This window comes from Prionailurus viverrinus, chromosome B1 (genome assembly GCF_022837055.1).
Source record: "Prionailurus viverrinus isolate Anna chromosome B1, UM_Priviv_1.0, whole genome shotgun sequence".
Lineage (NCBI taxonomy): Eukaryota > Metazoa > Chordata > Mammalia > Carnivora > Felidae > Prionailurus > Prionailurus viverrinus.
In genome coordinates, this window is record NC_062564.1 from 42,384,007 (window position 1) to 42,634,531 (window position 250,525).

Genomic DNA, 250,525 nt, shown 5'->3' on the forward strand with positions numbered 1-250,525 from the left:
TCTTAGTACACAGTCAACTCCCTGATTTTAGGAAGCATATTTACTTTGCCTTCACTTATATCTCTAATACAGAGTATAATACCTTCAACACAGTAGAAGTTCAATATTAAACCATATGTACTGTTTAATATTACACTTGTGTTTTTGTTTTGTTGTTGTTGTTTTTTGCTTCTGGTCTAGTACAAGTGTTACTAGTATCATATCCTTGAAAAGAGTAGTCACTGTTGAAGCACAGAAGGTTCAATGGAAGGTGGAGATGAATTTGTTTCTTGTGCTTCAGAGATCTACCTCCCTCCCACCACACACAAAACCACCCTTTGGGAAATTAATGCTACTGTCTGAAGGGGTTTATAAATAACCTTTTATATAAAGAATGAAAAAGTGGATACTGGCAGGTGGATATCGGCTTCCCCTACAAGACAATCAATAAATAAGCTTCTATTTTGGCTTCAAAGTATGTGCTGCATTGGAGATGCTCAGTGGAAGTGAAGTTTAGATCCCTTTTCCATTTTGAAGATTAGAAATATGTATGTTCATGGTAAGATGCCCCAGGATTAGACAAGGAGAGTTGAGAGTTTTGTAATGGACAAAACTTGTGATTTAATTAAGACAAGTGCCCCAGGTCTAATACAGCTGAGTATGAACGAGAAGATGGAACACTAAGAAAATTCAGCAAAGAAGTACTAAGGAGGTGAAGTCACCCTCCCTCCTCCTAAAGGCCTTATTATCCTAGGAGCTGAGCTAGGGAGATCATACTACCTGGTGGTCTATCTGGGGAGGAGAATAGCATTCACATCAATACTGTGTATCAGCAATGACTGTACCTGCTGCTATGGTTACAGCAAAGACAGTATCTGATGGATCTGAGAAAGAACCATCACCTTTGGAAATCTCTTCAAATGCTGGGTGGCTATTTCCCCTTATATCTTTGAAAAGTTCAGGCTTCATCCCACTGTTGCTGATGATTTAGTAATTCTCCAAAGGTGATGCCACTGTCATATTCAGTGCATCTAGAAAATGTCTGACTGCAGAAACCAAACTCTCAGGTTTATTAAGGATGTCTCAGAGGCCCTTTAAAATGAGAGATTCCCAGGAATGCATTCATTCCCAAGCTCAGAGACTTGCTAACTTTTTTGTATCTCATTTTCAAACAGGATGGGCTGTGGCAGATTAAAGATGACATCAAATTCTTTGATGTTCTTCCCTTCAAGAGGTGAGTTCCATTTTATCTCTCCTTCATCCTTGGCTGGTCTGTGACTGCTTTGACTAAAAGAGTCAGTGAAAGTAATGCTAAACTAATTCTGGGCGTAACTTTTAAAGCATTAGCCTTGACCTCTAGAAGCTCTGGTCTATGAAATAAGAAGTCAGACTACCCTACTGTTGAGATCACATGGAGAAACCTTGAGACTTGTTGGGTAGAAAGACATAGTGACTGGGGCTTCTGGGTGGTTCCTTGGTTAAGCATCTGATTCTTGGTTTCAGCTCAGGTCATGATCTCATGGTTTGTGAGTTTGAGTCCCACATCAGGCTCCATGCTGACAGTGGGGGGCCTGCTTGGGTTCTCTCTCTCTCTCTCTCTCTCTCTCTCTCTTTTTCTCTCCTCCTCTCTCTCTGCCCCTCCCTTGCTCACGCTCTATTTCTCAAAATAAATAAATGAACTTAAAGAAAAAAAAAGACAAAGTAATTTAGCAGAGCCTAGCCTTCTAGCCACTCAACAAAGATATTAAGCATTGAATAATGCCATTGTGTAACCACCATACCAGACAAGCCACCAGCTGAATAACATTGAGCTACCCCATATGCTATAGTATATCCTAGCTGATATCTGTCTGAATTTCTGGCCCAAAGTTGCATCATTAAGAAAACTGTTGTTGTTTTATGTCATTATGTTGGATGTCATTTGTTACATGGCAATAGTTAAATGGAAGTTTCTAGGAGGAAAGTTGAAGATAGGTGATCTAATCATCAAAGTGCTCTTGAAATTCACCTTTTATTTTCTCTTTAATTATGTTTTATCACTGAGAGATTTTTTATAAGGCTGAATTTATCAGATTTTGAGGTTACAGGTTGTAGACACTCATCACTGGAAGAGCTCATTTTCTGAATGTGGTATGGAGCTGTTATGACCTGAGATTCAAGCCCTGAATCCAGCTGTAAGTGTGTGTGGTAGATTTTATATATCTACTGTAAATTTAAAACATATCATAGGTTAATTAAATGAGATTACAAATCATATTTATAAATTACATGAGGACATCAACTTATAGAGTAACAGTAAAAACCTTGGTGACCTTACTCTCCCTCTAAAACGACAAAAATACAAGCAAAATAGCTAAAGCTAATTATTTAAAAACACTTGTAAGTTAACCAATACCACAGAACAACCTGAAAATCATCTATCAAAGAGAAACTAATAAACCTCAGTTATGTTAGGGGAGGCAAGCCTGTGAAGTTTTAACTTGGGGCTATTCACATGCCCCTTCTCCAGTTCAGTGGTGCGATAGCCAAAGGCTAGAAGCATTGCAGACAACAGAGAGATATGACCTATTTAGAGCTTCTTTAAAAACACCATCCCCAGAACATAACCAATGTTTTATCCAAACTTGCAACTCCCTGGGAAATCTCTATTCTCAGAGTATGGAGGCTATGTGATTTGATCCAGGGCTCAGCTCCGTGAAAGTGGAAAAGAGGAGGAAGTCTACCCCCAAAACAAGGGCACATCCTAGCAACATTTCAGCTGCCTAAGGCTGTGACTTCAGTTGAGGACAACAAGAGGTTGGCTGGGAATTTAAAAGAAAATCCAACAGAACTAGACAATCATAAGGAACTTTGAAACATTCCCACATATTTTTATATTAAAAGGCAATGAGAAAGCCCAGGAAAAACCTAAGAAAGAAGTCACCAGGCGCTCTCTCTGGCTCACTTTGAGTGCTTAAATAAGCAGGAAGTAAAAGATAAATCTGTCTTGTAAACTGTCTGTAGTTTGAAGGCTTTCCTTTTCATATAGATCCATTTGGCAAAGGGTATATATATATATATATATATACACACACACACACATATATGATATAGATATATGACATATACATGATATAGATATATGACATTTTACATAACATATAGATATATGATATATATATATGTATGTATGTATATGTTATTTAAGAAACTCAGACCAACTATTGGCTGACCATTAAATTATATTGATCCCCCTAAGAAGCTGATTTAAAAATAAAAACAAGAACTTAAGAAAAAAAAAGGTAGTAGAAGACTCAACTCAGAGGCTACACACTGCAGAGAATATAGAATCTATAATTAATTCAGGGAAGTTACTAAACAAGTAAGTACCAATAAGAAAACAATAGCAAAAACAAATCTTGGGTGACAGAGGGATCTGATACCAGAATCAAACAATATATTATCTAAATGTTTAGTTTTCAATAAAAAAAATTGAGAAATGCAAGGAAACAGGAAAATATATCACATACACCAGAAAAAGAAATAACAAACAGAAAATATCCTTGAGAGTGCCCATATTGTGGACTTAGTAGACAAAGTCTTTAAGTTAGCAATTATGTACACAATGTGCTCAAAGAACTAAAGGAAAATATGTATAAAGAGCTATAAAAGCATTATAAAGATGTCTCACTAAATAGAGAACATCAGTATAAGAACAAAATTATTTTTTTAAAAAATAGAATCTCTGGAATTAAAAAGTACAATAACTGAAACAAATATTCACTGGAGAAGCTCAAGAACAGATTTGAGCTTGCAAAAGGATAAGTGAGCTTGAAGAAGTTAATAGATATTACCTAGACAGAGGAGAAGAAAGAAAAAAAGAATGAAAAAGAATAAACAGTTTCAGAGACTTGCTGGAAACTATCAAGTATGTCAACATATGTGTAATTGGAGCCCCAGGAAAGAGATAAAGAAGGAGGCAGAAAAATACTTAAAGAAATAATGACCAAAAACTTCTCAAATTGATAAAAATTATTAATCAACACATTTAAGAAGCTCAACCAACTCCAAGTAAAGTAAATCGGAGAGATTGACACCTAAATATATTCTAGACATATCATGAAATCAAGAAAAAGAGAAAATGTTGAAAAGAGTAAAAGAAAAATGACACTACAGACAAGGAATCTTTACAAAGCCCACAATGATTTTTGTATTAGAAACCATGGTGCCCAGGGGCGCCTTGGGTGGCTCAGTCAGTTAAGCATCTGACTTCGGCTCAGGTCATGATTTCATGGTTCATGAGTTCGAGCCCCACCTCGGGCTCTGTGCTGACAGCTCAAAGCCTGGAGCCTGTTTCTGATTCTGTGTCTTCCTCTCTCTCTCTCTGCTCCTCCCTGGCCCTCACTGTATCTCTCTCTCAAAAATAAATAGAAAGAAAGAAAAAAAGAAAGAAAGAAAGAAAGAAAGAAAGAAAGAAAGAAAGAAGAAAGAAAGAAAACAAACAAACAAACATGGTGCCCAGAAGACAGTGGGATGACATTTTCAGAGTATTGAAAGAAAACCACTGCCAACTAAAATTTCTACATCTACTTAAATTGGTGAAAATATATTCACCAATCAAATATCTGAGACTATTAGAATGGGGGAAAAAAAGAATGTAAATATAGGCAAACTACAAAAAACATGGTTGGGATTAAAAGACACAAATAAACTGAAAGTAACAAAATAGAAAAAGATAATCTGCAAACAGTAGCCAAAAAAGGACTGGAGTAGGATACTAAGAACATAGACTTTAAGATAAAAATTGTTGCTAAATTCAGAGAATATTTTATATTGTTCAGGTCAATATAGGAAGGAGATATAATGATATTAAACACAAATGTATTTAAGCAGAGCACTACAAAATACATGAAGAAAAAACTAACAGAACTAAAGAAAGAAACAGACATTAGAATACAATAGAGACTTCAAAACCTACATGCAATAATGGAAAGAACAACCACAAAAAATCAATAAGGAAAGAGAATACTTGAATAGCAACTTCAGTAACACTATAAATCTATGGGGACTAAAAGACCTCTCTGGAAGACTCTATACAACAGTAGCAGAAAACTTTTTATTCTTCTCAAGGCAAGACCATGTACTAGGCCATAAAACAAATCTGAATAAATTTAAAAGGACTGAAATTATACAAAATAGGTTCTCCAACCACAATGGAGTTAAATTAGAAGAAAATTTTGGAAATTCACAACTATGTGGAAATTAAATAACACTCTTTGAAATAACCAATAGGTTAATGAAGAAAACATGAGGGAAGTTACAAAATACTTTGAGAGGAATGAAAATAAAAACACAGCATACCAAAATTTATAGGAAGCAGATAACACAGTGCTTAGGGGGAAATTGATAGTTATAAATGCATATGTGAAAAAAATAAGAAAGATCTCAAATTAATAAGTTTCCCAGTTTAAGAACTACAAAATAAAGAGCAAACTGAACACAAAACAAATAGAATGAAAGAAATGATAAGATTAGAGTGACAAGAAATAAAATACAGGATAGAGAAAAAGCAGAGATCAAAAGTTGTTTTGTTGATAAGACCAAACAAAATTGATACACCTTTAGCTAGACTCACCAAGAAGAGAGAGGGAGGGAGAGAGAAGACTCAAATTACTATAATTAAGGATGAAAGATAGGCATCATTACTGCTTGTATAGTAATAAAAAGGATAATAAGGGAATACTATGAATAATCATATGCCAACATATTAGATAATGTCAATGAAGTGGACAAATTTCTAGAAAGACAGAAACTAACAGAATTTATTCAAGAAGAAAAGATCATTTAAAAAGACCCACAACAAGCAACAAAATTTGAATTCATAATTTTAAAACTTCCAACAAAGAAAATCCAGGCCTAGATGGCCTCACTGGTAAATTGTATCACACATTTAAAGACAGATCATGACCAGTCTTTTACAAACACTTCCAAAAAAATTAGAAAAGGAAGTAACACTTCCTAACTTGTGTTATGAGGCCAATATTTTCATGGTACCAAAACCAGACAAAGATAACAACAACAAAAAGAAAATCACAGACAAACATCCTTTTTGAATACAGATACAAAATTATTCAGAAAATAATAGCAAACCAAATACAGCAGCATATAGAAAAGATTATACATTATGACCAATTAAGATTTATCTCAGTAATGCAAGGTTGGTTAAATATTCCAAAACAATAAATTTCATGTGCTATATTAATAGAATAAAGGACTAAAACCACATAATCATCTTAATACATTGAAAAAAAAGTCATTCGATGTAATTCAATGGAATTTGGTGATAAAAACACTCAACTAACTAGGAACAGAAGGTGTTCATTCAACCTGATACACACTATGAAAAAGCCATAGCTAACATAAGACATAATGGAGAAAGGCTGAATGCTTTCCCCAAAAGATCAGGCATAAAATGAGAATACCTGCTCCTGCTACTTCTTTCTGATATTCTACTAGTGGTTGTAGCCATAAAAATTAGGCAAGAAGAAAAAATAATGGACACCCATATTGGCAGTACAGAAATGAACATTTTCAATTTGCCATTGACTAGATATTGTATACAGAAAATCCTAAGGAATACACTAAAATACTATCAGAATAAATGGGTTCATAAATGTGGCAGCATACAAAATCAATATACAAATATCAGTTGCAATCCAAAACTCTGGCAATGAACAATCCAAAAATAAAATTAAGAGAATACTATTTATAATAGTAGAAATAAGAATAAACATCTAGAAGTAAATTTAATGAAAGAAATACAAAACATGTACACTGAAAACTACAAATGATTGTTGAAAGAAATTAAGGAAAATCTAAATAAATGAAAAGACATCCATGTTCATGGATTGGAAAAATAAAAACGTCATTAAGATGACAATATTCCACAAACTGATCCACAGATTCAATATGGTCCCTATAAAAATCCCAACATTGTTGTTGTTGTTTCAGGAATTGACATGCTGATCTTAAAATTCACCTGTAAATGCAAGGTACTGAGAATTGCCAAAATATCTTTAAAAAGGTCAATCCTTAAAAAAGGATTCACAGTTTCCATCTCAAAACTTATTACAAAGCTACAGCTGTCAAGAGAGTATGGTGCAGTCATAAAAATAGATAGATCAATGGAATGGAATTGAGAGTCTAGAAATAAACCCTTTTATTTATGGCTGATTGATTTTAACAAGGGTGCCAAGACAATTCAATGGAGAGAGAATATTATTTTCAACAAATGTACTGGAAAACTGCATATCCATATGCAAGAAAATGAAGCTAGATCTCTCTCACACCGTACACAAAAATGAATTCAAAATTCATTTGGACTCAAAATGGATCATAGGCCTAAATGTAAGAGCTAAAATTGTAAGACTTCTAGTACATGATAGAGGAATAAATTTTGTGGCCTTAGACTAGGAAATGGTTTATTAAATATAAAACCAAAAGCACAAGTGACTAAATTTTCACTTCATATTTTTACTTAAAACCTTTGTGTGTCAAAGGATAACATCAAGAAAAGGAAAAGAAACCACGGAATGAGGAATAGTATTTGCAAATCCCATACCCAATAAAGCACTTACACCCACAATATATAAAAAAGTCTCACAACTCAACAATAAAAAGACAAACGAACCAATTTTAAAATGGACAAAGGATTTGAAAACATAATTCCACAAAGAATATTTATGTGTCCAATAAACACATGACAAAATGTTCAACATCTTTGGTCCTCAGGGAAATGCAAATCAAGCCACAGTGAGATAACACTTCATACCCACTGAGATGGATACAATTTAAAAGTAATATCAAGTGTTGGTGTAAATGAAGAAAAATCATTGCTTGTAGGAATGTGAAATGATACAGCTACTTGAGAAAATAGTTTGGCAGTTTCTCAAAATGTTAAATGTAGAATTACCATGTGACCCAGAAATTCTACTCCTATTTACATACACAAGATAAGTCAAAACATACGTGTATGCAAAACTTGTACACAAATGTTCCTAGAATTATTTATAATGACCAAAAGGTGCAAACAACCCAAAAGTTCATTGACTGATGAATAGATAAACAAAACATGGTATACTCAAACAGTGGAATATTATTCATGAATTAAAAAACCTCATTAGGTACTAATGCATATGACAACATGGATGAACCTTGAAAGCATTATGCTGGTTGATAAAAGTCAGTCACAAAGGCCAAATGTATGATTTTATTTATGTGTGGAATGTCCAGAATAAGCAAACCCGTGGTAACAGACAGTACATTAATGGGTGCTTAGGGCTGAGGGGAATTGGAGATGGGGACAGGGAATGATTGCCATGTACTTGGGGGTCTCTTTTTGGCTTGTTAAAAATGTCCTAAACATAGATTGTGATGATGGTTGCACAATTTTGTGAATCTATTATACACACTGATGACATTTTCAACAGGAGAATTTCATTATATGTGAAATAAGTTTAAATAAAGCTGTAAAAAAAACAAGTGTACAACAGGGCGCCTGGGTGGCTCAGTCAGTTAAGTGTCCAACTTAGGCTCAGGTCATGATCTCAGGGTTTGTAGGTTTGAGTCCTGCATTGGGTTTCATGCTGACAGTGGGGAACCTGCTTGGGATTCTCTCTCTTCCTCTCTCTCTGCCCCTCCCCCACTTGTGCTTTCTCTCTCTCTCAAAATAAACAAATAAACTTAAAAATAAATAAAGAATTAACTATATGAAAAAGATTAAACGCTTGAGTAATGTTACCAGAATTATTTAATTAGTAAACTATAACTGGTTCTTTCTTGGAAAAAATATCATGTATAGCCATGGCAATACATAAATATCCAATCGTATATTAAATTGTTTATTGAGATTAGCATATTTTTCCTGAAACTGAAACCAGAAAAAAAGATGTACTTAAATATTTATTCCAAAAAGTAATATTTTCTTTCCACTTTGTCCTGTGTATTGTGCATCTTTTTTCTTACTCTGTTTTTCACTTTTTCTCTTCAACATTAATTGCTCCAATTCTAATACAATCAACCAAAACTCATGTACACGCTAGGGTGTCTCTCCTGGTTTTACTCAAGCTTTCAGCTTCCTTTTAAATTGTCCAGGTCCTACCATCTTCTTCTCAGCCTTGATAGCTTCAAAAGGAATTTTTTAGCAGTGGCAAATTAAACTAGTTAGATGATCAAGACTTAACCCTTTACTTTATCCTTGATTTTATCATTTGTTCTAAACAATAGTTGAGTATTTTATTTTTTTAATCATCTCTTTTAGTTACCATTCATAGATCCATTTCTACAGTTTAATCAATAAATGAATTAAGAGAATGAAAATTAAAATAAATGGTCACAGAGGTGTCTCAGAATGTGGAAAAGATACATTTTTAAAAGATCTTAAAGATCTTGTCCTGTCCTCTTCTTTTTGCTATGCACTAAACAAGAATTATTGATTTCTTAATATATCCAGGAACTATGACCAGAGCCCAGATCACTTTTCTGGATAAGAATGTTATTAAATTCAAGATGTCTTCTTTCTGATACCATCAAAATGAATAAGTCACTAGATTTACAAAAATTAAAGAAATCCTAATGAAGCATCATAAAAAGCCACATTACTGTAAGCTGGAATTGATTTTCCTTGAATTGAGCATGTTTCTAAATGGTTATGGATGGATGAAACTCTTCCATTTTATATTGGATTATTTCAAAAACAGCAAGCCCAGAATCTGATTTAATTTTAAAGATGATAAAATTATATCCCTCTGCTGATTCTCCAGGTGTTAGAAGTATATGAGGAGAGGTTTTTTTTCCATTTTCCATCAGTCCCCCCTAAGTTAATTTGACAAATGGCTTTTACAAGACAACATGCAATTGGAATTGCATCAAGAATAATGAAAGTGTCAGACAAATGGCAAAGCATAATTGGGGTAGCTTGTTTTCTTTTCCTTGAAATTGTAATACATTTGACAAACCAAGATGTTATGCCTTGTATGAAAAGATCACTAGAACAATTTTCTGATAGTTCTACCTAGTTGATATTAATTAATAACAACAGAAAGAATATTCCAAGAAAAATAGGGGGGCAAAATTGTATGAACAAGGCTAAAATCAATGTTTATATTCCTCTTGTTTAGAAAATGAGATTTGATTTGAGAAATCTTAAAAATAATTGAAAACAGAAGTCTTCTGCTCAGTTCTGTAGCAATTGACTATGTGACCTTAAGCAAGTTACCTTTCAATCATTTTTTCACATATTCATTATTGCACATATTTATATATATATATATATATATATATATATATATATATATTTTATTGCATGCCATGTCTTTTTCCTAATCATGGATACAGAGCATTTCTTAAGAAATTCAACACCTGGTTATAGGAGCTGAAAGGTTTCAAGGGTTTTTAAAAGTTGCTATAATGGTAATAACACATTAAAAATAGATAGGATAATTGAATAGCTTAAAGGAAAAATCATACCAGTTTATTTCTCTCTCCTGCAAAAGTCTTAACAAGACCTGTCTTGGTCAATGGGGAACTGGGTTCCTTACAGTCTATCAGGGACACTTGTTTCAAGTCACTGCTTCACCACGTCCATATGTAATTGTTGCTGTCTACTTAGCAGAAGCTGAGCCACCAACACAGGAAGAAAATGGTCAATGACCAATGACAACAGATAGTCGGTGACCAAGGATGGAGGCTTAGGAGTGGTAGACACCACTGCTATTCCAATAGCAAAATCATAGTCATATAGTTGTGCCCAAAGCAAGGGAATCTAGAAATTTTAGTCTACCTCATCAGCCATAATGTTCAAGAAAAATAGGAGACCAGATTTTAGTGGCAACCAGCTATCTCTGAGAACGAAAAAATTCAGAACGTGCAACAATTGCTATATTTCTCGTTGATAAAGTAAAATACTACATTTAAATTCATTTGATTTAAGCCTTTAGAAGGAAGTTTCTTTGGCACAAGGCAATCTCTAATATACTCACTTTACATAAGAACACAGACATTTAAAATAAAAAGATTGCAAGTTTGGAAAAGCAATACAAACACATTGAAAATGTGATGCTCTACAAATTTTAAAGCAAAAAATAATTAAACTGTGGACCAAGAGATGCCCTCTGTGGCTAATTACTTTTTCTTTCTAATTATGATTGTCAACTGCCTCCAACAAATAGCTAGAGTTAAATTCATAGCATTCTAGGCACATTAGCTATCATAAAACGCTCTTTCTTGGTAAATTTACAATATTTAAACTTTGGCTAAGCTAAGTGTGCCTATATCTTGAAAAGCTCCAACACTATAAAGTTGCTAAGGTTTGATATCATCTTAATGATCTTTTGAATTATCTCTAGGTCCCTTTCCCTTCAAAGAGATTCTATATGCAGGAGTATAGTGGTTAGATTGGATATTATTATCATTAATATAATGAATTTTAAAAATTATCAAGCAAGACACATCAGAGTCATCTAGGAAAAATTCAGAACATATATACTTGGTTCTACACCCAGAGATATTGGTTCAATAATTCTCTGGAAGCCCCAAGTGCTGCATTTCTTATTAATTTATAAGCCTGATTGAGAATTACTATTATTGTGACCTCAAGAATAAGAACAAGTAAAGGGTTACTTCTTCCCAAACCTGAGATGTTCTAAAAGCCTTCAAAGGCTTGAACTGAATTGGACACAGGCCATTAGAAGTGAGGATTAGAGACAGGAAAAATGGAGACAGAGTACACCTGTCACAGGCATGTCATTGGTCTCTGAGGTCCTGCCCCCACCACATCAGCACTTGGTACTGTCCCCATTGCTTCCAAGTGTCTGTTTTGAAACAGGTTTGGGATATGCCTTTTCCTGAGAAATCTTTTTACATGTTTGACGGTTTCTGCTAGCATGAAACTATTTCTCCGAAGAAAATCCCAAAGTTTCCTAGGGAAGATTTACTAACTCGGAAGGCATCTGATACCTCACTGTTGAGTTCAGTGCTACAGAAAATTGACAAGGTGAAATAAAGAACAAAAGCCACTTTCCATGCATCTCTTTGAGTTCTTTCAGAAAATAGTACAGAGAAGAGTTCTTCCTATCTCTCAGAACTTCTCATTGTCACCCAATAAACAAGTAATAAAGTCAGGGGAATATTACGTCTGTCAATGTCTATCCCCAGAGCTCACTAAGCTATATTATTTCAATTTACCATGTGCTTTCATTTTGAACATTTTATTAATAACTCATAAAATCAGAACATTTCATTCTTGAACCCAATGAATTAACCTGTCTTGTTTTGTAGACCCATTTTAGAAGGAGGTGATGGCACAGAGAGATATAGTGTAGTGGTTAAAATAATTTGGAAGAACGGAGTCAGAAGGTCAGAATTCAGCTTTTCCCTCTCTCATCCCTCACTTTCCCCACCCCCCTTTTCTCCCTGCCCTTAACCTCTATCTCTGTTTTTCCTGCTTCCTCTAAGCTCTTTTGGAACGTCTGTATCTCAGGCGTTTTTTTCCACTGAACTATGTTAGTACTTAATACCAGTGGGATCATTTCTATCCAAACAGGCCATTTAGCAAGACTTGCCTATAGTGCTCAATTGCTTGAGTAGGGACAGTGCTTAATTTGCTTTCAAAAGAACCTATCCTACTGTGAATGATAACTACCATATTTACTCATATAATTTCACCCTTCAGTTTACTGGTAAGAGGGAAGATTTTATAGTTCCTATAGTGATGAATATACAATGCATATTCTGTTGTTCACTGTGCAAGAGCCTACCTATCTTTCAGGATTTAGCTAAATGTCTGTTACTTTGTGATATCTTCCCTTACTTTTTACTTTCAGAGGAAGTTGGGTTTTTCCCCCTGTTCTGTGGTATTTTGGCATTATTTTATTACATAACCATACTTATTTGCATACTCATCATCTACTCTAGACTGAGTCATATCCAATCTTCTAAATTCAGCTACAGGCCGGGTTTGAATTTTTTGGACTAATTAAATGAATAGCAAATGAATATACATTAAAGTGGATTTTTCATTGGGAGGGAGGGAGAAAGGAATAGTCAAAGTGTTATAACAAGAAGCTAATTTTTTTCCCTTTTTTCCCCTTAAACTTGATGTAATTAAGTATGGTTATCAACCAAGATTTCTATATTTAGAAATCTATATATTTTCTATATATCAGGGCTAAGTAGCTATACTACTAAATATATTCCCTATTCCATCTCTTAGGGCTAAGAAAAACAAAATATTGTGGGTAAAGAAAGTCAAACTATTCAAGGTAGAATAATTTAAGAAAACAACAAATAGCAGCATCCTATGTGTTCAATATAATGCATTTTTTAATCCGTTGCATAATTTGACTTTGACAACCACCCCCTGAGGAAAGTAAAGTAAGTATTATCTCACCACATTATAAAGCAGGAAGGTAGGGGTATTAAGGGACTCATCTGGGTTACACAGCAAATAGTAGAACCAGAGGTAATCTAATTTCAGATTCTGAATGCAATGCTCATTTCACTACATCTCATCATAGATATGAAGTGTGAGTGCTTGGTTGGCATACTTGATGAAGAATAAAAGCATCTCCCCTCTTTTCAATCTGGAATTTGCTTGTTTTGTTTCATTGTATATGTGTGTGTATGTGGGGTTTTTTTTTGTTTGTTTGTTTTGTTTTCTTTTTTTATTAAAAACAATTTTTTTAATGTTTATTTTTGAGAGAGACAGAGACAGAATGAAAGTGGGTTGGGGCAGAGAGAGAGGGAGGCACAGAATCTGAAGCTCCAGAGCTCTGAGCTGTCAGCACAGAGCCTGACACAGGGCTCGAACTCACGAGCTGTGAGATCATGACCTGAGCCAAAGTCGGACGCCCAACCAACTGAGCCACCCAGGTGCCCCATGTGTGTAGGTGTTTTAAGAGATCTGAATTTGAACTACACATTTGGAGGCTCTATTCAGTTCACAAGTATGTAGACAGGCTCATAGGCCAAGTGAAGAGATTTATATATTCTCAGTTCTCCCTTAAAGTCCAAAAGACCAAAGGAAGAGAATATCTCTTTTTTTTTTCTTTTTCTTTCTTTCCTTTCCTTCCTTATTATTTTTTTTTAAACAGTCATGAGCTTATCATTCATGTAGTCCCAAAGCACGCCTCACCCAGGCATATGGGATTGGCAAGGCTAGTGTTCCTCTCTGTCAGGACTGATATTTACTAAGTAACTTAAATTGAGAAATGCAATTGATGATGACATAGTGTTTTTAAAAGTTGCTCTTTTCCCAGGTTTCAAAGCTGTCTTTTAACATTTGGAGAGTTACATGTAATTGTCACTGTCGAATTGGCCTTTAGATAAATTGTATTGTTGGGGCCCCTTCCTTTCTATCATCTATATCTTTGTGGTGACTTATTTTTTTTTTTTCAACGTTTATTTATTTTTGGGACAGAGAGAGACAGAGCATGAACAGGGGAGGGGCAGAGAGAGAGGGAGACACAGAATCGGAAACAGGCTCCAGGCTCTGAGCCATCAGCCCAGAGCCCGACGCGGGGCTCGAACTCACGGACCGCGAGATCGTGACCTGGCTGAAGTCGGACGCTTAACCGACTGCGCCACCCAGGCGCCCCTGTGGTGACTTATTAAGATAAATATCAAGAATAGCTTTGAAGGGGAAAATCGACAGGGAAGGTGACATCAGAGGACAGCAGGCCCTGCTGGGGAATTGTGTAAGAATTGAGACACTATTGCAAAGCAGTTTGTTTCAGTTCCATTCAGATGACTTGGATGACTCATAATGTCCCAGTGAGTGGAGGTGGTTATACTTGGGGTGGCAGCTAGGCCCCAAGAGGAGAGGGTAGCAAATGAATACCAACTGTCACTATGGCATTCTTTTCCTCTAACCTCACTCCTCCTTATGCTACAGCAATGCCAGTGACTGGGGCTCATAGCAGTATAGACACTTACTCTGATTCATCAGTTCATTGAAATGGGTTCATGTTTAAGAGAACCTGAGTTCTTGATTGGCTTTTCAAACAGAAGCATAGGTTTCCTGATGTGATTAACAAAGTTCAGAATGATGGCACTGTCAGCTAACTTCTTGTCCACAACTTTCTGGCCATCTTAGGAAATAGCTTACAAAACAGGAAACCTTTTCATGTTCCACGTGATTTCCCAGACTTATTTGCCATGAAATGTCACCTTCTCAGCTGGGAGAACAGAATTTATCACAATAAAAGAAAGCATTGACATGTGGCTTTAAGTGGTTAAAGAGTTCCTTTTAACTTGAGATCTTTACTCTATTTGTTAAACGTGCACATGTGCATGGAAAATTTATTATGACTGTAAGCATTATGTGTTCTTCAAGAATGATCACATAATTTTTATTGCTTTTAGAAATGTCTGCTGCAAGAAAACTTTCTTGTCTTTCAGAAACTAATGAACCATGTTTATGATCTACAAATGTGTACTGAGTAGTGAAGTAATACACACTGACCTGCTGGGTCACTCGTTCTCCACCTTGTGCTATATTACTATACAAAGTGAGAAAAACAAATTAGGATAATTATTGGGAGAGGGGCATGATGCTTCAACGTATAATTTTCTCCAACCAGTTGACAAGGGGTAAAGGCATTAATATCTAATTAGACCAGTTTAGAAATGAGCAGCAATTTAAATCCCTACACAGCCTTCTTAATCTAGGATTGTTACATCAATTCTTGCAAACTTTCATTGTAGATATTTTTGTCCTCTCTAGTCATCAGCTGTAGAATGTGATTCTTAATTGTGCAAGCTTCTGTTGATTTGGAGGTGCTAATGGAATTTGCTGTTTTCTTTTGTATCTTTTGTATTTGTAAACACATGACAAATAGTCAAACAGGCAAACAGGAATGACTATGGTATGAGTTAACAATTGCTTCCCAATAGTTTTCAAAGTACAAAGCTCTCTAGTAATGTTGAATTGGAGAAAGTATCACTCCTCCTACAATGGAGCAGGAGAAAGGTAGAATGTGCCTACAGGAGAGACCCTTCCCTGGTAAGCTTTTTGCATGGGGACAAGACACAGAGGAGAGTGTGAGCCACCCACAATGAACCAAGCAACTGGCTCCTTTGCTATTTCAATGCAATGGCCCCACTTCCTACTTAGCATTGTCCAGTGGAAGCCAATATGTCACTAGTCTGCTCTCTGGGAAAATTGAGTAATAGGGTTCGAGAAGAATAAGATCTGTTTCTGCCCCACATAGCTCCTTCATAGGGAAGAGAAAAACAATACTCTCATTAGTAGTTCTTCAAAGGGTTAGCTTTTAAGCTTCAAGTACTACTGCTTAAGAAGTCCGTAAAGTTTGGTTAGTCTAAATACCAATAAACAGGGAAACTGAGAAACTTTCAATCATATAGGCCAATGTTTCTGTTTGCCCTTTGAAAATTAGGAATAATCATGTCCTGCTCCTTTAGCACGAATGAAAACGCTGTGCTTAAAATAGAGTGGACTAGGGTGGCTGTTGGTAGCAGTGGGTCAGAGTAGAAATCCTTCTCCCCTGATTTTTACAACCAAATGCAAAACTCTGGAGTTCACTGTTTACTTGAAACATATTGTTGACAGTCAAATATCCCATATACTGGTGTGACTTTAAACAGATTTTCTTAGTCCAAGAGTAAAAGAAAATAATAATAAAGTAAACCGAAGTCTGAATTTCACATTCCCAATAATAAGCAGTCAAGCCTAGTAGGAACACCTTGGGATATGATTCAGGGGACTTAAGTCCTTCTCTTCCTCTACCTAAATGCATGACCTTGAGCAAATTACTAAAGGCCTTTGCTCCCATCTTAATGCACTCCAGAATAGAGATTTAAAAGTGTTAGAGCTGGAAGAAATGTGATATAACCTATCCAAATCCCTTTTATACAAATAAAATAACCTAGGACAAAGCTTAGGGATCTTTTTCAAGGTCATATCAATTAGAAGAAACAGAAGAATAAGATCAAGGTCTTGCTTTATAATGCCTTTTCCTTTAGTGCCTATTTGCTGTGAGAACAACCTGAGAATGTATTATGTCAAAGAATGACATGATATAAATCTAAATGAGCATTACCAATGTTTGCCTGCATATCATTAGGGGAAATCATAAAGATTGAATTTTACATACCAAACAAATGAACTTGAGGAATATTTAGAAAAAAAATACTAAAAGAAAAAAGCCCATTGAAATGGTTAAAACCACAATCAATAATTTCTTTCCATTCAACATTATCATAAATACTTTCTCACTTATATCCATTCTGTTTCGTTGCATTAATTTTGGCTCCTTTGGTCTCTTGCTAGTCTATCTGGAATTACAATGAGCAAGGGAGAGCTAGAATCCAAAATTTTTTCTAAGATACACTCCAGTGATAATAACTAGAAAGGATAAGGCCAGATCCACCAAAATCTGTGCTTTAAAGGCTCTGGAGAACAAGCAATGTTTAAACACATTAATGAGGGCTGTCATTACTTGTGTCATTGGTGCTCATAACCCTTGGCCCACTGATAATTTGCCATGAAAAATAAAATTTTCATGGTCTTTTTTTCTGAGAATATTGCAGCAATCACCTTCAAGAGACATCATGAGAGTGTTCTTTGTGATCTGCAGTTTCTTTAAGGTTGCCCTTGTGGATGCTATTCCCGAGAATGACCAACTTCAGCCTCTCCTCTGAACCACACTGACATGGATCAGTTCTCATTTAATTAAATGAGTCCAACCTTTGGTAGTCCTGTTCCGTCATTCTGTCTTCTCAGCCACACACAATGCAATACCCACCGACATTTAAAGAGTGAGTCCGGCACAGGTATTCTCAGCTGCAGGCGTGTTTTGCTTTACTTGATCAATGTCTCCAGAAATTGTATATGGACCACATTCTGGTAAATTAAATGACATCTTAGATAAGGCAGAACTCACTTAAAAAAAAAAACATAATGAAGCCCCCACGAAACCCCTACCCCTCAAGTCCTTAATTTAACTAAATTACAATTCTATATTCTTATATTAGTAGGTCTATTTAAAAATCAACTCAACCATACCTCGATTTCATTGTTAATATAACCTAATACCGCCAATAGTCCAGGACAAAGAGAAAGGTGTGAAATATTGAGAAAATATAAAACTTAAACCCAGATTTTGATTTTATGTTTTATTAATGTTTGTAACCAGTGTCTGACACTGGTTCTTGACTGTAACTTGTTAAACAAATAGTAATAAATGAATAAATGAATTTCTAAAATAAGTATGTGAAACTGATTATATGGAGGTAGGTTCTTAACCTTGAAAGCTAGAATACAATCTTACATCATTTCATTTCAACTAATAATTGTTGTGTTATATATTGCAAATGAATTCAATTGTTTGTAAAAGTATTTTGTTTCATTTAGCTGTGACAGAAAAGAAAGGGGAGAGGCTTGGCAGAAATATTTCATTATGTTTGGCATTTATCACTCAATTGAACAAACTTCTTGCCAACAATTTAAGGAGGTGAGGAATTTGAAATTAAACTGAATTTGTTCAGTTTAAATCGTTAGCTTAGTGTTATTTAAACTTCAGGGGGCATGCAATTTTAAGAGGAGTGATGAGTTTTCTGTCAATGAAAGTCATTAAAAAAAAAAAAAGGTTGGTTGAGGAAATTTCTGCGTTTCAGGGAAGATGTTTCCTGACCAATGGCCTGCGATCTCTGTTAGACCTGGAATGACAAGTGGAGGTTCTAAGAGAGAACGCACAGGACTTGATTGTTTTGAGCGTGAGCGTTAGCATTGTTTAAAAGCTCCCCCAGTGATTCTAATGTGCAGCCAGGCTAGAGAATCCTTCCTGTGGATGATATTTCTATTTCTCTCAAACCCCTGAGATTTTGCTAATTAGAGGATGACTTGTATGCTCTACTGGCTTAAGAAATACAAAACCGAGCGTTATGTTGGAGTTTTGCGATTAAAAATGTAAATCAGGGGGTGCCTGGGTGACTCAGTCAGATTCTTGACTTGGGCTCAGGTCATGATCCCAGGGTCTTGGGATTAAGCCCCATGTCAGGCTCTGCACTGAGTGGAGAGCATGTTTAATGTTCTCCCATTGTCCCTCTGCCCTTCTCCCCAACTCATGTGTGCTCTCTCTCAAAAGTAAATAAATAAATAAATAAATAAACAAACAAACAAATAAATAAATAAATAAATAAAATCAGAAATAAAAATATATATCAGGGGCGCCTGGGTGGCTCAGTCAGTTAAGTGTCCAACTTCGGCTCAGTTCATGATCTCACAGTCTGTGAGTTCGAGCCCGAGGCCGGGCTCTGTGCTGACAGCTCAGAGCCTGGAGCCTGCTTTGGATTCTGTGTCTCTGTCTCTCTCTGCTCCCTGACCCCCCAACTCATGCTCTCTCTCTGTGTCTCTCAAAAATAAATGTTTATTGTTTTTTAATATATAAATCAGAATGTAATGAGTCGTCTATGACCTAAGCTACTTAAGCTCTGTTGTGTTAAAAAAAAAAATCTAGTCTTTGCAGCCATGGTATAAGTGTCTATTATGGTGTAGGCATGGTATAAATACTTTGTATATATTAGCTGATTGAGGTCTTAGAATAGCTGTATGAGGATGGTGCTATTGTCATCATCATCACCATCATTATCATCATCACCATCATTATCATCATCCCCATCACAGGGAGACTGGTACAGAAATTAGGAAACATGTCTATCTACTAATAAATGGAAAACCTGAAACCAGCCAGTTTGGCTTAAGAGAATATATACTTAGTGAAAATACCGCACGGCCTCTCGTGGTTTTACAAACAAACCCAGTACAACCCTGTACACCAAAATAATTCATCCAACCAAGTGGCCTCCTTTAGGACATTATAAGGCCTTTGGGAAATACTTGCTTTGTTTTGAACGAATGAGTGCAGACAGAATTCAGCCCTGTCTGAAAGAATGAGCTCCACTCTCTAAGATCATCTAGACATTCCATTAGAAACATATCGAAGACAGATGGAAATTCATCCTTGTTGTGAAACACTCCAGAAAATGATGTGGCACAGTATCCCTGAGGTGATACATTTTAATACCTATCCTCCTTCCTCGGGAAAGTTTCTTCTATTTAATCCAAATCCCTCCTCTGCTAATTTAGACTGTTTCATTTTGTTATATTCTTTTCTGTCTTCAGAGAAGCTGGGGGTGGTGGTGGTAAACATTGGTAAAATGCTATTTCCCTCAGCCAAGAGCTGGGGTACAGGCAGAGCTTTGTGCTCCGTTCCTGTCAGGTAACGGAAGTGCCTCGCCACTGGCTGTCAACCCTGAACGGTCAGGAGCATTGCTTAGGGAAGTTTAAAACAAGGCCCATACCCAGGCCCATCCCAGACGGATTCCATGTTGTGGTCATCTTTCCATGTCAAAATAGTTATCTACTTCATAACTGCTAATGTCTCTTAAGTTATTTGCATAGCTGGTACTTTTTTTTTTTTTTTTTTAATTTTTTTTTTTTCAACATTTATTTATTTTTGGGACAGAGAGAGACAGAGCATGAACGGGCGAGGGGCAGAGAGAGAGGGAGACACAGAATCAGAAACAGGCTCCAGGCTCTGAGCCATCAGCCCAGAGCCCGACGCGGGGCTCGAACTCGCGGACGGCGAGATAGTGACCTGGCTGAAGTCGGATGCTTAACCGACTGCGCCACCCAGGCGCCCCACTGGTACTTTTAACACATCTTGGTTTCCTTTACAGCAAGCATATGCCAGGCTTTAACACAATCCAGAGGTCGTTGCTCGCTCTCCTTCCCCCAGGGCCAGTCGTGCAGGTGACCTCTCACCTGAGGATCACAGCCTGACCTAACGGTGGAGGGCATGGTGCCAACTCCGCTCTTGGCCGCTTCACAAAATACCAGACACGTGCTTGAAATCCCTCCGCTTTTGTCCAGGCGAAGGTAGTTATATCTCGGTTAAGCCTGTGGCTAAGGATTCCTGAAACGTCAGGAGAAAGGACTCTCGTCCGGGGGCTACACCATGGAGTAACCCCCACCCCGGTCTCCAGAAAGCAGAGGCCTGTGATACAACAGCTGAGCCACTGAAATGAGGCCCTCAACCCTCATGCTGGTGGCCAAAACTCCCCTGGGGTTTGAGCTACTAAAAGTGAGTGCTTATGAAACACAGAGTATGAACCAAGAAAATAAATCTCGCCACTTCAATTCAATTTAGAGTTCCACTCTACTCACATAAATGTTTGATGTCTACCCCCCAAAACTTCAGCTGAATCCAGTCCTCTTGATGCTAAGCTCAAATGAGGCTCAGGAGAAAGCCTCCTCCACTTTTCTTGCAGAGTGTCCTCTCAAAACACAGATGTTTCGTGTCCTTAAATAAAAAGCAGATTTTTCTCCTTTGTCTTAAGAATTGCACCAAGGGATCCATTTGGAAATAAACATATTTCCAAATTGTATATGCAAAAATGATTTGGCATGTGCTATAAATCTAACAGGTTGGCAGGCAGCTAGATACATCATGGTTTTCTTACTAAATAGCAGAATTTTTGAAAGCTGGAGAGTCTGTATTATACAGTTGTGCAAAGCAACAATAAATCCACCTGTGACATAAAAAGGCCTATTTTGAAAAGTTAAAAACAAAGTTGATCGGACAACAGAATCGAAGCAACCACGTGGCTGTTTCAAACCATAGCTCTGCTTGCTGTCACTGTTGACTTACATCAAAACGATTCTGAGGTATAAAATAACAAGCAAACTGAAACACCCACACCTGTTCCTGTGAGGGCAAAACAAGAACAGAAAGGCAACAAAATAAACGCCACGACATCAGCCACAGTCACCAGCACACAGAACACCACATGGTCTCCCGAGTTCGGGGGGAAGAGAACCAGTGGCCTCCACAGGGCAGCCGAGGCCGGCCCAGCTGCATGCAGGGCCAGAATGGGAAGAGGAGAAAGGTGTCCACTTCTAATTTTTACCTCAGGTTTTTTCATAAGAGCTGCCAATTCTCTCCTTGGTGATTTATTACTCTCACTTCGAGGGGGAAATTTAATATTTGGTTTAGGAAAATGGCATGAAATTAAAGGATACTGAGAAAGGCTCTGAACTGCTCTGGGGATGACAGAAAGCATTTTAGAGGTTTCTGTGGACTGCACCTTCATTTATTAGAGAGTGACAATTTTTTAAACAGCCTACTTTCTGAGGCTCTGGTTTTCCCTGCCTTGCAGGAAGGACAAAGTCCCTGGGCTCTATCACAAGTTTTAGAGCCTTTGTGAAAGGGGAAGGCAGGAGGAGAGAGTATTGCCTTTCTACGTTCAGCACCAAAGGGAGCCCATCTGGTGGTAAGGGTTGCTTGTAGGGTTATGCTTTGTCTCTTAGCATCTCTGGAAGGGCTTCACGTGACCTTCCATTGTTGCTGGAGGGGCAGCCAGTAGGCCTGCCATTCTCCTGGAATCTGAGCTGAAGGAATGTGGGCCCAGAGATGTGCGAATAGAATGTTCCTGCAGCCCACCGCCTCCCAGGGCCCAAGCCAGCACCTCCCCAGGGTCTTCTGGTGCTCTCAGTGAGGACCATCCTGCATATCAGCTTTGTGTACTAGGAGCTGAGGAAACCAAATTCAGGAGATTTTCCTTTTCTGTTGGCAAATCACAATCTTCCTGGGTCCCCAATTTCTCATTTTGAAAACAATGGGTGGGGATGGGTGAAAGACTCTCAACTGGTCCTTCCAACCCTTGACATTGTATAATTAGTGATTTAGTGTGTGTTTTTACACAAACAGCCACACACATACGCATGTACACCCACACAGACACACACACATGCACACGCTTCCACAGTGTGAGGAATCACGATGCAGAGAGTTAAGTGCTATAGTTTTTCATCCACAGGGACACTGAGATAACTCAACAGAGCGAAATTTTCTAAATGTTTGCATTTGCTGCTTCTACTTTAATGTGCAGCCTCTGGGATAGCTTCTTCTATACCCTGTAGCATAAGCAAAGGCAGCAAGCTACCAACATTGTTTTCAGCCACTAATTATGGATTACTTTGCATATTTAATATACACTTGGATGAGACAAAGATGATTAACTTTTAAGTGTCCCCAGCCTCCCAACACCCCAATTTCATCCAAGGAGAGTTTGATTTTTGCCTTCTCAGCTTTTTTTTTCCTGTCTCCATAAGCCCTTCCCCCTCTTTGTAGGTCTCTACCAGCCTTGAGTATTTGCAGTGCAAAAGGAGGAAACAAGGTTGAAAGAGAACTTGAGATACTAGAGGAAAAGGAGGAGGACTTAGAACATATCAATTGAATTAAATAACACAGAAGTAATAGAGAGGGGCAAGCAAAGTTATAGGAGCTGGAGTAGAGAGTTATCTCTGTTCAGGGGCTTTTAAGAGAGGCACATCTTAGGGGTGCCTTGGTGGCACCTAAGTCAGTTAGGCATCCGACTTTAGCTCAGGTCGTGGTCTTGCAGTTTGTGAGTTTCGGCCCCGCATCAGGCTTTGTGCTGACAGCTCAGAGCCTGGAGCCTGCTTCAGATTCTGTGTCTACCTCTCTCTCTCTCTCTGCCCCTCTACCGCTCACACTCTGTGTGTCTGTCTCTCTCTCAAAAATAAACATTAAAAAATAAAAAAAAAATAGAGAGGCACATCTTAGCAACTTCAGAATATAATAGAAGAGAATAGAAAGGAAGAGGGGATGGTTATAAGGTTCCATTAAACTGTGTATTTGGATCCTCTTAGGGCTTTTCAAGAAAAGCAAGGCAAAGACTTGAGCTCTTTTTGTGTTTTATTGACTATTCATAGCTCTGAGACCAAACCATATAGACCAGTTGCTATAAGAGTTTTAGTTCTTTCTTTCAAGGGAATGAAAAGGTAGTTCATAAGATGAAAAGTTTGTTTGGCTCACAATTTGTGCCAGCATAAGTTATGATGAAAATGTAAACCCCCTCCTCCCCAAAGGAAAATGGAAACAACCAGCATTCATTAAATCTTGATTTCAGATAATGTTGTCAGTGCTTAAGGCATGTATTATCTTAACAGAGATGGCCCCTCTGCTTCCTCAATTGCCCCCCCTTTTTTTCTAGTGAAGATGATAATTATGATAGCTATAAGAAGCTACTCTGTTATTCACGCTTTTGGCGTAAATACATGACTGTCATTATGCCAATAAACAACCCAAGGCAAGCGATAATGAGACCAATGCTGAACTCAATCCAATCTTACACAGTGCTTCCTGAGCTGTGAGGCTCCAACGTGTCATTTGTAATTTCAATCTAATGACCAGGAAGTTATCCCCGAATTCCCAGAGTGTCTGATGAGGCTGGGGAGATCTCTCCCGACATAGAGAAAGGCAATGCTATAAAGGAAAAGTTAGAGGCCTCCAGGTCCTCCAATTCAAGCCATTGTCAAATCTGCTATTTAGATCAAGTGGAGGGTCCTCTATTTCCCTGAATTAATTATCTGTGAATGAATTCTGTGAATTAATTCCTTGGGAAAGGAAAGCTGTTATACATTAAAATAGTCATTAATAAACTGATCACTTATAAAATTAGAACCTGGTCAACTATCCCTGCCCAGTAAAATTGCAGAGTAACACTACACATTTTTCAAAAAGGCAGGATTACATGTAGTTAAGGAGAGTGGCTTTCAAACTGCTGCAATCACAAACTCGGGCACCAATGAATATGGATCTGGGAGAATTATTCCCCTTGAAGGCTGAGAAAAAAAAGGATGTATTCATCAGAAGGGAATGATTTGAACATCAAAAGAGGGGAGAGGCCCTTGGGAACATGGATGAACCCACTGAATGTTTCCACAAACAGATATATGAGTCTTGTGCTAAAGTTAAATCCAAAGTGATCAGTCCTGAATCTTGCTTTCATATGATCTGTTAAAAAAAAAACAAACATGCTTTAAAAAAACCATTTTGTTTCTTCTGTTTATTCTAAGAATTAGTAAAGAATGGAGGCTGAAGTCTGGGATTGTGATGCCTCCTGCTTTAGTTTTCTTTTTCAACGTTACTTTGGCTATTTGGGGTCTTTTGTGGTTCCATACAGATTTTAGGATTGTCGGTTCTAGCTTTGAGAAGAATGCCGGTGCAATTTTGATTGGGATTGCATTGAATGTGCAGATTGCTTTAGGTAGTATTGACACTATTTGTTAGCCAACTTGACAATAAATTATATTAAAAAAAAAAGAATTAGTAAAGAATGCAGTGATATCCCAAATCTTTCCAAATATAAAATCATTTATTCTCATACTTACAAGGTTTAATCTTTTTTGTGTGAGAACATCTGAAATTAATCCATGGATACACACGTACATCTGTGTGTTTGCTCTATCTGACCAGTTATTCTGAGCTACCCCAGAATATTTACCACCTTTCAGATCGGGTGACTGTTTTTTGTGGTCATGGTAATGGGGATCATGATTCTGAGGTAACTATCAGGGAACTTATATCGCCTCCTCTTCTCCTTCTCCTCACTGTTTAAACTGAACCCAAATTGTTCTCAAAGGCTATGTCTTTTAGAGTATTCACTGATACTTTCCCAGCCACACACACATGCTCTACCATCAGGCACTGCACAGAGCCAGCCATTAGAGGGCACCAGTGATGCAGACCGTTGGAGTCCTTGTCATGCAGCAATTTTCATCAGCAGTTTTCAGAAAGGAAACAGGTTGCTTTTGGTGCTGGAAGGTGACGATCATTGGTAGATGACTCTGTTGTATTAGGTGGAAGCACTTGGCCCATTGCTTTAAGGTAAACAAATAAGTTTGGCTCCTTTCATTACAACTGTCCCCCTTTGCTTTTCAGTGACATTAACCCCAAGCCACCCTTCAGTTATTTTATTTATAAGGACGACTCTTGAAGGTCCCCTGCTATGGAAGGACATGTCATAGAAGGTGAAGGAAGATATAAGGGTATGTCAGATTAAAAAAACAATTCAATATTGATAATCAGGAAACTAGTAGGGTTAGAAAATAAATATGTCGAGGAGATTTGTCAAAGGACACCATCTCAAGGATATAGTGAACTCGGATGTTAAATGAGAATTACATCCCAGTAGGATTCAGATGGAACCTGGCCAAGGATTAGAGGGTGACATTTCTTGTCCTGGTGCTTATATAGAAATGTTCCATTTCGTTAATGTAAAGTAATGTAATTAGATGAATGTGACAGTAAGCAAGTGATGTCCATTAGCAATAGAGGATCATTCCCTCTGCAGCCTGTTCAAGAAAATCTTCAGTATTAGAGAGTCTGATGTATTTATAAGGGAGAGCCCATTAGTTTGGATATGGGTCTGACAAAAATGAATTGGGAACAATAAATTTCCTTCTTCAAATTGTCATCATAATGCATTCCAAAGACTAAAAGAAACGACAATTGGATTATCTGTTCCACAGTTCTGTTTCCTTAATGCAGATAACTGATATTTGTAAGTAATTTGGAAATGTCGCTTGAAAAAAGCAACAGCCAAGCAAAATTAAGAGCAGATAGATCAATAGGTAAGCTGTTAGGATCTCTATTCAAAATATCACTGTGGAATGTTACAGTCCATGTATTTGTGAATCACTGTCCTTTTAACTGTTAGTTCATTTTTCTAGCCCTGTACAAATGCAGCTGATGGGAAAAGAAAGATGCTGCAAATAAAACCAAGGTCACTATTCCCACACACTCAGGATGCTATGGGTGGTAAGTCCTTGTGTTGCATTGTTGTGGCCTTCTTTGCCAATACTCTAGCTTACCCCATGCCTCTCAGTGGCATCTCTGTGCATGCTTTTATTCCAGCAAGTCCAGAACTGATTCCATATTCAGTACCACCTTTTCCTTGTTCATAGGATTCTTCTTCATATCTAACTATTGGAAGTGTATTCCTAATTCCAGGTCCAGGTGACATGACACATCCTGTATCAAGCAAGGTTTTCCTGATCTCCATAGTCTAAGAAACAGCTTTGCTCCTCTGAACCTATGACATTCTGTGTGTCACTTTATGAAAGTTGTCTTATTTCACTTGTGATCATATCTTTTATCTTCTAGTAATTGGGTTATTTCCTTGAGAACGGGGATAGTTTCTTCCCTTTTGTATTCCCCACACCACTAATACATTGTTTGGTGGAAATCAGAGGCTCCAAAAGGATTTATTAACTGGATTATTGTATTAGTAACTTAATTAATTGATAATGGTACCCAAGGAACAGAGCGAGTTCAGCCTGGCACTGCTCCTGAAAAACCAATTAAATAACTTGTTGGAGAAGGAATAAGTTTGTATCACTCTTGAGTCTGTCTGCCGTGGAAGGGTAAACTATGAAGTCATCTAATGGAAGGCAAAGAAGGATACAAGGGTATGTCAAATTAAAAGGAAGCACAGTAAATATTGATTACTGGGAAACTAAAATGCAATCATAGTAGATTGTATTCTCTCTCTCTCTCTCTCTCTCTCTCTCTCGTTTTCCTAAATTACAGTTGTACTGTGTACTCTGGACTGGGAGGTAATGGATTGCTATTTTGAATGCAGCTAACCAAGTCAGGAATAAATATGAAGCCTCGCTATTCATACTTATGCTTTGATTTATCTTCGGTAGGTACAACACGCAAAGAGGTGAGTGAGAGGAGATCTATTTTATGTTTGAGACTCCAATGCCCTCTCTCTGGAGAGGAACAGAAGGAATTCTTTAGGAAGGAGGGCAGTTTGTAAGGCAGAAGAATCTATGACACTGAAATAACGCAAGAGGGAGCCCTTTCCAACCCAGTCATAGGAAAGAACTGTGCCCTTGGGTTTGAGAATTGAGTTCCCTAACCCCTATTGAGGCAGCAACTAACACTTGTATTAATTCTTTGCCTTTTTAAAACTCAAAACCATGAAAAATAAAAAATTATAAGATGAAATATACTAAGTTATAAAGAAGTAGGGTGAGATGGTAGCTAATAAAAATATTCTACTGAAGTTTTATTCCTATTTTTATACTAGGAGCAACAACTGAATTAATTCTATTTTGCAGTAAATATTTATCTTTCTTTGCATGTATATGTGTAAACTCTGCATGGTGTTTAGCATTTCATGGGTTTTGTTCTGTGCTCTATAAAGCGAGGGAAAATATCCTGGCCTAGGGATTCAGGGGGTTGAATTTAATCCCATTTTTCTCATTGCATGCCTTTAAATAATTAACTACTTTCTCCTTTTATTTTTCAGTCTGTGAAATCAGAATTTGGATCTGATGTTTTCTAAGGTCCTTTGCAGGCTAAATAGTTTAGTGGGTCTATGAAATATGACAGTTTTATTAAGTGTTTGATAAATATTTGGGATATGGTTATTGAATGGATACAAGTCATAAGATATCTAACTCTTAGGTCTCTTACTGAAAAGAATCAGTATAAATTGAATATATGGAAAATGCAATGGTTTAGAAACCAGGAGGAGGTACTTGAACTTTGAAGTCAAAATATTTTTTGTACATTTTCTACACAAGGGTATTACTCATATGGGCTTGAGGTGACTCAGTTTTGGTGACTAGGTTAGGTCTATAAATACATGAGGACATTACTTGATCTTTTTGATTAGTGTGTTGGTTTAACTGACCCAAGGAAGTGGTTTTATTTGTTGGGGGTGGGGGCTGGAGCGAGTGATGGCTGGTTTTGTTTTTTTGTTCTCTGAAGCAGTATTTTTTAAGTGTCTGTAGTTTTAGAAGAGTAAATAAACTTCACTAGATTGAAGTTACTGTTTAAAGGGCTTACATTATAACTATCTTAATTAGGGGGTAGACAGCATTATTGCTATCATGTTGAGCTAAACTACTTTTATCCTGTCCTCAACCCATGGATGCAGACATCATTCTAGGTCTTGGTTTTCATTCTCTACCTCATTTGTTTATATGGGACCTTCTTCCTTCTCCTCCAAACTTTCTTCATTTTGTCTTCTTTCCCTCTTGGTTTCTGGAAATCTTGCATTCCTTTATCAAGCTGTACGAATCTTTGCTAAGTAAAATGGCCTGGCTAACCATGTGAAGAGAATTGGAGATTGTGAAAGAACAGGAAAGGATGGGGGCTCCAGAAGTTATAAATCAGTGGCCCAGTGGTTTGGGGAAAGGAGAGGCAAAAGAATAACTGGAGGATATCATCAGTGCAAAGAACTGGTTATGTCATAAAAAAGGATAAGGTTTATATGGGAAATAATGAACAATATGCAGCCATAATGAAGCAGATGGATATTCTAAAGCTTAGGCATGAGCCTCCTTCCTTTCTTTCTGCATTCTCTCAGTGAACATTGAATATCATCTATATGTCAGGCCCTGTGCCAGGCACTTGGTATCAAGGTCAGAGTAGATGTGTTTTACGGTTTCGAGACTACAGGAGTCTAGCCATAAAATAAACAGGTGAACAAATAAGAATGGAAAAAAGTAAGCATATACCAGAGCGTTGTGTATGATGGAGGAGTAATGGTCTTGCTTGTCTAGAACAAGGGAGCTTCACAGGGGAGGAGTCAGTGGTGTTAAGTATCAGACAATTGCTAGTTTCCCAGGCAGATTTAGGGAGGAAGGGCATCGCAAGAAGAAGGAAATTTTTACAACTGCACAGAGATAGGCGATGGCACAGTGTGTTCAGGGAACTGAAAGTTGTTTGATATTGTTGGAGACCAAAATTCAAGGGAGGTGGTAAAGGGAAGCTGCTAAATCAGCTACTGGTCAAATGGCAAGAAGCCTTGTGAGCCATGTTAAAAATGCCTCCTTGATGATGTCAAGGTGATGCATTATATGTGGGGATAAGGATGGTAAGATGAATATTTTAGAGAGATCACTGTAGAAGTTCTGAAAGATTCATTTGAATGGTATAAGAATCGAGGCTCTAGGTATGAATTGATGGGGATCGGTTGAGAACAATGTTTATAAAGGAGCAAGCTTTACCTACCTTTTCTGACCTGGTTTTGCATAAGTACACTACTCTTCACAGTGATCTATTCTTGGAGTTTGAGAGTGTTTTGTAATTTTAAAAGCCCTTCCTCTCACTTCATCTTATCCTCTGCTCTGATAGATATGTAAAATAGCATTAACTTCATTTTACATGTGCAGAAACTATGTAGAGTCCATAGTGAGATTGGGATTAGAATTTGCACTTCTATGTGTTTTCTTCTTTTCTTGTCTTTTATTTTCTCTTCTCTTCTCTTCCCTCATTCCATCTCTTCCTTTCTTTCTTCCTCCCCTCTTTTTTTTATTTTCTCTCTCTCTTCTTCAATTACAAAAAGCCTCCTTCCTAAGTTTCTAAAGAATGGCATTATGTAGCAATGAAGCTATGCCCCAAATGCAATCAATATAGTTACTGAAAAACCAAGCAATAATTAATGTAATGTATTTTACTGGATGAAAAATTCAGTTGCCAAGCATACAATGTGTTTGTTCAGAGTGCAGACACACACACGTGTGTATGTGTAAATGTATACACAGTTGCATATTGGTTGTGTGTTTTCTCATATAGATGAACTTAGGTGGACAGGGTCAAACTTTGTTCTTGATTTGCTATGTACATGTGTTAGGAAAGAACTGTAAAATATGTTCAGAGGCTCTTGATCCTTTAGAAATAGAGTTTTTGGGTGGGTATCTTTCAAATGAGAATCACTGAACAACAGCTGTAGTGCCAACCATGTGTTTCTCTGCTGTTGGTTTACAAGCAGCCCAACCAATAATCCTATTATCCAGAGAGAATAAATTTCCTTAAAGGCCAGATTTCTCCATAAGATTTCTTTTTAGCATTTTTTTCTTAAAAAATATGCCCAATAAAAAACACCTTTGCCCATGTTAGCAACGGGTTCCAATTATGCGTGGGTTTTTTCTTTCTTTCTTGTTAATGGCTATAAAGAGGCAGGTTGTGGAACCAGGCATAATTTTCACAGCTAAAAATAGCTTAATCTCTCTTACCAGGTCTTCAGGCACAAAACAAGGAAAATTTCTTCACGCAGCACTCATTCCATGGATTCGCTTTTTACTTATCTGAGGTCATGCCCCTTGAAGGGCAATTAGTCATAAGGATTCTGGCATGGAGTATTAGCAAATGTTGTAACCATACATGTCAAGGAATAAAATTCTCCAGAAAAACAAATAAGTGCCTTAGGAGTTTCCCAGATGTCTCAACAGTACCACGCAATAGCCGGCACAGGCTTCTTTGTCTTCTGTTTGACTAGGCTGTTGAGCCCTAGATAATATACGTTGGTATTATCTCAGGAATGTTGCAGAGAGAAGCAGGATTCTTCTGGAGGCATGATGAGTGGATAGATCTCTCATCCTCTCTTCAGTATAATTGCAGTCAGCTCAAAAATAGTTTATTTATCTGATGAAGGTAGGCCCGGCTTCGACACAGATGCCATACTGACTTTAAAATTGTGGAAGGCATGGTTCCTCTAGAGATGAAAATACATCAGTAGAGCACAGCTGTGAAGCAGGAGCATGAAGATTTAAGGGAGAGATTGTTCTTTATCTGGCTCTTGTTCTCTTGTGTGTGCTTTAGCACCCCATGCTGTTAGGACCCATTTTACACCGGGATCAGAATTAATGGGGCCGTTCACTGGGGCTCAATTAGAGAGCACTCACCTGGGAAACTGTGAGGAGCGGAACTGTAAATCTTATAATCAAATATTGAATTATCTCTAATTTATTTACTTAGGGAATTGAGAGCCCTGAGTTCCGCAATCAAATGTGTAAAGATTTATTATGAAAGGACATGTTTAAGAGCAGGAGGAACAAAGCTTTTAGTTTTTCTGTGGTGAAAACACCTCTAAACAGCAGGGTTGTTAAAAGCTAAACCTAATTTGGCAAAGTAGAGGTAGAGTCGCCTCCTGGTGCCAGGCGCGGTGAACACCGTGGAAAAACCGCCCACAAGGGTTACCTCCCAACACTCTCCTGCCACCTGTCAGAAATGAAATGCAACCATAAATACCTTTTGCCCTCATAAGTAGAAACAAAATGAAGTTGGCCAGACCACTACAGCATTTTTCTGTCCTCTACTCCTCCCATATTAACAGAGACTAAAAGTGATCCCAGCGAGGATTGTCTCCCTGTCCGTGTTTTAGTCTTCCAATATAGTGGACAATTGTGACAGCTCTGTTTGCTTCCTCCTGTTTCTTTAAAGGTGCAGCATTATAGAGAACATTGAATTGAATTTTGCAGAGGATCAATAATTATAGAATCTGCAGCATTCCACCTGTGCTCCACCGCAAATTTTATTACTCTAACATCTTGAATTAAAACGTGAGACCATATACAATATTTACCAATAGGAAACTTACTGGATACTCCTTAGATTTTTAGAGGTGACTGATTATGTAAAATCCAATGTGAGCAGTCAAATGTCTCAGTCCTAGACAGGGGGACCTCAGTTTACACAATATAAGCACTCAGTAGTTGCTATGCATCTTATGTTTGTAAAATAAAACTGAAGTTATCATATATAGATGAAGGGGCCACAGTCGTGTTTCTGAATTTCCAGCAGGACTTCCTCATTGCTGTCCACTGTCACTCCCAGGTGTTCTTCAAGGAGAGGAGACAGATCAGAAGATGTACCAAGAGAAGGCCCCACAGGTGATTCAGATATGAACACCTCCACCCCACCATGTTACACCTAAACTCACATGTTTTGAACTTTACTCATTTAAAGTAGTGTTTCTCAACCAAGGGTGAATTGGTCTCCCAGGGAACATTTGGCAATGTCTGGAGACATTTTGATTGTCTGACCCTGGTGAAAGGATGGGGGCACTACTGTCATTGAGCAGATAGACAGCAGGAATGCTGTTAACCACATGCTCAGGGCAGATTTCCACCACAAAGAATTATCTGGCCAAAATGTCCATAGTTCTGAGATTGGGAAAGCCAATGTAAAGTAAGTAACTAGATTGGGGCGCCTGAGTGGCTTAGTCGGTTAAGTGTCCGACTTCAGCTCAGCTCATGATCTCACGGTAGGTGGGTCCAAGCCCTGTGTCAGGCTCTGTGCTGACAGCTTGGAGCCTGGAGCCTGTTTTGGATTCTGTGTCTCCCTCTCTCTTTTGCTCCTCCCCTGATAGCACTCCGTGTCTCTCTCTCAAAAATAAATAAACATTAAAAAAAATAAATAAAGTAACCTTAGATCAAGGCTTGGCACGCTATAGCCTACGGGCTAATGCTGGTCCTCTCCCTGTTTTTGTAAACAAAGGTTTTTAGAATTAGAACGCAGCCATGCGGATTCATTTACGTATCAGCTATGATTGCTTTCGTGCTACAGTGACACAGTTGAGTAGTTGTGCCAGAGGTTGCGTGACCAACGAAGCCTAAAATATGTACTATTTGTCCCTTTGCAAAAGAGCACAACTGCTTTTTGTAATACAACCATTTTAATTTTAATTTTTTCAAATAGATTTACACAATAATTATGTGATCACAAAAACAATAACATTCAATGAGGGCCCAGATGTAGGATCAGATCCTGGTTCTGCAGGGCCTGAACTGTATACAATTTTAGATGACCTCTTCTAAAAAAAAAGTGGTATAAATTATGTATTTATTTACAACAAGATAATAAATCTCAACAAATTATTGCAGTGCTTTTCTTTTAATACGTATTTAATCGATTTTCCAGATTTGCTTGCATAAAAAAGCTTCCTGATTGTATTGCAGCTGATCCTGTCCCAAAACACTCTACATTTCAGTAGTCCCCAGCACCCACATAGGCTAGTGCAACCCAAGGGGGCTTCCAGCCCCCAATTAGCTTCTCTGTATCTTTAACTCTGCACAAATATCCCCAGCATGATGTTTTTGTTCAATAATCAAGATCAATGAGCATCAGAAAATCTGGGCTTTAATTCCGGTTTTGCCATTCATTAACTATGTGACCTTGAGCAATTTAAGTGTGACCTTGGGCAAGTGAATTCATCTCTCTGTGTCTCAGTTCCTTAAATGGTTATAATGTAAACTGTAGCTTTAAGTGACTACTCTCTATAAGCTATTGCTCAATTTTCTTTGATTTTAAAATTTTGGATGCTCTTGGAGTTGTCTTAGAAAGTTTTTATTATCTGTTATATTGCCATTTTCCCCCCTAGTTAAAAGAAAATTGGTGTCTTAAGACCAATATTCCTATTCAGTTCCAGCTCCATTCCAGTCCTAGACATTTAAATAGTTATGAATTGTCTGTCTATGAATCATTACTATTCCTTAGGGTTCCTCTCTTACAATTTGTTCAACCAAGCCTGCTCCATTGAAATGTGTTTTCTGCTTTGTTGCTTATTTTTCATGCTTAGAAATATTTTTGAAGCACTCCATATAAGAGGCACAAATAATTCAGCTATAAGAAGGTGGAGAAATTCCTTCTCTTTCTGAAAGTTTTTTTTAAACATTCTAGTGACTATAAATCTTGTCTTTCCCCCCCAAATTATCAGCAAATTATTAACTCTATTGTTTAGGTTTCAAATACGAATAATCTTCTCCACTGGCTTTCTTCACCCAAAATAGTTCTCTAGTGTACTTTAAATCAGAATCTAATTTTGGTTTGTGTGTTCAGCCCAAGAACTAAAGAATTGCCACTTTGCGCTCACCAAAGATTTATACTGCCTGCAACGCTGCAGACATGGCACTTGTCAAAGTGGGGCAGGGGGAACATATGGCACTGATGGTGGATAGGAAGGTTGGGAAGGGTGGGGACAGGGATAATAGCCACCATTACCATCAACTTTCATGTTCATGATGTGTCCAGACTTTAGAGTTCATTAAACAGGATGAACTTATCCCCTCCTATCCCTATGACTGTCCCCTCTTCCAAATTCATAACATGAGGTTTTAGCATCATCATAGATAAACATGACTGGTAAACTAAGTACCTTAGAAATAGTTGTTTATGTGGGTAAACTGAAGTGCAGATAATTTTAGTAACAGCTGATTATAAATGTCATTAAGCCTTAGAAACAATATTCTAAAATTCCAGTTGAAACCTCTTTTTTAAAAAGTAATTTGTTTTCAAAATCAAAAACACAAGCAATAAGAAGTGTTGGTGAGGAGGGCACCTGGGTGGCTCAGTTGGTTGCGAGTCCGACTCTTGATTTCAGCTCAGGTCATGATCCCAGCATTGTGGGATCAAGCCCTGTGCTGGGCTCCACACTGAGCATGGAGCTTGCTTAAGATTCTCTCTCTCTTTCTCTGCCCCTCTCTCCTGCTCACACACTGTCTCTCTCTCTCTCTAAAATAAATTTAAAAAACGAAGTGTTGGTGAGGATGCATAGAAAAAGGGAACTTTGTGCACTGTTGGTAAGAATGCAAATTGATGCAGCCATTGTGGAAAACAGTTCCTCAAAAAATTAAAAAATAGAAATACCATATGGCCCCATTATTCCACTACTGGATATTTACCTGAAGAAAATGAATACACTAATTTCAAAAGATATATGCACTCCTGTTTATTGAAACATTATTTATAATAGTCCAGATATAGAGTCAACCCAAGTGTATATCCATAAATGAATGGATAAAGAGATGATTCATATATATATCCATTTGTATCTATCTAATATTTATCTAATTATATATATACATATATGTGTATATCTCTCTCATATATATGTATATATGTAGAATATATATATATATATATATATCCATATATATATGTAGAATAAGATCTTGCCATTTGCAACAACATGGATGAATCTAGAGGATATAATGCTGAGTGAAATATGTCAGTCAGAAAAATACAAATACCATTTTCAGTCATATGTGGAATTTAAGAAATAATACAAAGGAAAAAAGGGACAAACAAAAAAACCAGAAGTGTCTTAAATACAGAAAACAACCTGGTTTTTGCCAGAGGGGAGGTAGGTAGGGGGATGGGTGAAAAAATAAAGGGGATTAAGAGTACAATGATCATAATGAGCCCTGAATGATGTACAGAATTGTTGTATCATTATATTGTACACCTAAAACTAATATAATGCTGTAGGTTAATTGTGCTGGAATAAAAAATAATAACTTTTCACTGTAATCAAAGTACATACAGTTACCTTTGAACAAAGTGGGAATTAGCCAGCCCAACACCCCTTCAGTCAAAAGTCTTTGTTATTTCTTTTGCCTCCCACAAAACTTAACTACAAATAGCCTACTATTGACTGACAACCTTACTGATAATATATACAGTTGATTAACACCATTTTCTATGTTATCTGTGTTATATATTATATTCTTATATAAAGTAAGCTAGAGCAAAAAAAGGTTAAGAAAATCATAAGAGGAATATGTTTACAGTCCCATACTGTAAAAAATCCGCATGTAAGTGGACCCACACAGTTTAAACCTGGGTGTTCAAGAACCACCTGTACATACTTTGACACCTTGCCTGGGTCACCTGTACATACTTCGACACTTTGCTAGATGGAACTGCCTTTCTTCTATCACCACAGTCGATTGACAGCTTTGAATTCTAGGTTGAACATCATTCCCTTTTGAATGTTTAAGGTGGTGTTTTCTAGCTTTTGAATAGTTCGTTACTCTTTTTGATTAATGGTACTTTTTTTTAAACAATTTTTATTGTTCTGAAATCTTACACGATATCTATCATCAGTAACTTTTCATTATAATGTGAAAAAATTTCATTTGTTGTTTTCATGCATTGTGCTTGATACTTAGAAAACCATGTAAATTTATATAGTCATGTTCTTCAGTTCTAGAAAATGTTCCTGAATTATCCTTTGCATAAATTTCCTCCCATTCATTTTCTCCATTCTCTTTATGTAACCCCTATTAGTCAGATAATGAACATCCTGGGTTAATTGTTTTTTTTTTTCCTGTCATCCCTTTTACTGCTTTTTTTATTCTATTTTCTGAGAAATTTCTTCAACTTTATGTTTTAATTCTACCATGGCCTTCTCTCATTTTTACAATCGGGTATTTTCTTTTCAAGAATTCTTACCTATGCTCTGATAGTTTGCTTTTTCTTTAGCATCCTGTTTTTGTTTCATGGCTTTAGGAGTAAACAAGTTTTTAACCAAGCCTATATATCCATCATGCTTCATATCATGGAGATGACAGTCCTGTTTCCAGTCCCTGGCCATAGACAGGCATACCTCATTTTATTGCCCTTTGCTTTATTGTGCTTTGCAGATGCTGCTCTGTTTGTTTGCTTGTTTGTTTGTTTACAAATGAAAGGTTTGTGGCAACCCCGCATCCAGTAGGTCCATTGGCACAATTTTCCCAACAGCATTTTCTCACTTTGTGCCTCTGTGTCAGTTTGGTAACTCTTGCCACATTTCAAAATTTTTCATTATTATTATAGTTGTGGTAATCTTTGATCAGCTATTATGACACACTGAAAGCTCAGATGATGGCTTCCATTTTTTCTATGTACATCTGTTTTAGACATAATGCTGTTGCACACTTAACAGACTACAGTATAGTATGAACTTAACTTTTATATGCACAGGGAAGTAAAAAATTCATTTGACTTGCTTTATTGCGATATTTGCCTTCTTGTGGTGGTCTGGAACTGAACCTGCAATAACTCTGAGGTATGCCTGTACATTCAAGGGCAATGAGGCTGTACGAGATAAAGTCCCAGGAACAAAATACATTAAAAAATCAATTTATAGAGGCAGATCTGTCAGGATGACAAGAGAATTGAGATATGTAAGCTAGCGCAGTCTTTCCCAGTATCAAGATTCTTAGAAATGTTATCTTTCAGTTTGATAAGCATGGAATGTTTGAACAAATGAGTTGGATGGCATGAAATAATAATTTTATTTACTCATGAAAATATTAAAATATGTCCTTATTTTCTATTTCTGGACTTGTTCTAGCCATATTGACCTACTTTCCTGCTCTACTGTCATGCTTGAAAACAGCCACATTGGCAGAACAGAACCTAACTGGGCTTTAGAATGACCTGAGAAACTAATTTTAAAAAAAAAAGCAAAAATATATATACGTGTGTGTGTTCATGCATGTGTGTGTGTGTGTGTGTGTGTGTGTGTGTGTGTTGTGTGTATCCATATCGAGACCAAACCCAAGACCTGATCACATTCTTTAGGAATTGGTATACCAGCATCTGTTTCAAGCACATCCCTCTAATTCCATTTACATAACTGAAGATCCCTGAATTGAGTGCTCAGACTAGTCTCCATATAGTCCATGAGTCAGGTATAAGATTTTGCCTCAAAGTCGCGTCCCCTGGGAGTCATTGTTTTTTTTTTCTTTAGGGCTCTGAACCTACTTAACTCTGAGCTACCAATCAGACTGACTTTATCGTCAGATAGAGATGGATTTTCACCCCTTTCCTGCCGAAATATATGATCTTGGCTAAATTATTTAACCTCTGAGAACCTGAGAAATGTATAGGGAAGAATAAGCACCAACATGGCCCAAAATATGCCTATTATGTGGTAGAGTCTCAAAAAAATGTCTGGCTTCTTCCCTCTTTTGATAGCAGTTTGGATGAGTGCTTCCTGATGAGGTAGGAGACTGTAAACCCACTGATAATTCATCTCCAGCTACTCGATCTGATAGCTTGTCCTCTGTAGATCTCTTGGACAAGTGAGTCTCATCCAGGGGGTGTGGATCTTCCCTAGATTCTGTCCCAGACAGCGGCACTTCCTGATCTGAGTGCCTTATCCTTTTCCTGACTTTGTGACTTGCTGACCCTGTTCATCTTGAGAGGCAGCCTCCGTAGAAAGGAAATAGCAAATCTCACCTCCTAACTGCATAACCTGGGAGGTTTCACAGAGACAATTCTGGACTTCAGAATATAAAAGTTTCCTTTTGAAAGGAGTTTTCTTTCTCTTAGTGCATTTTCTTCCTGCTACTTGTCATCTATATAACATGGGTATTTTGGAAATATACATTATGAGATCATTGGCTTAATGTCTGCCTGCTCTTCTGAACTCAGCCCCGTGTCCATTTTGCCCACCACCATACCCCCAGCACACCTTGTGCACTGCTCATCACCAAGTAGAATCTCAGAGCATATGTGTTTTGTGAATGAATGACCAAAAGAATAATACAGAGATAAAACCACCTGCCTTTTCTGCCTCATATGGTAATTATACTGATCTAATGAGATAAAGTACATGCAAATGATTTTTAGGCTATGTGTTAGACTACAAGTGTAAAATACCTTAATTTTGTTAACCTATACTTCTCTGCAGTGTGTTCACAAAAAGCATCAAGCCTACAGCAGTGCTACTCAAAGTGTGTTCCAAACTCCAGCAGCAACAGCAGCATCTGGGAATTTGTGCACTGGGAATAAAGTGCACATTTATAGACCCTATCTAAGACCTATAAAATCAGAACCCCTAAAAGTACAGCTCAGGAATCTGTATTTTAACAAGCTTGTAGGAGGTGATTCAGATATGGGCTAAAGTTTAAGCGTTACCATCCTAGTAGTGTTAAATAATAATCCTTTATTTTTAAGATTTTTTCTTTTTTTCCTTTTTTTTTTAAATTAAGTTGCTTTAGTTATTTTGAGAGAGAGAGAGAGAGAGAGAGCACAAGCAGAGGAGGGACAGAGAGAGAGGGAGAGAGAGAGAATCCCAAGCAGGCTCCACACTGTCAGTGCAGGGCCCATCACAGGGCTCAATCCTATGACCCTAGGATCGTGACCTGAGCCTAAATCAAGAGTCTGATGCTCAAATGACTGAGTCACCCAGGCGTCCCTGTACAGTAGTAATTCTTGAAAGACTTTTTAGAATTGCATAAAGTAAACTTAGGATTTATCTTTAAAACTATTCTTTTATTCACCTAAGGAATTTCTCTGGATCTCAGACTCTGATCATTTAGGTCTCAGAAAGGCCAAAACTTCAGAAAAACACTCAGTCTCAACATTACTGCCTTGTTTATTAACTTCATAGGTCATAATTTATAGTTGCTTCATTATTTTTGCTCTATTTATTTGGTTTTTCGTCTACCCCCACCCCAGAGATAAATGTTCTACAAGAGAGGATACAGTTTGTCTTAACCAACAGCTGTATCTATCCCCAGTTTTCACACAGTGTTTTGGTGCATAATAGAGTTTAGTGAATACTTCATTGAATGGGTATCTTTAAGAATGTATTTATTGGCCAAGAGTGTGTGTTGAAGAAGTATAGCATTCATGTTAAGGGTCATGCTTTGGATCCTACTAAAATTTGTGCCTGCTTCCATTTTCCTGAGAATCAATACAGATTTGATGGATTCTAAAATTCTCCAAATTTTCCTTTTCCTTTTTCCTTTATAAAAGAAGTTGAGGGGCATCTGAGTGGCTTAGTCAATTGAGTGTCTGAATCTTGTTCTTGGCTGAGGTCATGATAATACAGCTTTGTGGGTTCAAGCCCTGCACTGGGCTCTGTGCTGACAGCCCTACTTAGGATTTTCTCTCTCCCTCTTTCTCTGCTCCTCTTCCACTTGCACTGTCTCTGTCTCTCTCAAAATAAATAAATAAACTTAAAAAAAAGAAGTTGAGACTTCATCCAGTAGAATGACACCCATGCCCATTTGCCAATGTCATTCAATCATTTTTGCAATAATTTGGAGGTTTCTCAATATAGTGTTTTCAATGAAGTTAATTCTTGGTTATCTGTGGGTAAATTATTTTTCACAAAATTTCCTTTAAGTTCTTGATAAAATTGTAGGATTTACTGTGTACTTCCAAGAAGTATTCGAAGAAGAATTCAGTCCAAGAAGAATTCATTCTAGTAGGGTGTCCTTTTAAGCAAATAATCACCTCTCCTAGAAAAAGAAATATGTGCATTATTAATAGAGCAAGTCTCCTCAGACTGGGATCGGAAGAGAGACTGCCTTTTGACATTTCCTTAGCTGGTAATTAGGGAGAATTCTGAGCATTTGGGCTAACCAGAAAAGACACTATGTTTCTCGTTTTTCTGATTTACTTCTTTTTCCAGTGCAAGATGATTATATAAAAAGAATTAGGCTCTAAATAGTCAATAAATCTACCCTCCGCTTGGAGTAGTTTTTAAAAAATGTTCACCACTGTATTACAGATACACAGCTCTGTTCCATTATTCCGGCAAGTCAAGGGAAGACATTTAATATAAAACTATGTTTGGAATATTACCAAAACAAGGAACTTTATCTTATATTTAAGAACTATCCAGTTAGGAGGACAAAAATAATTTTCTAAGAAACCTTAAAAAATTATCTTCCGAGGGAAGGAAATTGTCTTCCAGAGCCCTTCCTCTCCTACAACCAGAATGCCAACCAATGAACTGTTTTTCCAGCTGGAGAAACCACCTCTTTGTACTTAGCCTGCTTCCTTTCCCCTCTTTCTAGGCTACTGTCACCTAATCTTTGCAGGTCTGTTCTCCCCAAGATGGACCATGATGTGCTCAACACCTCCTTAGGCAGGCACTGAGACATTTCAGAGTGAAGGTTTTAGCTGCTTTCATTTACAAGAAAAAGCAACCTAGAATATCAAAAGTAACATGGAGGAGTTAGGGCATGACTTAGAACTCTTGGTCCCTGGTCTGTCATTCATCAAACTTAGCCCCCTTCTTTTTTTAACAGAGGATTTGAATATCTTCTTCCAACATGGTTCCAATTCCAGCCTAAGGAGGAAACCTGAAGGATTTACCTTAATGAATAAATCACATTTCTGACAACCTTTGACTGGATTTCACTTATCTTAATAGATCTCTGCCCCACATAGAGATGATCCCTTTCAGGGCATCTCCTGGCATGCTCTATGAAGTATATGTTATCCTAATTTTTATAAGAAATGAAACAGCAAGGATTTTTAAAGCTTAACTGTATTGACCAAAGGCATACAGCCAGTTATCTAAAGGAGGATGCGTTTGAACAAGAGGTGCCATATTGTAAAACTCCAGGGGAGAGGAATCACATCATAGTCTACATGAAAGGTACCCATGGAGTGGGGCAGTGGCAGCCTGCAGAGCTATGTATCGGGCATGATTGCACCTTGAGGCTTTACCATACCGTGCTGCTTCATGCTACCTTAAGGCAATGCACTTGAAAGTTTTGTACCATAGGGATGACCACGAATGAAAAGAAAAAAGAACGAACAACATTTACTTATGTATTTATTTATGTATAATTAATAGACATTATTTTTTTTAGAGTAGTTTTAGGTTCATAGCAAAATTGAGTAGAAACTAGTACATGTCCCATTCCTTAACATTTGCACATCCTTTCCCATTATCCACACCTTCCACCAGAGTGGGACATTCGGTATAATTGATGGACTTACACAGATACATTATTATCATCCAAAGTTCATAGTCTATATGAAGGTTCACTCTTGGTGTTGTACATCCTAAGGGTTTGACAACTGTATAATGATAGGTATCCACATGGAATATGATATCATGTGGAATAATTTCACTGTCCTAAAAGTCCCCTGTGTTCTGCCTATTCATCCTATCTTTGCCCTAATCCCTGGAAGCCACTGATCAAAACCATGGTTTTGCTTTTTCCATAATGATATAGCATATAGCCTTTTCAAATTGTCTTCTTTTATTCAGCAATATACATTTAAGTTTCCTCTGTGTCTTTTGTGGATTGAAAGCTAAAATTTTTAAATAGTTTATTTATTTTTTTTTATTTGAGAGAGAGAGAGAGAGAGAGAGAGAGAGAGCATGAACAGGGGAGAGGGGCAGAGGGAGAGAGAAAGAATCTCAAACAAGCTTCACGTTCAATGGAGAGCCCAATCAGGGGGGATCAATCCCACGACCCTGGGATCATGACCTGAGCAGAAATCAAGAGTCAGATGCTCAACCACAGAGCCACTCAGGCACCCTGAAATCTATTTTTTTAACATGAAATAGTATTCAATTTTATGGATATATCACAGTTTACAGCAACATTTTTTAAATTCTGAAGTGAAAAAGTTAGTGTTTCTTTAAAATAGAGGAAATAATTTTACTAAAAATAAATTACTTTAAAAATTCTAACTACTTTTAATAGATCATTAAAGTTCCTTGTTTTCTGTCCTTTTCTGAGACTATGTAACAAAATGATATAGGTTTGTGCCCATATAACATTTTGTTTTTAAATTGTAGCAAAATGAAATAAACACTGGACTAGGAATTAGGAGACCTGGGATTATTAGTATTCCCTATTCAATCTGACACTTCATACAGATCCAATCAAGTCACCTATCAGAATCAATACTTGTTAACTTGTAAAATAAGGGGGTTAAAAATCTCTAGTATTCATAGTAGACTGTGAATCTAGTCCACAAAACTATATTATATAATAAATAAATGTTCAATTAGTTTTATTTGATTTGCCTAGCAAATTTAGCCCATTGTGACTCTACCTTATCTTAAAATATTAAATTTATATCCAGGAATTAAAAACAGTATACTATTTATATAAAAATATACCATTATATGTACAGAAAATATACTATTTTAGTAGTATAGTATTTCTTCACTATCAAATGTTTTAAATCCATTAGATGAGTAAGTCTTTTTTAGCAGAGAAGTTTTAAAAAATACCAGCAATTTCTTTTTGCAAAAGGTTGTGTGGTTTCTTCAGAAGGTAAACATCGCATGTCAAATTTTTGAAATGCAATGCCTTGTCCTTCATTAATTCACCAAATATTTATTGAATGTGTACTACATGCCATGCCAGACAATATCATGGTGAACAAAAGAAACACACAGTTGCTGCCCTCCTGATGTGCACACACAGGTGCAGAGCCAGGCATTAAACACGGAGTCCTACAAATGGGCAAATAATTACTCTGTGTGATGAACATCATGGTCTCATCTGGATGTGATTTCTGAAATGTAGCAACCATCATATGATCACGAAAGGAATGAGCCCAGGCTAGGATTAAATACCAAGGTTACAGAAGAGAAATATGAATATGTGTGTTAACAGGGAGGCTTCATTTTGACCAGGATAGTTGAATGAATGAGATATGGGTGGTAAGGAGGTGTTATATACTTCTAATTACAATTCAGAGCTTTAGTTGGAATGTTCGAGGCTTCTTTTCCTGATTTAGGGACTTGAGAGTTATTCTATGAACTCTTCAAATTAATACACAAGAAGTTTGGAAGAAAGCTTGGAAATAAGCTGTCTCAATTATGTCTTCACCCATTACTGGGCAAACATCTCTATATCCTAAAATTTCAAGCCAAACCAGTAAGTATGAACAGGGCATTAGCAGCAATCTAGCTAACAGGTAGCATTCCCTGATGATCTGAGCTCAGCGGTTCACTGGCTCCACATGTGGCCCTCCTTGGATTATTTTGTCACAGTTGAAGCTCAAGTTGGGCAACTGGCCTGGGCGATGATAGCACAGGGTTAGACTGCATGGACGCACTTTTTTTTTTTTTTCAACGTTTATTTATTTTGGGGACAGAGAGAGACAGAGCATGAACAGGGGAGGGGCAGAGAGAGAGGGAGACACAGAATCGGAAATAGGCTCCAGGCTCTGAGCCATCAACCCAGAGCCTGACGCGGGGCTCGAACTCACGGACCGCGAGATCGTGACCTGGCTGAAGTCGGACGCTTAACCGACTGCGCCACCCAGGCGCCCCATGCATGGACGCACTTTGTCTTCACTCTCTATGTATTTATATTGATTGATTGATCCATATATCCACTTTGGGGATCCATCTAATCTACCACAAATCTGCTGTCTCTAGAGATGAATATTTAAAACTTTTGAGCAGCCATCTGGCTACATTGTGTAGTAACTCATTACAGAGTACAAATAAAATACTAACAATTGAAACACGGGTATTGTTACTTGCAGGATACTGACCAGTCGTGTTAAAGAACTAAAATCATGTACTCTTGTTTATTTTTTCTTTTAAAAGATGGCAGAAAGTGGGGCGCCTGGGTGGCTCAGTTGGTTGGGCATCCGACTTCGGCTCAGGTCATGATCTCACAGTCAGTGAGTTCGGATCCTGCGTCGGGCTCTGTGCTGACAGCTCAGAGCCTGGAGCCTGTTTCAGATTCTGTGTCTCCCTCTGTCTCTGATCCTCCCCTGTTCATGCTCTATCTCTCTCTGTCTCAAAAATAAATAAAAACATTTAAAAAATTTAAAAGATGGCAGAAAGTACTGTCAGTCCCACTGCTATTAAAAAGCAAGGCCATCACTAGAACACAACTCTGATTTTATTTGTAAACGAAATGAGCATCTGAGAATTTAGCAATCTCTTAAAGTTACATAACTACAAGAGCTATAACCCAAGTTACTGTCCCTTTGGTTGCACAGCATTACTGTATACCATGGTACAAGAGCATACATTTTGGAGCAAAACGAACCTGTGTTCAAATCCCACCCCCTGATCTAAGGCAAGTTACTTACACTCTTGTGGCTAAGTTTGCCCACTCCACATCTGCAGTATATCTTCCTCTTTCTTCCTTCCTACAAAATGCCATTTTGTTTAGTTTCTTGGGTGCAGATTTAGGAAAAGTTTTTTTTTTTTTTTTTTCTAAAGGGAAGAAACAGCTTTTCTTCTGCTAAGCATGGTTTCATCTGGATGTGATTTCTGAAATGTAGCAACCATCATATGATCAAAAAAGGAATGAGCCCAAGATAGAATTAAATACCAAGACTACAGAACAGAAATATGAAAAGAACCCAGATTCTTGACCCATCTTTGAACCATTAAGTTAAGTAATACCAGAGTTGCCCTACCTCTGAATTAACTACTATGTAGCATAGTCTATTTGTTGCTGTTGTTTAAGGTATTTGGTGGGGGGGTGGGGAGTGAGGGGTTCTGTTTCTTCCTGTTGAAAGCATCCAGCTACATGATACATTCAGAATATCACTCTAAATATAAATCTTGAATATCTAATTCCTTGATTTATTAAATGAAGATCATAATTGCTATTATCAATGAGTTGCTACAAGTTGATGAGATAATGTTTACAAATTATTTAACATGGTGTCTTGTACAAAGTAGACTTCCATATGTGATAGCTACTATCTCCCTAGACCAGTGTTACTTTATTATATTACCCTGCCTTCTGGGCACCTGGGTTGCTCAGTGGGTTGAACATCCCACTCTTGATTTCGGCTCAGGTCACAATCCCAAGGTTGTGGGATCGAGCCCCGTGTCAGGCTCTACACTGAGTGTGAAGCCTGCTTAAGATTCTCTCTCTACCTCTGTCCCTTTCCCCAGCACACACACCCTCTCTCTAAAAAAAAATCTTTTTTTTAATTTAAAAGTAAAAATAAAAAAATAGAAGCATAACCTGATGTTAAATTGGAAATTACATTTGAGATACCGAGAAATGATAGATATCATATTTCAAGGTAAGATAAAAGACCTAGGTGCAAAATCCCAAAGATTTCATGGATTTTTTTTTGTTGTTTTTAAAGCAGATCCACTTTTGAAACACTGGCCTACAATTACAGTAAAAAGCTTGAGGAAGGAATGTTCAGGAGTATTACCTTGGAGAAAGCTGTGATTCGAATTCTCCTGGCTACCTCAGACACAGAAACACTGCAGGTGGGAGAAACATTCCCCTATCACCTCAAGTCAAGACAGAAATTTCAAGGAAACTAGTCAGAACGCTAAATATATGTGACCTGCAGAACATAACAGAATGGAGAGAGAGAGACAGAATTTTAAGTTCTGAGAAATATAAAGGGTGAAATAAGAACCCGCTACCTGCTGCTGGTAGATGAGCTGAAGAGAAGCTATATTGGGTTTGAACTTCTTTGGGGCAAAGGGCACAGAAGTATTTCTAGTGAACTGGATATGGACTATCCATAAAAAAAAAAAAAGCATATCTGGAATTTCCCAATAAGGCTACCAGCAAAGGCAATTTGGCTTCAGCAAAGAGAGGCTGAAGTGTTGCTATCTTCCTGGAGACTAAGGAAGGAGAAATTGACAAGCCACAAAAGTGTAAATCATCCATCTCAAGAGAAGTGTAGTCAGCCAGGGATGCAGGACAGAAGAGTCTCTAAGGAACCTACGAAGGCAATCACACAAGACAGAAGCATGTGAGCTCCTTTGCCAGCCCCAGAGGCATAGGGCCATGCCACTATAGCACTGTGAGAGGTCTCCAGCTCCCTTAGATCTCTCCCTCCAGCCCTGGCATGCCGCTGGCCTATTGCAAGTGGGAGAGAAAACCACTTCCAATGAAGATGGAACCTTTCACTATTGCATGGCTTTGGCATTCTAAGTGTTGAGTCTGTTTTGTGATATAAAGAAACTTTAGGCCTTTTAATTTCTTGGACCCTATCCAAGTTTTTATCTAGGAGTATGGAAAAAAATACCATGATGAGCAGGCTTAAAGGGAAAATAAAAGTCAAGTACAGTTGCTTATATGTTTATACCCCATGAGTTCAGCTTTTCGATGTACCAATTACACAATTTCCTATTATACACTCATTATGTGCTCTGCACTAAGATAAGTGTTTCAGAGATGAATAAAATCAGATACAATCACCATCTCACTAAATTGTATAGTGCTGAGGGTACCAAGAATGGCTCTTATCTGTTATTGCATCCACTATAACAGTTACCACAAGGTCTTCTTTCTGAAACTTTGCAAACTATTGATGGTGTAGGAATGGCAGTCAAAAAATAATTAGAAGTTCTGAGTGCTAGTTAAAGTTTTGATATGGAAAAGCATCAGTGAGACACGGCCTAACCATCCACCTTTTCTGATGTTTCTTTTGCTTATGTGTAAATAGAGAGGGAATGGGCTGGATAAGTCATATAATACTTTCTAGGTTTAAAATTTTAAAATCCTATAGCGGCATTAGTCATAATAACCAAAAATTGGAAACTACCCAAATGTCCCTTAAGGGATGAATGGGTAAATAAAATGTGGTGTGTTCATACAATGGAATTTATTGGCAATGGAAGGGAATAAAGTACAGATGTATCCTCAGAGATTGTAGGTTCGGTTGCAGACCACCACAATAAAGCAAGTTTTGCAATAAAGCAAGTCCGATAAACTTTTTGGTTTCCAGTGCATATAAAGGTTATGTTTACATTACACTGTAGACTATGAAGTGTGCAAAGCATTATTTCTAATAAAATAATGTATGTACCTTAATTTAAAAGTACGTTGTTGCTAAAAAATGCCAACCATTGTCTGACTTTCAGCGAGTCATAATCACTGGTCACAGACCACCATAACGAATATGAAAAGTAATGACAAAATAATTATTTAACAAATAATGGAAAAACTTAAGATATGGTAAGGATTACCAATATGTGACACAGACATGACCTGAAAAATGCTGTTAGAAAAATAGCACCAGTGGACTCACTGGATGCGAGGTTGCTACAGACCCTTCATTCACGGAAAAAAAAAAAAAGCAGTATCTGAGAAGTGCAGTCAGGCAGAGCACAATAAAATTAAGTCTGCCTGTATTGGTACATGCTATAACATGGATGAACCTCTAAAATACTATGCTAACTGAAACCAGCCAGACACAAAAGATCGTATATGATATATTTCCATCCCTATGACAGTCTGGAACAGGGAAATCTACAGATACAGAAAGTGGTTGCCCAGAGCTAGGGGAGGGGGATGAGCCAGAAAAGGGGGTGGCTGGGAAAGGATATAGGGTTTTGTGAGAAGTGATAAGAATGTCTTTAAATTCACCGTTGTGTTGGCTGTACAATTCTGGGAATATAGTAAAAATCACTGAATTTACAAATTAGTGAATTTTCTGGTATGTGAATATAGGTCAATAGTGCTGTTTTGGGGTTTTTGTTTTTGTTTTGAGAGAGAGAGAGGGTGCAAGTGAGTGAAGGACCAAAAGAGGGAGAGAAAATACCAAGAGAGGCAGAGAGAGAGAGAGACAGAGAGACAGAGAGGTAGAGAGAGAAGTGGTGCTCACCTGAAGCAGGGCTCCAGCTCACCCAGAGGAGTCCAGCCCAATGTGGGACTCGAACTCATGAACTATGAAATCATGACCTGAACCAAAGTCAGATGCTTAACAATGAAGCCACCCAGCCACCTGTGCTATTGTTGTTTTAATCTATGATTTCTATGTATAAATTAGAGGAAAATGTCAGAAAACACATTAAGTTAAATAATGTAGGAAGAGCTCAGAGGAAGTGAATGTGATAAATTTATTTTCTAATAACATCATACCCATTAAAAGAGAGGATATCTTTGTTAATATTTTTATTTGTTGCATCTCAGTAATATATGTAATCTATAATTAGGTATGATTTATCAGAAAGAAAAAAACTCTCTAACTCATAGTACTACTTAAGTTCTGAGAGTAAAACTGTTATCATCATTAATGGGTGAATAATTAAAATATACAGGTGTTCTTAAATTTAGTTTTTTAAAATTTCTTTTAGCTTTTTTAAAGGTGAAAATAATTTCACCTTGATCTTCTATTAAGGAGAAAGAAAAAGGACACATGTATTGAGCTCCTACTATACACTAAGCTTTATACCAACTGAGTTTACATATATCATCTGATTTACTCCTCATAGCCACACTAAACAAAGGTAGAATTACCCCAATATCACAGAAGAATAACTTGATGCTTAGAAAGCTACATTATTTACACAAAGATGCGCATCAGCACTCAGTACATTTGGATTTAATTCTAAGTTATTAAACTTAAAAAAAAAACAGAAATTGATGTAAGTTTCAACTATCTCTGTCTTTATCTCTGAAATAACTCTCTCTATAACCTGTCACATTCAGTATAAACTCCCCAGCCTAGCACTTGATGCCTTTCCTAACCTGGCCCTATTTCTTATTCTCTCTCAGGACTTGGGTCATAAATTCTTAAACCTATCATGGTATTTTCTTACTGTCCATCAGCTAGAATTTCCTTCCCACTTAGATAAGCTCCATCTTTCCTTAGTGGAAGATGGTAGCTTGAAGTCAAGTGTGTATTCTGACCTGTCTGAACATATTTGCTAAATGATGGACAAGACCTTCAGAGCTGAGTTTTCATGAATAATTGGGGCTGGAAAAGGGGAAGAAACATAGCACATGGGTTTGAGACAATACTTGCCCCCTTCTAGGCCCATGGACTAATACTGAGCTCTATGAAGAGAGGGATATCAGCAGAAGCAATAAACAGCTCTTTTCTTGAGAAGCCACAGCATTCAAGAACCCAAAGAGTTTACTTCAATACCCAAAGGTATTGTAAATGGGAAAGGTGGAGGTATGTTCATATCCTCAGGGAGGGGAAGAGGAGGGGAGTTCTCCTGATCCTTCAAAATGCCAGTGTCTCTAGGTGAAAGTATCACCCAGTGCCAGCAGGCATTGTTGGCTCCATACCCTTGCTATATTCTGCATAGTTGTGGGAAGAGCAACAATGTCACTATGAGTGATGAGTGACCACTCCTAAGTGACCTCACAGCTAATCAACATCAACAAGTACGAACCTATGGACCTGAGAGACCAGGGAGCACACGTGAAACTGTCTCTGTTGATTCACAGAAATATTTGGATGAGATTTTGCAAGGGACCACGTTCCTATAATGTGAGAGAGCACAAGTCAGTCAAGTTGAATCTAATATCGTTAATGTGACTCATTAGCATGCATAGGTGATAGATGGCAGGGGAACACTGAATAATAATTTGAATTCTATCCACTCCACCAAATGTATCTGTCACTCTACTCCATGTTTCTCTCTTCTCCACCTTGTATTGTTCTCTTTCTTTTGTGCAATCTTTTACATATAAATAGAAATTCATCAGGGCTAGTAGTCATACACGTTGCTTTCTTTATATTGGTCAAAATGCCTAGCTTCAGGATTATTTACTCCAACTTTTCCAGTTTATGGTCACAGCTCATAGAAGTTAAGTCACTTCCAAAAAAAAAAAAAAAAAAAAAAAAAAAAGAAGTTAAGTCACTTCCCCAAGTTACATCATATAGCTCAAGTGAGATGGAACACCTGAAGGGTATTCAGGCTGTCCTAATTATAAATCTTTTTTTTTTTTAAAATTATTCCACATTCTCTACCTGTTAATTCACTCATCTTGCCCAAATGCAGCTGGAAGTGCTATTAAGCAGCAAAATGGCTAAAGGCAGCTAGTCTAATGGAAAAGGAAAGGTTATTAACAATGATTAGGTATCTACTCTGTATAAGGAACTGTTCTAAGTAATTTCCCATTTAATTTGCTTGGTCTTTATAACAACTCATATAGATGGTACTATCATTTTATGAATCTAGGTCTGTCTGATTAAAACTCCTTGCTGAAGAAACCACAAAGCATGCCATTGATCTTTGAATAAGCAAGAGGACCATGAACATACAACTTTCTTGTGTCTGAGTTTTCAAAGATGTGTAGATATCATCACAGTTCAAGTAGCAAAGATCTGTCAAGCATCTCTCTAAAGTGCATACTTCCCAAAGTAAACCCAGTGGCTATTAAGATTTGACCAGAGATTTTGCCAAGAGATTGGGATGAACCCAGAAGAGATAGTGTGAAGAATTCTTAAATTCCTATCACATGTGTATAGTTTCTATGTTAGCAAGGAAGCAGCTTTGATCTAACGAACAGATAACCCAGGAAGTAATTTGGAATTCTTCAGCATATCTATAGCATCCTCAGGGCAGAACATAAGGGCATGTCTGTTATTTTGATTCACGTGAAAAGAGCAACATGGGCTCCAGGCAGTGCTAAATTCTTTAGCTTCCAATTTGAACAGGGCAGGAAGTAGCTAAAGATTAACAAAGTAAGCAAACTTGTTTGCTGTATAAACCTATGGGTAAGTTTGAGGCTAACTGCAGGAATTCTGAACTCTTGGGTTTGTGCTGTGTGGTTTCCATAACAACTAATGACAGAAAATGAGGCAAACTGACATGACTCATATGAAATGTTTCTGTCCGGTTCTCAGAGGCCAAATTTGGTCATTGGGAGACCTTTAAGAATACAATCATCTCTTTCTTACTAATCACACTCAAAGGGCAAAGTGTTCCTCAGACGGAGCGGCTCTCTCCACCAGCCACCAAGGCGGCAGGCCCATTCATCTGTGGGGAACAATGGGGGGGGGTCCCTACAAGTCACACTTGGCTAACCCCTCAAAGATGGTACACATCTGCATGTCGGAGAACGTCAGAGTGTGCACGGAGACTGACTTGGGCCAGGGCCACTGGGAAATAAATGGACAGCAATTTTTAACGCGAGGGTCAGTATTGCTGCATGAGCCAACTTCACTTCTATTGGATCAGGGTGGAAGTGGATGTAAGGAAGAGAATGAGGGGGCTGTTCTAGGTCTTAAAAGAAAGTCTGAGGTTTACAGTGTGCAAATCACCTCCCCACCACCTCTAGCCTACCACTGCTGTAAGTCATTACCAGGGCTCCCTCTCTGTCTTCACTCTCTGCTGACCTGTTTTGCTATATCCCACAGATTTTGCACACAGCCTCTCTCTTTGATGGATTCTTTTCCTGTTCTGTACCTCTAGCCACCTTTTCCATAATTTTTATCTTTTCCACATCACTGATTAGGGTCTCCCTTAATGCTCATTGCCACTATGATTCCCTTACCTTCTCCACTTGCCCCTTAGCCTATCCACTTTGCACACGGCAACCACGGTGCACTTTTAAAAATATGTGCCCAATTTGCATCCTTCTCTGTGAAATACTTCACTGACTTTGCGCCGCTTGAAGAGTGAAGTCCAAACTGCACGAGCTCCACCCCAGACACCAGGCTTGTCTTCTCTGTCAAGCTGCCAAACCAGCTCTTGTATCAGAACCTTTGCATGCCCAGACCTTTCACACACTCAGGCCCTCTGTCTCTTCCTCCCATCCTTCACCTGCTTGAGATATCTTTTAGATCTCACTTAGAAGTCCTTCTCCTAGTAAGGCCCAACATAAATGAGGTCCTCCCTGATACTGTCTTTCATAGCAATCTATACTTCAGACCTATCACCATATTCTGAAATGATATATTTATTTATATCTGTGACTTCTACTTACTCATGCAAACCCAACTTCTTATCCACGCCTAGCACAGTATCTGGCTACACATATATGAGTATGTAGAAACTATATACTATATACAGAGCACTTACATTGAATTTGACTCCTCTCACTTAAACAACAGTGGGGGGAGGTGTAGGAACTTTGAGTATTAGTGGAGTATTAACTCTCCTAGGTACTGCTTGTCCTCAGGTAAAAGAACAAAAACACAGCACGCAAAAGATCTCCCTTACCTCACGATGTTTGGACCCTGATGAATCACGGGGAAGGCTATTCAGAGAAGGTTTGTGATGCAAGATCTCCATTATTTCATGCACAGAGGAAACCACCACACTTGTTCTGGCGAACCCTGGTTTTGAATCATTTCCTGTTCGCTCTGGAAACGCCTTGAGTGCGGACCAGACTTACTTGTGACAGATGTCAGTCCTTAGCAGGTTGATTTGCCTCTGTGACATCAGTTCTGCACTGCAGATTAACCTCCATAATCCAAGTGCATTTCTCAGGGAAGCCCTGGGGTTTGAAATTGGTGAGTCAGTTTGAGACTGGCTAACACTGGAGGTCAAAGAGGAGTTCCCTGAAAAACATTTGGCATGGTGATAATCTGCCTTTATTTTTTCTAGAGCAGTGGTAAAATTACAGAACAAGTTCATTCAGAAGGAATTTTAAACATAATACAAGATGAAAATTGAAGTCTTTGGAAACTGAAATGTTGATAGTTTCTGTTCCAATGTCTTCAGATGGAAATAAGGATAAAGGGATTGAGAGCAAGAGGACTAGAAATGATTAAACAAGTCTTTGGGTAGCTCATTCATTAGAGAATGAGCCTCTGAAAGAGGTGAAATTCTCTCCATTATCAAATGAGAAAAATGAAACCAAAAGGTTAAGTGACTTGCCTGGTGTCACAGAGCAAGGGAGCGACGGAGCCTGGATAGAAACGCAGTGTGGCTCCTTCAGGCCAGAACCATCTCAGGGGGATCCAGACTTGCATTTAACCCAAAGAAACAGTTCACTTCCATATCCAGTATAATTGAAATGTTGAGAAACAATGTGGAAATGTTTTCCTTTCTAAAATATTAAGTTAGAATAATTGGAATGAAGTGTGCCATTCTCTTTATTGGATAACAGGTTTTAGCATAAATCATGAAAGTGACATTTTTGTAACTCAAAAGCAGTCAAATGTTGGCAATTTCAAATTGCATTCGTCTTGAGTTTTCTGTGTCTCCTGACATTGCTGTAGTTTATTTCTATTTTTAGCACTTAACACATTGCCAATTACATAGTAGAAACCCAGTAAATGTTTATTGAGGGAATGAACAAAGCGAAGTTATGCTAGCTGAGATACAGACATCCTTGCATGTTATACTTTTTACACAGAGGTAAAATAGATAACAGAGGGGCACCTGAGTGGCTCAGTCAGTTAAGTCTCTGACTCTTGATGTCTGCTCAGGTCATGGTCTCATGGCTCATGAGACGGAGCCCAGCACTGGGCTCTGCACTGACAGCAGATCCTGCTTGGAATTCTCTCTCTTCACCTCTCTCGGCACCTCCCCTGCTCATGCATAAGCCCTGCACGCACACACACACTCTCTCTCTCTCACTCTCCCTTTCTCTCTCAAAATATATAAAGAAATAAACTATAAATAAATAAATAAATAAATAAATAAATAAATAAAATAGATGGAAGCTTTCTAAAAGTATCTGGTACATGTGGGGTCCAGGGTCAGGAAGACAAGTCAGACTTTCACCTCCCACGTTCACATGAGACCTTGGACAAGTTATTTATCTGCTCTGGTGCTGAGTTCCTCAGCTGTAGAGTGGGGCTGACAGTAGATACCTGCCAGCATTATTTCCCGGATTGAATGAAATTCCATTTCTACCAAGCCAATCTTACAGTGGGTTCTCAGCAGTGCAGTGTTATTCCTACTCTGAAATCACCATTTAAAATTAATTGTTACTACATAATTCTTCAGGGAAAAATGTGGATTCCTAAAAAGTTTTTTGTTTGTGACTCTGTCTTCAGCTAAGCCACAGTGATTAAAATGCTTATAAGGCAATGGAACGTGTCAAATTATTTTTTAAATGACCATTCAAATAAAAATATAGAAGGAAGCAATATTTCCCAAGTATGAATTGCACGAATACCTTAATATACTAGTACAGCCTGGTAATATCAACAAATTCCAGAAAATAAAAATTTAGTTGCTTTTTCTCTGTGGGAGAGGTATCTTTGTAATAAGAAATTCTATTTTAATGCTGTGAAAGGGTAAACTTCCTGTGTTCTGAGTTCATTATCATTGCTCCGCCCTGTGAAGATGATAATGGTCAGCAAAACAGAGCTATTTTGGTACCAAGTAAGGCTGCAAAATCTTCCTCATCAGCAAAATTGAAAGGAGAGGCAAGGAAAAAGCTTTTATGTTTGCAATTAAATGGGTCTCCTTTGATATTTAATAGTAAAAAAAAAAAAAACAAAGCCTTTTGTTGATTTAAAACAATCTGGTATTTTAGGGAAAAAGACAATTCACATGGAAAAATATCTTAGATTTTGCTTTATTGCTACGAAGATACACTTAGTGAAAAAAAAGTTAACATATATTCTTCACAGAGGAAGATCTTCAGATTATTTTTGGCCCTTCTTTTCTTGAGTGGAAATACCCGGAATATTGTTCATTTGTTTGTTTTTACTTTATCACAAAAATGAAAAAATGAAGATCATAACATAGGTTTCATTTTTGGGGGGTTAATATTGTGTTTTTTATTTTAAGGAATTGAAATTCAGTACCTATTCTCTTTATTTACCATTTAACAAAACTTTTTATTTACTACATGCAAGACACAGCCCTCAGCTCTGAGGACCCAGTGACCTACAAGAGAAAGTGTCTTGCCTTCATCAAGCTTATATTCTAGGGGACCTTCTCCCATCCTGATAACTATGATCCATGTTTTATTGTAATTCTTGGTGACACATTAGTAAAATGACCTGGCTTCTCTATGTATTCTGACCTGCTCTACCTACACGGAGTAGGGCATACACACAAACATACATACACATTTATTCCATATGCAAGCATATTTTGAGTTCAATTCAAATTCAACCGAGCAAGTATTTATTAAGGCCCAATTCTGTAACAGACACCAGCCTGGAGTTTGGATGAGTTAGATCAAGTCTGAGTGAGTTAGACCATGTCTTTCCCTCAAGGAGCTCACAACTGGGGAAAACGCTGATGCACAACCCTGAAGTTTAGAAGCTACTTCCGCTCGCTGGGCAAACATTTGACTCAGACCATAAGGGACGGAGAGGATTTGAGTGTGTGGAGGAAAGGGTGTTTCAGGGCCACCACTGTGGTTCTGCTGCATTGGCATCTCCTGGGAGCTTTTCAGTAATGCAGAATCCCCGGCCTCCACTGACCTCCTAAGTCTTCTGAGTCTTAACAAGATTCCCGGGTGATCTGTAGGCACATGAAAGTTTGGGAAGCTCTGGGTTAGAACACAGAGGATGAGGCATGTGGGGTCTGAAGGTAGTGCCTGGGGCCAGCGAGGCCACAGCACACAGCAGGTGTGAGTGACTGCCAGGTGCACAGAGTGTGAGAAAAGATTATAGTGGAGTCAGCGTAGACATCTCCAGTCAGACTAGGGCATGAGCAAATTCCAGTTATCAATGCTTCCCTGGGCACAAGCACACTCTTCCTCTTCTAGGTTATTATTGCTATCTTGTGTATTTTTTGTTGGTAGTGTTTACTGCCCTAAGTTATCATTATTTGTTTATGTATCCGTCCTCCTCCTGCCCTTCCCCCAACTGCATGGCAGATATTTTCAAGCAGAACCTATTCATCTTGTGTCCCTTGAGCCATGTTTTCAGAAATGATTGAACTGACCTAGTAAGTTCTAGCTATGCCATCATTAAGAGGAGGCCATAGCTTATTCCCAAATTATGTATAGTTCAAAATTGTAGTTAGACAAAGCTGTCAAACATATATTTGTTTGTTTGCTTACCTACTTAGTTATTCAATACTGATATTACAGAATGCCCGGCATTTCCTGCCTTCCCTTCCTGGTACCTGCAAATTTTTCTTTTCTCCTGCCTCTCAGACTCTCTGTCCCTTTGCCCATCTTACTGCTCTGGCCAAAGCATGTGGTTGTTGATTAGGTCATCAGTAACATACTCTGCACATGGATCACATTCTCAACAGAAAGTAAGATTTCTATTTCTACTGACACCTTAAAAATATTACTAGCAATGAATGGCAGAGGATGGTGGGGAGAATGGCTAGCTGGTGTAGGAGGAGTTAAGGCTCACTGAGTGCTTCCTAAGAAATGAGTTCTGATCCAGAACAAGAAGTGGCATTCACAGAGGGAGAACCAGGGTGAGGGTGTTCCATAAAGACAGAGTGAGTGAAAATGTCAGAGAGGAATGCTTTATAACACATTGCTGGTGATAATTCATCTGGACTGTAATGAGTGTCAAATAAATAAACACAATTTTTTATTGAGTCCATGTGAAGGGGATGAGGTAGAGACATTAAGAGAGATGGAGTCATAAAATGGTTTGCATGCCAGGCTGATGGAGTTGGACTTGATTCTGTAGGCAGTGGGTAGACTTTGAAAGTTTTGAGCAAGCAAGTGATGTGTATGGAGTGGCAAATTAGAAAGCTAAATCTAGCTATCATGTAAAGGGCACACTGAGAGGTAAAAGCTGAAGGTAATGGTCTCCATCAACAACAACAGTGCTCTAGTGGACTGTGATAGAGGTCCAGGCAGGGTGACCAGGACATTGGGAGGTCCAGGCAGGGTGACCGGGGCATTAGGAGGTCCAGGCAGGGTGACCGGGGCATTGGGAGAAAATGACTTATTAGAGAAATAACACTGAGGATTAAGCCAGTGTGCCTCCAAGTTCTGTTGGTGTCTCCTCTCAAAATATCTCTAAAATCCAACTACTGCTTTCCATCTTCACTCCCATGCACACCAATCTGGGCAACTGCAGTAGCATCCTTAAAAAGCTGTGTACTCTCATGCTACTGCTACCCACTGGCCCTTTCTACAAAATACTGCCAGACTGACCATTTAAAGACACAAACCAGAATATTGCCTTTCTACAGCTTGAAATTCTTCAGTGGCTCCATTTACATGATAACACAATGCAAAGTCTGTAACCTGGCCCCAGAGGATTCAGCCCTGTTTCTGTCTCCATTTCCAGCACAAGCCATTCTTTCCCCTACTCTCTGGGCTCCAGCAACACCAACTTGTTTTCATTTTCTTGGACAAGTTATGCTTTTCCAAACACAAAATATTGTCATAAACTAGTCCCATTCTTTGAAATTCTCTCTTCTTTATCATTTGTCAGAATAACTTCTACTTATCCTATACACTGAGATTTATATTGCAAGCACCAGTAGTATTTTGAAAGTCCCTAAAAATAATTAGGAAATTGAATAATGCCAACATTTCAAGAAAGGGGAATACTCTTAAGTTTTGTTATAAAAATCCATCCCACATTTAAAAAAATTATGTTTATTTATTTTTGATGGAGAGAGACAGAGCATGAGTGGTGTGGACAGGCAGAGAGAAAGAGGCACGGAATCTGAGGTGGCTCCAGGCTCTGAGCTGTCAGCACAGAGCCCGAGGCGGGCCTCAAACTCACAGACCCTGAGATCATGACCTGAGCCAAAGTCGGGGGCTTTACTGACTGAGCCAACCAGGCACCCCCATCCCACATTTTAAAACTTTTTTTTAATGTTTATTTATTTTTAAGACAGAGCATAAGCAGGGGAGGGCAGAGAGAGAGGGGGACAGATGATCCAAAGAGTCTGAAATCTGACAGCACAGACCCTGATGAGGGGTTCAAACTCTCAAACTGCAAGATCATGACCTGAGCTGAAGTTAAGAGTCAGTTGTGGGGCACCTGGGTGGCTCAGTCAGTTAAGCATCTGACTTTGGCTCAGGTCATTTCTTGCAGTTGCATGAGTTTGAGCCCTGTGTCAGGCTCTGGGCTGACATCTCAAAGTCTGGAGCCTGCTTTGGATTCTGTGTCTCCCTGTCTCTCTCTGTCCCTCCCCCACTTGTTCTCTCTCTCTCTCTCAAAAGTTAAAAAAAAAACATTAAAATTATTTACGAGTCAGATGCTTAACTAACTGAGCCACCCAGGCACCACAACCACAACTATTTTTGACAGTAAAAAATTTACTATTGTAGCCATTTTAAGAATATAATTCAGGAGCATGGAGTATAGTCACATTGTTGGGCAACCATCATCACTATCCATCTTCAAAACTTCTTCTTCTTTCCAAACTGAAACTGTACCTATTAAAAAACAAAACAAAACAAAACAAAACAAAAAACCTCCCTACTCCTTACTCACCCAAGGCTCAATCTCTGAATTTGAGCGCTCTAGATATCTCAATAAGTGGCATCAGACAGTACTTGTCTTTTTGTGACTGGCTTATTTCACACAATAACGGCTTATTTCACTGAATAATGTCTTCAGTATTCACTAGTGTTGTAGCATGCATCCAAATTCCCTTCCTTTTTAAAGCTGAATGATATTTCACTGTATGTGTATACCACATTTTGTTTATCCACTTATCCATCAATGAGCATTTGGGTTGTTTCTATGTTTTGGCTATTGTGTTTTGGATAACATTTGAGCATGGGCATACAAATACATGTCATAACCCTTGCTTTTAATTATTTAGGGTATATGCCCGGAAGTGGAATTGCTGGGTCATATGGTAACTCTGCACTTAATTTTCTAAGGAAATGCCATACTGTTTTCCACCATGGCTGCACCATCTGCCATCCCCACCAGAAATGCACAAGGATTCCAATTTCTCTACATCTTCATCAACAACTTATTATTTTTTGTTTGTTTGTTTGTTTGTTTGTTTGTTAATGGTAGCAATCCTAATCGGAGTGTAGTCGATACTGCATTTTATAAACAGTTATAGATTCAGGTATTAGAAGGCCTATAATCTCATTTAGTCTCAGTCTTTAGTCTCAGTCTCTTACATTATTAAGAGGACTGAAACCAGCAAGTTAAGTGACCATGACCCAGGTCAGAATAGGGAGAAAACCAACTCTCCTGATTTCCAATGTTTCATAGAGCCTTTGGAAATTGGGGAATCAAAAGTGTTTAGCATCAGAGTAAAGGGTACATCAGGGTTGAAATCAAATCAAATATGGGATTGAGAGGTAAAATTCTTATCTGGTACTTCCCTGAATTCTTATGAGGTTAGAACAACATTGGAAAAGTTGGTGAGCCTCCCAGACCCTCAGTTTCCTCATCTATAAAATGGGGATAATAAAACTTGCCTTGCAAAAATATTGAAAAGATTAAAAGTATTCAGCATCCCGCTTGGCCCTGACACTGTGAAGGGACTGAACAAAACTCATCTTTCCCTCAACTGCCAATATCCAATGTAACAGCAGGCACTTGTTAGGTGCTAAACCAAGGCTTGCTAACTTGACTTGCTTTAACAAGAAGCAGGGTCTAAAACTGCCTTAGGCTTAGTTTTATTCTGGTAATTTCTTTCCAATTTCAGGTGGGTTCCAACAAAAGGTCAGAGGAACAACAGAAGCAGATGGCCTTCCTGAAGCGCCTGCCAGAGGAATTCGTTGTGTGTCTTAGGGGTGACGTCTCCACCCATCACACAGCTCAGAGGCTCAAGGGCAGATCCCCAACATTGTCCATGTCCCTTCCTGAGCACTCCCTGGTGCAGACTACAAGTCTGACAAGGAAAATGTGCTGTGATCATCACAAGGGGAGAAAGCAGCTGCTCTAAGGTGGAGTCTATTGTCAAGGCTCTCCTGGTAACAAAAAGAGGAAAAGGCCTATCAAAGCATTTCCTGCCCACAGGAGCCATGTGCTTCCATTAATTCTTCTCCCCAGTCAGTCTGTCTCCCTCAGGCTAATGTCTCTCCATGTCGACCATCCCAGAGAACAGAACAGGCATTTTTAGCACTTAATTTTACACCCGTTCCAAACTGTGGTTTTTAACGAGAAAGACTGGCTTGGATGTTCCGTGATGTGTACATACACATTTTCATAGGGAATGAAAGAGTGTGGTTGGGGCAGTTAGGATTTTTCAGAATTCTGCCCATACCTGTCAACTGCTTTGGCAACAAGGAGGTGAAGTCGCTGCCTTCCTGCACTATGGAGGGATTTGAAAAAAACAATGAATATTCTCTTGAGTGTGACATTGGTAAAATTTACACTTTATGGAAGAGATTAGCTAGCCATGGGAGTCAGTGGAAAAATATTCCCAAATGAATGACTAAGTTTTGTGAACGAATTCACTAGCCATGGGAGTAATTAAAAAAAAAAATCTAAATAAGTGAGTGTGTTTTGCAGACTGATCTGGATTTAATCTCAGGGAAGCAAGCCTGGTGTGTGACTCTTATGATTAGGTAATGTCTAGTTTTTTACACTGCACCCCTCTTCTGGAAAGGGTAATTTTACAAAGAAGGTGAGTGGTGAGCATGGTGTGTACAAATAAGGGAGACCGAAAGGTAGAATTTGGCAAATGACTATCTAGCCCTTTCATGGTGAGATCTCTTATGTACTGATATGGTAGATGCAAAAACCAGTGGAGAAAAATCAAGGTGCCCTGGCCAGCATCCTGCCTGTCACCAGACATGGGAGTGAAGTCATACTACAACATCTAGCCAATGGATGGCCTGGCAACTGACCACAGATGTAGGAGAGAACCTACCAGAGAATGGCTGAGGACAGGCCAGAAGAACCCCCGGGGCTGCCCCACAGAAGCAGGAGCTAAATAGAACTCTTGTCACTCGAAGTCACTAAGTATGGGGATGGTTTGTTCCATAGCCAAAGCTAAATGTTGCAGTGGTCAGTAAGTAGTAAGAAGTCTCTGCTGTGGGGCTAGTTCTTCAAACCTTAACAAAGATGAAATCGTCCTCAGGACACTCTCCCTTTGTTTTCACTAATCACTTGTCCTCCAGCTTGGCAGTTAAATTTCTCCTATGAATGAATAAGTCGGTGGTCGTTGTTTATATTGTGGACTGCAAACTTAAATAGGATGAGTGAGTCTTTCTGAGTCTCTCAATCTCGATGCCCATGGTATTGAGTCTCTGGTCTTTCTTGGCCGAGGGGCAGAGTTTTCCACAGTGACACACCCAGCATGTCCCTGTCCCGACCAAGCTAGCTACCAGCTTTGTGACATTTGTCTAGAATTTTCACAAATCCCTTATAACAGTAACATTGAACTGTTACATCCAAAGAGAAAAAAGATTCAGCTTCTTACATTGGTTTTAAAATAATAAGAAAAAGCTGTAAAAGAATGAAAGTTCACCGAAATAGGTGTGAAATCTAATCAGCAAGATACAAGATCCCGGTCTTGACATCTTTCAAGAATAATGAGGATTCCATTTGCTAGGCTGGGTAATCATGGAAGAATCACATGTGCCCTCTTGATCCCATAAGAAAGGTGAAGGTGCCATTATCTGTGACATCCAAATGTATGCAGAATAAAAAAATAACACTTGTTTATGCCTACTCAATGTGACTGATCAATTTAAAGTTAAAAACCAGATACTCAGATTGTTAGTTTGCTACATATTATCCCACATTTACTTGGCTGACTTATTTTAGTCAATTAAATGATTGTTCACTGACACGTTAATATTATCTTAATTGTTGGTATGATATATATAAATATACATTTTAAATATATATAGAAATGTATAGAAAAATATATATATTATATATATATAATATATATTTCCAATTGAAATTAGCTAATAAGCAATGGCATTTGATTCCTAAAAACATGTTGCAGGCTTTATTCTGCAAAGGTTCCCACACTTCTCATGCACAGATTATGGAACTCTAAATCTGTTCTATTCATTCTGAATTCCTTGCTATATAAGGTAAGATATATAGAATTACATTTGTGCTCAGCACAGTCTGTTTTCAGTCTGTATTTATCACTTGGAGTTTTTCAACCTTTCTGCTCTCGTCCCCCACTACTTCACACTTACCCAAATGAAATGCCAAAGTTGTGGCAGTGACTGGTTATATACTAGGACTCTGAAGCTAGAAAGAGAATGGAGGAAAACAAGAACTTTTCAGTTTTAGACCATAACCAGAGATACAAAAATTATGTCAAGAACAACATGATCAGCAAACTCAGTTCACAGATGTTCGCAGAACTTGCTCACTTCCACTGAACATTCTGAAGCCATTCATGTATAATGAAAAGCAAACAAAGTGCTTAGTGGCAGAAATGCACCATGGCAGAATGCCTTCCTGACATGACTCTTAACATGAACTATGGCTTGTGCCAGGGTTCAGTCACTTAACACTAATGGGCCTCTGTTGGCTACTCTCCTTTGAGATGTTAAGGAGACAAAAAGGATGCAGATGATTGCATGTTCATTTCATATATTAATAAGTTGATACATCACATCAAACATTTTATGTTTATGTGAAGTGTGTGCATTCATTCAACAAACATTTAGTAAGTGTCTAACCCATGTTACGCTCTGTGGTAGATGCTTTGTAATGTTCAATAATAAGCAAAGCACCATCCCTGTCCCCAAGGATCTTACCCTATAAGTACTTAACTTCTGACCATTTTTATATACATTCTTTTATTTTGTGCTTGTAGCAATCACAAGAAATAAGTACAGAGGTGTTATGAGTTGAATTGTGTCCCTTCTATATTCATATATTAACATCCAAACACCGAGTACCTCAGAGTGTGACAGTATTTGGAGATACGGCCTTCCAAGAGGCAGGTAAGTGAAAATAAGGCCATTAGGTGGGGCCCTAATCCAACGTGACTGCTGTTCTCATAAAAGGAGAAGAATAAGACACAGAGAGGGAAGACCCTGTGAAAACACAGAGAAAAGATGGCTATCCACAAGGCAAGGAGACAAGCCTCAGAAGAAATCAACCATGCTGACACCTTGAGCTTGAACTTGTAGCTTCTAGAACTGTGAGGAAATCCATTTCTGTTGTTTAAGACACCCCATCTGTGGTACTTCGCAATGGCCACCTTAGCAAACTAACACAGGAAAGAGGTATTATCCTTGTTTTATAGATGACTAAGTAAGGCTGATAGAGAGAGTAACCAATTTACTCAAAATTTATGTACCTAACTAGTAAATGGCAGAGGCAGGATTAGAAGCCAGTTCTTCCTACACCCTCCACATAGCTCTGTGTCTCTTTCTGTTGTCTACTACACCACACATTGAACGATCTAGCCATCTGACAGCCAAGACCACTGCTACGAAAAGTTGGGAGAAGATGTCTCTCTTTAGCACACTACCACCTTAGGAAGCTTTCTCCTTTACCAATTTCAGACGTCCACTTATCCCTGGTTTCAATCTTCCTGTTCTACCCACTCTCCCCTTAAAATTAAAACCACATTATCTCAGTGGAGGCTATTTGCTGTTAGGAAGAAAGTGTTTTATTAACTGCTTGTATGCTAAGTTATCAGTGATTGTTGGTGATTAGTGCTAAACCTTCCTTTTTTAAGGACTAACATTAAAAAGAATAATTTGCCTAAGAAATGATTTCTTCAGGATAGCAGGCAAGTAGTAAATATACTTATGGAGGGGGGCAGGGGGAGAAAGGCCTTCTATTCATTTGGAAAATGTATTATTATTGCTAAGTTTATGTGCCTTATGGAAGTTTAGCTAATGGGGATCAGGAGATTTCTTAGAATTTATGAGCAAAGGGAAAATTATGGTATTTGATTAGATGAGAAAGAATAGAAATAATGTATTACAGGATAAGGTGCTAATCATATCTTGAGTCAACAGTTAGTTTAGTCAAAAATGTATCGAAGGCTGCAATGTTCATGGGGAGACATGGGTGATATAAAATGAGCCACATGCTCACACTGCACACAGTTGGTGACTTTAATCCTAGGTCAGTGGTTCTCAATCTGATTTTGCAGCAAAATCACCTGGGGAGTGTTTTAAGAACAGGAATAGCAAGTGACCAGCCCCAGAAATTCTGAATCATTAAATCCAGGGACCTGGATTTTAAAATGTTCCCCAGGAGATTCTGATAATAGTAGGTTTGCAAACAACTGCAGGCAGAGCTGTTCTACATTTATCAGTCAGGAAAGATACTTCTACACAGCACTTCTATTTACTGTGGCTCCCATGGCTTTCTGGGATCTGTGGGATTCTCCAATATTTTTCAATGATAAATCCTAGGCACAAATAACATGGACAAATTGCAGAAGAATAAGAAGAGAAGGTAGTGACAGGAAGCAGATTTTCTCCTGGCAAAACACATATGTATCAAAGTAGACAAATATCAGACTGAAACTCAAGGAAAGAAATCACAAAGAAGTTATGGAAGCATTAGTCTACACACAAGGCAATTATCAAAATTCAAGAGAAATTATACTTTCCTCAACATATGTTCTTACTTGGTCATGATTTTTCAGTGAAGGACAGAGTCAATATAGTAAGAAAAACTTTAATGCCAAAAATCAAACCCTCTTTAAGTCTTCTTTAAGAAATGTCATCAACAGAAGATCCAACTGTAACATAAGAAATGGTCTCCTCAAAAAACTAAAAATAGAACTACCCAATGACCCAGTAATTGCACTACTAGGCTTTTATCCAGGGGATACAGGTGTGTTGTTTCAAAGAGACACATGCACCCCCACGTTTATAGAAGCACTATCAACAATAGCCAAAGTATGGAAAGAGCCCAAATGTCCATTGATGACTGAATGGATAAAGAAGATGTGGTATATATATACAATGGAGTATTACTCAGCAATCAAAAAGAATGAAATATTGCCATTTGCAACTACATGGATGGAACTGGAGGGTATTATGCTCAGTGAAATTAGTCAGTCAGAGAAAGACAAATATCATATGACTTCACTCATATGAGGACTTTAAGAGACAAAACAGATGAGCATAAGGGAAGGGAAACAAAAATAATATAAAAACAGGGAGGGGGACAAAACAGAGGAGACTCAGGGAGAACAGAGGGTTACTGGAGGGGGTGTAGGAGGGAGGATGGGGTAAATGGGTAAGGGACACTAAGGAATCTGCTCCTGAAATCATTGTTGCACTATATGCTAACTAATTTGGATGTAAGCTTTAAAAAATAAAAAAATAAAATTAATAAAAAAGAAAGAAATGGTCTCCTACATCTGACATTCTCTGCAGTTAACTGTGGAACTTTGTAAGAACACCCATTACTGGGCCCAATGCCCAGAGTGATTGGGAACAGGAATCTGTATCTTTAAAATGCTATAGGTGAGAGGCACCTGGGTGACTCAGTCAGTGAAGTATCCAACTTCAGCACAGACCATGATCTCGCAGTTCATTAGTTCAAGCCCTGCGTCCGGCTCTGTGCTGACAGTTCAGAGCCTGGAACCTGCTTCAGATTCTCTCTCTCTCTCTCTCTCTCTCTCTCTCTCTCTGTCCCTCCCCACCTCACACTCTTGTCTATCAAAAATGAATAAAAATTAAAAACATTTTAAATGCTGTAGGTGATTGTGATTCTCACCAACAGTGGAGGCTGTCTCAGTGACTCCTTCATTGCATGGATGTGGAAGAGATAGTCAACTATCACCAGCTGGCCCAGCATGGGCACCCACAACCAAAGAGGTAGGCTCTTCAAAAACATAGATGGATCCACCGAAAGTTATTTTCCTCACATTCTGCCTTCAGAACCATGATTAATGATCAAAACTTTTAAATTACCCTTTTGTTTGATTTAAGAGAAATTCCTGCCACACATAGAATACCGTTTGATCCAGAAGGAAGTCCTACCGTGTAAGGCATCAGAGTTATTATTTCCCATTTATGTCAAATCTGAAATCTGGAAGAGGTCACAAACATGGTCCAATCAGATCTAAGTTTTTTCCCCTTACAGATGAAATCCAGAGATGGAAAAGAAATTTGCTTAAGGCACAGTTGGGAAAAACCCCAGAACCTCTGCCTCAGTCTGGTGGTGTCGGCTCAACACTATGCTGCTGCCCTCAGATGAGGAAATAAAGGCTCAAGAACACAAACTGACTGTAAGTGGTATTTGTATGTGTGTGTGTTTACATATGTGCACATGTGTATGTGTGTATATATGTGTATTTGTGTGTGCATGTGTGTATATATGTGTATTTGTGTGTGCGTGTGTGTATGTATGTGTATTTATGTGTATATATGTGTGCATATGTGTATATATATATGTGTGTATGCATATATGTCAATGTGTGCATGTATGTGTGAATGTGTGTTTATGCATGCGTATGTATGTGCACACACATGCACACAGAGAGCCAATGTTCATAAGGGGGAGGGAGGAGAAAGGTGGCTACAACAAAACTCTTTGACTCCTCAACAAAAGTATTTCTGACTTTTTTGAATCACTGATAAACCATATTGGAACAGGATGTCTATTTCCAAAATTCTGTAAGATGGTTTTGCTAATACATAACCAACCAAACCACTGTCAATGGGTACATACATTAAAATAGAACACATTTGTGTATATCAGTAATAAACACTTAAAATATCTGGAAACTTTGTAGAAAAGTTATGTAAGTGAAGAGAGAACTTAGTAGCCATTTCTTTATAATATCTGTTAAATCATAAGACTATTATAAGGTCAAACATAATTTAAAAATTTAATTAGGGAGGAGCGCCTAAGTAGCTCAGTCAGTTAGCAGCCGACTTTGGCTCAGGTCATGATCTCACAGTTAGTGAGTTCCAGCCCTGCATCAGGCTCTGTGCTGACAGCTCGGAGCCTGGAGCCTACTTCAGATTCTGTGTCTCCCTTTGCCTCTGCTCCTTCCCCGCTTGCACTCTGTCCCTCTCTCTTTAAAAAATAAACACTAAAATTTATTTTTAGATAAAAAAAATTTAATTAAGGAATATACTAGTTTCAGTTTCCCCCAATCTGGCCTCCCAACCCTTTTCTTCATTATCCCTTCTATTTCAACCTCAGCTTCCACATAATTGCCGATTGATTACTGAACCACAAAGGTCCAATATGGCTTTGCACTTCAGTAGTAGGCAACAGAGTTCTGGAAGAAATCAGTGTAAAATCTAACCGTGTATTCAGCTGCTAGACAGAGAGTGCATTCTTTTTCTTTCTTTCTTTCTTTCTTTCTTTCTTTTTCTCTTTTTTTTGTCGTACATTGTTTATTAGGTAAGAATTTTACAAGAATTATTTTATTAGTGGTAATGGCAGATCTGAAGAGTATTGTGTCTTCTCTATTCCGCATAGTGAAAACCACCAATGGTGTGATACAACTGTCCAAGGCCATGGCTCTCATGGTCTGCAGATGTCAGCCTTTCCATCTTCCTGAGCTTGTGGACTGGTTTGGTGATCCACTGGGTGTCAGGCTTTCTTCTGATAGCTTTACGGAATGGATCAATGAGGATAATCTCAAAGAATTTGTATGTGGAATCTTCACTAGCCCAGCAAGAATTCAGGACTCTCAGAGTCCCACAATGGCATCCAGCTCTCTCCTCTGTGACAGGCTGAAGGCTTTGGCCAAACTTTAGCTGGATAACATCATGAAGGACAGGCTTGCCATAGGTCCCACCCTTAGGGATTGGGCGTTTGTGGCCACCACATGGCACACGAGTCCAATAAATGGACTCAGACATCAGACTGGTTCTTCCTCCATAGATCCTGCATGTACTTGTAAACTCCCATCTTTGCTTACCTGTGAGATGCTGGCTGCAGCCAGACAGAAAGGAGTATATTATTTTTCAAAATATTAATCATACCTTTTCCTAGGTTCTGATGCAGAGTAGTTAGGCAGTAAATGCCACTCTTCTATTTAAGGTCCTTAATGATTCTCTATTACCTTCAGAATAAAATTAAGACTCAAGCTTGTCATTTAAAACCTAGTTGCCTTTTTAATTATTGCCCCCAAATGCTTAGGCCCCTGCCATACTGAACTGCTTAGAGATTCTCAGACAGTTCACACTTTCATGCCTTCTTTCCTTTGCAAACACTATACCCAGATACTGAGATCAAATTTTCCCTGTCTACTCTCCTTACTAAATCCTACATTGAAACTTCTCCATGGACTCTTCCAGGATCTCCCCAGATTGGGTTAGATTTCCTCCACTTCTGCTATCCCCCAAACACACACAGACAGAAACCCCCCTCTCCACACACACACCTGTGTTCTCATAGCATCCTGTTTAAACTCCTATTATATATCTCACTGCTTTATATTTATTTTAAAATATTTTCTGGCTCCTCTGATAAGGAGAACAGGGATCTATTCCAATCATAGGGACCCACACATATGGTGCCTACTATATTTTTGTTGCATGAATGTATAAGATATAAACCTAATTCCACTCTACAACTCCTTATGTGCAAGAAAGGGAGTGACCAAGTAACATGCTGTTTTGGGAAACCCTTATGTGGACTTTAGAAGGGTAGATGAGGTACTACGAAAGGCCATGTAATACCTTGGCTGTGGATTAATTATTTGTTTATTAGACTAGGCTTTCCAAGGGAACATCAATTGCATCCTCTGACTACCCTCTAACAATGGAGGAAATAGCAGGCACTGTTATACCCTGGGCCCCTTTATCAGTAAATCCCATCTATTGGAGGCTCCTATAGATATAAACCCTCTTTGCTATGGGCCATAGTGATGAACACAGGAGTTCTTCTCTGAGGGAATAAAATCATGAATCTACAGTTTCTGATTTCCCCCAATGAGCAAATGGAGACCCAAAATGCTGACTGACAATGGGAAGAGATGTTACATGTGATCTTTTGTTCCAAGCGTTAACCCAGGTGTTATTTTAACTGAAGACTTGAAAGGCTACATTGAAGACTCTTTGATACAATTAAAATGAATAAACTATGGGGGTGCTTGCGTGGCTCAGTGGGTTAAGTGTCTGACTTCAGTTCAGGTCACGATCTCACAGTTCATGGGTTCGAGCTCCGAGTTGGGCTCTGTGCTGACAGCTTGGAGCCCGGAGCCTGCTTTGGATTCTGTGTCTCCCTCTCTCTCTGCCCCTCCCCGGCTCATGCTCTGTCTCTTTCTCTCTCTCAAAAATAAGTAAATGTGAAAAAAATTTAAATGACTAAACCATGAAGTTCCCTGTATAGAGCAAGTGCCAAATAAACAGACAAGAGTCTCAGAGCAGATAAAAGTGATTTCTCAGAGGCCATGCCTTCCTGTCTTTCTGACTTACTAGCATGTAAGTGATTGTCATTTTATAGGAAAAAAGGAGGAGCTAAGTTTCTCCTAGAGAAGCAGTCTACCTAGTGGCTGGAAATGAGGATTTGGAGCAAGGCTCCCTGGATTTGATTCCTGGCCTTCTTAGCTGTGTGTCCTTGAGCATGTGACTTCGTCTCTCTGTGCTTCTGTGTCATTTACACCATACACATAAGCACATGCATGCACACACTTGCTCTTATGTCACAGTACTAAGTGATTCAATGCATAAAAAGCACTTTGAAAATTGCGTGCCAAATAGTAAACACTCAATGAAATGTAGTTGTTGTTATTATGATCCTAATAATACTAGTGTTACTAAGGAGCTATTTCACCTTTGCTGCTTTTGCTTTTATATCTTCTATTACAATGAGGTGTCTTTAGACATATTTGGCCATCCCTGTGCCATTGAAGGATTTCTGAATTGAACTAGTTCTACCTGTTCTAATGATGTTTATGTACACCTCACATTAAATGATGAAAGCATTATGAAGCTAAAAATCACCCTTTTGTAATCACATTGATTCTGACTTTTGTTATCTATGAAGGAGAAAAACAGCATGTTTGTGCAATAATCTACTACAAGAGTTATTCTTGTCCACACTATTGTGGATTGTATCCCAATCGCTTTTAAATGTGTTTCCCACGTTATAGTTTTGCAATCAGAAAATAACGATAATATATTGCAAGAAAACTAAGTTAATACATGCTAATTTGCAGAGTGGATAAGACAAACATTATTCTCTATTGAAAACCACAGAGGCATGGGGTGCCTGGGTGGCTCAGTCGGTTAAGCGGCCGACTTCAGCTCAGGTCATGATCTCGTGGTCCGTGAGTTTGAGCCCCGCGTCGGGCTCTATGCTGACAGCTCAGAGCCTGGAGCCTGTTTCAGATTCTGTGTCTCCCTCTCTCTGACCCTCCCCCGTTCATACTCTGTCTCTCTCTGTCTCAAAAATAAATAAACGTTAAGAAAAATTAAAAAAAAAAAAAGAAAACCACAGAGGCAGAGTATATAGTAATGCATCAGTGCAATAAATTCAAATTTTCAACTATGTTCAGCACCCAAGATATGTGTAAAGTCTTTAAAAAGAATATAAGCCAAATATTTTTATAGGAAACAGGGAGTATGATTCTGGAGTTAGTTACGAAGTTTCCTTCCCAAGTCGTTCTTTAACGTCTTTGGAGGACTAATTCTAGACAGACAGTGAAAATGTGACATTGACAAGCCAGATCAGAGGTAGGAAGCTTATTCTTAGCATGTGAAAAGAAGACTTTAGGTGAGATCATTAAGCAAGCTTAGTTTGCAAGCATGTGGAAATAACATCATGGAGCAGAAGACTCCTTTACAGTCTCTGCTCTGGTAACACCAAATACCATGACGAGCTGAGCCTTCCACCTGACAGCCTTCCTCTTTTATTCTTCATTTATTTGGATGTCATGGATGTCTGTGCAAATCTGATAGAAATTATAAATACTCCTTCCAGAAAAATACACACACACACACACACATTTCTGCATATTAATTTGTGGCTTTCATGGATGTTCTTATGTAAAAAATTCCTTTTTAATGGAGTGATTTTATATTATCTTCAGTAAACTTATCCATTGACATTTGAAAATAGATTTGACCATTTCATTCCCTTTTTAAAAATTGATTATTTAAAATTCTGACTTATAACTCTCCCAGAAGATTTTAAATTATTCACTTATTATTCACTTGTTTTTTTACTACAATCAGCAAATTTCAGAAACCTCTGTAGACATTCTAAAATGCCTAATTTCTGGGAAATTTTGTTTCTGTGTGCTAGGAAAGCGCAGCAGGCATTGATGTATGCTTTCTTAGAAAGATTTTACTATAATTTTATGAGGAAATAAAAATGGCTGTAATGTTATTCCCATATTGGTATATATGGAATAAACATTGGTAACCCACAGAATCTTGATCCTAATTTGGACTCCAACCCCAAAATATACTGTTTTGGAAGAAATAAATGTGTATATATATATATATATATATATATATATAGTCTCTATAGACACAGAGGAAAAATTTCAAAAATATGGTGAAAAAGGTTTTTTTAAAACTCACTCTCAATGGACATATAAACAGCACTTGATGAGGCAGTCAATGAATTTCTGTCTATATCTTGTATTCTAAAGTTGGGACAGAGAAACTTCTTAGATATTTGAAGAATTTGTTTTGAAAGTTTGACAATTAATGTAAAGCTACTCTAAAAGCATATGTTACTTTTAGAGCAAAATCCTTACAAAGGTTCATAATAGTTTATAATAATAAATATTAACCATCCTACTTTTTCCTTTGAGACCAATCATCACAGACCAAGAGCAGCTAAGTTTATAATAATTTATTACAGTTGCATATCATTTGTTTTGTATAATAAATTATAGAAACCATAGCATCTTTATAAACTATTTAGTATATCATACTCACTTCCTAATGCTTACTGCAGTAACTGTAAGAAATCTAATTAGATTATGTTTTAGCATTAGAAGATAAAAAAATTATAAAATTTTTTCGCAGTACTTTGGATTTATGAAAGACCCCATTATTTTAACTTTTTTTAAACCAGTTTGAAATGTATATAAACTTTTTATAAACCAGAAGGTGGTCTAACCGAGCTGCTAGAAGTATTGCATAATTTGTAACTTACACCCTTACGGTGCACTTTTTCAGGCACTGTAAAAAATGCAAATAAATAATCAATTACTGATCTCTAAAAAACCTATACCAGTAGACAACATTGAAATTTGGCAACACTTTGAACACTCAGATAAAAAATTTAGTAAACATCGGAGCAGAGTATTCTGTCTCCCTGTTTCCCCCTCTCCCTCCTCCCTCTTCCTACCCACTTTCATTATGGAAAAAAAAAAGTTCAGGTTGAATTTAAGTCCTAGGGCCTGAGAAAGAGACCCTGGCTGCTGTTCTTTCTTCAGCCTTAAGAGCCCATAACAGCCAGCATTCTGTTATCTTCAGCCTCAGTCCTCATTACATCTGTTCAGACTCTTCTCCTGACACCAGCATCGGTCCTTTCCCGCAGGGAGAGTTTTCAAATCCTTGTCGAAAGCATTTTGTTCTCCACTGTAACAGCACAGGCGTGAAATTGGTTGGAGTCTTTGTAACCGGTTTGTTCTGTTCCTTTCCAGCCTCTGCAGTCCTGATGGAAGAGAAGCTCTCAGGGCAGCAACAAAATGCTGCATGTGTTAGGGTCTCTCGAACCCTCTCGGTCTTTAAATGTCTATTCTTGGATAATGTCCTTATCCATCCTCTTGTCCTCAGTGAACTTTGATGGAATATTTCCGCAGTTTCAGAAATTGGAAAAGCTTGTCTTTCGTCCTCTTCTTCAGGGCCATCAGGGCTCGTGTTTTCTCCTCCAGATCTTGATCTATGGCAAATATGATCTTAGCTCTCTCCTCCGCTTTCTTGTCCCCAGAGTTTTTGAAAAGTCTCTGTAGAGATTCTTGGTCTATGTTTTCAAAGATGTTGGCCACAGCTTTCTTCCGCGAGGCTGTATCGAAGTGATAGCCGTGGATGGAAGGGCTCACTCTCAGCGAGGTGGACATGGTGATGGTGGCTTTGTGGCTTTGCCTTGCTTTCATCGACGTGAGGATCTTCGGGAATTCAGCTCCCGGGCTCTCCAGAGAGTCTGTAGCAAAATCATTCCGGGACTGCTATTTAAAGTGTGAACAAAAGCTCCAGGCTCAAATTACACTGGTGACATCAGAGTGATCTCAAGGAAGAATAATCACAGACAAGTTTAACAGTTGAGTTGCCAATATCCTGTTCTTGTGCAAAATGTCAAAAGCTGTGCTTGGTGATAGAGCAGGGATGTGGGGATTTCTTTTTACCTCATCTGTGGCAATAGGATTATACTGGCTTGGGTCCTTCTTTTAAAAATAGCCAAAACCAGGGAAGGGCAAAGATAAGACACAAACAAGGTGGCTTAGACTCTCAAAATCTTTCCCAACAACAACCGAAACAAAGGCTTCTGTTAACTACAGGAAAGTTTTAATTCCTGAAGTCATTAGAGTGTATTCCAAACATTTGGCAGCCCATGCCTGCGCCCTTTGGACATCCCCATCCAGGGCCACTCCACAGCTGCTGAGAGGAAGCTGAAGAATCAAGGACATCAATTTGGAGTACATCTGATTTTAAAGGGGAGTTTACCTACAAAACGCTTACATGACACACCGTGACACTGTGACCTTTCAGAGACTGTGCACAAGAGCTAATCTGTAATCACTGAATAAAATTGTAATTTATTACTCTTTATTTTTTTAATATTTTATTTTTAGGCAATCTCCACACCACCCAACACAACCCCAAGACGGAGACTCGAACTCACAACCCCAAGATCAAGACTCTCCGGCTCCACCGACTGAGCCAGCTAGGTGCCCCAATATTGTAATTTGATAGTGACAGACAATATCTCCTTAGGTTTCTGCATGTATCAACAACAGTACCTATCAAAAACAAAAACAAAAACAAAAACAAAAACGTAGGGAGGGAAATTCAATCAGGTGCTTTACAAATATAGTACTCAAAGAAATGAGCTGATTTTTTTCCTTTAATATTTACTTTGGCACTCCCCAGACATAGAGCAATACCTTTTTCTGGAAGAATTTAAATTTCTTTGGAAGAATTTAAATTTCTCACCTTCCACAATATTCAGCTACCCAGTGTCCCCACTGATGTGTGGAACACCTACATGCAATCAAATGGTAGATGTCAACTTCAAAGGGCCCTAGAGACTTCTCTGTGTGAACCTTCTGCCTGAGCTACAGAAGCAGGGCTGAACTTATGAGTTTCCTCTCATTAGTTAAATCAGGTCTAGAAAATGCACAAGGGGAGAGAGTATGGGGAAGACACCTCACTAGAAAACTGAGTTAAACTAGGGGCACCTGGGTGGCTCAGTTGGTTAAGCGTCAGCCTTCAGCTCAGGTCATGATCTCACAGTCCGTGACTTCGAGCCCTCCGTAAGGCTCTGTGCTGACAGCTCAGAGCCTGGAGCCTGCTTTGGATTCTGTGTCTCCCTCTCTCTCTTCCCCTCCCCTGCTCGTGCTCTGTCTCTCTGTATCTCAAAAATAAATAAAAACATCAAAAAAATTTAAAAAAAGAAAATTGAGTTAGACTCTTCATACATATCCATTCATTCACTTATTCATTAATTCAATCAATATTTATTAAAAGTCTACTTTAGCTAGAAAAGTTTTAGGCATTGGAAATATAACAGTTAGCCAAACTAAATCAAACAAACTGAACCAAACAAACAAAAATCCCTACCTGACCTTAATGGAGTTTACATTCTACCAGGAAATAGATAATAGAATATACATTTATAACCTAGATGATGTCAGAAACTACTACCTATTGTGGATAAAAGTGTGGCCAAGTTGTACAGGAAAGGAAGGGGAGGGTTGAAATTTGTACAGGATATTCTGGGGCAGTTTCTTTTAATGTGACATTGTACAGAGACTGGAAGGAGGTGAGGGAGTTAGCTGTAGAGGCATCTAGAGGACAGGTGTTGTGGGCAAAGGGTACAGCAAGTACAGAGGCTGGAAGATAAGAGTGTATCTGAAGTGTATGGAGAATGGTTGGGGACCAGTGTGGCTGGAGCAGACTGGCCAGAGAAGAAGGGAAGGACGGGAGGTCAGGAGGAGACACCAATGGGGAAAAAGGCAAGAAAAGACTGAGTACAACCCGCAAGACTCTTTTCTGGATTGAGCTTTTACTCTGTAGGACATGGGTAGCCTTGGAGAATTTGAACCAGAAAAATGACATGATTTCACTTATAATTTAAATTACTTCTTAGTAGAGGATACATTTTTAGGGAGACAAGCAGGGCACGAGAAGCAAAACGACTGGTGATGTGGCTGTCAAAATAATCCAGGCAAGAGATGATGAAGGTCCCCACAAGTGAGGTCATCATGCAGGTGGTGAGAGCTGATCAGATTCTGGGCGTGTCGTGAAGGCCAAGTCAACAGGATTGCTGAAGACTCTGATGTGAGAGGAACGGAAGACAGACAGGAGCCCAACATGCTCTCTTCTTGAAGGATGCTTCGTCGAAAGACCTTTCTAGGTGAGCTGGTGTTCACCCCCTGGACGTGGCCATGACTGCTTGCTCCAGCTTTCCCATGGAAGAACCCTATGATCTGCTGCCTATGGGTTGCCTATGGGCTTACCAACATATGTGGCACATCTTTGTGGCTACTAAAAATATACTCATTTTCCTCACTGTTAAAAAGTTATTATTATGTCAGCAAGGATTTGTACTGAATTTTCCGAGGTGCCAAGCACAGTGCCAAAACATTACACAATCCACCTTCATTAGGGCTTTGCCACCCTTCTCGTGTTATGCTCTTTCTTGAGGCCACTTGTATAGAGCTCATGCCTTTATTCCCTACTAACTGATTACTCTCAAATTTTAATTCCAGCATGCCATTGTCTTCTGAGGTATATACTCATTTATTTAACTAAGTGATCAATACAAATAAATGCAAATGTAGTACAAATAGCTGTTCAATTATCAAAGTCAGAAACCCAGCTATAATCTCTGATTTCTTCCTCTCTTTTTTTCTCCTATCTAAACTATCTAGATCTCTCTTTGTCTCTGTCTCTCTCTATATATATACACACACACATATGGTTTAGATGTATATAAATTGTATCTAGAAAATACTTCTCAAATCTATCCACTTTCTCTTCGTTGTTTATTTTTTTTAATTTTTTATGTTTATTTATTTTTGAGAGAGAGAGAGAGATAGAGCATGAAGGGGGAGGGGAAGAAAGGGAGACACAGGATCCAAAGCAGGTTCCAGGCTCCGAGCTGTCAGCACAGAACCTGACGCAGGGCTCAAACTCATGAACCACAAGATCATGACCTGAGCCCAAGTCGGACGCTTAACAGAGTGAGCCACCCAGGCACCCTGTCTCTCCATTGGTTAGACAAGCTTCCATGTGGTGGATGCCGCTGTGCATAACATTTATCTCCATTTAAGGTTTCCCCAGATGCTTTTCTGTCAGCCCTCTTCGGGGACTGCCCCCACTGAAGAAGGTTACCCCCCCCCCCCCGTGCAGCTGCATCTGATGACTGATCAACATGAGGATGTAAAGTCCACTTCCATGACCCCCAAGTCTGAGGGGTCACGCACACTTCAGAGTATCTTTTAGGGCCAGCTGAGACCTCCTTCTGCCCAAACCTGTTTTTTTTTTCCTATCTGTAGGCACTGGTCCCAAGAACACGCCATAATAAATCACCTGCTTGCTCATCCCCTCTCAGGGTATGCTTCCTCAGAAGCCCCGTCAGTCTACGACAGACTGTTTTCTGTCACCTAGACTAAACCCAACTTCTTTCCTGGCATTCCTGATTTTAGTTCTGTCCTCCATTCTCTACAAAGCACCCAGAGAAATAGTTTCTAATAAACAATCTGGTCAGACCACTCTTGCTTTTACTCTTAGGATAAGCCCCCAAATCTTAACATAATCTTTCGTTTAAAGTTTATTTATTTATTTTGAGAGAGAGAGAAAGAGACAGAGAGAGAGAGAGAGAGAGAGAATGCAAATGGGGAAGGCACAGAGAGGGAGGGAGAGAGAGAGAAGCCCAAGCAAGTTATACACGGTCAGTGCAGAGCCCTGTGTGGGGCTCGAATTCAAGAACGATGAGATCATGACCTGAGCTGAAATCAAGAGTTGGATGCTTAACTGACTGAACCACCCAGGCATCCCCTTAACATAACTTTTTTGAGCTTGATTTGCTCTGGTTCTGACTACTTCTACACCATTACAGTTTGTTACTCTCCCCCATGCTTTTATGCCTTCCAATTCCTTGATTACATCACACTTATTCCTGCCATGGGTCTTTGCACATATTTTTCCTCTTTCTGGAATGTTCTCTCCTACATTTTACCTCAGCTAGGTAACTCCTCTTCATTCATAAAATCTCAGCTAAAAGCTACTTGTTCAGAGGGCCTTCCCTGTCCTCTGGTTCTTTTAGACTTAGATGGATCAGTTCTCTTTGCCAAAGTACCATTTACTATTCCTTAGTAGCACTTGGTACAGTTTTGAAGCATACATTTGTTTGTCCAAGTATTCATGTAAAGCCTAGCTCCACTGGGGTGCCTGGCTGGATCAGTGGGGAAAGCATGCGACTCTTGATCTTGAGTAATGAGTTCTAGCCCCACATTGGGTATAGAGATTACTTAAAAATAAAATTAAAAAAAAAAGTCTAGTTCCACCATGAACAGGGATCGGATTATTCTTCCTCATTACTGTGTCTAAAGTTCCTGGATCGATTAATATTTCTCCATAGTAATATTTTTTTTAATTTTTTTTTCAACGTTTATTTATTTTTGGGACAGAGAGAGACAGAGCTTGAACGGGGGAGGGGCAGAGAGAGAGAGGGAGACACAGAATCGGAAACAGGCTCCAGGCTCCGAGCCATCAGCCCAGAGCCTGATGCGGGGCTCGAACTCCCGGACCGCGAGATCGTGACCTGGCTGAAGTCGGACGCTTAACCGACTGCACCACCCAGGCGCCCCTCTTCATAGTAATATTAAATAACATGTGTGCAATTCTATTTGATTCCATAACAACCCTTTATAGTAGGAACTATATGAAACTATATGCAATCCTCATGCTATAGATAAGAGTACTGAGACATTGACAACTTGCTCCCAGTTTTAGGTGAATAATGCACCCCTAAAATGTTTTTGTTCTAATCCCTGGAAACTATGAATATAGGCAAAAGGAAACCTTATACTGCAAAAGGGACTTATATGATGAAAGGAATTTTGCAGGTGTAAATACATTAAGATCTTGAGATGGAGAGATTATTTTGAGTTATCTGGTTGGCTCATGTAATTACAAAAGTCTTTACAAAAGAGAGAGAGAAGGATGCTATGCTGCTACTTTAGAAGAAGTTGGAGGAAGGGGCCATGAGCCAAGGAAGGTAGACAGCCTCTAGAAGCTGGAACAGGCAAAGAAACAGACTGTTCTCTGCATCCTTCAGAAGGAATACATCACTGTCTATGCATTTTAGACTTCTGGCCTCTTGAACTATAAGATAATAAATTTGTGTTGTTTAAAGCCCCTAAATATGTGGCAGTTTGTTACAGTGGCAATAGGAAACTAATTTCATCTGCAAATCCTTCAGCTCTGATGAGACAACTCGAATCCAGGGCTATTTGACACCAAAGCCCATGGTTCTGAACTCCATACTGCATTGCTCTCAAATCATCCACAAGCTCTGGCACTGAAAGGCTTGAATAACATTTCTACGTGACACTGAGCAGTTCTCCTTGAGTGTTGCCTAGAAGCATTCAGATGCAGTTGAGAGATTAAGGAGCTTCAAAATTGTTCAGAGGGCAAGACCATCTACAGGGAAACAATGTCAGTTTCTGTTTCCCAGAAACGTGATACAAGCCTTAAGGTTATAATTTGCTGATGGTCTTTGCCAAAGGTAAATCCATAAGTGCCTGGAAAGCCTTTTACTGCTGTCACCCTGTCCCTTCCCTTCTTTGTATAAATATTGTCAGTGAATGATGTGGACAACAGGATCTAAAAAAATTGCTGGTAAGGATTCCCAAATTGCCTGTGAATGGAACCACATCATATAGACATCTTACAGAATTTTTGCTTTCTTCAGTAAAGACAGGATCTAATGAGGACTGCTTAAAGAAAGTACTTGTGAGCATGCGTAGTTTCTTCTGGAAGCTAGTTTTCCAGTGTTTTTTCATCATACCAAGAGACTGAATTTCTGTTTGCCAGTAATACATGTGCTTGGCTGGCTCTATGTCTGATGAAGAGATTTGTGAAAACGAGGACAATGAGTGACCTGTATACCTAGTGTTCTTTGGACAATGCCTCAATGACTCTTCATAACAACGCTAAAGGCAATTATTATTGACTTCCGTTTTCACCACAAACAAGGAATTGGGCTGAACAACCTGCCTAGGGTAAGTGGTGAAAAGGGAACTCATTTGCAAATGTTTTTTAGCCCCCAAATCTCTTCCAGGAAGGTTTTCCTGAACTTTTGCTGTGTTACTTGCCCCTCCTGTTTGTATCACCAAGGTTTACCTTTTTAGATAAAAAGTTATGACTTGCGAGGAGCCTGGGTGGCTGTGTGGTTGAGTGTCCGATTTTTGATTTGGCTCAGGTCATGATCCCAGGGCTCTGGGATCGTGCCCTGCATCATGGAGGCTGCTCTCTCTCCCTCTGCCTCTCTCCCCTGCTCACGCTCTCTCTCTCTCTCTCAAAAAAAAAAAAGTTAGGACCTATTATTATATTTATTAAAGCACTGAAGATATAAATGCATAGTGACTGGTACATAGAATGTATCCAATGAATATATACTGAATTATTGCCTGAATAAGTGAAAGAAAGCACACAAAATTTATATCGAGGCTGCCTTTGTCTACCAACTTACCTACCTAGCAACTTCCTGAATACGAAACGTAGAGTAGCCAGCAACTAGAACTTTGTGTCTTATACTTCAATTAAATTACCCCTGGACATTTTTGTTTTGGCAACAAAATTTTCTCACAGCATTGTAATTTACAAAGTGCTTTCACATGCATTATCTCATTTGACTTTCACAATATCTCTGGTATCATTGTCCCTATTTTATCAACGTTTTTTATTTTTTATTTTTGGGACAGAGAGAGACAGAGCATGAACGGGGGAGGGGCAGAGAGAGAGGGAGACACAGAATCGGAAACAGGCTCCAGGCTCCGAGCCATCCGCCCAGAGCCCCACGCGGGGCTCGAACTCCCCCGGACGGCGAGATCATGACCTGGCTGAAGTCGGACGCTTAACCGACTGCGCCACCCAGGCGCCCCATTGTCCCTATTTTACAGATGAGAAAACTGAGTATAATAGAAGTGAGATAAATTTCCGCAATCTTGGAGTTAGTTAAATGACATAGCCAGATCTGGAACTCTCATTTTCTGATCCTAAATTCCATGTTTTTTTTTTCCTTACTATTCTATAGCTTCCTGATTATGTTCATTATTTACTTATTTCTTATAGTTTGAAAATTCTGCCAAATTGTCTTTGATTTTCTTTTTCGTGTATTTATTCAGTGATTTATAGGTTCATTTACACAAAAAGTGTTGAATACTTACTGTGTGCCAGGTAGAGTGCCATATGCTTGAGGGATACATTGAGGCAAGTGGACATGATCCTTGTGTTTGTGGAACATGAGGTCTAGAGAAGAAAAGAGACTTTAGATAAATAAATAAACATACAAGATATGAAGAACATTTTTACAAGTTTTAGAAAATGAAAATCAGGTCATATAAAGGAAGAAACAAGGTGAGGCTTCATTTCAATTGTTCAAGTCACAATAAGATTTTCTTAAGAAGATATATTTAAGCTGAGACTTGAAGTAACTATTGCAATTAACAAGCAGAGGAGCAGGGCAAGGAGTTTCAGATGCAGAAAAAAGTCTTGTGCAAAGACACTGAGGTAAGAATGAGTTTGAAGGGCAAGAAAACAGACATTAAAGAGAATGCAGGTTGGAAACAAACCAACAAGGAGATTAGAGAAAGGCAATATTAGATTTGGTAGACAGGCTCCAAATTATGTACAGGAGAGTGTTGAAAGCCATGTTAAAGATTTAAAATTTTATTCTAAGTCAATGGACAGTCTTTTAAAGGTTTCAAGTGTGGAAGGGGAATTGCTGGGGCTTATTTATTTATTTATTTATTTTTAATTATTTTGGCTTTCGGGCCATCAAAGACAGCTAAAGACAATTATTATGGTTTCAGATAGTAAACAGATTATTCTCAATGCATTTGGGAAATGAACTTTAAGGAACTTGGTGGTGAATTGGATAGAGAATGGGGTAAGTGTCAAGAGTTGCTCCCAGGTTGTCCTGGGTTCCTTGGTGGGAAGGCCGAAAGGGGAAAGGTGAAAGAGGGCTTGGATTCGGGAGAAAGATCCAGAGTTCCATCATGTACACAGTAAATCAACATGCATGAGAAAACACCAAAAAGATAGCTGAAATGCATGAATCTAGAACTCAGAGGAAGAGTCTAAAATGTAATTTTCATTCTTTATCTTTTCTCAGTAATAATTGTCAAGAAATCAACACTGACTGCAGCTTTTTTTCTTATACCACTTATGCATAAATCCAGAACCCAGCAATGCCTGGCACCAAGTAGACTTTCAATAAATAGTTATTACATAACTACTACATAAGAAAAATACTGAAGTCTTGAGAGGGCTAAGCAGACACAAAAATGAAATAGCTGCTCAGTGGCTGTTGTTTCCTGTGATACAATGTTGAAGTCTTCTGCATTTTTCTGTACTTAACAGCTGAAATGGTGGTCATCCTCTTCAGTTATAGTTTTAAGGGTCTTTATTATATTCCATATTTTTTATAAGACCTATTCTAGATTTCCATTCCTTTGATGGTTGTGGTTAATCCCTTTCTAAAATTAATCACCAAACATTTTTGTTCCAGTACATCTTATTACATGTATCTTCAATCTTTAATTATTGCTGATGAGAAAGAATGGCAGTTTTATTTAGAAACTTTAATTCTGAAATTTATTTTTGGATCATGGAGAGGAACTAATTATAAATTCTGGAGAAATACTAATTTAAAAAAAATAACAAACTGAGGAAATGCATTTTCAAAACCTTTCAGTCAAAATATGGGGAAAAATCCACAACTTTATTGAAGAGAATTATAGCCAAGACCATTTTTAAAAAGTGCTTCTTTGTAAGTGATGCTTTTGCATGTGAAATGAAACAGCTGTCTTTGCTTAACCATCAGACTATATTTGCAATGTTTCCTAAAAAAAGAACTGAAGATAAGCTTTTCTTTTTAAAAATTTTAATTAGCTGTTCAGATTCAGATATTGAGCTCCTGGTATTTATAGCTTCTTTAGAAAGAAAACAGTTGTGAACATAAACTAACATGTTTTTCCCAGGAAGTGAGCATGAGATATTTTTGAATATTTATAGTAGCATGTGTGTTTCTATAATCTATGACTAAAGCCAAAATAAGTTTTCGTGAACCACCTCCTCCCACTCCTAGCTCCCACCCCCTCAATGCGTGCTTCTGGCTGAGAGTAGTGACGTTGGCAAGTTTCATTCTTTCTCAGACTGGAACTATTAGCAGAAGGGGGACTGCTTGCATGGGCTTCCCAGATTTTGTAAGTCATGTTGCAAAGAATACACGTGGTCACTCCTAAAGCTCCTCCTCTCTTTTCTTTTCCTGAGTAGGGTGCAGTCACATCTGGCTCCTCTCCCTGCAGACCGGCCTCATTCTGTATGACTTGCCAAGAATGTAGAGGGCTTAAAGAGAAATCTGGTCAGTGAAGGCTCTCAAAGTCAATGAGGGACATTTGGGGCCTCAGAATTCTTCATAATGTGAAGCAAATTCTTACATCCGGTTTGAATACCCAAGGGTTGTTATGCAGAAGAAAAATTAGGCTTGTCTGAAAAGTGCCTATGGGTGGAAATAAGGCCAATACAAAAAGTAAGCTCCAGGAAGACCAATTTTGATTTGGTACAATACAGACATTTATTCAAGGAGAGAGTAAACAGTGAGAACATTCAATCAGGGCCACCACTTAGCAGGCATTTATTGTAGAGCCATGTAAGTAGTGGGAATAAATCAATACTTGTTCTTATTTATTTTATTTTCATACTCACCAAGTTACACAGACATATAAAAGTATGTAACATTTTTGTTTCCATTATTATACATGAATATATATATATATAAACGAACATATATATGAATATATATATATAAATGAACATATATATATATGAATGTATATATATAACTAAAACACAAATTCCAAAAAGACAATTAAACTTACTAATTTTATGCACTATTTCATCCATTCTGCTGTATTCTATCCTCTCATCTTTGAAAAATGGGCTGGTCACAACCCATTGAACTGATTTCATAACTCACTAATGAGTCTCAGCTTTCAGTTTGAAAACCATTGAACTAGACAATGAAGTGAACTTTCCAATGATGAGCAGAGGACATAGTCCTCCCTCTCGTCAATAAATGTTTGTGTAAATTAGTTGTTATGTTGCTGCACCTGTTGTTTTTGACAATTGTCAAAATATAAGAAAGGCCTTCAATATGGTCACCCTGGAATGATAGCCCGTCCAGTACTGCTGCCATTACTATGATCATTTTGCAGATTTAAAAAAAAAATGTTTAGGGGTGTCTGGGTGGCTCAATCAGTTAAGCGTCCGACTTTAGCTCAGGTCACGATCTCACGGTCCGTGAGTTCGAGCCCCACATCAGGCTCTGGGCTGATTGCTCAGAGCCTGGAGCCTGCTTCCAATTCTGTGTCTCCCTCTCTCTCTGCCCCTCCCCCGTTCATGCTCTGTCTCTCTCTGTCTCAAAAATAAACGTTAACAAAATTTTTAAAAAAATAAATAAAAATAAATGTTTATTTACTTATTTTTGAGAGAGAGAGAGAGAGACAGAGCACAACCAGGGGAGGAGCAGAGAGAGAGGGAGACACACAGAATCCGAAGCAGGCTCCAAGCTCTGAGCTGTCAACACTGAGCCCGACTTGGAGGCTCGAACCCATGAACCATGAGATTATGACCTGAGCCAAAGTCAGACACTCAACTGACTGAGTCACCCAGGCACCCCTCATTTTGTGGAAATGTCTCTAGAAATAGATTGTAGAACCACATAAAAATATCTTAATAGTTTAGACCATTCAGGCATTCATTCATTTCATTCATTCATTCTTTTGTTCATTTATTCAATATAAAAAATTGTTTTATTTTGAAAGCCTCCCCCTTTGCTATGTCCTAAAGAAACAAATACTATATATGTAGATCAGTCCTAATTGTCCCTCATCCAAACATCCCAAGTGTTCCCTCTACTATTTATACAGAGACAGTGACATCAGAGCTGGAGGACCAAGTACTAAGAAGGGAGCTGTGACAGAAGGCGGTGATGGTGATGGTAAGCATCGGGTGGAGACTGTGAATAGCATTGGGTGAAAGTTGACAAAGTAGATCCAAACAGATTCCCAAGACACTCAACTGCCACATGTTTTCAAATGCCTGGGATGAAAAACTGACCCTCAGCTAATTTACTATTTATTGACACACGGATACAAGAATCCTTAAAATGTTGGGAAAACTGCACAATGTCTGTGAAATCTAAGCTTATCTCCTATTGATAAGCCCACTTTCCTACTCAGAGAGTTAAGTAGACCTAAACTACTATCCAAGTTTTTAGACAGCCAGGAAAGGAAGGGAAAACAGCATTTATTGTCTTCATGTGCATCAGGACCATTCAGAGAGCGGCATTTAATAACAATTTATTCCGGATTTTGGGGTACCTGAGTTTCTCAGTAGGTTAAGCATCCAACTCTTGGTTTTAGCTCAGGTCATGGATCTCACGGTTCTTGGGTTCAAGCCCTGCGTGTCAGGATCTGCGCTGCTGGCAGTGCAGAGCTTCCTGGGGTTCTCTTTCTGTCTCCTACTCTCTGTGCCCCTCCCTTGCTAGCTCTCTCTCGCTCTCTCTCTCTCTCTCAAAATAAAGAAATAAACTTAAAAAAAGAATTTATTGTAGATTTTATATTTCAAATGCAGAGGAAGTGGATTCTGGTCCCTGAACTTGTTCTGTTTTTGTTTTGAGCATTGAAGAATTTGTCCAGTCCACAGTCACTGAAAAATACTAAATATTTACTGAGCCCTTAAGCATGTGTAAACTTTGCTATATATATTTTTTAAAAAGTGTGACATACACTTAGTACGTGTTTTGTCTTTTTCTTTCAAAGTATAGTATTTTACACATGCTCTTACATCTTGTTAAATGTTATTTCTAGTTAATTGTGTTCTAAGTTCTCCTGTGCATTAAATAATTCTTCTAGTAATAAAAATGAATTAAATTGAACTGTCGGCAGAGCCATGCCATCTGTCCTATTACATAGATTTTGTGACCAGAATGGCACCAACATACCTATTTAACAGATTAGATTTGGGAAGATGAGGCAATTTTCTAAGAGTCTTTTGTTTTCTTGTGGTGAAGCAAGGAGAACAAACCAATGGTTGATGTCCTGCAAACTTGGGTAGTGGACAGAGTTTATTTTGAGTCTCTCAGACTCCTCCTCCCTCTTCTTTTCAGGTAACAAAAGCCTTCCCTTCCCATTCAAACTACTCTCCAACAGGATTGAGAATCAGCACTTTACACTTTAAGGCAAATCCGAATAACTTCCTGTGGTAGCTTTTAGAGCGTATTAACATTTAAACCATATTCTCCTAACACAAGGTCGAACTTCAGCTTCCTATAGTCAATGAAAGCACACACCTGGCTCTCCTTTCTGGTCCCAATTTCTACTCAGTTGCTTAATAGATTATCCACCTGACCAATAGTAGTTACCAATAAATCACAAAATATATGTTGAGGGCCTACTATATGTGTTGCATGATGCCCACATATTTTTCACTTTCAGAAGAAATGTCCACAGCACCATGTTGAGTTCTGCTCTCTTGAACTGAATGATGGTGGGTCTCTACCACTAATTCCCAGCTCGTTTCCAGCACTTTCTTTGTCTAACGTTAAAGACACTTCAGAACACCAAGTTCCCAGACTTTCCCCTGGTCTAATCAGGCCTCTGTGTCCCAAAGTGGACTGCATTTCTTGGCATACTTATTCAAACACCCCCAAACCCAGCTCCCAAGCCAGAAGGAAGTAGGGAAACAAGGCCAGAAGCTGCACCATGAGCAGCTGTGAGGTTACACATTCACTGGCCCTTTGTGCTTCTCTCTGAACCCCAAGTCCTTGGGGATGCAGAAGAGGTTAAGGCTGTGCAAAAGCAGAATATGGCTGATCTGGTGTCCTCACCTTCCTTCCTCTTTGTACTCTTGGCAGGAAGTCACTGATATAAGATGACACATTAAAAAAAAAAGAGGGAATAATGGGATAAGTCTAAATCTGAAGTTTAGTTTACAGTTTTCTGCTTGCCCAGAAGCCAATAAAACTGAAAAATGACTTCAGATTGCACCATCAACTTAACTGGTATTTTGAGAATGGCCTTGTTACTGGACTCCTTACACTAAATCCAAATGCCCTAATCATTCCATTTTAGAAATGACAAGGGCTACAGAGTCTTTTAAAAAAGAGATGTGGGTGAGGCAGAGTCCTGGGCTGTAGGGCTCAATTCAGCTCATCTCTGCATGTTTGCTATTATTTCTCTGAAGCCTGCTTGGCTGCAGTGATCCAGAGACTCAGTTTTTCAGAGACTTGCAGAACTGCAAGAGACAATAAGACATCTGACTGTCCATCTAGCCTCTGTCCCAGACCACACAGTCATCATTTAAAGGAGACAAATAGGAAATTCTCCTAATTTTGTTCTATACCCCTGGGGGTTGCTTCTTTGTTGACTTACCACTTATTTTTGTTCTGATGATAGTGGTGGGAGAGGGTGAATTAATTCCTTTTTAAGAACAATTCTGGAGAAAAGCTAAAGTCTAAAAAATGCTTGTCTGGAATTTGGCATGAGATAGATGATGGCCATAAATAATCAGCATTCTGGCAAACAAGGCTCCAAGTCTGGGCAGAGGAAAGAGGGAAATGAAGTCCTATGTCATGAGTTCCCCTTGTTCCAGACACCTTTCATACACTTTCCAATTTGTCACCAGAATGCTGAGAGAGAGTCAGACATTTGTGGAACTTGAGGTTCAGTTACTCACTAGTTCACAGTCTCTCTCTCTTTTTTTTTTTTTTTTTTTTGCGTGGAACTGAGAGCTTGTTTGAAAATTCTAGAAGGGGAGCGCGGCTACATGTATACACTTGTCCGTGAATGGTCCTCCTCCATCAGGGAACTTTGTCCTCGACAAAGCACACAGTTAAATTAGCAGTTTACACTCTAATTATCCTCTGATCTGTTTAATTAAGTTGGTACTAATATTACTTTCTGTTTCTGTAGTTTAAAGTTTTGCAGATGTGTTGAGTATCATAGATGACTCTTAACATTGGAAAATCAAGTTCATTCCAGTGGGCAAAGCTCAGGTCGCAAGAATCAAAACTATCTGATTTCTATCACAGTGCACTACATGATCCAAGTAAATAACTCTAATTTTCTGAGCATGATGTGTCATTGTTTTTCATGTCACTTGTTACTTTTAAAAAATTATCATAAAAGTACAGAGATTAATAGCAACAATTTAGAAAACACACGAAAAAATGCCAAAAAGAGAAATCAGTCATAGTCTCAGTAGCCTCACATATCAACTGTTAACATGTTACTTTATCTTCCTCCAGCTGGTTTTGCATGTACATATTAATAAAAAATATATACACAGAAGTATAGATATATTTCTCACAAAGTTAAAAACATAGGGTATACAATATACAGTTTTTGCATCCTGCTTCCTTTGGGGGCTATATAAATATTCATTTCTTTTATTCATAGTCTATGTGAATTTTGTGTATGAATATGACTTTAAAAGATTGCCCTAAATTTAATTACATCAATACACTATAAATTAGTAAGAGGCCTTTTGTTGAAAATCGAGTCTATTGCTAAGTAATAAATGATGTTTCAGTAAATATTGTTGTCCATAAATCTTTGTGTACATCACTGATTATTTCTGTGAGGTAAATTAATGTAGGTGGAATTGTAGGGTCAATTTTGTGTCTCTCCCCAAATTCATACACTGAAATCCTAATTCCCAGGTCCTCAGAAGTGACCTTATTTCAAAATGGGGTCATTACATATGTAATCACTTAAGATGAGGTCATTCTGAAGGCGAGTGGGCCGTTAGGGCCTTTAACCCAATATGATGGTGTCCTTATAAAAAGGTGAAATTTGGCCATGCATTCAGGGAAGACACAGGGAGAAGACTCCATTTACAGACCAGGAGACAGACCTGGACTAGATTCCTCCCTCAAGCCCTCAGAAGGAACCAGCCCTGCTGTCATCTAGCATCTGGACTTCTAGCCTCCAGCACTGTGAGATGATAAATTTCTGTCATTAAGTCCCCCATTGCGTGGTGCTTTGTCATGGCAGCCCTAGTTCACTAATACAAGAATAGTTGAAATAGACACTCATTCAAAACGAAAAGAAATGAGAGGCACATAGCGGTCATTGTTCCATAGCAATATGTTCTGAAACCTGTCCAGGTGCACGTCACCAGTTTCTTAATTTGACCCTCTTGAGGTAAGATTTTTTTGTGCATCTCATCTCTGGTCTCTAAACTCTAAACTCTTCACTCTGGAACACTGTCCCTTTTTCATAAGACATGGCCCATTTTTGCAGCCGATTAGTATTGTCAGCCTGCTTTCTGCAGGAACTTAGGGGTGCACTTTTTATATCTATCACTTTTAATCCAAGTTTACAATGCTTCTGCTAGTATAATCATAGTAAATATTTTATAGGTGTTCTATAAATCTTATTAGGGCTTATTCCACTAGACAAAATCCACACCTACAAATCTCTGGCTTGGGCTGAGAGTCTGGTTTCTGTGAGACAAACTGCCTGAGGTTTGTTAAACACCTTCTGGTCTAGCTGAGAAGACTTAGCATAAACCCAAATCCTTTTGAAGTTTCAACAAACAGACATACATTCACACTCGCATTTCTTCTTTATTCTGATGTTATTTCTTACGTTGAGAACCTTTTGCCATCTAGAGAAGCTGACAACAAGAAATGGTTTTATTTTCAAATCCAGCAGGGTCTGACTTCCTTATATTTCTTTAAATTCTGTTTAAAAATAGACATATTACTTTATTTTAGCTAATCTGTTTCTATTGATAGCTCATCATATGTGATTACAAGAAATTAGGCATTTTCAAACTTCTGCTGAGAAATCTCTTTCCCCAAACTCACTACTTCATTAGGCATATTTTTTATTCTGTGTTACTACAGACATTTACTATAGTATTGTCAAAATCTCTGCCATTGCACAATACAAATTTCTTTTTCTTTAGCATCCAATAACAATTTTCTCACTGTCTTTAAGGCTTACTAAAGTCACTGTAGACATTCTAGTTTTTGTCCCCCCTAAAGTTCCAAAGAGAATGTGATCTGTTTCCGTTTTATGTTTTAACAGTTCTCCAATTCCAGACACTAATTTAGGTGTCAGGTACGGTTTGATCAGGGAAACAGAACCAAGAATGGATAGAATAAGGGATTTATTACAGGAATTACACCTTACTCGTTGATAGGATCTGGTGCAGAGGATGTTTACTCTGACTCTAGCGGTATGAATAAAATTCCTGTGGGTCAGAAAGAACAAAAATCAGGAAGAAAAACCAAAATTGAATTGGGGGAGAGTGAGGAAAAGTTGGAACCTGTAGGGACAAATTGGAATCCACAAGGATAAATTGCAGACCATCTCTCTCACCCCTTATGACCTTGATGACACTAGTGACTCGCAGTGGAACTAGTGGCCTTTGCCACAGAGCTATATACACCCACACACCTAATTTACAAACTCACAGAGGCGGAAAACATAAGATCCAGGGGAAGCTGGAGGAGCTGGAGGTCTGCAAGTCCAGCAGCGTCCCCATCATCACAAGGTAAGTCAGCAGACAGAGGTGCCAACCATGAGATGCCAGGGCAGCGGGCACCCTACACCCTTAGAGTGTAATGGCCGCTGTGCCACTTGCACTTTCCGGTAAAAACTGCTTAAATGGAAAGCGATTGGCTCTGTTCCTATAACTGAAGGCAGGAGGAGGCTACACGTTGACTTAAATCTGATTTCTGTAATCATGTGCATTTCACACAATGCACTTTTTATTATGGGACTGAACTCTAAGAGGAAGTGGAATCTCTTAATGTAATGGTTTTCTCTCCATTAATAGGATAATGAAGGGTTTTTTTTTTAAATGTATTTTCAACTTCTGCTTTGGCTGCAGGAAGCTCAGATTGAAAATGTGATGTTCAGTTTTCATAATTATCTTTGGTCAGTGTTTTCTGCTTTAATAACCGCTTCCCCTTCATTATTGCTTTTTTAAAATTTTGATCATTATTTTAATTATTTAATACTTAATTTTGTAAGCCATCTCAAATAACTTCTGGAAGTAGGTTGAATGTAAATACAATGTGTTCTTGTGGTGGTTGTACAGAGGCTGCCAAGGCTGTTTCTCTATATCTGTCTGGTTGATCCTTTTCTGTTTTCCAGTCCCTCTGTCTCTCTCTCTCTCTCTCTCTCTCTCTCTCTCTCTCTCTCCCTCTCTCTCTTGCCCCTTTTCCTTTCTGTCTTGAGTGCAAACCTTAGTTCTTAGACTTGAGAAACAGATCTTGGATTAAGTTCAAGTGTGGTTATATGATATTTCAAGAGAGCAAAGTCTAAGGGCTCATTTCACTCAACAGAGTTTTCATACAATGAGGAGGATCATAGAAAGCCCTCAGAAGAAGCATGGTCCTTCCAGAAAACACCATAAGGCAGAGGCTTCCAGTTTGCCAGCAGGCTTCAGCTTTTCCTTATCTTATTCAAGCATAAGTTAATCACATTATGCAAAACCAGGAAGAAAAGAATATGATGAATTTCAGATTCTCATTGAGAACTAATAGTCTGATACTTCCCATAAATTCAGTGCCATATCTTGAGTTCTTAATAGCGCAGTACATGACAAGATAAATTGCTACTGACTTTAAGTAAATTACAGAGTTTTACCAACCTTAGGAACAAAGCTGAAACATGTGACATTTTCAAAGTGTTCACAAAGCAACATGAAAGATTTCCCAATTAAAGCTAAAAAAAAAAAAATGGCAACCGTTAACCTACACACAGGTCTTGCTTTATATTCTTTTTAAACCATCTTCTTGCCTAGAATATTTTTGTACAGGTCACAGACATGGGGGCTGAGGATCCACACAAACATCTATACAAACACACACTCCCTCTTTCTTGTAATTTGGAGGCATCTAGCTTTATCTGGTCAAAAAGCAATATGCAAAGAGGGTCAGGAAGAACCACACACTACTGTCTTTTTTTTTTTTTTAATTATTTCCTTTTCCCTCTTGGTTACTGCTCCATAGACACTAAGTTATCTCCCACAGTAACTTATGTTACCATGCCCGAAGTTACATAGTCCAAAGTAGATATTAGGTAAACAGTCATTAAACTAATTAATGATGTTGAATATAAATTGTCTTTAAATGGCGAGAACTTGTGTTTCTGTGTGTATATGTGTGTGTGCGCACATGCATGCCTGTGTGTGTGCACGTGTGTGTGTGTGTGTGTGTGTGTGTGAGAGAGAGAGAGAGAGAGAGAGAGAGAGAGAGAGAAAGATATAGAAAGATTGTGAAAAAGGAGAAAATTTCATATGGTTATCACTCCAAGTGATACCACCAGCAAGAAGTACTAGAGGTCTTTGGTCACCAAAATACAAAATAAGTGCCATGTAAACAACAGCTAGAAAACTGAAGTGATGAGAAAAATTCAGGCTCCAAGACAAAATAACAGCACAAAATTACCTATTTCCAATTATTTTCTTATCAAAACTAACGAGATTGGAAAATCTCTCTTTTTTGCTTTTTTTTCCTCAGCTCTTTTTCTATAGCAGAAAATAATGACCTTTATGGTTCAACAACATAGGTAGTTAGACCATGGAGTCAGGTAATCAAGAACAATGAGGGTGTGAATATTTGTGCTTGGCTGTGGAGAGAAAGATCTACTGTAAGAACTGACTGGACACAATGCAATTGAGTCTCCTTGTTTGTGGTTGTCAGGTTCTGCAGGCACTGTGAACACTGAAGTAATGGATAGTGAACCATTGCTCCCAGGGGAAATATACTGTTAGGTTCCTGAGAGCCTCTGGTCACAACATTCTCATCAGCAGATCAACACATATCTTCTTTTATGTGTATTCTTGCTTGTACATATTAATGAATATTCATTGTTGGCTCACTAACATTAAACTCACAGCAGCAATACTGTAAGTCATGTGTGAACAAAGCTCATCTAGTACATGTTTCCTCCCTAAGGGCAATCACACTGGACAGCACTTAACACTCGATCCAGGGGCCTTCTGGAACAGCAAAATCACCAACAAAAAAACCCACAAAAATGTGGCACTAAATAGATCACAAAAAGACACTTGTTTATAGTATGAGAGATAGAACAAAAAGGTAGAGTGTCTCCTTGTTTGACCTCAGCTGGGAATGTGTGTTTCAGATTATGCACATTTTTTGGCTGCATCCACATGTCTGCAAATGACCATGAAAATACCAGAAACATTGGGGTTGGGGGTTACTGATAAATTTTAATGTTTGGGTGAATCTGCAAATACAGAATCCATGAATAAAGAAAATTAACTGTATATACATTGGTAGGCAAATTGAGACCCCTTAAATTGAATCTAATTAGGTGCTCCACATGTATAATCATGCTCCTTATACATCAACACGGGTTCAGGAGGAAGCAGAAACAAATGGTTCCAGGACATGTTTTCTACTAAATGTGTTTTCCCATTAAATTTATGATGGGTGAGAGGCTTAAACACTTGATATAGCAAAGAGAATTCTGAAAAAAAAGTGCCTATATATAGTTTAAAACCCAATGGCATAAATGGAGAACATAAAATGGTAATTGACAAGTGAAAACAGCAATCAATGAAGCCTTTTGAGGAAAGCTTTCCCCAATGATAGTTTAGTGGTGTTTGAAGTGTCCCTGGGCTGGTGAGGAAAGCTTTTCCCAATGATAGTTTAGTGGTGTTTGAAGTGGCCCTGGGCTGGTGAGAAGCATTAGACACCAATTATGAAGGAGATATAATGATCATCTAACTGGGAAAAACTTGCAGGTTATCTGTATCTTGCTTTTGGATAAGGCCAAAAAAAGAAAAGAAAAGAAAAAAGAAAGAAAATCCAAAGAAAATCCAAAGAAAATCCAAAGGGTCCCTAGATTCACATCTTAGCAATGCCTAGGAAGTTTCAGTACAGAACTTTATTTGAAAGATCTAATTATAGCCAGGCCAAGCAGGCTATAACCAAACTAAACATTGCTGAAAATCTTAAGCAATGCAGTGAAAACAATGAAGATAAGACAACAGGGAAACACTCTCTAATGCAGGTATTTTTATACCCATTTGATATCAAAAGGATTTTGCTGAGTTATGAATTGTTACAAGTGTTGCATAAATGAAATTACTGCACAGATTAAGAATAAGGCACAGAAAGTGGTACATAATATTCAACATATGGTAGTTATTGCTATTTTCACTCTGGTTTTGAATGAAGAGAACAGAGAGGCTTTGAGACTACTTTGTCCTGGCAGGTTTCTGACCAGGAATAGGCATTGTAATGGACTTCTCCATTGTAGGAGAGCCTGATATCTGCCATATGCTTATTCTCCTTTTCCTTTCTAACAGACCCCGACTGAAATACTACCCTCCAAGCTTTGCTGCAGAAAATGTGGCCATGTGCCCGAGTTCGGGCCAATCAGGCACAAGCGGAAATCTCTGGGAGGGATTTCCTGGAAGACTCTTTAAATGGAACTGAGACATTGGAGTACTGTTTTCCTTCCTTATTCTTCCACGTGACCACTCTTGTGGGTATTTTGAGAGTAGAGGGCACGGGTTACACCCAAAGATCTGAGGAGCACAAAATTAAAAGGAGACTGACTCCCGACTGAAATTGTGATTTCTCCCTAAGAACACGAGACTGCTGACCTCCAGTAAGAATAACAAATAAACCTTAAATTGTTTAAGCTGTTGAATTTAGGGTTTCTGTTACTAGCAGCCAAATTCACTTCCAGGGATGCTACTATGCCTGACTAGAGCTCAGGAGGATCTAGTAGGTACGGGTGTGGAATGTACTCAAGACTTTTGACCTTGTTAGGAAATACAAGTGGCAAGTTCTAACATAGAATGTGGGACTTTACACTGTTCTGTTGGTGCTTTTGCATGATCATCGTTGGGTGGCATTGAGTCAATAGAAGTAGAAATTTGAGAAACAGTTTTCTCTTCTTTTGTATGTTGAGTTCAACATAGAACAATTCATGCCCAAAACTATGGCACACATATTTCTTTCAGTTGGGTGAGAGCTTCCTGGTTTTATGGTCAGATATTTGATTCTGTATAATCTTGTCTAAAATGTCAACTGTAAACAGATATTGAAGTGATCCAGGATATGGTCTCCCGATAAAATTAAAGTCACTTAGGTGAGTGAATTATATCTCTCTTTTAAGTTGGTCGCCAGTTCTTCCAGGTATTACTTTATATGCCCCAGCAGTTTGACCCGGCTTCGAAAGATAGCCTGAGTTCAAACTTTCTCCCTCTTTGCCTTAATGGTGAATGACAGCAGACCCCTCCCAATTACTGAAAAGAATGTTGCAGATTTCCTGTTTAACAAATTATGGTGAAGATGGGCAGAGGATGAGGCGTCAGTGATCCTACCTATGAAAATATGGTACATGGCTTTGCTAAAAAAGGATAAAGATGAAAGGTTTCTAAGCGGCTGCATATCTATCCATTGTTTAGTGCAGACGGCGCTGACTCACTGTCTTTAGGGCAAGGGGAAATCCTGTATTTCCCTCTCTGGGACTTTTGGCTTAATCTTGCTTAAGAGGGGCAGACACTTCATTGTCCTGCTGGAGCCTTGGTGTCACTATTCTTGACACACTTGTGCCTGGTTTCAGGTGGCCTCTATAAATCACGTCATTGGAACTTGGGGCATAACTTTTTTTCTCTTCTGTTTCTCTTCTGTTTGGATACTGGCTATTATTGTGTTTGTATGTGTGTGTTTGTATGTGTGTATTGTGTATGTGCATATGTGTGTCTTCCTATTCACTAAGACAATTCAGCTAGGTCTTCATGGCAACATTCTTCAAGTTCACCTGTCATTTTCAAGAAGAATTATTCACTTTTTTAATTGTATTAGGACAACTCCATACTACAAAAACTCCAGCTACTTATTTCATCATATTAAGAAAATACTATATAAATTGCCAATCATTTACAATATCATGTATTCAACACTATGCTCATCAATTTACAGAAAGGAACCCCCCCCAAAAAATTAAGATACAGCATCTGCCTTAAATGAATGAAAAGAGTGAGACAATCAACTTGAGAACAATATGGCCTAGAACTCAGGAAACCCCCTAGTCATTTAACTGCAAGTGAAAACCACAAAGGATTCAATGAGAAGTCAAATGGACTACAGTACTGGAAGAATTCACCAAGAAGGTAGGTGGCTTGAGGGGTTATAGTTTATGCAGATTCTAAATTAGGAGGGGGAAAAAGGCAATTCCAGCAAGAATCACTGTATTCAAAAGTTTGGAATCAAAACTACTTGTTAGCAGGGATCAGTCAACTAAAACCCTGTCTGAAAAAAAGAGAATTTGCAGAAAGCCAGCAGCATTTTAAATTGTTTAGGTGAGGCTACATTTTGGAAAGTGTTTCAGTTTAATCCACTGGAAAACAGAGAATCTTTAGACATGCTCAGGGACAAAACAAAACAGTGTTTAAGGAGAAAGTTGGCAAATGTTCATTAACTATTAATATAATGCTTACAAAACAAATGAATAATAAAATTAAAATTTAATGTAGGGGTGTTTAAAATTACTTAAAAGGATAAGCAGTTTACTTACATTAAAGGATCTATTTATGGACAATTAAGATGCTATGTCCAAATTACAGAATGATGAAATTGGTGGAACAAAAATTTCATGAGTTTGAGCCCCACATCAGGCTCTGTGCTGACAGCTTGGAGCTTGCTTGGGATTCTCTCTCTCCCTCTCTCTCTCTCTGCCCTTCCCCCACTCACGCTGTCTCTGTCTCTCTCAAAATAAATAAGCAAATAAATAAACAAACTTAGAAAAAACATTTTGTAATTTAAACTTAAGCTGAGTTCTTCCACTAGTTGCTTTGAATTAGGGAGTCATAGTAAACAAACTCTGGCCTTCTGCTCTAAGTTGTAGTTGAGTTGGGGGCCATGCTGCCCATGCCCATTATATAATTTGTCTTCCAGTTCAGCCACTTCAGACAGTCATTTGTACTTGACAATTATTTTGTCCAAAGTCCAATTCTTTGATAACTGTGAATTAATTTGACTTGTTACTGTTTCTGTCCCTCTACCTTCCCCATCCAGCTAATTTTTGTTTAGTGTATTATTGCTTATTTCCTCAGGTTCAGCACTCTGCTCTGTCCTTTAACTCTTGTAAAATCTGATGGATTTAATCTTTCTTATTTGGTATCTTGGCTATTTGCTGTGGTGCTACTTCTGAGTAGCACTAGCTCTCTGGCTTTCACAGTTCATTTTGAGAGCAGTCTAACATTACACAGTCTTCCAGTGTTCACCTGTTGGGTATTGTGGATGTCACTCAGGGCTGTCTTTCAGAACTCCCAGCTTGCGAAGTAATGGCCAGTCGGTTCAACCACAATAATTTCCAATAATTTTAATCATTACTATATGAAATACTTTTATTCAAGGACTTTAAATGTAAAACACAGTCATCTGAGTAATAACCAGGTCAGATCTCTGGATATAACTTCTCTCAACCCGAAAAAGAAATGGTGATTTCATTCTTAATTTAGGGAATGTTTTGGCTGTGTATAACCTTTTAGTGTCCAGATTTTCAATTTGCATGTTCTCTTTATCATTTGCATACTTATATATTGAAGAGTCTTGCTCTCACATCAAAGTAACTTTTGAAGTTAAAAGGTTTTATTGTCATTAAGTCTCTTTCACTGACAGATTTGCATTGCCAGTGGTAAGACACAGTGGGTCTCAGCCCAGGAAGAAGGATCTGGGAAAGACAGACAAGACTGACCTTGTAATTGCTGGGAAAAAAACATGTAGCATCTTCTAGTTCAATCTTTTCAAAATATACCTTTTTATCTGCTTGAATTAGAGGAGCAGTTTCTCTGTTGTAGTGCACCACATTGTACTGATTCATTCACGCATTGTAAATTGGTTGAATCGTTAGCCAGGTGATTTAATTCAATCTCTATTCCCCTCCTTTACCTGTGGATGGGAGGTTGGACTGACCTTACAAGGCTCAAAGTCCCAACCCTCTAATCACACAATAGACTTTTCCAGCATGGCCAGCCCTACACTGAGCTAGCTAGGGGCTCCCCAAGAGTCATCTAATCAGCATAAACTCATGTGTGGTCTTAGGGGTCTACAACGAATAACAAAGACATTCCAGTATCTTGGAAAATTCCAAAGATTTAGAGTCTTCTTCCCAGGAACCAGGGACAAAGACCAGTCAAATTCTTTATTATACAACAGGATTCAATAAATTTATTTACATTTGTGAATGTTATTACTCCATTGAGGATCATAATAACTTTGTAAAGCAGAGAGAATTTTTAACATAAATCTTCACCCTGTGTTTTTTAGAGGTGAGAAAAGAGTGCAGATTGAGGGTGTGTTCAGTTGAAGATAAACCTTCTGAGACTCTTTGGGAAACCAAATACTTTTAAGCAAGTAAAGAAGAATGCTAAGCATTTCACACATTCAATTTTCACATTTGTAAGCAAAAGAGTAAAGGGGCTAATATTGTCATAACTTTGCATGGTGACAGGTGTTAACTACACTTACCATGGTGAGCTTTTCATAATGTATATAATTATTGAATCACTATGTTGTACACCTAAAATTAATGTAATACTGTATGCCAAGTATGCTTCAATGAAAAAGGAAGAAAATATTATAAAGCTTTTAAAAAAAGACCAGAAGGGCTAACTGTAGCATATTTCTGTAAATTAAGTCAAACTAAAAATATGTGTGCTTGAATTCTATGCTAATTACATATAACAACTGTTAAAAAATAACTTCCGTGCGAAAGCTGATTAATTCATTTTTAGAAGAGAAAATAGAGATGGAAGGTAAGCCAGATCCTCCAAAAATACAAGGTACAGATGTTTGGCATATGCTGTTTACAACCATTATCACTGGTGGCAACCAAGGAAAATGAACTCTTGTCAAAATGCCCTGGGTTTTGCTGTATCACTATAGCTTTGATTTACCTTATATTTTTCCCAGAGAAGCAATAACAGACTTATAAAGATTACATTAGCATTTTTATACCTTTGTAACAGTGGGTCTGATGATGGCTTTGCATCCTATTAAACAAAAATAAAGGCATTTGAAAAGTGTTCTGCTACAGTTTTAAGATGTAAGAAGTCTCAGGGTTCACTTATTTACCCAGATGGATCCTGACTCAGCATATGAGTGACACAGGGAATGAGACCTGCCTCACCGTGGAAGGTTGCAAAGTAGAGGCTTTTGAAAAGGATTCTGAATAGAGTATCTCTTCAGGCCTTTTTCCTTCAGACAGTTAGACAATTCCATAATATTTTATATTTCAGACAATTGAGGCCCAAAACTAGGTAACTTCCTCAAAGTTATGTGGTAGATCTTGTTTAAATAAGAATGATGTAAAAACAAGTAAGCCTGAATGTCCATGAGTTTAAAACATTTCTCAGCAATCCATCTACTTTCTGTGAAAGGATGTGACAGAGACGGTTAGAAACTATTTATTAGATAACCATGACCTCTCTGAAAAGAAGCAGTTTTTTTCAGACATTCCAAGTTGCCTATTTTGTATCACATTTAAGTACACACTTCACTTCTCAGGTTGTTTGTATCAGAGTAACATGATTTATTTAGGTGATTATCTTAAAGTTTTAAAAGAAACTGGTCCTTCGGTGGTGTTGGAAATGCTTTGTTAATATAACGTGTCAGAGTCATAAACCACCAAAGGGGACTGTTTGGTTACTATGCAACTTGGAGAGGAACTCTGAGACAGATTATTTTCGTCTGTTTCTTGGAGAAAAGACTGTAGAGAAAGCCTGGACCTAAGGACAGAGATAGCCTCAAACCAGTACAGAAGATCCAGATCATTTCCACTTCTAGGTAAAGAGGAAGAGAAGGTGAGGTCAAACCATAAGCAATGTAATTGGTTGCCCTTGTGGTATAAACATAGAGTCCCTAAAAAGCCACTTTTTTGGTAGGCTCTGGTTTCTGCAGAATTTTAACCTAACATTGACTAGCTGTCTTATCCACAGTAGTTCACAAGGTCTGTTTGTGACTCAGGTCCTTGTCTATAAAGCTCAGGACTTTTTTTTTTTAATTTTTTTTAATGTTTATTTATTTTTTGAGAGAGAGAGACACACACACACAGAGTGTGAGCAGGGGAGGGGCAGAGAAAGAGGGAGACACAGAATCCAAAGCAGGCTCCAGGCTCTGAGCTGTCAGCATAGAGCCTGACGCAGGGCTCGAGCTCATGTAGCTGTGAGATCTTGACCTGAGCCAAAGTCAGACACCCAACTGACTGAGCCACCCAGGTGCCCCTAAAGCTCAGGACTTTATAATGGAGCATTTAAGATGTACACATGATTCATGTTTTTCATGTATAAGCAACTCATATAAAAAGAGGACTACTCAACAGATAAATCGGTAAATGGTATGTAAATGGAAATTTATAAAAGGATAAATGTAAATAGACATTAAGTATATTATTAGTGATTATCAAAATCATTAGCCGTTTTTATGTACCAAATTGTCAAGTGTATAATAATAATGAATGTTCAGATCATTCTTACCTTACTGTAGTAATTAGAAAGCAAGATGATAATAAGTATGAGTCATTTTTAAAAGTTTTATATTTTTGAAACAGAAAGCCCACATTTAAGAATTTATATTATATAAGAGATGTACAAAGACACTGTTGAAAATGAGCATTCACTGCACTGAGATTTGAAAACGATATTCCTTTCTAACTATGGAGAAATCTTAAATTATAGGACATCTTTAAGATGAAATATTTATATGCTGTAATTAACATCACATTCTCAAAGAATAATTAGCATGTGGGAATATATTCATGATATATTAAATGCAAAAGGCAAATTTCAAAAAAGGAATATGATTCCTATTTTGCTATAAAAGATGATAAGCATAGGAAAAGTACTGGAAACATAAGCTAACATTTTAACACCAGGTGTCTCTAGGTCTAAAAATACATTTTGAATTTTATATTTGTCTTAATTCTTCACTTTATTTAAAAATAAAATGTGGATTACTTTTAGAGTCATAGAAGACAAAGAAAGTTATTTAAAAAAAAAAGCTAGGATAGAGTAGAATGATCTCTAATAGCTTCTCATTAACAAAACTTCATGATTCATTTTTTGGACTAAAAGAGCATATTAACACATTTGTCACTCACCAGTCGATCGGGATTTGTTTTGCTTGTTAGCTAGTCCTTCATGACTGCCTTTAAAACTTACTAGAAGTGAGGAAATATGCATCTTGATTTGGGAGAAAATGGAGTCCAAAATTTTAGGAAGCACTGCAGCTTTATTGGAGGCACCGCAGCACAGACTAAGCGCTGGCCTGGAACTGGGTCTGCAGGGGCAGAAGACACTCTTTTTCTGTTGTTCTTGTCAAATTCTGAGCGCAAAGCCTTGACAGACATCATCCGGTAAAGCATACATCCAATTTTTAACACCCACAGTAATAGATACATTTTACAAACCAACTCAGCACACTCAAGTGCAGATGAGTACATGTGCAAACACACACACACACACACACACACACACACACACAAATGGAACAAAAGTTCCAACCACATACAAAAACTTACCACTCTTATCACATACTGATAACGCTGGTCTATTTCATTATAAAAAAGATCTGGGTAGAATAGCATAGAACTTTGCATTGTTAAGGGAAGTCACAATATCATAAACACACACACACACAAAAAATCTAAGCACTGAAGATTGAGGGAAGATCCAGATTCTCCAAAGTGAAGCAAACTCATAAGGTAAGAGTGAAAAAAAATGTTTGAGCTTTTATTCATATTTATTATATTGATTTATTTTTGTCCATCTTATTTATATATTTATATTAGTAATACACACATATAATTTATAAATAAACATATAAATTAGCATAGTATGGAGAAGTGTGCCCAAATTATTTTTTCTTTGATAGGGTTTTGTGATCAAAACGTACGGAGAACAGAATATGGTGTATATGTGCAAAAAGAGTTGAGAGGAGAAGAGATTTCTGGAAGTACATAATTAGGAAAGTTCCCCGGAGTAGAATATTATTTTATTTGAGCCTTTAAAGATGGATTATATTTGGCCAGATATATGTGTAAAATATGTCATATAAAAGTTTGATGTTCAGAGGATCAAGTTGCAGGGCAATGGGCAGAGGGACCCTGGAGAATACCAAAAGAGATGGGACTCAAATCTTCAGACAAACCACACAGGAAAGTAGGGGCAGAGAGGAGATCAGAACGTTTCCCTTCCTTTTAAGGACACCAGGGCTAGGGGGTTATGGATGGTTTCTGAAGCCCTTTTGTTACTGGTGCCTTAGAAGTTGTGGTGCATGCCTCCATTTACTCATCCAGATTTATTCTCCATTCATCTCCATCTGCTTCATGACCCAGAAAGGCCCAATTTGAAATGTGTGATCTATTTCTTGGGACCCAGATTGACAGAGGAGCAAAACAGGTGGGGTGGAATCCTAGAAGGCAGAATGTGGAAGAACTGGAGTCTGAGCACTTGAAGGCTGGCAGCACAGGAAGAGAAATGCATGTTAGTGTGGGATGCAAATAAAAGATTTATCATTTCCAAAAGTAATCATATGCAAAAAGGTCCTAAGGAGGCGAGTGCACTCACTGTAAGGTATTACTCTCCACCCCACCCACCCCACCCCCCACATCCCCACTCTCCTACCTGCCCCCAGCCCAGGAAAAGAACAATGAAGAGAAGGACAGATAGAACACTTCAGAGGTTCTGGCTGTGTCCAATTTCCTGGTCTGGTGGTTGATTCACAGGCATTCATGTATTTTTATAGACTCATCTGTATGTTTATGCTTTTCATAATTAAATAAGTGGAGGAAGAGTGAATAAGGATACGCTGAACAAAATCACCCAGGATTCCTGTCAACATCATATCTGATATGTTTTAAATACTATTTTCTGTCATTTGATCTTAATCCCAGGACTATGAGATAGAAACATTCATCCTTTATTTCAGATATTCTCAAGAGTGTGGGAAAGAGGTTTATATTAGATGGCAGTATTCTATGAAACGACTTAACCAGAAAAAATATCGTGAAAGCTGCCCAGATTGTGATGTCTCACTTTGCAAAACATCCTTACTTTGCATCTCAAATCAATTTGTGAGCCAAGAGTGTTTTTAATAAGTAATTATCTTTTTAAAAGAGTCTTTAATCATTAACAGGAAATTTTATACTTCAGTGAACGCAAACTCAAAAAACTATTGCCAACCTGTGAAGCAACCTTAAAATATTTACCATATTTTTACACTCTGGCTTTCAAAAGCAAAGAAAATTTCCAATTTTTCTCAGTTATCAGAACAAAATAGAATGCTTATAAAAAGCTAAGCAGGATGAAGTTTGGCATTATATTTGGTTTCTAAACAGAAAGTTCCCCAGTACATATGTGCATAAAGTCCCCTTGAGAGTGACCTAGCAACAGTGAATAGTTTCAAGGATAAAAACAGAAAACTGTTTATTATACTCATTCCCTACCAAGAATACAAATGAGTAGAGACGTTATTATTAAACCTCTTTGAATTGGAGTTTTTCTCCAACAACTCACATTTACTACTGTTAGTTTCATTTTAAAGTCAATGTGAATTCAGATGTGAGGAAGGAAATGCTTTATTCATATGAAATTTCTGCAGTGATTTATACACGAGTGCTTCAGGCAAAAAGTGAGATGAAAGCATTTTATTCCCCATTTAGAAGTCTTTTCCACAGTTCATAAGTAAAATTCCTTCTCACTGTGGTTGAGTTTAAACTCACTTAAAGTCCTGAAAAAAAATCATGGAAGAGGTACTCTCTACTTGGACTCGGTCCCATCCTTCTACAGAAGTTGCTTAGACAGAAAGTTCAGAGAAAGGGATATAGGAAAGTCACCAGGATATATAGTAGCCTCACTTGATTTCCATGGTGGATCATTAAGAACAACCACAGGGGATTGGATTATGGAGAACCTTGAAAACTCGACTGAAAATTTAGTATTTTCCATTTATCTGTAGTAAATCATTAATATATTCTTAAAAAATAGAATAGTCCAGTACATGTAGTATTTTAAGAGAGTTAGTCTGATAGTGTACCAGTTAAATTGTGTGCAGAGAAGACACATTTGGAGTAACCCACAGCTGCAACAATAAAGGAAGGACTGTGTAATTATGAGGTGGGACAAACAGGGAGATAAGCTTCAAAGGTAATTCAAAACTTCAGAGAAAGTAGAAGACACTGATGGAAATATGGACATATAATGGGATGGAAGCATAGGGCATAAAGAGGGCATAATTGCAAAGCTTCCTGCCTTCAAGATCCTAAAGATAGATAGTGGGCACAGCAAGACTGTTGGGAATGTGTTTGTGATTTGCATTTTGATTTGAGTGAGTTTGCTTTGGGCCTGTGGGGTTTGTGATGGCCATGGAATATCAAATGAGAAGCATTTAATAGGAATGGTAGTCATCTATGTAAATGTATTGATAGTCACTAATTCCACAAAATAATTAGAATGAGAGAGAAGAGGAGAGAGGACAAGAAAGACCTTTGGTAAAAGTAAAAAAGTGTACCATGAAAGCAGAGTGAAAGAACAGCAAGAGAAGTAGGAGAAGAAAGCAAACAGGGGAATGCTATGGAAACAGAGACAGAAGAATCTTAGGAAGTAGGTGGATACCAGGGTCACACCTTTCACTGATGTCAAGGGCATGAAAGTTCAGACTAAGTCACTTTGTGTAGGGCAGTTGTGTTCAATGGAGTAGTTACAGAGAAAGTTGAAGGTACAGCAGAAGACAGCTAAAGGAAGGTGTTGGATGCAGATCACAGTAAATGAACAGGGACAAGAAGAAACTAGAAGGCATGGAGTAGATTACAACTACAGAAACAGCAGGGTCAACTGGAAGGGTTTATTTTAGGATTTGAGAGTCTTGGGGCATGGGAACACTTTTGAACCTGGGGTGAAACGGCCACATATTTGGAAATACAGTATGTGGAGTATCATGGGCCTGATAATGGCTCCAATGCTGTAATCTGATTTCTGGTTTTCTGTTTGTGGCTTCAGTGGATGAGTTTCAGAGACCAGCTCACATGATAAGAGAAAGAAAAATGCTAAAATACCCTTCGTACTCCATTTCATTGTAAAAGGCAGCCTTACCACCCCCTTCTAACTGGTTAGAAACCGGCATCTTCAGAGCCTACTTACTTCCTGCTCAAACTGTGAGGATAGACTAAAACCAGATGTGTTGTGACCTTATCAAAACCTACACACAGGCAGGAGGCCATAACATACTGTTTCAATACAGCCCACGTGTCGCTAATACAGGCTTTCATTTTCCATGATGTGCCGAAGGGCTGGGGCCCAGCCAGCTGCGAGAGCCCCAGGCTAGAATTTTACAAAGAACCCGCTACCCTAAGAGAAAAGCCTGTGCCATGGACAGATAAGTCACGGAGTGGCCATTCTTCCACATGGAGATGTTTCACCTTAAAGCTTAAACCACCTAGAAGAAAAGTGACATATAGTTTTGACCCTTTTCAATTTTCTCATAATGAAAAGAACTCATGAAGATGGGTCCCTGAAAGGTCAACTTTGAAAAACTGGAAAAGACAAACAAAATAATATTTTGTTTTCTTTTTTTTTTTTTTTCGACATGACTCAAGTAACAGACTCCCTCCACTTCCCTTGTGGTTCAGCTCCACCATCCAGTGTATCTCTCATTGGGAATTTTATTTTCTTTTAAATACAGCTTTGACATTTTTCTTAATTTGTTTCCATCGCTTCTTCTAGACCACCCTGAAAATGTTTTTCTTTTATTTTCTGTACCCTCTCTGTCTCAGACACACAAACACACACACACTTGCACACACGTGCACATGCACATGCACACACATCACAATCTCTCTCTCTTCATTCTCTCTCTCTCTCTCTCCCCACCCCCTTGATTTTGAAGAATTTCAGCTATGTTTCATTTCTCGCCTTCAAATTTCAATTCGACAAACATGCACTGAATACCAATTCTGCAGTAATCAGCCATTTATTATTGTTTTATATTGAAAATAGCTGTATTGCTTTGGGGGAAAAATAAAGGGCTTAAAGATAGAAAGGAGAAAAATGAAAGAAGATCTTTCAGATTCCCACCATTCAAATATAACCGAATTAACCATTCATTAGCTATTTCTTCAGACATATTTATAATATATATGCTTATAACTTTGTAAAATGGAATCATATAGATTTCCTATAAGGAGCTTCTTTCACTCACTATGCTGTGAATATCTTTCCTAGTGAAAATGTATCACAACATCATTTTTCATAGTTAAATCGTGTTACATGATACACATTCACTAGATCATCTAAGTTCCTATGACTTCTTTTTCTTATTTGAATTTCCAGAAGCAACCTTTGACATACATAGTTTTTCAGTTTTTTCTCTAGGTGCTTATTGTTTGTCAGTAGGTTGCTAACTCTTTTCCCTGATGCTTCCTCTTCCTACCCCAGATTGGCTTATAAGGGCTTGAGAGTGATTTAAAAAAAATAATGTTTTATTTTTTATTTTTGAGAGAGAGAGAGAGAGAGAAACAGATCATTAACGGGGGAGGGGCCGAAAGAGAGAGGGAGACACAGAATCTGAAGTTTCCTTCAGGCTCCAAGCTGTCAGCACAGAGCCAGACATGGGGCTCAAACTCATGGACCAGGAGATCATGACCTGAGCTGAAGTTGGATATTTAAACGACTGAGCCACCCAGGCACCCCGAGAGTGATTTTTCATACAAAGATCTTTCATGGAAGCTACATTTTATGGGCTGCTCCAAGCAGATGAGATCACAGGGTGGAAGTTACACACAGGAAGATTATAGTTCAACACTCAGAAGTATGTCCAGAAATAACTTTATTAAATAAATGGAATAGTATAGATTTAAAAGTGTGCTGAAAGTTGATAGCCCAGTAATACCAAACAAATACCATTATTATACTGTAATTATGGAAGTATCTGCTTCATTAAGTGGTGAATTCTTAGGTCTCTTTGTTTGTACTAAAGGCAGATGAACACTTTCAACAATTACAAGACATGTTCTTAGGTGAAATTTGAGAAAGCTAACCTCTTATATATTATTCTCCTATAAGTTTCTAAGCTTCCAAAATGGAACTAGTATTGAATTGCTCTTTAACCTCACCACCATTTCCTTAAATCCTTCCCCCCTAAGGTCTTATTTTTTTATGTTAATTTATTAATTATTGACAGAGTGATCAAGGTAGGGACAGAGAGAGAGGGAGACAGAGAATTTCAAGCAGGCTCTGACCTCACAAACCATGAGAACATGACCTGAGCCTAAATCAAGAGTCAATTGTTTAACTGACTGAGCCAGTTAAGCAAGCCTCCCTGGTATTTATGCTATAATAAGGGATTTTGGAATATTTTAATTTTGCCAAATTCTTGGCAGGTAGGTAGAGAGAGAGAGATTTGGAGGGAGGGAAGACTTATGGGTGTCCCTTTAAATCATAACTTTTCTATTTATATGTACCCAACTCAGATTTCATGTGTCTCACATGGGACTAACTCTCTTCCTAAACTCTCCTCCTATGTACACACACACACACACACACACAGAGGCACACGCATCCAGAGTTTTAGTCCATAAAATTTTCTAGTTTGGGGGATTATTGGGTGGATGAAGAAGAAATAGCAACAGGGAGAGACATGTATATTCCATTAGTCCATTATATCCCCAGTTATGAATTATGAAAAGATAGGATATGCTAGACATTGAGGCACATGGAAATAAAAGTTGTCAATGCAATCATTGGGGTGGGAGAGCTTGGATGATTCTGTCTTAAATTCCCTACAACAACCTCAAGGAAAGATGTCTTTCCAAAAAAGCTTCCTTGCCCAGCAGCTAGGGATCGAGACCAGCCAGCATGCACACATAGAGTCTCAACTATGGTGTCCTTGTCTTTGTTCATACAAATAAATTAATGGAAAGTAGGATTACCCTGTTGGTTAAGAAAGGTCTCATTATTGCAGAAAGAATACTTATACTTGGAAATTTAATATTTCCCAAAGTAGAAACTTTTTCAAATAAACTCTTGACTTTTTAATAAAAGAAATAGTGTCCTCAAATAAGGAGGAAAATGTACAAATTTTCCCACTGGTCAACTTTTTGTGACCTCTGAGCCTGCCTTTCTTTCTTTTTCTCCCTTTCTTTTCTTTCTTTCTTTCTTTCTTTCTTCCTTCTTTCTTTTTTTTTTTAATTTTTTTTTTCAACGTTTATTTATTTTTGGGACAGAGAGAGACAGAGCATGAACGGGGGAGGGGCAGAGAGAGAGGGAGACACAGAATCGGAAACAGGCTCCAGGCTCTGAGCCATCAGCCCAGAGCCTGACACGGGGCTCGAACTCCCTGACGGCGAGATCGTGACCTGGCTGAAGTCCGACGCTTAACCGACTGCGCCACCCAGGCGCCCCTCTTCCTTCTTTCTTTACTATGGTCATAGGTTTTGCTTTGTTTTGTTTTACTTTTAATTCTAGTGTATTACAGTACTATACTATATGTAATACAGTATTATATTAATTCAGGTGTACAATAGAGTGATTCAACATTTCATGTATTACTAAGCACTCATGAAGATAAATGTACTCTTCATCCCCTTCACCTGTCTCACCCATCCCCCCACCCACTGAAAGAATACGCTGCAATAAAAATGAAACCATGTATGTACAAGTGCTTTGAAGACATAAAGGCATTTATCAATGACACTGATGGTCTTTACCTTCACTGTCCTGTGAAGTCTTCAGGATGTGAGGAAGAGTTAGGAAAAGGAAGGATCTCCCAGAACAGAAAGAATTTGCGTTTATATGGAACTCGAGTTTCCTTTTAAAATTGCTCCATAACCTGAAATAGTGATGATTCTCTCCTTTTCAAAATATCTGCAATGGTTTTCCATAACTTAAGGCTGGTGCTTTTAGCTGGGGTAACTTACCTCCAGGGTTATTGGGCTGTAAGTACAAGGTGCTTAAAGCTCCAAGATAAAACATTTGCCTACAGCTTAGATTTCTTGGAATTTTTCATAAAAGAATGTAATAATTGTTATAATAAAATGAAATATGTATTATGAGTAGTATACAATATTGATATACATCATTTGATTTTATTTTAAAAATTATCTATGTAAATTATCATAAAACTTCAAAACTTTTTCCTTTACAGTCAAATGACAATAGGAGCATTCACATATTCAAACTAGCCTTGGAGATGCTTCTGTGGAGAATTGGGAGAGGCATTAACCTAAGCATAGAGCACAGACTCCCACCCTGGTACTCAAAATCCTTCATAATGTGGTCTCAAATTCTTCTTCAGATTTTTTCCACTACCCTCTATCTTAAATCTGAACACCAGCTGGCAAGTTCATCCCCTCACTATTCCCCAGACACATCAAGCTCTACAATGCCTCAACTAGCTTCTTTCCCTTCCAGCATGTTCCTTTACCTCTACTTTTCCCTCACTTCTGGTCTTTAAATTTCAGCTCTCCTTAACTCTTCAGCAGCCCCCAATCCCTTAGTGGTTATCCTCTCCTCTGTCCCACATCTGTACCTATTTATTTTTCATGTTATTTGCCACTAGTGACAAAATACATTGCTTACTCCAAAAACACACAACTTCTTGTTTTACTTATATTTATTTTCTTCCCAACTCAAACTGAATATTCCCCAAAGGTAGGGTTTTTAATATTCTTTATAAATCTCAGCACACTGTGAAGCACATAGTGATATAGGTTACAATAAATGGACAACATTTTAGAGATCGTTGAGTCTGAATTTCGCATTTTACATAAGATGAAAGAAGCCAAAGTTAGAAAGGTGACCAGTGATTGAATGAATGCGAGAAACAAAATGAGGAAACTTGGAGGATAGGACAAGAGTGATGTTCATGGAGTCCTTCTCCTTTTAGTTCTGTTAGAGGTTAGCTTTACATAATACCCTCAAGTATTAAGAGAGGCGGGAGGGACTGTTGCTTAGTCTATGGCACACAGATTAGGTCAGAAATAAGGAATTTTGTCTAATAGAAAGGATTGTTCCGTTTGTTTCACTCTGGCCTCTGGGGATCTTTCATGCTGATCTGAGAGAGGTCTGGCATTTCCTGACAGGAGGAGGCACCACATTCTTGCGATTTCCCTCATCTATACTCAGCACTAGTTTGGCCTTCATTTTTAGTGTGGCTTTATTTTTGGATTTCTACCCATTCACATGCAAAACCATAAATCCCATACCAACCCTCTGAAGATTTCTTTACAGCCTTCTCTGTGACTCTTACATCACCACTACATTTGTTTGTTCAGGTGTGTCAAGCCTCCTTTATATAGCATGATGTCATTTGAGAGGCTGGTGGAGGGCGAAAGTTGAAAGAAAGGCAGATGTCGGGGGCGGGGGGGAAATGAGGCTTATAACTACCAATGTACAACCCAAGAGGGAAGGCGAAATGAGGACTTCTTTATTCACTCCCCTTTCTCTCTAGGAGAATAATAGCCTTGGTCTATGCATCCTGTATTTGTTGACTCATTGAATGTTCACAGCAATCCTGGAGAGATAGACACCTTTATAATCAGGATGGGGGCCCAGAGAGGTTATAACTCAACCAAGGGGGCCAGCTTAATAGGGGTCAGCACCAGTATTTGTACCCAGGGGTTCTAGTGCCATAGCTATGCTTCCATCTACTATGGACACTACTTTCAAGACCAGGAGACAGCTGACCTCCCTAATACATTGAAACAAACACAGGGAGTCACATAAAGTGAGGAGACAAAGGAAATGTGGCATTTTTGCATAACCTGGCCCGTGCTGACCTCTCCCGGACAAGCCTGCCTTGTCAGCACTCTACAGGGATTCTCTCATCACGTTTGCCCACCACCCAGACTAGCCTATCTCATGGTCTTCGAACCTTCTGGAGATCTCAGCTCAGATATGTTGCCATGATGGAAATTCATACAAAGTTGAGTCCTCTCAGTCATATCCTTTTAGAACCCCATGCTCTTTGCCCATCACAGATTTGCACTCTACAACAAGTGTATAGAACAGTGTTGGTCCTAAGCAGCCATGGAATCACTAAATATTGGATGACTACATATGTTTCTATGTTGGTATTTGACTTGCTTTTTCAGCACAGCAAGTTTATTTTTATGAGTGTGTTTTTAAACAATAACTAACATGGTATGGTGGAAAGATCACAGGCTATGGAATTAGACACACCTGAATTTAAATTGAGCTGTTGTGTTTTGGTTGTCTAGATTCAGATGAAAGAGATAGCAGTTGCTAACCTTCAGTTCCCACTTCCTTTGATCTTTCTGTTGAACACTCACTTTTACTTAAAAGTGTTCCCTGCCACTCTTATGATTCTCTTTCTAAATCTCTGAGAACTTCCTCAGTTTTCTTCCCTTTGCCTTCAAAGTGCTATTCTGCATCCTCTCCTCATTTTATATCATTATACAATGTTTTATTTTCTCTTGTGGTTCCAACAACCCAAACCTGAATCTTTCTACTGCTCCATTAGGATCTCCATGAGAGATTAATGCCAGGACCATGCTGTGTGATGTCCATCCATCACTTGTAATTTCTGTATAGTTTAAAGTTTAAGGTAATATTTTAGTGAATTACTTATGGTTTATACCCAAATGCCATGGTAAATGTATTTGGCACAGTCCTAGCTCAGATTCACTTACTTTGTTATAAAAACAATTCCTGCGCATGCACAATCTACAATAGATGGCTGCATATATTATCTAGTGCAAGAAGGAACATCTAATATTTCACTGAGTGATCACAGAGATAAGAAATCCCTTACAGTCCATCCATAGAAATTATTGAGTTTGAATACAGTCCTCTTCACTCAGATACTTAGACAACTTCTCAGGGCAATAAAATCCATATGGAAGGAGATATGCACTCTAAAAATAATTTCAAAAGAAAGTTCAGATATAAGGATAAGAAGCGCATCATCTAGATATATATCTGTGTTAAGGAAAGCATCTCCAAATTTACTATAACAATCTAAAATGGAAGGGCCTTCTTTAAGAAGAAGGATGAAGATTTGACTGATCATGACCCATCAAACTCAAAGCTGCCATTCATCAAAGAGAAATAACTTTTCTTTGTGTTTAAATAGCTTCTGCTAAGTCAAGACATTTTCTTTGATTAAAAAAAATGTGTTAGTTACATTTTTAACTTCCTATTGTGAGCCTTTGAATAATCTACAGGTTATAGATAAATATGTCTTTAAGTTACTCTGCAGCCATACAGAGCAAGAAAGACAAAAATAATCAGGCCATATTTGGGACAGTCACCCTTGGACAGACCTGAGGCATTGAGCCTTGCTTCTCCAACATACTTTGCCCTAAACTTTCTCATGAAAGCTTTGAAATCCATGGCTGCTTGGAGACATCTGGAGACTAGGTGAATAAGAAGATAAAAGTTCCATTCTAAACACTATCCTTCTAAAGTCATAATAGGAAAAGGAGGGAAAAAAACAATATTGAAAACATTGTCTATGCTCTTTCAAATCAGAAAACAGTTGTCCCACTTCTTATGGACCCAGACGTGGAAGCACAGCCTCTAAGCAACTGTCTGTGATGAGATTTATTCACTTAACTTGTAGACATACTCTTCAGTCGTTTATCCAAGTCCATTTATGGTTCTTTCATGCTAGTTTCAATAAATTTTCATATTTGATAGCTGAGCCAATATCAATTTATAACGTAGAAATTAGAATATAGAAATGGGAAAGCCTTACTTTCAGCAATGATATAAATCATTCGAATCTATTTGACAGAGAAAAGAAAGAAAAACTAAACAAATCAGTAATACCTCAAAGAACACAGAACATGTGACATCGAGGACATGCAGGGAATCCTACATAGCACAAGACGTCCTGATGAAACAATGCATTGTAAACAGCAAAAAAAACCCTGTCGATCCTAAGATACCAGGAAACGTGAGATTTAAACCTTCTGTGAAAGACAGTGCAGTTTTTTTAATTTTTATTTTTTATTTAAAATAGGTATCATTGGAGTTTTGATGTTTAAAGAAGTCTTCAACTACTCAATTTTACTGTGCTAATTATTCACTATTTTCTCTCATTTCCAAGCCCATCCTCTATCCTTTGGTATGTGATGCTGAGGCTGGAGTCTCCCTTAGCTTTTTCCTTCTGGTTAGCATCTGACAGTGGGAGGCACTGAGAGTCAGTGGAGACAGAATGGAAGGAAGAAATAAGTCACAAAGCATCCCTTCATGTTTTCCTGGCCCATCCGCTTTTCTCCGGCAACAATAGACAGTTGGTTCCAGCTCTCAGCACACCAGCACCTGCCTCAGCTGAGTCCTTCCTCAATAACCCATCCACAAAGTAGTAAGCACAATTAAATGTCTGTTTAATTAAGTAAATGTTTAATTAAGTAGAATGGAACTTTTACCTTCTTATTCACCTAGTTTCCAGATGTCTCTAAGCAGCCACTGATTTCAAAGATAACATGAGAAAGTTGATGGGTAAAACTTAGTACCGCTAAGTTTTAAGATAATTTCTTGTAACAATGGTAACTAGAACAGTAGATGTCTTAAATGTGTCCTCATAGTAGGTGCTCAAATAATATTTATTGATGAAAAGAAAATATGCAGAGAAAGTAGGTGGTGGCAGGATGCCAACCGTATACTCTATTTACTCCCTAAGTTTGCATCAGATTGTCCGTAGAATGAAGAAGCTACCTAGAAACAGTTCAGAAAGCAAATTCCATGACACAAAGTAGTTGTTTCCCCTTTTGTTTTTGTAAATAGAGGAAATGTGCTTTAACCTTAATACTGAGGAAGCCTGCTTTTTCAATATTGACACAAAACAGTAATTTCCACATTTCCCATCCCATCATCTCAAATTCCCTTTAATTCTCATTGATTCCTGAGACTAGACTAGATGTTCATATTATTTCAGGAATTCTAGGAATTGGTGTTAATAAAGTGCTTATAATATATCATAATCCTAGAAATGGCGGTCTTCTGGAGAGTGATTATTAAGGAAATTTTCATTCTTAATAGATTTGATGTACATTCCAGATGAAACTCAGATTTTAAATACTTACAAGAACATGACAGTAGCAGCAGGCACATGTAGCACCCAGATCTTGGTTTCTAATATAATAAAAGGATTTAGGGCTCCTTGGAAATGTAGCCAATTCTTAGATCAGAACAGGAAATATACAAGGTGAGTCTGGACCATCTTGTCATTCTAGAAAATAAGAAACTGCTCAAAAAATAAAAGACCCACACTGATGGGGGTGTGAAGAGACATAGAAGCCAAGTAAAAGAGTTCCCAGTAGTCAAATCTAGAATAATTTGAGTAACAAAATAAATAATTATTGGACTATAATCCAAACTATAAAATAAATATTTATTAATCCATACTTACATAAATAAATGATTCCACAAATAAATGGGGAAAACAGATAGATTTCCCATTTGGAAGAATTCAAATAATTAATATAAACATTCCACTTTGAGGGAAGTGTACCTGAACTCCTCACTTCTTACTTGTGGGCTGCACTGAGTGACTTGTCTCCTAGGAATACAGTATAGAAGATGGGGAGTAACTTTACAGTGGAGAAATTGACAAGCACTACCTCAAACCAGGTGATCAAGATTAACATCAATAGTCATAAGTCATGTGATAGTATGTACCCTCGATATAATATGATGAGAAGGATATTTTACCTCTGTGATCTTTTTTTCCAAGAATGATTGCCCCAGTCTAATCCTGAGAAAAACAGACAAATTTCAGTTGAGGGACATTCTACAAAATACTTGACCAATGCTCCTCAAAACTGTTAAGGTCATCAAAAACAAAGAAGGGTATAACCAAATGGAGTCTAAGGAAGACATGACAACTCAGTATAATATAGTATCCTGAATGGAGTCCTGGAACAGTAAAAGGACATTAGAGAAAAACTGGGGAGATCTGAATTAAGCTTTTAATTCACAGTAATGTACCTATATTGGTTCATTAGTTATGACAAATGTAATATACCAATAAAAATTTTAATAATAATAACCAGGGAAGCTGGGTTGGAGTATAAGGGATCTCTCTGTATTGCCTTCACAACAATTAAATTTATTTAATTTATAATTATTAAATAAATAACACTTAAAAATGTTGACAAAACTCAACACAGTAGCTTCACTCTGCACAACTGACTGCCATATATTTCAATGGCTGGGTTTATGAGGACAAGTTAAACCTATACACGTGGCTACACATAACAGGCAGTATTAAAATCCTGCCAACTTTACACATGGGGGGCTCAGTCGGTTGAGCGACCGACTTCGGCTCAGATCATGATCTCACGGTTCGTGGGTTCGAGCCCCGCATCGGGCTCTGTGCTGACCGCTTGCTCAGAGCCTGGACCCTGCTTCAGATTCTGTGTCTCCTTCTCTTTCTGCCCCTCCTCCACTCGTACTCTGTCTCACTCTGTCTCTCAAAAATAAATAAATGTAAAAAAAATTTTTTTAAACCCTGCCAACTTTGGTGATTAATAGTCTGAATGCTGCCATAGCAAGGCTGCTCCAAGTATTTAGAAAAACCAGCTTAGTCATCTGCCCACTCGCTCCTTCATTAAATTTAATTTATGGACTACGGATTTCAGTGTAGTGAAATTTGAAAACAACAGCAAATTGTTCCACAGAAATGGGATGCCATGGGGGCTGAGGCCCATGAATCTCAGAAACAAAGGGGAGATACAATTATTAAAAAAAAGTAATGGGGTCACATTGTTGAGGTGGTCCCAAGAACAGAACTTTGTGAAATGATTAAAAATGTAATTAAAAAAAGTTAAGGCAGACATGTATCCCAACCTTATTTATGTATTTGCAAGAATTTATTTTTCAATTGTGAGATTTAAGATAAACTAAAAAAATAGGATACAAATAGAAAAAGTCTATGAAACTCTTCCAGAAGAAGTGATTTTGAAGACAATGTCTGTATCACTTGGGCAACATGTCTTAGAGGACAGACAAAATAAACCAAGACCTAACAACCAATCACAGAGAAGTTAAAGCCATGATTCAAAATGAAGAAGTTACTTCCATCATGGAATTCTATGGCTTTCTACTGGCTCCAGGTCAATTTCCTTTAAAAAACAGTGTGCTAACTGGGGTGCCTGGGTGGCGCAGTCGGTTACGCGTCTGACTTCAGCCAGGTCACGATCTCGCGGTCCATGAGTTCGAGCCCCGCGTCGGGCTCTGGGCTGATGGCTCAGAGCCTGGAGCCTGTTTCCGATTCTGTGTCTCCCTCTCTCTCTGCCCCTCCCCCGTTCATGCTCTGTCTCTCTCTGTCCCAAAAATAAATAAACGTTGAAAAAAAAAATTAAAAAACAGTGTGCTAAAAATGAATCCAACTGAAAGATAAATTTATTTACTTATTGAATTTAATAAATTTAATAAATTATTAAATTGTTGAAATATTTTTCAAAGTTTTTCTTTCACCTCAAACTCATGCCTCTGCCTCCCTCTACCTCTTCCAGCAGTTCTACCTTGTGTTTGCTTCTACTCCAGCCTGTTTGTATAAATATAGGCAGGCTTACTTTTAAATGCTGCACAAAGAGAGCTCTGGCATATAGTGTCAGAATCTATATAAAGATAGCAATTTTTTAAAGTTTATTTATTTGAGAGAGAGAGAGAGGGAGAGTACAGGAGAGGCATAGAGAGAGTGGGAGAGAGAGAGAATCTCAAGCAAACTCCGCACCACCAGAGCAGTACCCAACGTGGGTCTCAAGCCCACGAACCGTGAAATAATAACCCAAGCTTCCGAAATCAAGAGTTGGATGCTTAACCGACTGAGCCACCCAGGCACCCCTGAAGGTAGCACTTAACCTTTTGGGCTAAAATAGGCTCAGGATGGAAGGCAGTGGCAGGACTCAAATCCACAAAATGAAGAAACTAAAAAGCATAAAAGGAAAGGCTATCATTTACATATAACATGGCAAAAATAAGAACAAGAAGTGTAGATGCAAGTCCTAGATAGGAACTGAATAAAATATAAACCTTGAAAAATCCTCAATAATTTGGCAGTTAGGATTCTTTAAAAAAAAATCGATTTATTGGCAAAATGACTTTTTGCAAATTTCCCTACTTCTTTTTTGACAATTCCTTTACCATGAAACCAAATTGGAATGCTTTGATCTTTACCAAGAAGACATAAGAAATTATTTGGGAAATAAACTTTTAAATAGCCATGCACATGATCCTCTTTCTGATTTTCCTTACTGGTTTACTGTGTGCCTTAAGTAAGAGAGCCCAGAGCTCTCTGAGTTTCAACATTTCTATTTTAGGGAAGAGAGAAAAGAGAGGAGGGAGAGAAGAACTTTATCCTCTTTTAACTTCTGGATAAAGTCAGTTTATGCATAAGTAGTTGTTGCTGTCTTGCTTTAAACAAACCCACTGTGACCCCAGAAACTTCTTTGAAAGCATAGTGTGATTTTTCTGTTACATGATCATTTGCAAACTGCTCAAAAGAGTGGAGCAGATGCCAGTGATCTGGGGCAGCACCAACCCTAAATTCTATAGGTTAAATTCCCACATCCTCAAAATAATATAAAGTTTTTCCTAATATTATTGTGTTCTACCCAGCAATCTGTTGAAAGAAAGAACAGATAGAGGGGTGGAAAAGGAAAAGAAGACAGGAAAAGACATTGACGTTAAACCCTTTTGGTATGGCCAACATGTGGAAAGAAGACAAGATAAACGTTTTCCACACTTTTCGCACTAGGATCTTCCAGAAACAACCTCCTCGCTGTTGTCTGAACACACCGCACTTAACCTGACCTCCTCACCATGATTACCTTTCCTTTCTGATTCTCTGAATCCCACCTATTTGTCTCAATCCAGTTCAGCAACCCCTCTCCTATGCCTTTCCCAACCACCCTGACCTACCTTATCTCATCTACCCCTTCCATAAATTTATAGCAGATTTAAGAAAGAAACTCATCTGAGTTTTCTTTTAGCTTTTATAACTTACTTAGAAATTAATGAGCAACAAAGGAGCAGGATATTATTATTTCCTGTGTGTATTGTATAATAAAAGTATGAGCAGGCCCACAAAATTCACTGTCTTGCAATTCTTTTTCCTTCCAATGTTTACAGCCCACTTGGAGAACATATGGATTAATAAACAAATTGAAAAGTGAATGGATGCACTGACCTAACAGTTGCAGACATAAATGGAAGCAGCATGAGGAAGGGCCAAGCAATGGAACAAAGAATCAGGTCAAAACAATTTCATTGGCTCAGCTCTCCCTCTTTCCCACAGAGCTCTCAGCTTTCTTTAGAGACTGGAACTCTGTTGTTTTGAAATGGTCATGGCAAAGAAAGTGAGTGGACTTCAAAAGAGAAATGAATGATTCCATAAACATGGATCTCTACCTTAACATCCCTTTATGGACAGTAAAAGTCCAAGGAGGCAAACCTAAAATAAGTTTCCAGAGCCCAAGAGAAAAATAATCATTGAACATCTTTTTTTAATCAAGTTTACATTTCCAGTAATGGGGAAGCTTAAACAATTCCATTTCCTGTTTATGTAAAACCTTTTGCCACTGAATTTGGGGAAAAATGTTCATCTTGTTGGCCTTCACAAAAAAGGTATCACCCACTCACCAGTGCCCTGTTCTTTTAGAGTGTAATTTATTAATGTCAGTACCAGTTACTCAAAGACCATATTGAGGCAAACTTCATGTTTCCTTTGTGTCCTGCAGTTCCATAAGGGAAGAGATTCCATTTGCCTAATATTTAATTTTGTTCCATGCCCAGAGGTTTTGGAAAGCATACTTTAAAGTCCAACATGGGGTCTGTCAGAGTGATTTGGGCTGGTACAGTTTTCTACAGGGAGCCTGTCTGAGCTGGTGCCTTTTAGAGATCTCTTTTATTATAAATTGAACATGGGTTAATAACTGTTTACATGGCATTTGTTTATTGCCTGTCTTAAGGTGTCAGATACCAAAACTACAGATTTGTTGAAACTATAGTTTTGTTCTGCCAACACATTACATAGATAGCATCAGCTAAAGCTGGTCATTGCTATTGCTGACTCCATCATTTGAAAGAAGGGGACAGCATGTAATTCTGCCTCCGGAAATCTGCTTGTGGCAGAGATTTTATTGCCTTCATACTTTTGCTTACTGTGCCCAGATGTTGCATATACTTTACCAAAAAATGCATATTTTAAAGAATTTGTATTAACTCTTTTGAAATAATTTTATGCTTATACCATGTTTGTTTTGTCATTCTGTCTGCCTCTTTCTCTGTCAATGTGTGTGTGTGTGTGTGTGTGTGTGTGTGTGTGTGTGTGTGTAAATATTTTTTCTGAATGATTTGCCAGTAAATTGCAAGGATAATGCCCCTTCACCTCAGTGTGTATTTCCTAAAAACAAGGGTATTTTCTTACAAATCCAGAGTACCATTTTTCAAGTCGGGAAGTTTATACTAGTACAGCTTTTTAATCTATAGACCTTAGCCAAGTTTTATCATTTCTGTCACTAAATTCTTCATAGAGTAATTTTTTTTTCTGGTACAGAATTCAATCCAAGAATTAGTGTCACATTTCGTGTTCTTGTGTTTTTATTCTCCATTAGTTCAAAATAGTTCTTCAACCTTTCTTTGACTTTTGTGACCCTAATCTTTTTGAAGAGTAATTCCTATTTATTTTGTAGACTAACCCTCCACTGATAATTTTCTGAATCCTCTTTATAGTTAGATTCACAAGATACATTTTCAGCAGGAACCCCAGCAGCGATATTGTGTTCTTCTCAGTTGTCCCATCAGGAGGCACAGGGTATCTATCTGGCTCACTAATGGCAATGCTCATTTTGTTCACTTTGTCAAGGTTTCTCATCAAATTGTCACCCACTGGTTTTAGAAGCTACTGATGTTTCTTGAATAAAACAATTATTACTACGGTGATTGTCAAATGGCAATTTTCTGAATATATCATGAATATTTTTGAATATTTATTATTTGCCATTCTACTATAAAGAACTTTCCCCTCCTGCTTGTTCATTTAATTTTGATTTATGTGCTTATGAATGCTCCCTTTCTGTATTCAGCATGGATTTGTGGATTCTTTTTTTATATGTTAAAAGACAACTATTATTATTTATCTTGATGTTCAAATTACCTCAGCTTAGGCCAGTGGGGCCTGTTTGAGCTGTTCCTTGTAGGGTTTTGTTTTGTTTTTGATGCATACCATCCTTCTTTGAGCATTTCCTTACTTTTTGGTATAAAAATATATTTCAGAATCAACTTGTACTTTTCCAGCACCAACTTTATAATTGGTAATTTCTGTAAAAGATCTTAATTCTTTTTATTGGAAAACAGTACTTATAGTCCAAAATCTTGGGCTAGATGTGCTAATTATTATTGTCAATGCCATCGCCATAACTGATTTCTAACTGATGCTCTCTGTTCCAATATAGGATACTAGTTCTCAAAATAAAATGCCCACAGAACCCTAAGCAAGATAAATAATAACAAACCCGCTTTTTTAATCCCATTCAATCCACATTTAGAAGCATTTTTTAAGAAACATTTTAGCACATAAAATAGAAAGAGAAAATCTAAAATGGGATTTGGTGGAATATCTGAAAAAAAATGAAAATCTAATGGCACTAAAAAAACATGAAGCTATTAAAAACAAACTTTGGGTTGTAATTCTATACACAGAAAAACATTATATATTTTAAAGTTAATAATATAAATAAATCTGTAGCAACTGTGATCAAAAGAGAAAGGCATAAGTCATGAATAAAGGGGGGATTCTTCATGAAACTTGATAAGCCATTTCTAAAATTCAAGTGAAAAAGAAACATGTAAGAATAACCAAGATAGCTATGAAAGTGAAAAAAGAGAAATAGAGAGAGAGAATTCTTGTCCTAACAAATACCTAAGCATAAGGTTTTAAATATCAAAACAGTGTGCTAATAGAACAAAAAAACACAATTAGGCCAATAGACCAGGAAAATCCAGAAGTAGAATTTATGTATACAAAGGAATTTTTTACTTAGTAAAGTGTTGTGCTTATATTGAAGAGAAATTCGAACACATTATACGGCATTGGAAAAACCATATAGCTACACATTTGAGAAAATATTAAATTAATCCATAATTTTCAACATTAACAGAAATAAAATTTATATGGATTTGACATCTACATGTCTACAGGTAAAAAAATACACAAATATAAGAATAAATGTGAAAATATATTTATTAACATAAGGCATGATTGTCCTTAATTGAACACATAAAGCAATTGATATAATGGAGAATACTGCGTTCAATAAATGTTCCAATTTTGTAAGGTGAATCACAAAAAAATAAAACCGTAATTCATAAACTATAAGAAATATTGGCTATAATGCTCTAACAACAATTATTTCTTACAAATCAATAAAAAATTAAATAATGTGCAATTCATAGAAAATTGGCAATAAACATTAAGAAGAAATTCAAGAGGGAAAAAATGGCCATAAATGGCCATTATACATATAAAATGTAAAAAATGTTCAGCTTCTCTAGTGATCAAAAAAATGCAAATGAAAATAAAAATAAAACAGCCTGTCTTCACCCAATGTACTGGCAATAATTTAAAAGTTTGATAATGGAAAATATTGGCATGTACATAAGAACTTGTTGTCATAGATGGGAATATAAATTGCTGTCTCCATTTTTGTTTAAAATTTAATAGTATGTATTAAAAGAAAAATGTGCATATCTTAAGTCTCAGCAATTTAACTTTCAGTTTCTACTCTGGAGATGTATTTGCAGTATTCAAGACAATGTATACAATGATATTAGTTGCGATTTATTTGTTGTAAGAAAATATTAAAAAAATTATGTGTCCCTCAGTATGGGAATAACTATGCAATATTACTGAACATGTTAACATTTATCTCTAAGGTATATAATTTAGTGGAAAAGACAAAATTTAAAGTGAGATATATTTTACCCTTTATGTCATGAAAGAAACCCAACAAAAACAAATCCTATGGTAGAAAAAGATGTATGCAAATATACAAAAAATATTGACAATACATCTCACCCAGTACTAAAACCTCTGAATGGATTAAGTGTCCCAGAGTAAAGGTTCACTTATGAATGTAGCACCCAGTGAACCATTTCAGTTGGATAGAAAAGGCTTAGGTAAAAAGGAGACTAAACTATGTGACTCTCCCATCAAATGCCAATGTAGGTGCAATTGAGAGAGGGAGGAGGCCAAGCAGGAGAGATGAAACTAAGAAAGCAAAGAGAAAACTTAAAAGAAAAACACTTAGAAGAGTATAGAATTTTGAATTTTTGAAATCTCACCTTTGCCATTTACTAAAGATCTGCATTCAAGAAACACAGAGAGATGAAGCCAAGTGATCCTCATGCCTCCATACTAGTGCATCAGTTCTATAGGCTCTCTTTTATTTATGAATACAACCCAAGGTTCCCCTCCAACACTACCAACTCTCCAGAAATTGTTTTGGAATCCATAGGGTTATTAAAAAGTAAAAACAACACATAATGTGTATTTCCATATTTTCCTTCTCCAGTCGTTTACTGTGTGCCTTCTCCAAACAGATCATAAGCTCCATAATGGAGATGGGGGCTTTTCTGTTCTCATCAATCTATTCCCAAAGCCTACAACAGAGACAGGTACCTTCATAAACAAGTTTGATGCCCACCTAGAAATTTCAAGAGAGAGAAAGATTCTTCTCAAATTATCACTGATATTCCATTTCTGAAGGATGGAACAGTTTCCTTTATATCCATGTTTCAGATGATCTCTTTCCAAGATCACTTGAAAATACCACTTTTTTCAAAAAATAAATGATAAATCTACGGCCATCTGGGGTGCTCAGTCGGTTAAGCGACCGACTTCTGATTTCGGCTCAAGTCGTGATCTCACAGTTCGCCTTGGGCACTGCAATGACAGCATGGAGCCTTGCTGGGATTCTCTCTCTGCCTCTTTCTCTCTCTGCCCCTCCCTTGCCCATTCTCTCCTTCTACCTCAAAATAAATAATTAAAACTTAAAAAAAATGATAAATCTATGTCATGGAAAAGAAGCTTCCTCCACTTGTGTTTCAGCCTCTCTTTCTCTGCCCCTTAGTAGTGAGATGTTTGAAGGGGACCAGGTAGGGCCGGATAGGCATGATTGGGGAACAAACAAGAATAGATATTATATATTTGAAGCCAATCTAAGTATACATTTTGAAAAAGAGGAGTGGTAATAAATAAAACCAAATATGCAATTTGAAAGCAAGGACAGGCATAGTGAATAAGGTAAAATATGTACATGAAGAGAGACTTAGACAAACATTTAAAAAAGATAGTCACGGGGCACCTGGGTGGCTCAATCGGTTAAGCATCCAACTTTAGCTGAGGACATGATCTCACAGTTCACGAGTTCAAGCCCTGCATCAGGCTCTGTGCTGCCAGCTTAGAGCCTGGAGCCTGCTTCGGATTCTGTGTCTCCCTCTCTCTCTGTCCCTCCCCCGCTTATGCTCTGTCTCTCTGTCTCAAAAATAAACAGTTAAAAAAGATAAGTTTAAAAAAGATAGTCCCAATATAATATTCATTCAGGAAGACATGTAAGAATATGATACTTAATATAGATAAAGACATGACTTTTTTCAAGGCATAAAGCTTTGCATATTTTTACTAGCATTTATCTAATGATTGCAATTAGTTCCATTGTGTCAATAGCCACAGTTAGACAAAACCAGACCCTCCATATTTAATAGTTTTGTGTTGTGTTAAATATTCTAAAAGTTAAAAAATTAACCAAAGTCTAAAATGATTTTTTTCTTGAATTTTCTTGTCAAAATACTCATTTACCTGGATTAAAGGATACTGTGTCTGTTCAAGTTTAAAATTAACCCTCGGTTCTCACAAAGGTTCCTGAGTAAGAGATGGAACTTAAAAAAAAAAAAAAAAAGCCTCCTAGTCCCTAAGGATGGTATATTCCCCAATGTTCTTTTCATATGTAATCAAGGAGGATAATGGGGAAATAAAAAAGGAACTTCCAGAAGGTCCTAGGAAACAGTGTGCATGGGAGCACAAGGCACTCCCTTGGAGCAACTGAGGACTTAATCAAGGAACATTCCACACTTTCAAGATAGGGAGCCCTTAAATACCTCCCATGAACTTGAGGAATTGCTACAGATCTTTGTCAACTGTGTGTCTTCCATTTTTGTCCTCTCAGAAAAGGGTTTAGTGGGATTTCCTATTCCTCTTCTACTCCTGCATATTGACTATATGTGTGGAGACGGGTCAGTTAAGGCTGCTTTCCAGTTCATAAAACTGTGTGTCAAGAGGTCCCATATTTGGACCAGAGGTAGAGACTATATTGCACATTTTCCTTGGTGTTGAGACTATTCAGCCTCATCCAGAGATCCTGGCCCTTGATCTCAATGCCATAATGAGAGTTTTGGCCTATTTCCTGATTAAAAGTGATGTGGGCATTTTGCCTGTGGAAAAGGGGATGGGCAGAATGTTTAGTAATCAAAAGAGGAAACTATGATTTGTCGTTAGGGCTAGTCACAAATATTCAATTTCTCCTTCCTCAGGCACATAGGAGGAATGAATTCTACACCTCATTCCCACTCTTGTAGTTAAATGTGGCCAAGTGTCCTGTGTAAAATGTAAAGCAGGAGTCTGTGCCCTGCCACGTGTAAGCTTTCAGGGTTGGTATATGTATCACTATATGCTTTTCCTCTTTGCCATGGCACTGCCTACACTCCAGACTATGGCTGCTTCATTATGTGTTCTGGAGTGAAGAATGATGGCCCTCAGGGCCCCTATGAGGAGGAAGAAATAAACCTTGTTTTACTAAACTACTGAGATTTTAATATTGTTTGCTAATGCATCATGTCCTAAATTGTGCTAACTAGTTCAGCTGTTATATATATATATATATATATATATATATATATATTTTTTTTTTTTTAAATAAAAATACAATGAAAATTATATATAGTGTTCTATATAGTGTTCTAAAGAAATCACAGGCCTAAAATGACGTCACTCAGGCCAGGCCAACTTACCAAACCAGAGCTTAATTAACTAACCTAATTGTAGTTTTAACCTATCCCAGAAATGCAAGTCTTAACCTGTTAATCAGGAATTTTCTGATAAGCACCAGTGAGGTGATCTGTCACTTGGGCTCTCTCCATTCCTCAAAGGAAGATGGAGTAGTAATCCCACCTTATAAGACCCCTTGCCCTTCTACCTAACGGAAGGTGACCTTTCTTTTCTCTTGCTAATAATTTCTTGCCCCATCCTCTTTCCTATAAAAATTTCCCCTGTTGTACAGTTCCTTAGGGCTGCCCTCTGCTTGCTAGCAGGGATGCTGCCTGACTCATAAATCACTTGATAAAGCCAATTAGATCTTCAAATTTACTTGGTTGAATTTTTTTTCTTTAGCAATAGTTATGCTTTTTATAACAGTAAGAAAAGATCAGAGAGATGCCTAAGATAAATGAATTACAAGAAGAAAATGCAGATGACTGGTCTTTGTGAAAGACTCTTCTAGGGAGGGAACTGGCAATATGGGATTTAGCCCAAATTGCTTTGTGAAATTTTCACGGTCATCCAAAAATAACTAATTGAGCCCTCAGTACAGCAGGTCATGTGCAAAGGGGACTTCCTATAACCCACTGAGCTGGGAAGATGGGAAAGCAAAACACCAGTCAAGTCTTAAAATAACAAGGGTTAACTTCTTGGATTTTTCTGGCTTCATAGCCCTTTGTGGTTAAAAATTAGAACAAAGAAAAATGGATATTCTCTCTTTTCTCACTATCAGTCATAAAAACTTCTGGGAGACAGGCAAGGGTAAGACGTGTTTACCTTTACATTCCTCTGCTATGCATGTCAATAAATTATTCAATGGTAAAATAAATATGAAAGAATGGATAATTGAATGAAATCTGTATCAATGGTTTGGGCAAAAGACACACCATTTTGGGTATATTCAACTCATTTCTTAGCAGCCAAGTGAAGGGTATAATGAAATGCCTCCTTTTGCACAAGCATACATACACATTTAGTTCTTTCCAAAGGCTATTGATTCCATCAGTTAAACATACCATATCTGCCTCCATTCTCTAACTTCAGTAGCTTAATTTGGAACCTCATTATCTCTTGCTTAGGCTATGGCCATAGCTTGCTAATTGGATCACAAATTTTCTCCATCTTCACCCCTGCAATTCATCTCCACATAGCCCTCTGAATGTAAAGCAGATTATGCTACTTTCCTACTAAAAGAAAATTTTAGGCTTCAATTATAACAGAATCAAATTCAACTCCTTAGAAAGTCGAAGGAACCCTCATCTTGGTCTATTTATATTCTCCAGTGAAATTTTAACTCATTCTTGGCCAAGCACGAAATTTCCTGTACTTTTTGTCTTTCCCTCAATATTTTGTAAATGTGGCTGAACTCTTTCATTGGGCATGCTATTCCCTTAGCCGAGACCTGTCTGTCTGCCTGAAGATCTCTTACACAGAACAGAACAGAACATCAGCTAACTACTACTATCTATTAAGTGCCTGCTATGTTCCAGGCACTGGGCTATCCTATTAATTCTCACCACCTTCTGAGACAAGTATCATTTGGACAAGTAGATGGTGAAAAAACCTGAAGCTTAGAGATAAAAGAATAAAGTCAAGTTCACACAGCTAATAGATTTGGGAGCTTGAATAGACCCTGGGCTGACTCCAAAGCCCATTAACTGCTGTCTGATACTCCCTCACACCAAACTCCAATGTTAACTCTTTCCTCTATGCTGTCATTCCTGGCACCCTGAGGCAAATTACCCATACATTTTGTCCAAAATTCTCTCACAGAACTTAACATATTATAGCTATTTACCACACATCTCTCTCTTTAAGTAAACTATGAGCTCTTGAAAGTTGGGTAACGTATCTTACTAAACTTCGAATTTTCTTTTCAGACATCATTGTTGAGCCAAGTGGTTAGTGAAGAGAACCTAATAAATGTTTGGGAGAAGAAAAGTAGGGGGAAGTGTGAGAACAAAAGTTTGTTCTCAGTGCCAAGACAGAGACACAGAGAGACAGAGACAGAGAAAGGGGGAGAGAAGGATGGGGGAGGAGGAAGGAATATGCACAATTTAAACAACAAAAATGGTACCAACACTGTAACACTGTATGGAAAAGATAATGTTTTCTAGAGATACTCCATATTCCCAAAGAAAGGGAGAGGACATAACAGAGATTAAAAATGACAAGAAGACAGGAAGTCATAGAGTTGATGAAAACTGAAATAACTGGGCATTTTTTGATATCGTTTATTTTTATTATTTTTTTTTATTTTTTTTTCCAACGTTTATTTATTTTTGGGACAGAGAGAGACAGAGCATGAACGGGGGAGGGGCAGAGAGAGAGGGAGACACAGAATCGGAAATAGGCTCCAGGCTCTGAGCCATCAGCCCAGAGCCCGACGCGGGGCTCGAACTCACGGACCGCGAGATCGTGACCTGGCTGAAGTCGGACGCCTAACCGACTGCACCACCCAGGCGCCCCGATATCGTTTATTTTTATAAACACATCTCTGCAAATATCACAGCCTGCCTTCATAGCTGCCACTGCAAGGGGATAGTGGTGGTCAAGGTGGCAAAAAGATTCAAAATAGGGATAGGTGGAAGACATTGCCAATGCAATGAACCAAAAAGAAGAATATAAAATTAAAATTAAGAATTAAAAGTGCCAAAGACTTGAAAAGGGAAATGGTAATAACAAACTGACACTGAGCAAAGATGATTTGAATCAAAACATTAATCAAGAGAGCAATTCAAAGAACTTAAAGATGACATTAGAAGCCTTTCAGATAACTTCAGTTACATTGACCAAAGAAAATTTTTATTACCGGACAAAACTTTCAAACATCTTGGAGCTAGGCAGCATAGAATATTAATTGAAATTAAGGGGCAGTATACCAGTGCAAATAAGTCCCTAGGCAAACCTGACTTTGAAAGCTAGGGCAGAAATGCTCTTACACAATTTGCAGAAAAACAACCGCAACGTCAACAGTAAAGCCTGAATCATCCTGCGCATCCACACAACCTGGTTCTAGGAAATTAGCCAAATGTGATAGAAGCTCAAATTGGGAAGCATCTAAAATCCAAGTGTTTTCAACCCAGTTCCATTTCAAATACTCATAAATATGAAAGTCAAAGAAGAGAAGCAGGAGACTCCTTCTTTGTTTTGTGCAATCCTGCTTCAGGGATTGTAGAAGGCTCTGAGGAAAGCAAGTAGAAACACGGGGAGGGTGAGAAAACCGATGGGAACAATTTCAGAAGCAGTAGGTTGTGCTTGAAATGGAAATTTAGCTTTGTGGAATTCTAAACAGGGGGAAAGGGCATCCGAGGTTAGCCAAAGCTGGCGGAGGAGAGATATCAGCTGAGTGTGTGAGTAGACAGTGAAGTGCTTACAGAGTAAACAAACATGCCAGACTTTCCGAGTAAGCTTTTTTAAACCACAACGTGCACTAATTTTCTCATCTGTTTTGTTCTCGAAAGGAGTGAAATCAAGGCAAAAAACTTTCTTTTCCTAATGTGATGCCCAGGGCATCAATTTAATACCAAAGGTACTCCTGTGAGGCATTTTGTCCGTTAATACGGTTTAATTTGGTTTATTATGGTTTAATACCAGATTGCAAATGCCTCAATCAACAAGTATTTACTGAGGAAGTGCAATGCACAAGGCAGTACATGCCCCAAGGAATACCCAGAGTTTGAGGTGTGTGTTGAGAACTGACTGTTGTGGGTAATTTTATCACCTTAGTTGGCGTGTTAGCATTTATTTGGAAGAAGAAAAATGAGAAAGTAAATGTTGTAAAGGGCTTTTTATCTAGCTTGCAACCTCCTGCAACTTCATTAAAAAATACACGAACTTATTTCTTAAGAGTAGTCTGTAGTCCCTACTTCCCTTCCTCATGTCTAACTCATCCTTCCAAAAAGGATGGACTTTGCATCTAGTTAAAAAAAAAAATAATAATGTTTGTTTATTTTTGACAAGGAGAGAGACAGAGCATGAGCGGGAGAGGGGCAGAGAGAGAGGGAGACACAGAATCTGAAACCGGCCAGGCTCTGAGCTGTCAGCGCAGAGCCCAACACAGGGCTTGAACTCACAAACTGTGAGATCATGAGCTGAGTTGAAGTTGGACACTCAACAAACTGACCAACCCAGGCGCCCCTGCATCTAGTTTTTAAAATGTAGGTATTTAGGGGCATCTGGGTGCTTCAATTGGTTAAGAGTCTGACTTCAGCTCAGGTCATGATCTCGCGGTCCGTGAATTTGAGCCCCGCATGGGGCTCTGTGCTGACAGCTCAGAGCCTGTAGCCTGCTTCGGCTTCGGATTCTGTGTCTCCTCTCTCTCAGACCGCGCCCCACCCACCCCGTTCATGCTCTGTTTCTGTCTCAAAAATAAATTTTTAAAAAACCTTAAAAAATAAACATAAATAAATAAATAAATAAATAATAAATAAATGTTAAAAACATTTAAATGCAGGTATTTAGGAGACGCTGAATATATAGAAAAATAAACAGCCTTAACAAGTATCCCTTTTTCCATATCTGCCATAGATTATCGTTTAAAAAAAGAAAATATCACAAAACACTTAAAAATTCCTTTCCCTATCCACCCCTTACCTCCTGCCACTTAATATATAACCATTATTTTCAAGTTGTTAAGTGAAATTCCATGCTCATGCTTATAAATTTAGTAAATAAGTGTGTAGAATTTTTTTTTTCCTGGCCTACTATCCTATGTCCTAAAATTGCTTCTTAAAGTTTTAAGGTTTGTTTTCACCTTTAAGACCTTGACCCATTTTCATCACAATTGCAATTGTGTGTGGTAGTTAAGGGCTCAGGATCCAGACCACCAGAGGCGTACAAAGAAAGCACAACTCCACTTCTACTGCTAGCTGCTGTGTGACAGGGGGCAGATTCTGGGTTTTTTGGAGACTCAATTCAGTCATCTGTTAAATGCTTCCTTGACATGTAGAAAGGATTAAATGAACTGACACGGATACAGCATTTATTTAGACCAGTGCCTGTAATCTAATGAGCACTCAACAAATGTTAGTTATCATTATTGTTGGTGCTGCTGTTTCTATTATCATGTGAAGTAGAAATTCGATTTATTATGAAGGGGTAATTACTCCAACTATATTTATCATGCAGTCAGTTATTATTTCACCCTTGATTTCTAAGCCACTTCATAGACAAGCTTTTAAACATGCACATGTCTGTTCTGGGCTCGTTTGCTCTTCAGATGTTCTTATTGCCCATCCCTGCATCTAGTCCACACTGTGGTAATTAGTGACCTATAATAAACCTTGTATCTGTGGTAGCTAGTCCATCCCCCTTTTCTGCCTCTTTTGTGTCGTTTTGACATTTGTGGTCCTTTATTCTTGCATGTTACTTTTAGTATCCATTAGTTAATTTCTTTAAAAACAACAAAGAACTGGGGCCTCTTGTGGATCAGTTGATTGAGTGTCCGACTTCAGCTCAGGTCATGATCCCACGGTTCATGAGTTCTAACCCCACATCAGGCTCACTGCTGCCAATGCAGAGCCCACTTCTGATCCTCTGTCCCTCTCTTGCTCTGCCCCTCTCCCATTTATCCTCTAGAAAGGAAGGAAGGAAGGAAGGAAGGAAGGAAGGAAGGAAGGAAGGAGAAAGAAAGAAAAAAAGAAAGAAAGAAAGAAAGAAAAAGAAAGAAAGAAAGAAAGAAAGAAAGAAAGAGAAAAACAAAGAACCACAGATATGTAGTGTTTCCATTCATGAACATACTTCTATCACCAATTATTTCGATCTTTTTAAAATATCAATAATTTTTTATAATTTTTCCATAAAGTTTAATCTCAAATTTTCTGAAATATTCCTATGTACTCTTGCTGCCATCATGGATAAGATTTGTTAATATGTATTTTCTAAATTTTTATTGTCAATATACAAACATTGTTATATTCAGTGATGTTGATGCACTTCTATTAATTCTAATAACTTGTGCATTTTCTTTCTTTTCTGTGCAGATAACCATGCTATCTTTGAATAATGTCCATTTTGTTTCTTTCAAATTTCACATTTTTGGCATTTTCCTATCTTATTTGTCTGCCTCAGACAGAAGGTATAATTCTGAAGGAAATTGCTGATAGCAGACATCCTTATATTTGTCTTTACCTTAGTGAGAATGCTTTAATGTTTTAGCATTAATATTCAATTTTGAATGTTGATTGACAAGCCTTATAAAGTTAATGCCACTTTTTATGCCTAGTTTGTTAAGTGATTCTTTTAAATCATGAACATTGAATTTTAACATATGCTTTTTTTGCATTTGTTAATCACAAATTTTATCTCCTTCAATCACTAATTTGTTAAAGTAGTGAATTATAGTTGTAGATTTTCTAAGTTAAATTATCTATGAATTATCAGGATGCATACTACTTGCTCACTGAAAAAGTGGCTGGATTCAAGAACCTACTAATATGTTATTTAGAATTATTGCATCTGAATTCCTCTATAAGATTGGCTTACAACTTTTCCTCTTGATACTTTCTTGGTCCAATTTTAGAACTGATATTATATTAATTTCATAAACTGACTTGGAGAGCTTATTCTCTTTGGCTATTTCCTAGATTATATTATATATTAAGAATGCTTTAATTTACTTTCTAGGTAGGATTTTTTTTCTTTTTTTAGGGGGGGAACTAATAAAGGGAAGGAGGGATAGGTAGATTTTTGACCATTAATTGAATAACTTTAATGACATAATTTCTGTCTGCCTGTCTGTCTCTCTGTTTTTGTCTTTGTCTCTATCAGATATTTGCCTGTGTTATTACTTTTTCAAAGAACCAGCTTTGATTTTTGTTAGTCCTCTTTTGCTTTATTTTATTTTATTTTATTTTATTTTATTTTATTTTATTTGGTTTTGTCTTTCTCCTTTTAACTGATGAGCATGCTCTATATTTGTTGGTATTGTGGATATGTTTGGAATTATTTGTATCATTTTTCTGGGTTTTCATGCTATTTCTTGATTCTTTTTCACTCCTTTTCTTAATCATCCTTCTTTAGATGTTTTAGAATTTCTTCTGCTTTTCTCCTTTCTATCAAATTAAAAGATATTCAAAATATTTTGTCCAATAGAATGATGTAATGTTAAAATGCATACCTGAACTAACAGGTTTTTTTCATGAGTAATAAGGAAAGATCAAATGGCTATATCTTCCACATTATTGTTGTGCAGTATTTTAAGACATTCTGCATTACCCTTCCTCCCCAACTGGATATTATTTTAATTATAATCATTAACTATTACAATAATCATTTCGAGTTATTCACACTTTTCTGATCTATTTCCTAACCACTCAATTTTGCTTCCTATTACTTTCTTTGTCTCAATTCCCATTTTTAAAAGATGGATTCCCATCTTTTACTAGTTCTTTCAGCAGTGTATCTGAGTGGTAAAGTTAGTATCTGTGTGAAAATATTTCTGTTTTACATTTTTCCTTGAAGGAGAAGTTTAACTGGGCACAGAAGTCTAAGTGCACATTACATTCCTCAGCAACTTTAAGATATTATTCAATTATCTTTACAAAATTCCTATTTTTGTTGATGGAGCATCTAATTGCTCATATTTTACAGGTAAAATGTCTTTTATGTCTGAATGCTTTGGAGTTATCCTGTTTCTCCTTTCCTTTGTGGTTCCATTATGATGCATCTCATCAAATGTTTGTTTTTATTTATCCAGCTCAGAAATTCATATGATTCTTTACAATGAAGATTCATAGTTTTCTATGAAGACTGAAAATTCTTAGCCATTTATCAGTTTGTACATCTTTTGTCCATCTTCCCCTAATTCTCTTCTTCTGGAGCTCTTATTAGACACATGCCAGTCATCTCTATTCTATTTGCCAAGACACTCACTCTACATTTCCATGTTATTATTTCCTGTATTATTTGCCACACACTATCTTCCAGTTCACTAATTCTTTATTCAGTTGTGTTCAAAATTCTTTATTCAATTGTGTTTAGCATGATGTTAAACTAAATCTTTGAGTATTTAATTTCAGTGACTGTATTTTCATTTTTTAAAATTCTTTGCTTTCAAAAATATTTCTAAAATGTTACCTTTTATTATAATTTTATTATGTCTCCTTTAACAATTTTAAACACATTTTATGTCTTTCTATTACTTCTAACTATTTTTTTAAATGTTTATTTATTTTGAGAGAGAGAGAGAGAATGGAGAAGGGCAGAGAGACACGAAGAGAGAAAATCCCAAGCAGACTCCATGCTGTCAGCACAGAGCCTGTCATGGGGTTTGAACTCACAAAACATGAAATCATGACCTGAGCCAAAACCAAGAGTCAGACATTTAACCAACTGAGCTACCTAGGCACCCCATTTCTAATTCTTGAGACTTATTCTTCATGTTTATTATTAACCAGATTCTCCCTGAGGATAGATTTTTTTCCTGTGTGGTTTGTAGTTTGTGTGTGTACCTTTTTATTTAGGTGAGATATGTTTGTGTGTATGTGTGTATTTGCATGTGTGTGAGCACTGGGCAAAAAACAAAATCCTAGAAAATTTTTTCTTTCTTTTTGCTTAAAGTCAGGATCTTAGCATATCTTCACTCTGGGACCAATATTTATGCCAGGTTTTTCTCTCCATTTGGCTAATATTCTGATGAATATTTTTTCCCAACTTACATTTCCTTGAGTTAGCGGCTGGATTTAGTTTTTCTTTTACTCAGTTCTGGACTGTATGCCAAAGTCTTGATTACATATTGCTTTTTTAAGTGTGCCTGATGTCATGAACCCCACTTCTTTCTCCCTGGAAATTCAATTCCTGCCTGGGCTACCATGGCATCACTCATGAGCTTTTCTCTATGACTTTAAGGTATTCTTTGTTTCTGGCATCTAAGAATTTTACATTCTTTCTTTTTAGGTCAAATATATATTAAAATATTTTTGTTTACATATTACCAAACACTTCTATGTATTTGTTGCAAAAAGATAGGCAAATACCTCAGTGTGTCATGTTGTAAGAAACAAAAGTCCAATTACTCTTTAAAAAACTATTATTGTGAAATAAATCTATGTACTGAAAAATGCCGTGTGTGTGTGTGTGTGTGTGTGTGTGTCTGTCTGTGTGTCTGTGTGTCTGTGAACTTTATTACCAGCATCTGAAGTCCTCATGTCTCTCTCCCCATGATGATATTTTTCTCCTTCCTTCACGGTAACTTCAGAGTAACTTTTGTGACAGGCATTTTCTTGCTTTTCATTATAGTTTTAATATTTACATTAATCATGAAACAAAAGAGTTTACTTTTGTTTGATTTTGAACTTAATAGGACTGGAATGATTCTCCATTCTTAAGTCGTGCTGCTTTTGATATAGAATACGTTTGTAACATCCATGTCAGGAGTTGACGAACTTTTTCAGTAAAGGACCAAATAGTAAATATTTTAGTCTTTTCAGGCTAAATACATTCTCTGACACATATTCTTTTTTGCTTATCTGTTTGTTTTACAAGACATAGAAATGTAAAAAGAAAACATGCTTAGCTTGTGGGTCATACAAAAGTAGGTCACCCTGGATTTGTTTAGTCCATGGGCTGTAGTTTGCTGATTTTGGATCTATGTTATTGCAGGAAACCATAGTTATTTGTTTATATCCCTCTACAGCAGGCTATATTTATCATTCTAATGTTGATGTGCATTTGAGTTTTTTCAAGTTTTTTGTTATTATTGTTATTACTCTGCTAGGAACATACCTGTACCTATTTCCTGGCGTGTGTGTGTGTGTGTGTGTGTGTACTACATGAGTGTATGTTAAGGGTGGAAATGCTTAGTTTGCATATATATGACTTTTGAAAACATTGCCAAACATTTTCTAGTGGTTATATGAATTTATATTCCCACCAAATAGTATAATATTTTTTTACTGTTATATATCCTTGCTAACATTAGTAGTAATGGAATGTTAGATTTTAGTCAATCTTGTTGACACACAATATATCTCATTATGGTTCTAATCAATGTTTTCTTGATTATTAGTGAGGGTGAATTCATTTGTAAATATTTATTGAATATCTTGATTTCTATTTTTGTAAAGTATCTGTTCACCTTTTTTGGGGGGGGCATTTTTCAAATTGGGTTATCTGTTTTTTCTCCAGTTTCTTTTTTTATAGGAATTCTTTATATATTTTGGACAGTAGTTTTTGACCAGTTATACAGATTGAAAATATTTTGTTATACTCTGTGTCTTGCCTTTTCTCTCTATAAATGCCATCTTTTGGTTAGCAGAAGTACCTACTTAATTCCCAGGTAGCTCAATTTGTCAATCATTTTCTTTTTTAATTTTTTTTCAACGTTTTTATTTATTTTTGGGACAGAGAGAGACAGAGCATGAACGGGGGAGGGGCAGAGAGAGAGGGAGACACAGAATCGGAAACAGGCTCCAGGCTCCGAGCCATCAGCCCAGAGCCTGACGCGGGGCTCGAACTCACGGACCGTGAGATCCTGACCTGGCTGAAGTCGGACGCTTAACCGACTGCGCCACCCAGGCGCCCCCAATCATTTTCTTTAAGTCCTCTTTAATAAGTATTTTCCCATTGATAGATGATAAATATATCCTTTCATATATATGAAATGTTTATATTTTGCCTTTTATATTTGGATTGTTAACCCACATGGAGCTGATGTTTTGTGTATGGTATGTGGTAAAGTTCAAATTTATTTTGTCCACATGGAAACCTAATTATTTTAAAACCACATATCAAAAAAGTGCTAATTCTGTCATATATTAAATACTCATTTGGGCCCAATACAAAGGCCCTCTATTGTGTTTCATTGCACTACTCAGTGCAAATAGACAGCTTTTTAATTATTATAGTTTTATAATAAGACTTGAAATCTGGTAGAGCAAATTCTTCTGAAGAGCTTCTTTTTGAAGGGTGCCTTTGCTGTCCTTGACAATTGCATTTCCATGTAACTTTTCCAATAAGCCCATCATATTCTAATATAAAACAAACTGCCGAGTTACTGATTGTGATTGTATTGAATTCTTTAACCTTGGGCCTTCCAAGCCATCAGTGGGATCTATCCCTTTTTCTATTTATATTTTTCTTCCTTAATGTCTTTCAAAAATATTTAATGTCTCATAATTTCTTCACAGAAGTCTGTCACACATTTTAATAGATTTTTCTTAAGTGTTTCATATTATTTGGTGTTCTAGAAATAGTAAAATGCTTTTTCTAAATTTTATAACTTCCAATTACTAAATGATCATTTTTTGCCTTAATATAGAAGAAAAATTCATTGTTTTACATTTCTTCAATATTCAACTAGTATTTAGAAACACTCCTATCAACTTAATACTTTATCTACAGTTTTTTATTTTATATATATATATATATATATATATATATATATGAAAGCGTATTATCTGTATAATTGCTCTTTACTTTCTTTCATGACAATCCTTGTGCTTAATTCTTTATCCTGTCTTATTCTCTCAGTGTAATGTTGGCTAGGGGCCGTGATAGTACACACATTTGACTTGTTCAGCTTGCAAAGGGAAAGCACTTACTATTTCACTATGATTGAGCTACACATTTTATGTAGATTTCTCTGAGGCTAAGTTTTTCTTCTACTCCTATTATAGGCATTGTATCATGAATGAATATTGGATTTTATCAAAATGTTTGATAAATGTCTTAAGAGAGTCTTAGGAATTTTCTCTTTTAACCACTTATACTGTTAATGAGGTAAAAAAAATGTGAAGATAAAAATTTAGAAATCATTTGTAGATTAAGTTATTCTGGAAGTCAAAGGATGCATAAGCTTATACATGGAAGAGTGTAGAGATGCAGGAGAAAAAGTCAAGGTAATTTACCAAGTCTTTGGTAATTCAGGTTCTTTAAAGTATAAGCAGCTGGAAAGTAATATTAGAGAGAAGAAATATTTGGTGAAGTAGAAGAAATACCAGTGTTGAACAGTCTAGTAAAATATCTGTTGGTTGACAACATGGAAGTCTTGAAGTAACTTTTGCAGTCAACATCTTTACAGGGTGGTGAAGAGTTGTAGAGTAGACATAGAGAAGCCAAATTGGAAAGAATCCAAATTGACTCTGATTTAAAAAAAAAAAAAAAAAAGTTATTGAGATCAATGTTCTCAATAAAAGCAGCTTCAAATTTAGACTAAAATATTTTCAGTCTCTTTAAAGGCATGAAAAAGCTCACCATACATGTAAGCTTCCTGGAAGAGTTTGGCAGGGAATCTGGAACCCAGAGAAATTAAACCGAAAATGAGGGTAACCAAACCAATTTTCTCTGAGACTATTTTGAGTATAGCAATCAAGGGCAAAAAATGCTGTCTGAGATTTATCCATTGGCCCAGTACTGTCTTCAGACCTAGATAAGTAGGCTTCCTACCCTGAACCCTATGCTTCAGATCCTCCCTCATGACACAGATCCAACAACAACCATGTTACAACTATGAACTCTGCTTGGACACCTCTGTCATTTGGGATCCCACACTCGGTGTTGGCCCAACCCTGCTCATAATTGGTGACATCTGCTCCTTGAATAAGAAGACTCAAGGAAGTATCTTTCATAACTTTTGCCTTACAAACTTGAAAGAAAAGGCAATTTTCCTGTACGTCTTTAAATATTTGAGAATTATACCACTGCTGACATCCGAGGACACAGCTTTGAATTGCCCAGTTGGTTTGAGAAGGAGAAGCGCTTACACACATTATTTCACCTGTCAGACCCTACCTCTTAGATAACATGAATGCCATAGATTTTTATATTCCTCACAAGTGTGCAGTGCTCAGTTTTGGTTTCTTTTGGGTTCCAGTTTGATTCAGGAGATATTTACAAACATGGCATATGGTACTGGTACAAGCTGTACATAGTGTCTGAGGAACATTTCATCATATTAAACAATTTACATTTCCCTTAAATTTGTGTATATGTCAGACCAGATGTAAAATGCATGAAGAATCGTAGCCATTATTTACCCTTGCAGTGAAAGGGATACTAAATGTTAAAAGTTAAAACTTACTTTTGCAAAACTATTTAATGAGGCTTACTTATGTTTGAAAGAAAACATTAAATTTTCACCTTTCCTCAAGTTATTTGCATTTCTTTATAGATTTTAATGTTTAGACATATGGTCTGTAGGCCTCCATTTATACTTCTGGCCTAGGCCTTATAAACATCAGAATGGGCTAGATCACTAAGGCCTCATAGGTCATATAGTAAGACAAGTTGATTTTATTCTTTAGGTAATAGCATTTTAAAGCAGAAGAGTGATGTTAGCTAACTTTGAGTTTAAAGTAATAGTTTTCATGTTATATGGAAAATTTACTGTAGGATATAAGAATAAATGCAAAGCTAAACTAGAAGATTCTTATAGTCATCTAAGCTGTGTGGAATGATGGTTAAGACTATAGTCTCTGGAGGCAGACTTCTCACGTTTGAAATCTGTTCTTGGGCACAAGCTATCTCTAGGACATCGTGAAAATGACAATGCCCATCTTTTCACTTCCTTATCAGTAAAATGGAGGTAAAAATAAGATAATTTTTTCATTTTTTGTAAAGATTGAGTTATGCAAAGCACTTGCAACCGTGCCTAGAAATGAGTAAATGCCATATGAATATTAACTATTATTATTACCAAATGTGGAATGGGAAAAAAAGAGTGATATTGAGGGCAGTTTTAATGTTTTTGGTTCAAGTAACAAGATGAATGGTGGCAGCATTTACTGAGCTAAGAAACACCGGGAGATGAGTTGATTTGGGTAAAGAGAATGGAATCAAGAATTCAGCTTTAGACTTACTGGATTTGCAATTTCTGTTCGATGCTTAAATGGAGATTGGATGTTGAGCAAGCAGCTGGATAAATGAGTCTTGTGAGAAAAACAATTTATATAAATTGGGGAACCAACAGTGCACTGGTTGAGAATACCTAAGAAGTGAGTGTATATTTAAAAGACAAGAGGTTCAAGGAAAGAGCCTTAGGACACTACAAAGTTGAAGATTTGGGAAGAGAAGAGGATCCAGCCAAAAGAATCAGAAAGAGCAGTCAGTGTGGTGGTAGGAGAGCCAGAACAGTATGGTGACACGGATGCCACATGTAAAAAGGGTTTTAAGAATGAGTGGCCATTTGTGTAACAATGTTCTGAGAGGTCAGATAAGAATGAGAATGAGAATTGGCCACTAGATTTGACATTGTGGAGGTCATGTTGGTTTCAAAGGTATGTATTGAGTGGATTTGAGACAGAAAGGAAGAGAGAAACTTCAGACTGAGTATAAACACACTTCTGACAGGGTATCTGCCAGGATTTCCCCTGTAAATATACTCTTTTCCTATTTGAAGTAAATAAGTTATGGGTGTTTTCTTTGATATTATGTAAATATTGAATTTCAACTAAAACATTCAATGTATTCATTTATTTATATCAGAATAAGACTCATGGTTTCCTATTTTATTCAATTAGTTATAATCTGTTACTATAATGATTTATTTTGATGCCCAAATTCTTTCTTATTTGACCAATGGGACCCTGTTCAAGCTGGCATCCAGGTCCTTTTGGTATGCACAGCCTCTTTATCCTGCTTGACTTTGATACTTCATGTCAGTCTCCCTCTTGCATGGGTGCCTCCTTACCCCTTCTTGGGATATGACACCATTTGTTTTTGCATCCCTCCCCCGAGTCCACTGTCACGGATCCCCCCTTGCTCTGCCTGGACTTTGACACACTGCTGTGAGCTACCATGGCTCTTACCACCCTGGCTCAGGCACCTTGACTCCACTTAATGATTTGTGCACAGAATTGTTCCTGAAAGGAAGAAGGTGGAAGGGAAATATAGATAAAAGAAAGGAAAGGATATAAAGCATAAGAAAGAGAATTAAGGAGAAAGAAACTAAAGGGAAAGGAAGGGGTGGGGAAGGACGGGGAAGAAAAAGAAGGGAAGGAAGGAAAAGAAACAAAAAGGCATGAGAGGAAAGGAGAAAGGAAGCACAAAAAGAGGAGGAGCTAAAATAATTTCTTAGTCTTTCCATGTTCACTCGTGTCCCTTTCCCAGCCATTACCCATAGAGCAGCTGAGTGTCATTTGCAAAATCTACATAAAATCATGGGAGTATGTTGGTTATTCAAACTGTAATATGATCTAAAAGGGCCTGAATCCTCTTCTGTTGACTTCTCCATCACCATCTCTTCTACTGTCCCCCTGTTGTACTGTGATGCTGCTGTGCTCAAGTCGCTCAGACCTTCTTTCACGTTCTTATGCTGTTGGACTTTTTTCCTTCCTTCAGATCCTCAGTGTATGTCTCCTTGTGTCTGGTATGCTTTGCTTCCTGTCCTTTGTCCAGCAAACTCCCAAAAATCCCTCTAATCTCAGCTTTACCAGAACTTCCTCAGAGATGCTGTCTCCAACCTGCCAAGCTATGAAACACCTTCCCTGGTGTTTTCTCTCACCGAACCCTGTACCCACCCCCTCCTTGCACTTAACACAATGGGTAATTACGTGCATTTATTTTTTAAACGTCATTCTCATTCAGCAGGGATAAAGTCTACTTTGAACATCATTATGTATACAGTGTCTCACATATATAAGGTACTTTATAAATAAATGTGGCCAGATGAATGTCAAGATAAATTAATAAAGACAGCTGACTTCCAAACCAGGTTGAGCCATTATGCTACTGATTGTCTACCACTTCTTTCCTAGAAATCATGCTTTCTCGCTTAGCATGGTGACTTTTAAACCTTCCACTTTGATCTTTAATGGTAGCCTGGGGTGCATACACCAGAAATAATTCTTCTTGAGCTTTCCCACCATATGTTACCTTAGAGACAACCCCCAGAGGAGCCTTTTGGGTTATTTCCTAATTCTGAGACTCTACTGTTGACACAGTGTGCATCACGTTACCAAATGGAAAAGATTTCTTTAGAGCAAGATTACAATGAACTAAACTTTAGATCAGCAAGCTCAGGTAGGCCATATGCCACTACTCCTAGTACTACTACTACCGACGATAACATTTTCATGCATTTAGCACTTCCTGTGTGTCATTTTCTATATAATTTCATTCACTTATTTCAGCTGCAAGTTAACTACTGGGATGTATGGTACTGTTTTCAAACTCCATTTCTGAAAAATAAGTAAAAGAATAGGATCCTGTTTACCTCCAGATGAGAAAACTGAGCAGCAGAGCAGTAGGTTCCGAGGTGAGATTCGAGCCCTGAGTAATCTGACTCAAAATATCCTAACAATAAGCATCCAAAGAAGGCAAAAACAGAAGGAGAAATAAGAAGCCCTTCATCATATGATTTACCACATCTGTTGCAAAAAGAAGCCCCATCCAGAATTATGGCACCTGGGGGGAGGACAGGTTGGGAAAGATAATTTCTAAATGTTAACACTCTTTATTCTTCACCACGTTTCCCTTTCTCAGAGTCTGAAACTACATTATCTTACTATAGCTGCACCTCTTGAAGCAAAACATTACCATTCTGTGCTGAAAAAAGGAAACCTTGACAGAAGGGGTCTTCGCCTATTTGAGATTACTGAGGAAGATCCCCGATGACATTCATTTTCCCTTTCTAAGTGTCTCCACTGATGTCTAGGAATAAAAAGCACAAGTCCTCTCCATACAAGTGTCACTGAGTTACATGACCCATCCTGAAGTGAAAGGCACTCCATTATGAAGAGTCACCAGGCTGAGTCACCTGCTGATTAGCACTTTCTAAAAGGAAGTGCCTGTAGACAGTGTCTTTAGATGCAGAATCCTTTGGTGTTTGTTTTGGAGACCATTTGCTCCACAAACATTGAAAAAAATACACCTTGGACCAAGAACTCTATAATAAGCTGTTTCAGTTCCTGGTAGACTGAATGCTAGACATGGGGACTGTGGTTTTTATTTTTTTTTTTCAATGTTGAAACCTGAGTGATGAAGTGACCAAGCGTTTCTGTCTTACAGTTATTTCTCATGACTGGTAGGTACAATGCCCCCCACAACTTGCTTCTTAACTTTACAGACTGAGATTTGCTAACCTTACAAAAAACTTCATCATCCATGCATTTGGGTTGTATTGTGATGATTTCTGATTTCCTCAAACATTGATAGAAATTAGAAAAAGATTTTGTAAAACCTGGAAGTATTTTTTGACTATCAGGGTATTGAATCTGCTGGATGTCCATCTCCAATTAACATAATACATTTTATATTCTGGCATCCAAGTACTAGGTAATTACTAGTGTTTGTATTATACCTCATTGTGTGAAAGACTTGATTGAGTCAGCTTGCAAAATTGCAAGGGAAAATTTTGATTGGAATATAAGATTGTGCTTGTGGGGAGAGCTAGAAAATAGTCCCCTGAGTCATGGCGGTGGGGAATGTGTCTTGGTTTAAAAAAGCCTGAGCAGAAACAAAGCAGAAGACCTGAGTCCATTGGCTGACTCCATTGGCTTGTGGCAGGACAATGGAAAGATTTCACCTTTGTATCATTTCCTCTCCGCCCTAGTTCTGTGTCCAAAGCTAATGAGTTGACTTTGATAGTCTGTGTGGAAAGGCACCCTGTGCTCCTGAGCCACCCAGTTCTGGGGCTGCAGCACGGAGGGGTGGGAGATTCCATACCAACAGTGTTTTCTCTGGCTCTGGTCAGATGCCCCCAATTAGTTCAGGCCTCACATCCCAGCAATTCCACTCACCCTTGCTGACTCAAACACTTGTAAATTCAAAACAGCTTAGTAGGCGCTTACAAAATTAATAATCACTATTTTCTAAACATCATTTTATATGTGCTGAGCTCCTAAACAATGTTGGTCATGTAACACAGGATATGATTACTATTGTGTATAACCATCTGTAAGATTCATTATATTCTCCTCATTTGAGAGAAGAGTGAACTGGCCTAGGAGCAGCTGACTGGCTTAGTTGGTATAGTGTGTGACTCTTGATCACGGGGTTGTGAGACTGAGCCCCATGTTGGGTGTGGAGATTACCTTAAAAGGAGAGAGAGAGAGAGAGGAGAGAGAGAGAGAGAGAGTGAACTGGGCTTAAAGAGATAAAATTATTTGCTTCACTTTACACAGCTAACAAGTGAAAGTATTAGAATTAGAACCCAGTTTTAGTGTTTGGATCTACACTCCATCATTCTGTACTGCCTGCCAGGATAACAGTAGTGACAGGAGCTTTGATGAATACCTCCAAAAGGAAGAGAAGTGTATCTATTGTAGTATTCTCCATATTCTCTAATAGAGAAGAGGTACATATATGAAACTGACCAAAAATAACAAATGGCAATAGATAAAAAGTTTCAGAATTGAAAGCAGGGACTTGAAGAGATATTTGTACACTTATCTTCCAAGTGGCATTATTCTCAAGAGCCAAAAGGTGAAAGCAACCCAAGGGTCCATGAATGGATGAATGGGTAAGCAAAATGTGGTATATACTTGCAATACAATGGAATAGTATTCAGCCTTAAAAAGGAAGGGCATTTTGACTCATGTTACGTGGATGAACCTTGACACTGTGCTAGGTGAAATAAGTCATTTAAAAAAGAACAAACACTGTATGATTCCACTTACATGAGGTGTTTAGAGTAGTATAGTTTGTAAAACAGAAAGTAGAATGGTGGTTGGCAGGTCTAGGGGAAGGGAGATAGGGTGTGATTGTTTAATGGGTACAGAGTTTCAGTTTTATAAGTTCTTGTGGAGGGATGGTGGTTGTGGCAGCATAACAACGTGAATGTACTTAATGTCATTGAACTGTGCACTTAAAAATGATTACGATGGTAAATTTGATGCCGTGTGTATTTTATCACAATTTAAAGGAAGTATGTGAGATCACCCAGCAAAGACAAAGATCTTGGTTGGGGAGTGGTCTGTGAGAGCCATGGGGACTCTACCATAAGAGATACTTTGAAGGAGTGGGTTAGATCGTGCTTCTCCCTTTCCTGTGATGGTCTTGATGCAAAGCCACAGGACCAGAACAGCCAAATTAAGTCATCCTTTCCTTTTGCAGCAACCAGGGTAATTTTTCTGTGGTGCAAACATGGTCACCTCTCTCCTCTTTCTAAAAAATGTCATTGACTCCCTATTGCCTTCCACATAGAATCTAAGACCCCTAATATAGCTCCAAGGCCCTTTGTGATCTGAACCCTGGCGAACTCTAAGTCTCTGCCCCCTCTTGCCTTTTCCACTGCTTACTCCCTGAGCTCTGGACCCACTGAGCTGTTTTCAGACCCTTAGATGTACTAGATTATTTTAGATATACTAGATTATTTACATATTTCAAGTTCTCTCTCTCCCCAAACCTCTCCATGAGCCCTTCTTGAAACATTCTTCTATCCTGGTTTCCCTGACTAACTCTTTTTCATTCTCCAGAATAGATGTAGGCATTACCTTCTTCAGGAAGCTTTTCCTGAGGGCTCTCCCCAACCCAAGCATGAATAATGTGGTCCTATTTGCATTCCTATAGTACCTTGTACTTCCTCATAGCACTTCATTAAAACTTCCCTGTTTTTGGTCTACATTCCCCCAAACACTACAGGCTCAGTGAGAACAAGCACATTATTTGTCTTACTTACTGCCCTATCTTTAATGCTTAGTGTAGTGTCTGACATGTAATAGGCAGTTATTCAATAATATTGGTTGAGTAAATAAATTCAGTGTATAATAATGTTTAGTTTTATGCAAATATCTATGCAAGCACTTTCTCATTTTGTCCTCCTAAAAATTTTGCCATCAAGAATGTATAGATCCTATAGCTTTCAATTTCACAGATGTGGAAATGGAGGCCTAAAAATACATTCAGACAACAATGTAGGCCACAAATAGAAAGTGGTGGAGCTACCTCTTGTTAAAGCCTTTGCTTACATCACAATACCTCATGTCTTGGTTTCTTACTTCATATAAAGAAGATTCCTCCTCTCTCAGTATCTCTTCATTTGTTTCCCTCTAGATGCAAATTTTGAATGTGTCTACTGACTGTAGCAAACACCACTGATGTGCTCTCTCCAAATCCACAGCCTACCTCTGAGTACACTGTGGTGGTGGTGGTAAGTGGTTTCCAGAATGTGGAGAACTCTCCACCTCGAGAAGCTACATTTACTTCCCCTCTGCCTAAGGGTTTTCTTCAATACCACCTGCCCTTGCTCTCTGTATTTCAGTGCAGCCTAGAAATGTGTGCAGGGGGCTAATGCCCTTGGGAGCATTCCCCAGTGAATGTGGGTGGGAGCTGGATAAGTCATGCAGCCTCTACACTCTCTGGTGAACCAGTTCTAAGGGGTGCTTTCTCCTCATTGATTTTTATGGGGTCTCTTTTGGGGTTGAGCCCCAATTGTCTACAGAGCTTAGCCCACACAATAACATGGCCTTTAATGGTAATTTTCTCCCTCCCTGAATTGTTGTCATCACTTTCTCATTTATGCTTCTAGAGGTCGCTACACAAATAAATTAGTGGCACCCAAGTCTTTGTCTCAGGGACCTCTCTTGGAGAAAGCCAACCCAAGATATTGATAAATACATAGCAAATAAGGACAGGGAAAAAACACAGCTTTATCTCCACTGCTAATTAAGCATCCTTGGAAGACACTCCTCTCCCATGTTCCTCACCTGCCTCCTCACCAGATGATCTTTCAGGGGCTCTTTCATCTTCGGGAGGGCACTCATTCTACTCTAGGGTATGACTGTTTATCAAATGCCAGATCTGGACGTGGCTGTTCTTCCCATTTTGGTGTTCCTATAGTTGTGCAGACGCCCTGAGGACACTGACCTATGACAGGCTGGCAATTGGCACAGAGCAAGCAGTTTTCAACCTCTGTGCCAGTTCTCTCTGTCCTCTGTTTATCAGAACTGGCTGGAATTACTGACTAAAATCCCTAAGGGGAGTGCAGAAGTTGCAAACAGCCATGGCTGTCTACACTCCATTAGCTAAAGCAGACAGAGCCAGCAGCACAAGAGAGTATTAACTTCCAGACGTACGCATTTAGTTCTAGACAGTCCATGAAGAAGGGTGGATAGTGTATAGAAGAAAATGTACCCACGTACTGAAGTGCAAATGAGCAGAGCACCAAATGCCCTTGGTCAACTGTTGCACAACAGATTTCCAAAACCAGTTTTCCCAGAGTTGCTGAAATGTTTGTTTGTTGCAGGGACATTTCTCTAAATTCCAAAGGTCAATTTAGCTGACTCAAGTCAGCACCACCTCCACCACAAAATGTGCACTTCTGACTTGCACCCTCCTTTCACCTCTCCCTGGGGTCCATGGTGGCCACCTGCATCGCACCACCTGGGCGCCAACTTACTATTTTCCTTACCCCAACCACCTTAACCTGATGACTGCTTGACCACACACTCTACCCTAGCAGGAAGAAATCACAGGCGCAAGGAGGCAAATGTGTTCCATAGGTAGTGGCTGACACTTGATCAAAGTTTGGGCACCTACGTAAACTTTTGCCTGATTTATCTTCATATGCCATTCCTAAGTAGAGTGTCTGGCACTTAGCAGATGCTCATTAAATATTTGTTGAATCTTTGGATACATGCATGAATGGATTAATGAATATATGCATAATTATTTTAGCTTGAAGGAGTGAGGCTTATGCCATGAATATATTTTCTGAATAATTAGCTCCGTGCATAGTGGGTGCTCAATAAATGTGAATTTATGGATCAACAATGTACCTGAAAGGGCTTTGCAGATAATAAATCACTGTGGAGGCCTGTGAATATGCCCCCACCTGGCTGTTGGTGGATTGTATGTAGTACCCATTGAGTGATTATAGTCATTGTAAGTGATTCTTGTATTAGTTTGCACTACTGAGATTAATAAGACATCATTTTAGTTGGGCTTTCTATTTTGTCATATACCCTTTTCCCATATCCCAATTTGTATTCGTCTTTTGAGGAATCTAGGCAGGGTTAGATAGTGGGGGAGGACCGGGGCTATAATTGGGGTCCAAACAAATCCTTTAATTGAATAAGAGTTTGTCTGTAGTGTTAAGTGTAGGCAATTAGTCCCCAAGGGGAAGTACTAGCTATGTTATCTATAGTACACTGTGACATGCAATACATTTTATAAAGCCATAATAAAGTAATAGTTAAATCATTCATTGTTATCTTTATCCACTTAAATGTGATTCAGAATGCTCTATCAAATACAGCTTCTTTTTTTCACTTTCTAATGATACTGTAGAATTGAGATAACTTGTTTTTCTACCCTCATATAGCATTGAATATTTCCAGAAAGTTGTATAAATAGTACACCTGAGTCAACATTTCTTATATTTAATAATAATGATAGTAGTAAAAGTGGTAGCAGTTGCTGTTTTTGAGCATTTACTATGTGTTAGACTCTACTAAATGCTTTATATGCATCATCTGATTTATTCTTTGAATTTTTTATATCTGATTTAGATAAATTTGAAGTATTTTGTTCAGTTTATGTGTGAGGAAATGTATATTTCGAGAAGTAAGTAATTTGATCAATATTATATAGCTGGTAAGTCATAGCCTATTTGATTCAGAATACTTTGCTCTTAATCATTTTACTAGCATGAATGCAGGAACACTTCACAGAAGGTGGAATTAGGATCATCATTTTAAGAAAATGGGACTTAGAATAGAAACAACTACCATCAGATGCTGTGCTAAGCATATTATATAAGTTGTCTCATTTAATATTTAGACTGTGCATCCAATAAATTGTTTTAGGTCCTTTATATAGATGAGAACATTTATAGATGAGCTTCTAAAAGTCATGTGATACGCTATAAGCAACCTGCAAGTGGATAGTAGAGCTATGACCTAAACCAGCCCCGCCAGACCTTGAAATTTTGCCAGCATCCCCATAACAATATTGTGTCTAATAAGGTAAAGATTGCCGAAGTATCTATAATGAACATTTGTCATTTTTTGTCTGTATAGCATTCATTTCCCCCTCCTATTGACTCCTTGATTTTGTAATTTTTAAGTTGTTGGGGAAGGGGCAGATATCTCTTCTCATGTATGTAGAGTTACTGAGATAGTGGATCCATGTTCATACCTTTCACTAAAGAAGCTAAAAGGACCACTTTTTACTTTCTATCATTTCATGTGAGCAAGATGTGGACAGAAGACCTAAATTTGACAATTGAAATACTTTTGTTGCTGTTGTTGTTGTTGTTTTCAGGGACTTGAATCATGATGTCCTGATGTAAGTAGTAAAGAAACAACTGAAATGTATTAATCTCATTTCTCTTCCATCAAATTTCCCTGCTATGAGAGTATTCTTGTGATTCCCACATCACTATAACCTCTTTCAGGCATAACCCTGATGCATAATGAAGAAAGAAAATCCTTCCACGAGCTGAATTCTAAACAGCATATTTCATCAACTTTGTTTAGGAGAGATGGTATGAGATAAGATCCTCACTTAATCATGGGCAGTGGATAACAGTCTGATCAGATGATGAGGAATTTGGAAGGAGCCTGATTAGGAAATTATTGAGAAAGAAGTTTTGAGAAGTATGTGGATGGACCTTGAAGAATGGATCCTATATTATTTAGGATTCGTTTCAGCTTACTACAACAGAAAACCCTACAAATAGTAACCAAACAAGGTGGAAGGTCATTTTTTTTTGTTCCATTTGTTTATTTGTCCTCACATACAGGAGGACTGATATACCTGCTCCAAGGTCATCATGGTTACTTTATGGCCCAACATGCATGCTGGAACTCCAGCCAATAATGTTCTAGGCATTGGAAAGAAGGAAGAAGAAAAAAATCAAAAGAGGAGCACCTCCCAGCTGAATTAGCTTCTTTTTGTCAATCTCCCTGAAAATCCCATGCAGTACTTCCACATACATCTCATCAACCAGAATTTAGTTACATTGGTGTACTTAGATAAAATGGTGGTTAGGAAGTATAGGTTTTTTTTAGCGAGATGGTTGGACACTCTAAATAAAATCAACTTTCTATTTTATATAAATTATTACCAACAGTATGTCACTGCAAAAGAGGATCTTAATAATTAGGTGGACAGACATGCATTTTACTAAGTTCCTTTCCTAGTCACCCCAGAATTAGCTCAATACACTCACCAACAAAGTAGCCATGTTGGCAGGCATGGAAAATGTGCATTGGCTCAACAACAGGACATTCCCTCACCAGTGTTGATATGCACTCAACCACTGCTGAATATCCAGTGGGCCTACATTGCTGAGCACCCAGTTTAGCACCACTTGCTGATAAGAGAATCCAGCATGGTGACAGGCGATTGTTCATATTAGGCCACTTCCTTCATGAAGAAAGCAAAGATTTTATTTTACTGGCACATTTTTTCCCCTTACATTTGGATTTTCTTTCCATGTCTTTCATGGCTTTGCCAGTACTATAATCCCCGAGCTTGTAGAAGTCTTCATATAACATTATAGTATCTCACAATTACATGATATCAAATATATTGCCTCATTATCAAAGTAATAAGGCAATAATTCTATGCTAATGGTATTCATTGATCCTATTCTCTGTCTTATCACCCTGAAGAAAGAGGTGTACCACAGCTAAGAAACAAACCTTGCTAAGTTGTACTGCTGTCTTAGGGAATGTAATTAGTGCTATGAGGCAATGACCTGAAATATGATGGTGCTTCACCCACAGCCAAAATATATGGTTCTTAGGACTAAAATATGGAAATGGATTTGGTGCTTCACAAGACTACATATCTACTTGCCATCTACAACATCATTGCTTCCTGTTCTCAGGACTTGGAAATCTGAAACTTTTAAAAATGAATTCACTTGGGAACACACTTGGGAAATTGGAATTCCCCCTGTCCCTAGGTGAAGAAGTCAAAAAGGAAGTTACATGGGGAAATTGAATTACTCAAATACATTTGGTCAGGAAAGAACATGAGTGAAATCCAAGTTATTCCCTTGGGGATTTCCTTATACAACAATGCCTAGTAGTGAATGGTTAACTGAAGTCTTTAATATAAGGACTGCCAAGGTCTCAGTTGTTGGCAAGGCAAAAGTATTGGTCACCATATTAAACAATCTTCTGATGAACTGGTTGTTGGCAAGGTGGCAAGGAGGAAAATAATATATGTATGGGAGAAAGGGAGAGGGAAATTTTAGCTATTGTCTTGTGACCAGTTATAGAAATGAGATCTATAATCCCTATCTTTACAGATTTATTGTGCATATCACTGCAGAACTACTGGAGGAATAATTGTCATCAAACACAGTTCTTTGATTTGGAGATGGAAATATAACTTACAAGACTTAAGTTACATAGTTTTCATTGTATGTGAAATAGTTGTAATTATATTAGTTGGGGGAGGTCTTCCAGAAAGTTTAACCAAGGGAGAAGTTTTATGGATATTGGATATGGAGGTCACATTTGATGGATATTATGTGTAAGTGAGAACTTGTGTAAGTGAGAGTGCAGACCCAGGACATTCATCCCCACTAGACAGTAATTAGCCTTCCTACCCTACATGATGTCAGCTGGATTACCACCACAACCTAACAGTCGTAAGGTGCCCTCCATTTCTTCTGTTGTAGTGGTAGCAGAAGGGGCTAATGAGAATCACCACCCAGTGACCTCAGTGGGGAGCAGTAAGAAGATACCTGCTACACTTCTCAACCAGGAGAGTATTAGCAGAGGTATAGTTCAGATACTGAACTCCCAGTAATAAAGAAGAACACCCCCATTCCATGGGTGTTGATGGAGGCATAGTGGGGAGCTCAAACTGCCACACCATCTGGCAGTAATGAGAAGGTGCTTCTCTTCTCCTGATGAAATGGTGTCAGAGAAGGTTTGCTACACCAGAAAGTATAAAAGGATATAAATATAATACATAAAGTATCCAAGTTTATTCACCAATCACTTGTCATACAAAGACCAGGAAAACCTCAACTTGAATGAAGAAAGATAATCAAAGGACAAAAAAGGAGATGGCAGGTAATTAGAATTATCTCACAAAGGTTGTAAAGCAGGAATCATAAATGAATTCTTCAACAAGCAATTAAGAACACAGCTGAAACAAATAAAAAATATAAAATGTCACGAAAGAAATAGAATGCATAAAGAAGAACCAACTGGAAATTTTTGAGGTGAGAAAAAGAATAACAACATTAAAAAAAAACTTAATGGATGAGCTCAACAGTGGAATGGAGAGGAAAGAAGAAAGAAGAAGGAAACTTAACAAGTTTCCTTATTCTTATAAATTATTTAGGAGTTAGAACATTAGAAATTATGCAATCTAAAAAAAAACAGAAAAAAACAGACTGAAATGAATAAATAAATAAATAAATAAATGGACTCGGGACAAAAAATAAAAAAATAAAAATCCAATATTTGTGCCATTGGAGTATCCTAGAGGAAGAGAAGAAAGAGTTGACATTGAAAAATCACTTTAAGAAACAATTTTCCAAATGTGTCAAAAGATACAAACACAGATTCAATAACTTGAGCCAACACCGAGGATAGATCCCTCAAAAGCCAAACTTCTGAAAACTAAAGACAAGGAAAATTCATGAAAGCAGTAAGAATTGACACTTACCTATAGGAGAAAAACAACTTGAAAGATAGTAGATTTACCTTTGGAATCTAGAAATGCCAGGGGGAAGTAGCACACCATTTTCAAGTGTTGAGAAAAGGAAATGTCAAGCCAGAATTCTAGTCCCAGTGAAAATGTTCTTCAGGAATAAAAGAGAAATGAAGGCACTCTGAAATGAGAGAAAACTGAGAAAATTTATCTATAGTCAAACTACACTAAAAGGAATTTCCTTAAGAAGAAGGGAAAGGATATAAAAAAGAAAAATCTTGGAACATTAGGAAGGAAGAAAAAACAATAAGCCGAGTAAAAATACATGTAAATATAATAGAATATTTCATGCTTTAATTTTAAGTTTTCTAAGTTATATTTGATATTTTTCACAAAATTTATAACAATGCTTGATCCAGTTCTCAAAGTATGTGAAGAAATACTTAAAATAATTACATTGTACATGGAAGATGGTTAAGGTGTGTAAAGTGAGGTGAGGTTTCTACACTTCACTTGAACTGATATAATGTTCATACCAGTAGACCTTACAGAGCTGTGATACTGTGTATATGTTACATAATAAAGCAAACACTAAAACTGCTATACAAAGAGACACAGTAAAAATACTGTAAACAAATAACACTAAATTGTAAAAATGTTCAAATAAGTCACAGGAAGATAAGACAAAACAAACAACAACAACAAAAATGACAGACATAAGCCCTACCATATCAATAATTACATTAAATCCAAATACTCTAAATACACTAAAAATCAGAAATTAATACAGTGGATTAAAAAAACAAAAACGAGGAACGCCTGGGTGGCTCAGTCGGTTAAGCATCTAACTTCGGCTCTGGTCACGATCTCCCAGTTTGTGGATTCAAGCCCCGCATGAGTAGCACTGTGCTGACAGCTCAAAGCCTTTAGCCTACTTTGCATTCTGTGTCTCCTTTTCTCTCTGTTCCTTGCCCATTTGTTCTCTCTCTCTCTCAAAATAAATAAACATAAAAAAAAAAAAAAAGGGGAGCTTGGGTGGCTCAGTGGGTTAAACATTAGACTCTAGACTCTGGATTTCAGCTCAGGTCATGATCTCATGGTTCGTGAGATTAAGACAGCATGGAGCCTGTTTGGGGTTCTTTCTCTCCCCTTCTCTCTCTGCCCCTCCCCTGCTCATGTCTCTCTGTCTCTCTGTGTGCTCTCTCTGTCTCTGTCTCTCAAAACAAATAGGCATTTAAACAACAACAACAACAACAAAAACTTATCACCTAGCCATGTGCTTTCCACAAGAAATTCACCTCAAAAGTGACAGTATAAATGACTCAAAGTAAAAGAATGAAAAATATACCATGGAAACATTAATCAATAAAAGTAGAAGTGGCTATATAAAATCAGGTAAAATAGACTTTAGAGCCAAAAAAGGTATCAGGGACAGAGAGGGACATTACATGATAAAAGGATCAATCCACCTAGAAGATAGAACAATTCTAATGGTATACACCAAACAAAAGAACTGCAAAATGTATGAAGAAAACATTGATACAACTGATATGAAATATAAATATTAATTCATAATTAGAGTTGCAGACTTCAATACTCCTCTCTCAACAATTGATAGAACAACTAGACTGAAAATCAGCAGGTATATAGAAAAAATTCAACAATATAACTGACATGATCTAATTGACATTTATAGAACACTTCATCCAGCAATGGCAGACACATATTCTTTCAGGTACTCACAGAACACATCTCAAAGTAAACTGTATCTTAGGCAACAAGTCTCAGTAAACTAAAATAACTGGAATCATACAGACTGTTTACTAACCACAATAGAATCAAACTAGAAATCAATAATAGAAAGAGAAAATCTCTAAATATTTGGAAACACATTTCTAAATAACCCATGAGTCAACAAGGAAGTTTTAAGGGAAAAAAATTTATATATAGATTGAACTTACCGAAAATGAAAATCCAGCATATCAAAATGTGTGGGACAGAGCTAAATGGTGATTACAGAGAAATTTATACAAGTTAAATGCTTACATTTGAAAAGAAGAAAAGTCTGAAATCAATAATCTAAGCTCCCACTTCATGATATGAAAAGAGAAGATCAATATTTACCCAAAACAAACAGAAGGAAGGAAATAATGAAGACCAGAATTCAATGAAATTGAAAGTAGGTAATAATAGAGAAAGCTAATGAAATAAATGTTGGTTCTTTGAAAAGATCAATAAAATTTAAAAAAAAAAACCTTTTGCAAGATTGGCAAATGGAAAAAGAGAAAAGACATAATTCACCAACAATAGAAATAAAGACTACCACTACAGACCTTGAAAATATCAAGGTACTAAGGGAATACTACAAAAACTCTATATACATAACTTGACAACTTAAAGTGGCCAATTTCTTGAAAAGCATAAACTACCATGATTCATTCAATATGAAAGGGATAATTGAATATCCCTATAACTATTAAGCACATTAAATTGTTACCAAAACCAAAATAAAACTACTCAAACAGAAATCTCTTGGACCAGATGGTTTTACCAGAGAATTCTACCAAATATTTGAAGAAGATTTAACCTAAATTCAACACAATGTGTTCCAGAAAATGGAACAGTATGGGACACTACTGAATTATTTTATAAAGCCAGTATTAACTTGAAACCATAACCAGACAAAGCCTGTACTGAAAAAAGAAACAACCCCCCCAAACTATAGACCCATAGTTTTCATGAATATAGATGTAAATATCCTTAACAAAATATTTGCAAATAGAATTCAGCATTTTATGGAAAAATTATGCACTGTGATTAAGTTGGTTTTATTCCAGGGATGCAAAGCTGTTTCCATATTTGAAAATCAAATGATATGATTCACTATATTAATAGATAAGAAAAAAAAATCTCATAATTATATAATTTGCCACAACAACAAAAATATATTTGATAAAATTCAACATTTATTCATGATTAAAATTCTCAGGAAGCTAGGAATAAAGAACTTCCTCAATTTGATAAAGAACATCTGCAAAAAGACTTACAACAAACATACTTAATGGTGGAAGATGGAATGCTTTTCTCCTAAGAATGAGAACAAAGTAAAGATGTCCACTACCATTCAGAATCATCTAGATGACATAATTGTCTTTGTAGAAATCCCAAGTAATCTACAAAGGAACTTTAGAACAAATAAGTGAATTTAGCAATTTAGGGATACAAGATCGACATATATTTGACTACACTAGCATTAACATCATCGAAACTGAAATGAAAAATACAGTATTATTTACAATCACCTGATAATATGAAATATTTAGGTATAAATCTAACAAAGCATGTACAAGATTTATATACTGAACACTACAAAACACTGGAAAGAACTCAAAAGAAAATCTAAGTAAATGGAAAGACATACTGTTTTCACTGATTTGAAGACTCAACTTAGTAAAGATGTTGGTTGTCCCAAACTGATATATAGGTTTAATGCAACTCTTATCAATATTCTCACAAGACTATTTTGTAGATATTGACAAGATTATTCTAAAATTTATATGGAAGTAGAAAAGTACTAGAATTGCTTAAAAATTGTTTTGTGAAGAAAGTATAAAGTGGGAGGAAAAACTACCTCACTTTCAGAGTTATATAGCTAGAGCAATCTAGAATGTGCAGTATTTGAGGAGGGATAGGCACATACATCAGTGGAAAATAACAGAAAACCCAGAAGTAACCCTACATCAGCATAGCCAACTCATTTTTTTTTACAAACGTATAAAAGCTGGAAGAGAGATAGTCCTTTTAATAAATGACTTTCGACCTAAACTTCACACCTCATGCAAAAATTAACTCCAAATGGATCATAAACTAAAATATAAAATTCAGAAACAAATCTGAAGAAATCATAAGAGAAAACCTCTGCAACCTAAGTCTTGATACTGAGTTTTGGAATGTGTGACACCAAAAACAGAATCTATACAAGAAAAAAGTCAATAAAGTGGACTTCATCAAAATTAAAATCTTTTACTCTATGAAAGACCATGGCAATGGTGCAAAGAGACAAAATAAAGACAGGGAGAAAATATTCTCAAGCCACATGTCTGGCAAAGGACTCATATCTAAAATATATAAAGAACTCTTAAAACACAACAATAAAAAAACAACCCAATTAGAAATGGGCACTGACACAAAAAAAACATTTTACCCAAGGCAGGCAAATAAGCACACTAAAAGATGTTCAGCATTGCTAGTCATTAAGGAGACGCAAATTAAGACCACTATGAGATACAGTTTCAACTTTTCAGAATGGCTAAAATTAAAAATAGTGACAAAACCAAATTCTGGCAAGAATGCAGAGACGCTGGATCTCTCAGACATTGCTGGTGGAAATGTAAAATGATACAGACACTTTAGAAAAGAGTTTGGCAACTTCTTAAAAAAATAAATACTCATTTACCTTATGATTTAGTAATCACACTCCTGGACATTTTTCCCAGGGAATTGGAAACTGATGTCCACACAAAAGTCTGTACAATGACTGTTTATAGCAGGCTTATTTGTAATAGTCAGGAACTGGGAACAGGTAAGATTCCCACAATAGATGAATGATTAAAAATCTGTGCTCCTACAATATCATGGAAGACTACTCAGAAATCAAAATAAATAAACTATTGGTACAACATCAACTTTGATCAATGCTAAGGGGGGAAGAGAGGATTTTATGTAACCATTAAAAGGAATAAAAGGGATCCCTTTTTTGATGACTGAATAGTTCTGCACCATAATTACACTGGTGGTTATATGAATCTACACAGTTGTTAAAACAACATAGAAAGACAAATGTATACACACACACATACCAATATGTCAAGGTCAATTTTCTGTTTCAATGTACAGTACTATTAATTATGTAAGATGTAATCATTGAGGGAAACTGGATGAGGAGTATACAGAATGGTTCCATACTATCTTTGCAATTTTTTGCAAATCTGCAATTACATTAAATAAAATTTTGAAAAACAAATGGTTATATAGCCTTTCTTCAATTTCACAAATTCCCAATGTCTTTTAATAAATCCATATTTTGCTTAATATAATAACTCTTGCTTTCATCCAAATTATCCTAACTAAATATGTGACATTTATATGAATAATTCATCTCATCCTTGGGAGAATGAATAATAAAAAGACTTGTAGAAGGTATGTATTGGAAAAAGGGATCAGAGATTAGAACTGCCTGTCTCTTTCTTCTCTTATGTCAAAATCAGGTTATATTAAATTTGACTTGTGCTCTCCTTTCTGCTGAACACAATCATGTATTTCACACATACACCCTCACCCCAAAGTCCCTCCCCCAACTACTCTGCCTTAGTTTAATCTGTTGAGATGATCAGAGCACTCCTTATGTTTGGTAAAGGAGACATTATGTTTTTACAGCATTTATTGAACTGATTTGTTGCAAGGGACAGAGAGACACCTAGCTAAATAAGCACCAGGAGCTCAGAGAGAGAATATTAATTTCTTTTATGTATAATGGTTTGGGAAATGGGCACTCCACGGATATTCAAAATCTTTTTTTTTTTGTCAAGAATCCATGGTTATTCATGGACCTTCTTTGAAATTTTAGAATGTTTCTCCTTTAATGTGAGTCAAATATTCAAAATGTTTCTCTCTGTCGATTCTACTGTCACCTGCTTGACCCTGAAGCCCCAGAGGACAGGGTAACACAGTATAAAACATGGCCCACTAGGTAGTGGGGACTATGGATGGAGTGGATTTCCTTAGAAGGGAATGTGAGTAGAGCAGGAAAAAAGCAGCATCATGAGTGTGGCTCTGCTTGAAGAATGCTGGGAAAGCTCAAAGCCCGCCGACCTGTTGAACTGCTTGAAATCACACCTGTATTCCTTTTTACTTAAAACATCTCTGTTTTCAAAATACAGAAAAACAAGTGGCAGTACTAATGTGGACATACTCCTTCAGTTAAGGAGTTTCAAGTGCTACCTGATATCCTGAATGGGTATTAAATCTCAGCTGTGTAGGTTGGTAGAGTTGCAGTGTACTTTCAGGCCAAGAGGGAAGAGCAGAGAAAACCAAGGGTGGAATGAGAAAGGTGGGTGGAGTGTGGTGTGCTTAAATGCACTGGCGTAGCTGCAAGATTGCGAGCAAGACCGAAACTTACCTACAAAGCAAAAACAGAGGCAGAGGCCTGGCCAGCAAGAGAAACTCAGCACAAGGGAGAATGTAAAACCTCATCCAGGAATCTGTAAGCATGAAATTCTGTTAATAACTCTTGAGATCACATCTGACAGAATTAAACAAGGAAGCCAGGTGCAGATTCCAGGACAGGTACATAGTGAGGACAAGTAGTTGTAGACAGTAGTTCATTGTGTTTAGCTTTTTTTTTTTTTTTAATATAATGTATTGACTTAAGAAACTGGAAAGTCCAAGGGCAGTGCCGGCTTCAGTTACAGTGCAGTGGCTTGGTACATGTCTTCTAAGCTCTCTTCTGTCTCTGTCTCTTTCTCCCCCTCACCTTTCTCACTGCCCTCCCCTTCTTGACTCCACCTCCCTGTTTCTATTAGTTTTATTCTCAGACAGGCTTTTACCTACATTTTCATGAACTTCTCTCAGCAACCCGGATGTCCAAAGTCAGAGAAGAGTCTGATTGACTCTATTTGAGTCACACGTGAACCCCCTGGCCTGGGTCATTGTGAATGTGAATAGGGTTATTCACACGTGATCCAGTCCCCCCACATCTGTGGGCAGGAGAGCTGGAATTGGCCCTTCTGGTAGTAGATGAAATGCAAGACAACCATTCTCACCTTGATCTCACCTTGAGTTGGGGGATGCTCTTGCATGTAAGACAGAGCCAGCATGGGGGAATTAGGAGTCAGGTATAAACACATTAGAACTTTTGAGATTACATAAAAAGAAACAGAGATGGAGGACAGCACTGCAGACAAAAAAAAAAAAACCATTTACTTAAGCATGTTTTCAGAAAAGGTACATGTGGAAGGAAGCCACACATGGAGCAGTTTTGACATAGAGATATCACATTAAGATAGTCACATGAGAGGCTGAAGGAGAAAAAATAATTTCCCTCTGACTACACTGGGCTGTGTCTGGACATAAAAGTTACCCCCAGGATTTGCTTATACGGAGTAAGAAGTCTCCTGTCTCAGAAAGAAACGAAAGACAGATTGTGATTGTCCAGTCTGTGTATCTTCCTGAAAGCCTGGACTCTGAAATAGCCTACACCTACTCTTAAAACCATGAGTGAGACAGCATATGGGTAGGCTAGGAATAGAACTCATAGAGCTTAATACTCAATACTCATGGAGTGATGGATGTTTTGCCTGGTATGAACACCAGGCATCATTTTATGCATTATGAATTTAATGCATCATTTTATGTCTGAGGCTCATGGTCTCTAGGTACCAAACAAGGAACAGAGCCATTCTGGTGTTTTGCAAGGTGCCACATAACACTAATAGTGTGAACCTTACCCTTTATCTACCATCTTAGATAGACTGAACAGCTCTTTGAGAACATGTCTTGAGACCATTCTCTGTGTATTTTATTTATATATCAAGACCCTAGCATGTATAAGGTAAAATGTGCTCCAAAAATGATCATTTATTTGATGGTCTAGAAATCAATGGCCATTTGAAATATGTCCTTTGGGGCACCTGGCTGGCTCAGTTGATTAAGCATCCAACTCTTGGTTTCAGCTCAGTTCGGGATCTCACCATTCGTGAGTTCGAGCCCCACATCGGGCTCTACACTGACAGTGCAGAGCCTGTTTGGGATTCTGTATCTCTCTCTCTCTCTCTCTTTCTCTCTCAGTCTCAAAAATAAATAAATAAACTTTTAAAAAATTTAAATATGTCATTGGCTTGAAAACACACAATATACTCCCTAATATTTTTATCCATTTCTAAAGTCACTAAATTATTTTACTATGCTCTATATAAAAGCTTATATGACCATGATTCAGCCCCTTAGCTGTAAATAGCACCTGCATGAGGCAGCTCTTTGACAGTATTGCTGTGGATTTCAGTTTAGGTTATACTTTTTTATGTCTGGATTAGTAAACCAAACCTTACTTTCCTCTTTAGACAGAAGAGTCCCGGTATATAGCTTTGTGATGTCGTTAGAGTTTTGGAGATGGGGAGTAATGAAGCACCAAATCAAACTTGTTCCCCTGACTCCACCCAGGGAGGCCCTGTGGAGGACTGGGGAGGGTATTTCAAAGTCTCCCCTACGGAGCTCCTCCATTACTGCTGTAATAATTGGTGATCCCTGTCTCTGGATTAATCCCAGAACAAGGAAGCCAGATTGCAAATGCACTTTAGATTACTCCCTGTTTCACCATTGAGGAGTCTTGGCGGTGACCACAAGGGTGAGGATTGAGGGGAAGATGCTATATTAATGGGTATTTCTATTGAGAATGAAAAGGGACATCTGCTTTCATTTTCTGCTCTCTTTGGTCTCTGTGAGGAGACATAATGCCATAGCTGTTGCCATTGCCCCTAACTATTAAATGAAAGATGTCTCGAGTAAATGGAGCTGTTTATGAAGTATGAATTTAAGATTAGAGTTAAATGGCCTGACTCACTGGTGATTGAAGGGTAATTCACTATAGGGGAAATCTCTGCCCAAGGCCATTAAGTATAGTCTGACCAATTAGGGCCATCTCGTTGGGATCCTGTACGTCTGAGATGTTGCTGCCAGAGTGACAGGAGCAACTGTTGGGACAGGAGACCAAGTGACCAAATGCTGAGGCAAAAGAACCAAGTCCTCTGTTGAGCCATTTGGCAGAGACTGAGATAGGCTGCCTGACAACATTCTTCTCCTGCTGCCCACCCCCCTCCCAAGGAAACATGCATTCCAGTGTTTGAAATTGCTTTTGTTTTGACAACAATGTCATGAAGGAACAATACAGATGCCGTTGCTTTTGGAGCTAAAAAATCTGGGTTGGGTTCCAGTTCCACCATTTACCAAGCTTTTGAACTTTGGGGAGGTCACCTAACTCCTTTGAGTTGCATTTTCTTTACTAGCAGAAGTGGGATAACAATAGTACCCACTTGACCAAGCTGTGGTAAAAATCAAATGAAATAACATCTGTGAAAGCACTTCACAAACTATATACATATTATAACTATTACTGTTTTACTACTATTGTAGTAATCGTAATGATAATAATAACTGAATGCTTCTGTCTGAGGTATTCCTGATGCTTATGCTGTAAGTCTGTCAACATCTAAAGCTTCACTTGATGTAGATTTAAGTAAGATTTTACTAGCATCAAAATGTGGTGAGGGAAATACTCACGAAGTCATTCACCCCAGGCTGCAGATTTATAGGGATAAGTAGACTCTTATTCCCTGGTAAGGCAGTTTCTTTCCCCTTTTACCAGAAGTTCTAACTGTGTTTGTATTGATGGCCCTACCACAAATGGGTTCTCTCCACACACTCTCTGAGCTTATTCAAATTCCTTCACTCATTGAAAGAATATTTACTAAATACCTCTATACTGGCATAAGGGACACAGAGGTGACTTCATGGAATTTATAGTTGAGTGGAGGAAGCAGTTATAGAAGGTAATTACAGTGACCTGTTAGACAAATCCAGAAAGAGGGGCAGGTCCAAGTTTTAGGCAGCATCTAGGCTGCAGATGGCAGGTGGAGTGTTAGCAGGAAGGGTCCCATAGAGCTGATGCCTGAGTTGAGTCTTCAAGGATACACCCAGGAGCTAGTCAGGAAGGTACAAAATGGGAAGGTGCTAAGGAATTCCAGGCTCTCTCTACATAGAGTAGATTGACTTAGTTAGCTATCATAAATGATGAGAAGTTAGAATAACATAATTTTAAATAGCAATAGTCACCCAAATGTTCCATGATACTGTTTGGGAGGAACAGATGGCCATGCATCGGGAGGGCTTGTTCAAGAGAAGCTGGTGGTTGTGGGTTGGGCATTTCAGGTAAGGGAGAAGATGGGTTTCTCTGGTGAATGCCATTATTAAACTATGATTAGTTAGTCTATTATTTACCACTTTATTTGTCATAAATGTTGCTTATGTTCAATGCAAACAAGCAGAGTCCAGCCTAAATAACAACGAACCTCCTAGGACTTAGAATAACTCCTGATCAATATCACAGATAGAACTAATTCCCTGTGCACGTAGCCCAGGACCGACTCTTGCATACTCAGAAGAGCATTGCTGAATATTAGGAGAGACCCAGAGATCATGCATCACAGCAAACTCACTAGACAATCTAAGACCCTGAGGCTCAGTGAGGCAAGGTCATGTACCTAAGATAGGCAGCAGGGAGGAGTAATCCAATCATTTAGCTACTCAGTGTGTATTTATTTGCAGAAGTATCCTGATTTGTATTAAACATTTTCCAGCTCTGTCTCTTCTCACTAACTTTTAAAGGGGTATTTTATTCATTAATGTTAGCATCATTTAAGAAACACACAAAACTAGATTCAGTTCAAGACCCAGAACCAGATTTCCCTCTGATAAAATCATGGTTAGTCAGCAGTTGATTTGGGATTGTGCCTTTATGGGGAAACCATCCATCTCCTTTCCTGTGTCTTTTGGCCCAAGCTGTCTTATTTTTTTTTTTAATTTTTTTTTTTTTTTTTACTGTGTCCTTCATTTAACAATAGGATTGCTTTTTTCCTGAAACTTAAATTTTTTTTTCAATTTTGTTAAAACTTAATGGTGCGAGAGAATGATCGGAAAGATATATTTCTCTTTACAATGTAAGCAAACACTTTCTACATGTTTTTTTGGAGAGAGATGCTTATGTAGGCCACCAACACAGCTTAGGTATTTTGTGCTTTCACATTAAGATGATTATAAAGAGCTTAAGGTTTCCTCCTTCAGAAAGTAAAACTCACTTTCATTACATAGAGGTAATAGTTCATGGTGCCCTTGATAACAAGGAAAAGAGGAAAACATCATAAACCAGTGATTCTCAAACTTTAGCTTATGATATCATCACAAGTAAATTATCAGGCTGAACCTGAAACCTACTGAGTCAGAAACTCTGGGAGTGGTCATATAGATCTGCGTTTTATCACGTTCTGGGCAATTCTAATGTAGGGCTAACATTTTGGTTGTAGACTGCTATACGCTCATGGAATGCAACTCATTTAAAGAGTTGACTCCTGACCTTCAGAATTAAAGAGTTGACTCCTGACCTTGAGAATAGGTAGAATTTCTTCCAACCTGAAAGCAACTCTTTACACTAGCAGGACTTTTTCCATATCAGTGTAGCTGCAAGTTGAAGACAATATTGCAATTTTTAGTGCCAGCTGCCTGGCCTCAGGTGAAGTGTGGGTTTTCCGTGTGCAGAGATTTCACCCTCTCTTCCTGTCAACACTGCCTGTACTCTCCTTGTATCCCCCTACTCCTTCTCTTGAAAATTTACTAGCAATGTTTAATAACTGTACTTAGGTATTTCATCCTATGGTAATTCACATTTCTTAGGCAAGGTTAATGCTTTCATGGCTTATCAATCTCTTATACAATAGAGTGAATTTTAGATTCTTTTCTGAGGAAAAGTTTTGAGAAACATGAAAGGCCCTAAGAAAATTTGACTATGTAAGGAAGATATAATACAAATGGCTTTTTGTTGCTTACCTCAACATGCATTCATTCCCTTCCTTTTTTAATGTATTCTTTTTTTAATGTTTACTTATTTTTGAGAGAGAGAGAGAGAGGGCATGAGCAGAGAGAGAGAGGGAGACACAGAATTTGAAGCAGGCTCTAGGCTCTGAGCTGTCAGCACAGAGCCCGACGTGGGGCTCGGACTCACGACCTGAGCCGAAGTCAGATGCTTAACAACTGAGCCACCAAGGTGCCCCCCTTTTCTTAACAACACTATTTTTTACTAGGTGTGTGGTTGTTCTGTTTAAAGACTACGTTTGCGAGTCTATGGTAGCTAGGAAGGCTGTGAGACTGAGACATAGTCAATAGAAAAAATATACATATATACATATGAATATGTATATATATACACGTGTGTGTGTGTGTGTGTGTGTGTGTGTGTGTCTGTAGGGGTCTTCTTAGAAGTTTCCTCAAAAAAACCCAGAAAATTGTCCTTCTTTTCCCTTTTCTTCTCATGACCTACAGGGCAGATAGAATGGCTGGCATTCCAGCAGCCATCTTAAGCCAAGAGGTGGAAGAAACCTCCTGAAGATGTCAGGGTACAGAGAGAACAACTTGAGTCATTAATGACCCAATGGAGCCGCCGTTCTATCCCTGGATATTTTGAAACATGAGAGAGAAAAACACTTCTCTCCTTGGGACATTTTTGATTATATAAAATACAACATTGCTCTGATAGAAGAGATGTCACCAATATGGAGATTGACAGCACAGAAAGGGGAGGTTCAAGTGTGGGAGCTAAACTTCCCATACTTTACAGCTTAGCCAATCCTGTCAGGTGCTAGGATATTACATTCCTTCCCCCAGACAATTAACTTCTTGCCAGTATGCTTATGAGTCCTTTGCTCTGTCAATCCTAGTTGTAGGTTGTTGGTTTTTTTTGTGTTTTTTTTTTGTTTTTTTTCAAAATCTACAGTATCTCCACTTCTTTCAAATCATGTTGTAAGATCTCATAACAACACTGACATGATTTTAGTTTGATTTTAAACTAGAAATTTTATTTTATTCAGAATTTAGAAGGAATGTTGGCGAAGTCTTTGTATAGTGAACATGAGAGCAATCAAACAGCGTCAGAAAATATTTCCCTAAAAAAGATGAAAAAGCAACACTCTAGAAATTTCTCAGTTTTTCCAAAAGACTTCCTCTTGCATTCTTAGATCATAAATTTCCCCTTTCAGGTGAAGAGAGGTCACTCTTCTGTGACTCTATGTCCTAGGTTTTTGAAAGCAAGCTTTCCTTCCACACTGTTCAACAGTGTGTCTAACAGTCCTTGACAATTAATAATAACAATAATAATAGCAGCAAGTAGTTAAATAATGTTTGCTCTGCATAGACACTGGTCTACTACTACTACATATAGTAACTTATATAATTATCATACCCTATATAAGTGTTATTACCCTAAAATTGACACATGAAGCTGTTACAAATTGTAACAAATTGAACTGGAATTTGTAACCGGGCAAGTGACATAGAAAGGAAGGATGTTATGAGTAGATTTGTGTGGTCTTCGTACTCTGTATCGAGCTCACTAATCTCGAATTTATGTTTGCCATATGGCTATAGCAGATTGAGTGGTATATAGTCTAGATTTGTTGTTTCCGTTAGTTTCATATTAGAATTTTTAATTCTCTGGTCAGCGTCTTTATTAGTTTTTGGAAATTAATGGACAAGGGAGATGATAAACAAAAACACTATAAGTGTCCTTTCTTTTATGCTTCTTTTATATTTTCAACACAGGTTGAGCTTGGCAACTATGAGCAGATCAGCTAGAGATGTGCCTCAGTCCATCCACATTTCCCTCTCCAGAGTTTGCATATAATTCCAATGCTTGCCATAATAGGACATTTTTAAATGAACTGTGTGCTTGCAGGTGCAGATTGCATCACGGAGCTATTATAAAAGGAGGTATCCCACACAAGTCATACATGGCTAAGTGCCACAGAGCTGGGATGGATGTGAGGGGGGCAATGAGAAGAGAAATTATTTAATGAGTGATGACATTTGTATTTTCTTATAGAGAAAACCCCGACTAACCTCTTTCTAAGCCCAAGACAGTTACTTGGCTTTTCTTGTTTCCTGTATTTATATGCTCTTTTTTTTCAGTGCTAGTCTTTCACTACTAATCTTCTCTTCGCAATTTGGCAGCATTTAAGTTTCCCTGAGAGTAAAGATTCTCGGATAACACTAGTCACTGAGGTAGGATGAAGAGTTTCTCTCTCTGACTTTTACAAAAACATGCTTTAATGTTTTTCTTTTTAATAAAGAAAAATATAAAAATGGGAATGCAAATTATCTACAGTTCTAGCACCCAGAATATCCCTTTTAAAATGTACAAAGGAATAGAATATGATTTGCTTTTGGACACCAGTATTTATCTGGATTGATTTAGTGTGGCTCTGTCTGGAGGCATGGTTCTGGGTGATAACCTCTCCAGATTCCTCCGAGTCCTACTGTGGAGAAAGAGATATTTTGAAAAGGGAAAAACCTTCCTCCTATGGGATTAGCCTGGAATCTGTGCTTGAAGCTTTGGGGCTGAGCGTTGCAGGTCGCGATTGCCCTCTGGTGGTCGTATACAAGACTTACAGGCAAAGTTTAAATGACAAGCTTGAGACTTTAACAGGCCTTTTGTTTGCCTGGGCCTGGGGTAAAAGTACAAATGGACATCCACATACCGTTTCTTTTCTACACATACATAAATTAGATTATAGATCAGTCTAGCAAATAAATAAAAGGTGTTCTATTATACCCTAGAAAAAGATAACTTTCAAAATAACCCGGAAGCCCACCTTGAAGTTAATTCTCTCACTCCTTAGAATTCCATATCAAACATGGAGACATGGGGATAGTCAGTCTCAGGTCCAGCCTCACTCTTTCCAGCACTGCTATGTTGCAACTTCCAGGGACCGCTCCATAATGCCTGTAAACACCCCAGCCTCCTGGCTGAGCTCCACGCACATGCCTGCAAAAAGCCTTGTCCTCCCTGGGGGCATAGGGACTTGAATACCAATGGCACCGTCAGAAGCAAACCCAGGAGAGAAGACTCTGTACACACACCCTTGAGGCCATGTGTGCAAGGTATTTGGGCGTTCCAGGCGTCCAGAGCATGATATGGAGAATGGCAGTAATAGAAGTGATAATAGAGGGCAGGTCTAGTGACCAAATTGCATTGCCTGAATCTGACTTACTTCTAGCACTGGAAGTCTCATGTTCTGTAAACCCCTTCACTGGGGTATTAAAAGCTCCGTTTTTCAACCTTGTGTCAAAAATTAAAAGAAGAGTGAAAAATCCATATGACTGTAACACTGTTTTAGTATCGAATGGGTATGGTGCTGATCATCCCTCTCCTGTGGTCTTTGTTACTGGGTTTTCCCTTGACCCCTGATGTTGGCAACCGTAGTTCCTGGTTCACAGTGACGGATGGCTCACTGTGGCTCACTCTGAGCGACGTGACCCGTGACGTGACCCAAGCAAGCGTCTGAAGCGGGTCCTAATCTTAAATAGGAACAGCTGTCGGGGCTTGTGCCCATGGATGACCAAGATAGTAAAAGTGTGATTTCTCACATTGTGAGTATTGTGAGCATGTTTCCTTAACTCTTCTGAAAAGCATAGATAATAAAAATGAAAACAATTACATAGCATTTGTTTAAATAGTCTTACTAATTACCACTTACTGCCACAGTGAACTAGCCAATTGTTTTGTTTAAATAATAGCATTTATGCAACAGAGGCGTAAGTAGTGCTGAATATTGTAACATATTTTCAAATGGATGTTTATTTTTCATACTTTAATGACAAATGAATAACACTTGTGTGTGCCTGTAATTAATTTTTATTATTATTGTTATTATTATCATTATTGGTATTTTGTCTACTATGGGTACCTGAGTATGGGTACCTCTATGAGAACCTCTGATGGGTTCTTTAAAAAGTTGATCATCCTAAAGGCAAGTTCTACTGGCCCCAGGACTCCTTGCCTTGAGAAGAAGGACATGGCCTGTGAGGGGTCAGAGTCGATCTAAGGTAAATGCTCCCTGTACAGTGCAGGTCAAATTCTGACTGATACCTTAAAAAGAATGTGGACAATTAAAGGCAAATACCATAATTGAGTTTGGTTTGAAACCTATGCAGCTGCCATAGAACCATGTGGGCCAATAGATTTGTGAGTTTACAAAGGAAATTACTTTGCAAGAAAAAATCATTTATTTTTGATGATGCTTACATCCAAAAACTCAGTTTTTAATGTTGCTGAGAAGCAGATGCTAAACTGCAAAAATTAACTAGCAATTGCATTTCAGAAAGCAATGATATCCGACTTCTTTATTAAGTTTACTGTTAAGTGAACAAAGAAAGAGAAGAGTGTTTCTTCCATTAGCAAAGCAAATAGGACATCTGTGCATAAGAAAATGCAAGACAGAATTTGGTGGGTGAAATTCACTGTTGTGGAAGAAATAATTGCTTTCAGGTACTGCAAGTTTTATATCCCAGATCTTAAATTGGATAGGATCTCACAGGTTTCAAGCATTTCTTTATGGTTGGTGTTTAGTTTTATTTTTATTTTAACCCTATATAGATTGTGTTGAAACAACAAAAAACAAATTTCAGACTAACAACAAGGGAAGAAAAACTCAGTCTCTGAGACTGTCTTTGCTGGACACTCTGTAAATTGAGAGTTTGGGGATCCTGTTCACCTGCATGCAGTCTAAGGAAAGTATAGGGTCTCTGTGCCCCACAGCATGAAGACTGAATGTTGCTCATGCCATCTAACTGGTGTTCCTTTATGATTTTTGTTGGCTTGCTTTTAAAATCATCCCTGAGTCCTTTCTAATGTCTTCTAAAAATGACTAAACTAATCCTAACTGCACTTGGGCACAGGATAAAAAAGAATCAGTGTCTCCTTGTCACCAGAAGGCTTAGGTGTGTGTGTGGGGGTGGGGGTGGGGGTGGGGGTGGGGGGGTGGTTAGGTGAAGGTGACTCTTATGTACAAGGTTTAAGACTTTAAGGCTTTGCCCCCTTCCCAGGTGAAGATTAGCCCTATAAGGTCAACCTCGAAACAGCGGGTTGGTATTTTTATTAAAAGAGACAATGGTTTCATTCTACACAGATCACCTGGTATAAAGAGCCTTTAGCTGTCAATATAGTCAGATTTTTGTGGGCAGTATTCCATCCTTCTCTCTAGGGGTTTCCATCCAGTGTACTGCCTGTATCCCTTCCCAGCATCTCCTGGGGAGAAACTATACATCATTTTTGTACCTCCTGCCCATCATTACAAAAGAGGATTCTTCTCTAATAGAAATGTGGGGAGGGTGTGTATCAGATACCATAACTTTACCCTAATTCAGTTTCTTGTAAAGGAGGCTTGTGATAGCTAATTCTATGTCATCTTGGCTGGTCCATGATACCCAGATATTTGGTCACACATTATTTTGTACGGTTTTGTGAGGGTATTTTGTTTGGATGAGGCGAACATTTAAATTAATGGACTTTGAGTAAAGCAGATTGCTGTCCATAATGTGAGTGGGCCTCACCCAATAAGTTGAGGGCCTGAATAGAACAAAGACTGACCTTCACTGAGCAGAAAGGAATTCTACCAGCAGTCAGTCTTTAGATGGTGATTCCCTGAGTCTCCAGGCTGCTGGTCTACCCTGCAGATTTTGGAATTTCCAACCTCTATAATCACATAAGCCAATTTCTTAAAATTTCTCTTCTCCCCCCCTCCCCCCCCCCCCCACTATATATACAGTAAAAGTGGGGTTTAAGGGCCTGGGCAATGTTGGAAGTGGTCAGATGTTTTTCCAAGTGATATGACAAGACTTTGAAGGCTGATTAATCTGAAAGGCTTGTTTGAAAGGATTAAACAAGCTGCAAGCTCCATTTGACCAGTACTCATATGGGGAGGGGAACTGCTCAGCAGATGCTAACTTGGGCAGAGGCTGTTCCTGATGATCAGGTCCTTCTCCTTGAGGCCATGATTCTAGATTGGCCCTGTGGAATGTAGATACTGTCTCAGATATATGTGTGTGTGCACAGTGTGGGGCTGGGGAGGGGGGGCAGGCCTAAATTCATGGAGTTTATCTTAAATTGGCAAGATTAAAGTTTTCTAGCTTTTGCTATCAGATGAAATGAGATCTTGAGATAGAAAATAAATCAATAAAAAGTTACATTTATTTGTAAACTAAACATGTGAGTTTACTATTTATTCCTGTTTCGATCATTTACTTCCAATGGGTCAATTAATTCATTTTACAACTATAAACTTTTGGTGTAAGAAGAAAGAATCATTCTTCCAAAAATAAAGAATGAAACTAAAACAGAATTTGCAAATTGATGAACCATGCCAAAGAGCCTCATCCGTTCGTTCCCACATCGTTAACTATTCATTGTTACACTGGTGACTTCCAAGTCTTATGTGAGCCTCCTCTTTCCTCCACATCGCCACTGGAGCATTTCCAACCTCCTGCCACAAACTCAGCACACTCAGGGAAAGGAAAGCTGGATGGGGACCACAAAAATTCTCTGCTCTAATCCCTAAACCAGTGCTCAGTAGGAACGTAGTAAGTCGTTGACTGACTGAATGAATGAATGCATGCACGAGTATTTAATTTGCTTTTTAAAGAAATCAAAAAGGGGATCTGTCCACAGGCAATTTGGTTTGTTTTTTGAAATTTAGATTGATTTTCTATTATTTGAAAATAGAATAGGGGTACACAGGCTCCTCTGTGGGGTTCTGAATGAGAAAGTGTCCAAAGCTGTTTGCTATTAACCAGTAATTAGATAGGGAAAGGAAAATTTCTGACTAGCCATGGAAATTCTCCTCTGTGAAGACTAACAGCTCTCAACAAGGGAGAAGATGGTGTTCTGTAGAGCAGGAACATAAACAGGGCTGAGTTTCCTGTCAGATAATTCCAGACATTCTCATTCTCCAGGCCTACATGCCCTCCAGTGGGAGAAAGGGCCAGGGGAAACCCAAGTTTCTGGTTTTGCATTCTTGGGAAGAGGGCAGTCTCTTAATCACTTTGGTGGAGAATTGCCTCTAAGGTCTTATCCCTGACACTCTTCAGGAAGCTCAGAACTACAGTCCCACCTGTGCCTCTCTCTTCTAAGGCTAGTGGTGGCCCAGGGACATAGTTCGGCCTCCTGCCCTTTGCTTTGGTGGCTGCTGTGATGAGGTATTTGGTCACCACAGTGATGTGATAGCTGCGTAGCTCCGCCAGGGCCTCCACACACTGGTTATAGGCTGTCAGAAGTTGGCCATTTCCAGAGGACAGAATGTGGTCTCTCAGTGAAGGAGTTGAATGAATTTCTTCTATAAAGGCCTTGTGGGAAGGAGGCATGTACTCCCTCATCCTGTGCAGAAAATCAGCTGAAAGAAACAAACCAGAACTATGTCATAGCTCCACATGGAAAGATGCGAGAGCCTGTCTGGTTTTCCAGACATCAGTGCAATGAAAACTTGCTGTCATCTAACTTTCCAATCCACTCTGCTGGCTCTTTTGCTTGTAGACTACAAATACTACATTCCTGAATATTGATGGGGAAGGAAAAAAGAAGCAAGTACATCTCAGATAACTGAGTTGGAACCATATCTACCAGTCAATGTGTAAATATGTATCATATACCCAAGGTAGGCAAAGTATCTTGATGAGACTATCGTCATGAGAGATATCTACAAATATAAGGCATAAACCCTTAAACCGATTTGCTAAATACTCTCCTGAATTTTTCTTTGTTTGGAGAGTGCTAAGGAAGGGGAAAGTAATAGAATTTATAAGGGCAAGAAAATAAAGAGTGAGCAACTGTTGGGGTGCCTGGGTGGCTCAGTCAGTTAAGCGTCTGACTTCGGCTCAGGTCATGATCTCACGGATTGTGGTTGGAGCCCTGTGTCGGGCACTGTGCTGACAGGTCAGAGCCTGGAGCCTGCTTCGGATTCTGTGTCTCATTCTCTCTTTGCCCCTCTCCCACTTGTGCTCTCTCTCTGTCTCTCAAAAATAAATAAATGTAAAAAAAAAATTTTAATAAAAAAAAAGAATGAGCAACTGTTTTTGTAATAATAGCCTCTTGAAGTCAAGTTGTTTAAAAATCAAATCAATAGATATTTATAGGAAATACAGATAGATTGATCTTTTATAGGAAATTCATTATGTGTTTAATATCATCATAGTTCTTGATAAGTGACTTTTGTGGATGAGACTGGATGCTATTTGGCTGCACACCAAATTCTAGTCATTTTTTCCCCTAAATCCGACTTGAAAATGCCATACTCTGAAGTGCCTTTTTGCAGCTCTTAAACATCGGCTTGATGCTGGCAGGTAAGGAAATGAACAATTTCAAGCTTCTAAACTGGTAGGCCTATCTTCTGGTCTAAATAGACTTGACTTGAAGTTGCAGCATTTTTACGGGGAAGGGCTTTGGTGAGGAGCTCAGACCCATCATCAGCCATATCCAGACTTTGTAACTTAATTCCACAGTCTTCAAACTCCGGATCTCTCCCCCATTTTAGACAAAGCAGGCTATTGCCTAGGATCCAAACAAAACTATGCGGAACAGTTGGATATATGGCAATGTTTTAAGATATGGAAATGGAAACCCAATATCCTGCTGAGATCAAATATTAACTGACTTGACACAATAACATCTGGCAGGCACACAGCCTCCTGGTTGACTTAGAGAAGTATAGACTTCATGACATTTTAATTTACACTTGGTCTTATCAATTGATAAAGACATCTCTGTTCTTCCTCCCTGTTAAGGAACAGAAAGAAAAAGAAAATGTCTGACTTACCACTTTCCTTGCTGTGACAAATGCCTAAGAACTCATCAAAGGCATGAAGCACTGTGCTCTGAGCTGCACTCCCCCCAGAGTATTTCAGGGGCTCTGGGGAGACTCCTTCATAGATCAACCCCACTGGCATTGCTGGGTTATCCTTCCATCTAAGCAAGAGTAAAAGTCAAAGAGAAGAAGTGGGTGCTAGGAGTTAAGAACATATTTTCTGATACAGCACAGTGAGTAAGAAAGCAAACACAATTTCAACGGTGTTTTTAGAGCAAAAGACTGGGTATCTTTGTAGAATATATACTTAAGCATACTTCAACTTCATAACAGGCCATTGAATACAGCCCTTCCTTTCCCCAGTTGGAGGATTATTCCAGAAGAGTAAAGGAATCCTTGACATTGATCCTATGACATATTTATTAGAAAAATTCAGTCATAAAGATGACATCAGTGCTGCTCAATAGGAATAATTTAGGGGTTCTGGAATAATCTTCACTCCTTCTGCTCACCTCAACCTTAATCACCTGATACCTTTAACTCCACAAGTAGAGCTTTGTAAATAAGTACACACACACACACACACACACACACACACACACACACACGCCCCTTTGCTTTTCCCTGTAACAGTTTTAACAGTTGTCATGTTGAACTACCAGTGTTAAATAATGCATGACTTTGTGGGAATACCTTTGTCAAATACATTCTTGACAGCACGTGTTGATAATGAGGGCAGCAACAAAGAGAACACAATACAATCTTGCAGGTTACCAAAGGACAGGTAGATGGACTGGAATTGAGGCTCTGGTCTTGCTCAGATGAAGTGGGTTTTCCCCGCTTCCTCTCCTCTCTTATCTCCTTTCTTCTCCCCTTCTGTCTCCATGATTCCATTTCTTTGCCTTTTTGTGTCTGAAAACCCCTAGTTCTACCTCCAACTATTTTACTCATTTCCCTGTCACATTTTTTATAGAGTCTTAAACAATTACAGAATGTATGTGCTGATTCCATAAGATAAACAATAGCACCAAGAACACGTTATTGTACTTCCAATGTGTTAGTCTATAAACTCTCTTCACATTCATTTTCTTTTTTTAATGTTTACTTATTTATTTTTGGGAGAAAGAGAGAGAGCACAGGCAGGGGAAGGGAATAGAGAAAGAGAGGAAGACACAGAATCTGAAGCAGGCTCCAGGCTCTGAGCTGTCAGCATAGCGGGGCTCGAACTCACAAATTGTGAGATCAAGACCTGAGCCAAAGTTGGACAACCGACTGAGCCACCCAGGTGCCCCTCACCTTCATTTTCTAACTTGACCTCTTTTGAGTAGATGAAGGCAGGTGTCTAAAAACCCATTTTACAGATAAGCAAACAAAGGCTCTGAGCAGTTAATTCTCCAGGGCCACACTGTTCAAAAATAGGAAAACCAGAACTTAAATCCCAAACTTGTACTTTTCTATGTTCATTTTCTCAAGACCCCCACATATGGATTTCCACTTTTACTAAGGAATAGAATCTTTTTTCTCTTATTGCCATGAATGAGCCACTGTCCCTGCTGTGAACAGTTTAAATAACAGGCTTACAGTGGAAGAGGTCTCATCTTCTTCCTATAATTCTAGAAGTCATTTTGCTCAAGAAAAGGAAAATGCATCACACACATAAAAAAGCTGTAGCCAGACTGCTCAGCTGGCTGTTCATGACCTTTGTCAAATACTTCCTTATGGTAGGAAATGCTATAAGGAGCTGCGTTGTTTGCATTGGAGAATGGTTTGGTCAGCCGTTCTACGGTTTCCACTGGATGAACGTCAAAATGGCCTTTTTAGGTGGGGGGACATCACTCTGGAAACAGATGAGGCATAGACAGCAGAGCAGGGGGAGAGCAAAGGAAGGAGTCTGGTCATAAGAGGAGAACATGAGGTAGCTGTTGGGTGAGAGGGCTCTATTTCAGGCAGATAGAAAATTTAATCTCAACTTTGATATTTATTAACTGTGAGCCTTGGTTAATTAACCTCTCTGAGCCTCTAGTTCCTCACCCAAGTGATATTAGGATCTACCTTATTGAGTTCTTGTGGGAGCTAATTAAAATAATACCTGCTCAGTGCCTGGAACATATTAAGCATTTACTAAATATTAGCCATTTTACATTATTTAGAGTGAGTTGGAATCCCGCTCCCTCCATTCATTATTTTGTACATTTGTACACACCTTCCTGAGACTTAGTCCTAATTTGCACCTACTTCCTAAAGCTGCTGCATAATTAAATGGGTTCCAGAGAATTTTCGTGACTTGTCAGAGTTCAGGACACTGCTCCAATGAAATTTCTAAACAGCATTTTAGAAATATTTGGAAATAGGGAAGAAATATTGAAAGCGTGAGTAAGTGGAAGAGAGGCAGTGGTCACACTGGTTCAGGGTTGTCTCTGCCATGTTGTCGATGATCTCAGATGGTCACTTTTGTCTCTTTCAACAGTCCCTCCTCATCATGACCACTTTGGTGTTGGACTTTCTCAGAGCTCAGTTTATGGGATTCTTGCTACTCTCACTTCCCAAGTGCTCTTATCTACTTCACTGATTTAAAAACCAACTATATTAGGAGTCTTTAAAAATGTACACTTCTACCTGGACCATTCCCCTACGTTCCAGACTCATATATTAAACTGCCAACTTACAGATATCTCCACAGAAATGGACATGTCCCAAACTGAGCTCCAGATATCCCCTCCCTTTTGCCAAATTTCTTCCTCCTACAGTCTTCCCCATCAGAGAAAATGGCAGCTCTATTCTTTCAGTGGATTGGGCCAAAACCCTAGAGTCATCTTCGACTGATCCCATTTTCTTCCTTCCTCCTGCAAACCAATAGCAGATCCCATCAACTCTACCTTCAGTCATTTCCAGAACTGAACATTACTCAATGCCTCTTCGGCCACCACCCTAGTCCAAGCCATCACCCTGATTGTGGGCATAGCTTCTTGAACGTTTTCCTGGCTTCCATTCTTGCTCTTCAATTATCTATTTTCCACGTTAGAAAATAGAGCGATGAGTTGAATTAAGACAGATCATTTCATTTGTCTCCAGACTTGCCTCTGCTGCCCTTGTCTCTCAGAAAGTAGCCAACAAGCCCTGACATGATCTGGTCTTCTGCTGTCACTTGTGTCTTTCTCATTCTCCCCCATACACACTGCATTCCAGTGCTGCTATCTTCCTTGCAACAATTCCTCCATGACAAGCATGCTCCAATGTCAGGACCATTGCAATTTTTATTCCTTTTGCTTGTAACAAGTATCCAGATAGCTTAGTCCTCACTGCCTTCAGTTATCTGCACAAATGAAGTATGGCATTCCCAGACCATAATAAATAAGTAAGAAACTTACACCACCTCTCCCTAATACTCCATGATGGCCTGTATCCTACTTTACATTTTCCCGTATCACTTATTGTTGTAACATATATTGTATAATACTTTTTAAATTATATTTATTTATGCATGATCTGATTCCCACCATTAAAATGTAAGCTCCACAAGAATAAAGTAGCTGTTTTGTTTTATTGCAACATTCCCTGCACCAGGAACTGTGCCTGGCATATGGTAAGCACTCACTAAATAGTTGATTAATGAATGAATGAATGAATGAATGAATGAAAAAACTATTATTCTATAATTCTGTGTTATATATCTAGAATATATAAACCCAAATGTTTTTTTCTGGAAAGGACCCGCCAGCTTTAAAGAACCATCAGATGCTCAAATGGCCAGGAGACATCAATATTTTTTTGGCGCCCCAACATGAAGCGGATGTGTTAAAGCCACATTGAATGTGACAGAGAAGACACCAGAATGTAAGTCAAAAAAGATAAAACAAGGGGATCTACTTTCAAAAGCCATATTCTCCACCTGTGATACAATTGGTCTGAGGGAGGGAAATAGGGTTTCTCTGAGCAGTCCCATACACTCTCAGGCCCAAACTAATGATTGCAAAGGAAAGCAATTACTTTCCTTTCAAATCTCTGTAGGCAAGGTTATTTTTAGTCTTTCTCATAGCCTATTTTTAGGAAATCCAAGAAATATAAACAGAAGAAAAAAAGAAAGAAATGACATTTTTCCACAGGGGCTAACTTCCATGTGAAATTTAATGTGAGTGGGAAATGGAAAGAATAAGTTTAATCTACAAATGATGAAACGCCTAAATAAAAATGTTTTTAAAAAGTAAATGGAAACAATAAATCAAACATGGGACACATCAAGAACATAGGAGGAGATTTCAATTTTCCAAGACCCCAAGTTCCCATTGGGAACTCTCAAAAATCCAGATGATTTTGGCCATCAACACTTTCAATACATTTAAGATTTGGTGCTGGTCACTTAGTTGCACTACATGAGAAATATTTTTGAGGCTCAGACCGACGGGAGGTGTTTATGTAGATCACAGATAAAATGCATCACTGACCCAGAACTTATTTTATTGAAAACATAATCACCCTCTAGTGACCATTTAATCATGATAGGCAGAAATTGAAAAAGATAGTCCCAAGATTTCCATTCTCATTCCTAGAACTGTTCATATTATAAGCTATCAATACCTGTCAATATGATATACAGCAAGGCAAAAGAGACGTTCCAGGTATAATTAAGGTATAATTAAGTCAACTAATCAGTTGACTTTAACATAGGGAGTTACTCTACATTGTCTAGGCGAGCTGAATCTAGTAACATAAGACCTTGGCAGAGGTTTTCTCTGGCTAGTTGCAGAAGGAGAAATCAGAGAGATTTAAGTACTAGAAGGATTGGAAGTATCATTGCTGCATTGGAGGATACCGTGTGATAAGGATTGCAGGAAGTCTAAGCTGAGAGCAGATCCTATCTGACAGCCAGCAAGGAAACAGAGACCTCAGTTCCAAAACCACGAAGACTTGGATTCTACCAAAAACCTGAACGAGTTTGGAAGTGAATGATTCCCCAGGTTCTCCTGATAATAGCTCAGCTCAGCAGATAGCTTGACCTCAGCATTTTGAGACCCTAAGCAGAGAACCAAGCTGAGTTTGCCTGGCCTTCTGGTCTACAGAAATGTAAGATAATAAATGTATGTTGTTTAAAACTGCTGTTTTAATTTGTTAAAACAGCAGTTTTTTGTTATGGTTTTCTGTTATGTTTGTGATTTGTTATGTAACAATGGAAGACTAATACACATTTAGAGAGCAAAGTGAAACACAAAGAGATTTTCCAGAATTGGGTACTTCGTAAACCCCAATGTATTTAAAATGTTTAAAAGACTTTTTTTCCTCTAATTTTACCAAAACATATCTGCATATTTTGTTTTACATTTGTTGCTAGAATCACTATTGCACAATCAGATCTTTGTCTTAACCCTGATTATATGTAAAATGTGCACACAACGAGAAGAGTTCTGAGCACAGATAACCTCTCTGGGGAGGATTTTGGGATTGAATGGGTATACAGCAAAAGTCTGAATTCTGAGAACACTCCCAATTCCATTCCACACTCTTCACCATTTTTCTTGTTTCCTCATAAACCAGGAACCCATTAACCTCAAGTTATTCTCTAGAGACTCTCCTGCTTACCCTCTCTACTCCCTAGAGTGAGGAATGCCCACCCAGGCTGGCGTCCCCTTGGACTGTCCAGATCCACTCAATCTAGAAAAAACACTGGGTTCATGTTGTCACTCCCTTCTTGCACCCATGTCCCTTCCAGGTGCAACTTCATATTCTTTCTGTCTATAGCAATTCGGCACCTCCCGGGTATCAAGATGGAACACTAGGTGAGCCCTATGTCAAATTTTTCACCTCATCCATTCACTACCTCTACTTTTCACTATTAAAAAAGTAAACAAACTTAATTTCTCTCGGTTAATGTGAATGGGAAAGCAATTTGATTAAAACATGTCAAGGTATAATTAGTATATCTAAAGGAAGAAATGTATCTAAGGGTAGAGTTCTTTATCTGGAAAAATTACAGTCCATGTGACAAAAGAAGAGACCCACAAATATGAACAAATGACTTGGGGTAACTCTTCCAAGAATATTAGAAGAAGGCTTGCAAGTTACTTTCTATGCTCCCATCAGCCTTAGTAACAGGGGAAGAGAATGGATATAAATGAGAGAGCATTGTGGTTACACAGTGGGCTTTTTTTTTTCTGCCATCAATATGGGATTCTAAGTGAATACAAATGAATGTAATATGGTGGCCTAAGGACAATTATTCTGACCTTAAATATTCATTTGTCCTGCAGATGGTACCCCACCTCTTTTATCCAAGAATGGATCCAAATGATCACTTTGTTAGCAAGGTTTCTTAGTGTGTTTATTACTATAGGAAGCTTCTGCCTCATAAATTTGGAATATGCTACAGAGGTCTCATGCAGGAAAGCAGTTGAACTGTACTTACCCAGAGAGAAAGATCCGGATGACTGCATAAAATATGTCTGGATCAACATAATCTGGAGAAACAATCAAAATGTGAACTTTACTACAGGCAAAAAAAGCAATTGGTTACATGTGCACGGGTCCTGCTGCTCTCTTGGGGCCACCCCCTCTATCTGATCTGCACGGAAACCTGGAAGGAAGGCAGCAGCAAGAGGGGGATGGAATGTTCTCTTCTGTAGCCCCCTCACTGGCACTGGCCAAACTTTTAAACTATTCCAAATGCTGCCCTTTTCTATTTGTGGTGCTTCCCTTTTCTGGACTTAATAACTACAAAAGTAGAGATCAAGGCCATCTTTGAAAAATTAATATTTTAAACAGACATGATATTTGAGAGAATGTAGGAAGTAGAAAGGAGAAAAGCAGAGAAAAAGAATCACCTCTGTCCAGGCTTTCACAAGAGAGGAAAACTCAAGTTATCAATGCTCAAGCGAAGTTCTATATAGGCAACCAAAGATGGAGGAGTGGAGAGGCTCTTGCCCAGGGATTGCCACACCAGGTCAGATATAGGCTCATTTAGCTCCATGTTAAGCTGCATTCATTAATCTGTGCAGCTATTTTTGCCTCTAAGCCACTGCTTGGGGATAACTTATTCCACTAGTTTATTAACTTGTATATAAAGAAGGGTGTCCTCACATTTGTACTAAATTTCTTTTCATTAACTTTTGAAGGTTGTTCTCTCTTCTTCACATAATGGGGCCCCTCTGTGAGCTGGTATGTTTCTTTTACCTGGATCCTGTCTATGTTTCTTTGTTTCTCTTTGAGAAAAAACAAAACAACACAGCAAAACAAAAACAAAAAAAATCCACATCTTTTTTATGAGACCCAAATAATGTCATCTTTATACCATCAGTTATCTTTTCTACCATCATACCTAGTCTCTGTTCCTCTATCTCTATGTTCTCTGAAGGCCCATGGGCTCAGGTAATTCAGATATTCCTTTGGTCCCAGGATTTCCCAATGCTCCTGAGTGGTGTCACATTCTCTCTACTCTTCTGTGACAATGTTCCATGTGCTGGTCTTTTATTGGGCCTTGTTTCCATGTCTTTCCCACCTGGTGCCCTATTCCCACAAAAATGCTAAGCATTATGTACAAATTTTCTCTGAAACAGTAATGACTAGCAATAATTTAATATTTTATCTTCTAAAGTAAAATCATTAGTCAATAGATATAAAATAATTTTAGTGTAAAAAAAGTCAATAGATGTAAAAAATGTCCATTTATGATTGTAACAAATAAAAAAATTAGCCAATTAGGAATAAGAGGAACAATTTTGAAATGATAAAAAGAATCCACAGAAAGCCATTTCAAGTATACATTTTATACTTGAAAGATTAAAAATAAGTATTTGAAAATGTGGAACAAAACAAGGATCAACACATCCATTCAACAATACGGTGTTAGAAATTTTAGCCAGAAGAATACGAAAAAAATATATATTTAAAGAAATAAAAGTTATAAGTATTATACATGAAGGAACAAAATAATTCTCAAATAATATGATTTTCACATAGAAGACCCAGATAATCTGCAGATAATCATTAGAACTATTAGAATTAATAATTAGAATTAATTAATAAGAATTTTTTCTATAAACCAGTAACAAACAGGAGTTAGTTAAAATCAAAAGATACCATGTTCACTAGAAACAAAAAATAAAGTAACTGTGAAAAAAAAGAAGATATCAAAGTCTCTTATTTTGAACGAAATTAAAGAAAATTTAAGAAATTCAAGAAAAAAATTGTCTCTACTGATGGACAAAAAACTCAGTATCAGTATCAAAGAGAAGAAGTGTATCTAAAAAAGTTATTTATCTGGATAAGTTTTAGTTCACATCCAATAATATGAAGGCATGATTTCCAGTACCTTGTCCGACTACCTTACTTAGCGTTTCTGTGGTATTCTCTGATTGTCCATCTGCCTTGATCATAAGGCAGAAAGACTGGATATAATATCAAAATCATGTAAATTTTCTCCAAATTAATATACAGATGTAATGCAACAGGAGCAAATTTTTTTAATGTTTATTTTTGAGAGAGAGAGAGACAGAGAGAATGAGTGGGAGAGGGTCAGAGAGAGTAAGGGGGACAGAGGATCCGAAGCGGGGTCTGAGCTGACAGCAGTGAGCTGATGCAGGGCTTGAACTTATGAACCATGAGATCATGACCTGAGCCGAAATGGCACACTCAATTGACTGAGCCACCCAGATGCCCTAGCAAAAACTTTAATTTTTTTTTTAACGTTTATTTATTTTTGAGACAGAGAGACACAAAGCATGAAGGGGGGAGGGGCAGAGAGAGAAGGAGACACAGAATCAGAAGCAGGCTCCAGGCTCTGAGCCATCAGCCCAGAGTCTGACGCGGGGCTCGAACTCGTGGACCCCAAGATGGTGACCTGAGCTGAAGTCGGACACTTAACCGACTGCGCCACCCAGGCGCCCCGAGCAAAAACTTTAACAGATTTTTTTCAGAGCAGTTTGAAAAGCTGATTGTTTACATGAAAGACAAAATGTTGGAAATAGTACAGGCACCTCTGGGAAAGAAGGGCAAGAGACAGGGGTTTTCTTCACCTGAAAGAGATACTATGAAGCTATAGTTCTGAAGACAAATGATATCTCTGTCGGGAAAGGTAAACAATGACAAAGAGTAGGAAACCTGGAAACAGAGCCAGTCATTTAAGAAAATCTGTTATAAAACAGTGCTAATATTGCAGATTAGTGATTCTTCAAAGAAGGGACACTGAATTTATTTCCTTTGTCATATTACATATAGATAACAATTATATGTGAATTAAGGACTAACATGTGAAAGACAAAACAACAATTTCAGAAGAAAATGCAGGAAAATATACTTATCAACTATGATTATGAAAAAATATCTTATGTGAGACTTCCCCAAACACAGACTTTTGCAAAAGAAATGGCAGATACTTTGACTATACGAAAATTAAGAACTTCTGCTTTCAAAAGTCATAAGGCAAACCACAATATTTGCAACACATATAACTAATGAAGATCAGGCTTCTGGGGTTTACAAAAAACTTTTAAAAAATCAGGAAGTAAAAGATAAAAGACCATTAGAAATATAAGGAAACACATGCATTCACAAAAGAGGAACATGCGTGGTGAGCACCCACAAGGACGCACGCACACACACAAACACACACACAGAAGACAGTTAAATCAGGGAATGCAGGAGTGACATCAACATCAAGAAATAAAAGTTTTCTACTGTTTTTCCCACAAAGAACACTGGCTTAGACAATCACACACAGACAAGAGGGCCTTTGTGAAAGTCCAGGAATTCAGTGGGGAATTTCCAGCACACCACTGAGCAAAGAGATCCAGAACTGGATGCACTGAAGAGGGTAAGAACATTTCACTGTGCTCACATCACCCCTTCCACAAGGCAGCACAGCTCAGTGCTAAGAGAGATCTCCTAGGGCTGTGATTTTTCCGGTAAGGGAAAATGAGAGCATAAGATTGCGTGCCTGGCTTCCCCAGCTGCAAGGAATGCCGCCGTGCAGACCCACTTCTTTCCCATCCCATCCAGAACACTGAGGTGTCCTGCACAACTAGGGAGCAGAGGAGCCTGGGGGTAGGGAGGGACTAGGAGAATGCCACATAGGGCTTTTGGCTGGGGGGTGGGGGATTAAAGGGAGGCAGATTATACTGATCGCCTCACAGATTCCATTAAGAACCCCTCCCATGAGATGCTGGGAATGCTTCACCCGCAGATCACCCCAACTAGCCACGGGTGCCCCTAGTGCTCAGGGTGTCTCACAGCTACACCTTCACCCACTCTGGCCAGCTCCTTGCGTGCACTGCTGAAAGCAGAAAGGGTGAGCCTCTGCTGTTGATTCGTGAGCTCCTCCAGCAAGGTGGCTGATTCTATGGGACTGGGAGAAAGCACACGACCTGAGCCTTAAACACTGCCCCAGGGAAAGCCAATGTTAGGTGGTCAGCACCTGGCCTGACTTTGCAGACCTAGAGAAGGCATACGCAATTAAAACTTTTGCCAAGAGAGGGAGCAAGAAGTGTGGAGCAGGTGTATGCACAGGAGGTCTGAGAAAGCCTCAGAATCCCTGCCAGGGCTGATGGAAGGTGTTTCTCTCCTGAAACCAGTCAGTAAATACTGGAGAAAGTGAATAAATAACTTCTTCACATAATTCCTGCAGCAATGCCAAGCTTCAAGGAGCACAAAATATCAGGGAAACATGACATTACCAAAAGAAAAAATAATTTCCCAGTAACTGACCCTAAAGAAATGCAGACCTGTGATTTGCCTGATAAAAACAATTCAGAATATATTTTTTAAATTAATTTATTATTTATTTAGAGAGTGTGAGCAGGGAAGAGGGACAGAAGGAAAGAGAGAATATTAGGCAGGCTCCATGCTTATCACTGAGCCCCCACACAGGCCTCCATCCCGTGACCCTGGAATCATGACGTGAAGTCAAGAGTCAGACACTCAACCAACTGGGCCACCTAGATGCCCCCAAAATATCTGTTTTAAGGAAGCTAAGTAAACTACAAGAAACCATAATAAGACAATTCAATGAAATTAAGACAACAACACATAAACACAATGAGAATTTTAACAGAGGAAAAAAAATCATAAAAAAGAACAAATTACTAGGAAATATATTTTGGCAACCGACTCTGAACGGTGTTCAGAAAATACCAAGTAGAGAACCTCCTCCTCAATTAACAGTGATCTGGTAAGGTAAGAGAACCACGTATGCACTCTTACTTCTAGGTCTAACATGTGCACATTTTGGCTAAGAAGGGCAGTTCCTAAAAGCCAATGACACAGAGGATCTAAGAACACACCTGAGTTACATCTCCTCTTTTTCCCTCCATGTGGCTTCCTAGAAGAGCAGGAAAATGACACTAAGGACTGCAGCTTCTGCCCAGATGGCCAAGCGCAGGTTCATTTACTGCCTGGCTAGCCATCATCCAGTGTTTCTAAGGTTGTTGTTCAGCAAAACACAAAACATTTTGGTCAAGCACCTTTTTCTTTTAAATCTAAGTGAGTCTCTAGAGAAATAGAACATCTGCCTTTGACTCATTTACACTCATCATAATTTTATGTCATAAGCATTAGTTTGGAAAACCTAAGGAAACTTGCTTTTTAAAGTTTGCAGGGGTAGGGATTTAGATTTTATACTGAGAAGTAGCCTCTACACAAACGAAAACTCAGCAAATCCTTGCTTTGGATCAAGCGCTATAAAACCACAGCCCCTTGGGGCGCCTGGGTGGCGCAGTCGGTTAAGCATCCGACTTCAGCCAGGTCACGATCTCGCGGTCCGTGAGTTCGAGCCCCGCGTCGGGCTCTGGGCTGATGGCTCAGAGCCTGGAGCCTGTTTCCGATTCTGTGTCTCCCTCTCTCTCTGCCCCTCCCCCGTTCATGCTCTGTCTCTCTCTGTCCCAAAAATAAATAAACGTTGAAAAAAAAAAATTTAAAATAAAAATAAAAAATAAATAAAAAAAATAAAACCACAGCCCCTGAATTACTGTAATATTTTCACATTACTTTAGTAATATTCATATGGTCCCACTCAGGAAAGTAACACAACAGGTGCTCAATTACTGACTACAACAAAGCATTGTCGATGCATAATCAAACCATACATCTGATGGCCACGACCACCAGGCAGTAAATTTTTCGTGTAATTCCAACTTTCAAAGCCACGAATTTCCACTAAATATCCTACCATCACCTTGAGCATGACATATCTCAAAGCAAGCTCATCATCCTTCCTCCGTGTGCCCATTTACTTTGAAAATCAATCAACCCATCAAGCAGAACTTGATTCAACCTTTCAAGTGACAAATCTTTGCCAGGGGTATCATGATTTTTTTTAACCGGCTTTGAAATCTTATATACATCCTGGACACCTCCTTCTGTCTCTGATCATACCTATACCCTGCCATTTCTTAGTCCTTTTCCTTGATGTCTCTTGTTGGTCTCTTCTGTTGCTGTGACTGCTCTAGCACCTTCTTCTTTCTCCAGATTTAGTAGCATTGTTGGTAAGGTGTAAACAGCTCTATGTGTCTGGATGAAACCAGGGCTTACTTAAATCTGAAGCATAAGTAGGTGTGAACCAGGCAGAGGGTGAATGGGAAAGAATGTCTGAAACAGAAGAAATAGTGCATAAACAAGCCTTGAAGTAGAGGAAGTTGTAGAGAGCAAAATGGATTCTCTCATGTCAAGCAGGAGACTGCATCAAACAATGACGCAAGTAGTCGAAGGTACCACAGCTACGAAATATTGTCCCAACCAGCATCAGTCCTGACAGCCCAGAACTGATAACAAACAGGACCAGAGGAGGTCTGCAGGGGCCCAAGAACCATTAAATCCATTTAAAAAGGAGAGGGCTCAGGGGCACCTGGGTAGCTCAGTGGGTTAAGCATCCAACTCTTGATTTCAGCTGAGATCATGATCTCACAGTTTGTGAGACCGAGCCCCACATCTGGGCTGTCAGCATGGAGCCCAAGCGGGATTCTCTCTCTCTCTCTCTCTCTCTCTCTCTCTTTCTCTCTCTCTCTGCCCCTCCTCCACTTGTGCTCTCTCTCACTCCCTCTCAAAATAAGTAAAGAAACTTAAAACGAAAAGAAAAAAGTAAGGGGGGGGGGAGACTTTTGCAGCAAATTATCAGACTCTTCCAACATGACCTCTATGCCTGACCACGAAGAAAAGGCAGCTGCCACTGAAGGCTCTGCCAGATTGATCTCCGAACAAAACCGAGATCCTTCCCCGCTTGAACGTAATAAGCACTAAGTGCCAAGGGCTGACCTGGACCAGACTGAGGCTTTATCTCAACTGTGTGCCCACAGACCAACTCTGCATTTAGTTTGTTCACTTCCTACACCCTTCTGTTATCTTGTTATCTTCTGCTATCTTGTTTGCTTGTTGTCTTCTGTCCTGCTCCATGTGCCATATAAGAAGCCAACTTTAATCATATGGTGAAACGTCATTGAGTTTGGAATCCTGAACATGTTTTATAACTGTGGTTAACTTTGCTTTATGATTGACTAAAGTTGACACTGTGGAAGGACAAAACTCATGTGTGCACCTTCACACCATGCTTGTGACCGAAGTTCTTTGCAGGAACTAAAAGCTAGTGTCAGAAATAACAGGTGAAGGAAAGCATGGTGTCAAATAAAGATAAATTGAAATTAAAATATTCTGGGGTCAGATCATGCTAGGTCTTGCAGAAAGATTGGGATTTTGGCCTTATCCTTAAAATAATGGAAAAACAAGTGCGGGCAATAGGAATGTAATGTGATGGGCATTTATAATTTAAAATTTTCTAGTAGTCATATTTTAAAAGGTAAAAAAAAAAGTTGGTAAAATTAATATCAATACTATGTTTTAGCTAACCCACCATATCCAAAATATTATAATCTCAAAAGATAACCAATATAAAAATTATTATATGTTTTCTTGTGATAAGTTTTTGAAATTTTGTCTATACCCTTACAGACTTAAAATCTACTTTACGCTTATAATGCATTTCAACTTGGATTTTTAATTTTCAACAATTAACTGACATATGACCTATTCAGTACTAAAGCTGTGTTTAACAAACAACTATTTTACATTGATTCGGTTTTTATGTTTCAATATCAATTCACTACTATTAAATACAATTAAAAATTTAGTTCCCCAGCTACCCTGGCCACTTTTCAAGTGTTCAGTAGCCACATGTGTTTGGAAGCTACCTTACTGTACTGTGTCAGAAGAGAAACTGAAGAGTTGGGGGAGTAAAAGTGCTTCAGCGTGCACTTTTAAAAGCTGATTCAGGCTTCTGTGTACAGAAGGAAATAGATAAGGTAAAGGGCAGAAAAGAAACTGTTGTAGGGTCCCCTCCCTAAGGAATCTGGTGATAAAAGACCTCAGGGTAAGGGAAGACAACCTCGCTATGTGTGTAAGTGACATCCCTCACGACCCTGTAACATGAGACCACCCAATCAGACCGAATGTCTATACATTACCCATATATAGGAGACAAAGAAGTAGAAAATGCATAAAAGACTACGCCATGTGGCATTCGGGGCTCAGTTTTTCGGGTACAAACCCAACTGAACCAGTGCTGGCACAAATAAAGTTGCTTCCTGGAAAGAAAGCCTCAGTGTCATAACTGTCTGTACAAGAAACCTGCTACAAGACCACTGCAGAGTCCTGGCAAGTGATGATGGGAGCCAAGTTCAGAGCAAGCGATGGTAAAAACAGAGAAAAAGGAAGAGATGCAATTGATATTCCAAAAAGAAACTTTCATTTGCAGTAGTGGAGTGTTGTTTCATTCAGATCTGTCCTTCCACTAAAAACAATCCAAAAAGAGGGATAAAGGATGCAAATATCCTAAAGGCATCACGTAGCTGAAAAGACAGGAAGGAACTGCCAAGCAAAATTTTAAGGGAAAGCAGGAACCCAGAATGGGAGGCAGAAACTAGGGTGGCAAAACCTCTTTTTCCTGAAGTCATTTCCCAATCCAGGTATGCCTGGCCTTGCTTTTAGTGGCTTCTCTGGATGGTAGGTGTCATAAGTAAGACCCCGGCCCCAGCCATGGGAAGGAATTTTACAGGAGACCCTGTTCATATTAAACTGGAAGTCCCAACTACCTATATCTCAACATCAGTGTGCATCAGAGCTCCCAACCCACCACTCCTTGCCCCCAAGAGACAAAATCGAAGTCACCTTGGCACTGAGCAAAACAGGATTTAAAAAAATCTGTCCCTGAAAAGTTGTGAACACTTTTTTTTTTTTTTTTTTTTTTTTTTACATTCTTAGCCCAACTTTAAATTGTCTAATTGGTACATGGGCCCTCACTTGCTGAACTTGCTTCAAGATGGTCCAGAATTTTAATGTCCCCAAGAACCAGGAAGAACCAAGTACAAATATTTCTCTGCCCTAGTTCCAAAAGACTGTCTACAAACAATGTTCCAAGGACAATGAGCATTATATAGAATGGAAAAAAAAAAAAAGGCAAAACAAAACAAGCCTAAACACACACAAAAAAAACATGACAACCTGACAACCAACAATAGGAAAAAAGAAATAACAAGAAGGAAACAATCAAGTTTCCAATATTAGAATCACACACAAATTATGACACAGCCACAAGTAGTATGTTGAAAAAAACTAAAAGTGAGCTTGAAAATGTCTCTGGGGAACAGAAAAGTATGAAAAATAAACAGGTTAGAAAGTAATAAAATATAACTTCTGGAAATGAGACAATAAAATAACCTTTTCAATATATGTATTCAGCAACAGATTAGAAGCAGTTGACAATGAGTTAATTAGATTAGAAGAATTAATGCAGCACAGAGAAATAAAGAGATGGGGAAAAAAACAGCAAGGCTAGAAGAGAATGGAAGATGGTGGATCAAGGTCTAACATCCTCAATTAAAGTTGAAGAAGGAAAACAGAAAGAGAGTGGGGCACAATTTGTGAGGATGTGATGGCTAAGGACTTTCCAGAATGATAAGTCGTATCAGTTAAAGAAGCATAATGAAACCAACCATGATAAATGGAACAACACAGACCCATAAAGAGAAACTCACAAGCAGATCAGAAAAAGATAGGTTTCCCTGACATCTAACTTCTTAGTAGTGACAATGGAAGCTAAAAGATATTGTACGGATTTACTCAACATCTACAGGAATATTGTTGCTAGCAAATATATTCTTTAGGCATTGGAGTGAAACAGGGCAATTTTCAGACGAGAGAGTTAGCCAGCAGCAGGTCCTCACTAGAGGAAATCCTAGTAGCAAAAGAGATGTGTGTAAAGGAGTGAAGGGCAAAAAGAAGGTTATAATAGGTAAGCAAATCTGAGTGAATCTTAACCATATGCAACAATAATAATCGCTGTAGATTTCTGGATATTTTTGATGTGTGATATGCAATGTATATTCTTCCTTGTAAGCCTAAAAACATCTTTTGTGAAGACTCATGGGACTCTTCAATATTTTGAGAACTGATTTTGTGTGGGCATGTTTCTTGATTTTATGCATTGACATGAGAAAATAAGATTCAAGGTAAAATATGGTGGGTCAGGTGACTAGGGTATACTGAGATTACTATGTGTAAGTAATCCACGAGTGAAGACAACTTTAGAAATATGAATGGAGTCGTTATTATCCCACAGTATTTAGCAGAGAAGAATCCCAGTGTTGATTATTTTCCACTTTGCTTTATTTATTTTCTATTATTATTATTTTCAAAGTTAACCTTTGATAACTTTGGATAACTTTTATTACTACCAGAGGTTTCTCTCATCAGTGCACAGTTCTGACTGCAATACCTTCTTCAGACTGCACAGGGAGCTGAAGATCCAGAAATCAGTAGGCTGGGAAGGTAGGGGGAATGACTTTCACCAAGAAAATCCAAATGCCTTAACATAAACCAAGGGTACTGAATTTAATTATTGCCGTTTATAGACCCAAATCATAGAGCTGCCCAACATCTAGACAGTCTCTCTTACTAATTATAAATTAGTAAAAACTTATCAGTTACCAAAAACAAAAAACAAAAAAACAAAACAAAACAAAACAAACCTTTACCAAATATTGTTTTATACAATGTCAACAATGCTTTCAACAAATCTAAAAATATCTTAACTGCATGCCACTTTTAAGCTTTAATTTAAGATAAACAAAAATGGAAACAATAATTTTGTTTCCAATTAGTTGTAGACAAAGTAAGTTTACAAATTAGGAAGAAAACTTCCTTAGGCAAAATTAAGTGAGCCAGCCAGAAGAGGGTAGCAGCAGGAATTCACACTATCATTTAGTACCAACTCACGGAGTAAGAACCTGACTTAAACACATGCCAAACTCTTAGAAGGAAACATTTTTACTCCTTGCTATCATTAAAGGAAAAATTCTTACAGCCAGCAATCTGTCAAGGAGAAGATGGAAATTGTGTTGATTCAGAAGGAAATACAAGGCAAAACTTTCCGTGGCATTTTGGAGAGAAATTTATCTCTCAGCGTTTCTAAGGAGGAAATTAACTCTTAGAAACAAGAGGTATTCAGAAACCTACCAAAAGACATGCTTGTGTAGTCGGGATGCTTGGAAATCCGAACATATTTTAGCCTTCCAACAGAGCACAATGCCCAGGCCTGGTTGAGCTCTCTGCAAATCATCCAGAAAAGGGGAGCTAGACACGGATCTTACAGGTGCACAGCGCTGACACTCAGCGAGCAATGCACAGTGTGGGTGTAGTCTGGAAGTCTAGTGCTGTGACGGACTTCCGCCTGAAGAGGAGTACGTCTGCGCTGAGGACTAGGTTAAGGTTGTGAGGTGGAATCACCTGTGGGCTGGGCAAAGGCCCAGTGATAACATGGGGGTTCTCAGAAATATAAATTGAAGCCTTAAAATAAAGAGTACCTTCTCCTCTGCGTTGGGCATGTTTTCAAGCTATCCTGCCTGGAAATGAGGTAATTATGGAGGAAGGGAGTAGAGCACACAACTCTTGCTAAAGCTGAGCTCAGAAAGAAAAAAAAAATTCATGAGCTCCATTTGGCGGAGGGGGGGGATGGGAGAGGCGGGGGGGGGGGGGAGGGAAGTGCTGCTGAGCTCTAAAGATCATCAGAAAAAAGTCATCAACTACAAACCAGACACAATGACACAATTTATGTGATTCCTTACACCTGGCAGTTTCCAGGGGCACCTGAGTGGTGCAGTTGGTGAAGCGAAGCGTCCGACTCTTGATCTCAGCTCAAGGTTCCGATCTCAGATTTCACAGCTCATGAGTTCAAGTTCCAGATCAGGCTCTGTGCTGACAGCATGGAGCCTGCTTGGGATTCTGTCTCTCCCTTTCTCTGCCCCTCTCCAACCTGTGTGCTCTCTCTCTCTCTCTCTAATAAGTAAAACTTAAAACTTAAAAAAAACAAACCCTTTAAGTTTCTAGTATTTGTTATTTTTATCATTTCATTTTTCTGTTTACTGTGGCTGCATAACAAACCACTCCCAAGTGAGGGGCAAGAAACAACCAGTATATGATGCTCTTGGAATCTGCAGGCTAGAAATTTGGACAGGACACAGGGGACGGGACACAGGACACACTGTGCTTCACAGTATTTGGGCCCCCAGGTGGATGACTAGAAGACTGAGGACGGTTTGAAGGTGGAAATCTAGAGTCATCCAAGGGTTCATTCGCTTCCATGGCAGCTTCCAACTAGAGCACCTACATATGGCCTCTCCGTGAGGCCTGGTGTTCTCACTCGCAGCATGGTGGCCTCAGAGCAGGTGGCATTTTTATGTGGTGACTCAGTATACAAGGTAACAGTTGCATCACCCCCTCTAGCCTTCCCTCAAAGCTCACGCAGCATCACTTCTGCTGCGTGCTATTGATTACGGGCATGTCACAGGCCCACCAATACCACAAGTGAGGACACAGCCTGCACTCCTTGAGGACAGGCACGTCAGAGCCACATTGGAAAGGAGCCTATGAGATGGAAGATTTTGTGCCTTGTTTGGAAAATGCAGTCTGATGCACTCCTGTTTCACTGCGGTGACTACAGATACAACTTTTAGAATAAATCATGCCTGTGTGGGAAAATTAACTTTTTAACAAAACAAGGAAAGTAGCCCTGCAATCTCCAAGGCACCAGACTCCTGCAGGGGATAATGGAGAGAGAGCACTGGGCTGGCCTGGGCTGAGAAAGTGACTCTGACAATGAGCACTAGGAAAGCTTGTGACAGACAGGACTGTGCCCTCTTACTGCAGCAGGCAGTGAGGTTCCAGACTACTCACTTCTGTTCTTTCATACTGATGGGGTTTGGGGGTCATGGGGGTCTGGAGCTGACTGCCAAGAAGGAATTCTTGAGGTGTCTTTGGTACAAAAAGGTGATTCTATGAAAGCACAGGGACAGAACCCTTGGACAGTAAATGCTGCACTGGGGTTGTGCAGAGTGACTGGTTATATACTATGGAGTTGGGGGGAGGCCTCCAGAGGGACTTTGATATGCTAAAGGGGATGCCTAAGATACCTGAGGCCTTGCTATTGTCAAGCGAAGGTTGTTTTCCCTCTAGTAAGACATTCACATTATGACAGAAGGGGGTTCCTGGAGAAATGGTACACTCTGTATTTGCCTCAAGTACTTGTTAAGGGGCTGCAGATTATAAAGAAATGTAATTTTACCTGCCATTTCCTTCTTGCCTTTGTTCCCCACATCACGAAGGAGGGAAGGATAATATTAGGGCTCCAGGAAACTGAGTCCACAGGTTTCTGGAGATTAGGCTACTGATGAGATTACCTTTTTATTACAATTTACTAAGACATTTGTAAACTTACTAAGACATTTGTAAACTCCTGTCCTGCACGACTATAATTTCTATCCGTTAACCATCTGTTTCCCCTTTCCTTTGTTCTTGGGCAGCCAGAAGTGCCTGAGAAATATCACACATACGCCACCTGAGGTGGGGTGGGGGAGGGGGGATGCAGGGTGTCAGCTTGCCTTATGCTCCCTCATCAATATGATCTGAATGCACCTGCAATGTCACTTCCCCTGGTCTTGATATCCTGACTAATAAACTCAGGGTACCTTGTTAAGGCTCAAATCTATGTCACTCAGTTTAGAGAGCTTGTTTGATGTGATCAGGAGGGCTTTAAAATTAAAATTCAGGGAAGTGGAGGAAGTGTGGATCTGAAATATAAAACAGGATGTTGAATGGAAATAATACATAGTCCTGTGACTTCTGATGGACTTCCACTAGTGCAGAGAGTCTGAGATGACAAATAAATTTACTCCCTTAATAAAAAGTAATAAAGCTGGTGTCCTCCCTTTCTCCCTCCCTCCCTCGCTTCCTCCTGTCCTGTTTCCCATAAACCTCTCCTTTCCTGGACTCCCTCTATTTGTCAGTGAAGCAGGATCCATGGAAACTGATACTTAGATCCTTACCCTCTTGTTAAACAGATCACACCCCTCTCCCACACCTTCTTCAAACACACAACAATTACATTTTCTAGATTCTTCTGATAAAGGAGTTAAGAGCTGCAGTTAGGATAAGATTAACTGGCCACACCTGTAACAACTCCTCTTTAAACTAGCCTCAGAGGAGCCATGGAAGGCCCCTCAGATAAGGCCCAAAGCCAAGGTCAGTCATCTCAGCTTCCACTAGAGAACAAAGAATGAGAGAGGCTTTAGAGAGTGTAAGGACAAACTCTCTCATATCACAATTCTGTCCTTCAGTAACCTAACATTGCTGGATAGAGCTTATACAACCAATGTCGTGTGCTCCACCCTTTTAGCCCCAGCTTCGTTACCGTAAGACCTCTACATGCAAGGAAATATTTTGGCTAGCCAGAAGAGGAAACAACTGAATCACAAGAGATATAAAGAACGATAAAACCATGAGAAAGTCACTGCAAACTGAGAGTTCATTTTCAGTAGCATGAACAACATTTGGTTGCCTTAAAACAAAGACATTGACATTTTGACATTTTATGTCTTCCCGAGCAAAGCCCTCAGCCTTCAGAAGCCTCATACCATGCATTTGTCCTAAAGTTCTGGTGATATCCTGAATGCAGAGTCTCAGTCGCTGCAGGGCTTGAAGCAACGAGTTCTGGCTGGGCTGCAAGATGGCATTCACTGCCTGAACAAGTGCCTGAAGAGGAGATTCATTCACTCAATTCATTAACATTCAGTCCACTGAGGTAGAGCAGCAAAGCTGTGGGAATCTAGAAAAAGGGGACCCACCTGACTGCTGGATTGTTAGGCAGGGCTCCCCAGGGGCATTCCTAAACTAAACATCCTGTGAGGTTTTCCTGAGAGCCAGAATCTTTCTGGGCACCCTTCAGATAGATCCCTAGTTAAGACTTTCTGGAGCTTTTCCATTGACTGCTACTTCTTGTACCTCTCAAGGGCATAACTCTAATCAATTTTGTTCTTTCTTCTGGATTTATCTCATATTATTGATGGGGTTTTGGAGTGGTGGGGGTCTGGAGTCAATGGCCAAGAAAGAATTTTTGAGATGTCTTTGGTGCAAAAAGGTGATCCTATGAAAGCACAGGGACAGGACCCTTGGGCACTGGGGTTGTACAGAGTGACTGGTTATATACTATGGAGTTGGGGGGAGGCCTCCAGAAGGACTTTGATATGCTAAAGAGAAGTCTAAGATGCCTGAGGCCTTGCTGTTGTCAAGCTAAGGTTGTTTTCCCTCTAGTAAGGCATTCACATTATGACAATAGGGGGTTTCTGGAGAAATGGTCTGCTTTGTATTTGCCTTAAATATTTGTCAATGGGCTGCAGGTTATAAAGAAATGTAATTTTACCCGCCATTTCCTTCTTGCCTTTGCTCCCCATATCTCTGTGGAGGGGAAGGTGATATTAGGGCTCCAGGAAACTGAGTCCACAGGTTTCTGGAGATTAAGCTATTGATAAGATTGCCTTTTTCTTGCAAAGACCTTTGTAAGACCTTTGTAAACTGATGGAGACTCATGTCCTGTATGACAGTAATTTCTATCAGTTAACCATCTGTTTCCTTTGTTCTTGGGCAGCCAGGAGTGCCTGAGAAATATCACACATATCCCACTTGGGGAGGGGGTGGGTTGTGCTAGCTTGTGTTTGGCCCTCAGCTTGCCTTATGGTCCTTCATCATTATGATCATTTCTACTTCTAGGACCTTGAACTAGGGCAGCCTCACTCCTGAGCTCTGTTGTACATAAAATCAGACAGATTCTGTAGATCCCGTAGCATCAGAGCTCCATTCACCAGGAAGACTTCCTTGTCCTCTGGCAGTCTCTACCTTATTTGAGCTATAATTTGAAGACCAATGCTTTACTCTGTATCTTTCAGTGAACTAAACACACGAAGGAGAAGTAAAGTAAGCATATAGTTTCACTTTTGAGACTGAAAGAGGGTGCTAAGGTAATCATCCCATGATCTGGTCACTCTACTGAGGACACAGTAAGCACTCAAAGAATGTTCACCAGGGAAGGTAGTGAGGAAAGACTTAAATCTAATCTAAATATCTTTGTGCAAGGCAAGCATTCCCTAGATGATTATCTGTCACTGCACCTTCATTTGCTTTACACCTGAACTTTCTGTTATCTACCTGACCCCTGAAGGAGTTCAAATATGCAAGCTCAGGGCTAGGTATTCTCAGTGAGGGTTCACTGTCCTCTGAAGAGGGTTCACTGTTTTCTGACGCTTTTGCATAACAGTTTTCTCTGCCAGGAATGAATACCCACTTCCATTCTTACTTCCTGCTTAATTCCCATACATCACTCAGATTTTAACTTCAGCTGTCATTTCCCTTTGCCTGATCCTGCAAGTCTGGATTAGGTCTTAGATGTTTTTTCATGAAAAACACTGGGTTTTTGTTTTTGTTTTTGTTTCTTGTTACCCCATACATCAGTCCATCTTTCTCTACTGGATGGTGAGCTTCTATAGCGTCCAGAACAGTATCTGTCTTGTTCTCCCAGACATACATTATTCAGAACAAGACATGTCAGTTGAATGGTTGAATGGTCATTCCAAGTGATGCAGTAGTTGAAGAAAGGGAGAGCTGTGGGCTAGAGATCAGACCTCTTTTCCCAGACATACACCAAGTAGGACAAGGCCGATACTCATCTATATTTATTAGTTCTCTACAGGGAAAGGGACTTGGTGGGAAGTAAAGCTCAGACTAATTTCTCATTTAGGACAAAAAAAAAAAAAGCCATGAAGAAAATACCTTAATCCCAGGTACTGCTGCCTTCTCCACCAAAACAGTCACCAGTATAAAGCCACGCAGGCTTTCTTCCCCAGGAAATGAGAAAATGACGTCCAAGTTCCTTGGGAAGGAAATGACCACATGTTTAGAGAGGTTTGTACACTGTGGTGTGAGCAGGGCCCAAAGACCACCTCAGAGCCAGACAAATGCAAGAGCAAGTAGACTCGAAGAAAACCCCTCTCATCTCTGTAGAATAGCTCTGAGGAGGAGAATCTGCCTCCAGCTCTGCTCCAGAAAGGAAAGAGAATAGACCTACCTATTCAAGACCATGGTCAAGGACCAGAGGACTCTCAAAGTCTAGCATGTCCTCCCAGTGGAACAGCTGACATATAACTGGGCAGGCACTGCTGATTCTCCACAGGGCCAGTCTGTGGCCCATCACACCATCCCCATCAGGAGCAGGGGCAGTCTTAGAGGTATAGTGACCACAGACAACAGCTAATTTCATGCTCCTTTTTTAGACTTGAAACTATGGCCCAAGGAAGCAAAATGGTTTCCCCAAAGTCATGCAGCTGATTAGTCACAGGACCAGGGCAGGAATATTTCATAACTCAGGTGAGTGCTTTCTCTCATCAGTGACCTTTTCCCCCAAGTGCTGTATTATGTAAGAATGACAGCTGCAAGACCATCATAGAATCATCTTTAAATGACCAGCTATCTAGATTCAAATATTCCAGATATCAGTCCAATCTGCAAAACCTAAAATTTCACTCCATAAATCACTTCTGTCTCTAACATTTTAAGCATGACCAGAGATGAAAAACAAACACAAAAGAAAAATAAGTCAGGAACTCCATTGTGCCAGCGAAGTTACACTTGTGTGGAAAGTGGCTTCTTCATCCTTCCACTCTCCATCTGCTGAGCTACAGTTTTTATACGGAATGCCTTCATTGAGCTGAGGAGAGGCAATGTCAATTTAGAGGCTAATTTTTCTCTCTGGGGAAAGAGGAACCTGAGGATGTCTGGACCAAACCTGGCCCATGAGCTCCAGTCCATGTAAAACAAGATATTTCAAAGGGATTCTTCTGTAGCTATAGAAACCACTCTACAATTTTGGCCTTTCATATAAGCTATGGTGAGACCATAGATCTTTTTCAGGTCTTAGACTTCAAAGAATCACAGAGGATTTAGAGAATTTTTAAAGTTTTTTTTTTCTTTTCTTGCATTGAACTTTATTTGCTTCATTATGAACAGACTTGAAAATATAGTAAAGAAAATTAATCACCTAATCCTTACAAAGCACAGGGACCATTGTTAATTTTTGGACTTTTAATTTTTTGCACATTTCCCTCTAGTCTTTTTTTCAGGCATTTTTATTTTTATTTTTTAATTTTTTTAATTAATTTTTTTTTAATTTAGTGACTCATCAGTTACATATAGCACCCAGTGCTCATCATAACCAGTTCCCTCTTTAATACCCATAACCCATTTATACCATCCACCACCCCCCTCCCTCCATTAACCCTCAGTTTGTTTTCTATCATTAAGAGTCTCTTATGTAAGGGTGCCTGGGTGGCTCAGTTGGTTAAGCATCCAACTTTGGCTCAGGTCATGATCTCACAGTTGCTGAGTTTGAGCCCTGCATCAGACTCTGTGCCGACAGCTCAAGCTGGAGTCTACTTCAGATTCTGTGTCTCCCTCTCTCTCTCTGCCCCTCCCCCGCTCATGCCCTCCCTCTCTCTCTATCAAAAATAAACATTAAAAAGAATTTATAAAAAAAATTACAAGAGTTTCTTATGTTTTGCTTCCCACTCTCTTTTTTTTCCTTTCCATATGTTCTTCTGTTTTTCTTCTTTAATTCCACATATGAATGAAATCATATAGTATTTGTCTTTCTGTGACTGATTTATTTTTGTTAGCATAATACTGTCTAGCTCCCTCCACGTCTTTGGAAATTGCAAGATTTCACTCTTTTTTTTTTTCTTAATGTTTGTTTATTTATTTTGAGAGAAAGAGTGCAAGCATGAGAGGGACACAGAGAGAGAGAGAATCCCAAGCAGGCTCCGTGCTCAGTGCAGAGCTACATGTGGGGCTCCATTTCACGAATGTGAGATCACAACTATGATATCACAACCTGAGCAGAAATCAAGAGTTGGAGGTTCAACCAGTTGAGCCACTCAGGTGCCCCATGATTTCATTCTTTTTGATGGCAGAGTAATATGCCATTGTGTGTGTATGTGTGTGTGTGTGTGTGTGTGTGTGTGTGTGTATGTATATATGTATGTATGTGTGTATATATCATATCTCCTTTATCCATTCATCAGTCTGTGGACATTTGGGCTCTCTCCACATTTTGACTATTGTTGATAATGCTGCTATAAACATTGGAGCACATGTACACTATCAATCTATATTTTTTTTATCCTTTGGGTAAATACCTAGTAGTGCAATTGCTGGATCATAGGGCAGTTCTATTTTTGACTTTTTGAGGAACCTCCATACTATTTTCCACAGTGACTGCATCAATTTGCATTCCCACTAATACTGTAAGAGGGTTGCTGTTACTCCACATCTTCGCCAACATCTGTTGTTTCTTGTGTTGTTAATTTTAGCTATTCTGACAGGAGTGAGGTGGTGTCTCATTGTGGTTGTGATTTGTATTTCCCTGATGATGAGTGATGTTGAGCATCTTTTCATGTGTCTGTTAGCCATCTGGATGTCTTCTTTGGAAAAATGTCTATTCATGTTTTCTCCCTATTTCTTAACTGGATTATTTATTTTTCAGGGTGTTGAATTTGGTAAGTACTTTATAGATACTAACCCTTTATCTGATATGTCACTTGCAAATATATTCTCCCATTCTGTAGACTGCCTTTCAGTTTTGTTGGCTGAAATAGTTCATCTTTGCTTGTTTCCCTTGCCTCTAGCAACATGTCTCATAAGAAGTTGCTATGGCCTAGGTCAGAAAGGTTTCTGCCTATGTTCTCCTGTAGAATGTTGATGGTTTCCTGTCTCACATTAGGTCTTTCATCCATGGCGAATTTATTTTTGTGTTTTGGGTAAGAAAGTGGTCCAGTTTCTTTCTTCTGCATGTTGTCATCCAGTTTTCCCAAAACCATTTGTTGAAGAGGCTGTCTTTTTTTCCATTGGATATTCTTTCCTGCTTTGTCAAAGATGAATTGACCATATAGTTGGGGGTCCATTTCTGGGTTTCCTATTCTGTTCCACTGATCTATGTGTCTGTTTTTGTGCCAGTACCATATTGTCTTGAGGACAAATGTCTTGAGGACAAGCTTTGCATTAAAGCTTGAAGTCTGGAGTCGTGATGTCCCCAGTTTTGCTGTTCTTTCTCAGGATTGCTTTGGCTATTTGGGGTCTTTTGTGGTTCCATACAAATTTTAGAATCGTTTGTTCCAGCTCTGTGAAAAATGCTGGTGGTATTTTGATAGGGATTGCATTGAATGTATACATTGCTTTGGGTAGTATGGGCATTTTAACAATGTTTATTCTTCCAATTCATGAGTATGGAATGTTTTTTCCATTTCTTGTGTCTTTTTCAGTTTCTTTCATAAGTGTTCTATAGTTTTCAGAGTACAGATCATTTGCCTCTTTGGTTAGGTTTATTCATATGTATCTTATTGTTTTGGGTGCAGTTGCAAATGGGATCAATTCCTTTATTTCTTTTTCTGCTGCTTCATTACTGGTGTATAGAAATGCAACATATTTCTGGGGCACCTGTGTGGCATAGTTGATTGAGCCTCTGATCCTTGATATCAATTCAGGTCATAATCTCACAGCTGTGAGATCCAGCCCCACATTGGGCTCTGCATTGAATGTGGAGCTTGCTTGGGATTCTCTCTCTCCCCTCCCCTCCCCCACATGCTCTGTCTCACAATAAATAAACATTAAAAAAAAAAAAGAAAGGAACTGCAGTGATTTCTGTATGCTGACTTTATGTCCTGCAACTTTGCTGAATTCATGTATTCATTCTAGCAATTTTTTGGTGGAGTCTTTGGGTTTTCTTAAAAGAACATCATATCATCTATAAATAGTGAAAGTTTGATTTCTTCATTGCCAATTTGGATGCCTTTTATTTCTTTTTGTTGTCTGATTGCTGAGGCTAAGACTTCTAGTACTATGTTCAGTGGTGAGAGTGAAATATCCCTGTCTTGTTCTCTTTGTTCTTTTTCAGGCATTTTTAGATAGTTTATATACTATATACAAAATTTGATGTGCTTTCCTTTTCATTTATTTGTAAGCTTTTAGTTAGCATGGATTCTAAAGTTAGTGAACGATTTCTGAGAACTTACCTGATTTCCAGGGGTCTAGTCAAATTTCAGTATCAATAACCACAAAGAGAAAAAGGAAATAAAAGAACAAATCAGTTTCTAAACTGGTATGCGTTTTGAGAGGACATAGACACAGGCACATACATTTGTGTCCAAATGCACATGCACACACACACATCCATGCACACTTTGGATGTCACAGGTCGTGACTACACTGTGGGTCTGAAGGAGAGCAGAATTGCTCCACCCCAAATGCACTGCTTTGGCACACTGATTATTTGAACTAATGTTATGTAAGAAAGAGCTGGCACAAGAAGGACATTCTGACTTCCTTTGTTTCCCTGAAAGCAGGAAATAAATCTGGTATGTGACCCAACCTGTACAAGGAAAATTAACCCGAGAGGGAATTTAGGGCCAAGAAGCCTGTGTAAATACACCTTCACTAATTTGCTAACCCTAAGCCCAAACCCCTATGTCTTGTCAATTCTTCCCAAATGTATTGTTTTCTTGTCTAAAGGTATAAAATCTTCCTGTTTTGGTCACTTGTCTGAGTCTCATATTTTATGGGCTCTCATAGGTAAAATAATTAATTTCATTTTTCTTCTGTTGATCTGTCTTATGTCAAAGTAATTATCAGACCAGGCAAAGAACCTAGAAGGGAAGAAAGGAAAAATTTTCCTTCCCTGAAAGTCACTGTGTGACAAGGAGTAAGCTAAATCTCCACTCACACAGGAGCCCAAGAATATTTAGCCTGTGGCCACCATGATAAATTATCTTATTCTTTTTATATATTTGTCATTGCCACAAACCCATATTTCTGTTATAACTATTATACTCTTACTTACCTTTATCATCAGATCAAGTTTCACTTCCTCACCAAGCTGTTTCCTGATTTTTAAAGCCTGCATTGCTATAATTGCTTTGAAATGCTTAAGGGCTATTGCTTATGTCCCTCTTTGACATTTGTCTTGTTCTTTAACCATGTTGGTGCCCTTTGTTTCCATGTCTTCCATTTCTCTATAGCACTTAGCTCTATGGAAGGCATATTAAAAGACTCCAAACTTAATCACCAAGAAAGCTAACTACTGAGCCCCAGACTGTGTCTGCCTCTCTGGGATGCAGCCCTTCTCACTCACTCACTAGGCAACTAGCCCCTTGTTGTTGTATTTTTGACTTAACCATTCCAGTCCAGACATTTTTTTCCCCTTCAACCTTTCCTGTTTCTCTCTTTCTCTTCAAACCAGAAATCCAGCTGACTCAACACTCAATGCCTTGACCAGAATTATTTCTGCACATATATTTATTATTTCTTTCTGTCAAAACTCTGAGTCAGGTTCAGCAGCTTTTCATGAGAATACTGGTCACTAATTTTGTTATGAAAGAACTGGTCAAAGATAACAATTAATAATTATGGAAAATGTATCCTCCCAGGCCTCAGGCTTCCTTAGAAAGATGAGATGGCCTCCTTTCTTCCAAGAAGCACATAAATTAGTCCCAAAATCTATAATGTTATATTAAATGTTTAATCATCTAGAACAGATTCCCATCATCTCCTCTGGCATTCTTGTGGTACCTACAACCCTCAAGCTGAGGAAGTTCTTCCTCACATCTAACCTAAATGTCCCTTTAGTTATTTTATTAAGTTACAAAAGTACTATTTCTTGTACCTACAGCCTGAAATAAATTTGGTTGTGATAATAAAGTTCAAAGGGAAATTTAACAATTTACCTTTTCCACCCATTCTGATTAATTATTGTTTGTTAAAAACTCACACTATTTTTTCTTTAGACCAATACTTATCTACATTCCCAGCCCAACTTTCCAAGGATTGATGCCAGCTAGGTAGAAGAGATAGCATTATTAATCAAATTCTCAATCTAACTTTCTAGAGCCCTACTCTTAATTCACCTATAATCATAATCATAATCATAATCATAATCACAATCATTTATGATCATTATATCAGGATGACTTATTGAAGTCACTGGCCCTAATTTGACATGAATGGAAGGCATGTTGTGGAATGGAAATTTGATGAGAGAGAATGAATGAAGCCTAATTATGCAGGAGCTTGAAGGTCAAGTTAAATTCAGAGTGGATGTGGAAGAAAACAAGAAAAAGTAGCCTGCTCCAATGTATTCAGAGTGGATTGAGAAGAAACTTCCGGGACGTGTAAATTTTGAACGTGAACACAAGTCTTTGGAACCATAAAGCAGACACTAAATATGAACATCTAGAATCACACATAGCTGAAAACGCCAGGCCTTTACTGTAAGGAGAGGAAGTTTCCATCAATTCACATCCAAAGCACTCACTCCCTGTCTTACCTTTCAGGATCCCTAGTGGTCCAGTTTGTCAGCACCAAGTCTGCATGGACCAGGATAGGAGGGATGCCCAAGTTCCTGGAGACTTCAACAAAGGGAAGGGCAAGATTTCTTGGCAGAACCTTTTAGATATAAATACAGGAAATTAGCATACACCAGAAAGAATGCAGCAAGGGAAGTAATCATGATTGCCCTTTACTCCAGTAATCCTGTGGTAGAGAAATGACCTGGGCATAAAATTGGAATTATCTGAGTAACCCATATACACACACCTCACTCTCATATTTTTTTCCCGTAACATTCTAGTGGATATAATGTGTATGAGTACAATCTGAAAAATAAATGAAAGTTACAAAACTGGAACACATACATATACATAGCATATAAAATAATCTCTGAAAACTGACTCTGCAAAGAAGGGCATCACCAATGTTTAAACATAAACTGGGGGCTGAGTTGATGAGCAGTGGGAAAAATATCTCTAACTCTTTATATATCTACTTATCTATTGACAGAGATGTCTACATAAATATGTATGTGTGTATTTGTTTGTATAAAACTACATATATACATACATGTGTATGTATACACACATATACGTGTGTGTTTATGTTTCAATCAGGAACAGGAATGGGGAGGACAGAACACTTCATCCTGTGTGGCAGCCAACTCTGTTCATCACTTCATAAGCCAAACCCAATAACAACTTCAAGACGGTCCCTATTTAACTCCTAAGTTATCTGAGGAACATTCCAAAGAGACATATCTGCCCACAAGTCCAGAAAAACTACTCAGATCCGTGGGAGATGGGGGGGCGGGGGTTCTCTATCTGTAGACAAAGTTAAATTGGTTTTGATCCAAAATAACATTCTTATGCTCCCTATCTCCCACTTGCATTTTTATTTCCCCCTAGGATAAAAGTATCTATTAAAGAAGTCTTGCTTCTGCTTTTGCTTTCCTTAGATTTTTAGACTTGGGACAGAACTGTTTTTCAGGTAAGAAACAAAAAGAACTATAGAGTTTTAAAATTCAGACTTAAGTTTAGTTTCCCTGAGTCAGGGGTTGAGGAGAGCAATGCAAAAGTGAGGTGTCTATTTAGGTAAAGAGTTAGAAGAGGAGATGTAGAGAAAGTTGGAGATGATCCCAGGCCATGGACAGGGGAATCCCTGGTAACCTGGAAGTAGATGGACACTCCACGAAACTGAAGGCTTCCTCCCCTGTCACCCTTTCTCTACCCCTTCCCCATATCTGGGATTACGGTTTGGAGAACACAAGGGGGAGGGAGGCCCAGCGGGACATTTTGTAGTGTGCCTAGATTTCAAAGTTGTTTTTTTTTTTTTTTTCAACGTTTATTTATTTTTGGGACAGAGAGAGACAGAGCATGAACGGGGGAGGGGCAGAGAGAGAGGGAGACACAGAATCCGAAACAGGCTCCAGGCTCTGAGCCATCAGCCCAGAGCTTGACGCGGGGCTCGAACTCCCGGACCGCGAGATCGTGACCTGGCTGAAGTCGGACGCTTAACCGACTGCGCCACCCAGGCGCCCCGATTTCAAAGTTTTTATATCAGACGTACATTTTTTTTTTTAAATGAGATGTACTGACATTTAAGAACTCTGAAGCACATCTATATCTTCTTCCCTCCTTTCTCATGTTCCCTTCTTTTTGTCACAGGGGGGTTTCCTCTGTTTACTTGAAAGAAAACAGGCAGCCTTCACCAAGCAAACAAAATAGGCCTGGGCTGCTCAGTGAACCACGGAGTACTGGAACAAGTAACTCTGATTCCTGGAAAAGGGACACTTAAACAAAATGAAAGGGAGTGGTGCTTTTTTACTGGTGTTAATGGAACTCAGACATTTCATGTCTCCAGGTTTAGGTTTTTTGTTTTTTGGTTTTTTTTAATGTTTATTTATTTATTTTTGAGAGAGGAACAGAGAGAGAGAGAGAGAGAGAGAGAGAGAGATGCAGGGGAGGGGCAGAGAGAGAGAGAGGATCTGAAGCAGGCTCTGTGTAGACAGCAGAGAGCCCGATGCAGGGCTCGAACTCATGAACTACGAGATCATGACCTGAGCTGAAACCAAGAGTCAGATGCTCGACTGACTGAGCCACATGGGCACCCTCCAGGTTCAGGCTGAAACTATAAAAGGTTAAGTAAAGATTTAGAAGAGATTTAAATGAATTATTAAGAGATCAATAATCAGTAGAAAGAGCAGAGTATTAAAAATTTAAAATTAATCTTGTTAATGTCAATGGGTACCTTTTAGGGAAGGAAGGTTACATTAGTGAATCAGAAGGTCTAAGCATGGCCTTGCATTTTACACTAACTTTCTATCTGACTCTGGAGAAGGATTTTTGTCTTCTGTAGTCCTCAGCTGTCTATAAAATGGACACAGTGGAGTTCTGTTTACTTTATGGGATTGAGAAAATCAGGAGATAATATATGTGCATAGGAATACAGAATGCTGCAAGTGTAAGCTATTATTACGTTTCTTTTTTTAATGAGATCTCAGTTCTTGCCTTCATATGCAACTTGTTAAACATTCTTGCCAGAAAAAAAAAAAAAGATGTGAAAGCTAATGAATGGCTACAACTTCTAAAGAAAATTAGCTTCTTAGGGAAAAAATTTCTCTCATGTAAGTGGGCCATTTGTCCTTCCTTCAACTGACAGCCAAAGAAAAGAACAAGAAAGGACCTATTTTCCAGGAAAACAGTGTGGCCAAGCAGTGAGTGTACTTCAGGAGCAGCAGGCTTGCCAGATGACAAGACAGGCATGTGTTTTGTCCTCTTACCTCTTTGGGCTGCGTCTCTCCTTTCTGCCAGACATATCCCATGGTAATAAAGCTCAGAACCAAGTGGGCCAGGCGCTGTTCCCGGTAACTCTGGAGGAACTGGCAGGTCAGGAGGGGCATCTGTTCAAGAGAATATCCAGAGATTATCAGTTGCACGGTGAGGACGAGCACAGGGGTTCTTTGACGTGAAGGGTTCTATGTGTATAAGGAGCAGGTTATATTTTAGTGAAGGAACTAAGAGCCTCCATGCACACCCCATTTCCCCCAATCTTAGGACACTGCAGTATCTGAGGCATTTCAGGGGACCTTGCTCAGGAACTACCTAACCACTCCATCCAAACTCCTAAATTGCGCCCATGGTTGCACCCAGACGCTAGTCACCTTCACTGAACTGACAAAGTGTGTAGTGTTCTAGAATAATTGATTTACAAGACTGAGATCACCTATTTCATGGAGTCTATCGTGGCAACTTTTACAGTCCTACGTATCAAGGCACCTCTGCTTCCTTGGTATCATTTAACCCTGGTAACAAGCCTGCACTGTGAGTGTTACTTTCTCTGTTTAATTCCGAAGTAAAAGGAGAAACAGTGCAATTAGGAGTTTGACCAAATCCCTAGGGGGTGTTGGCTGAGCTGGGCCAAAGAGTTGTTCAGTCCTGTATAAAACCTTCCAGTGACCGTGGCTGGGTGTTTTCACCTCTCCATGCCCTTTTCTCTGATACGTATCACCAGGGGATTTACAGGTGTTGTCTTCATGAAAACCACACCCGTACAGAAGTCAATTGTTGACAGCTCTGCCCCAACAAAACAGTTTTTCACTTTTGTCTGGAACACCCTTGCCTGTCTTGGTTGACTGAAACAGTGAGTTCCACCTTCCTGGCACACCCCCTCCTCACCTCGGCCTTTTTCCTTGGTCCCCCTATCTCTTCCCCAGCTGTAGACACAGCCTGATCCAGATCTTTCCAGGGGTCCTTCTGTGGGTCTTTAAGTGCCCCAAGAGGCAGCGGTGGACGTCTTGTGTATCCCTTTAAGCGCCAGGCACCGCTTCTGCGGCCTCAGACCCGCTGCCCCTCCCGCCCAGGCTCTCCGCAGCTTGCTCTAGAGCCTCCGCCACGGAATCCTTCCTCCGCTCTCCGCCAAGGGGCAGCCTTCCCATGTCTGTTCGCCCCGCGCAGCTGCGTGTTCCTTCCTCCTAAAAGTTGGCTCTGAATCGCAAATGCAATGTGCTCTAGGCTCGCGTGCGTTTGCGTGTGCGTGTATGAGGTGGGGGAGTGACTGCTGAGATGTTGCATTCCAACAGGAACCGGCTTGAGAATTATGACCATAGTTATTAAGCACTTGTTGTAAGGTGCTTAGGAAAGCGTTTCCAAGGCACGCTGCTAAAAACTTCCCATGCCGGATGTTGTTCTGTCTTGCTCCCCAATTCCACAGGACACAACTAAGTCAAAAAGGGTAGGGTCAGGGTCACAGAGCCGGCAGGGACTGAGCCCGGATGCTACTTCAGTTCTGCCGACAATTGCCCTGTTCTCCCAAGTCAGCACTGCCTGCTAGAAACATGGAAACCACACATGTAATTAAAAAATTTCCAGCAAGAAGGGCAAAAAAGGTTCTACTTAAAGGCCCCTCCTTAGGCAAGCTTATCGAGAAACCCTGCAGATGTCCGTGTTTGAGCCTCTTTCTCTTTCAGGTCGTGGTGCACTTCATTCTCAGAAAATAGACCACAACTATAAAACTTAACCTTCTCTAGCCTGGGACCATAACCCACATCCCAGCAGAGCCTGAGAAACTTGTCACCTCCCAGTCCCGCCCCACCATAGGTGTGGCTGCAAACCTCTCACAACCTTAAAACCCTTTAAGAGGCCCAGCCTAATACAAACTCGGGCCACCGTTTCTCTTGATATCTGGCCCCTCTCCTCTCTTGGAGAATGAATAAACTCTGTCCTGCTAGTTGTTCTACTCTTCGTGCAATTCTTGGTCGCTGGTGCCACCAGCCACCCTAACAAGAGACATTTAAAAAAATTAGTAAAAGAAACATGAAATTTGTTTTAGTAACATATTTTTTTCTAGATCAATATATGCATAATATTATTAACACATAATCAGTATAAAAATATTGAGATGATTCGCAGTCTCTTTTTTAGGGGAAGTCTTCAGAATCCAGTGAGTAGCTTACATCGCAATTTGTCTTAACCACATTTCAAATGCTCTATAGCCATAAGTCCCTATTGGTTACCTAGAGTGCAGCCAAGGTAAAGGAACAGGGTCCAAGTTGAGAATGTGGCTTTTGGTTAGAGGGGGTTTTTTTGGAAATTTCCTGCACATCCCAGAGTCCCTGGGTTCCTCTTTCCAAGCAAACCCACACATTTTTTTTTAAACATCAAAATGATTTAGAAAAAGTAAACAGAAACAACAAATACCCTTTGTAATGGAAATTTTTTTCTACAAAAAAAAAAAAAAAACCCAGATAAAATAGTTAGGGAGAGAGTGAGTCATAAACTTAATGTTTTCTTCAGTTTAAAGAAATCAACTTCATTTCATATTTGTGTTTTATTGTGAGATGGAAAGTAAATACGAAAGTTGTAAAATCCAATCCCATTACACTTTTAATTTTCTTTTCCTGATTATTAATACAGGTTACCATCTTCCAACGTCACTTGGTCATGTATGTTTGCTAGTTTGTAAAATGTTCCTGTTTATACCACATTTTTTTTTTTTAATGTGGTTGTTTCTCTTTCTGTTTTATTTCCAGGACTTTATATATACAGGATACAAATCTTTTCCTCAGTTATATACATGATAGCATTTTTCAGTTTGTGCCTTGGCTTTTCATTTTCTTTATAGTCTATTTTGAGGAAAAGAGGCTCTATTTTAGTGAAATGAAGTCTATCATAAAAACATCCCCATCTTAGTCATTAGGAAATCTTCCTTAGTCCAAGTACATATTCTCTTCAATTCTCTTCTAAAACATTTAATTTTTGTCTTTTACATTTAAATTCTTAATCCATCTGGAATGAATATATTTTTGTTTATGACACAAGGAGCCAATCCAATCAATGTATTCTTTTGCTCTGTGCTGCCATATGTATCGATAATCGGTCATTCTAGCACCATTATGTTCCCTTCTAATCTATCATTTCCTCTGTGATATAGTAACATTTCACATATGTGTGGGTCTGTATGTCAGTTCTGTATTAAAGTTTTGGGTGCTCGTTGTTACTGCTGCCCTATATCATCTGGTCTCAAATTTTGTAGTTTTATATGTCATGATGACCGACAAGGCAAATTTTCTCACCTTGCTGTTAAATATACATATATTTATTCATTTACTTTTTACATGGCATAACAAACTAAACATTATTTTATATTTACAACTTCCAAATTTTTTAAACTTCTTGTTAAAAATAAATATGGAATTTTAGCTCCATCATCATGTTAATGCACTTTGGCCACAAGACTACATTCATACACATACATGCAGGCACACATTATTTTAGAAATTCCTTCTTATTTCACAGCCACATAGCAGTGCTTATTAAGATTAACCATACAAAAGTTGACCATACATTTCATTAATTTCATTATTTGTCAATGTTTCTTAAATGCTCATTTTTTTCTCTCCTGAGTCTTTTTTTTTTTTTTTTCAAATTTTTATTCAAATTCTAGTTAGTTAGGATTCAGTGCAATATTGGTTTCAGGTGTAGAATTCGGTGACCCATCACTTACATACAACACACAGTGTTCATCACAACAGGTAGCCTCCTTAATACCCATCACGTGTCTAGCCCATCTCCCATCCACCTCCCTCCATCAACCCTGTTTCTTTTCTATCTTTAAGAGTCCCTTATGGTTAGTTTCCCCCTTTCTTCTTTCTTTTTCTTTTTTTTTTTTTACCCTCCCATATGTTCATTTGTTTTGTTTCTTAAATTCCACATATGAGTGAAATCATATGGTATTTGTCTTTCTCACACTGACATATTTTGCTTAGCATAATATACTCTAGCTCCATTCACATCATTTTAAATGGCAAGATTTTCCTTTTTGATGGCTGAGTAATATTCATATAGATGAATCAGTGAGTAATATTCATATTATATATGAATATTCATTACATATCATGTATATTCATTATATATGTGTACCACAATTTATTTATCCATTCAATCACTCTATGAACATTTGGGTTCTCTCCATAGTTTGGCTATTGTTGATAATGCTGCTATAAATATCAGGGCATGTGCACCCCTTTGAATCTGTATTTTTGTATCCTTTGGGTAAATACTTAGTAGTGCAATTGCTGGATTGTACGGTAGTTCTTTTCTTTAACTTTTTGTAGAACCTCCATACTGTTCTCCAGAGGAGAAAAGTGTAAGAGGTTCCCCTTTCTCCTTATCCTAGCCTTATCCTGTTGTTTCTTATGTTAATTTTAGCCATTCTGACAGGAGTGAGGTGGTATCTCATTGTGGTTGTGATTTGTATTTCCCTGATGATGAGTGATATTGAGCATCTTTTCATGTGTCTGTTAGCCATCTGGATGTCTTTGGAAAAATGTCTATTCATGTATTCTTCCCATTTCTTAACTGGATTATTTGTTTCTCGGGGTGTTGACTTTGGTAAATATTTTATAGATTTTGGGTACTAACCCTTTATCTGATATGTCATTTGCAAATATATTCTCCCATTCTGTAGACTGCCTTTCAGTTTTGTTGGTTGTTTCCTTCACTATGCAGAAGCTTTTTATCAAGATGAGGTCCTAATAGTTCATCTTTGCTTGTTTCCCTTGCCTCTAGCAACATGTCTCATAAGAAGTTGCTATGGCCTAGGTCAGAAAGGTTTCTGCCTATGTTCTCCTGTAGAATGTTGATGGTTTCCTGTCTCACATTAGGTCTTTCATCCATGGCGAATTTATTTTTGTGTTTTGGGTAAGAAAGTGGTCCAGTTTCTTTCTTCTGCATGTTGTCATCCAGTTTTCCCAAAACCATTTGTTGAAGAGGCTGTCTTTTTTTCCATTGGATATTCTTTCCTGCTTTGTCAAAGATGAATTGACCATATAGTTGGGGGTCCATTTCTGGGTTTCCTATTCTGTTCCACTGATCTATGTGTCTGTTTTTGTGCCAGTACCATATTGTCTTGAGGACAAATGTCTTGAGGACAAGTTTTGCATTAAAGCTTGAAGTCTGGAGTCGTGATGCCCCCAGTTTTGCTGTTCTTTCTCAGGATTGCTTTGGCTATTTGGGGTCTTTTGTGGTTCCATACAAATTTTAGAATCGTTTGTTCCAGCTCTGTGAAAAATGCTGGTGGTATTTTGATAGGGATTGCATTGAATGTATACATTGCTTTGGGTAGTATGGGCATTTTAACAATGTTTATTCTTCCAATTCATGAGTATGGAATGTTTTTTCCATTTCTTGTGTCTTTTTCAGTTTCTTTCATAAGTGTTCTATAGTTTTCAGAGTACAGATCATTTACCTCTTTGGTTAGGTTTATTCATATGTATCTTATTGTTTTGGGTGCAATTGCAAATGGGATCAATTCCTTTATTTCTTTTTCTGCTGCTTCATTACTGGTGTATAGAAATGCAACAGATTTCTATATGTTGACTTTATATCCTGTGACTTTACTGAATTCATGTATTAGTTCTAACAATTTTATAACTTTTGGGTTTCCTACATAGAATATAATGTTCTCTGCAAATAGAGAAGAAGTTTAACGTCTCCCTTGCCAATTGGATGCCTTTTAGTTCTTTTTGTTGTCTGATTGCTGAGGCTAAGACTTTCAGTACCATATTAAATAGTAATGGTGAGAGTAGATAGATATCCTTGTCTTATTCCTGACCATAGAGAAATGGTTCTCAGTTTTTCACCATTGAGGATGATATTAGCTGTGGATCTTTCATATATGCCCTTTATGATGTTGAGGCATGTTCCATCTATCCCTACTTTGTTGAAGGTTTTTATCAAGAATGGATGCTATATTTTGTCAAATGATTTTTCTGGATCTGTTGATAGGATCATATGGTTCTTGCCCTTTCTTTTATTACTGTGGTGTATAACATTGATTGATTTGTGAATATTGACCAACCCTTCAGTCTAGAAATAAATCTCACTTGATAATGGTGAATAATTCTTTTCATACTGTTGAATTTGATTTGCTAGCATCTTGTTGAGAAATTTTACATCCAGGTTCATCAGGAATATTGGCCTGTAATTCTCCTTTTTAGTGGGGTCTTTGTCTGGTTTTGGAATCAAGATAATGATGACCTTGTAAAACGACTTTGGAAGTTTTCCTCTCATTTCTAGTTTTTGGAACAGTTTGAGAAGACTTTTGTTTGTTGGGAGATTTTTGATTACTGATGCAAATTCTTTGCTGGTTATGGATTTGTTCAAATTTTCTAGTTTTTCCTGTTTCAGTTTTGGTAGTTTGTATGTTTCTAGGAATTTGTCCATTTTTCTCCAAATTGCCCAGTTTGAAGGCATATAATTTTTCATAAGGCTTTATTATAATTGTTTGTATTTCTGTGGTATTGATTGTGATCTCTCCCTTTTCATTTGCGATTTTATTTTCTGGGTCCTTTCTCCTTTCTTTTTGTTAAGTCTGGCTAAGGGTTTATCAATTTTATTAATTCTCTTGAAGAACCAGCTCTTGGTTTTACTGATCTGTTCTGCTGTTTTTGTTTGTTTGTTTGTTTGTTTGTTTCTCTATCACTTATTTCTCCTCTAATCTTTATCATGTCCCTTCTTTCATGGGCTTTAGACTTTATTTATTGTTCCTCTTCTAGCTTGTATATTTGAGACTTTTATTTCTTCTGTAGATAGGCCTGTATTGCAATATGCTTCCTTATTAGGACTCCCTTTTCTGCATCCCAAAGGTTTTGAACTGTCATGTTTTCATTTTCATTTGCTTCCATATGCTTCTTACTTTCATTTTTAATTTCCTGGTCAACCCACTCATTCTTTAGTAGGATGTTCTTTAACTTTCATGTATTTGTGGTCTTTCCATAATTTTTCATGTGGTTAACTTCAAGCTTCATGGCATTGTTGTTATAAAATATTCATGGTATGATTTCAATCTTTTTGTAGTTGAGCAGTGATTTGTGCCCCAGTAAATTATCCATTCTCTAAATGTTCCATGTGCTTTCAAAAAGAATGGGTATTCTGCTGCTTTAATATGTTTAAAAACATTGATTTCATCACAGCCATTTGTTCTGAACCTTCTTACTGCTTTTTGACTTACCCCTTCTCTTTATATCACATGGTAATTTGATATTATCTATTCATGTTCAGGAATGGTGGTCAGTTTTACCAGAAATAATAGCTAATATAGCTTCCCTTATCATGTTTACAGAATCCTACTGAGATTCCTCTTGTGTAGCTTCCTGTGAGTAAGTCTGTTGCCTGTAATGTTTTGTAGCAGTGGAGTGGAGAAAGGGGGCGCTTTCCGGAAGAAGATGGATGCATCTAAACCAAAAACAAGTTTGTTTGTTTTGTACCTAAACATAGATAGATATATTGGGGCTTTCTAAGAGCAAGGTGGTTGGCCTTGAGGTACTTTAAGATCAAAACTGTAAATTCAATTATTGTGTTGCCTGTGCAAAGTAAAGGTCTCAAGAGAAAATGTTTTTAGTCTGTAGCTCCATATATGGCCCTGGAAACCATAATGTTTACTTTTTATGACTGATTTCCAATTGATTCAGTATGAGCCTGAGCTGGTGAAGTCCTTTTTTAAAAATCTTTTTTTTTTTTTTTATTTAAAAGTAATCCCTACACCCAGTGTGGGACTCAAACCTACAACACCAAGATCAAGAGGTTCATGCTTTACCAACTGATCAGCCAAGTGCCCCAGTGAAGTCTTAAAAGTGGTTTCATGTAGTTAGATGTTTTTTTAAGTAATTAGAAATGTAGAGACTGGCCAAGAGTGTTGTAATAGTTTCCTAGGGCTGCCTCAACTAATGAACACAAACTCAGAAGCTTAAAACTATAGAACTCACAATTCTGGACAAAAGAAGTCTCAAATTAAGGTGTTTGTAAGGTTGGTTCCTCTGGAATTTCTGAGGGACAATCTGTTCCATGTTCCTTTCTCAGTTTCTGGTGATTACCAGCCACTGTTGACACTTTGGCTTATACATACATTATTTCTATCTCTGCCTCTATCTTCATATGGCGTTCTTCCCCAATTGTTCGTAGGTCTCTGGCCATATTTCTTTCTTCTTATAAATACACCAATCATATTGGATTAGCGTGCACCCTAATACAGTATGACCTCATTTACCTTGATTTTATCTGCAAAGACCTTATTTCCAAATAAGGTTACAATCACAGTTTCCAAATGGACACTATTTCTGGTGAAACACTATTCAACCCAGTAGAAGTGTCTGGGGATTATTTTCACTGCTGTACTAAGCTGTTTCCCCATCTCCCATGTATTCAGTGGCCAGAAGTTAGCTGGACACTCCTAGCTTTTTCTCATTGATATTTAACATATGAAGAGCACCAATTCAATGAGTCCTTCATTTCACTCATGACAGTTTAATCAAACAGAACCTGAGGAAAGCCTGGTGCAGAGAATTGTGTAGATCACAAATTGAATCTTAATCTGTCCTTCTACAGACTATCCCAGACTCCACCTTGTTTCTATGTCCTGTTACTCTGACATGGGAGAGGGAGGCTACAGAGGCTTAATTTACTTTGGTTGAATGCTTGGCATGCATACCACAGACTCTGATGTAATTTGCTTGATGTGATACAGTTTTTTAAGTTTTATCCACCTTTGGTACTTTCTCTTGTTTTCCTGCATTTAAAGATATTTTATTATTTTTTTTTCTTCTTCTTCTTGTATTTCTTTGTCATATTGATAAGACTTTATGCAGCAGGAAAATACATTCTTAGGTTTAATTTTCCATCTTCATAAATGTTGAAGACAGTCTCTTGAATCTTTTCCAGGATTTCTAATCTTGTGCCTGAACTTAGCAGATATCTAGGAAGTATATTTAAATGCATTAGTATTTATAGATACTAAATATGTTTAAGTCAGTTATGGAGAGTTTGAGAGAATGAAAAACCTTTCTTGTATCTCTGAAACCACATGGTATTCCATATAGGTGGGATTAAAGCTGATGGAGAGGAGACTAGATGGAAATATAAATATATATTAAGCACTATGAAGTAGCAAGGAATACAGAGGGTTATTCAAAGCCATGTAGTTTCCACAACTCTATGACACCAGAATTACTCCTCTTCTATAAATAAGGAAGCAGAGTTACTTGGGTGGAGTAATCTGTTTACAAGTTAGATAGCTACTAAGTGATAAAAACCAAGATTCAAACTCAGGTCTTTCCAAATCAAAGTCTATATTCTACCAATTATATCTTATTATTATTACTGTGTGGTAATGTCAGTACTTCCAGGACCAAGAAATTTCACTGTCTCTTATTCACTCTTGGAAAATATTGCTTCTTTTATCAATTATTTTTGCAGAGCTACCAACCCTGACTTTAAAACTCAGCAATTATCTTGAGTCCAATACTCTCTAAGACCCGGATGGTAAAATTAAGGCAGAAGAAACCTGACCATGTGACATGCAATGAGGACACTGAGAATTTCTATGCTCATCCTTCTCAAGGTAGACCTTATCCATCAACTTGCCTACAATTCCTAACCAGACTGCCTTCCTTTTTTAGGCAAATATTTGTTGAGGGCTTAATATGTTCCAGAAATTGTTTTGTGCAGACTCTGGAAATTTTACGGAAATACATGTGTCATATGAAGAAGTAGTCATTCCACTCTTTAGGAAATGTGAGATACCCTTTTTGGTAATCTCAGGGGCAACATTTGGTGTCGTTGGGTCCTTGACCCACTTTCACAGTGCTGAGAAAAAAAAGTGGTACGGGGATGAAAATAGGAAGGTGAGAAGAACTTAAGGAGAATAATGAAAAAAAGATATACCTTGTCCACTTGAGCTTGAAGCTGGTGACTCTCAATCAAGTGAGGGAGTTTGTTAGCAATTTCCATCCAAGGTCTATAATGATCTGGAAGTTCTTTCTGCATTCAAAATATAAACATCTCAGTATTTCTGACCTCTTTGGGAAGCAGCATCAGGGCAGTAGCTTCTTTCAAATTTCAGTCTTAAAGTAGAATTCAGGTCAGTTCAGTTGAACAAATATTGAGAATTCACGCCATGCTGAGACTTATGCTAAGCACTGTACACTCACAGATGACTGAAATACAATCCTTGGGCTTAAGGAGCATATGGTCTACTAAGGCAGAAAAAAGTGTAGTCAGATATATCTGTGTATATGCAGTGCAATATGTTCGGTTACTGATATGTGTATAAGTTTAATAAATTGCAAAGAAGAGGGAGTTGCTAATTCTGTCAGTGGTTGTAGGATATTAAAGGGAAGTATTTGTAGAAATATGAGAATTGGGGCTAGTATTAGAGTCTGAAAGTGACTTTGGTATGTGACAATTTGAAAATGGGAAGGCAGTAAAAAAGAAGAGATAGTGGATAAATAGAGATAACTCCTTCTTGGGACTACAGATGATTCAGTGTTACTGGAATATAAAGCTCAACAGAAAAGGTGATAGCAGATGAGACTAGAAAATCATATCAAATGTGCTTTCAATAAAGTACATAAGAACTTTCTTTTCATGTTGTGGGTGGCATGGTTTGATTTGAATTTTGTTTATAAGATTTGTTTATAAGATTTGAAAGTCAGACTAGGAAGGCTTTGAAATACTAGTTGAGGACTAAATTTAGTTAATGGCAACGAATTTAGAAAAGAAAAGGCATGTATTCAAGAAATATTTGGAAAGTAAAATTAAAATGATGAGATGATCAAATTTAGAGATGGAGGCTAAAGGCATGATGACTTCTAGTCCAATAACATTGCCTGTGTTGGACCCATGGTTTAGCCAAGTAGAACATAGGCTGAATTTCAGCAATCCTAGCTCCATCCCAGGAAATGGCACACTGTACCTGTTACTGTAAGTAAATTTTCATTGGAATACAGCCACATTCATGTGTTTACATGTTGTCTATGGCGCTTTCACACAGCAGCAGAATCGGGTAGTTGCAACAGAAAAACCATATGCTATGCAAAACTCAAAGTATTTACTATATACAACTCCTGAATATTTTTTTTTAATTTTTTTTTCAACGTTTATTTATTTTTGGGACAGAGAGAGACAGAGCATGAACGGGGGAGGGGCAGAGAGAGAGGGAGACACAGAATCGGAAACAGGCTCCAGGCTCTGAGCTGTCAGCACAGAGCCTGACGCGGGGCTCGAACTCACAGACCGCGAGATCGTGACCTGGCTGAAGTCGGACGCTTAACCGACTGCGCCACCCAGGCGCCCCCTGAATATTTTTTACAGAAAAATATTTGCCAACTCCTGAATCCATCCCTATGGTCAGGTCTGGGCCTACATTTTCAGTGTATGAACTGTACAACTGAATGTTGTGTTTCTGGGTTAAGAAGGAAGAGGTCATAAGAATGATTGACATGTTTATGAAACAGGTAACTGAATGAATTGAAGGGAACACAAACTGAAACAAAAATGCAAGGGAATGTCAAGGAGAGGGCCCAAAAATAGTGAATTTATTTTTTGATATATACAGCCTAAAATGTCTGTGGAATTTCAAGATATGGCCACATATTGGGCAGGCGCATTTACAGCTTGAAGTTCAGGAAAAAATTATCAGAAATACATAGTTAGGAAGCATAATTGCAGTAGAAACTTCACATTACTTCAAACCACAAAAGTGTGTAAAGTTATTTGGGAGAAGTTGCAAAGTGAAATGAAAAGACTGAGATCAGCACACGCGAATTTTGACAAGGCAGGCAGAGGAACTGAATCCAGTAATACAGATCAACAAGAGGTTCAATGAGTCAGAAGGGAATCACCCTACAGGATTCAAGACGTCAGATTTCAGATAAAAAAGGAATCATCAGAAGGTCAAATGTATCATTAGAAAGTAAAAGAAAGACACTTTCTGAGAGGGGCCAAGATGGCGGAGAAGCATGAAAGTTTTTTTTGCCTCTCTAGTCCCTGAAATGCAGCTAGATTAACACCAAACCATCTTACACACCTAGAAAATTTGATTTGAGGATCAACACAACAATCTGCACAACTTAAACCAAAGACCCTGACAGGTACGCAGCATGGAGAGATGAACTTAGGGAGCGACAAGTCTCACATGGTAGGGAGCTGTTTTTGCTTGCAGAGAGAGGATGGACATGGGGGGATAGTACAGTAAAAGCACTCCTCCCCAAAGCAACTGGAGAGAAAGAGGAAATAGCCACAAAGGACTGAACAGAAAAGGGAGAAAGGAAAAATGAGAGGGTTTAAATTCCATTAAGACTCTATAAACAGGGAGAGAACAGAGTCTGAAACTCTGCAGCTCAATACCTGGAGGAGCTCTGCTGGGGAGGACTAATCCCCAGGAGCAGAAAGTGAGGTCTGAGGGGTCCTCGGGTCACATGGGAAGAGATGGTTCTCATTTTGGGAGGACATTTGGTAGAGACTGTACAGCTTCACCACAGGCAAAGATCCTAGTGGACCCAGAGAACAACCACATTCACTGGTGTTGGAATAAGGATGTTAAGGGTGAAGCTTGATGCCAGATGTGTGTTGTGATTTACCATAATCCCTGAAATGCTACTGCTACACCATTGTGCCAACATTTTCTGGGGCAGGCTGGCACCCAGCCACAGTCTCTGGGCATATACAGCATCATGGTCACATGAATGTTCCATTGCTCTGCAAGACCCTCCTCCAGAGGGTCTGAGAGGGTCAAAGCTACAGGGCCTTCAGAAGTGAGGGATTTGGAAACACACAGCCCCATCTGAGATAAAATTTGGGAAGGAGGTGCTGCCTGGAAAGCTGATGGTTTGGTTGTGGACAGTGTAGAAGCAAGGAGTGGACTGAAGACAGAGAAAAGTAGGGGTGCTTGATTGTCCTATGGGGAGAGCACAGAGTCTGAAACTAGGGACTGGGTAGCTGGGTGACACCATTTTCTCCCCTGCTGCACACAGTCTTACATGCCTACACACACCACAACCATCAACCCCAGTAAACTAAGCAGCACTATCTAGTGGAGAATGGAGCTGTTACAGCAAAACCTGCCCAACTGGGCCAACCACACTCTGGAGGAACACCACAGGTCTCTCTGCCAGCTTAGTTTGCGGACTGTAAAGTGCTTCATAGTTTGACTTCCAGGGGAAACTAGAGGTAATTTCCATCGTATTTCATTCTGTTCACTGACCCATTTATTTAATTTTTTTTCTTTTTCTTTTATTCGTGAATACAGAAAGAGAAAAAAAATATTTTATTTTCCAGTTTTATAAAAAAGATTTTCTTTAATATTCTTCTACTATATTTTTTGTAAATTTTTTAAATTCTATTTTACTTTCATCATTTCATTTTATTCTATTTTATTGTGTTCATTTTTTAAATTTTCAAATGTTTTCTTTTTTTCTTTTCTCTATTTTCCCTTTTTTTCTCTATTGTGCAAAGTTTCTTTCAACAACCAGACCAAAACACAGGATATAGCATCCTTTATTTGATTTTTTTGTGTTGTTTTCATTTTTTAATTTTAATTTTTTTAATTTTATTAATTCCTTTTCTTCCTTCAAAATGATGAAATGAAGGAATTCACCCCAAAAGAAAGAACAGGAAGAAATGACAGCCAGGGACTTAATCAACACAGATACAAGCAAGATGTCTGAACCAGAATTTAGAATCATGATAATAATAATACTAGCTGGGGCTGGAAAATGCATAGAATCCCTTTCTGTGGAGATAATAAACATGAAATCTAGGAAGGATGAAATTAAAAATATTATAACTCAGATGTAATCTTGAATGGATGCCACGGTGGCAAGGATGGATGAAGCAGAGCAGTGAACCAGTGATATAGAGGACAAACTTACGTAGAATAATGAAGCAGAAAAAAAGAGGGAGACTAAGGCAAAAGAGAACTATACAAGAATTAGAGAACTCAGTGACTCATTAAAAAGGAATAACATGAGAATCATAGGGGTCCCAGAAGATGAAGAGAGAGAAAAGGGGGTAGAAGGTTTATGTGAGCAAATCCTAGCAGAAAACTTTCCTAACCTGGGGAAAGACACAGACATCAAAATCCAGGAAGCACAGATAACTCCCATTAAATTCAACAAAGACCGACCATCAACAAGGCATATCATGGTTAAATTCACAAAATACTCAGGCAAAGAAAGAATCATGAAAGCAGCAAGGGAAAAAAGTCCTTAACCTACAAAGGAAGACAGATCAGGTTTGCATCAGACCTGTCCACAGAAACTTGGCAGGCCAGAAAGGAGTGGCAGGATATTTCAATGTGCTGAATCAGAAAAATATGCATCCAAGAATTCTTTATCCAGCAAGGCTGTCATTCAAAATATAAGAAGAGATAAAAGGATTTCCAGGCAAACAAAAATTAAAGGAGTTCGTGATCACTAAACCCACCATGCTAGAAATTTTAAGGGGCACTCTCTAAGGGAAAAAAAAGATGAAAAAAAAATCAAAAAAGACCAAAAACAACGAAGACTAGAAAGGAACAGAGAATACCACCAGAAACTCCAACTCTACAGACATAATGTTGGCAACAAATTCATATCTTTCAGTACTCACTCCAAATATCAATGGACTAAACGTTCTAATCAAAAGACATAGAGTAACAGAATGGATAAGAAAAGAGGATCCATTTATATGCTGTTTACAAGAGATCCATTTTACACCTTAAAATACCTTCAGATTGAAAGTAAGGGGATGGAGAACCATCTATCACACTAATAGTCACTAAAAGGAAGCCAAAGCAGTCATACTTATATCAGACAATCTAGGCTTTACTTTTTTTTTTTAATGTTTTATTTATTCTTGAGAGAGAGAGAGAGCGTATGAACAGGGGAGGGACAGAGCAAGAGAGGGAGACACAGAATCAGAAGCAGGTTCCAGGCTCTGAGCTGTCAACACAGAGGCCAAGGCAGGGCTCAAACTCACAAATTACGGGATCATGACCTGAGCCAAAGTCGGATGCCTCACCAACTGAGCCACCCAGGCACCCCAAAACAATCTAGACTTTAAAATAAAGACTGTAATGAGATGAAGAAGGGCATTATATCATAATGTGTCTATCCACCAAGAAGATTTAACAATTGTAAACACTTATGCTCCAAACGTGGAGGTAACCAAATAAATAAATCAATTAATAATGAACACAGAAGCTCATTGATAATAATACCTTAATAGTAGGGGACTTCAACACCCCATTTACAGCAATGGACAGGCCATCTAAACAGAAAATCAACAAGGAAACAATTCCTTTTAATGACACCCTGGACTAGATGGACTTAATGGATATATTCATAATATTTCATCCTAAAGCAGCAGAATACACATTCTTCTTGAGTGCACATGGAACATTCTCCAGAATAGATCACACACGTGGACACAAATTGTCCCTCAACAAGTACAAAAAGATAGAGATAATACCATGCATATTTTCAGACCACAATGCTATGAAACTTGAAATCAACCACAAGAAAAAATTTGGAAAGATAACAAGTACTTGGAAACTAAAGAACATCTTACTGAAGAATGAATGGGCTAACCAAAACGTTAAAGAGGAAATTTAAAAGTGCATGGAAGCCAATTAAAATGATAACACCACAGCCCAAAATCTCTGGGATGCAGCCAAGACAGTCATAAGAGGGAAGTATATAGCAATACAGGCCTTCCTACAGAAAAAAGAAAGGTCTCAAATACACAACCTAAGCTTACACTTAAAGATCTGGAAAAAGAACAGCAAATAAAACCCTAAACCAGCAGAAGATGGGAAATAATAAATATTAGAGCAAAAAATCAATGCTATTGAAACCAAAACAAACAAACAAAAAAAACAAAAAACACAAAAAACACAAAAACACAAAAAACCAGTAGCTGGTTCTTTGAAAGAATTAACAAAATTGATAAACCCCTAGCCAGTTTGATCAAAAAGAAAAAAGGAAAGGACCCAAATAAATAAAATCAAGAATGAAAGAGGAGAGATCACAACCAACACAGCAGAAATACAAGCAATAATAAGAAAACATTATGAGCAATTATATGCCAACAAATTGGGCAATCTGGAAGAAATGGACAAATACCTAGAAATATGTAAACTACCAAAACTAAAACAAGAAGAAATAGAAAATTTGAATAGACCCATAATCAGTAAAAAATCTAATTAACAATAAAAAACTTCCCAAAAAACAAGAGTCCAGGGGAATTCTACCAAACATTTAAAGCAGAGTTAACATCCATTCTTTTGAAGCTTTTCCAAAAAATAGAAATGGAAGGAAAATTTCCAAACTCATTCTATGAAGCCAGCATTACCTGGATTCCAAAACTAGACAAAGACCCCATTAAAAAAGAGAACTACATATCAATTTCCCTGATGAACATGGATGCAAAAAACCTCAACAAGATATTAGCCAACTGGATCCAACAATACATTAAAAGAATTGTTCAGCACAACCAAGTGGGATTTATACCTGGCATGCAGGGCTGGTTTAATATCCGCAAAACAATCAATGTGATACATCACATCAATAAAAGAAAGGATGAGAACCATATGATCCTCTCAATAGATGCACAGAAAGCATTTGACAAAATACAGCATCCTTTCTTGATAAAAATCCTCAAGAAAGATGGAATAGAAGGATCATACTTCAAGATCATAAAAGCCATATACAAAAGACCCAACAATAATATCATCCTCAATGGGGAAAAACTGACAGCTTTTCCCCTAAGGTCAGGAACAAGACAGGGATGTCCACTCTTGCCACTGTTATTCAATATAGTATTGGAAATCTTAGCCTCAGTAATCAGACAACAAAAGGAATAAAAGGCATCCAAATCGGCCAGGAGGAGGTCAAACTTTCACTCTTTGCAGATGACACGATACTTTATATGGAAAACTCAAAAGATTCCACCAAAAAACTTCTAGAAGTGATTCATAAATTCAGCAAAGTCGCAGGATATAAGATCAATGCACAGAAATCAGTTGCATTCCTATATATCAATAATGAAGCAACAGAAAGAGAAATCAAGGAATCAATCCCATTTACAATTGCACCAAAAACCATACAATACCTAGGAATAAATCTAACCAAAGAGGTGAAAAATCTATACACTGAAAACTATAGAAAGCTTATGAAAGAAATTGAAAAAGACAAAAAAATAGAAAAACATTCCATGTTCCTGGATTGGAAGAACAAATATTGTTCAAATGTCAATACTACTCAAAGCAATCTACATATTCAGTGCAATCCTTATCAAAATAAGTCCAGCATTCTTCACAGAGTTAGAATAAACAATCTTAAAATTTGTATGGAACCACAAATGACCCCAAATAGCCAAAACAATCCTGACAAAGAAAACCAAAGCTGGAGGCATCACAATCCTGGACTTCAAGATGTATTATAAAGCTGGAATCATCAAGACAGTATGGTACTGGCACAAAAACAGACATTCAGATCCTTGGAACAGAATAGAGAACCCAGAAATGGACCCACAAATGTATGACCAATGAATCTTTGACAAAGCACGAAAGAATATCCAATGGAATAAAGACAGTCTCTTTAGAAAATGGTGCTGGGAAAACTGCACTGTGACATGCAGAAAAATGAACCTGGACCACTTTCTTACACCATACACAAAAATAAGTTCAAAATGGATGAAAGACCTAAATGTAAGACAAGAAGCCATCAAAATCCTCTAGGAGAAAGCATGCAAAACTTCTTTCACCTTGGCCACAGAAACTTCTTACTCATCATGTCACTGGAAGCAAAGGAAACAAAAGCAAAATAAAAACTTTAATAATAAAAAAGCTCCCAAAAAACAAGAGTCCAGGTCCAAAACAAACAAAGAAACCTGTGAAGAAATGGGCAAAAGACATGAAAAGACACTTCTCCAAAGAAGACATCTAGATGGCAAACCGACACATGAAAAAATGCTCAACATCACTCATCATCAGGGAAATACAAAATTAAAGCCACAATGAGATACCACCTCATACCAGTCAGACTGGCTAAAATTAACAACTCAGGCAACAACAGGTGTTGGCAAGATGTGGAGAAGGAGGAATTCTTCTGCACTGTTGGTAGGAATGCAAACTGGTGCAGTTACTCTGGAAAACAGTACAGAGGTTCCTCAAAAAATTAAAAATAGAACTACCCTATGACCCAGAAATTGTACTACCAGGTATTTATCCAAAGTATAGAAGTGTGCTGTTTCAAAGGGGCACATGCACCCCGATGTTTGTAGAAGCATTATCAACAATAGCCAAAGTATGGAAAGAGCCCAAATGTCAATCAATGGATGAATAGATAAAGAAAAATTGGTATATATATACATATACCATTATATATATATGTTTGTGTGTATATATATATATATATACACACACCATTATACCATATATACCATTATATATATATATATATATATATATACACACACCATATATACCATTATATATATATAATGGTACCATATATACCATTATGTATATATATACACACACACACACATATATACCATTATATATATATATATAATGGTATATATACCATTGGTATATATATGGTATATGGTATACATATGGTATACATATATACCATTATATATATACATATATATACATATATATGTATATATATAATGGTATATATGTATATATATGTTTATTATGTATAAATACATAATATAATGGTATATATGTATATATATGTATATATATAATGGTATATATACCATTGGTATATATACCAATGGTATATATACCAATGGTATAAATGGTATATATACCAATGGTATATATACCAATGGTGTGTGTGTGTATATATATATATATATAATGGATTGACTAGGCAATCAAAAAGAATGAAATCTTGCCATTTGCAACTACATGGATGGAACTAGAGGGTATTATGCTAAGCCAAATTAGTCAGAGAAAGACAAATATTATATGACTTCAGTCATATGAGGAATTTAAGACACAAAACAGATGAACATAAGGGAAGGGAAGCAAAAATAATGTAAAAACAAGGAAGGGGGCAAAACATAAGACACTCTTAAATACAGGGAACAAATTGAGGGTTGCTGGAGGGGTTGTGGGTGGACAGATGGGATAAATGGAAGGAGACTTCAGTAAGAGACACTTGTTGAGATGAGCATTGGGTGTTATACATAGGGGATAAATCACTGGAATCTACTCCTGAAATCATTATTTTACTATATGCTAACTAACTTGGATTTAAATAGATAGATAGATAGATAGATACAGTATATAGATAGATTAATAAACAAATAAATACATAAATAAGAAAGTTAAAGGAATATTGTCCCCATTGAAAAAAATTAAGAAGTCACTCATGTATATCAGTCTCCTGTATATATGACATAGAGAATTAGGTCAGGGTCGTGGAAGCAGGGTTCAAATTTTAGTGCGTTGAGGAAGTGAGAACATAGAAACCAAAAGCGTAAATTACTGTTGTTAGGAGAGTCAAGGGCATTAGCACGCAGGCATTTTGGGTCTGACAGCTATCTCAATTTTCAAATGAGAACGTTGAGCACTTTACTCTCATATTGCAAAAGGAAGAGATTGAAGATAAAGGACAGACAGGAGTAATTGCAGGCAAAATGTCACAAAGGAAGGGGAGAAGGGGAGTAGGAGCCCAAACGGAGCATCTGGTTTTGGAGTGATAGAAGGAGAAACTCTGGAATTTGAGGGAATTTGCTTTTTATGAATTTAATTTCTCACCAAATGGTAGTGAAAAATCAGGTTCTATGACTTGAAAAAAGGGGTTGGTGTTAAATTAATTATGGGGGGGAGAGGGAACAGGAAATTAAACATAAAAATACAAACACAAACAATACAACATGCTATTATGTATTATTTTATGTATATTACCCTATATTAAAATAATTTATAAGACCCAGCCCAGTTTGGAAACTGTAAGTTTGGAGAGGTATAGAACTGTAAGCTGTGTTCTTGTCTGATACATAAAGTAAATGTTTCACATTATTTCCACTCTGGGGAAATAAGGAAATACTTTTCTTTTTATATTTCTGTGTTTAGAATGACCTTTTCTGGTCAGAAAATGTCCATCTCTCTGTGGACTTTCTATTTGTTTTCACGTCCTCACCCCCTTACTCTTTTGGGGTTAAAGATAGTCCTTTTTTTCACTGGTACCATCTATTATTATCATTTCCAGCATAACTGTGTAAGCATATAATTCTGGGTTTAATTTAATATGTAACACATATAGTGATTACATAAGGTAATACCCATAAGAGCTGTAATTTCTTACTTGGCCAAGAGATTTCACATTTAAGTGTTAGAATTTCCACTTCAGTGAAATCTTACCATATCAAAAAATGTTGGAAGGAGGGATTCCCTTTGGTGTTTGGTCCTCTACTTAGGAAATACCTGTTGCAGTTCAAGTTTATCTCACATTATTCATCTTCATATTTTGGAGAGAATGAGGTTTGAATTCATTAATATACCTAGAGGTTAACTAAAGTTCTTGATCCAACATGAATTATAAAATTGATGAGATCCATGGGTCTTCATCATGGAGTTGATGGTATCATGAGTTATTGTTACTCCTACTCAGCTCTTAAATGCACCCCCCCTCCTTTTTCTCCATCCCTCTCCTCCAAGGATAAAGAAATGATAGATTTTCTGTTGTACATTTAACTCTTACTTTAATTAAGATTAAATCCAGGTGCTGTACCAGGAATGCTAGGTTTCTACCTATCTTTCAATTTAAAGCACTGGTTTTTAAAAACAGTTCCAAGGGATGAGAACTTGTGTACTTTGATTTTTTGAAGAATCAGTGGTAGGAGCAGTGAAGAAAATTTCATGGAATACATTTCTGAAGTAACACATTTCTGAAATCATAAGTAAGTTGATTCAGGTTCTCATCCTTCGCTGTACACAAGCAGATAGAAATGCATCTGTTATATAAGCGAGAAAAGCTGTATACTTATTAAACCTTTTACAAATACTCGGCATACAAACTTGCCTTTGAGCTTGCTGGCGTTTTCTCGTTGTTGCTAATGTGTGTTCTCTCTCAAGGTTTCTAATGTGTGCTGTGAATAATTCAAGAAGACCAGTTTCTTTTGGATTCCTTATTTTATTGACCTAATTATATATTACTTAAGTACATTCTAACACTGCAAATATTACTATAAATGGGTCAAAGTAAATTTGGTCTTCTAAAAATATGTCCTGTGCTTTTAAGTTCCGTAAATATAAAGTACCTTCATTTTTATAAAGACTCAGTATCATTTGTAAACCAGAAGTGTTTTATTTTTTCTTGTGCTAACAATGCTATAAGAAGGACAACTAAAGGAGGTTTTTTTCTGTTTTAAAATATACAGTTATTAGATTTTGAGCTACATTAAAAATAAACTATGGTTTCAAACTGGAATAAATAAAATTAAATAAATAAATAAATAAATAAATAAATAAATAAATAAATAAATCTTGTATGGTATTCCAGTATTCTATTAATAGATATTACTAATTGTTTTTAATTTTTCAGTATTAACAAATCTGAAACAGTCACCCATATACATGTATTTTTGGATGTTTTCTTCTTATTAGGACAAATTTATAAAAGCAGATTGGCTTGATTAAAGATTCTGCATGTGGAAAAGTTGAAAACTACTTTTTGATTTTCTCACAGAAACATAACATGAATTCATAATTGTAATTATAGTATGTGATATATAATAGGAGTGCCAGCTTATTTATGATTCTAGGAACACTGAGCATTACCAAACTTTTTTTTGTTTTGTTATGCTTTTAACATAAGAAATGTATTATATTGTTGCATTAAAATTCTATAATTGTTTTAATATTTAATTAACTTATTAAAATAACTTCCCAGGAAATATACCTCTTTTAGAAATGATGATTAAAAATAATATAATCAATGTTTATGTCAAAAGAGCCAAAAAAGAAAAATTTATAAGATAGAAAGTAAAAGTACCCTAATTCTCATCCTCCCATCTAGTAATGACAAACCCTGCAAATTTCTTGTGTGGTTTTCCAGAAATTGTATATCCTATCATAATATTGTATACATTTACAATTTCATGATTATTAACGAGTTTGAGTATCTTTCCATATGCTTTGATCATTGCATTTTGTGCACTCATGTAAAATAGCCATTCACAAAAGAGTAGTCAAATGAACCAATATTTTCATTTATGTCATTGGGTTTTACATTATGTTTAGAAAGTTCTTCCCATCTAACAATATTTCCTTTAGGCTCTTTCTAGTTATCGTTGATGCTTACATCTTGACTCTATCTACATTTGTGTATTATGTGTTATGGGTTAGAACATAGTATCTCATTTCCATCTTGAAATAGAGCCCAAAGATGTTGGATGAATTTCTACTTTCCTGAGGTCACACATCGGGTCAGTGGCTGGGTCAAACCTCTTCTGATTCGGAGTTCAGTGTACTTAATACCTCCTCAGTGTAAACACATAGAGAATTGTGTTCTAGAGTATGCAGGCAGGGGGATGGGTGCGACTGGGTAGAAATTTGAAAGAAACTTTGCTTGTGTTTCTTTCCCTTTTCCCAATAATTAGATGATCCAGAAGTGGGAAGGCCAAAAATGATTAAATCTTTGGCCTTCCTTCCTTTATGAAGCCCATTTCCTATTTTATGTTATTCTTTTGCTAGACTTTCACATCTGTCACAGTATAATTTTCAAAAAGTTAAAAATTTACTCATATAAATATAGAATGTATGTCCAAAATATATTTGGTTCATCAATAAAGAAATCAGCAAGATGGTAAAGTTGCTTCAAAAACACTTGTTAAACTAGGTATTTACAGAGTTTTTTTTTTTAAAGGACATGAAATCAAATCACTATGTTTAATAATAACCATAATCCAGTTAATGTCCTATAAGGCAGTACAATCATTGCTTTAAGGGTATATCTTATACTCACCAGAATTCAATAGAAGCTTCTTTTGTACAAACATCTTCAAATTGATATGTAACTTTACAGACTGGGCCATAATCAGTAGTATGTAGCATATCAAACAAAAGGACATTCCTTGGATGATTACATAATACTTAGGTGAGACTGTTAGAGCTCCAGGATGGTATTAAATGAATACACAGCCATCCTTTTGCTTTATTATGAATAATTTTTCTTAACACATTTATAATGTGAAATAGAATAGGCTTTTAAAATAAACCATTTTTTAGAAATGATACTATCTTTGTTAGACTAGTACTTTGGTTAACTAAAACTTCTGGTTAAGAAAATAACACAGAAAGTTTAAAAATAAAAGTCTGAGTAGAAATAAACCAGGAAAATATCAACAAAGTTAGGTGACAATATTACTGTAAAAATTAGAATGTAAACTATCAGACAGATTAGAATTTAAAGCAGATGGTCTTAGTGAAATAAAAGATTTAAGTTTCAATGGAAAGAAACTCACATGATATTTCAGTAAAGTGAAGTGAGGTGAAAGAAAGACCAGATGGCTTTGAAGAGATAGGTGGGCAGCGTGAGGGGCCTCATAGGCTACATTAAAATATTTGGTTTTGTTCTAAAGAGCAGTGAGAGTTTTAAAGAGAAGAATGATGTGGTTGGATTTTTGTTTCAAAAAGTCATTCTGACTGCTGTGCAGAGTGTTATACAGCTGGGCAAAAGTGGAAATGAGACAAAGTAGAAGGTGTGGGGGGGGAGGGGGGGGAGGCAGGGAGAACCCAGAAGGAAACAGGGGGAAATAATGGTGGATTATAGTAGGGTGGATAGCTAGGAGATACGTTTCAGAGATAAAGCTGAATCCACTCATTCTCAAATGAATTGTGAATAGTGAATATTATTGTGAGGCTCAGGTGAGAAAAATGTAGTTAAGATCAATACAGGCCAAGTACCAAGCAAATACTTACTAAATAGTAATTACTACTATTATATTATTATTATATATTATAAAGGGATTATAATAGGAAATAAGAAAAACTCAACTCTTAATGAATATAGGAGAATGGTGTAAATGTATTTTGTTAATACATTTGAAAATCTGAATTCAATCACCATTTGGAAAACTGTAAAAGATAATTTTCTAAATCTAGAAGTGTAGAAACAATGGAAAATGTAATTAAAAACTTACTACATAAAATTTCTTCAGTCTTGAGAATTGTAATATATTTTCTGTTCCAGAGCATATTAAAAATGAGACAGCATTGGGGTGCCTGTGTTGTTTAGTTGGTAGAGCGACTGACTTCGGTTGGGGTCATGATCTCACAGTTTGTGAGTTCAAGCCCCGTGTCAGACTCTGTGCTGACAGCTCAGAGCCTGGAGCCTGCTTCAGATTCTGTGTGTCTCCCTCTCTCTCTGCCCCTCCCCCACTCATGCTCTGCCTCTCTCTGTCTCAGAAATAAATAAACATTAAAAAAAATTTTTTTAAATGAGACAGCATCAAATGCATCTTTTTTTTTCTTAATCTTTTAAATGTTTACTTATTTTTGAGAGAAAGACAGAGCATGAGTGGGGGAGGGACAGAGAGACAGGGAGACACAGAATCTGAAGCAGGCTCCAGGCCCTGAGCTGTCAGCACAGAGCCTGACATGGGGCTCGAACTCACTGCCCATGAGATCCTGACCTGAGCTGAAGTCAGATGCTCAACCAACTGAGCCACCCAGGTGCCCTGAATGGAGTGCCTCTTATGAAGATAATATAACCTCAGGAGTAGTCCTTGAAAGAATAACACTACTGTTATTTATGAATACAAAAGGATAATCCTTAAAGAAAATATTATCAAATTGATTCAATAGTATGTTACAAGACCAATCAATTTTGAGCACTGCAGTAAGTATATTTTAACATTAGAAAATTATTATGCAAGGGGTGCCTGGGTGTCTCAGTCGGTTAAGCTCAGGTCATGATCTCACCATTTGTGAGTTCAAGCCTCACATAAGGCTCTGAGCCTGGAGCCTGCTTCAGATTCTGTGTCTCCCTCTCTCTCCTCCACTCCCCTGCTCACGTTGTGTCTCTCTCTCAAAATAAATAAACATTAAAAAAATTTTTTTAAATAAAATAAAAGAAAATTAGTATGCATGGAATTAGGAAAACCTAGAAAAATAATATATAAGATGTTTGGAGAAAATATTTTCATAAGCTGCTGGAAGATAAATCAAAGTATAAGTAAATGATGGCTAAAATGCCTTCTAAGGAAATGGTACTTAACAATAACTATTTTCTTTTCTTTTCTTTTTCTTTCTTTTTTCCCCTCCCCTTGAGGAACAGATAAATAGATTTGAGACTGAAGCTGAGTAGCTATGGATAGCAGCTACCATAGAAAGCAGTTTACCTTCTCTGGCCCCTCTCTCCACCTAGAAAGGGAGCATATTCATTTCCCATAATCAACACTAACTAAATAATACAGACTATAGCTTTTAATTGGCACTAAGCTAATTAGTCATCTAGAGTCCTCAAATCTTTTGTTTTGGTCTCCTATTGTATTCTAAGCATCTATCTAAGTGCTCTTAAATGTAAAAAGTAGTGACAAAATACTCACTAAATTGAAACAATGAACAAAATACCAGCAAAAAAAAAAATGAGAGAATAGTAAATCCAGAGAGTCATTAATTTGACACTAGAGAGCACAAATGGTTGGAGGTTAGAAAGAATGATGAGAAAGGGTTCTAACTTAGCTAATGCTGACAAGTTATTTTCAGGAACAAGATAGTGAATTTTTGGCAAATGGTTTGGTTTGAATTAAAATATCAAGCTTGGGGGTGCCTGGGTGGCGCAGTCGGTTAAGCGTCCGACTTCAGCCAGGTCACAATCTCGCGGTCCAGGAGTTTGAGCCCCGAGTCAGGCTCTGGGCTGATGGCTTGGAGCCTGGAGCCTGTTTCCGATTCTGTGTCTCCCTCTCTCTCTGCCCCTCCCCCGTTCATGCTCTGTCTCTCTCTGTCCCAAAAATAAATAAACGTTGAAAAAATAAATAAATAAATAAATAATAATAATAAAATATCAAGCGTGGAATAGACACAAAAGTTTTACATATCAGTTTTATTAATAGTGAGAGGAAATTGAAATTGACCAATATGTACAATGTTGTTTAAATTTCAGTGTTATATCATGCAAATGGAATCTGATGCAACCATTAAAATTATATTATTAAGCATAACTATTTTTAAAATTTTTGATATTTATTTAATAGGCTTCTATTAATTTAGTAATACAATAACAACACTTAGAATATATTTTTCATAAAATCATTTATTTTGGCTAATGATAAACCACCATACTTCAGTAGTTCCCTAATTCCTAAAGATTAATAATATATAAACAGTAAAAATAAATGTAAAGTAAAATACCAAACATTGGATTGTCAATTTATGGGACTTATTAACCTGAGTATATAATTGAGAGATATGATCAATAATAAAGCCATAAGATATTAGTAAAAGTAGTTGGAAGATATTCAGTGTAATCATGTTTCAAAATCAAATTAAGACACATAGTTTGCTAAATATTGGCATAATTATTGTATGAAATGGGATTAAATATTCTATTTCAAATTGGTCATGATTTAGAAATTCTGGGCTACCTAGGAAGAAGATGGCGGCGTAGGAGGACGCTAGGCTCACCATGTCCTGCTGATCACTTAGATTCCATCTACACCTGCCTAAATAACCCAGAAAACCACCAGAAGACTAGCAGAACAGATTCTCCAGAGCCAAGCGCAGACAAGAGGCCCACAGAAGAGGGTAGGAAGGGTGAAGAGTCTGTGCGCACTACACAGACTGGCAGGAGGGAGCCAGGGCAGAGGGGCAGCCCTACGGCAAAGCAGAGCCTCTGAGTCTGGCTTGTAAAAGTGGAGGGGTCAGACGGAGTGTGTTCGGTCAGCAAGCGGGACTTAACATCTGGGAAGTTATAAGTTAACAGCTCTGCTCGGAGAGCGGGAAGGCTGGAGGACAATTGGAGAGAGTCCTGGATTGAGTCCCGGATGACAGAGCACAGCTTGGCAGGGAACAAAGGCCTCACCAGCGCCATCTCCCTTGCCCATGCCCCAGCCAAAATCCCAAAGGGAACAAGTTCCTGTCAGAGAACTTACTTGCACCGCACAAACACCCAAGCTGTGCTTTAGTGGATCCATCCCTCCGGCGGTGGCGGGTCTGACTCCCTCCCAGTGACGCAGGGCCCCTCCCGAAGCAGATCAGCAAAGGATAAGCAAGCTGAGCCTCCCCGTCCAGCCCGCTTGCACCTTGCCGATCCACACCAGCTAATACGCCAGATCCCCAGCACCACAAGCCTGGCAGTGTGCAAGTAGCCCAGACGGGCCATGCCACCCCACAGTGAATCCCGCCCCTAGGAGAGGGAAAGACAAGGAACACACCAGTCTGATGGTGGCCCCAGTGGTGGGCTGCGGGCAGACATCAGGTCTGACTGTGGCCCCGCCCACCAATTCAAGTTATTCAAGACTGCACAGGGGAAGTGCCCCGCAGTTCCACACCACTCCAGGGACTATCCAAAATGACAAAACGGAAGAATTCCCTTCAAAAGAATCTCCAGGAAATAACGACAGCTAACAAACTGATCAAAAAGGACTTAAACAATATAACAGAAAGTGAATTTAAAATAATAGTCATAAAATTAATCATTGGGCTTGAAAACAGAATAGAGGACAGCAGAGAATCTAATGCTACAGAGATCAAGGGACTAAGGAACAGCCAGGAGGAGCTAAAAAATGCTATAAATGAGCTGCAAAATAAAATGGAAACGACGACGGCTCTGATTGAAGAGTCAGAGGAGAGAATAGGGTAACTAGAAGATAAAATTATGGAAAAAGAGGAAGCTGAGAAAAAGAGAGATAAAAAAATCCAGGAGTATGGAGGGGAAAATTAGAGAACTAAGTGATGCAGTAAAGAGAAATAATATACGCATAATTGGTATTCCAGATGAGGAAGAGAGAGGGAAAGGTGCTGAAGGTATACTTGAAGAATTCATAGCTGAGAACTTCCCTGATCTGGGGAAGGAAAAAGGTATTGAAATCCAAGAGGCACAGAGAACTCCGTTCAGATGTAACTTGAATCGATCTTCTGCACAACATATCATAGTGAAACTGGCAAAATACAAGGATAAAGAGAAAATTCTGAAAGCAGCTAGGGATAAACGTGCCCTAACATATAAAGGGAGACCGATAAGACTTATGACGGATCTTTCTACTGGAACTTGGCAGGCCAGAAAGGAATGGCAGGAAATCTTCAACGTGATAAACAGAAAAAATATGCAGCCGAGAATCCTGTATCCAGCAAGTCTGTCATTTAGAATAGAAGGAGAGATAAAGGTCTTCCCAAACAAACAAAAACTGAAAGAATTCGTCACCACTAAACCAGCTCTACAAGAGATCCTAAGGGGGATCCTGTGAGACAAAGTACCAGAGACATTGCTACAAACATGAAACCTACAGACCTCACAATGACTCTAAACCAATATCTTTCTATAATAACACTGAACGTAAATGGACTAAATGCACCAACCAAAAGACATAGGGTATCAGAATGGATAAAAAAACAAGACCCATCTATTTTCTGTCTACAAGAGACTCATTTTAGACCTGAGGACACCTTCAGATTGAAAGTGAGGGGATGGAGAACTATCTATCATGCTACTGGAAGTCAAAAGAAAGCTGGAGTTGCCATACTTATATCACACAAACTAGACTTTAAATTAAAGGCTGTAACAAGAGATGAAGTAGGGCATTATATAATAATTACAGGGTCTATCCATCCGGAAGAGCTAACAATTATGAATGTCTGTGCGCCGAATACAGGAGCGCCCAAATATATAAAACACTTCCTCACAAACATAAGCAACCTTATTGATAAGAATGTGATAATTGCAGGGGACTTTAACACCCCACTTACAACATGGATATATCATCTAGACACACGGTCAATAAAGAAACAAGGGCCCTGAATGATACATTGGATCAGATGGACTTGACAGATATATTTAGAACTCTGCATCCCAGAGCAACAGAATATACTTTCTTCTCAAGTGCACATGGAACATTCTCCAAGATAGATCACATACTGGGTCACAAAACAGCCCTTCATAAGTATACAAGAATTGAAATGATACCATGCATACTTTCAGACCACAATGCTATGAAGCTTGAAATCAACCACAGGAAAAAGTCTGGAAAACCTCCAAAAACATGAGGTTAAAGAACACTCTACTAAAGAATGAATGGGTCAACCAGGCAATTAGAGAAGAAATTTAAAAATATATGGAAACAAACGGAAATGAAAATACAACAATCCAAACGCTTTGGGATGCAGCGAAGGCAGTCCTGAGAGGAAAATACATCGCAATCCAGGCCTATCTCAAGAAACAAGAAAAATCCCAAAATCAAAATCTAACAGCACACCTAAAGGAAATAGAAGCAGAACAGCAAAGGCAGCCCAAACCCAGCAGGAGAAGAGAAATAATAAAGATCAGAGCAGAAATAAACAATATAGAATCTAAAAAAAAACTGTAGAGCAGATCAATGAAACCAGGAGTTGGTGTTTTGAAAAAATAAACTAAATTGATAAACCTCTAGCCAGCTTCTCAAAAAGAAAAGGGAGATAACCCAAATAGGTAAAATCATGAATGTAAATGGAATTATTACAACCAATCCCTTAGAAATACAAGCAATTATCAGGGAATACTATGAAAAATTATATGTCATCAAACTGGACAACCTGGAAGAAATGGACAAATTCCTGAACTCAACACACACTTCCAAAACTCAATCAGGAGGAAATAGAAAGCTCGAACAGACCCATAACCAGTGAAGAAATTGAATCAGTTATCAAAAATCTCCCAACAAATAAGAGTCCTGGACCAGATGGCTTCCCAGGGGAGTTCTACTAGACGTTTAAAGCAGAGATAATACCTATCCTTCTCAAGCTATTTCAAAAAATAGAAAGGGAAGGAAAACTTCCAGACTCATTCTATGAATCCAGTATCACTTTGATTCCTAAACTAGACAGAGACTCAGTAAAAAAAGAAAACTACAGGCCAATATCCCTGATGAATATGGATGCAAAAATTCTCAATAAGATACTAGCAAATCGAATTCAACAGCATATAAAAAGAATTGTTCACCATGATCAAGTGGGATTCATTCCTGGGATGCAGGGCTGGTTCAACATTCACAAATCAATCAACGTGATACATCACATTAATAAAAGAAAAGAGAAGAACCATATGATCCTGTCAATCTATGCAGAAAAAGCATTTGACAAAATTCAGCATCCTTTCTTAATAAAAACCCTCGAGAAAGTCGGGATAGAAGGAACATACTTAAACATCATAAAAGCCATTTATGAAAAGCCCACAGCTAACATCATCCTCAACGGGGAAAAACTGAGAGCTTTTTACCTGAGATCTGGAACATGACAGGGATGTCCACTCTCACCTCTGTTGTTTAACATAGTGTTGGAAGTTCTAGCATCAGCAATCAGAAAACAAAAGGAAATCAAAGGCATCAAAATTGGTAAAGATGAAGTTAAGCTTTCACTTTTTGCAGATGGCATGGTATTATACATGGAAAATCATATGGACTCCACCAAAAGTCTCCTAGAACTGATACATGAATTCAGCAAAGCCACACGATACAAAATCAATGTACACAAATTAGTTGCATTCTTATACACTAATAATGAAGCAACAGAAAAACAAATAAAGAAACTGATCCCATTCACAATCGCACCTAGAAGCATAAAATACCTAGGGATTAATGTAACCAAAGATGTACAAGATCTGTATGCTGAAAACTATAGAAAGCTTATGAAGGAAATTGAAAAAGACATAAAGAAATGGAAAACATTCCATTCTCATGGATTGGAAGAATAAATATTGTCAAAATGTCAATACTACCCAAAGCTATCTACACATTCAATGCAATCCCAATCAAAATTGCACCAGCATTCTTCTCGAAGCTAGAACAAGCAATCCTAAAATTCAAATGGAACCACAAAAGGCCCGGAATAGCCAAAGTAATTTTGAAGAAGACCGAAGCAGGAGGCATCACAATCCCAGACTTTAGCCTCTACTACAAAGCTGTCATCATCAAGACAGCATGGTATTGGCCCAAAAACAGACACATAGACCAATGGAATAGAATAGAAACCCCAGAACTAGACCCACAAACGTATGGCCAACTCATCTTTGACAAAGCAGGAAAGAACATCCAATGGAAAAAAGACAGTCTCTTTAACAAATGGTGCTGGGAGAACTGGACAGCAACATGCAGAAGATTGAAACTAGACCACTTTCTCACACCATTCACAAAAATAAACTCCAAATGGATAAAGGACCTGAATGTGAGACAGGAAACCATCAAAACCTTAGAGGAGAAAGCAGGAAAAGACCTCTCTGACCTCAGCCGTAGCAATCTCTTACTCGACACATCCCCAAAGGCAAGGGAATTAAAAGCAAAAGTGAATTACTGGGACCTTATGAAGATCAAAAGCTTCTGCACAGCAAAGGAAACAACCAACAAAACTAAAAGGCAACCAACGGAATGGGAAAAGATATTCGCAAATGACATATCGGACAAAGGGCTAGTATCCAAAATCTATAAAGAGCTCACCAAACTCCACACCCAAAAAACAAATAACCCAGTGAAGAAATGGGCAGAAAACATGAATAGACACTTCTGCAAAGAGGACATCTGGATGGCCAACAGGCACATGAAAAGATGCTCAGCGTCGCTCCTCATCAGGGAAATACAAATCAAAACCATACTCAGATAACACCTCACACCAGTCAGAGTGGCCAAAATGCAGAAATCAGGAGACTATAGATTCTGGCGAGGATGTGGAGAAACGGGAACCCTCTTACACTGTTGGTGGGAATGCAAACTGGTGCAGCTGCTCTGGAAAACAGTGTGGAGCTTCCTCAAAAAATTAAAAATAGATCTACCCTATGACCCAGCAGTAGCACTGCTAGGAATTTACCCAAGGGATACAGGAGTGCTGATGCATATGGGCACTTGTACCCCAATGTTTATAGCAGCACTCTCAACAATAGCCAAATTATGGAAAGAGCCTAAATGTCCATCAACTGATGAATGGATAAAGAAATTGTGGTTTATATACACAATGGAGTACTACGTGGCAATGAGAAAGAATGAAATATGGCCCTTTGTAGCAACATGGATGGAACTGGAGAGTGTTATGCTAAGTGAAATAAGCCGTACAGAGAAAGACAGATACCATAAAAACATATGAAGAGTGTGAAAACACACTCTTATGTGGATCCTGAGAAACTTAACAGAAACCCATGGGGAGGGGAAGGGGAAAAAAAAAGAGGTTAGAGTGGGAGAGAGCCAAAGCATAAGAGACTCTTAAAAACTGAGAACAAACTGAGGATTGATGGGGGGTGAGAGGGAAGAAAGGGTGGGTGATGGGTATTGAGGAGGGTACCTTTTGGGATGAGCACTGGGTGTTGTATGGAAACCAATTTGACAATGAATTTCATATATGGAAAAAAAATAGAAATTCTGGGCTATATGGTCATAACTTATCCTGTTGTCAGTAAGACCATGGCCTAGGCTGGTCTAGAATTAAATTCTAGACTTAAACCAGAGTGTCAAAATTATAAGGGGCAGTCATATCCAACTTGTATGGATTTCTTACTTTGATCCTTGCAGCATACCCATAAAGTGTTATCCTCACATAGGGAAAATAAGGTTCAAAGAGATTAAATATAACTAGTTAGGTTTAAAACTGATAAGAATTTCAGCTGGAATTCAAACTCAAATCAGTATGACTATTGTCGAATCTGCCTATGCCATTAATCAGAATTTGTCTTATTGACTATGCACTATTTCTTAACTAGAATTTTCTTAAGAGAAGAGACATCACAGGGCACCTGGGTGGCTCAGTCAGTTGAGCATCTGACTCTTGATTGAGCCTGCTTAGTGTGGACCCTGCAAAGGATTCTCTCTCTCTCCTGTCCCTCCCCCACTCATTCACGGCACATACTCTCTCTCTTTCTCTTAAAAAAAAAGAAGAAGAAGAAGAATATTCAGAAATATCATGAACCTCAAAGAATAACTTCCTGAGATACAAAGACTTCATTGGAAAAAATGAAGAAAGAAACTGAAATCTGATTTTACGGAAATATCTTTCAATTGTAAATTATCATCCCAACATAAAATTTTTGTTTTTTATTTCTAGTCAGAGAATAAAAACACAAAATTGAATTTTTGAAAAGTATGTCCTTGCTCCTCCTCCCTATTTCCTACTGCAAAGGCCACAGTTTCAAAACATGATGGTAGCATATCCATTTATTTATTTATTTTAATGTTTTTGTATTTGTTTTTGAGACAGACAGAGACAGAGCATGAGCAGGGAAGGGGCAGAGAGAGACAGAGACACAGAATTTGAGCAGGCTCCAGGCTCTGAGCTGTCAGCACAGAGCCCGATGCGGGGCTGGAACTCACAGACTGCGAGATATGACCTGAGCCGAAGTCACACGCTCAACCGACTGCAACACCCAGGCACCCCTGTAGTATATCCTTTTAAATTCATGTAGAAGAGGCTCCTTTCCCATGTAGCTCTGGTCATATAATTACTGCCCATACAATGTTTTTTCATATTCTAACTTCCCTCTGACCTCATACCTACAATTTTACAGCAGAGGATTGCCTTTTCTTCAGAATATCAAGGTCATACTGGTGAATATGAGCTAACGTTATGCTGACAATACTGGTCAGTGATATTTAACTGTCCCTATGACCCATTGATATTTTGATATCTTGAACACTGCTTTTCATTGTCTTCGCCCTCCCATGCTTGTGTGGTCAGATTTGGGAATCTTAGGGTAATTGTAGTTCTGGTTGCTCAGGCCCCTCCCTCCTTCTAACATTCTATCTTTTCATCTCACTCCCCATGGTGTATTTAACGTATGCCTCCTCCAAAAGGCAAGAAAGAAAAAGAGACAGAGAGAGAGACAGAGACAGAGACAGAGGAAAAGGAAGGGAAATCTCCTTGGAAACTGAATGTGACCCCATTTGGAAAAAAAGGGTCTTTTTTGGTTAATGACTGATTGCAAGATGAGATCATCTTAGATTAGGGTGGCTCCAATAACAAGTGTCCTTATAAGAGAAGACATAGACAAGAGGAAGAAGACACAGCCACAAAGAAGGCCACCTAAAGATGGACCCAAAGATTGGAGTTATTCTGCCATGAAAATGGAATGGCTGGAAACCCAGGAAGAAGGGAGAGGACAGTGGGGATCCTCCTGTAGAATGATTGGAGGGAAACTGAGCCTGCCAACACCCTGAATTCAGACTTCTACTCTTTAGCTCTCTGCAAGAATACATTTCTATTGTTTTAAGTCACCAAAACTGTGGTACTTTGGTTACAGCAGACCTGGGAAACAAATAAATGCCCTGAGCCTCAATTTGAATGAAATTAGCAGATTTGTATTTTCCCATGGCCAATCTTTTCATTCTTTCTTAGGGTCCGTCAGCTCATCTCATGTTGTGTCATGTTTCTCTATAGCGAAGATGTCCTGCGTGAGAAAACTCTAAGTGGTTTCATTGTTTAAATTCTGGTTTCCAGATGACTGTCTTGGTTATTCCTGCTCCTCCTATTTCCTTATCTCTGTCTGCACATTTCTCCTTTGGCTTTACTCACCTTCTTAGTGCCTTAATTTTGGCACAGAAATCCACACCCCATCCAACCTCCCTACCCCCAAACACGTTTTTCTTTATTGATCTACATTAACTATTATGAAATCTGATCACTTTGTCTCTATCACTACTATATCACCATCACTGCCTCAAATCCCCCCTTTTTTTAAGTTTATTTATTTATTTAGAGAGAGAGAGATAGAACAAGAAAGGGAGGGGCAGAGAAAGAGAGACAGAGAGATGGAGAATCCCAAGTAGGCTACATATTGTCAGTGTGGAGCCCAATGCGAGACTCAAACTCACAACCCATGAGATCATGGCCTGAGCTGAAACCAACAGTTGGATGTTTAACCAACTGAGCCAACCAGGTGCCCATGGAGTCTACTGCTTCTATCAAGGACTTTGGATTTCTACAGGAGAGGATATATCTATCTCTTTTTCCTAAGTAGCCACTTGATTGCTATAAAGAATACAGTTCCCAGTGTCCCCATGGCATCATTCCTTGTCTGCTGCTCCATGGCACACTTAAAATGTCCCTCTTTCTTTGTTTTTGCATATAAATGACTTCCAAGCTCTACTCAGAGCTTCTTGTAGCCATGACACCTATAGCCAGCCTCTCAAGTGTAGGCCCCTGTCTCTAACCTGAACCTGCACTGTCCTTGAAGCATTTTATGATTTTCAAGCACTGAATTATTTAGGTTAGAGATTCTGAATTAACCGTTGGGTTGGGGTTCTGGCATCAGTATTTTTTAAAGTTCCCTGAGTGATTTTGGTGTGCAGTTCAGCAACAGCTGTTCGAACCCACCCTGCACTTAACAGTCTTTTGGGAAAAACATTGAAATGCCTGTTGCATTATATTATTTTCCAGATGTGCAAAATCTAAACTCAAGCCTGACATTGGAGATCTTAGTTCCACACCAATCTGATCTCCATCTATTGTGTACATAGACTCCTGTTTTTCTGCCAAACTGATTTCCTTGTATTGTTTATATCTAAGAAAAAATTACTTCCCACCTCTCCCCACCCAAACACACATACACATGCATGGGACCCATGATCTGGCAAAGGATTTTTGTGGCATATTTATGGACACGGGTCTGACAGCTATACAGTTTCTACACTGAAACGTTAGACCCTGGAAATGTTTGAGAGTGGATACAAACAGTGGGGTAAAGCACTGAAAACTAACCTAGGCCCCTCCCCTAAAGCCACAATATTTGCTTGCTTATTCATTAGCTTGACTGTTTTCTGGAGAAAGACTTTGAAGTAAATATTTATAGAAGCAACTAAGCTTGCTGAAAGAGCATCTTTGGGCCAGAGGGCATGAAGGAACAGTTCTCCCATCACTTGCCTTTATACTAAAGGAAAGAAAAACTTATTTGAGCCCTTGGCAATGTCAGTGACAGACATTTCCTAATTTGTAATCAGTATCAACACTGCTAGCTGACTGATGCAACCTGCGACAGAACCCCTCCTAATGAAGCAACTACAGGGCAGATTCTGATGAAAACTTCCTTCTCTCACCTCTTCCCAGAAGCAGAGCTGTTTAAAATTTCACACCAATGAGAGGAAATGAAAATAAAACTGAAATACAGCATCACTTTTCATAAATCTAGCATAGGACTATTATAAAGTTGGCCCAGTTTGTCAGGGAATTTTTTATAATGAGCTCAGCAATGGAAATTTCTCCTAAGGGATAGCCATTAACCAAATCACAAGACAGACATGATCTGGCTCAGAACCAATCACAAGCCCTTGAAACTTTTATTGTTTCTCATCTAGTGTTCTTATTTATATATAAAAAAGGAAACAAAGAGGGGAGCTCAATCATTATGGCTCTATAAAGTTACATACTTTATATTATTATTTTTCCTCTGCTCAGTGTAAATATTTAACCTCAATAAGAATGTGTTAGCTTATTGGCTTTTCTTTCCTTGTGAACCAGGGACAATGGGAATATTCCCAAATCAAGTTTTACACACAGAGTGAGCACTGGAATGAGGGTTCGAAGAACTGCTTCTATTCCTTACGCTGGATTTATTAAAGTGTCTCATGCTCCACAACAATCCAGGGGGAGTGGCATCAGATCTTCACCTACTACATGTGAAAACTGGGGTCAGGCAATGCTTGTGATTTATACAGGGGTACAAGATTTAGTAAGTGCAAGTCAGAGTGACTGACATGTTCTGGTTTGCCCAGGACTTTCTTGCTTTAGCCCTGAAAGCCTCATGTCTTGACAACCCTTTCAGTCCCTGGCAAATACAGATCCACAATCACCCTAGTTGCAGTCAGAGATTGCAATCTGTACACTGGGCTACAACCCTATTCTCCATAACATCCTGAAGTCATTACTTCTAATGCTCAAGTTACTTGCAGATCTGTGACTTGTTCTCTCAACTAACAGCTCTACAGAGAGCTTTTGGGAAGAGTGAATAGATGATATCTTCATCTATATTCTTCTAATAACAATCAAAAATAAATAAGCATTAGAATAGGTATTCAATAAAAGTTCATTGAATTCCAGAGTATTCTTTAATTGTAGTTAAAGACGAATTAGGCCTACAGGGAAGGTGTAGAATTGGATCTATTAAGTCATCACAAAAGCCGCAGTTTTGGACCCCTAGATTCTCACCCGAGTAGTTTGGGCCCTTATCAATGATGTAGTAGAAAAAAGATGTTAGCAGTGCTGAGTATTAGTTCAGCTTTTGACACTAAAATGACTTTGGCAAGCCACTTCCTGTGCACTTCAGCCAGCTGAAATGTAAAAGCAGGAAGGTGGGACCAGGTGACTTCTAAGAACTCTTACAGTCTTAGCGTAGCAGGCTTTGAGCCACAAAGAGTAAACAATGTTAAGGGTTCACTGATGGGGCCCCTGGGTGGTTTAGTTGGCTAAGTGTCTGACTCCAGCTCAGGTCATGATCTCACAGTTTGTGGGTTCAAGCTCCGTATCTGTGCTGACAGCTCGGAGCCTGGAGCCTGCTTCAGATTCTGTGTCTCCCTCTTTCTCTCTCTGTCCCTCCCCCACTCACATTCTATCTCTCTTGCTCTCTCAAAAATAAACATTAAAAAAAATGAGTTAACTGATGAAACAAAATTGGATTATAAGCTGTGCCTTCAGTAGAATTCAAAAATAGGTATTGTTAGTTCTCACGGGTTTCTTCCTCTTCTCAGCAATGTCTGTGAATATCTAACTCTTCCTACCAACACCGAAAGTACCCATGATCTTTTGTGTTCTTTCTGCACTCCTACTAGCAAGTGAAGATAAACTCATTTGCTCCCTTCCTTGATCTCTAAGTTCTGTCTTTTCCTTGGTAACCCAGATTTGCTAATAACTTTACTGGACTGATTGACAATCTATTAAAAATAACCGGCATTAAAACATTCCATTTGAACTATCCTGTGCTGTATGTAGCTGTCACTTTTCTCTTTTCATAATTCCATGTTGATTTATTTGTAAAATCTTTCTCAGGTATTTATATTGCATCTCCCCTAATGACCACATAAATTAAGCACATAAAAGAGAGAACAAATCAGCATCATGAGAAACCTATTCTGTCCTGGTCCAAGGTTCTATACTTACCAAAGGATTTGGCAGAAGAAAGCCATACTCTTCAGAAATATGAAATCTTCCTAAAGATAATAATGGTATTGTCTTCAAATTCTGACTTTGAGGTTCCATAATTTTGTCTGAAGTATCTGAACTAAAGCCAGTCCTGAGTGACAACAATTCCAAATATACCAAAGACCCAGGTTGAGGGAGCTTCAGGATGGCATCTTCTTGCTGCAATTCTGCAGTGTCTCAGCAACAGAGGAGAACCTTGGTCTGAGGTTGAATTCCAGAATGCCATAAACTTTCTCTGACACAAGGTTGAGTAAACAATTAGAGACTGCTGACTAAAACAAACAGGCAAACAGAATCACAAAAGAAAAAAAATATCTCCTTTCTTTTTACACACATGTAGTAAGAGAAAATTGGTTTTAAAGATTGGTTTTAAGTCCAAAGACAATTTGTTCTCCTTTGGAAAAGGGGAAATGAGCTAGTACTTTGGTTATGGCTGATTCCAAATATCCTGACAGTAATCTTGTCCAAAATGAATTTTGACAACAGGGTCTTTATCCCAAAGGAGTGAATGATTAAAACTGGAAGTGAGTCACCTTTAGACAGATATTTCAGTGGTTGGTGGTGACTGGAGATCAGAGGAAGACTCTAAATACATATCAGAACCTCAGAGGGGGTCTGAACAACATATTCTAAACAACTGCTTTGATTTACTTTAAGAAATAACATTTAATCATTTTTTGAAATCTTTAGCCACAATAAGGAGGACATATATATTTTTAACAAATGAAGTAGTGGATATTAATAAACTTAGGAGTCTGAACAGAGTATTGATTGAACCCTCTACCTTTATCAACCATCTTTTGAGAAACTTCTACTAAAATGGGTGACTTTACCTATGAAGGAACTACTACTTTTACTGATTTTACAGAGTAGTAAACTGAGGAACACCATATAGATAACCCTGTCTATTGTCACTCCACTAATTATTGGCAGAGTGAGGACTAGGGCTGAGGTATCTTAAAATTTTTTTTAACGTTTTTTATTTATTTTTCAGACAGAGAGAGACAGAGCATGAACGGGGGAGGGGCAGAGAGAGAGGGAGACACAGAATCGGAAGCAGGCTCCAGGCTCTGAACCATCAGCCCAGAGCCCAACACAGGGCTCGAACTCACGGACCGCGAGATCGTGACCTGAGCTGAAGTCGGACGCTTAACCGACTGAGCCACCCAGGCGCCCCTAGAGCTGAGGTATCTTGATTTCCAAGCCATTGCTGTGTTCCCTAGATCAGGCTGCCAGGCTGTCAAAAGTGCTCTTACAGTTTGTTTGTTCTTTGAGAAAGAGAGAGAGAGAGGGAGAGAAGGAGAGAGAGAGAGAGACAGCATGTGCACACACGTGTGCTCTCTAACAGGGGAGGGACAGAGAGAGAGAAGAAGAGAACCTTTTTTTAAAAAGGTGTTTGTTTATTTATTTATTGTGAGAGAGAGAGAGAGAGGAGAAGTGCAGAAAGAGAGGGAAAGAGAATCTCAAGCATGCCCCGCACTCAGGATGAAGCCTGACTGAGGGCTCAATCTCACGATCATGAGATCATGACCTGAACTGAAATCAAGAGTTGGATGCTTAACCAAGTGAACCACCAGGTGCTCCTATAGTTTGAATTTTCTTTACTATGGAGCCAGGTTATAAGTTCCAGTCCATAGATCTGCAGTATGCAAATTCTGAAGACTCTACCTTTTGCCAAATGGACCATAAACTTAGGTCAAAAGTTGTAGACAAATTTATTTGGAAGCTAATTTATCTGAACACATCTTCTTCTTCCCTTTCTCTATGATAAATAGAAAAGCTAAGAGCAGGAAGTTCTCTGATCATTCATTGAACAGTTCCTACGGAAGGTTCAACTTTAAAAGTTGTCTTTCAAAAGTAGCCTAATTAGTCTATGTATCTGTTTTTGTGCCAATACCATACTGTCTTGATGATTACAGCTTTGAAGTACAGGCTAAAGTCTGGGATTATGATGCCTCCAGATTTGGTTTTCTTTTTCAACATTACTTTGCCTACTCAGGGTCTTTTGTAGTTCTATAAAAATTTTAGGGTTGTTTGTTCTAGCTCTGAGAAGAATGCTGGAGGCAATTTTGATTGGGATTGCACTGAATGTGTAGATTGCTTTGGGTAGTATCAATATTTTATCCATATTTATTCTTCCAATCCATGAGCATGGAAGGTTTTTCCATTTCTTTGTGTCTATTTCAATTTCTTTCATAAGTTTTCTATAGTTTTAAGCATACAGGTCTTTTACATCTTTGGTTAGGTTTAATTCTAGGTATTTTATGGGTTTTGTTGCAATTGTAAATGGGATCAAATAGAGAACCCAGAAATGGACCCACAAATGTACGGCCGGCTAATCTTTGACAAAACAGGAAAGAGTATCCAGTGGAATTAAGGCAGTATCTTTAGCAAATGGTGCTGTGAGAACTGTACAGCAACATGCAGAATAATGAAACTGGACCACTTTCTTACACAATATACAAAAGTAAACTCAAAATGGGTGAAAGACCTAAATGTGAAACAGGAAACCATTAAAACCCTAGAAGAAAGCAGACAACACCCTCTTTCATCTCAACCGCACAACTTCTTACTCAACATACCTCCAAAGGCAAGGGAAACAAAAGCAAAAATGAAGTATTGGGACCTCATCAAGATAAAAAGCTTCTGCACAGTGAAGAAAACAACAAGCAAAACTAAAAGGCAACTGACGGAATGGGAGAAGATATTTGCAAATGACGTCTCAGAAAAAGGGTTAGTATCCAAAATCTATAAAGAACTTACCAAACTCAACACCCGAAAAACAAATAATCTGGTGAATAAATGGGCATAAGACATGAATAGACACTTCCTAAGAAGACATCCAAATGGCCAACAGACACATGAAAAGATGCTCAACATCACTCATCATCAGGGAAATACAAATCAAAACCAAACTGAGATGCTACCTCACACCAGTCAGAGTGGCTAAAATTAACAACTCAGGAAACAACACATGTTGGCGAGGAATCCTCTTGCACTATTGGGGGGCATGAAAACTGGTACAGCTACTCTGGAAAACAGTGTGGAGGTTCCTCAAAAAATTAAAAACAGAATTACCCTATGACCCAGCAATAGCCCTACTAAGTATTTACCCAACAGATACAGGAGTGTTGATTCATAGGGGCACATGCATCCCAATGTTTATAGCAGCTCTATCAACAATAGCCAAATTATGGAAAGAGCCCAAATGTTCATCAACTGATGAATGGATAAAGAAGATATGGTTTATATATACAATGGAATATTACTTGGCAATGAGAAAGAATGAAATCTTGCTATTTGCAACAATGTGGATGGAACTGGAGGATATTATGCTAAGTGAAATAAGTCAGTCAGAGAAAGATATCATATGTTTTCACTTATATGTGGAACTTGAGAAACTTAACAGAAGACCATGGGAAAAGGGAAGGGGAATAAAATAGTTTCAAACAGAGAGGGAGGCAAACCATAAGAGATTCTTAAATACAGAGAACAAACAGAGGGTTGAAGGGGTGGGGGAGGGGAAAATGGGTGATGGGTGATGAGGAGGGCACTTGTTGGGATGAGCACTGGGTCTTGTATGTAAGCGATGAATCATAGGAATCTACTCCCGAAACCAAGAGCACACTACATACACTGTATGCTAGCTAACTTGACGATAAATTTTATTTAGAAAAAAAATTTTTTTAAGTATCCTTATTGATTTATGCTCCATCTGACACCTGAGAGCCATTTTCAGTTATCTACTTTCCCTCAACCCAATATTCAACCAGTGTTGACATTCAGTTTCCTACACCTTCTAAATGCAGTTTCTCAAACTTTATACATTTGGTCATCTTGTTTTCTCCTACAGTTTCAGATGAACAGATGGCCCAGTTATTTTTGTTTATGCTAGTCATGTTATTTTTCATCCATTCCCTCTATACCATCTCAAGAATTTACTATAACATTATAAAAGCATAGAATAATAAAATATCAGAACTGAAAGGAACATTATAGGATAAAAGATCTAGTTCAACACCCTCATTAAATATGTGAAAAGCTTGACATTTATGGGGGTGAAATGACTTATCAACTGTCATCAACAATCCATTCTTGCATGGGAGGATTGGACTAGAATTCTGACTAGCTGCCTCTCAGCCCAGAATGTCCCACTGTGAAATCAGCTAGGCATACCTGAGTATGAATCTCTATCACCTACCCATTATGTGGCTTTTTAACAGGTGGCTTAAAATTCTGAGGCTCTGTTTCCATATCTGCAGAAAATAGTAACATTTACCCAAGAGACATTTTGGAATAAATAAATGAGAAACCAGAAATGAAACATTTATCAGACAACGGTAAATGCTATTTTTCTCATGCTTTTTTCACCTCATTCTGGAAATCCTTTTTAAAAACCTTTTCCTGGTTTTCTTTGCTATCATTCTGATTATATCCTTTTCTGTTCCAATCGCTGACTCCATTTTTTATATCAGCCCTGATATACAATTTGTACATATTCTCTACTTCAGTGTGCTTATGTATTTCTATCGGATCTTAACCATCAATTCTATATGCCCAGGTTCCCAAATCTGCATATTGTGGGGGACCGGGCCCCGGTGCCAGGCTGAGACCAGGTCGAGCGATGTTCCCTGTTGACTCAGCCAACCCGGTGGTTCCCCCTCCCATTCATGTGGGAGGCCAGGCCCCAGCGCCAGGCTGAGACCGGGTCGAGCAATGTTCCCTGTTGATTTAGCCAACCCTGTGGTTCCCCCTCCGATTCCCCCACCTTCAAGGGCATACAAAAGCCTTGTCAAGGCTGAGAAAGTTAAGTCCTGAAGCCTGTGGTCTGCAGGTGTTGGCAGTAATGTTACCTCCCTTTTTCTACCCCGAGTCAGATAGAAATAAACATGGGAATTGTGTTTTGCTAGCAATCTTATCAACAAGGTCTTGTGACCTGTCTAGAAAATTCACAAGAAACACAGAACTAAATGTTTTAGTTGGCAGTGATTATGTGAAACCTGATTATTCTTAGAATGATCTGATCCATAAGAGTCTTATATTATAAAAGATTGTGTACAGCAACAATAAAGTCGTCACTTGGGCCATCAGCCCAGGAGACCCTCCTGTTCCCAAACTTTCTCTTCTCTCTTTTTTCTTGCATTCCCCTACCCTCAGGACCCTGACCTCGGTGTTTGTCGTGCTGGTCGTGACAAGTGGCGCCCGAACAGGGACCTGAGACAAGGAGGAAAGCGAAAGCGGACCGCTTGGCGTCTAATTCAGGAAGGGGAACTGTGCCAGCAGCACAGACGACGGGAGTAAAACTATGGGACAGAAACAGTCTATGGAACAGGGATATTTTATAACTGCCTTGCAGACTCTTATGAAGGAGAAGGGAATTAAGGTTTCTCAGTCAGCCCTTAGGGAATTTTTTGACATAGTGCATGATTATTGCCCATGGTTTCCAGACGGGGGTACAGTTGATTTAAAGGATTGGCAGCGAGTTGGTCAGGAACTTAAAAATTAAATGAAGATTCGTGGAGCTGCAGTTCCAGAGACTGTGGTATACTTGGACCTGTATTAAGGAGGTCCTTGATCCACAGGATTCTATTGAAATAGTTTCTCTTAGCTCGGAAGCAACCCAACCCTTAGTGACTTCAGATGCTCCTCTCCCTCCAGAAACTACTTTCAATGCCCTTTCAGGACAGTCACAGGTGCCTTCACCTTTACCTCCTCTCCCCCTCCTAGAACAGTTATCTATGCAAGATCCAGAAAATAATGATGGCTCTCCTTTTGGAAATCAGGGGGATGATGGGCCGTATTTGGAAGACCAGAGGACGCCTGCCTTCTTGGCCCCTCTGGTCCAGAAGGTACCTTTAAAACGACCTTCTTTTCAGGCACAAGATAGAGGCTTCCCTCGGCTGGCTTTCCCTATTACTCAGAATCAACAGTCCACTGAACCTTACCCCATTATGGGAGCTACTCCTCTGCAGCAGACTCTGTATCAAGCAACACAGTATGGGGAAGACACCTCTGCTTTTCACGCTTACCTGGTTATTCAGCAGGGGGACAGAGAGTGTACTCTGCCCTAAGTTTTAAATTGCTGAAAGATTTGAAATCCTCTACAGCCCAGTATGGTCCAACAGCTCTCTTTACCCTGTCTATGCTTGATAATTTGAGCAGGGAGGCGTTGTGCCCAGGAGATTGGAAGGTCATTGCTCAGGCTTGAGTGTGGGAGATAACCTCTTGTGGAAAGGAGAATTTGCAGAGAATGCTGAAAAACAGGCTATGTATAATAAAAGAACTAATATACCAGTGGATTTCAACATGCTACAGGTACAGGACAATATTATGATGTGGCCCTCCAGCTGAATTATCCTGAAATTGTGTATAATCAAATCAATACCTGTGCCATTACAGCTTGGAAAAAACTCCCCTCCACAGGGGGAAGAACTGAGGAATTGTCTAAAATTAGGCAAGGGCCAGACGAGAAGTACCAGGATTTCGTTGGGCGCCTTTTGACTGCAGTCAGTCGTATCGTTACTGATGGGGAGGCAGGTACCATTATTGTAAAACAACTGGCTTATGAAAATGCTAATTCTGCATGTCAGGCAGCCATTCGTCCTTGGAAAAATCAGGGTACCCTGGAGGATTATATCAGGCTATGTGCTGAGATTGGACCATCTTATATTCAGGGCATTACCATCAGCCGCCTTAAGGGGAATGGACCCCTTACAGGTGCATGCCCAGCTTCAGGGTAAAAACGTAAGAACTAATCCAAGGAAGTTGGGTGGAATCGTGTGTTTCAAATGTGGCCAAAAGGGCCATATGAAGGCCCAATGTCATAGTAAAGAAATAATTCCAACCACCCCCGGTTTGCCAAGTGGCCCTAACGTTAATAATAAGCCGGCAATGATTTGTCCCAGACGTAGACGGGGGTATCACTGGGTCAATGAATGCTGCTCTAAAACTGATTGTAATGGCAAACCTCTTCAGGGAAACTGGAAGCGGGGCCAGCCGCAGGCCCCTCAAACAATTGTGGCAATGTTCCCACAGGCACCTTCTCACCCATTGTGTCCAACACTGGAGACCTCCCAGGTATTAGCCAACTACACTGCGGTACCCCCGCCAGTGCAGGACTAGATCTTACCCCAGCTCAGTCCGTTTACCTAGAAGGAGGTCAGCCCCCAAAGCCATCCCACAGGGATATGGGGGCCTCTACCCAAGAATACTTGGGGGTTATTATTGGGAAGATCCAGCTGGACTCTTAAGGGATTGATGATCTATCCTGGAGTTATTGATGAAGATTACACTGGAGAAATAAAAATTTTGGCCAGCTTAACTATGGGAACTTTGGTGCTTGAGCCCAAGACTCCCATAGCACAATTGATCTTGATACCCCGGATATCCTCCAATAATAAGGCTGTTAAACCTTATCGGGGAAATCAAGGGTTCAGCTCCACAGATCTTTATTGGGCTAAAGTGATCTCTGTAGAAAAGCCCATGCTTACATTGCATATCCAAGGAGTCCCTTTTGAGGGACTAGCGGATACAGGTGCAGATGTCTCAGTTATTGCTCAAAAAAATTGGCCTGTCACATGGCCTACTCAAGTGACTAATATTCCAATTAAAGGTGTTGGTTATGCCTCTGCT

The 250,525-nt window shown here is 38.3% G+C and overlaps 3 protein-coding genes and 1 long non-coding RNA gene across 7 annotated transcripts; 1 reads left to right on the plus strand and 3 right to left on the minus strand.

Moving 5' to 3' along the window:
- Positions 1–68,002: 68,002 nt before the first annotated feature.
- LOC125164299 (60S ribosomal protein L15-like) lies at positions 68,003–68,401 on the minus strand. Its single transcript, XM_047856927.1, has one exon. It carries the CDS (start codon positions 68,399–68,401, stop codon positions 68,003–68,005), a length of 399 nt encoding a protein of 132 aa, XP_047712883.1.
- A 3,934-nt stretch (positions 68,402–72,335) lies between these two features.
- TCIM (transcriptional and immune response regulator) lies at positions 72,336–73,662 on the minus strand. The gene has a single exon (XM_047856221.1). It carries the CDS (start codon positions 73,600–73,602, stop codon positions 73,279–73,281), a length of 324 nt encoding a protein of 107 aa, XP_047712177.1. The 5' UTR covers positions 73,603–73,662; the 3' UTR covers positions 72,336–73,278.
- Positions 73,663–113,100: 39,438 nt separating this feature from the next.
- On the plus strand, positions 113,101–214,098 carry LOC125163939 (uncharacterized). The gene is made up of 4 exons (XR_007151592.1): positions 113,101–113,351; positions 118,124–118,246; positions 175,745–175,870; positions 214,006–214,098. It is a non-coding gene; the product is annotated as an uncharacterized LOC125163939 (long non-coding RNA).
- Positions 169,457–243,065, minus strand: IDO2 (indoleamine 2,3-dioxygenase 2). Of its 4 annotated transcripts, XM_047856281.1 has the most exons (10): positions 242,852–243,065; positions 214,474–214,569; positions 204,537–204,656; positions 201,753–201,871; positions 199,447–199,461; positions 195,158–195,257; positions 192,970–193,087; positions 178,434–178,485; positions 172,049–172,197; positions 169,457–170,629 (listed from the first exon to the last, which is right to left on the minus strand). In XM_047856281.1, exons 1-10 carry the CDS (start codon positions 242,948–242,950, stop codon positions 170,274–170,276), a joined length of 1,224 nt encoding a protein of 407 aa, XP_047712237.1. In that variant the 5' UTR covers positions 242,951–243,065; the 3' UTR covers positions 169,457–170,273. The 4 variants fall into 4 exon arrangements, with proteins under 4 accessions (XP_047712237.1, XP_047712238.1, XP_047712239.1 ...); XM_047856282.1 differs by lacking the exon at positions 199,447–199,461; XM_047856283.1 differs by lacking the exons at positions 214,474–214,569; positions 242,852–243,065 and adding an exon at positions 205,432–205,620.
- Between the last annotated feature and the right edge of the window lie 7,460 nt (positions 243,066–250,525).

Excerpts from the sequence above, each read along its gene's own strand:
- LOC125164299 (XM_047856927.1), bottom strand. The coding sequence starts at position 68,401 with ATGTCTGAGTCCATTTATTGGACTCGTGTGCCATGTGGTGGCCACAAA.
- TCIM (XM_047856221.1), bottom strand. The coding sequence starts at position 73,602 with ATGAAAGCAAGGCAAAGCCACAAAGCCACCATCACCATGTCCACCTCG.
- IDO2 (XM_047856281.1), bottom strand. The coding sequence starts at position 242,950 with ATGGAACCTCAAAGTCAGAATTTGAAGACAATACCATTATTATCTTTA. Across the intron at positions 204,657-214,473 it reads TTCAAGCTCAAGTGGACAAG|ATGCCCCTCCTGACCTGCCA; the intron begins GTATATCTTTTT and ends TCTCTTGAACAG. Across the intron at positions 178,486-192,969 it reads AACTTTAGGACAAATGCATG|ATTATGTTGATCCAGACATA; the intron begins GTATGAGGCTTC and ends TTGTTTCTCCAG.